Source organism: Equus caballus, chromosome 6 (assembly GCF_041296265.1).
Source record: "Equus caballus isolate H_3958 breed thoroughbred chromosome 6, TB-T2T, whole genome shotgun sequence".
NCBI lineage: Eukaryota > Metazoa > Chordata > Mammalia > Perissodactyla > Equidae > Equus > Equus caballus.
In genome coordinates this window covers 51104440-51362259 of record NC_091689.1, presented here as the reverse complement: position 1 = coordinate 51362259, position 257820 = coordinate 51104440, and the positions used below count along the sequence as shown (strand labels likewise).

The 257820-nt window shown below is 36.0% G+C and overlaps 6 protein-coding genes and 3 long non-coding RNA genes across 17 annotated transcripts in view; 7 read left to right on the top strand and 2 right to left on the bottom strand.

Annotated features, from left to right (window-relative positions):
• Positions 1-5351, bottom strand: part of LOC138924655 (uncharacterized) — a 10792-nt gene extending 5441 nt beyond the window's left edge. Inside the window, exon 1 of the long non-coding RNA XR_011439687.1 lies at positions 5282-5351. This is a non-coding gene — a long non-coding RNA (uncharacterized lncRNA). The remainder of the gene's footprint in view (positions 1-5281) is intronic.
• The window catches only part of LY49C (killer cell lectin-like receptor), a 20957-nt gene extending 10342 nt beyond the window's left edge, over positions 1-10615 (top strand). Inside the window, exons 4-9 of one of the 2 annotated variants that reach the window (XM_023642146.2) lie at positions 1138-1227; positions 2434-2673; positions 4385-4527; positions 6360-6466; positions 9145-9305; positions 9384-10615. In XM_023642146.2, coding sequence (XP_023497914.2) covers positions 1138-1227; positions 2434-2673; positions 4385-4527; positions 6360-6466; positions 9145-9292 — 728 coding nt within the window. In that variant the 3' untranslated portion in view covers positions 9293-9305; positions 9384-10615. The remainder of the gene's footprint in view (positions 1-1137; positions 1228-2433; positions 2674-4384; positions 4528-6359; positions 6467-9144; positions 9306-9383) is intronic. The other variant, NM_001081828.1, reaches the window with a different exon arrangement.
• A 9897-nt stretch (positions 10616-20512) lies between these two features.
• On the bottom strand, positions 20513-29136 carry LOC138924654 (uncharacterized). The gene is made up of 3 exons (XR_011439686.1): positions 28862-29136; positions 21973-22811; positions 20513-20869 (listed from the first exon to the last, which is right to left on the bottom strand). It is a non-coding gene; the product is annotated as an uncharacterized lncRNA (long non-coding RNA).
• Positions 29137-44523: 15387 nt separating this feature from the next.
• On the top strand, positions 44524-59700 carry LOC100063178 (protein mago nashi homolog 2). The gene is made up of 5 exons (XM_070269892.1): positions 44524-44692; positions 46975-47033; positions 47717-47836; positions 57783-57865; positions 59331-59700. The coding sequence occupies exons 1-5, from the start codon at positions 44599-44601 to the stop codon at positions 59428-59430; spliced, it is 456 nt and encodes a 151-aa protein (XP_070125993.1). The 5' UTR covers positions 44524-44598; the 3' UTR covers positions 59431-59700.
• LOC138924653 (uncharacterized) lies at positions 44705-46770 on the top strand. Its single transcript, XR_011439685.1, has 3 exons — positions 44705-44819; positions 45391-45457; positions 46640-46770. It is a non-coding gene; the product is annotated as an uncharacterized lncRNA (long non-coding RNA).
• A 5609-nt stretch (positions 59701-65309) lies between the features above and the next one.
• Positions 65310-80494, top strand: LY49B (killer cell lectin-like receptor). 2 transcript variants are annotated; one of them, XM_070269889.1, is made up of 10 exons: positions 65310-65448; positions 67523-67625; positions 69037-69153; positions 70751-70840; positions 71779-72021; positions 73708-73850; positions 75691-75797; positions 75884-75912; positions 78999-79161; positions 79241-80494. In XM_070269889.1, exons 1-9 carry the CDS (start codon positions 65440-65442, stop codon positions 79010-79012), a joined length of 855 nt encoding a protein of 284 aa, XP_070125990.1. In that variant the 5' UTR covers positions 65310-65439; the 3' UTR covers positions 79013-79161; positions 79241-80494. The 2 variants fall into 2 exon arrangements, with proteins under 2 accessions (XP_070125990.1, XP_070125989.1); XM_070269888.1 differs by lacking the exon at positions 75884-75912.
• On the top strand, positions 67561-191626 carry LY49F (killer cell lectin-like receptor). Of its 5 annotated transcripts, none has more exon segments than NM_001081830.1 (9): positions 67561-67625; positions 165957-166073; positions 167381-167470; positions 168682-168924; positions 170253-170395; positions 171987-172093; positions 174778-174942; positions 175024-175343; positions 191615-191626. In NM_001081830.1, coding segments are annotated over 7 exon segments (882 nt in total). In that variant the 5' UTR covers positions 67561-67625; positions 165957-165958; the 3' UTR covers positions 175043-175343; positions 191615-191626.
• LOC111773920 (killer cell lectin-like receptor 2) lies at positions 114523-127338 on the top strand. Its single transcript, XM_023643121.2, has 8 exons — positions 114523-114673; positions 116097-116213; positions 117595-117684; positions 118627-118869; positions 120556-120698; positions 122540-122646; positions 125850-126012; positions 126092-127338. Exons 2-7 carry the CDS (start codon positions 116099-116101, stop codon positions 125998-126000), a joined length of 849 nt encoding a protein of 282 aa, XP_023498889.1. The 5' UTR covers positions 114523-114673; positions 116097-116098; the 3' UTR covers positions 126001-126012; positions 126092-127338.
• A 42784-nt stretch (positions 191627-234410) lies between the features above and the next one.
• LOC102148941 (killer cell lectin-like receptor subfamily I member 1) lies at positions 234411-252773 on the top strand. Of its 3 annotated transcripts, none has more exons than XM_070269886.1 (6): positions 234411-234850; positions 237837-237936; positions 238218-238301; positions 242555-242662; positions 243268-243419; positions 251433-252773. In XM_070269886.1, the coding sequence occupies exons 2-6, from the start codon at positions 237846-237848 to the stop codon at positions 251454-251456; spliced, it is 459 nt and encodes a 152-aa protein (XP_070125987.1). In that variant the 5' UTR covers positions 234411-234850; positions 237837-237845; the 3' UTR covers positions 251457-252773. The 3 variants fall into 3 exon arrangements, with proteins under 3 accessions (XP_070125987.1, XP_070125986.1, XP_070125988.1); XM_070269885.1 differs by lacking the exon at positions 234411-234850 and adding an exon at positions 235917-236051; XM_070269887.1 differs by lacking the exons at positions 234411-234850; positions 242555-242662 and adding an exon at positions 235917-236051.
• Positions 252774-257820: the final 5047 nt, after the last annotated feature.

The following is a 257820-nucleotide window of genomic DNA, read 5'->3' as shown; positions in this document are numbered from 1 at the left end:
GTTTTCATTCAAATTTGTTTAAGAGGAATTCATGAGGCCTTTAAAAGTAAAGGACAGAACCAGCCAGGATGACCTTGCAGTTAAAATTTGACCTGCTCCACTTTGGCTGCCCAGGTTTGTTTTCTGGGCATGGAACCACACAACTAGTCTGTCAGTAGCCATGCTGTGGCAGTGGCTCACATGGAAGAACTTGAAGGACTTACAATAGAATATACAACTATGTATGAGGGTTTTGGAGAGAAAGAAGAAAGAGAGAGAGGAAGAATGGCAACCAAAGTTAGGTCAGAGAGAATTTTCAAAAAAAGAAAAATTAAGAGTACAGGACAGACTGGAGTCTCAAGAAAACATTGCATTTCCTAGAGAAAAAGTGCTAAAGAATGAGAAATGAAAAATGTGCGTTAGAAACAATATTTTTATTCAGACAAAAGATATTTTAGGTGTCTTAAATGTTTACCAAACCTTAATCGCAATGAAGAAGCAAAAATGTTCAAATCAAAAGGAGCATTCTAACTTTTCTGTTCTTTCTCTTTCCCCTCAAATATTGTCACAAACTCTAAATTGAGAATAACTTTTACCTGTTTAATCTAGTGGCAGAGATACAACCTTTAGGAACCAAAGACCTCAATATTAGGAGGATAAATATAGTAATGACCAGAGAAAAATAGAACTGATGGAAAAGAAAGTTGATTTCTAGAAACTCCTTTAAGGATGAACCCCAATCACATTCGCAGCTTCAGAATATCCACTATTGGCCACCAATTTCTCAAGAATATTGACTCCCTTTCCTTCCTCTTCATGATTAATCGTGATCACAGAAAGGAGTATACATGTCAGTGTAGATCCTCATAAATGTGTATTGTGTCTACTGCCATCTGTGCTTTTGTAAGGGATGTGCTTTTAAAATCCTGAAGGACTGCTCTTGTGTGTAACATTTCTACAGCGAGTGTATGTCAGTCATAAATTGAAAGCTTTAAAACTGTTATTATGAGATCACAAATTTAAATCAATTTTCATGATATATTTTTGTAAAATTTTTAGAGAAGATTATCTTTTTGTCCAAAATGTTGTCCTGGGTTAAAGTGAGTAGTGGACCAGCCTCTATTCCTAATGATTATTTTCTTCCTTCTTTATTTAAAGAGTTTTCAGTACCCTGGCATCTCTTTGTAGTGACTGTTGGGATCCTCTGTTTACTTCTTTTGGTGACAGTCAGAGTGTCGGGAACAATGAGTGAGTATTTGAACTCTATCTTTCCAATCTGAGTAATAGCAGTAACCACTAATTGTGCCGATATTAACCATACTCCAACAATTGTTCCTTGGCTGTAATCTGGCAATGTCCCAGGTGGCTCTTTTTTAGTGATTTTTTCCTCACACAGATCACAGTGTCATTTTCATTTTACTTACCTATTCCAATGACTTCATCTGTAATGAGCTTTGTCATTCTGTATAACACCTGGTAACATTCCTTCTGATACAGGACTTAGTAATATTCTGCCCTCTGACTTTAGATCATTGTGAATCTTGGCTAAATATTCTTTTAAAAACAACTGTTCAGAAAAAATTATGGAGGCCGGCCCAGTGGCGCAGCAGTTAAGTTCACGTGTTCTGCTTTGGTGGTCTGGGTTTCACCAGTTTGGATCCTGGGTGAGGACCTTCACACTGCTTTTCAGGTCATGCTGTGGCAGGCATCCCACATATAAAGTCGAGGAAGATGGGCATGGATGTTAACTCAGGGCCGGTCTTCCTCAACAAAAAGAGGAGGATTGGTGGCAGATGTTAGCTAAGAGCTAATCTTTCTCAAAAAAAATAAAAATAAAAACAAAAAATGAAGTTATGATTTTCCCTTGATGTTTTGTAAGTACACAATGAAGAAATGGTTTAGTAAAAAGAGTGATTCTATACGTGGACGTTAGATGATCTTGTATTCAATCTTTGTCTTTTATTTGAATTCCTTGACATCTTTAGAGAAAATCACTCATATGCTTCATTTAGAGAAAATCGCATATTTGGATCTTCCTCCTTTTTCTCCTATGGATATTCCATCTACTCCAATAATCGGGGCTGTTTCTTCATGTTTCTTAGTGCATATTTTGATACTCAGAAGACGTCTCGCTAAATGTTGATAAACTGATTTTTATTTTGATATTTATTTGTAAATGATGGGCTAACTGTTCAAAATGAATGGTGAGGTGTTACCATTATAATTTTATTCAGATATCTTATTTTACTCTATGCTTACATTGCTAATAGTGAGAAATTTGATGTTTCTATTTCTCTGGCCAGTTTATTGAGGTGTTACTTTCTAAATGTCAAATTACTAATTAAATTAATGAAATGGGTTGGTTTTTAAAGTGAGACTTTTTCTTTTGTATTAAATTTCAACATTTAAACATTATGAGTACTTTTTGTGTTATATCTATACTATTAATTTTAGTTTTTCAGTGTATTCAAGAAAAACAGCAGGAGGAAAGTAGACAAAACTTCAGTCAAAAGTACAACATTATGCAAAAGGAGAACTACTTAAAGGAGCAACTTTTGACAAATAAGACTTTAGAATATGGCATTCTCAAAAATCAGACTCTTCAACAGAAGAAGGAAATAGCTTCACTCTTTAAAGAAAAGATGAGATGTCATCGAAAACAGGGGATCTTGTCAAAGTCTTTGCAAAATACAGGTATGGAGGAATTCATGAGTGACAGGTAGCATGACCTTTCGTTATTTCTTCCCCCTCCAGAAGCTTTGAGGCCTAATAAGAGGCTGAGGATATGTGCTAGTGATGCAGGTCTACTAAACAACTTTAATTTGTGCCTCTTAGTGTGGTGTGGGTATTCGGGTTACTTGTTTCAAATATGGGATGAAGACCCCAGAAGACGTGTTTGGATTAGCAGAGCCCTGTCTTTCCCCAAATTCAATGGCGGTTCTTGTATTCCTACTGCTCCCAGAAGGTGAAATAGTACATCAGCTCCCCTGAAAATTTGGATGATTTTGGAATTGTGGGCAAATTAGACACTCCCACTTTGTAGTTGATGTGAAATATGGAGGCTATCAGTAAAAATGTACTTAGGATAAAATGGGCACAAGGCCTTTTATTTGGACGCTGTTGTAATGATAACTGTGTTTCCATTCTGCCTTGACTTCAGCTATTTGGTCTGTTTGTGGTCAATATGTATTCCCTGCAGTATGTCTGCAAGATTTGCCATAGTGTTGATGCTTGTGCCACTCTGTGTGATGGTACTGTTAAAAACGTGCAAGATATAAGAATATTAAATCTCATAAAATAAACTCTGTTATCACTCATAAGAATGAAATGAATTGACCTTGATGAATTGAAATGATTGGTTAATCAACAACTACTCAGTATTTGCTTAGGATTTAGAGTTTACAAAGAGATTTTGCATATTTAATATAATTTAGGTATGGTAGTTAGTAGAAATTCACTGTCTCTATGACTAGAGGATCAATAATATTTTAAAAGTTTGGTATATTGTAAAATACGTGAGGAAAAGCAAAAAAAAATCCAAAGACTAACATTTCTTTTCTCTAGAAGGCATTCCAAAATGCTTTTCTTGAATTTTATTTTATTATTTTTAAAACCAGCTTTATTGGGGTATTATTACTATGCAAAGAACCGCACAAATTTAATGCGTGCAATTTTATGCATTTGGGCTTGTGCACTTATTTGTAAAACCATCCACAGTTAGGGTAATAGACATATCCATCACTCCCAAAAGTTTCCTCTTGTTCCTTTTTTTTGTGGTAAGAACACTTATTATGAGATCTGTCCTTTAAGAAGCTTTTCAGTGCACAATTCACCATTGATAACTGTAGGCAATATGTTGTATAACGGATCCCTAGAACATTTTCATCTTGCATAACTGAAACTGTATACCCATTGGCCTACAACTCCTCATTCCCCCAACCCGACCCCGCCAAAGCCCAGGCAACTACCATTCTACTTTCCATTTCTCTGAGTCTGATTAATTTTTATCTCTCATCTAAGTGGAATCATGCAGTATTTTTCCTTCTGTGATTGGCTTATTTTGCTTAGCATAAGCTGCTCAAGGTTCATCTATGCTGTTGTATATGCCAGGATTTCCTTTTTTAAGGCTGAATAATATTCCATTATGTGAATATACCCCATTTTCTTTATCCATTCATCCATTGATGGACATTTGGGTTGTTTGCATATCTTGGCTATTGTGAATAATGCTGCACTGGATATGGGAGTGCAGATATCTCTTGGAGTTCCAGAATATTGATGAACCTCATATTATCATTATTGATGGCTATTAAGAGTTTCTTTATAGACGGCTGATAAATATATTGCTCTGCTTCACAGAATACCAGAGGACAAGAAGTTTAATGTTTCACCTTCTATGTTGTAGGCAAACTCTATGACAACCGCTGGTCCTGTTGTGGAGTAAACTGTTATTATTTTACAACTGAAAATAAAGACTGGAGGGGATGTAAACAGACTTGCGAAAGTTACAATTTATCTCTTTTGAAGATAGATGATGAAGATGAACTGGTATCATGGATTGTTACATTCGCTTTTGTTCTCTTGGACTCTGTCTCTCATCCTTGGACCCAAGATATTGAGGGCAGGGGGGAGTCCAGAAAGAGGGACCTTCAGTTATTCTTTGTGTTGTGTCTGTTGAGTGAGCCAAAATTGCATAGGTAAGAGTCTGCCAGGAGACCTGCCAGCAGGCATATGATCTTGTTACTTACTAAGCCTTCAATACATATTATGTATCCTGATGACCATTATTATTTCTAAAATGGAAACCCCCTTGAAGGTGCAGTTTGGGGCTTTGCAATCATCTCCCTCTCTAAGGAGTCTGCAGTAGACCTGCTCATGGAGAAGTATGCTTTTGCTTCAATGAAATAGTTAAGCATTTGGTAAACTGTGGCCTGGAACCAGCAGTTATTTCTCCCTATAAGTGGCAACTAAGAACCTGGAGGCAACATGGTCTAGTAGTTAGTTTTAGGAATACAGGAGCCAGACTGATTGGAATAAAATCCAGCTCTGCCACTTACTGACTGGGTGAGCCTGGATAAACGACTTAACCTCTCTGGGCCCCCGTTTTCCCATTGGCAGAATAGAGATAATGATGAGGAATAGGAAAGTGATAACAGTTTTACAAATTAGCTTTATGGTGATTTTGATTGCATCTATAGGTAACATTTACTTGATCAATATTCTTATATATTACATCAACATGTATATCTTTCAAAAAGAATTATAAAAAGAGAAAATACAGTGACAATAATATCAAAATTACCTTTTTAAGGGGCTGGCCCCGTGGCCGAGCGGTTAAGTTCGCGCGCTCCGCTGCAGGCGGCCCAGTGTTTCGTTGGTTCGAATCCTGGGCGCGGACATGACACTGCTCATCAAACCACGCTGAGGCAGCCTCCCACATGCCACAACTAGAAGGACCCACAACAAAGAATATACAACTATGTACTGGGGGGCTTTGGGGAGAAAAAGGAAAAAATAAAATCTTTAAAAAAAAAAATTACCTTTTTAATTTATTACTAATGGAAACTATCCACACACGCAGAATGTGATTTTATAGAGAAATGTTTGCAAAGATCAGCCTGAAGCCTCTATTTATTGTGTAGGAAAATAAGGCAAAATTTATATGTAAATCTAATAGATATTTTAAACCACAACATAAAAGAATTTATGATATCAATTTATAAAATAACTTTTTATGTTTGTTGCAGTAAAACACAGTTACATTTAAATCTTTTTCTAAAAATACATTCAGTCATCTAATCAGATATCATGTAATATGTCACTTTGATATATTACATTTTTGGAGAGTCAATATTTCGAAACACTGCCCTTTTCCCTGCGCCTCTTCCAACTACTGAACTCCAGCAAGGCTCTCTCTTATGAGGCTAAAGCCTCTAGGCACGTCTCCCCAGATACACTTGTTTTAATAAACTTGTTTTGAAGATTCCTCTTTTCACTTAAGAATATATAGTGATCATTTTTATAGATCTGTAAGTAGTTTTCTGGAGCCTGACTTTGAATGGTTTCATAAAGTGTCATAAATTATTTATCAAATCTCCTATTGTTAGATAACTAGATTTTAAATTTTTCCATGTTTTAAATAATCTGTGAGACTTGCAGCCATTTTTAACATAAATAAATAATCCCGGGAAAAATTACTTTCAAAAATGTAAACACAGGGATTGAGGGAAGAGAAGGTTTTTTAGGAAGGAGTGGTGAAGAATGATGTGGAGAGGAGCAGAGAACTTGGCAGAGAAACAACTGGACCCTTAACCTGTCCTTCTTTTCATTCTCTAACAGGTTGGAGTTCAGTCACTTGATATCCTTTGTTTCCTTTATAGGCATTTGTTCAACCCCAGACTTATAGAGATAGCTACTGGATTGGATTATCATACAATGCAACGGAAAGTAAGTGGAAATGGATTGACAATGGCACATTTTCTGGAACGTAAGTCTCTGGAATGCATCCAAACTCCAATATTGGTGTTGGGGTTAGAACAATTGTATCTAAAAGGAACCTTCTCTTATTTTGCAGAGCTTAACTCATTTTCTGTAGAGTTCGTTGGCAAGAATAAGTAGAATGATTAAGAAAGCCTTTTAGGAAGTGTAGTTAAAAAAGAACAGATGTGTCATACAGAGTTATCAATAATAATAAAATTATGATGTGATGATAAAAACACATGCTCAGAAGTATGTCTTCAGAATTATTTTATTTAAAATAAAACACAAAGTAGAGTGATATGAAGAGACTGGACTATCCTGACTTACCCATAGTGAGCTCTCTGATAAGTGCAAATGAGTATTTTGAGTATCCCCCAAATTCATTTGAAACTCCTTTACATTATTAGTTTATATTATTCATAAACATCTGTGAGTATACACACGTACATATGCCTTCACTATAGCTCTTCTATTTTGAAGGGCAGTATTTTGTAAACTCTTGAGTTTACATTTAATTATAATCTGCTGTTAAACTGTTCAATGATTTTTTAAAAATCTGAATAATGTATTATATTTTTTATTTCTAGAAATTCTGCTTTATGTTTCCAAGTCTTCTTGCTAGTTACTCAGATTTTCAAGCTTTCTTTTATTTCTTGAATGATATTAAATATTCTTATTTTATATTTGGTATCAGATAATTTTTATCTTTGAAGTTTTGCGGGTCCACTCTATTGTTTGTGATGGCTTTCCTTCATGATGCCATTTTCTTTGTAGTGTTTAGTGATTTTCTTTCCTTTTTGATCTGCTGTGGAAATTATTCAAAGACTGAGATGAAGGAGGCTTCCTCAAGAAAGAATTTCCTTTTCTTGGATTCCTTGGGGCACTATGAATCTGGGCCAGTGATTCTAAATTCTACATATGGGCCCTGTAAGTGTTGTTCTGGGCTGCAAACCTACAAAAGATGTCATGCAGGAAATTACTTCAATGTAATTGTAGCCTGTAAGTACACGTTCAGGCCAACAGTCTCAGAGGTCACAGAACAGAAAGGCTCACGGGCTAAATTAACAAGCTCAAATTTCATGGTTAATTAAATCAATTTAAAAATCATTGCACTCTGCAGAGCAAGGAAATGGGACAGCTCTCACATTTGGGTGGGATGGGATATGTTGTCATGCTAGGATAAGGTACATTGGGTGAAAGGATTGCCTGAGTCCTGGGTTATGCAATCTTTATGTGACCTGACTTTCTCTGCTGCATACCCCTTCCCTGCTGATGGTTTCTAGCACCAGACTTGAGGTTTGAGTAAAGGGGCCCAACAGACAGAAGGTTCTTGTGACGATCATGCACATTTTCTCTACTACGGAGATGCAGGGGCATGTAAGCTTGGGCACAGCTGCAGCTTTCCATTTAACCTTAGCAGTAGCCACGGATTTTATGTGAATTTCTTAGGCAGAGGGCCAGATGTGTGTCCCCAATGGATGGGAAACTTAAGACCTCCTGAATGTTGAGTATCTATGTGCGTCATATATATCTCGACTAGTGTATTTAGTGTCTACTTAGTTCTTTCTTCCCTTCCCATGATCAGCACACATATGCTCTACTTACTCTGTGTATACCTAACATGTCTCATAGGTTACTTACTTATACATACGTACATCTTATGTGTTCTGCCTCTGCCTCATGAGCTACTTAGTTTCATTTATCTTCCTTGTTTATTTCTCTTTATCCCTGTAGCAGATCTGAATATTCTTAAATAATGTAGCAAATGCAGATTACATGGGGGATGGCGTATGATTTTGAACTGTTAGGTGGGATTATTCTTTTTCCCTTGGTTTTTCAAGGTTCATGAAAGGTCTTGGGTGGTTTATACTGAGGATATATCCCTTTGGGTCTCCACTCTGTGTAGCTTGCCCTCTATTCAGAATCTTGGATGGAATTCATTATTCAGCCTACTACATCAGTTAAGGGAAAAACTGACTGCAGAGTTTCAACTACCCTCCTGTGTTCACACCATTACTTCACCCTCCGCTTGAGTATGAATTTGCTTCTTGCCAATTCATAAATTTATCAAGAAGGGTTAAATTTTTTTATTCAACATTTTTAATTGTTTCAATAGGAAGATAGTTCTGGTATCTAATCCACCACTTTGCTGAAATAGAAGTCTCCCTTTTAGATATTTTTCAGTGCGTTCTCATGTTTTGGCTAACAATTATTAGCTATAGGGTAGGGAAGGAAAAGAAACAAAACAAATAAAAACATCAATTAAACCTCACCTCTGTCTATATTCCAATTCCACCTTTTCTCCTTAAGGTATATACACATGAGACTTGGTTATCTCTGTCACAGAACTTCAGTTCTTCTTTTTAACCTCTCACTTTTATTGAAATTATTAACATGAGAAAGCTGGTTTCCTATATCTCATGATGCCCTAGAAATATTGCAAGGTAATATCACCTGCTGACTAGAAATTCCTAGTGTGGAATACCAGGGAAGATTATGGGTGTGATCAGAAGGGTGTTATTATAGTAAATGGGCTAAAACCAAAAGACAATCTTTTAGTGGTGAAGTTAAGATTAACATTTCCACATTCCAGATCTTTAGGCAACAGACTTAAAAAGATAATGGTTTATGTTATTGTCAGCTTCAGAATTCAACAGTTGACCATGTCTGTTTTCTGTTCTACAGTAATTTGAAAATAATCAGTTTGCCTTCCGGGATTAAAGGATGTGCATTTTTAACCGCAACAAAAATAACAGCTATTGATTGTGATAATGAATATAAATGTATCTGTGAGAAGAGAATTGATAGTGTTCTCACTGCCTGCTTCAACTGACACAGAAGAAAAGGTGAAATGGAATTTTGTCATTTTTTATTTGTTTCCTTTAATAATTTGTGATTACTTACAGATTAATGTTTTTTGACAGGAGGATTTATTCCATTGTGGAAAAACAAATGAGTTGGAAGAGGAAGAAAATGCTCTTTTGGTCTATGATATAAGAGCTTGGAGGCTGTCCGTCTTATTGGGGAGGAGGAGAAGATTTTGTCTTTGGAAATCAGTTGCTCTTCTCTTTAATGGCCCTGGGAAATTCTCTCCTCTTTCCCTGAACCACCCACAGAGCCAATGAGAGAACTCTGGTAAAGAGCCTGGGTCTTTGCCTAATGGATAGGATAAATCATTTCAATACCCTCTGGATTTGAGAGCTAGCACAATTAAGAACTAAAAAATAGTTTTCCTGCCCTGTCCCCTGTCATTAAATTTTTTTAAAAATTTTTTTATAATTTCAAACTTATTGACTGGTTGAAAGAATAGTACAAGGATCTCTCATATAATCTTTACCCATAATTACCATTTGTTTATATATAATTCTAGCTGTGCTCTCCAGTTCTCTGTCTTTGTCCTTGCTGATCCATTTGATAATAAATTGGGGAGATTATGTCCCTTGGTCTAAATATTTACAAGAACACGGAGTTTGTCTTGTAAACCATAGTACAGTTATCAAAATCAGGAAATTTAGCGTTTCTACAGTGCTATAATTTTATCTATAATCTTTTCAAATTTCATCAACTGTCCCAACAATGTCATTTATAGGTGTTTTTCCGCCATGTACAGGATCATGCAATACATTTACTCATGATGTCACTGTAGTCTCCTTTAATCTGGGATGGTTCTTCAGGATTTCTTTGTCTTTCTTGACTGCAACATTTTAAAAATCAACTTTACTGAGTTATACTTTCAGGCAATAAAACACATCTATTTTAAATCCTGAGATCAATGGGTTTTTAACAAATGTATACACCTCTTAAGTACCAGCAGATCAAGACATAGAACGTTTTCATCACCTCCAAAATTCTTTTCTGTACCTTCCCACCCACCTCACCCCAGGCAACCAGTGATAAGTTTTCTGTGTCTATACCTTAGTTTTGCCTAGTCTAGAATTTCATACAACATGTGCTCTTTTGTATCTGGCTTGTTTTTCTCAGCATGTTTTTGAAATTAATTCAAGCCCTTTCATGTATCATTAGTTCATTCTTTTTGTTACTGAGTAGTATTCCATTGTATGGATATACCACAATTTGTTCATCCACCTACGGATATTTGACGTGTTTCTAATTTGGGGCTATTATGAATAAAACTACCATGAGCATTTATGTGCAACCCTCTGTCTGGACATGTTCTTTTCATTTCTTGTTATTAAATACCTAGGAATTTGATTGTTGAATCTATGGTAAGTGCATGTTCAAGTTCTTCAGAAACTTCTAGTTTGTTTTCCAATGTTGTTGTGTCATTTTATTTTCTCACTACCAACATATGAGAGTTCTAGTTGCTTCATATCATTGCCAATACTTGATATTGTCAGTCTCTTTAATTTTAGCCATTATGGTGAGTGTGTATTAGTATCTCACTGCAGGTTTTTTATTTGCGTTTATCTGAAGATTAATGACATTGAGCATCTTTTCATGTGTTTATTGGCTATTTGTACATCTTCTTTTGTGAAGTGTCTGTTCAACCTTTGAAGTGTCTGTTCACTCTTTATCAAAATTGGATTTGTCCATCTTATTATGGAGCTGTAAGAGTTCTTTACATAATTTGGATACAAATCCCTTGTTAGATATATGTATGGCAAATACTTTCTCCCAGTCTGTCTTCCCTTTTCATTTTTTTAAGGGAGGCTTTCAAAAAGCAGAAGTTTTAAAATTTTGATGAAGCAAAATTTTTTTCTTTTTTATGCTTTTTATGTCCTACAAAAGACAGCTTTGCCTGCATCAAGGTCACAGAGGATTTTCTGCCTTGTTTGCTTCTAGAACTTTCATAGTTTTAACTTATATGTTTAGTCCTTTCCCATTTCAAGTTAATTTTTGTGTGGGAGAAAAAGACTGAGGCTTACTACTATTTTATGTAGATATCTGAAGTTTTTGCACATTTTGTTGCAAAGACTTCCCTATCCTCGGTTGAATTACTTTGGAGGCTTTGTAGAAAACTAATTGATCATATCTGTGTGGGTCTATTTCTGGATTCCCTATTTCATCTCAGTGATCTATATGCCTATTCTTGCAATAACACCATACGGTCTCAGTGACATAGCTTTATAGTACGGCTTGGAATTAGATATGTGGATCCTCCAAATTTGTTCTTTTTCAAAAGTATATTGGCTATTCTGGGATTTTGCATTTTCTCAAAATTTCTTCAAAACTGCTCGATGAGATTTTTCCTGGGACAGCATTGAATCTGTCGATAAATTTGGGAGAATTGATATCTTAACAATAATGAGTGTTAGAATTCATGACCACGATTTCTCTCTCCATTTAGTTAGTCTTTTTAAATTTCTCTCAGCAATGTGATACATTTCAGGATATTCATCTTTAAATATTTGGTTAAATTTATATTTTTGATGCTATCATAAATGACATTTGACATTCTTTTCAAATTATTTGTTGCTCGTTTGTAGAAATGAAATTGGTTTTTGTAAATTGTCCTCATGTCCTATCACCTTGCTAAATTTACTTATTTCCTGTAGGTTGTTTTCTCCTTTCTGTAGATTCAGTAGGATTTTTCTGTTCTATGTACATAATTACATCCCATGAGAACAGAGAAAGTTTTATTTATCCTTTTCCTTCATTTTTTCTCTTGCTTTATTGTACTGGTTAGGAGCTCTGGTACAATGTTGAGGAGAAGTCAGGATAGTAGGCATCCTTGCCTTGTTCCAGTCTTACAAAGAGAAGTATTTAGTCTTTCACTATGATGTGTGAGGTCAGCTGCAGGTGTTTTGTAAATCCTCTTTATCATGTTGAAGAAATAGCCTTCCATTCTTGTTGATTGAGACTTTCATCATGAAGGCGAGTTGATTTCTTTTACATATATTGTGATGATTATATAGATTTTCTCTTTTAGTCATGTAATATGGTGAATTGCATAGATTGGTTTTTGAGTGTTAAACAAAACTTACACTTCTTGGATAAATTCCACTTGGTCATGCTGTAGTTGTCATACTTTTTTATATATTGATAGATTTGCTTGGTAATATTTTATAGAATTTTGTGTTTATATTCATAATGGATATTGGTCTATTATTTTCTTTTTTAAAATGTCGTTTTATGTTTACCGTATTTGGAGAAATACTGGCCTTATGTATTCATTTGGCATTTTTTTGAATAGCCATCTGTTTTTAGTGGGTGGGATTTGTATTTTCAGTCCTTAGATATTTGATCAAATAGACTAGTGACATAATCTGGGTCTAAAGTTTTTTTGGGAGAAGGAATTTAATTAGGAATATCATTTCCTTAGTAGACAGGGTTATTTAAACATTCTGTTTCTTGTCAATTTTGATAATTTTTATCTTTCAAGAAATCTATTCATTTTGTTTAAATGGTCAAATTTATTATCATATTGCTTTTCATAGTTGTGTAAGTTTCCCAGGGCTGCTGTAACAAAGTACCACAAATTTGACGGCTTAAAACAACCAAAACGTATTCTCTCACTATTCTGGAAAACAGAAGTCCAACACCAAGGTATGAGTATGCTTCCTCTGAGACTTTGGGTGGAATCTTTTCTAGACTCTTTCTGGCTTCCAGTGGTGGTTGTCGATACTTGGTGTCAATTGGCTTGTAGCTGCATTCCTCCATGTCTGCGTCTGTCGTCACATGAGATTCTCCCTGTGGGTCTCTGTCATTCATTCATTTTCCTCTTCTTATGAGGACACCAGTCATATTGGATTAGGACCCATGCTAATGACCTCATCTCAACTTAATTGCCTCTACAAAGACCCTATTTCCAAACAAGGTCACATTCATAGGTGCAAGGGTCAGGGCATAAACTTATCTTTTTGGAGGACACATTTCAACCTGTAAGAATAATTCCTTATTATCTATTTGCCGTTATTTCCTTATTCTCTGAAATCATGTCCTTTCTTTTCTGATGTTGTTTGTATTTCTAATATTTCTGCATTTGTGTTTTTAATTCTTGATCAGTCTAGCTAGAGATTTATATCAATTTTATCGATGTCATTGATGAACTAGCTTTTTGTTTCGTTAATTTTTTTACGTTTGAACACTTCCCATCTCATTTATTTCAACTTTTATCTTTATTATTTCCTCTCTTCTACTTAGTGTTTAACTGCTTTTATTTTCCTGGCTTCTAGAGCGAAAGCTTGTATATCCTCTTGTCAATTTGGGTCTTTACCTATGAGATCAAAATTAAACCTAGAAAGTTCATAAAGCATTGTTATACAGGTTCAAGCATCCCCCATCACTGCACAGTATACGGACCTAGTTCATGTGCTTTCCCTGGTCTCTCAGCCCATCTGTCTCACTCACCTGGATGCTCACCCAATTCCTAGCCAGAGCAGCCCCAGTAATGACTGTTTTGTACCTCTGGTTGCAAAACTTGGCCATCATAGCTTGTACAAGGCTAGACGTTGGCATGGCTTCCATCATGTCTACCTTTGTAGGAGCCACAGTAGATTCAGTGTCCAGGTTGACCAGATCCCTCAGAGGCTGTGGCTTTCAGAGGTGGCCTGAAGTGTTCCGGTAACACAATCCAGAAATGTAGGGATATAAAGGCCCTACAAGGCAAATTTTCAGCAGAAAAAGAAGACAGGAGAGAGGCTGCCAATGAACTGCTAGCCCCCTCCTCCAACCTTGATGGACTCTTTGAAGATGCACTGTTTGTGTAAGGGCTCCCAGAGATGTTCCACATGAATGAGAAAGAAACTCTTTTCTTGTGAAGCTGTGGCCAGTTCAAAAATGTGTCATCTTGTACTTCCTTTTCCTCCTTCCCTGACTCATTTCCCTTTCCTTTTGCCTCTTATTCTTGCTTCCTGTGGGTTTCATTCCTTCCCCCCATTAAGTGTTATCACATAATGTTTTCTTCAGACTCTATTTTCCAAGAAACCCTGGCCTAAGATGGTGCCATCTAATGAAAGGCAGGATTGTAGCCATTCAGGGGAGTTTGCAATGAGGATTTGGTCCACATCAGATAACCTCTCTCTAAACAACCACATAAGTCATTCACCAGTGAGAAAGGCAATGATGTTTACAATGTAACCGAAGAGAGAATTCTATATTATCTTCAGTGGCTTCATTGGGATCCAGACCAAACCTAGAGAGGAGGTGTAGGGACAGCTGGCCTCATGCCTGTCTTCTGCCTGCTTTGGAAATTAGAACTCAAGTCTCTTCCCCACAAAATGTTTCATTATTTGTACTACTCCCATTGAATAGTGAAGTGATTTCAGGCATTTAAATTTAATCATGAATGATTGAAAATTATTTATGAAAAACCTGTTGAATTTAGAAATGCTGATAACACGTGACCATCAGCTGCATAGAAAGCAGGTCTTCCATACTGCGAATAGTTATTGGATGTCTAGAAGATATAAACCATGATGTTTCTCTATAAGAAAGAGAGATAAAGGAAAGGACAAGTCAAGAACGTGGGACATTGCCCACTGTGTAAAGCCAAGAAACTAAGACTCACAGGTGAGCTCCTAAACTTAAATAGTGCAGAAGACACAAGATGGAGGAGTTCAACGGAGACTGAACATCTGTAATAGAGGATGTCCCCCAGTAGACTTGAGTCCTATCTCCCTATTATGCCTGGTATGGCAGGATTAGTTAATGGGTAGTTATATCAGTACATTAGCCCAGAGATCCTAAGCTGAAGGAGGACATAATGGAGATAGTCCTATTAAATGAAACTTGTATATAAAGTAAAACAGGAAAGGAACACTTAGAACAAGTTATTACACTAGATAAGGAACCTCAACCAGGGTGACTTTAGCCTCATGAGGAAAATGAATGGATGGTGGGAATAGAAAATGATAAAGATCAACTATGACTTCATGACCTATTACAGAAGTGAGGCTATGATGATAAGCAAATGATATGTGTATATGAAAAGCAACGTATCTCTTTTCTTCTGTTTCCAGTGCCATTTAGTATGGGAAGTGTTAGTGCACTTTATCATTGCAGTGCAGATTTCCAAACTCTGAGGGGCCACATCTAGAACTGATAGGAGGGACTGCATATGATTTGGAGGCCCAATGTTTGAGGTAGATAGACACAATGACTAATTGGGCTATGTGTCTTTACGTGTTGAGGAGAGGGTGAAAGTCTCTTGTGGTATAGCAGACAGCTGCCTCATATTGAGTGGAAGCATGGCGTTGCAACATAAGATTTAAACATGAATATAGGCACGGGGATGAACACTGAGGTTTGAATATGTCACTCTGGGCCTGTTTGTGCTCAGACCTATAGCTGTTCTTCCTCTGCTCAGCATTGCGTAGCAGGGGAGTTAATCCTCCAGGCTGCGTTTCCCAGTGTCTTAACCCAAGAAATTCTGAGGAGAAACTTAAGTGCAAGCAGTGCTTTACAGGGTAGTGAAAATGAGGGAAAAAGGAAGTGAGGCAAGGAAGGATGGAAAACAAATATAAGGTGGTACCTATCTGGGCTGACCACTGATCCTTGAAGAAACAAAGCTGGTCATGTGACCATGGGGTTCGTGGCTGTACAGAAACACTCTAAGTATAGTCCATGGAAGGGAGGAGTGGAGAAGAATTGATATGCCAGTTCCTTTCTATTTCTGCCTCCAATTGGTTAGAGTTCATTCCAAGTGGAAACAAGTAAGCTGCCCTTCTGATGCTTACCAGAGTCTGGAATTGGTGTTCAGAGCTAGATAGTTCAGTTGTAGACTCAAGACGGTGGAATCATTCAGCCTCCCCTGCAGGTGATCATTGCAGGAACAACTGTGTAAAAGCAAGTGGTTAAGAACCCGAGAGACATATGAAGCTGAGGCTGAGAATCTGAGAAGGTGTAAAGGTGTGTTCTGTAAAACCAGGTTTCTGGATTCCAGGTGGGTTTTGTCAAGAGGAGATGCTAATAGGAATTTGGAGGATGGGGAAAGGGAGAAGCCAGAGTAGTTTTAACCCCTCTCTACTTTAGGCTGCATCTCTAGCAATGGCTACATTGCTTCTCTGATCCTCTCATTAGACAGAACTTCTGTGGTCCTAGCATCTGCCAGTGGCCTTGCTCCGGGAAAGCCACCTCCTTCTTTTATTCCTAGTTCAGAGAGTAGTAGAGGCGTCCTGGTATTGTTAAGTTATGAGTTTCCTTATCGACTCCGAAGTGGTTTGTTAGCATCTTTTTCACTTTGTCACATCGTAGTACTTTGAAACATTGCTTAATCAATTCTCTGAATTAAATTCCTTCTGTTGTAAATACTCAGGGAGATTTCTGTTTTGCTTGCTGGACTCTGACTGACACACAGATATTTTCACATTTTATCATTATAACAAACCTATGAGATGATGTCATTATCTCCATTTTGTAGATGAGGAAAGTGAGGCTTGTAAGATTATTCAGTTAATTAATAATTGGAGTTGGGGCTTAAACCCTGGCTGCTTGACTCCACTCTGAAAATGATATGTCTCTGATCTTTAGCCCGGAAATGTTTGCATCATTTTAATGACTAAGACTAAGTATTAATAAGTATACTTAACGAGAAAAATGGATTTTTTCCTGTTCAAAAGCAGATTATATATATATATATATAACAGGCACTTAAAAATGGCAGGTGCAATACTTTCATACAAGTTATTATGCTAATTATTTAAAATAGGCCATTCAGTCTGTCAAAGTAGCATATGACCAAGTGGAGATACCGATTCAATCTGATTTTTAAAAAAAGTTGAACCTGATACTGAGTTCATCCTCAATGGGTAGATGCTGACTCAAATGTAAAGACAAGGATATTGGAAATCCATAATGTGGAAGAGGTTTTCAGTTTTTCCTCTTTTGATTTTATCTGCCATGTTTTCAGAATCTCAAAGGAGAATCCATCAACAAAACCGCAATTACATCCTTTCCTGGAAATATTCTGAATATGATCCAGGTTCTATAACTAGAGAAGACATAAGAAGCTTTTGAGGAGCTCGGTAAATGGCGTAGTGATTACGTTAATGGTGAAGGTGGAAGGGTTTCCATGGCAGAACTGGAGCTCTCAGCTGTGGAAGTAGCAGGAAAGGAAGACTAGTAAAAATAGTAAGACCTAAAAGAGAAGATATTTGGTTCAGGCCACAGATCTTGTTTAAGTTACCCTTGTAGCCCAAGACTCCAGTTGTTAAAATAAGAAAGGAACAGAAGATTCCAAGAATCATTACAGTGAGACACCAGGCAAATGGAACCAAAGATCCCGTCCAGAGAGAAAAAGAGAATGAGAAGAAGAGTAGAGGAAACACTGAATTAAAGAGCAGGGTTTAGAGGGAGACTTTCCCATAAATTCAAGACCCTAACTCTTGAATATCTTCAAACTTAAAATTATGAATGGAAAGGGACACTGAGCAATTTGGAACAGTGAACTGGGAGTGAGAATCTTAGGTTCTGCTCTCTGTTCTGTTACCAAGTATCTCTTAGTGAAGTCACTCATTTTAATTTACCAAAATAATACCCTGATTCATCTCAATGATTTATGTATACAAAGTGGAATATTAGGCATATGAACTTGGTTTTAAAAATGTGAATATACTTCTAAAATGTTTTTGTATAAATCACTTTTATTGAGTTACAATCAGCCGATATTATTTTATAAATATCATACACTTGCTTACATCCATAAGCATCCACAACTTTCCTGTTGGAGCCTCACTGCTGTTCTTCAAGATTAGAAATAGCCACAGATATTCCACAGAAGAAATTATAGTCACAAATATGTATCAAATAATAATTTCTGAGGCTTCATAGAATGAGTAAACAGTGATATCAGGAGATTCACAATTATTTAAAAACAAACAGAAAATCAATAATTTTCCTGCTTGACTTGCTTGGTTATGAATGTATGTAGATAGCACCCAAACTACATTAATTTTCTGGACTAGACTAACCATGGGTATTTAATTTTCAGCACTGCGTTTTCGTTTCTATCTTACTTTGCTTGAATCACATGCACGTGGGCTACACACTAGGAGGACAGGTGAGAAAGGTCCTCCGCATAAGCTCAACCTTTTGCTTTAGATGGTTCAGTTCTTGTTATCTTTGTCTGATTGGAGTTCAAAGCATATGTTTTCACTCCTGAGTAAATTAGCTGCACTTTTATCTCTGGAGATTAAAACAAACGTGTGGTTAGCACTTCATATTCACAGTGCTTCTCAGAAAGTTTGCAGGTTATGAATATGCACAAAGAGAGCTGACAGAACAGGACTTTTTCCAAATAAAGGGGATCTATGTAATGGTCTTCTTATTACGTTAAGTCCATCAGGTAACTCTTGTAAATGACAAAATCTTGAAAATAAGCTATAATGTTTCACTTGCTAATATAATGAAATTCTTTTGAGAAATTGTTTGACAAGGAGCAGAAAATAATATCAGGATTCAGTAGGGATTGAAGAAAACATTACTCACTTTCTTTTTGCATCTGCTTGTTGGAAGGAAGATGTTTCACCTATGTATATGTTGTATGTTTTTCATTCATCTCTGAAAAATTTCGAGAGAGGATTCCAAAAGACACGAATTGACAATTTTTTAATAAAACTAACTTTTCAGGTTTTGTCCTTTTTGGGTTCTCTGTATATCATTGAAATCAGTTTTTCGTGCCAATTACTTACTGACGTATGATTTTACTTTGCAATTTTCTTCCAAGAAAGATTTTTGCTTCAGATTATTTTCTTTCCCATTCTTAAAATTATCAGTTATCAACATTCTCTTCAGTTGCTGGGTATCAGCATTTCACCCACTACCTGGAGTACTCCAAAGGTGCTATTTAATTCTAAAAGGGTAACAATGCTATGATCTATGAAATATTTATACTACGCTTAAAAATTTTCCTTATCCAGAAAACGACAAGAAAATTTTTATGAGTCACCTGTACTGGAGAGATAGATAGTGTCACATAATGGGTTATTCTAAAATTTCTCTTTCATGTTCTCTCCTGATTTTTCCTGGTTTATCTTTACTATTTTGGTTTTTTTTTTAACTATTTTTTTTTTGAAGAAGAAGAAGATTAGCCCCCAGCCAACCTCTGCTGCCAATCCTCCTCTTTTTGCTGAGGAAGACTTGCCCTGTGTTAACATCCATTCTCATCTTCCTCTATTTTAAGTGGTACACCTGCCACAGCATGGCTTGCCAAGTGGGGCCATGTCCGCATCCGGGATCTGACCCAATGAACCCCTGGCCGCTGAAGTGGAACATGCAAACTTAACCAGTGCGCCACCAGCCCGGCCCCGTTTTTTTTTTGACAAAAGACAATTTTGCTTCTCATGATCTTCTAAAGGATTGTTGATGCCTCTTTCAACATGGTGCTAAAAATGAATGCCTTGCAATTCAGACTGAAATTACTTTCACTGTACTCCTGTGGGTTGGGTTGTGTTGTGCCCATAGTATGTGAAGGCATAAGTTAAAAGCAAAGAATTTTACTTGAAAATTTTTGAAAAAAATTATTTTTTGAGGTATTTTAAATATTAGTTTTATAACCAAAGAAATTTATATGGAATAGAATTCTGATCACATAAAAGTTTAAAAAATTCTTAACCTCAACAGTTTGCCAGTGTATCATCAAATTAAGCAATGTTTAGATATTTTTATTTCCTGAGAGAACTATGCTCCATTGTTATCTTTTATAATACGGTGAAAAATATATAGGCCTTTATGTGCTCATAAAATTCACTTATAACATTTAAAAAAGATAACTTCGTATGAGAAAACACGGTTGTACATAAATATATTACATTACCTTTAAAAATCCTTTACCAAGTCTGGAATATATCAGGAATCTCATTTAAATAAAGTCTAGATGTGGATGTGCAATAGAAAAACATATTACTATACAGATAGGAAAAAATAACCATCGATTAAAAAATTGTTTACTCATATTCTGCCGTCACGGACGTGACCATTTGCTCTATTACCGCATTTGGTTAATCCAAGAGATACACTGAAATATTTGCTAGCTAAACTATCATCTAAATTCAATGGTAAACCATTAAAAATTATAGGAGGTAATTCACTTTGTGAGGTAATTTTTAAACCTGAATTGATCAACTCATTTGCCCGCAAGATTAAATTTACTGGGTTGTTTTCAAAAATCTTTATTCTTTATGCACTGTACATCCAATCAAATAATAGCTATGAGATATGCTGAGAGTGATTAAATCATTATTTAATTGTTTAATATAGATATGATTAAAATATAGATATAGTTGGTGACACCTGTGTCAGTGTGGTAGAATTTCTGCTGGCGGTAGAGTCTGGGCCAAATAGAAGAAGTAAGAAGAATAGATGTGTGTGAGCTGGGACACAAGAGGATTCTTCTGGGCTCTATATCTCATCTGTTCTGGTTACACAAGAGGCTCCAGTATTTGTCAGCTACTCGTGAAGATGTGAGGAGGCGGTTCATATTTGCTTTAGGCTTCACCATTTGCATCTCTTACTGTGGAGATAGGCAATTTTTTAACAGAGGAGATGACTGGGCAAAATAATTTAAAGGGCCATGCCCATTTTGCACAGAATCCAAACATTGCACATTAAAGAAAAAGACCATCATCACCACTGTGACCAACATGACCAAATACTAATATTCTAAATAAAATCCCTATAATAGACAGTAATGTTTTGGGTTCTAAATAAAAACTATGCTTAGTGAGATATTTAAGTCCACCTTCTAAACTATACTAGTATTAGCTAAGTGAAAATATGTGAATACTAATTGTCCATCATTCCCACATTTATCTGAACGAGATTTTGAATAGTAAAGTTTTAAAGTCTTAAGCTGTATTAGGTTGAGGCCTGCTCAATCCCTGGTTCCTTTAAAATACATGTAAATTCAACTGCTTTATTCTTCAAAACATTTTTTTTTTTGACATTATCTTTTTACAGTTGCTGGACCAGGTGTAGAACCGTGGGATGTTTAACAGCATCGCTGGCTTCTACTCACGAGATGCCAATAGCACTGGCCCCACAGTTACAACACCAAAAATGTGTTCAGTTATTTACACAGGTCACCTGGGGGAAAAATTGCCCCAGGTTGATAGTTGCGGAGTTATATTTTTCAAAATATTAAAGCATGATTTGGACATAGATCATGAACATAACCATTCTTTATGATGCAGGTATTTGTCTTGTTTGAAAAGTGGGATTCTTCTGTAATATGAGATAATTATTTTTCCATATACTGGGGTATATAAATTTACTTCTGAGAGAAATAAACATATAAGCAAAATGATTCTAAAAAAATAATGTCTGAAAGTTTAGCTTCTAGAATGTGGGGATATAACATATTTTTGTGAAATTTAATAAAATTATAGATGTATTAGGCCTAAAGCAAATATCACCTGGTTTAAATGTTCCATCAAATTTACAGTAATTCTTTATGAAGGGACTATTCCTCTAAGTAACAAGTTCAAACAAGAATTCCATCTTAATAATATCATAGATTTAAAATAATTAAGCCTTTTCATATTTGATTGTATTAATGGGAATAGTGTAATCTGAGGTGAAATTTTCTACCTTGTATTTACAGATATTTAATAATACCTTGTATGTAAAATTTTCATCTGTGCTGGAAGTCCCCAAGGCCACACTCAGGTTTGATGATTCACTAGGAAAACTCACAGGACTCTGTCTACAGTTGTACTTAGAGCTCAGATTTACAACAGTGAAAGGATAACAAGCATAAGGCACATGAAATGAGGTGTCGGGGAGGCCAGGCTCAAGCTTCCAAGGGTCGTCTCTAATAGAGTCACAGAAGTCACAGGAGATCCCCTAGCAACAAGTTGTGACAATATGTCAAATATTGCCCACCAGGCAAACTCATTAGAGAATTCATGTTCAAAGTCTGTGTTGGAGATTGATCACATTGGCAGCCTCCGTCCAGCATGTAACAAAATTCCAGATTTCCAGAAGGAAAGCAGATGTTCAACAGAAACTATATTGTTCACACAAACAGGTTAGCCATAGTGAGCCATTGTTACCGGTTAATGGTGGTAGGAATCCTCTGGAAATCTAAATTTCCAGACACCAGCGAAGGCCAGTCTTCTAAGAAGGCCATTCAAGGATAGCAATGAGGTCTGCTACGTTAGTTATTTTCCACACATCCTCTTAGTTTTTTCTCTCTCCAGTCTAGTAGCACAGAGTAATGCACACATTGGAAATTATCTTTCAGAAAATTTAGGACATTTTGAGAACGATAATAAATGGAAAATAATGATATTAATCTGTCAAGTAACAGGAGCTCACATTTTCTCTGATTATCACTCATTTTGTTTCTTTGCTTCTCCTTTTCCCTTTTCTCTGTATGGAATAACTCCTGTGCTGATGGGAATCTTCAGTCTTCTTCTCCTGGTGCTGTGTGGATTCTTTGGTTATCAGTCCATCTGATTAATTGAGGGAAAAAAGGAACAGACTATTTGTCAGATTATCATATTTCTTTAAACATATTTCAGATAACAGTTTTTAGTAAATGTTTTATTGCCACTCTGAACAGAGAAAAGGAAAAAATAACATGAAAGTATCACAACTTTTTACAATATGGATGAACTTGACCTTGTGAGCTCTCGATAACTGCAGATTTTTCAAGGGAGTTTGTATGATTGCTATTTCTGCAGAAGATCTCGACAGTCGCAATGGATTATTAGATCAATATAATGTGTTTTTTATTATTAAAATTATTTGCAACTGGTTATTTAAAATTAGTATATCTTATTGGTAACATTAGTTGGAATCTCAAAATTCTGAAATTTTGCTTAGGAAGTGAAATCTACATATTAAATCAATCATTCATGATGCAGGGTTTTGTTGTTGTCTATTTTAATTATGTTGAACTTTTGTCCTTTTAATATTTACACTCATTCAATCTTATAAGGAATTAAAATGATATTTTAGATTTAGGCATACACATTAGAAATAACAGAGGATAAATGAAAACTTCCTTAACTAAATATCTTTTTATACATTTGAAAACATTTATGGGGAACATTATGAAGGAAATATACTATGAAATTTAAACATCATAATCTAATGAGCTACTGTTTTATGACTGATTATGTATTTTATATATGTCTTGAATTGTCTCTCTTAGACTCTCAAAGTGTTCAGGCATCTGAAAGCACAATGAAGAGCCTTAATTAATGGATTGAGTCTTTCTAAAAGACAGAATAATGTCTTCAGGTCCAAAAAGTTCTTGACTAAAATAAAGGTGATATTAGAGCTAGAACAAACTATCATTACAGAAAGCTGCATTGCTTTCCTTGTTGTGGTCCTAAAGTGCTTGGTTGGTTCCACGATGCAGTAAGAGCTCTCTCTAACAAACCAGCATGGCAGTTGTGATGGTTTCTTGCTTCTTTTAGTTCTTCAAAGCATCTTCTGAAACTGAATGAATTTCACCTTTATCAAACATAGCCTCCTACACTAATTAATTAAAACATTCACTCATTTCTTTATTCACATTTACTCAATGCTCACTACATGTCAGACATCAGGCTAGTGATCAACAATAAATATAATAGGAGCCCCGCTCTTGGGAGGTTTAGAAAAAATATACACACCAAAAATAAAACAAAGTGTCAAGGTGTACGGTGGAGGTATGTCCAAGATGTTCATGGAGTAAAGAAACAGAACTTGACTATCTGAAAATCAATGGTGTTCTTTGTTTTTTGAGGCTTTTATTGAGGAAGATTAGCCCTGAGCTAACATCTGCTGCCAATCCTCCTCTTTTGGCTGAGGAAGACTGGCCCTGAGCGAACATCCATGCCCATCTTCCTCTACTTCAATGTGGGATGCCTACCACAGCATGGCTTGCCAAGTGGTGCCATGTCCGCACCCTGGATCCGAATCAGTGAAACCCTGGCCGCCAAAGCGGAACGAGCACACTTAACCACTGCACCACTGAGCTGGCCCCACCAAGGGTGTTTTTATAGTTTCTAAATGTCTCCTTAAGGAGAGGTGTTTGAAACACTAGAATAATCATAAAGCTTCGATTGTGTTCATTAAATTGTCGCATGAAAATGGCCCATATTCATGACAGATACATTTTGTACCTTTATACAAAATTTTGTAAATTTGTAAATTTTACAAAGGCCTTGCATTAAAATGTTAGGGTTTTTTGTTTGTTTGTTTATTTGTGAGGCACCCAGGCACTACTGAACAATTAAAGCAACCATGTGAGAATCAGTTAGTGGTTGGTCACGTTAAAAGGCCAGTTTCTAAGTAATCAAATGTTTCAGCCAGAGATAAAACTAAATTACTAAGGAAGAGGACTGGAGTAAAATCATTTGTACATTTTGGCACTTGATCCTTATTATTACTATAAGTTTTGACACAGTACAAAAATCAGGTGCAATGTGTACTCTCATCTAAAGTTAGGTCCTCTTCTCCCATGTAGAAATCCTAAATTGACCGTGAAACTGAATTTGTATTTCACTGATGCTTTATAAGAACTAAATGCCAACAAAGTAATCTGGAAGTTAGAAAATTCTGAGTTGATACTAGTTCTTAATAACAGCCTCATTCTTTTAAGAGGGATAAGATAGAAGGCCATAAGGTATTGTTTGTGTGGTTTTGTGGGTTCTGAATTATAAATATTTTCTTTCCTAGGAGACAGGCGTGGACCTCTTCTGAATCCCTGGGTCAAATAGAGACCAATGCTACCATCAAACCATGAAATAGTCTCTTGTTTAAACTTCTAATTCTGCGTTATTTTGAATGCTATGTTTTTAGAGATGGAAAAGATCAGATTGATGGTAAGATTGACTTTCTTCTGTACTTCTGGGATACAAACATCTAGTAGGTACCAGTCAAAGGAAGGGCTTACCTGCAGCTCTAAACCAGTGAAAGGGACACTGTCTTGCTTTAATTTTTACTCATCTTTCCCAGGTATGATCCGCTTCAGCACTCCTTTCTTTTCCCAACATACCCGTCATGCCCTCAGCATAGGACATTTGCATTCGCTGTTCCCTCTGCATGCAGTGTTTTTCTCTCAGATCTAGCCATGGCTAACTACTTTACATCCTTCCAGTATTTGTTCACTGATCACCTTCTTAATGACGCCTGACCTGACAACCCCATTTAAAGTTGCAACCTGTGTATCGGTGTCCCCTAGATGCCATCCTCTGTACTGAGTCCCTCTTACTCTGTTGTAATTTTTATAGCACTTCTCATCATCTTACATACCATATAATTTACATGTATAGCTTTTTTTATCTGCCCCAATTTCCATGAAGCTGGGATATTTGTCGTTTTTGTTCAATGATATATCTTATTCATGAAGAACAGGAACAGAGTTGAGTAAAGGATCAAACGAGTTAAGAAAAGTAATTCATATTGTGGTACAGTATCCTCTTGAATATAAAACTTTCTATTTGATATCTCTTTATTCTTCTTTGTATTTAATTCATGGTTCAAGAAATGCATAGAGACTGGAGTGCTTACTGAAGTGTTTTCCTCATGTTTCATTTTTCAGTGAGCATATATAGACTGCGTTATTTTTATGATCCTTTCCTTCTCTCTTGACACAAGTTCCATGTTTCTCATCTCTAATGGCTTTTAGTATTAGGGAACCACCATTGTGTATTTAGTTCCACGCAGAATATCACGAAGTTACTTGTGGTAAATCATGCTTGACTTGTCTTATCAAAAAGAGGACAAATATAAATGGGAGGATGACTCCTCTCCTTCTCCTGGACTGTCAGTTTCTAGTACTTGATCCAATTCTTTATGCTTTTCTCATGGTCTCAATGTCTTTTGCTTAAAGAGTTGGATGAAATAGAAAAGATTACTGGGGACAGAATTTAGATGGTTTTGTTTCTTGCTTTTGTTTTATTTTATATTGGACTGTGACCAATGGTATAAACAGTAAAATTATTTAAATAATTCATAGTTTGTTTAAATATGCTTCTATTAGATGATTTGTTTGATTTTGCTTTTTGGTAATAAAGGTAATATTGAGAAGAACACCATTACACACAAAATTGGGGACATTTCTGCTATTTTCATTGGGAAGATGCACAGAAGTGTTATTTCTATGCCTCAGAGTTTGAGATTTTTCAATGATTTTAAGCACATATTGTGAAATTGAGCTCCAGAAACATTTCATCAGACAACTCTAGCATCAAATGTAATAGCAAGCTATTTCATCACTCTGCACCAATGTAAGATAATATTTCAAAGTTTTGACAGTTTGATGGCTGGTTATTTTTATTTGATTCTTTTAAGTCATATTCTTCTGATGGTTACTGAGGCTGTGTCTTTTTCCTTTTTATCATATTTATCTTTTATTTCTTAGTATGCATTCCTTGTATATTAAGCTTGTGGTCTCTCTTTCAGGCATGTCTCATCAATATCAATTTTTCCCTTTAGTTTTTTATCTTTAAGTTTATGCTTTTAATATGTAAAGAAATGTTTAACATGAAAGCACACTAAAATTGTCTTCATTCATTTGAAATTTATTTTGGGATGTGAGGGAGAATGCTGAAGCATATATGTTTCTGCACACATATAAATAAAATTATGTGTCTCTAACTCTATGTATTTCAATTAGGTAGTCAATTGTCAGAGCACAGTTTAAATGATTCATTATTCTTTCATCCCTGATTTTAATGCTATGTTTATCATTTATTAAAATTCAATATTGAAATAATATTCAAATGAGTTACTTAAATATTTCATAATTTGTATAAATATCTTTTGTGTAAATATACTTGGGCATTTTCCTGGACTCCTCTATACTAGTCCATCAAATTGTGAGTCTATTCTTATTTTCACATTAGATCATTTTAATTGTTGGAATTTTGTAATCTGAAAGTTCTTCTGTACATCAAACTTGGTACAATGTTGGACACGTACAATACTTAATTCTATGTTGAATTAACGAATAAAGAATATATAAAAATATTTGAGCAATTTATTTTTCTAATACAGTTCAAATGTCCTTTTTGTTAATTCAACATTTTGTGAAGGATTGTATTATTGAGCAGATATGCTTTTCCTTTTAAGGGTATACTAGACAATCAGATTTACTCTAGAGTTGTTGAATGACAGTTTCTTTGTGGATTTGATCCCAAATACTGCCTACAATCTAGATCTCTAGTCAAGGACTAAATTGATCCAGAGCGTTTGACAGCATCTGCCCTATGGCATTTGTGTCAGTCGTGACTTTGTAAGTTGAAGTACACATCAGAGTGGAGGGAAGTGTCCTGACATATTTTATGTATATACACACATATAATTGTATATATTATATATAATTATGCTATACATATGCTATACATCTATCTATACATTATATAATATATATAATATTCTTAATTTTATTACTAATGTTGGTTGACCTTTGTATCTAATGCATTTACAAGTAAAATATTCCTCCTGTAACAGCAGCAGCAGCTGTACATGCATATGTGAACAGCGTCCATCATGTTGATCTGTACTTAAAATTTTATATCCTAGGTCACATGTCTTTTATGTTATTGCAATGACTTTTGGTCCAGACCATTCTATTCTTCTCTATACAGATCTATTATTTATACTTATATATATTTTATATATCACTTATCACATTCTGCATGGTTTAATAGTTTCATGCCTATCTCACGCATTGAACTTCTGCAATTCTAGGAGTTCTATGAAAGACAGAGTATTTTTATACCCTTGTGTTCCTCACAGCAACTGATACAATGAATTTCACATAGTAGCTTCCTAAGTACTGCTATTTAATTCAAATAGAGTGAATATGGCCAGTAGCTTGTGTTTTCTAAATTTCTTGGGGATTTATCAGAGCAGTGTCTGGATTCCCATAGGAATGTGTGTATGTAAATGCGCACACCATTGGTATGATAACTGTACCAGGTTCTCTTCACACATATGTGAGAACTCTGTTTGTGCTAAAACATCAGAAGAAGGTTAAAGGAAAAGCTATGAGATTCACATCTCAATAAGATTCCTGAGTTATGATCTGCCTGCCTTTATTGCTATTGTTATTTCACGTTATTTGTAACTTCACTTTTTCAAGATACATACTGATAAATGAGTTTATGACAGAGTCACAGCGTAGTTACAGAAGAAATAGTGTAACACAGAAAACTTAGAAATTCAGAACTTTTTGATTTTGTGAAAATTATGCAAATGAACTAATAAACATTATTTGTCAAGAATACTTAGTCCTTTTGGATATTTTTCACATTTCAAAATCTATTTATAATTGCCACTCTGTGGAAACAAATCTTCAGAACAAATATAATGAGAAATTTATGATAAATGATTTAACATGACATGCAAATGATGTAAAAAATACAAGGAAATATCAATAGGTAGCATAAAGCAAAATACGAAAAAATGAAATTCAATTAAAACAAATTTCTGAAATCATCTCCTTTCCAAGTTGCTTGCAGAAGTCTTCTTAGCAAATTTTAAATATATCAAGTTCACTTACATTCTTATATTCTTGCTTCTCCTCTTGCAAAAAAGTGATCTTTCCTGTGAAAGGCTGCTTTTGACCGATCCATCTTCTGTTCTTCCTGCACCGTTTTAAGTTCATTTCATTAATTAACCTCTATCACATACATCTCAGCACTTGCATTTAAAATGCACAACCTTCAAGACATAAGCACGCCCCTACATTTCTCTCCCTCCCCTTAAACTCACGGCCTTTTCTAATTACCCCTTAACAGTTTCTCTTCAAAATAACAGTGCTTGAGCAAAGCATCTACTATGATTATGTACTTTCTCACTTTCAAATATTACTCAGAACATTGGTACTTGGCTTCCCTTTTCTCCTCTTTATTGAGACTGTTCTTGTTAAAGGCACTAATGATTATTTGTTATTCACTCATTCTTTCATTTATTCATTCATTTTGAGTGCTTTTTATGACTCTGGCTCTATTCTAAGCAGTATGTTTGTTTTTAATCCAATTTATTTCCACACATACATTACTCAATCTATCGATAGCATCTTATTAGATTAATTATTCCATTGTTCTTGACACTCAGTATTATCTTACTTTAACAGCTTTGTTCTTTCTGGTTTTCTTCCTACCACTCTGGTCCTGTTGTTTTAGTCCCCTGTATGGATTTTTCTTTAACTACTCAATAATATTTTTCAGCTTGAAGTTTTCATTAAGGAACATTCTTATGATTAAGGAGGATATTTGATTTATCAAAACAATTGCTATGATATGAACAGTGAATGAACTAGGATAAATGTTGCAGGCAGGGAGAACAATGAAGACCTTATTACAGTGATCAAAAAGAGAGATGTTGGTTATAGAGTAGTGAATAGAGGTCAAGGTATAAAGGGAATTGGAAAGCATCAAGATCTATTCTAGAGTGTGTAGACACTGCCCATTATATAGAAATGTATACTAACTAACTATTCAAGTCCTGAATGAAAGGAGGTGGAATAAACAAGGGGTATTTTTTTTTATATGTTTGAATGAGAGGTTTAGAATAATGAATTAAATCCATGAATTGATGTGAAGTGATGTGACTGGACAGCTAGTTGGTTGACGGCACCATTCAGGGGAGTGGGAGTTAGAAGAGAAAGGACAGATTTCTGGAAGTCAAAAATGATAAGTTTTAGGCATAATAATTTTGATGTATCTGTACATACTCTGAAAACAAACCTTAGTGGGCTTAGTGAGAAGAACATGCTCAAACTCTACTATTTTATACATTTCTGCTGTTGAACTCACATATATATATAGTCAACATAAAACATATGGAGCTAGCATAAAAATTCTCACAAATAAAATTCCTTTAGCAATTATATTTTTGATAGCAAAGAGAGCTTTTATTTAATACTCTCAAATGAAACAGAGGAAAATCAATAAAAGGCACTTTTGAAAACTGCTCTGCTGTTACACATTCAGAATCATGTTGCCCTAATGTCTCCCAGCCTGTGAATGAGTCAGAAAGAAAGTAAATAAACACACAAGCGACCAATAACGTAGGAAGTGAGAGAACACACAATGGAGCAGTTATTCCTGTGTCGACCAACGTGTTTCGTTGTTCCAGAAATGTGTGTAGAAAAAATATATGAGGAAAGTCAGGAAAGTCTGAGGGGCTTATATTAATCGACAAGCTGGCAGCATTAAATCAATGTAAATCTTCTTTTCTACATTTCAGTTTCCTCAGCACCAACCAGACTTATGTTAAGCTTTTGTTGAGGCAAATCATAATTTAAACCGCTTATCACTTTAAAAAACACATTCAACGACTGTTTTGCTGAAAATAGGAAATAGTAGCAAGTAGAAAAGAATAGACCTAAATAGACATCACTTTGCTTATATTATTTACATAGTTTGCACATTTTCAAAAGAAAGGAATGAAAAACAGTCATGTGATAATCAGTTGGAAGACAACCCCTCTGCTCAAAAAAGGGCACAATGGCTATAATATATCCCTTTACTTTCCTATGACGAGATGTTAAGAGAGTACACTGACCAGGAAAGCGTGTGGTTTGAGATAAAGTAGCACCAGACCTGAGCTGCTTCAGTACCGAAGTTATGGGTAAGGAGAAAAGGAAACTGAGAAGAATCTATTGTTATGTTCCTGTAAAGAGAAAATAAAAGAAGGAAATCAGTCTCAGAAACCACTGGAATACATTATTTCAAGAATGATGGAGTGATAAATATGTTAATGCTAAAGAATGTCCATTACATTTCACTACAAGCCCATCCTTTGTGACCTTGGTTTTAGAACTCAGTCTTAATGGTGTGGTAACAAAAACACAAAAGTCAGAATGCAATGGCTTATGAGATAAGTAGGCAGTGAGAATATGGGCAAAGCAAGTGTGCACAACTTCTTTCCCCAAGATGTTTAGCTGTAAGGAGAGCTGGCACAATAACCTGAGAAGCTGATGTTGTGGTGGGAGGGTTGATATGTTGCTCACCCAACATCCCTTCTAGTCAGGGGACTTCGAAACCAATGTGGTCACAGTGGCATTTTTATTTTTCATATTGTCTAGGTAGTTGATGACTTATTTGTTTTAACAGTTTGGTAACGAGATAACATCATTGAGGTTACAAAGCATGTGAACAAAAATGACTATTTTAACTGGAAATAATAGTTTGTAGGCTAATATAGGTGAGCAACTATTTCAATTGGAAAACACTTACAACAGTAAGAGGTTTGTTTCCCCTTAGCAATTTAGAGAAAGAAATGCCTGCACCAGAATAGTTATACTAGGCAAGAACACTGGCCTTGTGCTGGCTTTTGTTTAATGGAAGAAATACTACATGCACATGTTTGGAGACTTCTCTGCAATCCTATGCCTATTTTTGTTTTGCGGCCAAATCAAACTATCTTATTGACCTCTATGCAATTAAGCTCCCATTAATGCTTCTCATTTTTCTCTTATAGCAAAGACAAAGCTGCAACTCACACAGTAAAATTATTTCTTGACTGGCATATGGAGGAAAGGAAGGGAAAATCTTGTTAAAATGCATAAATGCCATCAATTTATCACACAAATTGCTCAAGGAAATTTCATGCTAAACCAATCGATGGACATTTATTACACATAGACCAGAGCAAAAAAATTTATTTTTAGTACTATACATCTTTTACAGATGTATTGAAGGATACTTGATCTAGAAAAAACGGCACAGGTGGGGCTTCAGGAGCACGGCCTGCAGGCTGCAGCAAAGCCAGCGGCCACTTTGGAGGCAGTCGCTGTGCTGGGTACTGGGGTGGCTGCCTGAGGCCCAGGTGCCTGTGGACTCAGCACACTCAGGCCTCTGCTTGTGGTGGGATCTTCATGGAGACCAAGCAGATGCAGTTTTACTGGTGGTTTTCAGCACCTCTGGCTTTGCTGGCCAGTTATTTTTTTAAAAACCCTACAGAGCCTGGCCCAGTGGCACAGCGTTTAAGTTTGCACGTTCTGCTTCGGCAGCTGGGAGTTCTCAGGTTAGGATCATGGGTGCTGACCTATGCACTGCTTCTCAAGCCATACTGTGGTAGGCGTCCCACATATAAAGTAGAGGAAGATGGGCACAGATGTTAGCTCAGGGTCAGTCTTCCTCAGTAAAAAGAGGAGGATTAGCAGCAGATGTTAGCTCCGGGCTAATATTCCTCAAACAATAAAAAACACCTGCACATATTTAACATGTACAATTTGATGAGATTAGACATAGGCATACACCAGCGATACCATCATGAAAATCAAGGTAATAAACATGTCTATCACCTCCAAAAGTTTGCTTGTGTCCTTTGTGTGTCTATCTTTGTGGTAAGAACACTGAACATGAAATCTACCCTTTCACAAACTTTTAAGTGCACAACACTATACTGTTACTTATAAGGCACTATGTAGTACAGCATATCTCTAGATCTTGGTCATCTTATATAACTGTAACTTTAAACCCTTTGAATGACATTTTTCATTTCCCTCTTCTCCCATTTGAATGGCAATTGTCATTTTACCTCTATAAGTTTGGCTATTTCAGATATCTCCTTTAAGTGTAATCATGTACTTCTGTTCTTCAGCAACTGAGTTATTTCACTTAGTATATCTCCCAGGTTCATCCATGTTGTCATAAATGGTAGGATTTGCTTCTTTTCTAAGGCTGAATACTATTCCATTGCATGTGCATACCACCGTTTTGTTACCTGTTCCTCTGCCGATGGACACCTGGATTGTTTCTGTATCTCAGCTGTTGTTAATAAAGCTGCCATGAACATGGGAGTGCAGATATCTCTTGGAGATCCTGATTTCAATTCCTTTGGATGTATACTCAGAAGTGGGATTGTGGGGTCATATTTTAAATCTATTTTTAAGTTTTTGAGGAACCTCCATAATGTTTTCCATAGTGGCTGCACCAGTTTACATTTTCACCAACAATGTACAGGCTGAAATCTTACCATCCTCACCAATATTTTTCTTTGTTTTCTTTAGTAAGGATCCTAACAGGTGTAAGCTGGCATCTCATTGTGGTTTTGATTTGCATTTCCCTGATTATTAGTGATATTAAGCACCTATTCATATATCTCTTGGCCATTTGTATGTCTCCTTTGGAGAAATGTCTATTCAAGTCCTTTGCCCTCTGCTTTTTCTTTGCTGAGGAAGATTCACCCTGAGCTAACGTCCATTGCCAGTCTTCCTCTTTTTTATTTTTATGTGAGCCTCTGCCACAGCTTGGCTGCTAACAGATCAGTGGTGTACATCCATGCGCAGGAACCAAACCTGGGCCACTGAAGTGGAGCGCACAGAACCTAACCAGTAGGCCACAAGGACTGGCATCCTTTGCCCACTTTTTAATCAGGTTGTTTTTTTCTTTTTTTTTTTTTGGAAGAAGATTAGCCCTGAGCTAACTACTGCCAGTCCTCCTCTTTTTTGCTGAGGAAGCCTGGCCCTGAGCTAACATCATGCCCACCTTCCTTTACTTTATACGTGGGATGCCTACCACAGCATGGTGTGCCAAGCAGTGCCATGTCCACACCCAGGATCCGAACCGGTGAACCCCAGGCCGCTGAGAAGTGGAACGTGCAAACTTAACGGCTGTGCCACCAGGCTGGCCCCCAGGTTTTTTTTTCCTAGAGAGTTGTAAAAGTTCCTTATATATTTTGGAAATTAATCTCTTATCTGCAAATGTTTTCCCCCATTTTGTAGTTTGCCTTTTTATTCTGTCGATTGTTTTCTTTGCTGTTTGATGTATTCCCACTTCTCTATTTTTCTCCCTTTGTCTGTGCTTTGGGTGTCATATTCATGAAATCATTGCAAAGGCTAATGTCATGAAGCTATTTCCCTATGATTTCTTCTAGGTGTTTCAGGTCTTAAAATCTTCTCAAGTTTAAATCTTGTCAAATGCTAGTTGACTGTATATATGGAAGTGTATTTCTGGGTTCTCTATTCTGTTCCACTGGTTTACATGTTTGTCTTCATGTCAGTACCATACTCTTTTAATACTGTAACTTTGTAATATATTTTGAACTCAGGAAGTGTGGTGCTTCTAGTTTTGTTCTTTTTTCCCCAAGATTGTTTTTGCAATCTGGATCTTTTGAGGTTCCATATGAATTTAAGGGTTATTTTTTCTATTTCTGTAAAAAAAGTCATTGGAATTTGCATGCGAATGGTATTGAATCTATATAGCTTTGGATAGTATGGGCACTTTAACAATATTAATTCTTACATTACATGAGCATGGAATGTCTTTCTATTGATTTCTGTTTTCTTTAACTTCTTTCCTCAATGTATTGTAGTTTTCAGTGTATATGATTTTTAGCTACTTGATTAGTTTATTTCTAAGTTATTTATTTTTTCTTTGTTTTTATAATATTTTATTAATATTTTTTATTGCGGTAACATTGGCTTATAAATTTCCAGGCATACATCATTATATTTTGATTTCTGTGTAGACTCCATCATGTTTACCAGCCAAAAACTAATTACAATCCATCACAATACACGTGTCCAATCACCTCTTTCATCCTCTTCCCTACCCTCTTCCACTCTGGTAACTACCAATCCAATCTCTGTCTCTCTGTGTTTGTTTGTTGTTTTTGTTATCGTCTATTTATCAGTGAGATCATGTAGTATTTGAGTTTTTCCCTCTGACTTAATTTGCTTAGCATAATACCCTCAAATTCCACCCATGTTGTCACAAATGGCCATATTTCATTCTGTTTTTATGGCCGAGTAGTATTCCATTGTGTATAAATACCACATCTTCTTTATCTATTCATCCCTTGATGGGCACTTAGGTTGCTTCCAAGTCTCGGCTATTGTGAATAATGCTACAATGAACATAGAGGTGCAAATATCTGTACAATTCGTGTTTTCATGTTCTATGGATAAATACCCAGCAGTGGAATAGCAGGACCATCTGGTAGTTCTATTCTTAATTTGTTGAGGAATCTCCATACTGTTTTCCATAGTAGCTGAGTCAGTTTGCACTCCCACCAGCAGTCTATGAGTGTTGCCTTTTCTCCACACCCTCTGCTCCAACACTATTGTTTCCTGTCTTGTTAATTATAGCCATTCTGATGGGAGTGAGGTGATGTCTCCTTGCAGTTTTGATTTGCATTTCTCTGACAGTTTGTGATGTTGAACATCTTTTCACATGCCTGTTGGACGTCTATATATCTTCTTTGGAGATATGCCTGTTCAGATCTTTTGCCCATTTTTTAATTGGTTGGTTAGTTTTTTTGTTTTTAAGATGTATGATGTATTTGTATATTTTGGATATTAACCCCTTATCAGATATATGGTTTGCAAATATCTTCTCCCAATTGTTAGGTTGTCTTTTCGTTTCATTGATGGTTTCCTTTGCTGTGCAGAACTTTTTTAGTTTGATGTAGTCCCATTTGTTTATTTTTTCTATGGTTTCCCTTGCCTGGTCAGACATGGTACTTGAAAATATGCTGCTAAGACCAATGTTGAAGAGCATACTGCCTATGTGTTCTTTTAGAAGTTTCATGGTTTCAGTTCTTACATTCGTCCTTAATTCATTTTGAGTTAATTTTTGTGTATGGTGTAAAATACTGGTCTACTTTCATTCTTTTGCATGTGGCTGTTCAGTTTTCCAAACTCCCAAAAGTCATTTGTTGAAGAAACTTTCCTTTCTCCATTGTATGTTTTTGGCTCCCTTGTTGAAAATTAGCTGTCCATACACGTGTGAGTTTATTTCTGGGCTCTCAGTTCTGTTCCATTGATATGTGTGTCTGTTTGTATGCCAGTACCATGCTGTTTTGGGTACCATAGCTTTGTAGTATATTTTGAAATCAGGGAGTGTGATACCTCCAGCTTTGTTCTTTTTTCTAAGCACCTCTCTGTTATTTGGGATCTTTTGTTGTTCCACATAAATTTTAGGATGCTTTGCTCTATTTCTCTGAAAAATGTCATTGGAATTTTGATAGGGATTGCAGTGAATCCCTTTTTAATATACTGTTGTATTCGATTTGCTAGTATTTTGTTTAGGATTTTTACCTGGATGTTCATCAGTGGTACTGGCCTGTAATGTTCTTTTTTTGTGTACTCCTTGTTGAGTTTTGGTATCAGGGTAATGGTGGCTTCAGAGAATGTGTTAGGAAGCTTCCCCACCTCTTCAATTGTTTGGAAGAGTTTGAGAAGGACAGGTATTAACTCATCTTTGAGTGTTTGGCAGAATTCACCAGGGAAGCTATCTGGTCCTGGACATTTAATTTTGGGAGGTTTTTGATTACTGTTGTGAGCTCCTTACTTGTGATTATCTATTCAAACTCTCTGTTTCTTCTTCATTTTTTTAAATGTTCTTTTTTTTCCTTTTTCGTGAGGAACATTGGCTCTGAGCTAACATCTGTTGCCAATCTTCTTCCTTTTTGTTTGAGGAAGATTGTCTCTGAGCTAACATCTGTGCCGATCTTGCTCTAGCTTGTGTATGGGATGCCACCACAGCATGGCTTGATGAGCTGTCTAAGTCTGTGCTCAGGATCTGAACCTGCAAACTCAGGGCTGCAAATCTGACTACAATGCCACCAGGCCCTCTATTTCTTCTTGATTCACTTTTGGAAGTCTGCATGATTCTAAGAATTTATCAATTTCCTCTAGATTATCCAATTTGTTGAAGTATCGCTTTTTGTAGCATTCTCTCACATTGGTTTGTATTTCTGAGGTGTCTCTTTTAATTTGACTTCTTTCATTTCTGATTTTTTTTTTTTATTTTAGCCTTCTCTCTTTTTTTCTTGGTAAGCCTAGCTAAGAGTTTGTCAATTTTGTGTAGTTTTTCAAAGTACCAGGCCTTAGTTTCATTGATTTTTTTCTATTTTTTTTTAGTCTCTATTTCACTTATTTCTGCTATGATTTTTATTATTTCCGTCCTTCTACTTATTTTGGGCTTTGTCCTTTGTTCCTTTCCTTCAGGTGCACTGTTAGAATGTTTATTTTAGATTACTCTTGTTTGTTGAGATAGGCTTGTATTCCTATAAACTTCCCTCTTAGAATTCCTATAAACTTCCCTCTTAGAACTACTTTTGCTGTAACCCATAAAGTTTGGAATGACATATATTCATTTCTATTGTCTCCAGGTATTTTTTTGATTTCTCTTTTGATTTCTTCCTTGGCCACTTCTTTGTTCAGTAGCATTTTGTTTAATCTCCACATATTTATGGATTTTCCGATTTTCTTCCTGTAGTTCACTTCTAGTTTCATACCTTTGTGGTCAGAAAGGATGGCTGGTATTATTTGAATCTTCTTAAATTTATTGAGACTTGTTTTGAGGCCTAAAACTTGATCTATTCTGAGAAGGTTCCATGTGCATGTGAAAAGAATGCATACTCTGTGTTTTTTGGATGGAATGTTCTGTATACATCTACTAAGACCATCTGGTCTAATGTGTCATTGAATGCCAATATTTCCTTATTGATCTTCTGTTTGGATGATCTGTCCATTGCTGTAAGTTGAGTGTTAAAGATCCCTATTGTTATTGTGTTGCTGCCTACTTCTCATTTTATGTCTGTTAATAATTGTTTTATATATTTAGGTGTTCCTATGTTGAGTGCATAGATATTTAGAAGTGTTATATTCTCTTCTTGGATTCTTCCCTTTTTCCTTGTGTAGTGCCCTTCTTTGTCTCATGACAGCTTGTGTTTTAAAGTCCATTTTGCCTGAGATAAGTCTTGGAACCCTAGCTTTCTTTTCATTGCCATTTGCACAGAGTTTCTTTTTCGATCCCTTCACTTTCTGTTTGTGTCTTCAGGTCTGAAGTGTGTCTCTTGTATGCAGCTATAAATTGGTCTTCATTTTATCCAATCTGCCACCCTATGCCTTTTAATTGGAGCATTTAGTCCATTGACATTTAGAGTAGCTTTTGATAAGAATATATTTATTGCAATTTTGTTACTTTTTGTCTTGGTGTTTTAGTAGTTCTTCTCTGTTCCTTTCTTCTTCTCTTGGTCTGCTCCCTTGTTGTTTGATGGCTCTATTTAGCATTTTGTTTGGGCTCCTTTCTCTTAATTTTTTGTGTATTTATTATAGGTTTATGGTTTTTTATTACCATGAGATTCATATATAATAAGCTACGTTTATAGTAATCTATGTTGAGTTCATGCTCTCTTTAGTTTGACCACTTGCTAAATGCTCTACTCTTTTACTCTCCTCCTTCAATAATATATGCTTTTGATATAGCATCTAAACTCTTTTTTGGGAGTGTGTATCTGTTACCCTCTTATCATAGAAATAGATAAATTGAGTACATTTGTCTTTTGACCTTCGTATTATCTTCATAGGTGTTTGATCTGCTACTTTACTGTATGTTTGCCTTTACCAGTGATTTTATTGCTTATTTTTTCAACCATTTTCTTATTCCTATTAGTGGTCTTCTCTTTTCCACTTAAATAAGTCCCTTTAGCATTTCTTATAAGGCTGATTTCTTGGTGATAAACTCCTTTAGTTTTTGCTTTTCTCAGAAACTCTTAATCTCTCCTTACATTCTGAATGATAACCTTCCTAGGTAGAGTATTCTTGACTGTAGGTTTTTTCCTTTCAGCAATTTAAATATGTTGTGCCACTCCCTTCTAGCCTGTAAGGTTTCTGTTGAGAAGTCAGCTCATAGCCTTATAAGGTTTCCTTTGTTTGTAACTTGTTCTTTTTCTCTTACCCCTTCTAGGATTCTCTCTTTATCTTTAATTCATGACATTTTAATTATAGTATGTCTTGGTGTGGGCCTCTTTGGGTTTATCTTGTTTGGTGCTCTCTGTGCTTCCTGTACCTGGATGTCTGTTTCTTTCCTTAGGTCAGGAATGTTTTCAGATGTTATTTCTTCAAAGAGATTCTCTGTCATTTATTCTCTCTCTTGTCCTTCTGGGACACCTGTAATAGGGATGTTAGTGAGCTTGATGCTCTTCCAGAGGTTCCTTAGATTGATCTCCTTCTTTTTAAATCTTTTTTTTATCTGTTCAGCTTGGGTGACTTCCTCTAGTCTTTGTGAAACTTGCTGATCTATTCTTCTCTATCTTCTACTCTACTATTGAGTACCTACAGTGAATTTTTCATTTCCAGTATTGTATTCTTCATTTCTGACTGGATCTTTTTTGTATTTCCCAGTTCTTTGTTGATGTTCTCACTGAGTTCATCCTTTCTTTTCCCAAGATCAGTAAACATCCTTATAGCTTTTTGTTTGAACTCTTTGTCAGGTCGATTGTTTATCTCTGTTTCATTTAGTTCTTTTCTGGGGTTTTGCTTTCTTCCCTTACTTGGAACATATTCCTTTGTGTCCTCATTTTTCCTCTTTCCCTGTGCTTATATCTATGTCTTAGGTAGGCCAGCTATATCTCCCAATCTTGGAGAGGTGGCCTTATGTAAGAGATTTCTTATGAGGCTCAGCAGTATGCTTCCCTTCCTCACTAATTCCAAATGTTCCATGAGTCTTCCCAGTATGGGCTATGTGTGTCTTTCTGTTGTGACAGGGTTGCTCTTGTTGCAAGTGCCTGGGGAGGCTAGATGGTCTCCCTGGCCAGCTGGTTGTAATGCTCAGCTGTGTGCAATTTCTATGGACACTTCATCACTTTATCAGGCATGGGGAGCCCCAGAACAGTTGGCTGCAAGGTCAGATAGCACATTCCTGTTGCAGTTTCTCTGTTAAGTGAGTAGGCCCCAGAATGGCTGGTTGCTAGGCTCAGGGGCTTCTGATTGCAATAGGCCTCTGCCCTGCATGTCTCTTGTCAGCTGTCTAAGGATTGTTTCTGAGTGCCACAGGCCCCAGTCATGGGAGCAGCCAATTGTGCAGGCTTTGGAAGGTGGGGCAACCCTCTATGTGGCGGTTTGAGAAGCACAAGTCTGCTGCCAACAAGCCACACCACCCACAGGGCCACATACACTGTCACTATAGTCCTGCCCCAAGTGCTCACCCCAATCCACTGAGGCAGACCGAGTAGCCCTACTGTAGAGGCCCCACATACTCCACCAATGCAGGCCCCATCCGAGCACATGCCTTGTCCCACAGAGCTGGACCCACTCGCCCTGCTGCAGAGGTTACAGGCAACCTGCCAATATGGGCCCACAAATTGCCCAAAGACTTGTTGTACAGTAGGGCCAGACCCTAGGGTGGGCTGCCTACCCTTGCTGAGCTGGATTACATTGGTGCTCTAGTGGGTGGGCAAGACCCTGGGCTAACAACCAGGGGAAGAACTCCAATGGCCTCTGCTACTGTCTGTGTCAGCATCCCTGCATTAGGTCACAATAACAGTTGCCACCAATGTCTCACTCCCTGGAGAGTTCTCACCTCTCCCTAAGATGCACCCAGAGCCTATCAATTGAGTCTCTTTTCACCAAAGGACTGAGCACCTTTCTTTCTAGTGATTATAGCTTGCTTTCCAAAATGGGTGATTTTGTGTTAGAGCCCTTTAAGAGCAGGCTTTTGTTTCCCTTATGTCTGACAGCTTTCTTGGGGTATTCCCCATTGTAGATAACAGCCAGTAATACCAGATATTATGAGACTTGTCTCAGTTGTACTGAGTTCAAAAGCTGCTTATTGTGGTAACACTCCCTGCTTAGGTCTCCCCCTTCTCCAGAGAAGACTTCATACCTTAGGATTGCTCCTGGCTGGCCATGAAGCATCACAGCTCAAAGGTGGAGTTTTTCTCACCAGAAATGAATTTCTGCCTCTTCTTCCTCAGTCAGCAGTGACCCCTGTTGTGGGGTTCTTTTTCTCCAGTTTTAAGTCCTTTCTCAGGGATAATTTTTCCAAGACTGGTTGTAAATTTGTAGTGTCCAAGGGAGGAGGTGAGTTCAGAGTCTGCGTATGTTGCCATCTTGACACCATCTTTCCTGTTTACTTCTTAACTACTTCACAAGGGTGGTTTGAAGCTGACCACAGAGAGGTTGCATTAACAAAGGTGGAAATAGTTCCTAACTTGGCTTCATTTAAACAGCTCAAACATGTATTTTTATAAATTAACTGTGGTAACACCAGGTTTGATCCCGTAATTTGAAGCCTACAAGTGACTGAAATTGAGATTTCTTAACATTCAAAAAATATTTTTACAATTCCCAGCCCAAGTAAAAGTGTATGAAATGGTTCTTATATAACTGTTCTGTCCCATACAGTAGCCAGTAGACACATGGTTATCTAAATATTAATTTAAATTAATACAAATTTAATAAATTAAAAAATTCAGTTTGTCAGCCTCACTAGCCCTATTTCTAGTGCTCAGTAGCCACTCAGAACATTTCCACATCTTTGTTTGCAACATCAAAGAAGACCACAAAACACAAATGCTTTATCACTTTTCAATCCTTATAGTGATACTAGATACCACCCCTGGTGGTCTAGTGGTTTAGATTTGGCACTCTTGTCACTGTGTCCTGGATATTTTTTTCCATCAGGGAACCACACTATCTGTCTGTTGGTTGTCATACTGTGGTGGCTGCATGTTCCTGTGATGCTGAATGCTATGACACCAGTATTTCCAATGCTAGCAGGGTCACCCGCGATGGACAGGTTGCAGAGGAGATTCTAGACTAAGACAGACTCAGAAGGACCTGGCCACCCACTTCTCAAAACATTTGCCATGAAAATCCTATCAGCAGGAGGGGTGCCTTGTCTGATATAGCACCAGAAGATGACAGGATGGTGCATAAGACCAGGCAGAGTTCAGCCCTGTTAGGCTGAGTTCATCTGTACTGTACACAGGGTCCCCAGGAGCTGGAATTGACTAGATGGCACTAACATACTGATACTAGAGATAAACATTTTTGCATTTATTTAGGCTTAAATATATGATGGATTAAGTAAATATATTTTCATATTTCACCTTAAAACCACAGTTGGAGAGGAGCAGTCTTTTGAGCTCAGAAGTCTTTTTAGGGGATAAAGACTGTCATTGGCCCACAGATAAAGATCTTAACACTGTACCTTCTATAAGTTCAATAGTCACAGTTCTGGTTCCTGTAGCTCTATTTAGGTAAGGAACAAAGATGAACACTGGCACATGTGCCAAAAATTTGAAGGAAATGCATTAGGGAATCTAAAGATATTGAATGAGGCTCCCTACAAAAAAACACAAACCAATTGGATTATGTCTATATTTCAGAGATACAATGTAATATTTTGGTCAAATTTCTGTGAGATATTCTGGTAGTAAGTACAGTGCCCAACTCATCTCAGTCTGCCTGGGACTTTCCACATTTTAAAACTGAAAGTCCCTCATCCCAGGAAACTCCTCAATCCTGGGCAAGCTGAAATGGTTAATTTTCACCCTAGTGGTAAGGGATGGTTCTTCATGCTTCTTGTGTATTTTCCACAATGTCAGGCTATAGTAGGAACTGATTAATTTTTCAGTGTTAACACTTACACAATGATTTATATGAATTCCTATATTGACAGTTACACAATTGTGAATATAGGTTCAACATTACCTGGCCCAATATGCCTTTCTAGTTATTATATTTCTATGAACCTTATGTTTTAGCTATACTGAATTTTTTGGCTTCCCAAAATCATGCATTTTCACACAACTATCTCTTTTCTCAGGCAATTTTCTTCCTGGAATGCTTTTCCATCCCTCTGAACACATACTGAACTTATCCAAAAAGGTCCAATTCAAATAGCAGACCTTGTCACAAGCCTTCCCTGATACGTCCCTTTCTTTAATTTCCTCTATTCCCCAATAAAGTGACTTGCTTCCTCTGGTGTACTACCAGCATTTTAAAAAATTCTTTCTTATACCAATTGCTCCCTTGTGCTAATATGTGTCTACATCTTTGCTTTGGTTTCTAGACTACAAGTGCAAAGTGCTCTATTTTTGTTTTCTTTAATTTTTATTTATTTATTTCTGATAAGGAAGCTTGGCCCTGAGTTAATATCTGTTGCCAATCTTCCTCTTTTACGTTGAGGAAGACTGTTTCTGACCTAACATCTGTGCCAGTCCTCCTCTATTTTGTACGTGGGTCATTGCCACAGCATGGCCCGCTGAACACTGTGTAGGTCCACAACCGGGATCTTAATGGTGAACCCTGGGGCGCCAAAGGAGAGCGGGTGAACTTAACCAGCACGCCACAGGGCCAGCCCCAGCTCTATCCTTTTGTTACTAGTGTCCAACCCTTTCTGGCACATAGGAATGCGTGCAAAATTGACTACATAGTGTTTTATAAATTTTAAAGCTTATTTTACATGCAGAACCTCATTTGATCCTCTCAACAATTCTGTGAGCTTGGCAAAGTTGACCATAGTATATTTGTTTGGCAGATGAACAGACATGCTTAGAGATGGTGAGTTGACCAAGGTTAGGTACAGATAAGTGTTGGGAATGAATCCCAGGGCTTCTGATCCCCACTCTTTCTACTAAATCCCTCTGATGGTTAAAGGTCATCCAGCAGTCAGAATTACTGTGTGTGTAGATAAAATAAGTGATGCAACAATATTTGAAAAGTAGACTTTGTGTAAAAGCTAACCTTGTCTTTTCCCATCATTCAAAACGCAGGCCACTCCGGAACATTCGTTCACTTCCTCAATTTAGTTTTATCTGGTAAGAAACCTCCGCTAAAACATTTGACCCTAAGTCAAATTGAGAAAACTCCACAGGCCACTAAAGGTTACCCCTTACTGAATGAAAGAAGTTTTGTTATTAAAAGGATCTCTTTTATACCATGATATCAGGAATTCTCAGTTTGGATGTGCTTTTCAAAACTGCAGACCTTTTGTCTAACGGATTCTTTCTATTTTGTCTCTACTAACACAGGCTTCTAGCTGCCGGGTAACTAGCAATCCTTGTCCGAACGGGAAAGCTCCGTGTTAGGAATCTAGCAGGGGAAAAGGGTTGTATTCCACATCTGCCACTGAATCTGGGCTTTTTCTTTCGTCGTCCCACCACCTAAAGTGAAATAATGCCACACCAACCTCACAAGATCCAGCGAGAATGAGAGACCCAAAAAACACGACTCACAGACCTCAGTCCTAAACCCATAAAAAATGCTATCATAGCTTCACAGTTCTGTGCTCTGCTAATGTAACATGACCTACTTAGTACTGAAAGTAAGGCGCTTACAATCCTAGTAAAGCAAAACTCACATCCCTACTACCCTCCATCCCGTGCCTCCGAGTCTTTCCTGAGAGATGCCGCCTTCCGGCTCTCCTCTGGGCATCCGAGAGGCGCAAAGAGCGCGCGCGCAGTGAGGCTTAGAGCCTGTGCAACTGACGTCACTGCCAGGCGCCCGGCGGCACGTTGGCCAGGTCTTCTGCAGGCTTTCCAGGGACAAAAATGGCCATGGCCAGCGGTTTTTACCTGCGCTACTACGTAGGGCACAAGGGGAAATTTGGACACGAGTTTCTGGAGTTTGAGTTTCGACCGGACGGTGAGCAGAGGAGGGGCCGCTGGCGCCGCCCCCAGCGTGGTGCTGAGCTGGGGAAGGAAGCGAGGCGGACCTGCAGCGGAGGAGGCGGGGTGGGGCGAGCAGCTTCGGCGGGCTGCGAGTTTGCAATGTGAGCTGAGGCCACTGCTTGAGACGAAGCAATAGGAGTTTAAGAGTATAGGAGGCATAAATTGGTTTCGTGAATGGAAGATAGTGGGTGTAAATTAATTCAGAAAAGCTAATCCTGCCAGATGCTGAAAAGCTGAACCCACGTGAATCAGAATCCCAAAATCAGCGCAGCGCTGGGGACCTTGCAGGTCATCTAGTTTTTCGACCTAATACATAACGTGATTATTTCTGAGAACGTCCCCACCCCGCAGCGATCCATGGATACTGATATTCTTCCTGTGACCAGTAACTTTCCGATTACCCATTCATCCATTTTATTCATTCAGTCGCTGTATGTAAGGCAACGTGTCGAAAAACGAATGAGACCTGTTCCGGAGGGGGGGCGCCCGACGTGTAGAAAAATGAGTGTAATGATGTCTTTTGCGTGCTTTAAATACAGTTATTCTCCTTTGGATGCATTAAGAATACAAAAAATGGGGAGTGGTTAGATCTATGTGAAAGAATTGGGAAAAGCTTCCTAAAGAAGGTGACGGTTGAGAGGAGTCTTGAGAGTATTTTTCTTGGTCTCTAAGGGAGAAACGTTGAAGACCGCTGAGAGCAGCATGAGTAGAGGGCGAGGTGGAACTGCCTGCTGCCCAGGTAATGTGCAGCAGATTCTGTCATTTCACAGCTCTGATTCTCTTTAGAGAGTCTTATTGTATATTGAACTCTTCTTGAAACAAGGACAGTACAACTGCATAGGCTTTTGTTTTTTGAAGGTATATTATTTGCTGGGCAACATGTGAATCCAAAAATTTAAGGTGCAGTAACTGAGTAAGACTCTTGGATTTTCTTCAAGGAGTTGTGTCTTGGCGAGGGACACAGACATGAAACTAACCATAAAGTAGTATGGATATTAAGTGCTATGTTCATGCTTTGGACAAAGTTCTATGAGAGGATGAAAGAAAAATTAAGGGAGGATCACATATTAGGAAAGGGGAACAGTAGCAGACATTTCAGGCAGAACTTAAGGAACTAGAGCCCTGCAATTTAGAAACCATAATCACCTCTTGTTCTTCTCAGGTCTCTTCTAAATTTAGCTAAGTAACCAATTTACCTGAATTCTCCGTCTTTTCTTTTCTTATGTGATACTGTTTTCAGTGCCTTTCCCTGTGAACAGTTTTCAGCTTGTCCATATTACTTTTACCCAGTAACATAAATTAAGTAGTCTAATATCATCAAGGAAATTTCATGGCAGGACAGTGGTTCTCGTCCGTTTATCTGCCACCACACCATCCGCTTACTCATCAGTAACAGTGACTCACAAAGACAGTGGTTCTTAAGGGGTTCACCTCATTAGGATAATCTATCCTTGTAGAGGATCAGGACCACATTACATTTGCACTTGTGCATGAGGAGAAGCGTGCATCAGGGAGTACAAAAGTCATGGCAGATTAAAATTAGCTATAGATCACCTAAGCCACTGGCCAACCTTTATCCAGAAGCAGCACATAGTTTGTATGCTTCCTAGTAACGATTGTAAAATATTAGCATTGTCATATTATATACATACATTAATTTGAAGGAAAATAATTAATAGAGAACATTTTGGAGTAGTGGGGAAAGCATGAGTATTGGAAGATGGTAGATCTAGACCTGAATCTTGTGTCACCCTGGGCAAGTTTTACTTCACTCTGCTTTCTCAACTATGAATAGGTGAGAGAAGAAAACCTACTTTTTAGTGTTGTTTTATGGATTAGATTAAGTCTTCTGAGTAAATCACTGAGCACCAATACAGCCATACAACATAAACTTTAAAAGAAATATTTGTTCCTTTTTCAGATTCCCTGTGTAGTTCATGACATAGCTTAAGAAAATGGGACTTAGAAATGGCCCTCCCATTACACTGAATTACGTTGAAGGCATGGAATACTTAAAAATTATATCGAAGGCATGGAATATTTAAAAATTTGGCTTCAGCTGCAGCCAATTTACCAGTAAATTTTTGAGTATCTACGTGTCTAGCATTTATCTTATGCTAGGAGGGAGGAAATAATTAATAAAAATAGTAGTATAAAATATCCTTTATTTTCAAAATAGCTTACGATGCCGTTTCTTTATTTTTTGTTTGAGCAGTTTTTGCTGTTATAGATTGAATTTTTTTCCACTCCCCACAGGAAAGCTTAGATATGCCAACAACAGCAATTACAAAAATGATGTCATGATCAGAAAAGAAGTAAGTTTTTTTTGAATGTCTAATTTTTTGCATTTAGCTCGTTTTCCTCATGTCTGTGTTGAATTTACAAAAGTACATCTAAGGCTGTATTGTAAAGAAGCCAATTAATAGATTCAAAAGGGATTCTGCTTAAATTAGATATAGTTGTTAGCTTCTGTAACAACAAAAGAAGCAATCTGAGTATATTAATTTGTAATCCCACATTTGAACATATCGCTTAATTCATTTTATAATTTGTCATTTTACTCTATTCACTATTAATTGATAATCATGATTGAAACACAGTATAATTTTAAATGAAAGACTAAAAAGTTAGAGATAGAAAGTTCAGCACACTATGATGTGCACTTGCTTTTGTCTCTGTTCACCTCATAATTTTGTGTCGTCACCATTACCCACTTGGAGATATTTGAATCTCATGTTAAAAAGGCAGAATACTTGGTTTTATAATGGGGTTAATCATGTGAAGAGGGAAAATATATATCTTAAAGGAAAGGGCAAGAGAGTGGAAAAAAATCATAGGATAAATCATTCTCTCCCGTCTTGTACTTTTGGAATCAGAATTAAATTTTTCTGTGATATTCCGTTTGAATATTCAGGGTTCATAACTACGTTTTATCATTTACTTTTGAACTATGAGAAGAAATAGGCATTATGAAATTTTTATTATAACTTATTTTCAGGCTTATGTACACAAGAGTGTAATGGAAGAATTGAAGAGGATTATTGATGACAGTGAAATTACAAAAGAAGATGATGTTTTGTGGCCTCCCCCAACAGGCTTGGCTGACAGGTTCATATTGGTGATTCTGTAGATGCTTAAATATTAAAAATTGATAATATAATTACGGTGTTTCTCTTTATTTAAAATAGATCCTTATTGATTCTTTGGATTTCCGTTTAGTAGGCACCAGGTAAGTACTCTTTTTTTTTTCCATTTATTTATTTTCAGATGTACGTCATAATATATTTCGAATTCTGTGTAGATTACATCATGTTCACCACCCAAAAACTAATTATAGTCCATCCCCTCACATGTGAGCCTAATCACTCCTTTTGCCCTCCCCTCGCCCCCTGCTTCCCCTGTGGTAACCACCAATCCAATCTCCTTTGCTATGTGTTTGTTTGTCATCGTTTTTATCTCCTACTTATGAGTGAGATCATATGGTATTTGACCTTCTCCCTCTGACTAATTTCACTCAGCATAATACCCTCAAGGTCCATCCATGTTGTCACAAATGGCCGGATTTCATCATTTCTTATGGTTGAGTAGTACTCCATTGTGTATAAATACCACATCTTTATCTATTCATCCCTTCATGGGCACCTAGGTTGTTTCCAAGTCTTGGCTATTGTGTAGAATGCTGCAATGAACATAGGTGTGCATGTATCTTTATGCTTTTGTGTTTTCAAGTTCTTTGGATAAATACCCAGCAGTGGGATAGCTGGATCATATGGTAGATCTATCCTTAATTTTCTGAGGATGCTCCATACTGCTTTCCATAGTGGCTGTATCAATTTGCACTCCCACCAGCAGTGAGCAAGGGTTCCCTTCTCTCCACATCCTCTCCAACATTTGTTGTTTCCTGTCTTGTTAATTATAGCCATTCTGACTGGAGTGAGGTGATACCTCATTGTAGTTTTGATTTGCATTTCCCTGATAGCTAATGATGTTGAGCAGTTTTTCATATGCCTGTTGGCCATCCGTATATCTTCGTTGGAGAAATCTCTGTTCAGATCTTTTGCCTGTTTTCTAATTGGATTGTTGGTTTTTTTGTTGTTGAGCTGTATGAGTTCTTTGTATATTTTGGATATTAACCCCTTATCTGATATATGGTTTGCAAATATCTTCTCCCAATTGTTAGGTTGTCTTTTCATTTTGTTGATGGTTTGCTTTCCTGTGCAGAAGCTTTTTAGTTTGATGTAGTCCCATTTGTTCATTTTTTCTTTTGTTTCCCTTGCTTGGTCAGACATGGGACTTGAAAATATGCTGCTCAGACCGATGTCAAAGAGCGTACTGCCTATGTTTTCTTCCAGAAGTTTGATGGTTTCGGGTCTTACATTCAAGTCTTTAATCCATTTTGAGTTGATTTTTGTGCATGGTGTAAGGGAATGGTCTACTTTCATTCTTTTGCATGTGGCTGTCCAGTTTTCCCAGCACCATTTATTGAAGAGATTCTCCTTTCTCCATTGTATGCTCTTGGCTCCCTTGTTGAATATTAGCTGTCCATAAACGTATGGGTTTAATTCTGGGCTCTCAATTCTCTTCCATTGATCTGTGTGTCTGTTTTTGTGCCAGTACCATGCTGTTTTGGTTACTATGGCTTTGTAGTATAATCTGAAATCAGGGAGTGTGATACCTCCAGCTTTGTTCTTTTAGCTCAGGAATCCTTTGGCTATTCAGCGTTTTTTGTTGTTTCATATAAATTTTAGGATTCTTTGTTCTATTTCTGTGAAAAATGTTGTTGGAACTTTGATAGGGATTGCGTTGAATCTGTAGATTGCTTTAGGAAGTATGGATATTTTAACGATGGTAATTCTTCCAATCCAAGATCATGGAATATCTTTCCATTTCTTTGTGTGTTCTTTGATTTCTTTCAACAATGTTTTATAGTTTTCAGTGTACAGATCTTTCACCTCTTTGGCTAAGATTATTCCTAGGTATTTTATTCTTTTTGTTGCAATTGTAAATGGGATTGTATTCTTAATTTCTCTTTCTGCTACTTTGTTGTTAGTTTATAGAAATGCAACAAGTTTTTGTACGTTGATTTTGTATCCCGCAAGTTAACTGTATTCCTTTATTGTTTCTAAAAGTTTTTTAGTGGAATCTTTAGGGTTTTCTAGATATAAAATCATGTCGTCTGCAAGAGTGACGGTTTCACTTCTTTTCCAATGTGGATCCCATTTATTTCTATTTCTTGCCTGATTGCTCTGGCTAGGACTTCCAATACTATGTTAAATAAGAGTGGTGACAGTGGGCATCTTTGTCTTGTTCCTGTTCTTAGAGGAATAGCTTTCAGTTTTTCTCCATTGAGAATGATATTTGCTGTGGGTTTGTCATATATGGCCTTTATTATGTTGAAGTATTTTCCTTCTATACCCATTTTATTTAGAGTTTTTATCATAAATGGATGCTGTATCTTGTCAAATGCTTTCTCTGCATCTATTGAGATGATTATGTGACTTTTATTCTTCATTTTGTGAATGTGGTGTATCATGTTGATAGATTTGTGGATGTTGTCCCATCCCTGCATCCCCGGAATGAAACCCACTTGATCATGATGTATGATCTTTTTCATGTATTGTTGTATTCGATTTGCTAGTATTTTGTTGAGGATTTTTGCATCAATGTTCATCAGTGATATTGGCCTGTAATTTTTTTTTTTATTAATGTTATGATAGATTACAACCTTGTGAGATTTCAGTTGTACATTTTTATTAGTCATGTTGTGGGTACACCACTTCCTCCTTTGTGCCCTCCCCCCACCCCCCCTTTTCCCTGGTAACCACCGATCAGATCTCCTTATCAATATACTAACTTCCACTTATGAGTGGAGTCATATAGAGTTTGTCTTTCTCTGACTGGCTTATTTCGCTTAACATAATACCCTCGAGGTCCATCCACGTTGCTGTGAATGGGCCAATTTTGTCTTTTTTTATGGCTGAGTAGTATTCCATTGTGTATATATACCACATCTTCTTTATCCAATCATCAGTTTCTGGGCATGTAGGCTGGTTCCACGTCTTGGCTATTGTAAATAATGCTGCGATGAACATAGGGGTGCAAGGGACTCTTGGGATTTCTGATTTCAGGTTCTTAGGATAGATACCCAGTAATGGGATGGCTGGGTCATAGGGTATTTCTATTTTTAACTTTTTGAGAAATCTCCATGCTGTTTTCCATAGTGGCTGTACCAGTTTGCATTCCCACCAACAGTGTATGAGGGTTCCTTTTTCTCCACAACCTCTCCAACATTTGTCGCTCTTGGTTTTGGATGTTTTTGCCAATCTAACGGGTGTAAGGTGATATCTTAGTGTAGTTTTGATTTGCATTTCCCTGATGATTAGCGATGATGAACATCTTTTCATGTGTCTATTGGCCATATTCATATCTTCTTTTGAGAAATGTCTGTTCATGTCCTCTGCCCATTTTTTGATCGGGTTGTTTGTTTTTTTGTTGTTAAGCAGTGTGAGTTCTTTGTATATTATGGAGATTAACCCTTTGTCGGATAAGTGGCTTGTAAATATTTTTTCCCAATTAGTGAGCTGTTTTTTTGTTTCAATCCTGTTTTCCCTTGCCTTGAAGAAGCTCTTTAGTCTGATAAAGTCCCATTTGTTTATTCTTTCTATTGTTTTCCTCAACTGAGGAGTTATAGTGTCCGAAAAGATTCTTTTGAAACTGATGTCAAAGAGTGTACTGCCTATGGCCTGTAATTCTTTTTGTGTTGTCCTTGTCTGGTTTCGGTATCAGGATAATGTTGGCATCGTAGAAGGAGTTAGGAAGCCTCCCCTCCTCTTCAATTTTTTGGAAGAGTTTGAGAAGGATAGGTCTTAAGTCTTCTTTGAATGTTTGGTAGAATTCACCAGAGAAGCCATCTGGTCCTGGACTTTTATTTTTTGGGAGGTTTTTGATTCCTGTTTTGATCTCCTTGCTGGTGATCGGTCTATTCAAATTTTCTACTTCTTTTTGGTCCAGTTTTGGAAGGTTGTATGTTTCTAAGAATTTATCCATTTCTTCTAGATTATCCAATTTGTTGGTATATAGCTTTTCATAGTATTCTCTTATTATCTTTTGTATTTCGGAGGTGTCCGTTGTAATCTCTCCTCTTTCATTTCTGATTTTATTTGAGCCTTCTCTCCTTTTTTCTTGGTGAGTCTAGCTAATGGTTTCTCAATTTTCTTTATCTTTTCAAAGAATCAGCTCTTGGTTTCATTAATTTTTTCTATTGTTTTTTTAGTCTCTATTGTGTTTATTTCTGCTCTGATTTTTATTATTTCCTTCCTTCTGCTGATATTGGGCTTCGTTTGTTGTTCTTTTCCCAGTAGCTTTAGAAGCACTTTTAGATTGTCTATTTGCAGTTGTTCTTATTTGAGGTAGGCCTGAATTGCTATAACCTTCCCTCTTAGAACCACTTTTGCTGTATCTCACAGATTTTGGAATGTTGTGGTTTCATTTTCATTTGTCTTCAGGAATTTTTTGATTTCTTTGATTTCTTCATTAACCCAATTATTGTTCAGTAGCATTTTGTTTAATCTCCACATTTTTGTGGCTTTTCTGCTTTTCTTCCTGTAGTTGATTTCTAGTTTCATACCTTTGTGGTCAGAAAAGATGCATGGTATTATTTCAGTCTTCTTAAATTTATTGAGACTTGTTTTGTGGCCAAATAAGTGATCAATCCTGGAGAGTGTTCCATGGGCATTTGAAAAGAATGTGTATTCTGTGGTTTTTGGATGGAATCTTCTGTATATATCTACTAAGTCCGTCTAGTCTAATGTATCCTTTAAGGTCAGTGTTTCCTTATTGATCTTCTGTTTCGATGATCTTTGCATCAGTGTAAGTGGATTGTTAAAGTCCCCTACTATTATTGTGTTACTGTCTATTTGTCCTTTTATGTCTGTTAATAATTGCTTTATATATTTAGGTGCTCCTATGTTGGGTGCGTAGATATTTACAAGTGTTATATCTTCTTGTTGGATTGTTCCCTTTATCATTCTGCAGTATCTGTCTTTGTCTCTTGTCAAAGTTTTTGTTTTAAAGTCTGTTTTGTCTGATATAAGTGTTGCTACCCCTGCTTTCTTTTCTTTGCCATTTGCATGGGATATCTTTTTCCATTATTTCACTTTCAGTTTGTGAGTGTCTTTAGGTCTGAGATGTGTCTCTTTTATGCAGCATATACATGGCTCTTGTTTTTTTATCCAATTGGCCACCCCATGGCATTTGATTGGAGCATTTAGTCCATTTATATTTAAAGTAGCTGTTGATAAATATATATTTATTGCCATTTTGTTACTTTTTTTCCTGGGTGTTTTAGTAGTTCTTCTCTGGTCATGTCTTTTTCTCTTGCTCCCTTCCCTTGTGGTTTGATGGCTATCTTTAGGAATATGTTTGATTTCTTTTGTCTTACTTTATGTCTTGCTTGTTAGAGGTTTCTGATTTGTGATTACCATGAGGACCTTATTTAAGACACTATGCATATAATAGTCTATATTGAGTTGATCGACTGTTTAGCTTGACCTCTTTCTAAAAGCTCTACTTTTTCATTCCCCTCCTCCCACATTATATGTTTTTCAAATCATATATAGTCTCTTGTTTAGTGTGTGTCTATCCATTATCCTCTTATCAGTGAAATAGGTGATTTTAGTACATTTGTCTTTTAACCTTCATATTTTCTTCACAGGTAGTTGATCTGCTGCCTTTACTATATTTTTACCTTACAAGTGATTTTATTGCCAGTTTTTTGTTGTTGTTTTGTTTTTTGATAATTTTTTTTAATCTCTATTGGTGGTCATTTCTTTCCCACTTAAATAAGTCCCTTCAACATTTCTTGCAGAACTGGTTTCTTGGTGATAAACTCCTTTAATTTTTGCTTGTCTGAGAAGCTCTTTATCTGTCCTTCCATTCTGAATGACAACCTGATGGATAGAGTATTCTTGGCTGTAGGTTTTTTCCTTTTAGCACTTTAAATACATCATTGCATTCTCTTCTCACCTGTACGATCTTGGCTGAGAAGTCCGCTGATAGCCTGATGGGCTTCCCTTTATATGTCACTTGTGGCCTTTCTCTTGCTGCTTTTGGGAATCTCTCTTTGTGTTTAATTTGGGACATTTTAATTATAATATGTCTTGGGTGTGGGCCTCTTTGAGCTTATCTTGTTTGGAGCTCTCTGTGCTTCCTGAACTTGGATGTCTGTTTCCTTCCTCAGGTTAGGAAAATTTTCTTCTACTATTTCTACAAATAAATTTTCTGCCCCTTTGTTTCTCTCTTCTCCTTCTAGGACACCTATAATCCGAATGTTAGCATGCTTGATATTGCCCCCGAGTTCCCTTAGACTGTTCTCATTCTGTCTAATTCTTTTTCTCTTTTCTGTTCTACTTGGGTGATTTCCTCTAGTCTTTTGTCTAGCTTGCTGATCCATTCTTCTGCTTCCTGTACTCTGCTAGTGAGTCCCACTGGTGAATTTCTCATTTTGAGTATTGTATTCTTCATTTCTGATTGGTTTTTTAAAATATCTTCCAGTTCTTTGCTGATGTGCTCACTGTATTCATCTGTTCTTCTCCGCATATCTGTGAGCATCCTCATGATATTTTGTTTGAACTCTTTGTCGAGTAGGTTGCTAGTTTCTGTTTCATTTAGTCCTTTTTCTGGGGTTTTGTACTGTTCCCTTGCTTGGAAAGTATTCCTTTGCCTGCTCATTATGCCTCTTTCTCTGTGCTTATTTTTATGTATTAGGTGAGTCAGCTATGTCTCCTGATCTAGGAGAAGTGGCCTTATGTATGAGATGCCTTATGAGGCCCAGCAGTGTGCTTCCCTCTCATCACCAGTCCATCAGAAGCAGGCGTGACCCCTTTGTGAGCTACTTGTGTCCTTCTGCTGTGGCAGGGTTGCTCCCACTGCAGGTACCCAGGGAGTCTAATGTTTCCTTCCCTGGCAAGCTATTTGTAAATTTGGTTTGGGGAGCTTCAGCACTGTTTGCTACAACGTCTATCAGCACACTCCTATTGCAAGTTTCCTCTTAGTTGGGTTGGTACCCAGTGTAGCTGGTTGCTAGGCTCATGGGGTACAGTTGTGATAAGCCTCAGGCCTACAAGCTGTTGTCAGTTCTCTTAGGAGTGCAGCTGAGTGGGGCTGGCCCTAGGCACTGGGGCACTGAATTATTTCAGGCGTTGGAAGGGGGCGCTGATCCTTTTTATGGCTATTTGTGAATCACAGGTTTTCTGCTGCTGCTAAGCCTCACCCCCCACTGGACCACATACACTGTCAACACAGTCCTGGTCTGTGCACACTTCTCAATCCCCTGGAGCATACCCCGATGCCACACTGCAGGGGCCCCCACTTCACCAGTGTCCCCCACAGTTCACCTGGTCCTCACACAGGCCCTGCCCCACAGGGGCAGACACCCTTGCCTGCCTGTAGAGGATCAAGGCACCTAGTCAATGCAGGCTGAAAAGTAGCCTGAGGGCTTGCTGTTAGGTGGGGCTGGTCCCTAGAGCCGATTGCCTGGATTAAATCTGTGCTCTAGTGGGCATGTCAGACCACTGGGCTAACAGGCCAAGGGATGAACCTCAATGGCCCCCACCGGGTTCCATGTCAGCATGCCTGGACCAGCTTTGAACAATGGCCCCCACCAATGTCTCAGTCTCCAGAGAGGTCTCTCCTCTCACCAAGATACCCACAGAGCCCACCAGGTGAGTCTCATTTCACCAAAGGACTGTCAGCCTTCTCTCTGGTGATTTTAGATTGCTGCAAGGAGTGAGTTTGTGCGTGGGCCCTTTAAGACCCAAGTCTTTTCGGCTTTCAGCTAATAGCTTTGCTGGGGGTATCCTTGCTGCAGTTAATAGCGAGCAAAGCCAGACTGTAAGACCCCCGTCTCAGTTGGGCTGAGTCTGAAGTATGCTTATAGCAGTATCACCCCCGCTCCAGACCTCACTCCTCCAGGGAAGGCTGCGTACCTTAGGGTGGCTCCTGCCTGGCCAGCTGAGAAGCTCCACTGCTCCCAAAGGTGGCTTTTTTCCTGTCTGGCAGGAATGACTGCCTCTTCTGCCTTTGTCAGGGCTGTCCTTTGTTGTAGGGGGTTCTTTTTATCCAGTTTTCAGTTTTCAATCTGGGGCAGTTTTTCCAAAAATTGTTGTAACTTGGTTGTGTTCGTGGGAAGAGGCGAGTTCAATGTCTGCTCACACCACCATCTTGACAAGATTTCTACATACTCTTTAATTTTGTTTTACTTAGCCTCATTTTCTGTGTTACCTCCTAGTAGGAGTTGATGCATAGCTCTAAAGTGAAATCTACATCCTTCTGAACAGTCTTCTCTGTAGCCACCACAGTCAAAGTTAGGATGTTTTCACATTGTTATGAATAATTTGTATTGTATGTTAATCACTTTTATTAGGAATAAGTACAGGTGTATGTTAAATTCAAGACTTAGGATCTCATTGACTATATAAAATTTACTGTCTCCAAATTTACAACTTTGAAACCTCTTATTTGCTTCTTTATGCCCCAGAGAGGGATTTGATTGTTTTTCTTGTTCAAACTGACCATTGCCTTTGCCTCTCATATTCCCTTCAGAGTAACTGATGTGTCTCAAAGGGCTTCTGAAGTGCTCTGAAAGCCTGATTTCACTGGGTAGAAAGAATTGTGTCTTTTCAACTCCTGGAGAAATGAGATATGACCCCTGAAGGAAGAAATTTTTAATTTCTCTTTTATATGTTCCTGAGGATTATACTTTGTAACACCTTCTTTGCCTAGAAGAAAATGTGGAGAAATCTAACATGCTGACACTCTAGCAGTAACTTAACCCTTCTATTTAAAAAAAGAAAAACCATTATTTAGGACAGGAAAGGTCATAGCAATATTTATTTTATGCATTGTAAACACTTATAAAAAGTAAATTTAGCTAGTTTGTTTTATGCATATGTGCATATGTACTAAAAAACAAATAATAGCAGTAAACTCTTTATGTCTTTTAGATTCAGGGTGAGCCCAGTATTTTCATCTACCCATTTGATGATGTGTTCACGTGTTTTGGTTGGTGGGGAGGATTAGGCATGCTCTGGAAATTGTCTGTTGGATCTTCAGATTAAAGATTTTATGACTGTTTGAGAGTCTCACTTAACTTTCCATTGTGTGTGTGCCTTAGGCTGTGCATAATTAAGTCTTCTGATCAAATGTGTAGCTAAGACTTTCTGTGATGTCATCTCATACTTAACCTGAAAAGTCACAGACATAGCCTCTTAATTACTGGTTTTAGATTTGCAGATAAAATATAGAGAAAAACTTACACAGTGATCCTGGCACACTGGGAACATCTACTTTATGGTGTTTGTTTTACTAGTTCTTAATGTTTTGTAAAGTCAAAAGAGTCTGAGTCTTTTAGTCTTACAATCCAGGATTCAAATATCAGTGGTTGTAAATTAGTAGTTGTAAATATCAACAAGTATTTTCCTATGCTTTATGAATCTTGGATTTCACATTTGTAAAATGAGCCTAATAAAGCCTACCTGATAAAAGCATTTTAGGGATTACAGATAATGTTTGTAAAGTCCCTAGCAGCAAGACCTGGCACATAGTAGGTACTAAAGTGGTGCTATTATTAATATTATGCATTTTGTTTTTAGAGCCCAGTAGAGAGGATAAATGCATTTGTATTTATTATACTAAAAATAGGCTTATACCCATATTATTATTTTTACATCATTGGGCTTCAAAGTGATGCCTTCAGTTTGTACTGACATTATAAGAAATATTTGTGTGTCACTTTTAGGTGTATTGTTCATTTTATAGTATCTTCTTTAAGAGATCTCTGGAAAGCACTTTTGGTTGGTCCCAGCATTGGGGACTGTTGAGCAGTTGCTGAGGTTCTTATTTTATAGACACGGTTTACGTCTAACAGATCAAGTGTCCTTTTTGTTTTCCTTCTCTGTGACTGCTAGAAAACTTGCAGCTAAAATTGGGACCTTTTGGTAGCGAGAATACAGATATCTCTGGGAAGGATTTTTATAGTAACTACATTTCTCTTTTATTTTTTTCAGGAGCTTGAAATTGTAATTGGAGATGAACACATTTCTTTTACCACATCAAAAATAGGTTCTCTTATTAATGTAAATCAGTCAAAGTAAGTGTGTTAAAGCAGTTTGACTAAATTGATAAAATTTATTATCTCTAATAGAGTTAGAACTATAGCCAGGTTTTAAGATTATTTCAATGACACCCTATCAGTTTATTATGCAGCTGTAATTTTGATTCTTATGTCATTAAAGACTTGTTATCAAAGAAGTTAGCAGTGTATTTAATTGATTGCCAAAAAATTCTTAATCTGAAAACATAATAATGCCCAAGTTTTATTAGCTGCTTTTTTGGTAAAAATCTGTAAACAGTGTCACAAAATTTAAAAGAAATCCTTATTGGGTTATATCAGCCTCATTAGCCCCATATCACATCATTTTCCTCTAGTTCCAATAAATGGGAAAAATCCAGTAGAGCTTAAGTATGGTTTTAGCTACCTCATCCTCCCAAGTTCTAGGTCCCTGTAGCACATACCATTGTCTTTGTGTGAAAAATCTGTTTCCAGTTCTTTCTTTCTACTCTTTCCCCTTAAAATGTCCTCACAGTGCTTTTTCCTATCACTTTAAATTGTAATAACTTATTTGTTTGCTTTGCTGGTTTGCATGTGAGCTCCCTGAGAACCTTGCTGTGTCTCCAAAGTTAGCACAGTGCCTGGCTCACACTTAGGAGCTTTATGAATATTTATTAGAGGAAAGGAGAAAGGAATGAATGCCTCATAACTGTTGGGTACAAAAGGCTGCGTTCATAGAGACTGACCAGACATTTTTAAACTATCAAATTTATTTTCCGACAGTTGATAAGAATGTGGCATTCATACCCACTGGGATTGTAAGTTGGTACAGTGTTTTTTGGAAAGCAATTTGATAATATGCTTTAAAAGCTGTTGATATTTTACTCACCTTTGCCCTAGTAATTTCCTTTCTGAGCATTTCTTCTGGGGAAATATTCTCAAATAATGAAAAAGCTGTTATTCATAAAGATGGTCATTGAAGCCTTATTTATAATAGGAAAAAAATCCAAATGTCTAACAAGGAGAGAATTGTTAAATTAACTAAAAATTATTTGTGAAATTTTTTAATGTAAAGGAAAATAATGTTAAAAAGGGCACAGGGAATTATTTTAGTTATTAAAAAAAATAGAGCCACATCAAAATATTTATAGTTACTCCATGTGGAGTGACATATAGTATTATGAGTATTTTTTATATCTTTATAATTTTATCTGATTTATACATTTTTGTGATACATAGCTATTACTTTTATAAGAAAATAAACACTAAAATATGAAATGAATACTGGAGAAGAAAATTTATATTTCTTTCTTACAGAAAAGATAGAGATGGTAATTGTTCAGTATGTTCATTGTAGTTACCAGCATATTCTCCCTTTCTCCTTGCTTCCTTTAAGTTAATTTTTTAGGTTTTTGGTTTTTGTTTTGTTTTAGGAATTAACTTACAAAATTATGTTGTTTCATTCTAGAAACCAGAAAGTAACTCTTACCTTTTTAAATTTTAGGGATCCTGAAGGCCTTCGAGTATTTTACTATTTGGTACAGGACCTGAAATGTTTAGTTTTTAGTCTTATTGGATTACATTTCAAGATTAAGCCAATCTAAGTTGTATGTTTTTTTTAACTGCTTTTATGTTTAATTAAGGGATGGGTAAGGGAGGGCTTATTTGTCATTTACAATACTGAGATTTTTATGAATGTGAAGCAGACAAATTTTTTTGGTATGCAAACAAAGTAAGAAAATACATAAACAAGCTTGATTGTTATCCTCACCTGGGTCCAAGTGGGTTGGACAGTCCCCACACACATTAAATTCTGTAAATAAAAGCCACTTTGCTTTGAAATTGTGCTCCAATAAAATATATCAAAGCCTGGATGGAGAGTGTTTTTTTTTTTTTTTCATGAGTCTATGTCTCTGATTTACTTTAAAGATAATAAAAATTTGTTCTAGTAGATGAGTCCTAGGGCAGAAGTTGTTTCAGGTAGAAATGTGTAGCCAGATTCGCATCCATTAAAGGCAATTGTACATCTTCCCTTGTTTCTTCCATACTTGATGCGATTTAATTTTTTGGTCCTTATATAAGTTGTTTACAGAAAGTCCTGGAATTTTTACATTTATCACAACCTCTCAGAGATTATTCACATTTGACTATTTTTGGTATAAGCAGAGATTGCCTAAAGGGTTACAAGAGTAAAGTCAGTTCTCCAAGTTAGGCAAGTCTCTAATTATGCCCTTATTTCTTATTTCACCATATATGTATTTTGTGTATCTGTGGGAACTAAATGAGTTCTCAGCTTTACAACTTATTTAAAACGTAGCCTTAAACACATATATGTGTGAGTGTATTTATTCATTTATTTATTTATATTTTAACTCCTAATGAACACAGGTCCCACTCATGTTTCCCAGTTCCCTTCAACCTTTTTCTGATAGACTTGATCTTTCATTCCTTCTGTTAGTAACCATGCCTGTGGTATGCTGTTATTCCTCTGGCTGAACCCCTACTCTTTAAAAGTGTGCAGTCCTGGTATTCATAATCCACTTGCCCCAGGGACCAGTCAGGACTGACTTTAGGCTGCAAGAATTAGTCTCTGAAGCCTTGCCAGGATTCTTGAGCAGCTGGACTCCAGAGCTACTGTGTCCAGTAAACTTTGAGATAATAGAAATGTTTTCTATCTGTGCAGTCCAATAGGGTGGCCACTAGCTGTTACATGTGGCTACTGAGTACTTGAGATGTGGCCAGTGTAATTGAATTTATAGTTATTTTCAAACATTTTATTACAAAAAATTTCAAACATAGAAAACTGTTGAAAGAATTGTAGGATGAACACCCATATGCCAATCGAGATTCTGTAATTAACATTTTATTATACTGTAATAAGTCAATTACAATAAATCATCCTGTTGATTTTTCACTTAAGGGTGGAATAACTCATGTAATTGATGCCAATGGACTACTTTTTTTTTAAAGTGCTATTCAATTTTTATTAACTTTATATAGCCACATGTGGCTTGTGGCTACTGTTTGGACAGAGAAGCTCTAGAACCTGGCTTGGTAGCCTGTTTGCCATGGAGTGCTATTTGGTCCTTTACACTGCATAAAAATGTGTGGCCATCCCCTTCAGACTTTTCATGGAAAGTCACCTCATCTCCACTTCATTGTGCAACACTACACTGTCATCACTTCAGGTTTCTTATGAAAATAAATATTTCTGTTCAAGTTGTAGACGTTATGAATGTGCACTATAAAATAATGTTATAATTCTCTTACACTTAGATGTCAACTTCAAGGACAAGGGGAGAAACAACTGCTCTTTGACCCTCCTATGGGCCCACAAGTTTTGGTTGCTCCACAAAATAATCCTCATTCTATGGCTTCTGTTGAATAAGATGATCCACTCAAGATTGAACAAGGCTGGGGAGAAACAGTCTTTAGATTAAAAAATCTTTAACATGTTAACTATGTCCCTATTCTCTCACTTCCTTCTAGTTCTGATTTATTTATTATACTCTTTCCTCACTATCTACTAAGTTTATCATATTCAAACCAAGATTGGAGAGTAGGTCATTAGGATAAATATTTTATATTGTCTCTGATTTTCTTAAACTTTGAACTGATACTTACTTGACTATAAGCTGCTGGTGGACAATGATCATTAAAAGTTCAATTTTGTACAGTACTAGTTTTATGTGAAACTAGATTTTTCTAGCATTTAGGAGAGCAAATATCAGATGTCCCCACCCTTACTCCCCCATAATAGAGAGACCTCTTATAATAAACTTATTTCCAGGTGCTGGTTTTACACCCTCTCCCTCCTTTTCCCACTCATAGGATGGAATGTCACTACCCAGCACCTAGCACAGCCTTTTCTGTATAGTAGGTGCTTTATAAAAGTTTATTGGACTTGCTGCCTTTTGTACTTACTGCATTCAGATTGTTTTTGTAACTTAGTCTAAGGTAGAAGAGATTCATTTCTGTAGCTGTGGAAAACTTTCAATTACCATGAATTTTGCATATACACATACTCATACCACAGAGTTGTATATTTGAATACTTTGGATAAGGATGTGTCTCTTTTTTTTTGAGGAAGATTAGCCCTGAGCTAACATCTGCTGCCAGTCTTCCTCTTTTGGCTGAGGAAGACTGGCCCTGAGCTAACATCCGTGCCCATCTTCCTCTGCTTTATATGTGGGACGCCTACCACAGCATGGCTTGCCAAGCGGTGCCATGTTCACACCCAGGATCTGAACCAGCGAACCCCAGGCCACCGGAATGGAACACGAACTTAACTGCTGCGCCACTGAGCCAGCCCCAGGATGTGTCTTTCTGATGTGGCACATCTGTGAACCTAATTTCTCATGTATAGTCTGAGTAGAACGGTTTCACTTTTCTCAATCAAAGCAGCAAAGACAGCACAGCAAAGAGGACTAGTGAGAATTGGGACGATCTGCCAGGCTCTACCGTTCTATTTTACTTATATATTTTTATTTTGAGTTTCTGGGTTTTGTGCCTCTGCTTCTTATAGTTAAGAGAGCAGGCAGATATTCCATTGATATCAGGCTGAGTCTATTCATGTGGACATTTTTAATTTGAATATAAATGATAGATGAGATTATTTTATATATACTGTTGGATTACTTTGTTTTGATTTGAAATGTGTGAGACCTGTGAACATGGGTTGTGCTGTAAGTTCAACCACTGATCCATATGATTATTTTTAAAGACTGTTTTTTTAGAGTAGTTTTAGGTTTACCATAGAATTAATAGGAAGGTACAGAGATTTCCCATATACCCCCACCCCCACACATGCATAGCCTCTCCTGTTGTTAACAACTTCCACCAGAGAGGTACATTTGTTGCAGTTGCTGAAGCAACATTGACACATAATAATCACTCAAAGTTCACAGTTTACCTCAGGGTTCACTGTTGGTGGTGTACATTCTATGGGTTTGGTCAAATGTATAATGATGTGTATCCATCTTTATAGTATCATACAGAGTATTTTCACTACCCTGGAAATCCTCCATGCACCACCCATTCATTTCTCCCTGCTTCCAACCTCTGGCAACCACTAATCGTTTTGTTGTCTCCATAGTTTTATCCTTTCCATAATGTCATATAGTTGGAATCACATGGTATGTAGCTTTTTCAGATGGACTTCTTTCACTTAGTATTAACAATTTGTTTCCTTCATGTCTTTTCGTGGCTTGATAGCTTATTTCTTTTTAGTGCTGAATAATATCGCCTTGTCTGGATGTACCACAGTTTATTTGTCCATTCACCTGCTAAAGGACATCTTGGTTGCTTCCAAATTTTGGCAATTATGAGTAAAGCTGCTATAAACATCTATGTACAAGTTTTTGTGTGGACATTAAGTTTATTGATTATTTTGGTAATTGGTTTCCTAGCATTATATGGTAATGAGCTAGAATAGAAAATCCAAAAAATTTAATGAAAATAAACAACAAAGGTAAAAATGATTTGAGGGTAAGCGTAGAGTCTGAATACGCTTGTGGTATTCATGTGATACAGTGGAGAGAACACTGATTGAAGAATCAAAATTCTCGATTATGGCAGTACTTCAAAGATCTATACTCTCTTTCAACCTGTGAATAGACTTTATCCCTTAGTGGCACACAGCCCAAATAGCCATCTGATATACACTTTTGTCGTTATGTTTTCATTACTTACTTAGTTGCTGAGAAGTCCTTCTTATTGAGTTACTTAGAAACTGGAGGAAGGATGGTTACTGTTTGACTGACTGCTGGAGGTCAGTTGGGACAATATAGAGGATTTTAACGCTAGAGCACTAGAACAGCTTTTTTGTAAAGACAAGAAGGACAAACGAGGTAGCTAATTAGGGGTTCAGGAAACCTCAAACAAAAGTCATTTGAGTTTTTACTGCAAGAGTCAGGAAATTTAATATCAGTGGCATAAAGATTAGGCATAGGGATAAACAACCATGGAGGTGGGAACCTGGCCAGGTGAGACGACTACTCTTAATAGAGTGATGCAGACCATCTTTCTCTGGGAGCTGGTGGTTATTCCAGACATCCTTTACTCCAGCACAGGACAGGAAGAACAGCATGCTGCTGTGAAATGATAAGTCTCTGAGGTTTGAAGCTGTGACCAGAAAGCTTGAAGCTGTGACTAGAAGCTGTGTGCTAACCTTCTAGCTGACAAAGATAACATTGTCAGGAAGGAATGAGTAAAACGTGTGGTTTCCCAAATGAAAAAGGATTTGCAGCAAAGCAGCCAGGAAGTGAATACTTGAATGCTTTATATATTCATGTTGTGTATGTGTTTGTGTGTTTTTCAGAAAAGTGAATTTGGAAGACAAAGTACAAGAACATTCAAAGCATTCTTCAAATTTCTCATCTTTCTGTTTTATTAACCATGGTTGTGAAAGATGAAGTTTGATTTTTCGAATTTTGCGCTTTGATCCAAGGGCCACACCAGGATTTCAGTTAGTTCCGTCGGAAGTTACTGCTGTTATCTTCTGATGCTGGTTGTCTTATCATTTAAGAAGAAATTTGCCTTTTCCAAAAATTCAGAGCTTAGTGATAAAAAGAAACTAGTGTTTAGAGAACAGCTACATAATTCGGCTTTCCAATCATCAGTCTCATTCTGCCTCTAAAACTGAAAAATCTAGATTGTGTAGTCAATTTCTCTTAACTTGAACAAGTTCATGGAGTGCACATGTAGGCATCATCTCTCTTCTATGTGCTGTAGTTACAATAATGAACAAGACAGATGAGGTACTCACCCTATGGAGTTTATGTAGAAGAGACAGACAACTATGTAAGTATAAAAAGGTGTTGTGTACTTGTCTAGCTTTCATCATGAGAACTGTCTACCCTCCACCAGCTATCAGGGTGTAAATCAAAACAGAAAGAAAGCTCAGTGTTACCAGTATCTCCATGGGGCCACAAGATGTAAGTAACTAGACTTCAAGTTACCAAACGGTTTTTCTAGAGAGGTAGTGGTATGCTGCCACATGTTTCCCAGCTCCTAAATTGTATTAATGTGGCCTCCCCCCCCCCCACCCCCCCCCACACACTTTCCTCCAAGCATCTGCACTTCATGCCTAATGTGTTAGGATAGAGAACCTAGCTCAGTGTCAGGATTTCTGGGTTGTGGTCCTGGCTTTTACAGTATTTATAGTACCTTGGGAGAGAGAGAAAAAAATGGACATTTACCTATTATGAAGTCTAAGAAATCCTATTTGTAGTGATAATCTCATTGAATTCTTCCAAGTCCGTGAAGTGAATGATACACTTATTGAACATGTGAGGAAAATGAGGCTAAAGAATTGAAGTGACTTGTTCAAATTTTTATAGCTAGGAAGGATCTGAACCTTGGACCTCAAATAATAATATTTACCATTTAATGAGTGCTTATTATATATTTTCCAGGTCTGGTTAGGCAATTTATATACCCTATCTCATATTATATATTAATATTAATTAATTTAAATATTTTAAAAATATTATCCCTGTTTTACTATAGTGAATCCAAGGCTTAGAGAAGTGAATTGACTTGCCTCAAGTCACCCATAGAAGCTAAGGCTGGTATTTCAAGACAGATCCACCTGGTTCCAGAATTCATGCTTCATGGCAGAGGTTTGTTGAAAATCCAGGCCCTTTGAATCTATAGCCCATTTGTGCTCTGTGTATTCAATCTGGACTGATTTTAACCATAGGTCAAGAATTAGCAATAATGTGTCCTTTCGCAAGTCAGATAACCTCTTAACATTAATTTCTTCATTTGCAAAATGGGAACAATAATAAATATCTGTCAGCTTTAAGAGGTTTCAATATTGTTATACACACAGTAGGTCCTAATAAATGATAGTGTCTCTCTCTGCCACCTTCTCGACAATGATTATTCTTTCTCCGCCCCAACACCCTGTGTTCTCTCAGCAGAGCTTCTTTTATTTATTTTTGACATTGCAATAGAGGGCTGGGGATCTTTCTCTGTTTTGAGATTGACAAAGATTACCCAATCCGAGATTAGGGTAAAGAGAAGGAAATGCCCAGCAGCAAGTATTCTTGAAGTGTGCAGACTCCTCCTGTGATACTTTGCTTATGTTATTGAATTAAATTAGTCTCTGGGAGGTATTTCAGCGGCCTGCCTGCACATGGTGACAAGAGGCAGACCTCAGTAGTGATTCGGAGATTAAGGGCTGCATCAGAGGGCAGAAATAAGCCAGTTGAGGGCAAACAACAGGCAGCATAACTTAGATGGGTCCTAGTGGTCAGAACACTCAGTAGACCATGTCTGTATGGCAGTTGGGAGGAGAGCTGGGGGCACGGGCAAACTGAAGGATGGGGAAGGCTTCTAAAGTGGGACGGTTTAGCTGTGGCTAGAGGTGAGTAAGAGAAAAAAAGAATAAGCAAGGAATTTGGTGAGAGCTGGTGAAATCTGGATGGGTTTGTCTTTGCATAATCAATTTCCCCTTCTGTTCCACACCTCACTCCTCTTCCTCCACACTCCTCTGTATTAACCACTCTCATCTGATTTGAAGAGCAATTTAAATTGGCTTCATAGCGCTTTATGTCAGAAGATTGACAAGGCTTGTATCAAACGAAAGTGAACTTCAATGAGAGATTGTGTGTATTCTGGCAGGCTCTGGCTCATAGAAACAGAGTTCTAGAAATAAATTTCTTTTAACTGGAAGGTTGTAAATCTTCATGAAGTAAGATTCATACACAAAACTCAAGTAGAGCAATAATTTACCAATACCACTTAAAAAAATCAATAGTGAACATTTTCATACACAACTAGTGGTATATAAATGGGAAAAACTTCTGGAGGGCATTTGGTGATATATATCAAAGTTCTTTATTGTATATACCCTTTGACCCCATAATTTCATGTTTACATATTTTCCTAGGAAAATATTCAAAAGTACAGGCCAAATGTTTTTTATACTAGCAAAAAAATTGAAAAAAACTGAAATGTCCAATGGTAGGAGATTACCTAAATAAATTATGGTATAATCCATATGGATAATAAATATATATGGTTTTAAAATCACATTTTACATAAATATTTTATAAATGGAGAAACATTTGTTAGAAAATAATAGATCACAAACATTGTGTATGGAATGATGCCAACTGTGATAGTAAACATAACGTACAGATACAAAACTACAAGAAGATACACCAAAATTTTTATTGTGGAATTATGAATGTTTTAAAATAATTTCTAAAATACATTTATCTGCAATAAACATAAATAGAAAAAAGAAATAGCCCTTTTTTTGAATAGCAACATATAAGAGGAAGTTTCTAACAGGTTATTTAAGAGTCAAAGAATTTAGTAATAATATTTTTGTGTGTATGTATATATATATTTATTGAGATACATTTTAATCATTTGTTTTTAGTAGTAGTTTCTTTTAAGTATGCTAGTTTTTGTTAAAGATATTAGTTTTTGTTTTCTCCAAAGCTGTGTTTGTTTATCTTTTCAGTCCTCAAATATAGATTTTGAATGTTATTTTGCGAAGAGTAGCAAGTGGTTGGTTAGTTGAAATGGAGGAAGACATAGCTCGTGACCATTTTTCCTTTCCCATCAACTTCAGCTTTTATCATACAATCTCCTTTTATCACTTTGGTCAAGAGGAGGGGCAGACAATTTTGAGTTGGAGTACCACTCAGAGACAGTTCATTTCTGCCTTCCGTCTTACAGCCTCTCACACACTCGAGGGATCCAGCATTGGAAAGGCCGACTTCTCCCACCTTGTTGTTGGGTCAGCTTTCTCCACCTGCGTCGCTGCGTGGCACAGACACAGGTACCCTCTGCTCTTATTCCTTCAGATCTTTGCACTTGAGCATACTGTTAGTCCTACTTATGAAGAACAGATTCTAGGAATATGGCATTTTGTTACAAATGACATGCACGTGGGATGGATGGGAAAGCATTCTCTATTGATTGCTTTAGAACTACATTAACTCGAAAAGATGTGAAAACTGTAGTTCAGCATTCATGGAAAGTTATTTTCTTTTTTTCTATATGCTATGATTTTTGCTTTGTGTTATCTAAATGAAGAGAGATTTGGGGGTTAACTACTTTTTATGTGGGTCTGATGATTTACATATTATCTTATCTATCCTAAAAGATTCTGTAATAGAAAAGACTCTCTTAGGAAATTAGAGAAAATGTGAATAACTAAGTTTAGAAAATTTTCTAAATTAAAATAAATGTTTAAAGAATATAGTTACGTGTGCCATTTGTTTTACATATTTCTTGTTTTGTGGATATCATCTTTTCACACTGATTAATGTAAGCAGCAAGGTAAATTTTAAATATTTACTATTTAAAAATTTATTTTTATATTAATATCCATTAATAGATTGAATCCTTTATGGATATTAACTAATGACTGCCCACTGACAAATTTTATTTTCAAATAATTTTCTTTGGCAACATCATACACTGGAACATTATTTCTAAAATTTTAATATACATGGACTCATTTGGGATTAAAAATATAAGTGTCTACGCTCCACCCTAAGAGAGTTTTATCCAGCACATCTTGCATGAGGCCCTGGAATCTGGAATGTTAACCAGTCTGCAATGTTAACCCTTAGTAATTGTTTAGCAGATGGTGCATGGAATACACTTTGGGAAGCACTCTGGTGGAGTCATGTAATTGAAGAGAATGCAAGAACTTTTTAATATTTATATGTAGATCTGAACGTGTATATTGTTTTTTTAAGCCAAGATATTTATATTTTTTCAGAATATCAGAAACATAGAATTTTTCTCTTTTGAATTGATAGTTGTTAAAGTGTCTCAGTAATTTGGAATGGTACCAATTCTGCCTAACATTTGCATATGTATGTTGAACATTTTGAACTATATTGGCTGGTGAATAGGACCCAGCCTATTCAATCAATTGGTAGATTTTAAAAAAATTCTCACTGTATTTTCTAATAATTATGGCAGTAATCACTGGGAGTATAAATGACTTTATCAGAGGTACTGAAATGTTTTCCATTTCTTATATAAATCAAGCTCTGTCTACGTGCTTTAGGCACTTAAAGAAGTTAATAAACACATCCTCATGTACACACACAGATGTACACACATACCTCTGAATCCTGGGTGTTTTCTATAGACTGACGCTTTAATTTTTCTTTAGACAGAAATACTCCTGTTGCGAAGTTTTAATGCAAAACGTGTTTCTCTTCTTACTCTAGACATGAGCAGTCAGGAAGTGACTTATTGCTCCTTGAGATTTCTTCAGTCTCCTTTGGAGTCACAAAATACGTTAAGGCCTGGTGGTACTCAAAGGCCTGGGAAAACTGATGACAAAGGTATGTGTTTTAAGCATCTAGATACACCTGTCTTTTATGGATTGTCAAACTTTAGAGTTTTGAAGAAAGTATTCTTAGCTGTACTTCAGGTTCTCAGGTGGTAATATGAAATCATAATTGTGTGGACTAGCAGAACAAGTCTCTCTTTTGTAAAGTTTGTGAGAATGGAGAACTTAATGAATACCTTTAAATTTGAGAAGCTAATAGAATGTTTTCATTCAAATTTGTTTAAGAGGAATTCATGAGGCCTTTAAAAGTAAAGGACAGAGCCAGCCAGGATGGCCTAGCAGTTAAAGTTTGGCCTGCTCCACTTCAGCTGCCCGGGTTTGGTTCCTGGGCATGCAACCACACCACTAGTCTGTCAGTAGCCATGCTGTGGTGGCAGCTCACATAGAAGAACTAGACTTATAACTAGACGGTAACTAGAATATACACTATGTACTGGGTTTTTGGGGTGGAAAAAAGAGAGAGGAAGATTGGCAAGAGAAGTTAGCTCAGAGCAAATCTTTCAAAAAAAATTAAAAGTAAAGGTCAGACTAGAGTCTTAAGAAAAGATCGTGTTTCCTAGAGAAATAAAAGTCTTAAAGAATGAGAAATGAAAAATGTGCATTAGAAACAATGTTTTTATTCAACCAAGATATTTTAGGTGTCTTAAATATTTACCAAACTTTAATGACAATAAGAAACAAATCAAAAGGAGCATTCTTGGGGCCGGCCCCGTGGCTGAGTGGTTAAGTTCGCGTGCTCTGTTGTGGCGGCCCAGGGTTTGGATCCTGGGCGCGGACATGGCACTGTTCATCAGGCCACGTTGAGGTGGCATCCCATATGCCACAAGTAGAAGGACCTGCAACTGGGATATACAACTATGTACCGGGGGGATTTGGGGAGATAAAGCAGAAAAAAAAAAAAAAAGATTGGCACAGTTGTCAGCTCAGGTGCCAATCTTAAAAAAAAAAAAAAAAAAGGAGCATTCTGATCTTTTTATTCTTTCTCTCTGTCCTCAAATATTGTCACAAACTCTAAGTTGAGAATAACTTTTAATTGTTTAATTTAGTGACAGAGATACAACTTTTAGATACTGAGGACCTCAAAATTAGGAGGATAAATATTCACTAGAGAAAAATAGATCTGATGAAAAATAAAGCTGATTTCTAGAAACTTCCTTAAGAATGAACCCCAATCACATCTGCAGCTTCAGAATATCCAATATTGGCCACCAATTTCTCAAGAATATTGGCTGCTTTGTCTTTCCTCTTCATGATTAATTGTGATCACAGGAAGGAGTAAATATGTCAGTGTAGATTCTCATAAATGTGTATTGTGTCTATTGCCATCTGTGCCTTTTTGTAAGGGATGTACTTTTAAAATCCTATAAGACTGTTCTCGTGTGTAACATTGCTACAATGAGTGGATGTCAGTCAGAAAGCTGAGACTTTAGAACTGTAATTATGAGATCACAAATTTAAATCAATTTGTATGATATATTTTTGTAAAATTTTTAGAGAAGAGTGTCTTTTTGTTCAAAATGTCCTAGGTTAAGGTTAGTAGTGGGCCAGGCTCTTTCCTAATGATTATCTTCTTCCTTCTTTATTTAAAGAGTTTTCAGTGCCCTGGCATCCCTTCGTAGTGACTCTTGGGATTCTCTGTTTGCTTCTTTTGGTGACAGTCACAGTGTTGGGAACAATGAGTGAGTATTTGAAATGTATCCTTCAAGTCTGAGTAATAGCAGTAACTGCTAATTGTGCAGATATTAACCATGCTCCAACAATTGCTCCTTTACTATAATCAGGGAAAGTCCCAGGTGGCTCTTTTTTAGTGATTTTTCCTCAGACACATCACAGTGTTGTTTTCATTTTACTTACATATTCCAATGACTGCATCTGTAATGAGCTTTCTCATTCTGTATAATACATGGTCACATTCCTTTTGATACAAGACTTAGTGATGTTTTGCCTTCTGAGTTTAGATCATTGTGAATCTTGGCTGAACATTCTTTTAAAAAGAACTGTTCAAAAGAAATTATGACTTTCTAAGTATACAATGAAGAAATAGTTTAGTAGAAAGAGTGTCTATATGTGGATGTTAGGTGATCTTGAATTCAGCCTGTATCTTGTATTTGAATTCCTTGACATCTTTAGTGAAAATCACCCATATGATTCACTCAGATAAAATTACATATTTGGATCTTCCTCTCTTTTCTCCTCTGGATATTCCATCTACTCAAATAATATTGGTGCTATTTCTTCATGTTTCTTAGTTCAGATTTTCATACTCAGAAGATGTGTTGCTAAATGTTGATTGGGTGATTTTTACTTTGGTATTTATTTGTAAATGATGTGCTAACCATTTATAAAGAAACTAAACTGAATGGTATGGTGTTACTATTATAATTCTATTCAGATATCTTGTTTTATTTATTCTACACTTAAGTTGCTAATAGTGGGAAATGTGGTGTTTCTATTTCTGTGATCAGTTCATTGAGGTGTTACTTTCTTAATGTCAAATTACTATTTAAAGTGATGAAAAGGGTTGGTTGTCAAAGTGACACTTTTTCTCTTGTATTAAATTTCAACATTTAAACATTATGAGTGCTTTTTGGTGTTATATGTATACTATCAATTTTAGTTTTTCAGTGTTTTAAAGAAAAACATCAACAGGAGGAAATTCTACGAAAGCTCATTCCACAGTACGACAGTATACGAAATAACAACTACTCAAAGGAGCAACTTTTGATAAATAAGACTTTAGAGTGTGACATTCTTAAAAATCAAACCCTTCATCAGAAAAAGGAACTGGACTCACTCTTTATGGAAAAGATGAGATGTCATATAAAACAGGAGATCTTTTCAAAGTCTTTGCAAAGTACAGGTATGGAGGAAATCGTGAGCGAAAGATAGCGTGACTTTTCATTATTTCTTCCCCCTCCAGAAGCTTTGAGGCCGAATAAGAGGCTGAGGATATGTGCTAGTGATGCAGGTCTACTAAACAACTTTAATTTGTGCCTCTTAGTGTGGTGTGGGTATTCGGGTTACTTGTTTCAAATATGGGATGAAGACCCCAGAAGACATGTTTGGATTAGTAGAACCTTATGGTTCCCCAAATTCAATGGCAGTTGCATTCCTGCTGCTCCAACAAAGTGAAATGGTATGTCCCCTCCCTTGAAAATTTGGATGGTTTTGGAACTGTGGGCAAATTAGACACTCCCACTTTGTTGCTGACGTGACATATGGAGGCTATCAGTAAAAATATACTTCGGCTAAAATGGGCACATGGCCTTTTATTTGGATGCTGTTGCAAAGATCATTGTGTTTGTGCGCATGTTCCTATTCTGCCTTGACTTCAGCTCTTTGGTCTATTTGTGATCAGCACGTAGTCCCTGCAGTTCATCTGCAAGATTCGCCGTAGTGTTGACGCTTGTGCCGCTCTGTGTGATGATGCCGTTAAAGACCTCCAAGATATAAGAATATGAAATCTCACACAATAAACTGTTATCATGCATAAGGATGAAATGAATTCACCTGGTTAATCAACAACTACTAAATATCTGTTTAGCATTTGGAGTTTACAAAGAGATTTTACATGTTTAATATCACGTAGGTGTGGTAGAAATTCACTGTGTCTATTGCTAGAGAATTAATAATATTTTAAAAGTTTGGTATTGTAAAATACATGAGGAAAAGAAAAAAAGTTCGAAGGATAATGTTTCTTTTATTTAGAACACATTCCAGAATCCTTTTTTGAATTTTATTTTTTTTAAATCCAGGTTTGTTGAGGTATTATTATTCTGCAAAGAACTGCACATATTTAACGTATGCAATTTGATGCTTTTGGGCCTGTGTATCTATCTGTAAAACCATCCACAATTAGGATAATAGACATATCCAGCACTTCCAAAAGTTTCCTCGTGTTTCTTTTTTCTTTTGTGGTAAAAACACTTAACATGAGATGTACCCTTTGAACAAGCTTTTAAGTGCACTGTTCAGTATTACTAACTGTAGACACTATGTTGTACGACAGATTTCTAGAACTTATTCATCTTGCATAACTGAAACTGTATACCCATTGAACAATGACTCCTCATTCCCCCATTCCCACCTCGCCCCAGCCCTCCAACCACCACTCTACTTTCCCTTCCTCTGAGTTTGACTATTTTTTATCTCATGTAAGTGGAATCATGCTGTATTTGTTCTTCTGTGACTGATTTCACTGTGATTAGTATAATATCCTCAGGGTCCATCTATGCTGTTGCATATGCTAGGATTTCCTTCTTTTTAAGGCGAAATAATAATCCATCCATGTATATATCACATTTTCTTTATCCATTTATCCATCGATGGACATTTGGGTTGTTTCCATATCTTGGCTATTGTGAATAATGCTGCAGTGAATGTGGGAGTGCATAAATCTCTTGGTGTTCCAGAATATTGATGAACCTCATATTATCATTATTGATAGCTATTAAGAGTTTATTTATAGAGCAATGATAAATATATTGCTCTGCTTAACAGAATACCAGAGGACAAGAAGTTTAATGTTTCACCTTCTACATTGTAGGCAAATTCAATGAAGACCACTGGTTCTGTTGTGGAGTAAACTGTTATTATTTTACCAGTGAAAATGAAAACTGGATGGGATGTAAAGAGACGTGCCAACGTTACAATTTATCTCTTTTGAAGATAGATGATGAAGATAAACTGGTATCATGGATTGTTACATTCACTTTTATTCTCTTGGACTCTATCATTCTGGACCCAAGATATTGAGGATGGGGGGAGTTCAGAAAGAGGGACCTTGAGTTATTCTTTGCATTTTGTCTGTTGAGTGAGTAAAAATTGCATAGTTAAGAGTCTCCCAGGAGACCCATGCGTGCTAATAGGCATATGATTTTGTTACTTACTAAGCATTCCATACATATTATCTATCCTAATGACCATCCTTATTTCTAATATGGAAACCTCCTTGAAGGTACACTTTGGGTCTTTGCAATCATCTCCCTCTCTAATGAGTCTGCAGGAGACCTGTTCACGGAGAAGTATGTTTTTCCTTCAATGAAGTACTTAACCCTTTGGTAAATTGCAGCCTGGAACCAGTGATTATTTCTCACTATAAAGTGGCAACTAAGAACCCAGAGGCAATACCGTTTAGTAGTTACTGTTAGGAATACAGGAGCTAGACTGCCTGGGATAAAATCCACTTCTGCCACTTACTGGCTGGGTGTCCGTGGCTAAAGTACTTAACCTCTCTGAGTCCCAGTTTTCTGATTTGCAAAATGGAGATAACAGTGAGAAACATAAAAGTGATAACAGTTTTACAAATTAGCTTTATGGCGATTTTCACTGCATCTGTAGGTAACATTTACTTGATCAATATTCTTATATATTACGTCAAGAAGTATATCCTTCAAAAAGAAATATAAAAAGGGAAAATACAGTGATGACAATATCAAAATTATCTTTTTTTTTAAAGCTTAGCGCCTGAGCTAATCTTCTCTTTTTTCCCCTGATTTTTCTCCCCAATTACCCCCAGTAAAGAGTTGTATATTTTAGTTGGTTGTCCCTCGAGTTGTGGCATGTGGGATGCCGCCTCAGCATGGCCTGATGAGCTGTTCCACGTCCGTGCCCAGGATCCGAACCAGTGAAACCCTGGACCACTGAAGCGGAGGGTGGGAGCTTAACCACTCGCTCATGGGGCCGGCCCCCGAAATTATCTTTTTAATTTGTTATTAATAATAACTATCCACACACAGAAAATGTGTTTTTATAGAGAAATGTTTGCAAAGATCAACCTGAAACCTCTATTTATCTTTTAGGAAAACAGCACAAAAATTATATGCAAACCTAACAGGTGTTTTAAATCACGACATAAAAGAATTTGTGATATCAAGTCATAAAGTAACTTTTTATGTTTGTTGCATTAAAACGCCATTAATTTAAGCCTATACTTTAAAGTACATTCAGTCATTTAATCAGACATTATGTAATATGCCACTTTGATATATTACATTTTTGGACAGTAAATATTTCCAAATACTGCCTTTTTTTCCTTCAGCTCTTCCAACTACAGCAAGGCTTTCTCTTATGAGGCCAAAGGCTCTAAGGCACATCTCCTCACATACATTTGTTGTTTTAATAAAATTGTTTTGAAGATTCCTTTTTTCACTTAAGAATATGTAATGATCATTTTTCTACATCTGTAAATATTTTTCTGGAGCATGATTTTGAATGGTTTCATAAAGTGTCATAATTTAATTAATGTCTCCTATTGTTATTTATTTAGATTTTAAATTATTCCATGCTTTAAATAATCTATGAGACTGACAGCCATTTTTAACATAAATAATCCTGGAGAAAATTACTTTGAAAACTGAAAATACAGAGATTGAGGGAAGGGAAGGTTTTCTAGGAAGGAAGGGTGAAGGATGATGTGGAGAGGAGCAGAGTACTGGCCAGAGAAACAGCTGGGCCCTTTACCTGTCCTCCTTTTCATTATCTAACAGGTGGGCATTTACTCACATGATATGTTTTGTTTCCTTAATAGAACTTTGTTCAACGCCAGACTTATAGAGATAGCTACTGGATTGGATTATCATACAATGCAACGGAAAGTAAGTGGAAATGGATTGACAGCGGCATGTCTTCTGGAATGTAAGTCTCTGGAATGCATCCAAACTCTCATATTGGTGTTGGAGTTGGAATTGTATCTAAAAGGAATCTTCTCTTATTTTGCACAGCTTCACTCATTTTCAAGCAGACGTCACTGGTAAGAATAAGTAGAATGACTAAGAAAGTGTTTTAGGAAGTATGGGTAAAAAGGAAGACATGCATCATACGGAGTTATTAATAATAATAAAATTATGATTCTAAACGCATGCTTAGAAGGATGTGTTATGAGGTACACAAAATCATAAAGTGAAGTGATCTGAAGAGATTGGACCATCCTGACTTAGCCAAAGTGATCCCTCCCATAACCTCCAATGAGTATTTTGAATATTCCAAAAACTCATTGGAAACTCCTTTACATTATTAGCTTCTATTATCTATAAATATAAATACATGTGAGAATACACACACACATATAACTTCACTATAGTTCTTCTATTTTGAAGTGCAGTATTTTTTAAACTCTTGAGTTTATGTTTAATTATAGTCTGCTGTTAAACTGTTCAATGACTTTTTAAAAAATATGAACTATGTATTATATATATATATATTTTTTTTAAGATTGGCCCTGAGCTAGCATCTGTTGCCAATCTTTTACTTCTTCATTTTTTCTTCTCCCCAAAGTCCCCCAGTACATAGTTGTATATTCTAGTTGTAGGTCCTTCTAGTTCTGCTATGTGGGATGCCACATCAGCATGGCTTGATGTGCGGTGCCCAGGCCACGCCCAGGATGCGAACTGGTGAAACCCTGGGCCGCTGACGCGGACCATGCGAACTTAACCACTCAGCCAAGGGCCTGACCCCCATATTACATTTTTATTTCTAGAATTTCTATTTTATGTTTCCAAATTTTCTTGCTAGTTACTCATATTTTCAAGCTGTCTTTCATTTCTTGAAAGATATTAAATGTTCTTATTTTATATTTGGTATCTGATCATTCTTATCTTTGTAGTTTTGTGGTTCCACTGTATTGTTTCTGCTGGTTTTTGTCCATGATGCTATTTTCTATGTAGCATTTAGTGATTTTTTTTTCCTTTTTGATCTGCTGTGGAAATTATTTAAGGACTGAGATGAACGTGGCTTCCTCAAGAAAGAATTTGCATTTTTGGATGCCTTGGGGCACTATGAATCTGGGCCACTGATTCTAAATTCTGAAGTCTAGTTCTGGGCTGAAAACCTACAAAAGGTGTCATGCAGGAGGTTACCTTAATGTAATCGTAGCCTGTAAGTACACTTACTAGGCAAACAATCTCAGAGGTCACAGAACAGAAAGGCTCACAGGCCAAATTAACATGCTCCAATTGCACAGTTAATTCAATCAATTTAAACCACATCGTACTATGCAAGGGGAAAGAAATGGGATAGCTCTCACACTTGGGTGGGATGGGATACGTTGTCACACTAGGATAAGGTGCAAGTGGGTGAAAGGATCACCTGAATCCTGGGTTATGCAATCTTCACGTGGCCTGACTCTCTCTGCTGCATACCCCTTCCCTGCTGATGGTTTCTAGCACCAGACTTGAGGTTTGAGTAAAGGGGCCCAACAGGCAGAAGGTTCTTGTGGCGATCATGCACATTTTCTCTACCGAGGACATACAGGAGTATGTAAGCCTGTCTACAGCTACAGCTTTCCAGTTAACCTTATGAGCAGCTAGGGGTTTTATTTGAGTTTCTTAGGCAGAGGGTCAGATGAATGTCACAAGTGGGTGGGGAACTTAAGACCTCATGAATGTTGAGGATCTATGTGCATCATGTATATTTTGAGTCTTCTATTTAGTGTCTACTTGGTTCCTTCTTCCTTTCCCATGATCAGCACACACATGTTCTCCTTACTGTATCTATACCTAGCATGTCTCATAGGTTACTTACATATACATACTTACATCTTATGTGTTCTGACTCTGCCTCATGAGCTACTTAGTTTCATTTACCTACCTTGTTTATTTCTCTTTATTCCTGTAGCAATTTTGAATATTCTTAAATAATGTAGCAAATGCAGATTACATGAGGGATGGTGTATGATTTTGAACTCTTAGGTGGGATTATTCTTTTTCTCTTCTGCTTAAGACCAAGATTCAAGACAGTTCTTGGGTGGTTTATACTGAAGTTACATCCCTTTGGCATCTCAATTCTATGTAGCTTGCTTTCTATTTAGAATCATAGGTGGAATTCATTATTCAACCTATTATATCAATGAAGGGAAAAACTGACTTCAGAGCTTCGCTTACCCTTCTGGGTTCCCACATTTACTTTAACTCTCAGCTTGTGTATGAAGTTGCTTCTTGCCAATTCATAAATATATTCAAGAAGGATTAAATATTTTTATTCAGCATTTTTAGTTATTTCCATAGGAAGATAGTTCTGGTATGTAATCCACCACTTTGCTGAGATAGAAGTCTCACTGTTAGATATTTCTCAACGGATTGTCATGCTTTAGCTAATGATTACTAGCAATGGGGTAGGGAAGGAAAAGAAAAAAAGCGAATAAAAACATCAATTAAATAACCTCATCTCTGACCATATTCCAATTCTACTTTTTCTCCTTAAGGTATATGCACACCAGACTTAGTTATCTCTGTCACAGGAATTCAGTTTTTCTTTTTTTTATTTTTGAGGACAATTAGCCCTGAGCTAACATCCACTGCCAATCCTCCTATTTTTTTGCTGAGAAAGATTGGCTCTGAGCTAACATCTATGCCCATCTTCCCCTACTTTTTATACATGGGATACCTGCCACAGCATGTCTTGATGAGCAGTATATTGGTCCATGCCCAGGATCTGAACCTGTGAAACCTGGGCTGCCAAAGCAGGACCTGCGAACTTAATTGCTATGCCACTGGGCTGGCCCCCAGTTATTCTCCTTTTAATATCTCACCTTTATTGAAAAAGTTAACATAAGAAAGCATGCTTGCTATATATCATGAAACGATAGCTATATTGCAAGGTAATTTTGCCTTCTGACCAGAAATTGCTACAGTGGAATAAAATGGAAGATCATGGGTGTGATCAGGAGGCTGTTATTCTAGTTAATGGGCTAAAAAGCAAAAGAAAATCTTTTCCTGATGAAGTTATGATTAACGTTTCCATATTCCAGATCTTTAGGCCACAGACTTAAGACGATTATGATTTATGTTCTTGTAAGTTTCAGAATTCAATGATTGACCATGTATGTTTTCTGTTCTACAGTAATTTTAAAATAATGAGTTTGCCTTCCGGGAGAAGAGGAAAATGTGCATTTTTAAGCTCAATAAGAATAGCAGATATTGATTGTGCTAAGAAATATAAATGTATCTGTGAGAAGAGAACTGATTGTGATTTCACTGCCTGCTTCAATTGACACAGAAGAAAGGTGAAATGGAATTTTGTCATTTTTTTGTTTGTTTCCTGTGATAATTTGTGATTCCTTACAAATTAATATTTTTTGACAGGAGGATTTATTCCATTGTGGAAACAGAGATGAGTCGGAAGAAGAAGAAAATGCTGTTTTCAATTATGATTTACGAGATCAGATGCCATCTGTCTTCTTGGGGAAGATTTTGTCTTTGGAAAGCAGTTTCCCATCTCTTTAATGGCTCTGAGAAATTCTTTCTCTTTCCCTGAACCCCTCACAGAGCCAGGTAGAGAACTCTGGTAAAGAGCCTGGGTCTTTTCCTTATGGATAGGATAAATCATTTCAATAGCCTCTGGGTTTGGAAGATAGCACAATTAAGAACCAAGAAATAGTTTTCCTGCTCCCTCCCACCCCTCTTCTGGATACTTACCTCGCATTAAAAAAAGAATTTTTTTTAAATTTTACTCTAATTTCAAGCTTATTGAATAGTTGAAACAATAGTACAAGGAACTCTCATATAACCTTTACCCATAGGTAGCATTTGTTTATATTTTGTTCTAGTTGAGCTTTGCAGTTCTCTCCCTCTCCTTTTGATATCCATTTGATGATCAGTTGGGGACATTATGTCCCTTTGTCTAAATATTTTACAAGAACAAGGACTATGTCTTGCTAAACCATAGTACAATGATCAGAATCAGGAAATTTAGCATTTCTACAGTACTATGATTTCATCTACAATCCGCATTCATATTTTGTCAACTGTCCCGACAATGTCATTTATAGGTGTTTCTCCTCCATGTTCACGATCGTGCAGTACATTTACTTGTGATATTGCTTTACTCTCCTTTAATCTGGGATAGTTCTTCAGGATTTCTTTGTCTTTCTTGACCTTACATTTTAAAAATCAACTCTATTGAGTTATACTTTCTTGCAATAAAACACATCTATTTTAAATCCTGAGATCAATGGGTTTTTAACACACGTATACAGCTCTTAGATACCATCACATCAAGACATAGAACATTTTCATCACCTCCAAAAGTTCTTTTATGCTCCTCCCCACCCACCTGAACCCAGGCAAGCAGTGATATGTTTTCTGTCACTATCAATTAGTTTTGCCTATTATAGAATTTCATACATCGTGTGCTCTTTTGTATCTGGCTTCTTTCTGCTCAGCATATTTTTGAAATTAATTCATGTTCTTTCGTGTATCATTAGTTCATTCTTTTTGTTACTGAGTAGTATTCCATTGTATGGGTAAACCACCATTTGTTCATCTACCTATGGACATTTGATGAGTTTCTAAGTTTTGGCTGTTATGAATAAAACTGCCATGAACATTTATGTGCAAGCCTCTGTGTGGACATGTTTTTTCATTTCTTTTTATTGAATACCTAGGAATTTGATTGTTGAATCTATAGTAAGTGCATGTTTCATTTTATAAGACATTTCTAGTTTTTTTTTCCAATGTGGTTGCATCATTTTATTTTCCCAGTAGCAACACGTGAGAATTCTACTTGTTTCATGTCGTTGTCAATACTTGATATTAGCAGTCTGTCTAATTTTAGCCATTATGTTGGGTGTATAATGGTATCTCATTGTGGTTTTTTAATTTGTATTTCCCTAAAGACTAATGACATTGAGCATATTTTCATGTGTTTATTGGCCATTTGTTCATCTTCTTTTGTGAAGTGACTGTTCAGGATTTTGCCCATTGAAGTGTCTGGTCTATCTTTTTGAAAATTGGGTTTTCTGTCTTATTATGGAGCTATAATAGTTTTTTATATGATTTAGATACAAATCCCTTGTTAGATATATGTATTGCAAATACTTTCTCCCAGTCTATGTCTTCCCTTTTCATTTTCTTAATGGTGTCTTTCAAGAAGCAGAAGTTTTAAAATTTTGATGAAGAAAAATTGATTATCTTTTTCCTTTTTTGTGCTTTTTATGTCCTAAGAAATCTTTGCCTACATCAAGGTCACGGATTTTTCTGCTGTGTTTGCTTCTAGAAATTTTATAGTTTTAACTTATATATTGAGCCTATAGTCATTTCAGCTTAATTTTTTGTGTGAGAAAAGGTCTAAGTTCACTATTATTTCATATAGATATCCGGGTTTTTTGCACAATTTGTTGAAAAGACTTCCCTATCGTCCGTTGAATTACTTTGGTGGCTTTGTAGAAAAGTAATTGACCATATCTGTGTGGGTCTATTTCTGAATTCTCTGTTTGTCTCAGTGATCTATGTGCCTATTCTTGCAGTAACACCAGACTGTCTCAGTGAGATAGCTTTATAGTAAGGCTTGGAATCAAATGTATGAATCCTCCAAATCTGTCCTTTTTAAAAAGTATAGTGGCTATTCTGGAATTTTACTTTTTCTCAAAATTTTTTCAAAAATGTTTGATGAGATTTTGCCTGGGACAGCATTGAATCTGTAGATTAATTTGGGAGAATTGCCGTCTTAACAATATTGAATGTTAGAATTCCTGACCATTATTTATCTCTTTTTAAATTTCTGTCAGCAGTGTGATACATTTCAGGGTATGTCTTATACGTATTTTGATAAATTTATGTTTCTTGATGCTATTATAAATGGCATTTGACATTCTTTTCAAATTATTTGTTGCTAATTTGTAGAAATGAAATTGGTTTTTGTAAATTGTCCTCGTGTCCTAACACCTTGCTAAGTTTACTTATTTCCTGTAGGTTGTTTTCTCCTTTCTGTAGATTCAGTAGGATTTTTCTGTTTTATGTACATGATTATGTCCCATGAGAATGTAGAAAGATTTATTTATCCTTTTCCTTCATTTTTTCTCTTGCTTTATTGTACTGTTTTGAACCTCTGGTACAATGTTGAGAAGTGATGGTAGTAGGCATCCTTGTTCCGGTCTGACAAAGAGAAGTATTTAGTCTTTCACTATGATGTGTGAGGTCAGCTGTAGGTATTTTTGTAGATCCTCTTTATCATGTGGAGGAAATTCCCTTCTATTCTTAGTGATGGAGACTTTCATCATGAAGGGGCGTTGTTTTTTGTTATATGATTTTTCTGCATCTATTGAGATGATTATAGATTTTCTCTTTTAGTCATTTAATATGGTGAATTACATTGATTTGTTTTTGAGTTTTAAATAAAACTTACACTGCTTAGATAAATCCCTCTGGGTGATGCTGTATTTATCATACTTTTTAATATATTGCTTGATTTTCTTGCGTAATATTTTAAGGAATTTTGTGTTGATATTCATAACAGATATTGGTCTGTTATTTTCTTTTTTAGATGTCTTTTTGTGTTCATGGTATTGGAGAAATACTGGCCTTAGATACTCATTTGACATTTTTTGGAATATCCATCTATCTTTGAGGATAGGATTTGTATTTTCATTCCTTAAATGTTTGATCAAATTTACTAGTGAAATAATCTGGTCTAAAGTTTTCTTTAGAAGAAGGTATTTAATTAGGAATACCATTTTTTTTAATAGAGTTAGGATTATTTAGACATTGTTTTTTTCAATTTTGATAATTTTTATCTTTCAAGAAATCTGTCCATTTTGTTTAAATGGTCAAATTCATTGTCATATTGTCTTTTCATAGTTGTGTAAGTTTCCCAGGGCTGCTATAACAAAGTACCACAAATTTGATGGCTTCAAACAACCGAAATGTATTCTCTCATTGTTGTAGAAGACAGCAGTCCATCACCAAGATATCAGTACGCTTCTTCTGAGACTCTGGGTGGAATCTTTCCTTGCCTCTTTCTGGCTTTGGGTGGTGGCTGTCGATCCTTGGTGTTACTTTGCTAGTAGATGCATTCCTCAATTTCTGCCTCTGTCATTGCATGGCATTCTCCCCGTGGGCCTCTGTCATAGATGCGTTTTCCTCTTCTTATAAGGACTCCAGTCATATTGGATTATGGCCCTCTCTAACGACCTCATCTTAAGTTAATTACATCTGCAAAGACCCTCTTCCTAAATACAGTCACATTCACAGGTGCAAGAGTGAGTACTTCAACATATCTTTTTGGAGGACATGTTTCAACCTGTAAGAATAATATTTCCTTATTATCTATTTGCTGTTATTTCCTTCTTATCTCTAATCATGTCCTTTCTTTTCAGATATTGCTTGTATTTCTAATGTTTCTGTATTTGTATTTTTCTTCCTTGATCTGTCTAGCTAGAGATTTATTTCAGTTTTATCGATCTTGTTGAGTAGCAGCTTTTTGTTTCATTAATTCTTTTATGTTTGTCCATTTCCCATATTATTTATTACATCTTTTTGCCTTTATTATTTCCTCTCTTCTACTTAGAGTTTAACTGCTTTTATTTTCCTGGCTTCTTAAGTGAAAACTTACATATCCTCTTGTCAAACCTACAGCTTTACCAGTATGAGATCAAAGTTAAACTAGAAAGTTCATAAAGCTTTTGATAAACAGGTTCAAACATCCCCCATCACTGGACAGTACACTGGACCTAGATCATGTGTTTTCCCTGGTCTGTCAGCCCGTCGGTCTCTCTCACCTGGATGCTAGCCCAGCTTCCTACTCAGAGCTGCCTCTGCAATGCTTGTTTTGTACCGATGATTATACAACTAGGTTATCATTAATTTGTATAAGGCCAGACTTTGGCACAGCTTCCATCATGTCCACCTTGGTAAGAGCCATAGTAGATTCAGTGCCCAGGTTGACCAGGTCCATCAGAGGCTGCAGCTGTCAGAGGTGTCCTGAAGGGCTCAGGTAACACAATCCAGAAATGCAGGGATATAAATGCCCTACATGGAAAATTTTCATGCGAAAAGGACAGAAGACAAGAAAGACACTGTCAGGGAACTATTAGTCCCCTCCTACAATCTGATCGACCCTTTGAAGATCCGTGTTTGTGTAAGGGCTGGTCAGAGATATTCCATGTGAATGAGTGAAAAATGGTATTCTTGTGAAGCTGTGGCCAGCTTCTGAAAACGTATTATCTTGTACTTGCTTTTCTTCCTTCCCTGACTCATTTCCCTTTCCTTTTGTCTCTCATTCTTTCTTCCTTTGGATTTCACTTCTTCCCCCCATTAAGTGTTATCACACTCAGGCTCTTTTTTCCAAAAAAGTCCAGGTTAAGATGGTGCCATCTAATGAAAGGCAGGATAGTAGCCATTCAGGGGAGTTTGCAATGAGGATTTCGTCCACATCAGATAACTCCTTTCTAAATAAGCGCATATACCATTAGCCAGTGAGAAAAGATATAATGTTTACAATATCGTGCAATGGAGAATTCTATATTATCTTCGGCCTCTTCATTGGGATCCATACCATACCCAGAGAAGAGGTATAGTGATAGTTGGTCTCATGCCTGTCTTACGCCATCTTTCAAAATTTGAATTCAAATTTCTTCCCCACAAAATGTTTAATTGTTTTTACTGCTACCATTGCGTTGTCAGGTGACTTAGGTGGTTTAAAATTAATCATGAATGATGGAAAATTATTTATGAAAGAACTGCTGAATGTAGAAATGCTGATAATATGTGACCACCAGCTGCATATAGAAAGCAGATCTTCTGTACTGCGAATAGTTATTGGATGTCTAGAAGATATAAACTATGATGTTTCTATACGAGGAAGAGAGATAAAGGAAAGGACAAGTCAAGAAGACTGGACATTTCCCACTGTGTAAAGCTAAGTCACTAAGACTCATACTCATGACCTCCTAAACTTAAATAGTACAGAAAACATTAGATGGAGGAGTTAGACAGAAACTGAACATTTGTAACAGGGATGTCCCTTAATACACTTGAGTCCTAGCTCCCTATTATGCCTCCTATGACAGGTTGTTAGTGGGTAGTTATATTAGGGCAATAGCCCAGAGATCCTAAGGTGAAGGAAGACATAATGGAGATAGTCCAATTAAATAAATCTTGTATATAAAGTAAAATAGGAAAGGAATTCTTGGGATGAATTATCACACTAGACAAGCAGCCCCAACCTGTGGAGACATTAGCCTCATAAGGAAAACGAATGGATGGTGGGAGTAGAAAGTGATAAAGATCAACTCTGGCTTCATGTCCTATTACAGAAGTGAGGATATAGTGATAAGCATATGATATGTGTATATGAAAAATAATTATATCTTTTTTCTTCTGTTTCCAGTGCCATTTACTATAAGTGTTAGTGGACTTTATCATTCCAATGCAGATTTCAAACTATGAGGGGCCACATCTAGAGCTGATGGGGAAGCCTGCATATCATTTGGATGCCCAATATTTAAGGGAAGTAGACTAAAGACTAATCAGGCTTTGTGTCTCTCCCTGTTAGGGAGAGGGTGAGAGCCTCTTTCTTGGTATGGCAGACAGTTGCCTCATATTAAGTGGAAGCATAAACTTGTAGTATAAGATTTAAATATGAAATTAAGGATGGGAATGGACATTGAGGTTAGAATATGCCACTCTGGACCCATTTATGCTCAGATCTATAGCCTTCTCTTCCTCTGCTCAGCTTTGCATTGCAGGGGAGTTAGTTCTCCAGGGTGTATTTCCCAGTGCCTTAACCAGTCTAAGCCTGAGGAGAACCTTAAGTGCTATCAATGCTTTACAGGGCAGTGAAAATGAGAGAAAAGGAAAGTGAGGCAAGGAAGGATGGGAAACAAATACAAGGTGGCACATATTTGAGCTGAGTGCTGCTCCATGAAGAACAAAATTGCTCAATTGACCAAGGATAGTGTGGCTGTACAGAAACACTGTAAGTATGAATAGTCCAAGGAAGGGAGGAGTGGAGACGAATCGATGTGCCAAATCTTTTCCATCTCTGTCTCCCCTTGGTTGTAGTTCATTCCATGTGGAAAGAAGTAACCTGCACTTCCGATGCTTACCAGAGTCTGGAATTTCTGTTGGGAGCTAGATAGTTCAGTTGTAGACTTAGGACAGTGGAGTCATTCAGCCTCACCTGCAGGGACAACTATGTAAAGCAAGTGGTGAAGAACCCGAGAGACATATGAAGCTGAGGCGGAGAATCTGAGAAGGTGTATAAGATGTGTTCTGTAAATCCAAGTTTCCAGATTCAATGTGGGTTTTGTCAAGAGGAGATGCTAATAGGAATTTGGAGGATGGGAGAAAGGGAGAAACCAGAGTAGTTTTCACTCCTCTCTACTTTAGGCTGCATCTCTAGCCATAGCTGCATTACTTCTATGATCCTCTCATTGGACAGATCTTCTGTGGTTCTAGGTTCTGGCAGTGGCCTTGTTCTGGGAAAGCCACCTCCTTCTTTTATTCCTAGTTTAAAGGGTATTAGAGGCTTCCTGGTACTGTTAAGCTCTGAGTTTCCTTATCGACTCCCAAGTAGTTTCTGAGCATCTATGTCACATCTTAGCAGTTTGTCACATTGTTTAATCAAGTCCCTGAACTAAATTCGCTCTGTTTTAAATACTCAAGGAGATTTCTGTTTTCCTTACTGGACACACATATATTTTCACACTTTATCATTATAACAACCCTATGAGATGATATCATTATCTCCATTTTATAGATGAGGAAATTGAGACTTGTAAGATTATTCAATTAACAGTTGGAGGTGGAGTTCAAGCCCTGGCTGCCTGACTCCACTTTGAAAATGATATATCTCTGCTCTTTATCTTTAGCTCAGATATCTTTGCATTATCTTAATAAACTGAGAATAATGATCCATAAGTATAGTTAATGAAAATAATGCACATTTTCCTGTAGAAAGGCAGATATATATACAATAGGCACTTAAAAATGGCAGGTACAATACTTTCTTGCAAGTAGTTATGCTAATTACTTAAAATAGGCCATTCAGTCTGTCACTGTAGCAGTAAGACCACGTAGAAATACAAATTGAATCTGATTTAAAGAAAAAGTTGAACCTGATACTGAGTTGATCCTCAATGGGTAGATGCTGACTCATGATGTAATGAGGATATCAGAAATCAATAACGTGGAATACGGTTGTTTTCAGGTTTTCCTCTTTTCATTTTATCTGCCATGTCTTTGTCAGAATCTCAAAGGAGAGCCCATCAAAAACCCTCAAATATAGCCTTTCCTGGAAATATCCTGAATATGATCAGGCTTTATAAGGAAAGGAGACATAAGTAGCTTTTGAGGAACTTTGTAAATGGCAAAACCCAAGGTTTCCTGGGTAGAACTGAAGATCATGGCTTTGGAAGTAGTAGGAAAGGAAGACTAGTGAAAATAATAATTCCAAAAGAAGAAAATATTTGGTTCAGGCCACAGATCTTGTTTAACTTACCCCTATATCCCAAGACTCCAGTTGTTAAAAGAAGAAAGAAAATGGAAGATTCCAAGAATCACTACAGTGAGTCCCCAGGAAAATGGAACCGAAGAGCCTGCCTAGAGAGAAAGACAGAATGAGATCAGCAGAGCAAAGACTGAATTAAAGAGCAGGGTTTAGAGGGAGACTTTCCCATAAATTCAAAACCCTAACTCTTGAATGTCTTCACACTTGAAATTAAGAATTGAAAGAGATACTGACCAATTCGAAACAGTGAACTGAGAGTTAGATGCCTAGGTTCTGTTCTCTGTTCTCTTGCCACATATCTTTAGGGAAGTCACTTATTTTAAATTTACCAAAATAAACCCCTCATTCATATCAATGATTTATGAATACAAAGTAGAATATTCAGCATATGAATGTGGCTTTAAAAATGTGAATATACGTCTAAAATACTTTTGTATAAATCACTTTTATTGACCTACATTCAGAAGATATTTTATAAATATCATATGCGTGCAGACATCTGAAAGCATCCACAATTTTCTCAGTGTAGCGCCACTACTGTTCTTCAACATTAGGAATAGCCACAGCTATTGCACAGAAGGAATTATAATCACAAATATTCATCAGATAATGTTAATCAAATAGTGTTTCTTGAAACTTCATAGAATGTGTAAATAGTGACATCAGGAGATTCACAATTGTTTAACAACAAACTGAAAAGAAATAATTTTCCTGCTTGACTTGTTCAGTTATGAATATATGTATATGGCACCCAAACTACATTAATTCTGTGGAATATACTAAACAACGATACTACATTTTCAACACTGCTTTTCCATTTCTATCTGACTTTACTTGAATCACATACACATAGGCTAAGTAATCGGAGGACAGATAAGATAGGTCCTCTGCATAAACTCTACCTTTTTCTTTGCATGATTCAGTTCTTCTTATCTTTGTCTGATTGGAGGTCAAAGCCCATGTTTTCACTTCTGAGTAAATTAGCTCCTCTTTTATCTCTGGAGATTAAAACAGAGATGTGGTTACCATTTCACATTCATAGTGTTTCTCAGAAAGCACGCAGACTGTGAATACACATGAAGAGATATGACAGAATAGGACTTTTTCCAAATAAAGGAGATCTATGTAATGGTTTTCTTCTTATTATGTAAAGCCCATCAGGTAAATCTTTTAAATGACAAAAGCTTACAATGTTACATATGCTAATTGTAATGAAATTCTTTAGAGAAATTATTTGACAGGGAGCAGAAAATAATATCAGGATTCAGTAGGGATAGGGAAAAAAAATCTGTTTGTCTTATAACAGGACACAATTGGAAACACTAAACACCAGGGCTTTGACTGGAACATCATGTTTGAGAAAAACACACTAGATCGGATATGACAAGACAGCTTTTGAGGAATGAAGAATGACATTCTGGAAGAAAGTCACTTGGAAATATTGGCCTGGTACCTTGCTTATGGGTTCAGTAACCTGGTAAGGTTGAGCAAAGAATGTCACTCCCTCTGGCAGGTACAAGTAATCTCAATATTTTGGGGACCTTGTGAAGAGAGAAATTCACCCAAATCTGTAGGTACTGCAGGCAGAATCTGATGACAAGTCCTTGGCTTGGCTTTCCTGGCCTTGCAAGGCCTTTGAAGTTCAATCTGAGATTCCTTATAAGGTTCCAGCAAAGCAGATTTAAAAGAGCCTATATAATCAATTTCTATTCTTGCTATACTTATGGAAATAATTAGGCCAAATTTATGAAAACTAGACTTATTTTGCAAACCAGTTAGTCTTAATTTGGCTATGTCTAGTGAAATTGAGGATGATTTTAGAAAAAAAGATTATGTTTCAATAGAAACTATAGTACACATTTGTAGATATTGGATTTTGGTTTTGTCAATCGTCATTAAGATTTTTGTTACATCTGTTAACTCAACTAGATCCTGAATTCTTTTAGTCTCCTGAAATATCTGGCTAAAAACCTTCAGACTAAGATTTTCAGTTCTTTTCCATTATTTTCATTCAGAATCAGTGAAAAGTAAATCTGCTCTTTTTCCTGAAGCCTTGCAAACTGAGGCTGGAGGACGTAATATAAACTTAAGAGAGATTCATGTCTACTGCTGTGTAAACGACTCCAAAAAGTTACCTGAGTGCCTGATGACAACATCAGAGATATTTCAAACTGCAAAAGATGCTTTGACCCTAACTTCTAGAAATCTTGATTGGCTGCCCCTGGGCTCAAGGACTACTTTACAATTTGCTCCAACAATTAACCATGTTTTTTCTCTCTTTGTTTCTCTAGAGAAACTTCTTATTAAATACCCGCTTACTGACTTGATACTGGCCTAACTTTGGGAGTGTATTTGCATCACCACCTTATTAAAAGACTGGTTCAGTGAGATAGAAAAACATACACCCTGTTTCAGCAGGAAGTAGCTAGATCACCCCAAATCCCTCAAGATTGAGAGATGGAGGTAAAATAGGGGAGAATTCATACCAACCCTGATATGTGTTCCCCCACATTAAACCCAGCTTATGTGGAGTCAAAACCAAACCACTCATTCCCTGCTTCCTCTCTGGCTTCCTGGCTCCAGAATCCACTATTCTCCATGGAGACAGACACAGGCAAGGACAAGCACCTGGATTCATTATCTCCTCCCTGCACAGAGGTAGAGGATGGTGGGAAAGCTGCTGACCAGCAAGGTAATGGGCTCCCTCCTCTCTGCAAGTAGTCTCAAGGCCAAACACAGGCTCCAACCAGCAGGGTCATATGCTGCCCCTCCCCTACTTAAACTCCAAATAATAACTCTTCCTTTTAGCTTTTCAGGGAGTTTGGGATTTCAGTGTTAGCTGACCTTCCTCCTTGATCAGCACTGTGCAATAATAAAATTCCTACTTTCTTCCACTACACCTGGTGTCAGAGATTGGTCTGCTGAATAACAGGTGAGCAAACTTACTTCAGGTTTGATATAAAAATGGACATATTAAGTCAATCATTCATGATGCAGGATTTTGTTGTCCATTTTAATTAAGTTTAATCTTTGTCCTATTAATATTTACACACATTCGATCTCATAAGGAATTGAGATGATGTTTCAGATTTAGGCATACACATTAGAAATAATAGAGGATAAATGAAAACATTCTTAACCAAATATCTTTTTATAGTTTTTAAAACATTTATGGAGAACATTGTGAAGGGAAAATACTATACAACTTAAACTTCATAATCTAATGAGCTACTGTTTTATGATTATGTGTTTTATATATTTTTTTGACTTGTCTCTCTTAGACTTTGAAAGTGTTCAGGCATCTGAGATCAGAGTGAAGAGCCTTAATCAATGGATTGTGTCATTCTAAAACACAGAAAAATGTCTTCAGGTCTAAAAAGTTTTTGACTCATATAAAGGTGATATTAGAGCTAGAACAAACTATCTGTACAGAAAGCTAGATTGTTTTTCTTGTTGTGGCCCTAAAATGCTTGGCTCCATAATGCAGTAAGAGCTCTCTAATACACCACTATGGCAGTTTTGATGGTTTCTTGCTTCTTTTAGTCTTTCATATCATCTTCTGAAACAGTGAATTTCCCATTTATCAAACATAACCTCCTACACTAATTAATTAAAACATTCACTCATTTGTTCATTCATGTTTATTGAATGCTCTCTACATGACAGGCGCTAGGCTAGTGATCAACAATAAACAAAATATGAACCCTGCCCTTGGAATGCTTAGGGAAAACATACAACCAAAAATAAACCAAAGTGTCAAGGTATACAGTGGAGGTATGTACAAGATGTTCAAGGAGTAAAGAAATAGAATTTGGACATCTGAAAAGCAATGATGTTTTTATAGTTTCTAAATATCTCCTTAAAGAGAGGAGTTTGAAATACTAATCATAAAGCTTCTATTGTGTTCATTGCATGGTAGTATATAAATAGTCTACATTCACGATAAATAAAATTTGGAAATTTATACAAAATTTTGTAAATTTGTAAATTTTACAGAGGCCTTGCATTAAAATGTCAGGGTTTTGTTTGTTTGTCTTTTTGTGAAGCACCCAGCCACTATTGAACAATTAAATCAACCATTTCAGAATCCTTTGGTGGCTGGTCATGTTTAAAGGGTGGTTTCTAAGTAGTCAATTGTTTGAGCCAGAGATAAAACTAATTCAGTAGGGAACGGGATTGGACTAAAATTATTTGTACATTTTGGCACTTGATCATTATCATTACTATAACTTTTGACATAGTTCAAAAATGAGATGCAATGTGTACTCTCATGTAACGTTGGGTCCTGTTGTCCCATATGAGAAATCCTAAAGTGACTGTCAAACTGGATTTGTGTTTCATTGATGTTTTATAAGAACTAAATGCCAAACAAAGTAATCTGGGAGTTAGAAAATTCTGAGTTGATAATAGTTCTTAGTAACAGCCTCATTCTTTTAAGAGAGATAAGTTACAAAGCCATATGGTCTTGTTTGTGACGTCCTGTGGGTTCTGAGTTATAAATATTTTCTTTCCTCGAAGACAGGTGTGGACATCCTCTGAATATTTGGGTAAATTACAGAGACCACTGCTACCACCAAACTGTGGAAATAGTCTCTTTTTTAAATTTCTAATTTTGTGTTTTTTTCAATGTTGCCTTTTTAGAGACAGGAAGGATCAGATGATGGTAAGATTGACTTTCTTCTGTGCTTCTGGGATACAAATATCTAGAAGGTACCGGTCAGAGGAAGGGCTTACCAGCGGCTCTAGACCAGTGAAAGGGACACTGTCTTGCGTTATTTTGTACTCGTCTTTCCCAGGTATGCCCCACCTCAGCACATTTTTCTTGTCCCAACATATCATCATGTCCTTACCATAGGATTTTTGCATTCACTGTTCCCTCTGCACGCAATGTTCTTCTCTCAGAGATAGCCATGGTTAACTACTTCACATCCTTCCAGTATTTATTCAGTTACCTCCTTCTTAATGACACCTGCCCTGACGACCCTATTCAAAATTGCACCCTGTGTGTCAGCGTCCCTTAGACATCATCCTCTGTACTCTTAGTCCCTCTTACTATGCTTTCATTTTTATAGCACACTCATCACCATCTTACATACCATATAATTTACATGTATATTATTTTTATCTGCCCCAAATCACTCTTAATCTGAGATTTTTGTCATTTTTCTTCAAGGTTTATCTTAAGCATGAAGACCAGGCACAGAGTTGAGTAAATGATCAAATGAGTTAAGAAAAGTAATTCCCAATATAGTATAGTGTCCTCTTGAATATCAAACTTTCTTTTTCCTATCTCTTTAGCCTTCTTTGTATTTAATTCATGGTTCAAGTAATACATAGAGACTGGAGTGCCTACTGAAATGTTTTCCACATGTTTCATTTTTCAGTGAGCATGTACACTTTGCATTTTTTAAATAATTCTTTGCTTCTCTCTTGACACAAGTTCTATATGTCTAACCCCTAATGGTTTTAGTGTTAGGGAATCACCGTTGTGTATTTACTTCCATGCAGAATATCATGAAGTTACTTTAGTGAATCATACTTGGCTTGTCTTATCAAAAAGAGGACACATTTAAGTGAGAGGAGAGCTCCTCTCCTTTTCCTGGACTGTAAGTCTCTAGTACTTAATGCAATTCTTTATTCTTTTCTCAGGGTCTCGATGTCTTTTGCTTAAAGAGTTGGAGGAAATAGAAAAGATTCCTGGGGACAGAATTTAGAATGTTTGTTTCTTGCTTTTGTTTATTTTATATTGGATTATGACCAATTGTATAAATAATAAAGTTATTTAAATAGTTCCTAGCATGTTTAAATATTCTGTTAGTATTAAATTATTGGAGTGATTTTGAGTTTTGGTAATAAAGGTAATATTGAGAAGAGCATCATTATACACAAATTTTGGGACATTTCTGCTACTTTTATTGGGAAGAAGTACAGAATTGTTATTCCTATGCCTAAGGGTTTCAGCCTTTTCTATGATTTTAAGTACATATTGTGAAATTGAGCTCCAGAAACGTTTCACCAGACGACTATAGCAAAAAACATAATCGCAAGCTATTTCATCACTCTGAACCAATGTAAGATAATGTTTCAAAGTTTTGACAGTTTGGTGGCTGATTACTTTTATTTTATTCCTTTAAGTTATATTCTTCTGATATTTACTGAGTTTATGTCTTTTTCCCATTTTATCACATTTATCTTTTATTTCTTGGTATGCACTCCTTATATATTAGGCATGTAATCTCTCTTTCAGGCATGTCTCATCAATTTTCCCTTTAGTTCTTTTGTCTTTGTTTATGATTTTAATATGGAAGGAAATTTCTAACATTAAAGCACATTAAAATTGTCTTTATTCACTTGAAACTTATTTTGGGTTGTGAGGGAGAAGGCTGAAGCATATATGTTTATGTAAACATATAAATATAATCATAGGTCTCTCGCTCTGTTTCACTTAGGTGATCAATTGTCAGAGCACAGTTTAAATGATTCATTATTCTTTCATCACTGATTTTAATGCTATGTTTATCATATAGTAAAATTTAATATTGAAATAATTTTAAATAAGTTACTTAAATATTTCATAATTTGTGTAAATATTTTTTGTGGACATATACTTGGATATTTTCCTGGACTCATCTATACCAGTCCATCAAATGTGAATCTATTCTTATTTTCACAATAGATCATTTTAATTATTGGAATTTTGTAATCTGAAAGTTCTTCTGTACCTCAAACTTTGTACAATGTTGGGTACATAGAGCACTTAATCCTATGTTGAATTAATGAATAAAAGAATACATAAAAATATTCCAGCAATTTATTTTTGAATACAGTTCAAATGTCTTTTATAAAAATTCATTTGTCAACTTGTGAAGGATTGCATTATATATTTAATATTTGAGTGGATACACTTTGCCTTTGAAGAGTATACTAGACAATCAGATTTTCTCTAGAGTTGTTGAAAGACAGTTTCCTTGTTGATTTGATCCCAAATGTTCTCTATAATCTAGATGTCTAGTAATGGACTAAATTCAACCAGAGCATTTGACAGCATCTGCCCTATGACATTTATGTCAGTGGTGACTTTGAAGTACACATCAGAGCAGAGGGAAGAATATTTTATATATATATAAAGAATATTATATACAGTTATGATATGCATATATAAATTATATATTCTATATATATATCTATACCTTATATAAGATATGTAATATTCTTAATTTTATTCCTAATTTCATTGACTTTTATATCTAATGCAATGTATTTACAAAGAAAATATCCCTCCTCTAACTGCAGCTGTACATGCATATGTGAACAGCTTCCATCATGCTGATCTCTACTTAAAAGTTTATATCCTAGGTCATATGTCTTGCCTTTTATGTTATTGTCATGATTTTTGAGCCAGACCATTCTCTTCTTCTCTATACAGATCTATTTTTCTACTTATCTGTAATTTGTATGTCATTTATCACGTTCTACATAGTTTATTATGTGAATGCCTATCTCAGTCTCTTCTACAATGTATGAGTTTTTTGAAAAAGAGAGAGCATTTGTACACCGTTGTGTTCCTCACAGCACCAGGTATAATGAATTTCACACAATAAGTTCTTAAGTATCGCTATTTAATTCAAATACAGTGAGTATAATCAGCAGCTTGTGTTTTCTAAATTTCTTGGGGATTTATCAGAGCAAAGTCTGGATTTCCAGGGGAATGTGTGTATGAAAATGTGCACAACATTGGTATAATAACTGCATCAGGTCGTCTTCACACACGTGTGAGAAGGCTGTTTTTGCTAAAAAATCAGAAGAAGGTTAAAGGAAAAGCTATGAGGTTCACATCTCAATAAGATTCTTCATTTATGATCTGCCTGCCTTTATTGCTATTGTTATTTCATGTTATTTGTGACTCTACTTTTTCATGGCAGATACTGATAAATGAGTTTGTGACAGAAGTTAGAGTGTAGAGTTAAAGAAGAAATACCAGCATAGCACAGAAAACAGAAATTCAGAACCTGTTTGATTTTGTGAAAATTATGTAAATGGGCTAATAAACATTTCATTTGCCACGAATACTTAGTCTTTTTCATTTTTTTTTTATATTTCAAAGTCTATTTAGAATTGTGATCCTATGGAAACAAAACTTTAGAACAAATATAATGAGAAATAAGTGATAAATGATTTAACAGATGACATGTAAAAGATGTCAAAAATACTAGGAAATATCATTAAGTAGCATAAAGCAAAATATTAAAAAAATAAAATTTAATTAAAGTAAACTTCTCAAGTCATCTGTTTTCCAAGTTGCTTGCAGAAGTCTTCCTAGCAAATTTTAAATATATCAAGTTCACTTACATTCTTTTATTCTTATTGCTCCTCTTGTGAAAAGGGATCTTTCCTGTTAAAGGCTGCTTTTGACTGAGCTCTAGATCCATCTTCTGTTCTTCCTCCATTGTTTTAAATTCATTCCATTAATCAACCTCTATCACATACATCCAAGCACTTCAATTTAAAATGCACAACCTTCAAGGCATAAGCACACCCACACATTTGTCTCCCCCCCTTAAACTCATGGCCTTTTCTAATTTCCCCTCACCAGTCTCTTCAAAATGACTGTACTTGAGCAAAGCATCTACACTGATTATGTACTTTCTCACTTTCAAGTATTACTCAGAACATTGTTACTTGGCTTCCCTTTTCTCCTCTTTATTGAGACTGTTCTAGATAAATATACTAATGATTATTTTTATTCATTCATTCTTTATTTATTCATTCATTTCGAGTGCTTTTTATGTCTCTAGCTTTGTTGTAGGCAGTTTGCTTATTTTGTAATCCACTTTACTTCAATTCTTGTGTTATTCAATCTATCAATAACATTTTATTGGAATAATTATTTCACTGTTCTCGACATTCAGTTATATTTTACTTTCATCACTTTTGTTCTTTCTGGTTTTCTTCCTACCAGTCTGGTCCTGTACTTTTAGTCTCGTGTATGGATTTTTCTTTACCCTCTAATATTTTTCAGCTTGAAGATTTCGGTCAGGAACATTCCTATGATTTAGGATGATTATTGATTTGTCAACACAATTTTCTCTGATATGAGCAATGAATGAACTGGAATAAATTTTGGAGTCAGGGAGACCAGTGGAGACCTTATTACAATGATCAAAAAGAGAGGGGCCGGCCCCATGGCCCAGCAGTTAAGTTCGCCCACTCCACTTCGGCATCCCAGGGTTTCGTCAGTTTGGATCCTGGATGCAGGCATGGCACCCCTCATCAGGCCATGCTGAGATGGCATCCCACATGCCACAACTAAAAAAAATTACAACTATGTACTGGGGGGATTTGGGGAGGAAAAAAATCAAAAAATAAAAAAGAAGATTGGCAATAGTTGTTAGCTCAGGTGACAATCTTTTAAAAAAGAAAAAAAAAAAGAGAGAGACGTTGGTTACATGGTAGAGAATCAAAGCCTAGGTATAAAGTGAATTGGAAAGAGTCAAGATCTATTCTAGTCTAGACACTGCCCATTACATAGAAAAGCACACTAAAAATCGATTCAAGTCCTGAATGAAGGGAGGGGGAATAAATAAGGGCTCTTCTTTTTTTTAGTCTATTTGAATGAGAGCTTTTGAACGATTAATTAAATCCATGAATTGATGTGAAGTGATCTGACTGGTCAGGTTGTTGGCTGATGGCGCCATTCAGGGGAGGGGGAGTTACAGGAGAAAGAACAGATTTCTGGAAGTCAAAAATGGTAAGTTTTAGGTATAATAAGTTTGACGTATCTGCATATACTCTGAAAACAAAGGTCAGTGGGCTTAGTGAGAATGAAATGCTCAAACCCTTCTATTTTATAAACTTCTGCTTTTCAACTCACATATATATAATCAATATCGAACGTATGGGGTTAGCATAAAAATTCTCACAAATAAAATTACTTTAGCAATTTTACTATATCTTTCCTAGTAAAGAGAATTTTTCTTTAATACTCTCAAATGAAATAGAGGAAAATGAATAAATGGCACTTTTGAAAAGTCCTCTCGTCTTACAGGTTCAGAATCATTTTGTCCTAATGTCTCCCAGTCTCTGAATGTATCAGAGAGAAAGTAAATAAACACACAAACAACCAATAACATAGAAAGTGAGAGAACACACAATGGAGCAAGTATTCCTGTGTCATGTTTACGTGTTTCGTTGTTCCAGAAATGTCTGTAGAAAACGTATAAAATGGAACTTCAGGAAAGTCCGAAGGGCTTACGTTAACCGGCAAGCTGGCAGCATTAAATCAAAGTAAATCTTCTCTTCCATATTTCAGTTTCCTCAGCACCAGCCAGAGTTGTGTTAAACTTTTTGTTGAGGCAAATCATAATTTAAACCCCTTATCACCTTAAAAAACACATTCAACAACTGTTTTGAGGAAGACAGGAAATAGTAGCAAGTAGAAGAGAACAGACCCAAACTTGTCAAAAAGACATCATTTTGCCTATATTATTTCCATATTTTGCACATTTTTGGAAGAAAGGAATGAAAAGCAATCATGTGGTAATCAGTTGGAAGACAACCCCTCCCCTCAAAAAAGAGCACTATGGCTACAATCTATCCCTTTTACTTTTTTATGACAAGATGTAAAGCACACATCTCTATATCTGTTGCTGGAACTAAGTTGACCTGGTGTGGAAGTCTAATAAAACTCATATACAATTCCGTACAAAGTCAGCAAAAGATAAGTGGCAATTTCCCTTTATTAACAGAGAAGGCTGACCAGGACAGTGTGTGGTTTGAGGAAAAGTAGCACCAAATCTGAGCTGCTTCAATACTGAAGTTATGGGTAAGGAGAAAAGGAAACTGAGGAGAATCTATTGTTATATTCCTGTAAAGAGAAAATAAAAGAAGGAAATCGACGTATACCTATTATGGAATACCTTATTTCAAGAATGATGGCGTGATAAATATGTTAATGCTAAAGAATGTCCATAACATTTCACTACATGGACATCCTTTGTGTCCTTGGTTTTAGAAGTCAGTCTTAATGGTGTGGTAACAAAAACACAAAAGTCAGAATACAATGGCTTATGAAGTAAGTAGGCAGTGAGAAAATGGGATAAGCAAGTGTAGACAACTTTTTCCCTAAGATGTTTAGCTGTAAGGAGAGCTGGGGCAATAACCTGAGAAGCTGATCTTGTGGAGGGAGGGTTGATATGTTGCTCACCCAACATCCCTTCTAGTCAGGATACTTTGAAACCAATGTGGCCACAGTGGTGTCTTTATTTTTCATATTGTGTAGGTAGATCAAGGCTTAAATAGTTTAACAGTTTGGTAATGAGTGAACATCGCTGAGGTTACAAAGTATGTGAACAAAATGACTATTTACCTGGAAAGAGTGGTTTGTAGGCTAATACAGGTGAGTAAATATTTCAAGTGGAAAACATTTACAACAACAGGAAGAGGTTTGTTTCCCCTTAGGAGTTTAGAAAAGAAATGGCTGTAATGGAATAGTTATCTTAGGCACGAACACTGGCCTTGTGTTTCCTTTTGTTTAATGGAAGAAATGCTAAATGAACATGTTGGGAGACTTCTGTGTAATCCTATGCCTTTATTTGTTTTGTGGCCAAATCAAACTATCTTAGTGTCTTCTATGTCATTAAGGCATATATACAGCTCCCATTTCTGCTTCTTATTTTTTTTCTTATAGCAAAAACAAAGCTTAAATTCACACAGGAAACTTATTTCTTGACTGGTATATGGAGGAAGGGAAGGCAAAGCCTTGTTAAAATGCATAAATGCCATGAACATACCATACAAATTGCTCAAGGAAGTTTCACGCTAAACCAATCGGTGGACATTTATTACAGATAGACCAGAGTGTGAATTTTATTTATTTTTGGTACTATACATCTTTTACAGCTTTATTGAGGGATAATTGATCTAGAAAAGACTGCACAGATGGGGCTTCAGGAGCACGGCCTGCAGGTTGCAGCAACACTAGCGGCCACTTTGGAGGCAGTGGCTGTGCTGGGTACCAGGGTGGCTGTTTTGAGGCCCAGGTGCCCGTGGACTCAGCACAGTCAGGGCTCTGCTCGCTGCAGGATCTTCATGGAGACCAAGCAGAGGCACTTTCCCTGGTGATGTCCAGCACCTCTGGCTTCACTGGTCAGTTACTTTTTTTAAATCTCACACATATTTAATATGTACAATTTGACGAGATTAAAGTTAGGCATACACCAGTGATACCACCACCAAAATCAAGGTAATAAACATGTTTATCACCTCCAAAAGTTTCCTTGTGTGCTTTGTGTGTTTATCTTTGTGGTAAGAACACTGAGCATGAAGTCTACCCTCTAACAATTTTTTAAGTGCACAACACTAGACTGTTACTTATAAGGCGCTCTGTAGGACAGCAGGTCTCTAGAACTTAGTCATTTTATATAACTGTAACTTTACACCCTTTGAATGACATTTTTCATTTCCCTCTTTCCCCATTTGAATGGCAATCATCATTCTACCTCTGTAAGTTTGGCTATTTCAGGTATCTCCTTTAAGTAGAATCATGCACTGTTGTTTTTCAGTGACTGAGTTATTTCACTTAGCGTAACATCTCCTAGGTCTGTCCATGTTGTTGCAAATGGTAGGATTTGCTTCTTTTCTAAGGCTGAATGATATTCCATTGCATGAACGTACCACAGTTTTGTTACCTATTCATCTGTTGATGGACATCTGGATTGTTTCCATATCTCAGCTGTTGTTAATAAGGCTGCTGTGAACATGGGAGTGCAGATGTCTCTTGAAGATCCTGATTTCAATTCCTTTGGATGTATACTCAGAAGTGGGGTTCTATTTTTAAGTTTTTGAAGAACCTACATAATATTTTCCATAGTGGCTGTACCAGTTTACCTTTTCACCAACAATGTACAGCGTTGAAATGTAACCATTCCTCATAAACACTTTTCCTTGTTTTCTATAGTAAGGATCCTTACTCATTGTGGGATGTGTGAGATGGTATCTCATTGTGGTTTTGATTTGCATTTCCCTTAATATTAGTGACATTAAGAACCTATTCATATTTCTCTTGGTCATTTGTATGTCTCCTTTGGAGAAATGTCTATTTAAGTCCTTTGCCCTCTCCCTTTTTTTTTTTTTTGTTTTGGCTGAGGAAGATTCAGCCTGAGCTATCATCCATTGCCAGTCTTCCTCTTTTTTCTTTATTTTATGTGAGCCACTGCCAGAGCATGGCTACCCAGGAACCAAACCTGGGTCGCTGAAGTGGACTGCACAGAACTTAACCATTAGGCCACCAGGACTGGCCCCCTTCGGCTGCTTTTTAAGCAGGTTGTTATTTTCTAGAAGGTTGTAAAAGTTACTTATATATTTTGGAAATTAATCCTTTATCTGCAAATGTTTTCTCCCATTTCATAGTTTGCCTTTTTATTCTGTTGATTGTTGTCTTTGCTGTTTGATGTAGTCCCACTTCTGTATTTTGCTTTCTTTGCCTGCGCTTTTGGTGTCAAATTCTTGAAATCATTGCAAAGGCCAATGTCATGAAATTATTTCTCTATGATTCTTCTAGGACTTTTACAGTTTTAGGTCTTAAATCTTGTCAAGTTTAAATCTTGTCAAAGATTAGTTGACTGTATATGCAGTGGTTTAATTCTGGGTTCTCTATTCTGTTCATTGGTTTACATGTTTGTCTTTGTGCTAGTACCATACTGTTTTGTTATTGTAACTTTGTAATATATTTTGAACTCAGGAAGTGTGATGCTTTTAGTTTTGTAATTTTTTTCCCCCAAGATTCCTTTGAAAATCTGGGTTTTTTGAGGTTCCATGTGATTTATTGCAGTAACATTGGCTTATAACATTATATAAATTTCGGGTGTAGATCACTCTATTTTTATTTCAATTTAGACTACATCATGTTCATCACGCAAAGACTAACTACAGTCCATCGCAATACACATGTGCCTAATCACCCTTTTAGCCCTCCTCCCTCCCCCCTTCCCCTCTGGTGTCCACCAATCCAATCTCTGTCTTGATCTGTTTGTTTGTTGTTGTTATCTTCTATTTATGAGTGAGATCATACGGTATTTGACTTTCTCCCTCTGACTTAATTTGCTTAGCATAATACCCTCAAAGTCCACCTATGTTGCCACAAATGGCCAGATTTCATCCTTTTTTATGGCTAAGTAGTATTCCACGTGTATATGTACCACGTCTCGTTAATCTATTTGTCCCTTGATGGACACCTAAGTTACTTCCAAGTCTTGGCTATTGTGAATAATGCTGCAATGAACATAGGGGTGCACATATCAGGACACATTTGTGTTTTCATGTTCTATGGATAAATACCCAGCACTGGAACAGCAGGATCATATGCTAGTCGTATTTTTAATTTTTTGAGAAATCTTCATACTGTTTTCCATAGTAGCTGAACCAGCATACATTCCCACCAGCAGTGTATGAGTGTTCCCCTCTCTGCACATCCTCTCCAACACTTGTTGCTTCCTGTCTTGTTAATTATAGTTATTCTGCCGGGAGTGAGGTGATATCTCATTACAATTTTGATTTCATTTCCCTGACAGTTAGTGATATTGAACATCTTTTCATGGGCCTGTTGGCCATCTGTATATCTTCTTTGGAGAAATGTCTGTTTAAATCTTTTGCCCATTTTCTAATTGGGTTATTAGATTTCTTGTTGCTGAGATATATGAGTTCTTTGTATATTTTGGATATTAACTCCTTATCAGGTATATGGTTTGCAAATATGTTCTCCCAATTGTTAGGTTGACTTTTTGTTTTGTTGATGGTTTCCTTTGCTGTGCAGAAGCTTTTTAGTTTGATGTAGTCCCATTTGTTCATTTTTTCTATTGTTTCCCTTTCCTGGTCAGACACGGGACTTGAAAATATGCTGCTAAGATCAATGTCAAAGGGCGGCATGCCTATGTTTTCTTCTAGAAGTTTCATGGTTTGAGGTCTTGTATTCAAGTCTTTAATCCATTTTGAGTTAATTTCTGTGTAGGATATAAGATAATGGTCTACTTTCTTTCTTTTGCAAGAGGCTGTCAAGTTTTCCCAACACCTTTTATTGAAGAGACTTTCCGTTCTCCATTGTATGTTCTTGGCTCCCTTGTCGAAAATTAGCTGTGCATAGATATGTGGGTTTATTGGTTGGCTCTCATTTCTATTCCCTTGATCTGTGTGTCTGGTTTTTGTGCCAGTACCATACTGTTTTGATTACTCTAACTTTGTAGTATATTTGAAATCAGGGAGTGTGATACCTCCAGTTTTGTCCCTTTTTTTTCAGGATGTCTGCTATTTAAGGTCTTTTTTGGTTCCATATAAATTTTAGGATGCTTGGTTCTATTTTGGTGAAAAATTTCTTTGAAACTTTGATAGGGATTGCATTGGATCTGTAGATTGCTTTAGGAAGTATGAACATTTTAACAACGTTAATTATTCTAGTCCAAGAGCATAGAATATCTTTCCATTTCTTTGTGTCATCTTCTATTTCTTTCACCAATGTTTTATAGTTTTCAGTGTACAGGTCTTTCACCGCCTTTGTTAAGTTTATTCCTAGGTATTTTATTCTTTTTTTTGCAGTTTTAAATGGGATTGTATTCTTAATTTCTCTTTCTACCACTTCGTTGTAGGGTATAGAATCACAAGTGACTTTTGTACGTTGATTTTGTATCCAGCAACTGTACCATATTCATTTACCATTTCTAAAAGATTTTTTAGCGGATTCCTTAGGATTTTCTATGTATAAAATCATGTCATCTGCAAATATTGACTGTTTCACTTCTTCCTTTCCAATTTGGATCTGTTTGATTTCTTTTTCTTGCCTGATTGCTCTGAGTAGGACTTCCCATACTATGTTAAATAAGAGTGGTGAAAGTGGGCATCCTTGTCTTGTTCCTGTTCTTAGAGGGTTAGCTTTCAGTCTTTCTCCATTGAGAATGGTATTAGTTGTGGGATTGTCATATACGGCCTTTATTAAGTTGAGGTACTTTACTTCTATATCAATTTTATTCAGAGTTTTTATCATAAAAGGATGCTGTATCTTGTCAAATGCTTTCACTGCATCTATTGAAATGATCATGGGGTTTTTATTCTTCATTTTGTTCATGTGGTGTATCATGTTGATTAATTTTGGATGTTGAGCCATCCCTGCATTCTTGGAATAAATCCCATGTGATCATGGTGTATTTTTTTTTAATGTATTGTTATATTCGAGTTGCCGGTATTTTGTTGAGGATTTTTGCATTGATGTTCCTCAGTGATATTGGCTTGTAATTTTCTTTTTTTGTGTAGTCACTGTCTGGTTTTGGCATCAGGGTAGTGTTGGCCTTATAGAATGAGTTAGGAAGCTACCCCTCATCTTCAATTGTTTGGAAGAATTTAAGAAGGAGAGGTATTAGGTCTTCTTTGAATGTTTGGCAGAATTCACCAGGGAAGCCATCTGGTCCTGGACGTTTGTTTTTTGGGAGGGTTTTGATTACTGTTGTGATCTCACTGGCGATGGTCTATTCAAATGCTCTATTTCTTCTTTTTTTTACTGTTCTTTTTTCTTTATTTTTGGTAAGGAAGATTGGTCCTGAGCTAACATCTGTGCCAATCTTCCTCTAATTTGTATATGGGATGCCACCACAGTATGGCTTGATGACCTATCTAGGTCTGTGCCCGGGACCAGAACCTGGAAACCAATGGCTGCCAAAGGAAGCTTGCAAACCTAACCACTATACCACTGGGCTATCTCCTCTTTTTCTTCTTGATTCAGTTTTGGAAGGTTGTATGATTCTAAGAATTTATCAATTTTCCTCTAGATTATCCACTTTTTGGAGTATAGCTTTTTGTAGTATTGTCTTATAATCTTTTGTAATTCTGAGCTGTCTGCTGTAATTTCTCCTGTGTAATTTCTGATTGTATTTATTTGAGACTTCTTTCTTTTTTTCTTGGTGAGTCTAGCTAAAGGGTTGCCAATTTTTGTTTATCTTTTCAAATCACCAGCTCTTAGTTTCATTGATTTTTTTCTATTGATTTTTTAGTCTCTATTTCATTTATTTCTGGAATGATTTTTATTATTTCCCTCCTTCTACTGACTTGGGGCTTTGTTTGTTCTTTTTCCAGATCCTTTAGGTGCACAGTTAGGTTGTTTACTTTAGATTATTCTTGTTTGTTGAGGTAAGCCTGCATTCCTATTAACTTCCCTCTTAGAACCACTTTTGCTGTACCCCTTAAATTTTGGCATGTCATATTTTCATTTTCACTTGTCTCCAGGTATGTTTTTGATTTCTTCATTGACCCAATCATTGTTCAGTAGTATTTTGTTTAATCTCCACATATTTATGGCTTTTCCAGTTTTCTTTCCATAGTTCATTTCTTCTTTCATTCCTTTGTCTTCAGAAAAGATGGTTTGTATTATTTCAATCTTCCTAAATTTATTGAGACTTGTTTTGTGGCCTTATATGTGATTTATCCTGAAGAGTATTCCATGTACATTTGGCAAGAATGTGTATTCTGCAGTTTGGGGATGGAATGTTCTGTATATATCTACTGAGTCCATCTGGTCTAATGTGTCATTTGAGGCCAATGTTTCCCTGTTGATCTTCTGTTCAGATGATCTATCCATTGGTGTGATTAGAGTCCCTTATGACTATTGTGTTGCTGTCTATTTCTCCTTTTATGCCTGTTAATAATAGTTTTACATATTTAGGTGCTTCTATGTTGGGTGCATAGAGATTTACAAGCACTATATACTCTTGTTGAATTGTTCTTTTTTTGGTGATTGCCCTTCTTTGTCTCTTGTGACAGATTTTGTTTTAAAGTCTATTTTGTCTGAGGTAAGTCTGGCTACTCCAACTTTCTTTTCATTGCCATTTGCATGGAGTATCTTTTTCCCTACCTTCACTTTCCGTTTGTGAGTGTCTTCAGGTCTGAAGTATGTCTCTTGTATGCAGCATATAAATGGATCTTGTTTTGTTATCCAATCAGCCACCCTATGCCTTTTGATTGGAGCATTTAGTCCATTGACATTTAAAATAGCTTTTGAGGGGCCAGCCTGGTGGTGCAGTGGTTAAGTGCACATGTTCTGCTTCGGTGGCCCAGGGTTCACCTGTTTGGATCCTGGGTGTGGATTTGGCACCGTTTGGTAAGCCATGCTGTGGTAGGTGTCCCACATATAAAGTAGAGGAAGATGGGCACTGATGGTAGCTCATGGCCAGTCTTCCTCAGCAAAAAGAGAAGGATTGGCAGCAGGTGTTAGCTCAGGGCTAATCTTCCTCAAAAATAAATAAATAAATAAAATAAAATAGCTTCCGATAAGAAGGTACTTATTGCCATTTTATTACTTTTTCTGGATGTTTTAGATGTTCTTCTCTCTTCCTTTCTTGTTCTCTTGTTCTCTTCCCTTGCAGTTTGATGGCTGTCTCTAGTATTACATTTGGGTTGATTTCTCTTAATTTTTCCTGTAAATGTTATAGGTTTCTGGCTTGTGATTACCATGACGTTCATTTATAATAACCAGTGTATACATCAATGTATATTATGTTGATGGTCTCTGTAGTTTGAGCTCCTGCTAAAAGCTCTACTCTTTCACTCACCTCCTCCCACATTTTATGTTTTTATATCATATGTAAACTCTTTCTTTGTGTGCCTGTATCTCTTCCCCTCTTACCTTGGAAATAGCACTTTTAGTACTTTTGTATTTTAACCTTCATGTTTTTTTCATGGGTGTTATTTCTGCTATCTTTATTGTATATTTGGCTTTCCCAGTGTCTTCTTGATTTTTTTTGATAATTTTTTTATTCCTATTTGTGGTCTTTCTCTTTTCCACTTAAATAAGTCCCCTTAGCATTTCTTGTAAGGCTGGTTCCTTGCTGATTAAACTCCTTTAGATTTTCTGGTCTGGAAAATTTTTAATCTCCCCTTTCATTCTGAATGATAGCCTTGCTGGGTGGAATATTCTTGACTGTAGGGTTCTTCCTTTCAGAACTTTAAATATATTGTGTGACTCCCTTCTAGCCTATAAAGATTCTGCTGAGAAGTCAGCTGAGTACCTCATGTAGTTTCCTTTGTATGTAATTTGTTCCCTTTCTCTTGCTCTTGTTAGGATTCTCTCTTTAACTTTACTTCTTGATATTTTAAGTATAATCTGTCTGGGTGTGGGCCTGTTTGGGTTATCTTGTTTGGTGCTTTCTGTGCCTCCTGTATATGGATGTCTGTTTCCTTCCTTAGGTTAGGAAAGTTTTCAGCTATTATTTCTTTAAACAAAGTCTCTGACCCTTTTTCTCTCTTTTCTCCTTCTGGGACACCTATAATAGGGATGTTTGTGATCTTGATGTTCTCCCAGAGATTCCTGGGACTGACCTCATTCTTTTTAATTCTATTTTCTTTTATCTGTTCAGCTAGGGTCATCTCCTCTAGTCTTTCATCCAGCTTACAGATCTATTCTTCTCTATCATCTACTCTACTGTCGAGTACCTCTAGTGAATTTTTCATTTCCAGTACTGTATTCTTCATTTCTGATTGGTTCTTTTTTATATTTCCCAATTCTTTCTTGATGTTCTCACTGAGTTCATCCTTTCTTCTCCCAAGATCAGTGAACATGCTTATGACTTTTTATTTGAACTCTTTGTTGGGTATATTGTTTATCTCTATTTCATTTCATTTTTTTCTGTGGTTTCATCTTATTCCCTTACTTGGAACATATTCCTTTGTGTCCTCATTTTTCCTCTTTCTCTGCTTATATCTATATTCAGTAGGTCAGCTATACTATATCTCCCAATCTTGGAGAGGTGGCCTTATGTAAGAGATGCTTTCTGAGGCCCAGCAGTGGTTTCCCCTTCATCACCAGATCCAAATGTTTCAGGAATGTCCCTGATGTGGGTTATGTGAGTCCTTCTGTTGTGGCAGGGTTACTCCTGCTGCAGGTTCCCAGGGAGGCTAGGCTGTCCCCTTGGCCAGCTGGTGCTAATGCTCAGCTGCATGTGGCTTCTATGGACACTTCAGTCAGTTTATTGGGCATGCAGAGCCCCATCACAGTTGGCTACAAGGTCTAATAGCACATTCCTGTTGCAGTTTGTCTTTTAAGTAGGTCCCCAGTCTGACTGGTTGCTAGGCTCAGGGGCTTACAATTGCTGTAGGCCTCTCACCTACAAGGCTCTTGTCAGCTCTCTCAGGATTGCAGATGAGTGAGGCTGGCCCTAGGTATGGGAGCACCCAATTATTTGAGGCTTTGGAAGGTCTGGCCAATCCCCTATGTGACTGTTTGAGAAGCACAAATCTGCTGTAGCCAATGAGCCTCACTGCCCATAAGACCACACACCCATCAATACAGTCCTGCCCCATGCGTGTGACCCACTCCACTGAGGCAGACCAAGTAGCCCTACTGCAGATGCCCCAAACACTCCACCAATGTAGGCCCCATTCTAGCACATCCCCTGCCCCACAGAGGTGGACCTACTGCCCTGCTGCAGAGATTCCAGGCAACACACCAATGCAGGCCCTCATGTTCCCCAAGGGCTTTCTGTCGCTTGGGGCCAGTCCCTAGGGTATGCTGCCTGCCCTGGCTAAGCTGGATTAAATCTCTGTTCTAGTGGGTGGGGCAGATGTCTGTGCTAAGAGGCCAGGGGAAGGACTCGAATTGCGTCTGCCAACTTCTGTGTCAGCACACCTATACCTGGTCACAATAATGGCTGCCTCCAGTGTCTCAGTCCCTAGGGAGTACTCACCTCACAACAATATGACCTGGAGCCTATCAAGTGAGTCTCTTTTCACCAAAGGACTGTGCACCTTTCTTTTTCATGATTTTAGGTTTCTTTGTGAAATGGGTGACTTTGTGTGTGGGCTGTTTAAGATCAGGGTGTTTTTTCACTTATGTCTGATAGTTTTCTTGAGGTACTCCCAGTTCTAGTTAACAGCCTCAAAACCAGATATTATGACACTTGTCTTGGTTGTGCTGACTCCAAATGCTGCTTGTTGTTGTAACGCTCACCTGCTCAGGTTCCCCTCTCCTCCAGGGAAGGCTTCATACCTTAGGATTGCTCCTGGCTAGCCATGAAGCACTGCAGCTCCAAGGTGGCTTTTTTCTCTCCAGAAGGAATTTCTGCCTCTTCCACCTCGGTCAGCAGTGTCCTTTGTTGTGGGGGTTCTTTTTATCCAGTTTTCAGTTCTCTCTCAGGGATAATTATTCCAAGAGAAGTTGTAAATTTGTTGAGTCCATGGGAGGAGGTAAGTTCAGAGTCCATCTTGACACATTGTTTCTTATTTACTTCTTAACTACTTCACAGGTGTGGTTTGAAGCTGACCACAGATAGATTGCATTAGCAAAGGGCGAAATAGTTCTTAACTTGGCTTCATTTAAGCAACTCAAAAACTTACTTTCATAAATAAACTGTGGGTACAACAGTTTTCAAGCCTAAAGTAACTGAGATTGAGATTTCTCAATGTTCAAAAAATATTTTGACTATTTCTAGACCAAGTAAAATTGTATAAAATGGTTCTTATGTAAGTGCACTGTCCAATACAGTAGCCACTGGACATGTGGCTATCTAAATATTATTTTGAATTCATACAAATTAATTAATATTGTGGTGCTGTATGGTGTAAAAAAAAGAAAAATACAAATTCACTTCTTCAGTCTCACTAGCTACATTTCAAGTACTCAGTAGCCATTCAGAACATTTCCACATCTCTGTTTGTAACATCCAAGAAAACCACAAAACACAAATGCTTTATCACTTTTCAATCCTCATAGTGATACTAGATGCCATCCCTGGTGGTCTAGTGGTTAAGATTTGACACTCTTATCATAGTGGATCTGGTTCATTTTCCCATCAGGGAACCACATTACCTGTCTGTTGGTTGTAATACTGTGGGGGCTGCATGTTGCTGTGATGCTGAAAACTATGCCGCCACTATTTCCAGTACCAGCGGGGTCACTCATGGTGGACAGTTTTCAGCAGAGCTTCCAGACTAAGACAGACACAGAAAGACCTGGCTACGCACTTCCCAAAACATTCGCCATGAAAACCCTATGAGTAGCAGCATAGCATTGTCTGACATAGCAACAGAAGATGAGAGGATGGAGGCAGGGTTCAGCCCTGTTGGGCAGGGTTCATATCTGCTGTACACAGGGTCCCTAGGAGCTGGAATCAACTAGATAGCACTAACATAGTGATACTAGAGATATACATGTTTGCATTTTTTTAGGGCTTATATATATGATGGATTAAATAAGTATATTTTCATATTTCATCTTAAAAACAGGGTTAGAGGGAATTAGTCTTGACCTCAGAAGTCTTTCTAGGGTATAAAGACAGTAATTAGCCCTCAGATAAAGGTTTTAACATTGTACATTCAGTAAGTTCCATAGTCATAGTTCTGGTTCCTGTAGCTCTAGTTCAGTAGGCCCGAAGATGAATGTCGGCACTTGAGCCAAAAATCTGAAGGGAGTGCATAGAAAATCTTAAGATATTGAATGAGGTTCTCTACCAAAAAACACAAACCAAATGGATTATGTGTACATTTTCAGAGATACAATGTAAAATTGTGGTCAAATATCTGTGGGTTATTCTGGTAGTAAGTACACTGACCAAAGCATTTCAGTTTGCCTGAGACTTTCCAAGTTTTAAAACAGAAAGTCCGTCATCCAAGGAAACTCCTCAGTCCTGGGCAACTGAAATGTTTAATTTTCACCCTAGTGGTAAGGGATGCTTCTTTATGTTTCTTGTGTATTTTCCATAATGGCAGCCTAAAGTAGGAATTGAATAACTTTTCTATATTAACACTTATACAGTGGTTAACATGGATTTCTATATTCACAGTTATACAATTGTTAATATAGATCAACATAGCCTGGCCCAGTCTGCCTTTCCAGTTATTCTATTCCCATGAACCTTATGTCTAGCTCTGAATAGACTTGATGCCTTAATGGTACAGAGCCCAAAAACCTGTCTGATATACTTTTTTTAGCATTATGTCTTCTTGCTTACTGAGTTCCTGTGAGGGCCTTCTTCTTTAGTTACATAGAAATTGGAGGAAGCATGTTTACTGTTTGACTGACTGCTGGAGGCTAGTTGAGATGATATAGACAATTTTAACTCTAGAACATTAGAACAGCTTTTTTGGTAGAGGCAAGAAGGACAAATGAAGTCTCTAATTAGGGGAACAGAAAATCTGAAACAAGAGGTCTTTAGAGTTTTTACTCTAAGAACCAGGAAATTTAATGCTACTCAGTGGCATAAACGTTATGCGTTAGGACAAACAAGCAAGGAGGTGGGAACCTGGCCAGGTGAGATTACTCCTCCTGATAGAGCGATGCAGACCATCTTTCTTTGGGAGCTTGTGGTTATTCTAGACATCATTTACTTCAGCTTAGGACAGGAAGAACAGCATGCTGTTGTGAAACGATAAGCCTCTGAGGTTTGAAGTTGTGACCAGAAAGCTTGAAGGTGTGACTAGAATCTGTGTACTAAGCTTCTAGCTGACAAAGTTAATATTGTCAGGAAGGAATGGGTAAAATGTGTGGTTTCCCAAATGAAAAAATTTGCAGGAAAGCAACCAGGAAGTAAATATTAGAACGCTTTATATATTCACGTTGTGTATGTGTTTGTTTGTTTTGCAGAAAAGTGAATTCAGAAGACAAACTTCCAGAACATTGAAAGCACTCATCAACTTTCTCATCTATTTGTTTTTTTAACAGTGGTTGTGATAGGTGCAGTTTGGTGCTTCCAATTTTGTGCTTTGATCAAAGCATCATGCTAGGAGTTTCATTTAGTCCCGTTGAAAGTTACTGCTGCTATCTTCTGATGCTGGTTGTCTTCTCATTTAAGAAGAAATTTGCCTTTTCCAGAAATTCAGAGCTTAGTAATAAAAAGAAACTAGAACTTGGAGGGAACAGCTACCAATTTGGCCTTACAATCATTAATGTCATTCTCCCTCTCTCTAAAATTGAAAAATCTAGATTTTGCAGTCAATTTCTCTTATCTTGAACATGTTCATCGAGTGCACACGTAGGCATCATCTCTCTTCTGTGTACTGCAGTTACAATAATGAACAAGACAGACGATGAACTCATCCTGTGGAGTTTATGTAGAGGAGACAGACAACTATGTAAGTGCAAAAAGGTGTTCTGTACTTGTCTAGCTTCCAACATGAGAACTGTCTATCCTCCACCAGCTATCAGATTATAAATCAAAACAGAAAGAAAGCTCAACACTACCAGTATCTCCGTGGGACAGCAAGATGTAAATAACCAGAGCTGAGGTTACAGAATGGTTTTTCTAGAGAGGTAGTGGTATGCTGCCATATATTTTCCAGGTCCTAAACTTTCCTCTAAGCATCTACACTCCAAACCTGATGTGTTAGGATAGAGAACCTAGCTCAGTGTGTCAGGATTTCTGGATTGCGGTCCTGGGTCTTCCACTATTTACAGTTCCTTGGAAGAGAGAGAGAAAAAATGGAGATTTACCTATTATGAAGTCTAAGAAATCCTGTCTGTAGTGATAATCTCATTGAATTCTTCCAAGTCTATGAAGTGAGTGATACTATTATTGAACATGTGAGGCAAATGAGGCTAAAGATTTGAAGTGACTTGTTCAAATTTTTACAGCTAGGAGGGATCTGAACCTCAGACCTCAAATAATAATATTTAACATTTAAGGTGTACCTACTATATGTTCCAAGACTGGTTATGCACTTTGTATACACTATCTCATATTAAATATTAATGCTAATTAATTTAATATTAAATTAAATATTTTAAGAATATTACTCCTATTTTACTGTTGTGAATCCAACCTTTAGAAAAGTGAGGTGACTTGCTTCAAGTCACACATAGAACTAGGGCTGGTATTTAAAGCCAGATCTGCCTTGTTCCAGAATTCATGCTTTGTGGCAGAGGTTTGTGGAAAATCCAGGCCCTTTGAATCCATAGTCCATTTGTGCTCTGTGTATTCTCTCAGGACTGATTTTAAACATGGGTCAAGAATTAGCAATAATGTGTCCTTTGGCAAGACAGTTAACCTCTTAATGTTAATTTCTTCATTTGCGAAATAGGGACAATAATAAATAGCTGCCAGCTTTAAGAGGTTTCAATACGGTTATACGCACAGTAGGTCCTCCAGTAAATGATAGTGTCTCTCTCTGCCGCCTTCTCGACAATGATTACTCTTTCTCGACCCCTACACTCTATGTTCTCTCAGCAGAGCTTCTTTTATTTCTTTATTTTTGGCATTGCCACCGAGGACTGGGGATCTTTCGCTGTTTTGAAATTGACAAAACCAATCCAAGATTAGTGTAAAGAGAAGGAAATGCCCAGCAGCAAGTATTCCTGAAGTGTGCAGACTCCTCCCGTGAAACCTTGCTGTATTATTGAATTAAATTAGTCTCTGGGAGGTATTTCACCGGCCTTCCTGCACATGGTGACAAGTGTCAGAGCTCAGTGGTGATTCAGAGATTAAGAATGGCATTGGGGGACAGAAGAAGGCCAGTTGAGTGCAAACAACAGGCAGCATAACCTAGACTGGGTCCTAGCAGTCAAAACACTCAGTAGATGGTGTCTGTAAAGTAGTTGGGAGGAGAGGTGGGGGCGTGAACAAACAGAAGGATGAAGAAGCCTTCCAAAGCAGGACGGATTAGCTGCGGCTAGAAGTGGGGAAGAGAAGAGAGGAATAAGCAAGCCATTTAGCCAGAGCTGGTGAAATCGGTGTGGGCTTGGCTCTGCATAATCAAATTCCCCTATGTTCCACACCTCACTCCTCTTCCTCCACACTCCATAGTAACCACTCTCACCTGATTTGAAGAGCAATTTAAACTGGCTTCATAGAGCTGTATGTCAGAAGATTGACAAGGCCTGTGTCAAACCAAAGTGAAATTCAGTGAGAGACTTGAGTGTATTCTGGCACGGTTGGGCTCATAGAAACAGTCCTAGAAAGAAATTTCTCTTAGCTGGAAGGTTGTAGATCTTCATGAAGTAAGATTTGTACACAGCACTCAACTAGAGGAATAAGGCAGCAGTATCTGTTAAAAAATCACTCGTGAGGGGCCCGCCCCGTGGCCGAGTGGTTAAGTTCCTGCGTTCTGCTGCAGGCAGCCCAGTGCTTCGGCGGTTCGAATCCTGGGCGGGGACATGGCACTGCTCATCAGGCCACGCTGAGGCGGCATCCCACATGCCACAACTAGAAGGACCCACGGCTAAGAATATACAACTATGTACCGGGGGGCTTGGGGAGAAAAAGGAAAAAATTAAAAAATCTTAAAAAAAAAAAAATCACTCATGAACATTGCATACATGACTAGTGGTGTATAATGGGAACAACTTTTCTGGAGGGTGTTTGGTAATATGTATCAAAGTTCTTTATTGTATGTACTCCTTGACCCCATAATTTTGTGTTTATCAAAGTTTCCTAAGAAAATATTCAAAAGTACAGGACAATATTTTTTATGTTAGCAAAAATTTGGGAACCACATAAATGTCTGACAGTAGAAGATTACCTAAATAAATTATGGTATAATCCATATGGATAATAACTATATCTGGTTTTAAAATGACATTTTACGTAAGCAGTTTTTAAATGTAGAAATTTTTATTTATTAAAAAATTATAGATCAAAAACATTGTGTATGGAATGACACCAATTTGGTAGTAAACATAATGCACGGATAAAAAATTAGAATATGCAGCAAAATTTTTATAGTGGAATTATGGATGTTTTAAAATAATTTCTGAAATACATTTATCTGCAATAAACATAAATGGGAAAGAGAAATAATCATTTTTTCAAGTAGCAGCATATAAGAGAAAGTTTCTAACAGATTATTTATGAGTTAAAGAATCAAGTAGTACACATTTTTTGTGTATTTGTATGTATATTTATACATATACATTTTAATCGTTTGTTTTTACTAGTAGTTTCCTTGAAGTATGCTAGTCTTTGTTAAAGATTAGTTTTTGTTTCTCCAAAGCTGTGTTCATTTATCTTTTCAGTCCTCAAATGCAGATTTTGAATGTTATTTTGCGAAGAGTACCAAGTGGTTGGTTACTTGAAATGAAGGAACATATAGCTCGTGACCATTTTTCCTTTCCCGTCAACCTCAGCTTTTATCATACAATTTCCTTTTATCACTTTGGTCAAGAGGAGGGGCAGGCAATTTTGAGTTGGAGTACCACTCAGAGACAATTCATTTCTGCCTTCCATCTTACAGCCTCTCACACCCAAGGGATCCAGGATTGGAAAGGCCAACTTCTCCCACCTTGTTGTTGGCTCAGCTTTCTGCACCTGCGTCGCTGCGTGGCACAGACACAGGTACCCTCTGCTCTTATTCCTTCAGGTCTTTGTACCTGAGCATACTGTTAGTCCTACTTATGAAGAAAAGATTCTAGGAATATGGGATTTTATTACAAATGACTTGACACGAACATGTTATCAATGGGTAAGTATTCTGTATTGGTTGCTTTAGAACTTCAGTAACTCAGAAGGATGTGAAAACTGTAGTTCAGCATTCATGGAAACTTATTTTGTTTCTTTCAATATGCTACAATTTTTTTTGTGTGTTATCTAAATGAAGAGGGCTTTGGGGGGTTAATTACTTTTTATTTGGGTCTAATGATTTACATATTATCTTATCAATCTTAAAGGGTTTTGTAATAGAAAAAACTCCTTTTCCTTAAGAAATTAGAGAAAATGTGAATAATTATTAAAGAGAATTTTCTAAATTAAAAATTTTTGTAAAGAATATAGTTACATGTGCAATTTGTTTTCCATATTTCTTGTTTTGTGGATATCATCTTTTCACACTGATTAATACATGCAGTAAGGTAAATTTTAAATATTTACTATTTAAAAATTTATTTTTATATTAATATCCATTAATAGATTGAATCCTTTATGGATATTAACTGACTGCCCACTGACAAATCTTATTTTCACATAATCTTCTCTGGCAGCATCATACACTAGAAGATTATTTCTAAAATTTTAGTGTACATGAAATCATTTGGGATTAAAAATGCAAGTGTCTAGGCTCCAAACAAAGAGACTTTTATTCAGCACATCTTGCATGGGGCACTGGAATCTGGAATGTTAACCAGTCTGCAGTGTTAACCCTTAATTGTTTAGCAGATGGTGCATGGGATACACTTTGGGAAATAGCCTGGTAGAGTCATGTTGTAATCGAAGGGAATACAAGAGCTTTTTAATATTTATATGTAGATCTGAACATGTATATTAAGTTTTTTTTTAAGCCAAGATATTTACATTTTTTCAGAGTTTCAAAAACATGAAATTTTTGTATTTTGAATTGATAGTTTTAAAAGTGTCTCAGTAATCTGGGGTGGTACTAATTCTGCCTAACATTTGTATATGTAGATTGCACATTTTGAAGTATATTGGCTGGGTGAATAGGACCCAGCCTATTCAATCTATTGGTAGATTTTTTACAAATTCTTTCTTTATTTTCAAACAATTATGGCAGTAATCTCTGGGAGTATAAATCACTTTATTAGAGGTATTGAAAGGTTTTCCTTTTCTTGCATAAATCAAGCTCAGTCTATGTGCTTTGGTCAGTTAAAGGAGTTAGTAAACACACCCCCGCATTCACATACAGATATACGCACATACCTCTTAATCCTGGGTGTGTTATTATAGACTGACATTTTAATTTTAAATTAGACAGCAATCATCTTGTTGTGAAGTTTTAATGAGAAACATGTTTCTCTTCTTTCTCTAGACATGAGCAACCAGGAAACACTTGATTCCTCCTTGAGATTTCTTCAGTCTCCTTCAGAATCAAAAAACAGATTAAGGCCTGGTGGTATTCAAATACCTGGGAAAACTGATGGCAAAGGTATATGTTTTAAGTATCTACATTCACCTGTCTTTTATGGATTGTCAAACTTTAGACTTTCGAAAAAAGTGTTCCTATCTGTATTTAAGGTTCTCAGATGGTAATATGAAATAATAAATGTGTAGACTAGTAGAGCAAGTCTTTTTTTCTTTAAGTTTGTGTGAAAGGAGAAATTAGTGAATTCTTTTAAATTTAGGAAACTAATAGAATGTTTTCATTCAAATTTGTTTAAGAGGAATTCATGAGGCCTTTAAAAGTAAAGGACAGAGCCAGCCAGGATGGCCTAGTAGTTAAAGTTAGCCTGCTCCACTTCCACTGCCTGGTTTTTGTTCCTGGGCATGCAAGCATACCACTCGTCTGTCAGTAGCCAGGCTGTGGCGGTGGCTCTCAGAGAAGAACCAAAATGGCTTACTTCTAGAATATACAATACATACTTGGGCTTTGGGGAGAAAAAAAGAAGACAGAGAGGAAGATTTGCAACAGATGTTAGCTCAGAGTGAGTCTTTCAAAAAAAAAAAAAACAAAAAAAACCAAAGTAATGGACAGACTAGACTCTTAAGAAAAGATTGCATTTCCTAGAGAAGTAAAAGTCTTAAAGAATATTTTATATATTTTTAATTTGTATTTTGTATATTTTATATATATAAAATTTACATATTATATATTTTCTATTCGTATTTTTATTTCGTATTTTAAGTATCTTAAGTATTTACCAAACCTTAATGGCAATAAGAAGCAAACATGTTCAAATCAACAGGACCATTCTTTTGTTTCTATTCTTTCTCTCTCCCTTTGAATATTGTCACGAACTCTAAACTGAGAATAACTTTTACTTGTTTAACTTAGTGACAGAGATTCAACCTTTAGGTAACAAGGACCTCAAAAGCAGGAGGATAAATACAGTATTGACTGGAGAAAAGTAGAAAGCTGATTTCTAGAAACACTTTATGGATGAACTCCAACCACATTTGCAGCTTCAGAATATCCACTACTGGCCACCAATTTCTCAAGAGTACTGACTCTGTCTCCTTCCTCTTCATGATGAATTGTGATCACAGGAAGGATTATATATGTCAGTATAGATTCTCATAAATGTGTGTTGTGTCTATAGCCATCTGTGTTTTTTTGTAAGGGATGTACTTTTAAAATCCTATAGAACTGTTCTCGTGTGTAACATTTCTACAATGAGCGTATGTCAGTCAGAAATCAGAAACTTTAAAACTGCAATTACAAGGGCACAAATTTAAATCAATTTGTATGATATATTTTTGTAAAGTTTTTGGAGAAGATTTTCTTTTTGTTCCAAATATTGTCCTAGGTGAAGGTCAGTAGAAGGCCAAGCTCTTTCCTAATGATTATTTTCTTTCTTCTTTATTTAAAGAATTTTCAGTGTCCTGGCATCTCTTTGTAGTGACTGTTGGGATCCTCTGTTTACTTCTTTTGGTGACAGTCAGAGTTTTGGGGACAGTGAGTGAGTATTTGAACTATATCTTTCAAGTCTGAGTAATAGCCGTAACAGCTAATTGTGCAGATATTAATCATGGTCCAACAATTGTTTCTCGGCTATAATTGGGGAATGTCCCAGGTGGCTCTTTTTTGGGATTTTTCCTCAGACACATCACATTTTACTTACCTATTCCAATGACTGCATCTGTCAATGAGCTCTCTCCTTCTGTATAATATCTGGTCACATTGCTTCTGATGCAAGACTTCGTAATATTCTGCATTCTGAGGTTAAATCATTGTGAATTTTGCCTGAACATTCTTTGAGAAACAACTGTTCAAAAGAAATTACGACTTTCTCTTACTTGTTATAAGTACATAATGAAGAAATCATTTAGTGAAAAGAGTGATTCTATACATGGATGTTGGGTGATCTTGAATTCAGCCTATATCTTTTATTTGAATTCCTTTAATTTTATCTTTAGTGAAAATCACTCGTATGATTCACTCAGATAAAATTACATATTTGGATCTTCCTCTCTTTTCTCCTCTGGATAGTGCATGTACTCCAATAATAAGGGTGCTATTTCTTCATGTTTCTTGGTATAGATTTTCATACTCAGAAGATGTGTTGCTAAATGTTGATTGACTGATTTTTCTTTGGTATTTATTTGTAAATGATGTTCTAACTGTTAAAAAGAAACTAAACTGAATGGTATGGTGTTACTATTATAATTGTATTCAGATATCTTGTTTTATTTATTCTACACTTAAGTTACTAATAGTGGGAAATTTGGTGTTTCTATTTCTGTGATCAGTTTATTGAGGTGTTACTTTCTTAATGTCAAATTACTAATTAAAGTGATGAAAAGGGTTGGTTGTCAAAGGGACACTTTTTCTCTTGTATTAAATTTCAACATTTAAACATTATGAGTGCTTTTTGGTGTTATATGTATACTATCAATTTTAGTTTTTCAGTGTATTAAAGAAAAGCATCAACAGGAGGAAATTCTACGAAAGCTCATTCCACAGTACGACAGTATACGAAATAACAACTACTCAAAGGAGCAACTTTTGATAAATAAGACTTTAGAGTGTGGCATTCTCAAAAATCAAACCCTTCATCAGAAAAAGGAACTGGACTCACTCTTTATGGAAAAGATGAGATGTCATATAAAACAGGAGATCTTTTCAAAGTCTTTGCAAAGTACAGGTATGGAGGAAATCGTGAGCGAAAGATAGCGTGACTTTTCATTATTTCTTCCCCCTCCAGAAGCTTTGAGGCCGAATAAGAGGCTGAGGATATGTGCTAGTGATGCAGGTCTACTAAACAACTTTAATTTGTGCCTCTTAGTGTGGTGTGGGTATTCGGGTTACTTGTTTCAAATATGGGATGAAGACCCCAGAAGACATGTTTGGATTAGTAGAACCTTATGGTTCCCCAAATTCAATGGCAGTTGCATTCCTGCTGCTCCAACAAAGTGAAATGGTATGTCCCCTCCCTTGAAAATTTGGATGGTTTTGGAACTGTGGGCAAATTAGACACTCCCACTTTGTTGCTGACGTGACATATGGAGGCTATCAGTAAAAATATACTTCGGCTAAAATGGGCACATGGCCTTTTATTTGGATGCTGTTGCAAAGATCATTGTGTTTGTGCGCATGTTCCTATTCTGCCTTGACTTCAGCTCTTTGGTCTATTTGTGATCAGCACGTAGTCCCTGCAGTTCATCTGCAAGATTCGCCGTAGTGTTGACGCTTGTGCCGCTCTGTGTGATGATGCCGTTAAAGACCTCCAAGATATAAGAATATGAAATCTCACACAATAAACTGTTATCATGCATAAGGATGAAATGAATTCACCTGGTTAATCAACAACTACTAAATATCTGTTTAGCATTTGGAGTTTACAAAGAGATTTTACATGTTTAATATCACGTAGGTGTGGTAGAAATTCACTGTGTCTATTGCTAGAGAATTAATAATATTTTAAAAGTTTGGTATTGTAAAATACATGAGGAAAAGAAAAAAAGTTCGAAGGATAATGTTTCTTTTATTTAGAACACATTCCAGAATCCTTTTTTGAATTTTATTTTTTTTAAATCCAGGTTTGTTGAGGTATTATTATTCTGCAAAGAACTGCACATATTTAACGTATGCAATTTGATGCTTTTGGGCCTGTGTATCTATCTGTAAAACCATCCACAATTAGGATAATAGACATATCCAGCACTTCCAAAAGTTTCCTCGTGTTTCTTTTTTCTTTTGTGGTAAAAACACTTAACATGAGATGTACCCTTTGAACAAGCTTTTAAGTGCACTGTTCAGTATTACTAACTGTAGACACTATGTTGTACGACAGATTTCTAGAACTTATTCATCTTGCATAACTGAAACTGTATACCCATTGAACAACGACTCCTCATTCCCCCATTCCCACCTCGCCCCAGCCCTCCAACCACCACTCTACTTTCCCTTCCTCTGAGTTTGACTATTTTTTATCTCATGTAAGTGGAATCATGCTGTATTTGTTCTTCTGTGACTGATTTCACTGTGATTAGTATAATATCCTCAGGGTCCATCTATGCTGTTGCATATGCTAGGATTTCCTTCTTTTTAAGGCGAAATAATAATCCATCCATGTATATATCACATTTTCTTTATCCATTTATCCATCGATGGACATTTGGGTTGTTTCCATATCTTGGCTATTGTGAATAATGCTGCAGTGAATGTGGGAGTGCATAAATCTCTTGGTGTTCCAGAATATTGATGAACCTCATATTATCATTATTGATAGCTATTAAGAGTTTATTTATAGAGCAATGATAAATATATTGCTCTGCTTAACAGAATACCAGAGGACAAGAAGTTTAATGTTTCACCTTCTACATTGTAGGCAAATTCAATGAAGACCACTGGTCCTGTTGTGGAGTAAACTGTTATTATTTTACCAGTGAAAATGAAAACTGGATGGGATGTAAAGAGACTTGCGAAAGTTACAATTTATCTCTTTTGAAGATAGATGATGAAGATGAACTGGTATCATGTATTGTTACATTTACTTTTATTCTCTTGGACTCTATCATTCTGGACCCAAGATATTGAGGATGGGGGGAGTTCAGAAAGAGGGACCTTGAGTTATTCTTTGCGTTTTGTCTGTTGAGTGAGTAAAAATTGCATAGTTAAGAGTCTCCCAGGAGACCCATGCGTGCTAATAGGCATATGATTTTGTTACTTACTAAGCATTCCATACATATTATCTATCCTAATGACCATCCTTATTTCTAATATGGAAACCTCCTTGAAGGTACACTTTGGGTCTTTGCAATCATCTCCCTCTCTAATGAGTCTGCAGGAGACCTGTTCACAGAGAAGTATGTTTTTCCTTCAGTGAAGTACTTAACCCTTTGGTAAATTGCAGCCTGGAACCAGTGATTATTTCTCACTATAAAGTGGCAACTAAGAACCCAGAGGCAATACCGTTTAGTAGTTACTGTTAGGAATACAGGAGCTAGACTGCCTGGGATAAAATCCACTTCTGCCACTTACTGGCTGGGTGTCCGTGGCTAAGGTACTTAACCTCTCTGAGACCCAGTTTTCTGATTTGCAAAATGGAGATAACAGTGAGAAACATAAAAGTGATAACAGTTTTACAAATTAGCTTTATGGCGATTTTCACTGCATCTGTAGGTAACATTTACTTGATCAATATTCTTATATATTACGTCAAGAAGTATATCCTTCAAAAAGAAATATAAAAAGGGAAAATACAGTGATGACAATATCAAAATTATCTCTTTTTTTTAAAGCTTAGCGCCTGAGCTAATCTTCTCTTTTTTCCCCTGATTTTTCTCCCCAAATACCCCCAGTAAAGAGTTGTATATTTTAGTTGGTTGTCCCTCGAGTTGTGGCATGTGGGATGCCGCCTCAGCATGGCCTGATGAGCTGTTCCACGTCCGTGCCCAGGATCCGAACCAGTGAAACCCTGGACCACTGAAGCGGAGGGTGGGAGCTTAACCACTCGCTCATGGGGCCGGCCCCCGAAATTATCTTTTTAATTTGTTATTAATAATAACTATCCACACACAGAAAATGTGTTTTTATAGAGAAATGTTTGCAAAGATCAACCTGAAACCTCTATTTATCTTTTAGGAAAACAGCACAAAAATTATATGCAAACCTAACAGGTGTTTTAAATCACGACATAAAAGAATTTGTGATATCAAGTCATAAAGTAACTTTTTATGTTTGTTGCATTAAAACGCCATTAATTTAAGCCTATACTTTAAAGTACATTCAGTCATTTAATCAGACATTATGTAATATGCCACTTTGATATATTACATTTTTGGACAGTAAATATTTCCAAATACTGCCTTTTTTTCCTTCAGCTCTTCCAACTACAGCAAGGCTTTCTCTTATGAGGCCAAAGGCTCTAAGGCACATCTCCTCACATACATTTGTTGTTTTAATAAAATTGTTTTGAAGATTCCTTTTTTCACTTAAGAATATGTAATGATCATTTTTCTACATCTGTAAATATTTTTCTGGAGCATGATTTTGAATGGTTTCATAAAGTGTCATAATTTAATTAATGTCTCCTATTGTTATTTATTTAGATTTTAAATTATTCCATGCTTTAAATAATCTATGAGACTGACAGCCATTTTTAACATAAATAATCCTGGAGAAAATTACTTTGAAAACTGAAAATACAGAGATTGAGGGAAGGGAAGGTTTTCTAGGAAGGAAGGGTGAAGGATGATGTGGAGAGGAGCAGAGTACTGGCCAGAGAAACAGCTGGGCCCTTTACCTGTCCTCCTTTTCATTATCTAACAGGTGGGCATTTACTCACATGATATGTTTTGTTTCCTTAATAGAACTTTGTTCAACGCCAGACTTATAGAGATAGCTACTGGATTGGATTATCATACAATGCAACGGAAAGTAAGTGGAAATGGATTGACAGCGGCATGTCTTCTGGAATGTAAGTCTCTGGAATGCATCCAAACTCTCATATTGGTGTTGGAGTTGGAATTGTATCTAAAAGGAATCTTCTCTTATTTTGCACAGCTTCACTCATTTTCAAGCAGACGTCACTGGTAAGAATAAGTAGAATGACTAAGAAAGTGTTTTAGGAAGTATGGGTAAAAAGGAAGACATGCATCATACGGAGTTATTAATAATAATAAAATTATGATTCTAAACGCATGCTTAGAAGGATGTGTTATGAGGTACACAAAATCATAAAGTGAAGTGATCTGAAGAGATTGGACCATCCTGACTTAGCCAAAGTGATCCCTCCCATAACCTCCAATGAGTATTTTGAATATTCCAAAAACTCATTGGAAACTCCTTTACATTATTAGCTTCTATTATCTATAAATATAAATACATGTGAGAATACACACACACATATAACTTCACTATAGTTCTTCTATTTTGAAGTGCAGTATTTTTTAAACTCTTGAGTTTATGTTTAATTATAGTCTGCTGTTAAACTGTTCAATGACTTTTTAAAAAATATGAACTATGTATTATATATATATATATTTTTTTTAAGATGGGCCCTGAGCTAGCATCTGTTGCCAATCTTTTACTTCTTCATTTTCCTTCTTCTCCCCAAAGTCCCCCAGTACATAGTTGTATATTCTAGTTGTAGGTCCTTCTAGTTCTGCTATGTGGGATGCCACATCAGCATGGCTTGATGTGCGGTGCCCAGGCCACGCCCAGGATGCGAACTGGTGAAACCCTGGGCCGCTGAAGCGGACCATGCGAACTTAACCACTCAGCCAAGGGCCTGACCCCCATATTACATTTTTATTTCTAGAATTTCTATTTTATGTTTCCAAATTTTCTTGCTAGTTACTCATATTTTCAAGCTGTCTTTCATTTCTTGAAAGATATTAAATGTTCTTATTTTATATTTGGTATCTGATCATTCTTATCTTTGTAGTTTTGTGGTTCCACTGTATTGTTTCTGCTGGTTTTTGTCCATGATGCTATTTTCTATGTAGCATTTAGTGATTTTTTTTTCCTTTTTGATCTGCTGTGGAAATTATTTAAGGACTGAGATGAACGTGGCTTCCTCAAGAAAGAATTTGCATTTTTGGATGCCTTGGGGCACTATGAATCTGGGCCACTGATTCTAAATTCTGAAGTCTAGTTCTGGGCTGAAAACCTACAAAAGGTGTCATGCAGGAGGTTACCTTAATGTAATCGTAGCCTGTAAGTACACTTACTAGGCAAACAATCTCAGAGGTCACAGAACAGAAAGGCTCACAGGCCAAATTAACATGCTCCAATTGCACAGTTAATTCAATCAATTTAAACCACATCGTACTATGCAAGGGGAAAGAAATGGGATAGCTCTCACACTTGGGTGGGATGGGATACGTTGTCACACTAGGATAAGGTGCAAGTGGGTGAAAGGATCACCTGAATCCTGGGTTATGCAATCTTCACGTGGCCTGACTCTCTCTGCTGCATACCCCTTCCCTGCTGATGGTTTCTAGCACCAGACTTGAGGTTTGAGTAAAGGGGCCCAACAGGCAGAAGGTTCTTGTGGCGATCATGCACATTTTCTCTACCGAGGACATACAGGAGTATGTAAGCCTGTCTACAGCTACAGCTTTCCAGTTAACCTTATGAGCAGCTATGGGTTTTATTTGAGTTTCTTAGGCAGAGGGTCAGATGAATGTCACAAGTGGGTGGGGAACTTAAGACCTCATGAATGTTGAGGATCTATGTGCATCATGTATATTTTGAGTCTTCTATTTAGTGTCTACTTGGTTCCTTCTTCCTTTCCCATGATCAGCACACACATGTTCTCCTTACTGTATCTATACCTAGCATGTCTCATAGGTTACTTACATATACATACTTACATCTTATGTGTTCTGACTCTGCCTCATGAGCTACTTAGTTTCATTTATCTTCCTTGTTGATTTCTCTTTATTCCTGTAGCAATTTTGAATATTCTTAAATAATGTAGCAAATGCAGATTACATGAGGGATGGTGTATGATTTTGAACTCTTAGGTGGGATTATTCTTTTTCTCTTCTGCTTAAGACCAAGATTCAAGACAGTTCTTGGGTGGTTTATACTGAAGTTACATCCCTTTGGCATCTCAATTCTATGTAGCTTGCTTTCTATTTAGAATCATAGGTGGAATTCATTATTCAACCTATTATATCAATGAAGGGAAAAACTGACTTCAGAGCTTCGCTTACCCTTCTGGGTTCCCACATTTACTTTAACTCTCAGCTTGTGTATGAAGTTGCTTCTTGCCAATTCATAAATATATTCAAGAAGGATTAAATATTTTTATTCAGCATTTTTAGTTATTTCCATAGGAAGATAGTTCTGGTATGTAATCCACCACTTTGCTGAGATAGAAGTCTCACTGTTAGATATTTCTCAACGGATTGTCATGTTTTAGCTAATGATTACTAGCAATGGGGTAGGGAAGGAAAAGAAAAAAAGCGAATAAAAACATCAATTAAATAACCTCATCTCTGACCATATTCCAATTCTACTTTTTCTCCTTAAGGTATATGCACACCAGACTTAGTTATCTCTGTCACAGGAATTCAGTTTTTCTTTTTTTTATTTTTGAGGACAATTAGCCCTGAGCTAACATCCACTGCCAATCCTCCTATTTTTTTGCTGAGAAAGATTGGCTCTGAGCTAACATCTATGCCCATCTTCCCCTACTTTTTATACATGGGATACCTGCCACAGCATGTCTTGATGAGCAGTATATTGGTCCATGCCCAGGATCTGAACCTGTGAAACCTGGGCTGCCAAAGCAGGACCTGCGAACTTAATTGCTATGCCACTGGGCTGGCTCCCAGTTATTCTCCTTTTAATATCTTACCTTTATTGAAAAAGTTAACATAAGAAAGCATGCTTGCTATATATCATGAAACGATAGCTATATTGCAAGGTAATTTTGCCTTCTGACCAGAAATTGCTACAGTGGAATAAAATGGAAGATCATGGGTGTGATCAGGAGGCTGTTATTCTAGTTAATGGGCTAAAAAGCAAAAGAAAATCTTTTCCTGATGAAGTTATGATTAACGTTTCCATATTCCAGATCTTTAGGCCACAGACTTAAGACGATTATGATTTATGTTCTTGTAAGTTTCAGAATTCAACGATTGACCATGTATGTTTTCTGTTCTACAGTAATTTTAAAATAATGAGTTTGCCTTCCGGGAGAAGAGGAAAATGTGCATTTTTAAGCTCAATAAGAATAGCAGATATTGATTGTGCTAAGAAATATAAATGTATCTGTGAGAAGAGAACTGATTGTGATTTCACTCCCTGCTTCAATTGACACAGAAGAAAGGTGAAATGGAATTTTGTCATTTTTTTGTTTGTTTCCTGTGATAATTTGTGATTCCTTACAAATTAATATTTTTTGACAGGAGGATTTATTCCATTGTGGAAACAGAGATGAGTCGGAAGAAGAAGAAAATGCTGTTTTCAATTATGATTTACGAGATCAGATGCCATCTGTCTTCTTGGGGAAGATTTTGTCTTTGGAAAGCAGTTTCCCATCTCTTTAATGGCCCTGAGAAATTCTTTCTCTTTCCCTGAACCCCTCACAGAGCCAGGTAGAGAACTCTGGTAAAGAGCCTGGGTCTTTTCCTTATGGATAGGATAAATCATTTCAATAGCCTCTGGGTTTGGAAGATAGCACAATTAAGAACCAAGAAATAGTTTTCCTGCTCCCTCCCACCCCTCTTCTGGATACTTACCTCGCATTAAAAAAAGAATTTTTTTAAAATTTTACTCTAATTTCAAGCTTATTGAATAGTTGAAACAATAGTACAAGGAACTCTCATATAACCTTTACCCATAGGTAGCATTTGTTTATATTTTGTTCTAGTTGAGCTTTGCAGTTCTCTCCCTCTCCTTTTGATATCCATTTGATGATCAGTTGGGGACATTATGTCCCTTTGTCTAAATATTTTACAAGAACAAGGACTATGTCTTGCTAAACCATAGTACAATGATCAAAATCAGGAAATTTAGCATTTCTACAGTACTATGATTTCATCTACAATCCACATTCATATTTTGTCAACTGTCCCGACAATGTCATTTATAGGTGTTTCTCCTCCATGTTCACGATCGTGCAGTACATTTACTTGTGATATTGCTTTACTCTCCTTTAATCTGGGATAGTTCTTCAGGATTTCTTTGTCTTTGTGGACCTTACATTTTAAAAATCAACTCTATTGAGTTATACTTTCTTGCAATAAAACACATCTATTTTAAATCCTGAGATCAATGGGTTTTTAACACACGTATACAGCTCTTAGATACCATCACATCAAGACATAGAACATTTTCATCACCTCCAAAAGTTCTTTTATGCTCCTCCCCACCCACCTGAACCCAGGCAAGCAGTGATATGTTTTCTGTCACTATCAATTAGTTTTGCCTATTATAGAATTTCATACATCGTGTGCTCTTTTGTATCTGGCTTCTTTCTGCTCAGCATATTTTTGAAATTAATTCATGTTCTTTCGTGTATCATTAGTTCATTCTTTTTGTTACTGAGTAGTATTCCATTGTATGGGTAAACCACCATTTGTTCATCTACCTATGGACATTTGATGAGTTTCTAAGTTTTGGCTGTTATGAATAAAACTGCCATGAACATTTATGTGCAAGCCTCTGTGTGGACATGTTTTTTCATTTCTTTTTATTGAATACCTAGGAATTTGATTGTTGAATCTATAGTAAGTGCATGTTTCATTTTATAAGACATTTCTAGTTTTTTTTTCCAATGTGGTTGCATCATTTTATTTTCCCAGTAGCAACACATGAGAATTCTACTTGTTTCATGTCGTTGTCAATACTTGATATTAGCAGTCTGTCTAATTTTAGCCATTATGTTGGGTGTATAATGGTATCTCATTGTGGTTTTTTAATTTGTATTTCCCTAAAGACTAATGACATTGAGCATATTTTCATGTGTTTATTGGCCATTTGTTCACCTTCTTTTGTGAAGTGACTGTTCAGGCTTTTGCCCATTGAAGTGTCTGGTCTATCTTTTTGAAAATTGGGTTTTCTGTCTTATTATGGAGCTATAATAGTTTTTTATATGATTTAGATACAAATCCCTTGTTAGATATATGTATTGCAAATACTTTCTCCCAGTCTATGTCTTCCCTTTTCATTTTCTTAATGGTGTCTTTCAAGAAGCAGAAGTTTTAAAATTTTGATGAAGAAAAATTGATTATCTTTTTCCTTTTTTGTGCTTTTTATGTCCTAAGAAATCTTTGCCTACATCAAGGTCACGGATTTTTCTGCTGTGTTTGCTTCTAGAAATTTTATAGTTTTAACTTATATATTGAGCCTATAGTCATTTCAGCTTAATTTTTTGTGTGAGAAAAGGTCTAAGTTCACTATTATTTCATATAGATATCCGGGTTTTTTGCACAACTTGTTGAAAAGACTTCCCTATCCTCCGCTGAATTACTTTGGTGGCTTTGTAGAAAAGTAATTGACCACATCTGTGTGGGTCTATTTCTGAATTCTCTGTTTGTCTCAGTGATCTATGTGCCTATTCTTACAGTAACACCAGACTGTCTCAGTGAGATAGCTTTATAGTAAGGCTTGGAATCAAATGTATGAATCCTCCAAATCTGTCCTTTTTAAAAAGTATAGTGGCTATTCTGGAATTTTACTTTTTCTCAAAATTTTTTCAAAAATGTTTGATGAGATTTTGCCTGGGACAGCATTGAATCTGTAGATTAATTTGGGAGAATTGCCGTCTTAACAATATTGAATGTTAGAATTCCTGACCATTATTTATCTCTTTTTAAATTTCTGTCAGCAGTGTGATACATTTCAGGGTATGTCTTATACGTATTTTGATAAATTTATGTTTCTTGATGCTATTATAAATGGCATTTGACATTCTTTTCAAATTATTTGTTGCTAATTTGTAGAAATGAAATTGGTTTTTGTAAATTTGTCCTCGTGTCCTAACACCTTGCTAAGTTTACTTATTTCCTGTAGGTTGTTTTCTCCTTTCTGTAGATTCAGTAGGATTTTTCTGTTTTATGTACATGATTATGTCCCATGAGAATGTAGAAAGATTTATTTATCCTTTTCCTTCATTTTTTCTCTTGCTTTATTGTACTGGTTTGAACCTCTGGTACAATGTTGAGAAGTGATGGTAGTAGGCATCCTTGTTCCGGTCTGACAAAGAGAAGTATTTAGTCTTTCACTATGATGTGTGAGGTCAGCTGTAGGTATTTTTGTAGATCCTCTTTATCATGTGGAGGAAATTCCCTTCTATTCTTAGTGATGCAGACTTTCATCATGAAGGGGCGTTGTTTTTTGTTATATGATTTTTCTGCATTTATTGAGATGATTATAGATTTTCTCTTTTAGTCATTTAATATGGTGAATTACATTGATTTGTTTTTGAGTTTTAAATAAAACTTACACTGCTTAGATAAATCCCACTGGGTGATGCTGTATTTATCATACTTTTTAATATATTGCTTGATTTTCTTGCGTAATATTTTAAGGAATTTTGTGTTGATATTCATAACAGATATTGGTCTGTTATTTTCTTTTTTAGATGTCTTTTTGTGTTCATGGTATTGGAGAAATACTGGCCTTAGATACTCATTTGACATTTTTTGGAATATCCATCTATCTTTGAGGATAGGATTTGTATTTTCATTCCTTAAATGTTTGATCAAATTTACTAGTGAAATAATCTGGTCTAAAGTTTTCTTTAGGAGAAGGTATTTAATTAGGAATACCATTTTTTTTAATAGAGTTAGGATTATTTAGACATTGTTTTTTTCAATTTTGATAATTTTTATCTTTCAAGAAATCTGTCCATTTTGTTTAAATGGTCAAATTTATTGTCATATTGTTTTTTCATAGTTGTGTAAGTTTCCCAGGGCTGCTATAACAAAGTACCACAAATCTGCTGGCTTCAAACAACCGAAATGTATTCTCTCATTGTTGTAGAAGACAGCAGTCCATCACCAAGGTGTCAGTATGCTTCTTCTGAGACTCTGGGTGGAATCTCTCCTTGCCTCTTTCTGGCTTTGGGTGGTGGCTGTTGATCCTTGGTGTTACTTTGCTAGTAGATGCATTCCTCAATTTCTGCCTCTGTCATCGCATGGCATTCTCCCTGTGGGCCTCTGTCATAGATGCATTTTCCTCTTCTTATAAGGACTCCAGTCATATTGGATTATGGCCCTCTCTAACGACCTCATCTTAAGTTAATTACATCTGCAAAGACCCTCTTCCTAAATACAGTCACATTCACAGGTGCAAGAGTGAGTACTTCAACATATCTTTTTGGAGGACATGTTTCAACCTGTAAGAATAATATTTCCTTATTATCTATTTGCTGTTATTTCCTTCTTATCTCTAATCATGTCCTTTCTTTTCAGATATTGCTTGTATTTCTAATGTTTCTGTATTTGTATTTTTCTTCCTTGATCTGTCTAGCTAGAGATTTATTTCAGTTTTATCGATCTTGTTGAGTAGCAGCTTTTTGTTTCATTAATTCTTTTATGTTTGTCCATTTCCCATATTATTTATTACATCTTTTTGCCTTTATTATTTCCTCTCTTCTACTTAGAGTTTAACTGCTTTTATTTTCCTGGCTTCTTAAGTGAAAACTTACATATCCTCTTGTCAAACCTACAGCTTTACCAGTATGAGATCAAAGTTAAACTAGAAAGTTCATAAAGCTTTTGATAAACAGGTTCAAACATCCCCCATCACTGGACAGTACACTGGACCTAGATCATGTGTTTTCCCTGGTCTGTCAGCCCGTCGGTCTCTCTCACCTGGATGCTAGCCCAGCTTCCTACTCAGAGCTGCCTCTGCAATGCTTGTTTTGTACCCATGGTTATACAACTAGGTTATCATAATTTGTATAAGGCCAGACTTTGGCACAGCTTCCATCATGTCCACCTTGGTAAGAGCCATAATAGATTCAGTGCCCAGGTTGACCAGGTCCCTTAGAGGCTGCGGCTGTCAGAGGTGTCCTGAAGGGCTCCGGTAACACAATCCAGAAATGCAGGGATATAAATGCCCTATATGGAAAATTTTCATGCGAAAAAGACAGAAGACAAGCAAGAGACTGCCAGTGAACTGTTAGTCCCCTCCTACAATCTGATGGACACTTTGAAGATCCGTGTTTGTGTAAGGGCTGCTCAGAGATATTCCATGTGAATGAGTAAAAGATGGTATTCTTGTGAAGCTGTGGCCAGCTTCTGAAAATGTATTATCTTGTACTTGCTTTTCTTCCTTCCCTGACTCATTTCCCTTTCCTTTTGTCTCTCATTCTTTCTTCCTTTGGATTTCACTTCTTCCCCCCATTAAGTGTTATCACGCTCAGGCTCTTTTTTCCAAAAAGTCCGGGTTAAGATGGTGCCATCTATTGAAAGGCAGGATAGTAGCCATTCAGGGGAGTTTGCAATGAGGATTTGGTCCACATCAGATAACCCCTTTCTAAATAAGCGCATATACCATTAGCCAGTGAGAAAAGATATAATGTTTACAATATCGTGCAATGGAAAATTCTATATTATTTTCGGCGTCTTCATTGGGATCCATACCATACCCAGAGAGGAGGTATAGTGATAGTTGGTCTCATGCCTGTCTTACGCCTTCTTTCAAAATTCGAACTCAAATTTCTTCCCCTAAATGTTTAATTGTTTTTACTGCTACCATTGAGTTGTCAGGTGACTTAGGTGGTTTAAAATTAATCATGAATGATGGAAAATTATTTATGAAAGAACTACTGAATGTAGAAATGCTGATAATATGTGACCACCAGCTGCATATAGAAAGCAGATCTTCTGTACTGCGAATAGTTATTGGATGTCTAGAAGATATAAACTATGATGTTTCTATATGAGGAAGAGAGATAAAGGAAAGGACAAGTCAAGAAGGCTGGACATTTCCCACTGTGTAAAGCTAAGTCACTAAGACTCATACATGACCTCCTAAACTTAAATAGTACAGAAGACATTAGATGGAGGAGTTAGGCAGAAACTGAACATTTGTGACAGGGATGTCCCTTAATACACTTGAGTCCTAGCTCCCTATTATGCCTCCTATGACAGGTTGTTAGTGGGTAGTTATATTAGTGCAATAGCCCAAAGATCCTAAGGTGAAGGAAGACCAAATGGAGATAGTCCAATTAAATAAATCTTGTATATAAAGTAAAATAGGAAAGAAATTCTTGGGATGAATTATCACACTAGACAAGCAACCCCAACCTGTGGAGACATTAGCCTCATAAGGAAAACGAATGGATGGTGGGAGTAGAAAGTGATAAAGATCAACTCTGGCTTCATGACCTATTACAGAAGTGAGGATATAGTGATAAGCATATGATATGTGTATACGAAAAATAATTATATATTTTTTCCTCTATTTCCAGAGCCATTTAGTATAAGAAGTGTTAGTGGACTTTACCATTGCAATGCAGATTTCCAAACTATGAGGGCCCACATCTAGAGCTGATAGGGAAGGCTGCATATCATTTGGAGGCCCAATATTTAAGGGAAGTAGACTAAGGACTAATCGGGCATTGTGTCTCTCCTTGTTAGGGAGAGGGTGAGAGCCTCTTTCTTGGCATAGCAGACAGTTGCCTCATATTAAGTGGAAGCATAGAGTTGTAATATAAGATTTAAGTAGGAATGTAAGGATGGGAATGGACATTGAGGTTAGAATATACCACTCTGGGCCCATTTATGCTCAGACCTATAGCTTGCTCTTCCTCTGCTCAGCTTTGCATTGCAGGGGAGTTAGCCCTCCTGGCTGTATTTCCCAGTGTCTTAACCAAACAAAGCCTGAGGAGAACCTTAAGTGCTATCAGTGCTTTACAGGGCAGTGAAAATGAGAGAAAAGGAAAGTGAGGCAAGGAAGGATGGGAAACAAATACAAGGTGGTACATATTTGAGCTGAGTGCTGCTCCACGAAGAACGAAGTTGCTCAATTGACAAAGGATAGTGTGGCTGTACAGAAACACTGTAAGTATGAATAGTCCAAGGAAGGGAGGAGTGGAGAAGGATTGATGTGCCAGATCTTTTCCATCTCTGTCTCCCCTTGGTTGTAGTTCATTCCAAGTGGAAAGAAGTAGCCTGCACTTCTGATGCTTACCAGAGTCTGGAATTGCTGTTGGGAGCTAGATAGTTCAGTTGTAGACTTAAGACAGTGGAATCATTCAGCCTCACCTGCAGGGACAACTATGTAAAGCAAGTGGTTAAGAACCCGAGAGACTTATGAAGCTGACGCGGAGAATCTGAGAAGGTGTATAAGATGTGTTCTGTAAAACCAAGTTTCCAGATTCAATGTGGGTTTTGTCAAGAGGAGATGCTAATAGGAATTTGGAGGATGGGAGAAAGGGAGAAACCGGAGTAGTTTTCACTCCTCTCTACTTTAGGCTGCATCTCTAGCAATGGCTGCATTACTTCTATGATCCTCTCATTGGACAGATCTTCTGTGGTTCTAGGTTCTGGCAGTGGCCTTGTTCTGGGAAAGCCATCTCCTTCTTTTATTCCTAATTGAAAGGGTATTAGAGGCTTCTTGGTACTGTTAATCTCTGTGTTTCCTTATCGACCCCCAAGTAGTTTCTGAGCATCTGTGTCACATCTTAGCAGTTTGTCACATTGCTTAATCAAGTCCCAGAACTAAATTCCCTCTGTTTTAAATACTCAAGGAGATTTCTGTTTTCCATACTGGATACGCATATATTTTCATATTTTATCATTATAACAACCCTATGAGATGATATCATTATCTCCATTTTATGGATGAGGAAACCGAGGCTTGTAAGATTATTCAATTAATTAATAATTGGAGTTGGGGTTCAAACCCTGGCTGCCTCACTCCACTTTGAAAATGATATATCTCTGCTCTTTAGCTTTACTTCAGATATCTTTGCATTATCTTAATAAACTGAGAATAAGGATTAATAAGCATAATTAATGAGAATAATGTACATTTTCCTGTAGAAAGGCAGATATATATACAATAGGCACTTAAAAATGGCAGGTACAATACTTTCTTGCAAGTAATTACACTAATTAATTAAAATAAGCCATTCAGTCTGTCACTGTAGCAGTAATTCCACATAAAGATACAAATTGAATCTGATTTAAAGAAAAAGTTGAACCTGATACTGAGTTCATCTTCAATGGGTAGATGCTGACTCATGATGTAATGAGGATATTAGAAATCAATAACGTGGAATAGGGTTGTTTTCAGTTTTTCCACTTTTATTTTATCTGCCATGTCTTTGTCAGAATCTCAAAGGAGAGCCCAGCAAAAACACCTCAAATATAGCCTTTCCTGGAAATATCCTGAATATGATCAGGCTTTATAAGGAAAGGAGACATAAGAAGCTGTGGCAGAATTTTGTAAATGGCGAAACGCAGGGTTTCCTGGGTAGAACTGGAGATCATAGCCTTGGAAGTATTAGGAAAGGAAGAATAGTAAAAATAGTAATTCCAAAAGAAGAAGATATTTGGTTCAGGCCACAGATCTTGTTTAACTTACCCTTATATCCCAAGACTCCAGTTGTTAAAAGAAGAAAAAACCGGAAGATTCCAAGAATCACTACAGTGAGTCCCCAGGAAAATGGAACCGAAGAGCCTGCCTAGAGAGAAAGACAGAATGAGATCAGCAGAGCAAAGACTGAATTAAAGAGCAGGGTTTAGAGGGAGACTTTCCCATAAATTCAAGACCCTAACTCTTGAATGTCTTCAAACTTGAAATTAAGAATTGAAACAGATACTGACCAATTTGAAACAGTGAACTCAGAGTTAGATGCCTAGGTTCTGTTCTCTGTTCTCTTGCCACATATCTTTAGGGAAGTCACTTATTTTAAATTTACCAAAATAAACCCCTCACTCATCTCAATGCTTTATGAAGCCAAAGTAGAATTTTAAGCATATGAATGTGGCTTTAAAAATGTGAATATACTTCTAAAATATTTTTGTATAAATCGCTTTTATTGACCTACATTCAGAAGATATTTTATAAATATCATATGCGTGCAGACATCTGAAAGCATCCACAATTTTCTCAGTGTAGCGCCACTACTGTTCTTCAACATTAGGAATAGCCACAGCTATTGCACAGAAGGAATTATAATCACAAATATTCATCAGATAATGTTAATCAAATAGTGTTTCTTGAAACTTCATAGAATGTGTAAATAGTGACATCAGGAGATTCACAATTGATTAAAAACAAACTGAAAGAAATAATTTTCCTGCTTGACTTGCTCAGTTATGAATATATGCATATGGCACCCAAACTACATTTATTCTCAGGAATATACTAAACAAGGATATTACATTTTCAACACTGCTTTTCCATTTCTGTCTGACTTTACTTGAATCACATACATGTAGGCTAAGTAATCGGAGGACAGATAAGATAGGTCCTCTGCATAAACTCTACCTTTTTCTTTGCATGATTCAGTTCTTCTTATCTTTGTCTGATTGGAGTTCAAAGCCCATGTTTCCACTTCTGAGTAAATTAGCTCCTCTTTTATCTCTGGAGATTAAAACAGAGATGTGGTTACCATTTCACATTCATACTGTTTCTCAGAAAGCATGCAGGCTGTGAATACATATGAAAAGATATGACAGAATAGGATTTTTTCCAAATAAAGGAGATCTATGTAATGGTTTTCTTCTTATTATGTAAAGTCCATCAGGTAAATCTTTTAAATGACAAAATCTTACCGTGTTTCATATCCTAATTATAATGAAATACTTTAGAGAAATTATTTGACAGGGAGCAGAAAATAATATGAGGATTCAGTAGGGATTGGGAAAAAGATAATCTGTTTTTCTTATAACAGGACACAATTGGAAACACTAAACACCAGGGCTTTGACTGGAACATCATATTTGAGAAAAACACGCTAGATCAGATATGACAAGACAGCTTTTGAGGAATGAAGGATGACATTCTGGAAGAAAGTCACTTGGAAATATTGGCCTGGTACCTTGCTTATGGGTTCAGTGAACTGCTAAGGTTGAGCAAAGAATGTTGCTCCCTCTGGCAGGTACAAGGAACCTCAATATGTTGGGGACCTCGTGAAGAGGGAAATTCACCCAAATCTGTAGGTACTGCAGGCAGAATCTGATGACAAGTCCTTGGCTTGGCTTTCCTGGCCTTGCAAGGCCTTTGAAGTTCAATCTGAGATTCCTTATAAGGTTCCAGCAAAGCAGATTTAAAAGAGCCTATATAATCAATTTCTATTCTTGCTGTACTTATGTAAATAATTAGGCCAAATTTATGAAAACTAGACTTATTTTGCAAACCAGCTAGTCTTAATTTGGCTATGTCTAGTGAAATTGAGGATGATTTTAGAAAAAAAGATTATGTTTCAATAGAAGCTATAATACACATTTGTAGATATTGGATTTTGGTTTTGTCAATCGTCTTTAAGAGTTTTGTTACATCTGTTAACTCAACTAGATCCTGAATTCTTTTAGTCTCCTGAAATATCTGGCTAGAAACGTACAGACTAACATTTTCAGTTCTTTTCCATTATTTTCATTCAGAATCAGTGAAAAGTAAATCTGCTCTTTTTCCTGAAGCCCTGCAAACTGAAGCTGGAGGACGTAATATAAACTTAAGAGAGATTCATGTCTACTGCTGTGTAAACGACTCCAAAAAGTTACCTGAGTGCCTGATGACAACATCAGAGATATTTCAAACTGCAAAAGATGCTTTGACCCTAACTTCTAGAAATCTTGATTGGCTGCCCCTGGGCTCAAGGACTAGTTTACAATTTGCTCCAACCATTAACCTTGTTTGTTCTCTCTTTGTTTCTCTAGAGAAACTTCTTATTAAATACCTGGTTACTGACTTGATACTGGCCTAACTTTGGGAGTGTATTTGCCTCATCACCTTATTAAAAGCCTGGTTCAGTGAGATGGAACAACATACGCCCTGTTTCAGCACGAAGTAGCTAGATCACCCCAAATCCCTCAAGATTGAGAGATGGAGGTAAAATAGGGGAGAATTCATACCAACCCTGATATGTGTTCCCCCACATTAAACCCAGCATATGTGGAGTCAAAACCAAAACACTCATTCCCTGCATACTCCCTGGCTTCCTGGCTCCAGAATCAACTATTCTCCACGGAGACAGACACAGGTAAGGACAAGCACCTGGATTCATTATCTCCTCCCTGCAAAGAGGTACAGGTTGGTGGGAAAGCTGCTGACCAGCAAGGTCATGGGCTCCCTCCTCTCTGCAAGTAGTCTCAAGGCCAAACACAGGCTCCAACCAGCACGGTCATATGCTGCCCCTCCCCTACTTAAACTCCAAATAATAACTCTTCCTTTTAGCTTTTCAGGGAGTTTGGGATTTCAGTGTTAGCTGACCTTCCTCCTTGATCAGCACTGTGCAATAATAAAATTCCTACTTTCTTCCACTACACCTGGTGTCAGAGATTGGTCTGCTGAATAACAGGTGAGCAAACTTACTTCAGGTTTGATATAAAAATGGACATATTAAATCAATCATTCATGATGCAGGATTTTGTTGTCCATTTTAATTAAGTTTAATCTTTGTCCTATTAATATTTACACACATTCGATCTCATAAGGAATTGAGATGATGTTTCAGATTTAGGCATACACATTAGAAATAATAGAGGATAAAAGAAAACATTCTTAACCAAATATCTTTTTATAGTTTTTAAAACATTTATGGAGAACATTGTGAAGGGAAAATACTATACAACTTAAACTTCATAATCTAATGAGCTACTGTTTTATGATTATGTGTTTTATATTTTTTTGACTTGTCTCTCTTAGACTTTGAAAGTGTTCAGGCATCTGACATCAGAGTGAAGAGCCTTAATCAATGGATTGTGTCATTCTAAAACACAGAAAAATGTCTTCAGGTCTAAAAAGTTTTTGACTCATATAAAGGTGATATTAGAGCTAGAACAAACTATCTGTACAGAAAGCTAGATTGTTTTTCTTGTTGTGGCCCTAAAATGCTTGGCTGCATAATGCAGTAAGAGCTCTCTAATACACCACTATGGCAGTTTTGACGGTTTCTTGCTTCTTTTAGTTTTTCATGTCATCCTCTGAAACATTGAATTTCACATTTATCAAACATAGCCTCCTACACTAATTAATTAAAACATTCACTCATTTGTTCATTCATGTTTATTCAATGCTCTCTACATGACAGGCGCTAGGCTAGTGATCAACAATAAATACAATATGAACCCTGCCCTTGGAAGGCTTACAGCGAACATATCAACCAAAAATAAACCAAAGTGTCAAGGTGTACAGTGGAGGTATGTACAAGATGTTCAAGGAGTAAAGAAATAGAATTTGGACATCTGAGAAGCAATGATGTTTTCATAGTTTCTAAATATCTCCTTAAAGAGAGGAGTTTGAAATACTAATCATAAAGCTTCTATTGTGTTCATTACATGGTAGTATATAAATAGTCTACATTCACGATAAATAAAGTTTGGAAATTTATACAAAAGTTTGCAAATTTGTAAATTTTACAGAGGCCTTGCATTAGAATGTTAGGGTTTTGTTTGTTTGTCTTTTTGTGAAACACCCAGCCACTATTGAACAATTAAATCAACCATTTCAGAATCCTTTGGTGGCCGGTCATGTTTAAAGGGTGGTTTCTAAGTAGTCAATTGTTTAATCCAGAGATAAAGCTAATTCAGTAGGGAACGGATTGGACTAAAATTATTTGTACATTTTGGCACTTGATCACTATCATTACTATAACTTTTGACATACTACAAAAATCAGGTGCAATGTGTACTCTCATGTAACATTAGGTCCTGTTGTCCCATATGAGAAATCCCAAAGTGACTGTCAAACTGGATTTGTGTTTCGTTGATATTTTATAAAAACTAAATGCCAAACAAAGTAATCTGGGAGTTAGAAAATTCTGAGTTGATAATAGTTCTTAGTAACAGCCTCATTCTTTTAAGAGAGATAAGTTACAAAGCCATATGGTCTTGTTTGTGACGTCCTGTGGGTTCTGAGTTATAAATATTTTCTTTCCTCGAAGACAGGTGTGGACCTCCTCTGAATATTTGGGTAAATTACAGAGACCACTGCTACCACCAAACTGTGGAAGTGGTCTTTTTTTAAATTTCTAATTTTGTGTTTTTTTGAATGTTGCCTTTTTAGAGACAGGAAGGATCATATGATGGTAATATTGACTTTCTTCTGTACTTCTGGGATACAAACATCTAGAAGGTACCGTCAAAGGAAGGGGTTACCAGCGGCTCTAGACCAGTGAAAGGGACACTGTCTTGCTTTATTTTGTACTCATCTTTCCCGGGTGTGCCCCACCTCAGCACATCTTTCTTGTCCCAACATATCATCATGTCCCTACCATAGGATGTTTGCATTCACTGTTCCCTCTGCACGCAATGTTCTTCTCTCAGATATAGCCATGGTTAACTACTTCACATCCTTCCATTATTTATTCACTTACCACCTTCTTAATGACACCTGCCATGACAACCCTATTTAAAATTGCACCCTGTGTATCAGCGTCCCCTAGACATCATCCTCTGTACTCTGTACTCTTACTGCTTTAATTTTTATAGCAGTCATCACCATCTTACAACCATATAATTTACATGTATATTATTTTTATCTGCCCCAAATCACTCCTAGTCTGAGATTTTTGTCATTTTTCTTCAATGTTATATCTTAAGCATGAAGACCAGGCACAGAGTTGAGTAAATGATCAAACGAGTTAAGAAAAGCAATTCACAATGTAGTATAGTGTCCTCTTGAATATCAAACTTTCTTTTTCCTATCTCTTTAGCCTTCTTTGTATTTAATTCATGGTTCAAGAAATACATAGAGACTGGAGTGCCTACTGAAATGTTTTCCTCATGTTTCATTTTTCAGTGAGCATGTACACTCAGCATTTTTAAAATAATTCTTTGCTTCTCTCTTGACACAAGTTCCATATGTCTAACCTCTAATGGTTTTAGTGTTAGGGAGTCACCATTGTGTATTTACTTCCATGCATAATATTATGAAGTTACTGTAGTAAGTCATACTTGGCTTGTCTTATCAAAAAGAGGACACATTTAAGTGAGAGGAGAGCTCCTCTCCTTTTCCTGGACTGTAAGTCTCTAGTACTTAATGCAATTCTTTATTCTTTTCTCAGGGTCTCGATGTCTTTTGCTTAAAGAGTTGGAGGAAATAGAAAAGATTCCTGGGGACAGAATTTAGAAGGTTTGTTCTTGCTTTTGTTTATTTATTTGTTATTTTGTTTTTTTTTGTTTATATATAATAAAGTTATTTAAATAGTTACTAGCATGTTTAAATATGCTTCTATTATTAAATTATTGGAGTGATTTTGAGTTTTGGTAATAAAGGTAATATTGAGAAGAGCATCATTATACACAAATTTTGGGACATTTCTGCTACTTTTATTGGGAAGAAGTACAGAATTGTTATTCCTATGCCTAAGGGTTTCAGCCTTTTCTATGATTTTAAGTACGTATTGTGAAATTGAGCTTCAGAAACATTTCACCAGACGACTATAGCAAAAAACATAATCGCAAGCTATTTCATCACTCTGCACCAATGTAAGATAATATTTCAAAGTTTTGACAATTTGGTAGCTGATTATTTTTATTTTATTCCTTTGTTATATTCTTCTGATATTTACTGAGTTTGTGTCTTTTTCGCATTTTATCACATTTATCTTTTATTTCTTGGTATGCATTCCTTCTACATTAAGCTTGTAATCTCTCTTTCAGGCATATCTCATCAATTTTCCCTTTAGTTTTATATCTTTGTTTATGATTTTCATATGTAAATAAATTTCTAACATTAAAGCACACTAAAATTGTCTTTATTCATTTGTAATTTATTTTGGGATATGAGGGAGAATGCTGAAGCATATATGTTTACGTACACATATAAATATAATCATAGGTCTCTCACTCTATTTCACTTAGGTGATCAATTGTCAGAGCACAGTTTAAATGTTTCATTATTCTTTCATCAGTGATTTTAATGCTATGTTTATCATATAGTAAAATTTAATATTGAAATAATTTTAAATAAGTTACTTAAATATTTCATAATTTGTGTAAATATTTTTTGTGGACATATACTTTGGTATTTTCCTGGACTCATCTATACCAGTCCATCAAATGTGAATCTATTCTTATTTTCACAATAGATCATTTTAATTATTGGAATTTTGTAATCTGAAAGTTCTTCTGTACCTCAAACTTTGTGCAATGTTGGGTACATAGAGCACTTAATTCTGTGTTGAATTAATGAATAAAAGAATACATAAAAATATTCCAGCAATTTATTTTTCAAATACAGTTCAAATGCCCTTTTTTAAAATGCATTTGTTAATTTGTGAAGGATTGCATTATGTATTTAATATTTGAGTGGATACACTTTGCCTTTGAAGAGTATACTAGGCAATCAGATTTTCTCTAGAGTTGTTGAAAGACAGTTTCCTTGTTGATTTGATCCCAAATTTTCTCTGTAATCTAGATGTCTAGTCAAGGACTAAATTCAACCAGAGCATTTGACAGCATCTGCCTTTTGGCATTTATGTCAGTAGTGACTTTGTAAATTGAAGTAAACATCAGAGCAGAGGGAAGAATATTTTATATATATATAAAGAATATCATATACAATTATGATATGCATATACAAATTATATATTCTGTGTATATCTATACCTTATATAAGATACGTAATACTCTTAATTTCATTCCTAATTTCGTTGACTTTTATATCTAATGCAATGAATTTACAAGTAAAATATCCCTCCTCTAACTGCAGCTGTACGTGCATATGTGAACAGCTTCCATCATGTGGATCTGTACTTAAAACAATATCCTATGTCATATGTCATGCCTTTTATGTTATTGTCATAATTTTTGACCCAGACCATTCTCTTCTTCTCTATACAAATGTATTTTTTCTATTTATATGTAATTTGTATATCATTTATCAATTTCTACATAGTTTATTACTTGCATGCCTATCTCAGTCTCTTCTACAAATGTATGAGTTTTTCGAAAAAGAGAGAGCATTTGTACACCCTTGTGTTCCTCACAGCACCTGGTATAATGAATTTCACACAGTAAGTTCTTAAGTATTGCATTTAATTTGAATACAGTGAGTATGGCCAGCAGCTTGTGTTTTCTAAATTTCTTGGGGATTTATCAGAGCAAAGTCTGGATTTCCAGGGGAATATGTGTATGAAAATATGCACACCATTGGTATAATAACTGCACCAGGTCCTCTTCATGCGTGTGTGAGAAGGCAGTTTATGCTAAAAAATCAGAAGAAGGTTAAAGGCAAAACTATGAGGTTCACGTCTCAATAAGATTCTTCATTTATGATCTGCCTGCCTTTTTTGCTATTGTTATTTCATGTTATTTGTGACTCTACTTTTTTCATGGCAGATACTGATAAATGAGTTTATGATGGAAGTCAGAGTGTAGAGTTACAGAAGAAATATCAGCATAGCACAGAAAAATTAGAAATTCAGAACCTGTTTGATTTTCTGAAAATTATGTAAATGGGCTAATAAACATTTCATTTGCCATGAATACTTAGTCTTTTTCGTTTTTTTTAATATATCAAAGTCTATTTAGAATTGTGATCCTATAGAAACAAAACTTCAGAACAAATATAACGAGAAATATAAGTGATAAATGATTTAACAGATGACATGTAAAAGATGTCAAAAATGCAAGGAAATATCATTAAGTAGCATAAAGCAAAATACAAAAAAAATAAAATTTAATTAAAATAAACTTCTCAAGTCATCTATTTTCCAAGTTGCTTGCAGAAGTCTTTCTGGCAAATTTTAAATATACCAAGTTCACTTGCATTCTTTTATTCTTGTTGCTCCTCTTGTGAAAAGGGATCTTTCCTGTGAAAGGCTGCTTTGATTGAGCTCCAGATCCATCTTCTGTTCTTCCTCCACTGTTTTAAATTCATTCCATTAATCAACCCCTATCACATACATCCAAGCACTTCCATTTAAAATGCACAACCTTCAGGATATAAACATACCCACACATTTCTCTCCCTCCCCTTAAACTCAGGGGCTTTTCTAATTTCCCCTTACCAGTCTCTTCCAAATGATTGTACTTGAGCAAAGCATCTACATGATTATGTACTTTCACACTTTCCAAATATTACTCAGAACATTGTTACTTGGCTTTCCTTTTCTCCTCTTTATTGAGACTGTCCTAGATAAAGATACTAATGATCATGTTTATTCATTCATTATTTACTCATTCATTTTGAGTACTTTTTATGTCTCTGGTTCTGTCATAGGCAGTATGCTTATTTTGTAATCCACTTTACTTCAAATCTTGTGTTATTCAATCTATCAATAACATTTTATTGGAATAATTATTTCATTGTTCTTGACATTCAGTATTATTTTACTTTCATCACTTTTGTTCTTTCTGTCTTTCTTCCTACAACTCTGGTCCTGTACTTTTAGTCTCCTGTATGGATTTTTCTTTACCTTGTAATATTTTTCAGGTTGAAGAATTCATTCAGGAACATTCCTATGATTTAGGATGATTATTGATTTGTCAACACAATGATTTGCTCTGACATTAGCAATGAATGAACTGGAATAAATTTTGGAGTCAGGGAGACCAGTGGAGACCTTCTTACAATGATCAAAAAGAGAGGGACCGGTCCCATGGCCCAGCAGTTAAGTTCGCCCACTCCACTTTGGCAGCCCAGGGTTTCGTCGGTTTGGATCCTGGGCGTGGACATGGCACCGTTCATCGGGCCATGCTGAAACTGCATCTCACAAGCCACAACTAGAAGGACTCACACCTAAAAAAAAAATTACAACTATGTACTGGGGGATTTGGGGAGAATAAAAAGCAAAAAAAAAAAAAAAAAAGAAGATTGGCAACAGTTGTTAGCTCAGGTGCCAATCTTTAAAAAAAAAAAAAAGAGAGAGAGAGATGTTGGTTACATGGTAGAGAATCAAAGCCTAGCTATAAAGTGAATTGGAAAGAGTAAAGAACTATTCTAGTCTAGACACTGCCCATTACATAGAAAAGCACACTAAAATCTATTCAAGTCCTGAATGAAGGGAGGTGGAATAAACAAGGGCTCTTCATTTTTTAATCTATTTGAATGAGAGCTTTCGAACAATTAATTAAATCCATGAACTGATGTGATCTGACTGGACAGCTTGTTGGCTGATGGCACCATTCGGGGGAGGGGGAGTTACAGGAGAAAGAACAGATTTCAGGACGTCAAAAATGGTAAGTTTTAGGTGTAATAAGTTTGATGTATCTGTATATACTCTGAAACAAAGCTTAGTGAGAATAAAATGCTCAAACCCTTCTATGTTATAAACTTATGCTTTTCAACTCACATATATATAATCAACATCGAACACATGGAGCTACTATAAAACTTCTCACAAATAAAATTACTTTAGCAATTTTACTATAGCTTTCCTACTAAAGAGAGTTTTTATTTAATACTCTCAAATGAAATAGAGGAAAATGAATAAATGGCACTTTTGAAAAGTCCTCTCATCTTACAGGTTCAGAATCATTTTGTCCTAATGTCTCCCAGTCTGTGAATGTATCAGAGAGAAAGTAAATAAACCCACAACCATCAATAACATAGAAAGTGAGAGAACACACAATGGAGCAATTATTCCTGTGTCATGTCTACGTGTTTTGTTGTTCCAGAAATGTCTGTAGAAAAGGTATAAAATGGAAAGTCAGGAAAGTCCGAGGGGCTTACGTTAACCGGCAAGCTGGCAGCATTAAATCAAAGTAAACCTTCTCTTCCATATTTCAGTTTCCTCAGCACCACCCAGAGTTATGTTAAACTTTTTGTTGAGGCAAATCATAATTTAAACCCCTTATCACCTTAAAAAACACATTCAACAACTGTTTTGAGGAAAACAGGAAATAGTAGCAAGTAGAAGAGAACAGACCCAAACTTTTTGTGAGCACATAGACATCATTTTGCCTATATTATTTCCATAGTTTGCACGTTTTTGGAAGAAAGGAATGAAAAGCAATCATGTGGTAATCAGCTGGAAGACAACTCCTCCCCTCAAACAAGGGCACGATGGCTACAATCTATCCCTTTTACTTTTCTATGACAAGATGTAAAGCACACATCTCTATATCTGTCGCTGCAACTAAGTTGACGTGGTGTGGAAGTATAACAAAATTCATATACAATTCTGTGCCAAGTCAGCAAAAGATAGCCAGAAAATTTCGCTTTATTAACAGAGAAGACTGACCAGGACAGTGTGTGGTTTGAGGAAAAGTAGCACCAAATCTGAGCTGCTTCAGTACTGAAGTTATGGGTAAGGAGAAAAGGAAATTGAGAAGAAAAGAAATTTGTCTGTAAGAAGAGCTGGGGCAATAACTTGAGAAGCAGATGTTGCAGAGGGAGGGTTGATATATTGCTCACCCAACACCCCTTCTAGTCAGGGGACTTCGAAACCAATGTGGTCACAGTGGGGTTTGTATTGTTCTTATTGTGTAGGTAGTTCAAGACTTAAATAGTTTTAACAGTTTGGTAAGGAGATAACATCATTGAGGTTACAAAGTATGTGAACAAAAATGACTATTTTAACTGGAAATAGTTGTTTATAGGTTAATATAGGTGAGTAAGTATTTCAGTTGGAAGACATTTACAACAACAGTAAGAAGTTTGCTTCCGCTTAGGAGTTTAGAGAAAGAAATGGCTGTAACAGAATAGTTATATTAGGGAGGAACACTGGCCTCGTGTTGGCTTTTGTTTAATGGAAGAAATGTTAAATGAACATGTTTGCAGACTTCTGTGTAGACATGCCTTTATTTGTTTTGTGGCCAAATCAAACTATCATATTGACTTCTATGTAATCAAGTTATATACACAGCTCTCATTTCTGCTTCTCATTTTTCTCTTAGAGCAAAGACAAAGCTGCAATTCACACAGTAAAACTATTTCTTGACTGGTATGTGGAGGAAGGTAAGGCAAAACCTTATTAAAATGCTTAAATGCCATCAAGTAATCGCACACTTTGCTCAAGGAAATTTCATGCTAAACTAATCGATGGCCATTTATTACAGACAGACCAGAGCAAGAATGTTATTTTTAGTACTATACATCTTTTGCAGTTTGATTGAGGGATAATTGATGTAGAAAAAACTGCACAGGTGGGGCTTCAGGAGCACGGCACACAGGCTGCAGCAATGCCAGTGGCCACTTTGGAGGCAGTTGCTGTGCTGTGTACTGGGGTGGCTGCCTGAGGCTCAGGTGCCCATGGACTCAGCACACTCAGGCCTCTGCTCACTGTGGGATCTTCATGGAGACCAAGCAGAGGCACTTTCACTTGGTGATGTTCAGTGTCCCTGGCTTCTGGTCAGTTATTTAAGAAAAACCCTGCACATATTTAACATGTACAATTTGATGAGATTAGACGTAGGCATACACCAGTGATACCATCACCAAAATCAAGCTAATAAACATGTCTATCACCTCCAAAAGTTTCCTTGTGTCCTTTGTGTATCTATCTTTGTGGTAAGAACAGTGAGCATGAAATCTACCCTCTCACAAATTTTTAAGTGCACAATACTATATTGTTAATTGTAAGGCGCTATGTAGTACAGCAGATCTCGAGAACTTAGTCATCTTATGTAACTAACTTTAAACCCGTTGAATGACATTTTTCATTTCCCTCTTCCCCCATTTGAATGGCCATTGTCTTTCTGCTTCTGTAAGTTTGGGTGTTTCAGCTGTCTCATTGAAGTGGAATCATACACTTTTGTTCTTCATCAACTGAGCTATTTCACCTAGTGAAACGTCTCCTAGGTCCATCCATGTTGTTGCAAATGGTAGGCTTTGCTTCTTTTCTAAGGCTGAATACTATTCCATTGCACATACACCACAGTTTTGTTACCTATTCATCTGTCAATGGACATCTGGATTGTTTCCATATCTCAGCTATTGTTAACAAAGCTGCCGTGAACATGGGAGTGCAGATGGCTCTTTGAGATCCTGATTTCAATTCCTTTGGATGTATACTCAGAAGTGGGATACAGGATCATATTGTAAATCCGTTTTTAAATTTTTGCGGCACCTCCATAATGTTTTCCATAGTGGCGGCACCAGTTTATGTTTTCACCAACAATGTACAGGGTTGACATTTTACCACTCCTCACCAACATTTTTCTTTTTTTTCTATAGTAAGGATCCTAAGAAGTGTGAGATGGTATCTCATTTTGGTTTTGATTTGCATTTCAGTGATGATTAATTATAATTAAGCACCTATTCATATATCTCTTGGTCATTTGTGTGTCTTATTTGGAGAAAAGTCTATTCAAGTCCTTTTCCCTTTTCTTGTTTTTTGTTTGTTTGTTTGTTTGCTGAGGAAGATTCCCCCTGAGCTAATATCCGTTTCCAGTCTTCCTCTTTTTTCCTTCTTTACATGAGCCTCTGCCACAGCATGGCTGCTAACAGATGAGTGGTGTATATACACACCCAGGAACCAAAACTGGGCCACTGAAGCAGAGTGCACAGAACTTAACCACTAGGCCACCTGGACTGGCCCCTTTTGCTCACTTTTTAATCAGGTTGCTTTTTCTAGAGGGTTGTAAAAGTTACTTATATATTTTGGAAATTAATCCCTTAGCCGCAAACAGTTTCTCCCATTTCATAGTTTGCCCTTTTATTCTGTCGATTGTTTTCTTTGCTGTTTGATGTAGTCCCACTTCTCTATTTAACTTTCTTTGCCTGTGCTTGTGGTACTACATTCATGAAATCATTGCAAAGGCCAATGTCATGAAACTGTTTCTTTATGATTTCTTCTAGGAGTTTTGCAGTTTCAGGTCTTAAATCTTGTCAAGTTTAAGTCTTGTCAAAGATTAGTTGACTGTATATGCATGAGTTTATTTTTGGGTTGTCTATTCTGTTCCATTGGTTTACATGTTTGTCTTTATGCCAGTACCATCTGTTTTATTACTGTAACTTTGTAATATATTTTGAGCTCAGGAAGTGTGATGTTTCTAGTTTTGTAATGTTTTCCCCAAGATTGCCTTGGCAGTCTGGGTTTTTTGAGGTTCCATATGGATTTAAGGATTATTTTTTCTATTTCTGTAAAAAAGTCATTGGGATTTGTATGGGAATGGTATTGAATCTGTAGATTGCTTTGGACAGTATGGGCATTGTAACAATATTAATTCTTTCAATACATGGGCATGGGATGTCTTCCATTCACTTGTGTTTTCTTTATTCTTTCATCAATGTATTGCAGTATTCAGTGTATAAAACTTTTAACTCTTGGTTAGTTTATTCCTAAGTGTTTTGTTTATTTATTTATCTATTCATTTATTTATTTTTTTTGTTTTTATACTGTTTTATTACCATTTTTTACTGCACTAACATTGGCTTATAATATTATATAAATTTTGGGTGCACATGATTATATTTTGATTTCTGTGTAGACTACATCATGTTCACCACCCAAAGAATAATTATAATCCGTTGCAGTACACATGTGCCTAATCAACCCTTTCTCCCACTTTCCTCCCCCTTTCCCCTCTGGTATCCACCAATCCAATCTCTGTCTCTATGTGTTTGTTTATTGGTGTTCTTATCTTCTATTTATGAGTGAGATCATACAGTATTTGACTTTCTTCCTCTGACTGAATTTGCTTAGCATAATGCTCTCAAGGTCCATCCATGTTGTCACAAATGGCCAGATTTCATCCTTTTATTATGACTAAGTAATATTCCACTGTGTATATGTACACATCTTCTTTATTTGTTCATCCCTTGTTGGACACCTAGGTTGCTTCCAAGTCTTTGTTATTGTGAATAATCCTACAATGAACATAGGGGTCCATATATCTGTACACATTCGTGTTTTCATGTTCTATGGATAAATAATCAGCAGTGGGATAGCTGGGTCAAATGGTAGAACTATTCTTAATTTTCTGAGGAATCCCCATACTGTTTTCCATCATAGCCGAACTGATTTGCACTCCCACCAGCAGTATATGAGAGTTCTCTTTTCTCCACATCCTCTCCAATACTTGTTTCCTGTCTTGTTAATTATACTCATTCTGATGTGAGTGATGTGACATCTCATTGTAGTTTTGATTTGCATTTCCCTCATTTACATTAGTGATATTGAATATCTTTTGATGTGCCTTTTGGCCATCTCTATATCTTCTTTGGAGAAATGTCTATTCAAGTCTGTTGCTCATTTTTTAATTGCATTGTTAGATTTATTGTTGTTGAGATGTCTGAGCTCTTTGTATATTTTGGATATTAAGCCCTTATGTGGTATATGGTTTGCAAATATCTTCTTCCAATTGTTAGGTTGTCTTTCTGTTTCATTGATGGTTTCCTTTCCTGTGCAAAAGATTTTTAGTTTGATGCAGTCCTATTTGTTTATTTTTTCTATTGTTTCCCTTTCCCGGTCAGACATGGTACTTGAAAATATGCTGCTAAGACCAATGTTGAAGAGTGTACTGGCTACATTCTCTTCTAGAAGTTTCATGTTTTCAGGTCTTACATTCAAGTCTTTAATCCATTTTGAGTTAATTTTTGTGTATGGTATAAGATAATGGTCTACTTTCATTCATTTGCATGAGGCTGTCCGGTTTTCTCAACACCCTTTATTAAAGAGACTTTCCTTTCTCCATTGTATGTTCTTGGCTACTTGTCAAAAACTAGACGTCCCTAGATGTGTGGGTTTATTTCTGGGCTCTCAATTCTATTCCATTGATCTCTGTGTCTGTTTTTGTGTCAGTACCATGCTGTTTTGGTTATTACAGCTTTGTAGTGTATTTTGAAATCAGGGAGTATGATATCTTCAGCTTTGTTCTTTTTTTCAGCATCTCTGTGCTATTTGGGATCTTTTGTGGTTCCATATAAATTTTAGGATGCTTTGTTCTATTTCTGTAAAAAATGTCATTGAAACTATGATAGGAATTTCATTGAGTCTGTAGATTGCTTTATGAAGCATGGACATTTTAACGATGTTAATTCTTCCAATCCAAGAGCATGGAATATCTTTCCATTTCTTCATGTCATCTTCTATTTCTTTCAACAAAGTTTTATAGTTTTCAGCGTGCAGGTCTTTCATCTCCTTGGTTAACATTATTCCTAGGAATTTTATTCTTTTTGTCACAATTGTAAATGGGATTGTATTCTTAATTTCTCTTTCTGCTACTTCATTGTAGGGTATAGAAACACAAGTGATTTTTGTATCTTGATTTTGTATCTGGCAACTTTACCATATTCATTTACTATTTCTAAAAGATTTTTTAGTGAATTCTTTAGGATTTTCTGTATATAAAATTATGTCATCTGCAAATAGTGACAGTTTCACTTCTTCCTTTCCTATTTGGATCTGATTTGTTTCTTTTTCTTGCCTAATTGCTCTGGCTAAGACTTCCCATACTATGTTAAGTAAGAGTGGTGAAAGTAGGTATCCTTGTCTTTTTCCTGTTGTAGAGGGATAGCTTTATGTTTTTCTCCATTGAGAATGAGATTAGCTATGAGTTTCTCACATATGGCCTTTATTATGTTGAAATACTTTATTTGTATATCTGTTTTATTCAGTGTTTTTATCATAAATGAATGCTATATCTTGTCAAATGCTTTCTCTGTATCTATTGACATGGTCATGTGGTATTTCTTCTTCATTTTGTTAATGTGGTGTATCATGTTGATTAGTTTTGTATGTTGAACCATCCCTGCCTTCATGGAATAAATCCCACTCGATCATGGTGTAGGATCTTTTCAATGTATTGTTGTATTCAATTTGCTATTATTTTGTTGAGGAGTTTTACATAGATGTTCATCAGTGATATTAGACTGTAATTTCCTTTCTTTGTGTAGTCATTGTCTGATTTTGGTTTCAAGGTAATGTTGGCCTCATAGAATGAGTTGGGAAGCTACCCCTCATCTTCAAATTTTGGAAGAGTTTGAGAAGGACAGATATTAAGTCTTTGAGTGATGGCAGAACTCACCAGGGAAGGCATCTGGTCCTTTGACTTTTGTTTTTTGGTAGGTTTTTGATTACTGTTGTGATCTCCTCACTGGTGATGGTCTATTCAAATTCTCTGTTTCTTCTTCTTCTTTTTTAAATGTTCTTTTCTCTTTCTTTTTGGTGAGGAAGATTGGTCCTGAGCTAACATCTGTGCCAAACTTCCTTTAGTTTGTGTATGGGATGCCACAACAGTATGACTTGATGTGCTCTCTAAGTCTGCACATGGAACCAGAAACAACAAACCTGGGACTGCCACGGGGAGCATGCAATCCTAACCACTATGCCACTGGTCTGGCCCCTCTTTTTCTTCTTGATTCAGTTTTGGAAGGTTGTATGATTCTAAGAATTTCTCACTTGTCATCTACATTATCCAATGTTGGCATATAGCTTTTTGTAGTATTGTCTTACAATCTTTTGTATTTCTGAGGGGTCTGTTATAATTTCTCCTGTTTCATTGCTGATTTTATTTATTCAAGACTTCCCTCTCTTTTTCTCTTGGGGAGTCTAGCTAAAAATTTTTCTATTTTGTTTATCTTTTCAAAGCATCAGCTCTTAGTTTCATTGATCTTTTCTATTCATTTTTTAGTCTCTATTTCATTTATTTCTGCTATGATTTTTATTATTGTCTTCCTTCTACTGATTTGGGGCTTTGTTCTTCTTTTTCCAGTTCCTTTAAGTGCACTGTTAGAGGGTTTATTTGATAGTTTTCTTGTTTGTTGAAGTAGGCCTATATTTCTATAAATTTCCCTCTTAGAACCACTTTTGCTGTGTCCCATAAATTTTGGCATGTCATATTTTCACTTTCATTTGTCTCCAGGTATGTATTTTTTAATTTCTCCTTTGATTTCCTCATTGATACAATCATTGTTCAGTAGTACTATGTTTTATCTCCACATGTTTATGGTGTTTCTGATTTTCTTCCCATAATTAATTTCAAGTTTCATAACTTTGTCTTCAGAAAAGATGGTTGGTATTATTTCAATCTTCCTAAATTTATTGAGACTTGTTTTGTGGCCTTATATGTATCTATCCTGAAGGATATTCCACGTGCATTTGAAAAGAATGCATATTCTGCAGTTTTTGGATGGAATGTTCTGTCTATGTCAACTAAGTCCATCAGGTCTAATGTGTCATTTAAGGCCAATGTTTCCTTATTGATGTTCTTTTTGAATGATCTATCCAAGTGGAGTGTTAACGTCCCCTATGATTATTGTGTTGCTGTCTCTTTCTCCTTTTATGTCTGTTAATAATTGTTTTATATATTTAGGTGCTTCTATGTTAGATGCATAGATATTTACAAGTGTTATATCCTCTTGTAGGATTATTCCCTTCTTCTCTGTGTAGTGCCCTTCTTTGTCTCTTGTGACAGTTTTTGTTTGAAAGTCTATTTTGTCTGAGATAAGTATTGCTACTCCAGCATTCTTTTCATTGCCATTTGCATGTAGTATCTTTTTCCATCCCTTCACTTTCTGTTAGCGAGTGTCTTCAGGTCTGAAGTGTGTCTGTTTTATGCAACATATAAATGAATCTTGTTTTTTCATCCAGTCAGTCACCTTATGACTTTTGATTGGCGCATTTAGTCAAATGGTATTTAAAGTATCTTTTGATAAGAATGTACTTATTGCCATTTTGTTACTTTTTTTCTGGGTGTTTTAGTAGTTCTTCTCTGTTCCTTTCTTTTTCTCTTGCTCTCTTCCTTTGTGGTTTGATGACTGTCTCTAGTATTAGGTTTGGATTCCTTTCTCTTAACTTTTTATGTATTTATTATAGGTTTCTGGTTTGTGATTACCATGAGGTTCATTTATAATAACCTATGTATATAGCAATCTATATTAAGTTGATGGTCTATGTAGTTTGACCTCTTACTAAAAGCTTTACTCTTTTACTCACTTCCTCCCACATTTTATGTTTTCTATATCATTTCTAAACTCTTTCTTTGTGCATGTGTATGTGTTACCCTCTTATCATGGAAATCGACAATTGTAATACTTTTGTCTTTTGACCTTCATATTATCTCCATAGATCTTTGATCTGCTAACTTTACTGTATATTTGCTTTTATCGGTGATTTTATTGTTTTTCTGGTTTTTTTTTTTTTTGATAATTTTCTAGTTCCTACTTGTGGTCCTTTCTTTTCCATTTGAATAAGTCCCTTTAGCATTTCTTCAATGTCTGGTTTCTTGGTGAAAAACTCCTTTAGGTTTTGCTTGTCTGGGAAACGTTTAATCTTCCCTTCCATTCTGAATGATAGCCTTGCTGGGTAGAGTATTCTTGAGCATAGGGTTTTTCCTTTCAGCACTTTAAATATATCATGCCATGCTTTTCTATCCTGTAAGGTTTAGGCTGAGAAGTCAGCTGATTGCCTTAGGGAGTTTCCTTTGTACATAACTTGTTGCCTTTCTCTTGACCCTTTTAGGATTCTTTCTTTATCTTTAATTCTTGATATGTTACTTATAATATGTCTGATGTGGGCCCCTTTGGGTTTATCTTATTTGGTGATCTGTGTGCTTCCTGTACCTGAATGTCTATTTCCTTCCTTAGGGTTGGAATGTTTTCAGCTGTTAATTCTTCAAATAAATTCTCTGACCCTTTGTCTCTCTCTTCTCCTTCTTGGACACCTATATTAGGGATGTTAGTGAGCTTGATATTGTCCCAGAGATCCTGTAGACTGACCTCATTCTTTTTCATTCTTTATTCTTTTATCTGCTCAGCTTGGGTGATTTCCTCTAGACTTTCATCCAGCTTGTGGATCTATTCTTCTATATCATCTACTCCTCAATTGAGTACCTGTAGTGAATTTTTCATTTCCAGTATTGTATTCTTCTTTTCTGATTGGTTATTTCTTATATTTCCCAACTTTTGTCAATGTTCTCACTGAGTTGATCTTTTCTTCTCTCAAGATCAATGAAAATCCTTATGACATTTTGTTTGAACACTTTGCCAGGTGGATTGTTTATCTCTGTTTCATCTAGTTCTTTCCTGGGGTTTTGTCTTGTTCCCTTACTTGGATTGTATTCCTTTGTGTTCTCACTTTGCCTCTTTCTCTGTGCTTTTGTCTATGTATTAAGTAGGTCAGCCATATCTCCCAATCTTAGAGAGGTGGCCTTATGTAAGAGGTGTCTTATGAGGCCCAGTAGTGTGTTTCCCCTTCATCACCATTTCCAAATGTTCCAGGAGTGTCCTTGGTGTGGGATATGTGAGTCTTTATGTTGTGACAGGGTTGCTTTTGCTGCAGGTGCCCAGGGAGTCTAGGCTGTCTCCCTGGCCAGCTGGTTGTAATGCTCAGCTGCATGTGGCTTCTATGGACCTTTCAGTCACTTTATTGGTCATGGAAAGCCCCAGGACAGTTGGCTGCAAGGTCTAATAGCATATTCCTCTTGCAGTTTTTCTGTTATGTGAGTAGGCCCACAGCATGTCTGGATAATCAGCACAGGGGCTTACAATTACTGTAGGCCTCCAGCCTGAAAGGGTCTTGTCAACTGTCTCAGGATTGTATCTGAGTGAGGCTGACCCCAGCCATGGGAGCACCCAACTGTTTTAGGCTTTGGAACATGGAGCCAATCCTCTATATGACTGTTTGAGAAAGACAACTCTGCTGTAGCCAACAAGCCTCACTGCCCATACAGGCACAAACACCATCAATACATTCCCACCCCAAACGCATGACCCAACCCACTGAGCATACCTAGTAGCCCTCCTGCAGATACCCCACACACTCTACCAATGTAGGCCCAATTCTAGTGCATGTCCTGTCCCACAGAGATGGACCTACTGGCCCTGCTGCAGAGGTTCCAAGCATCACAAACATTTGGCCCTCAAGTTTCCCAAGGACTTGCTGTTGGTTGGGACCAGTCCCTAGGGTGCTTTGTCCACCATGGCGGAGCTGGATTAAATTTCTGTTCTAGTGGGTGAGGCAAACCCCTGTGCTAACAGGCCAGGGGAAGAACTTCAATGGCATCTGCCAGCATCTGTGTCAGCATGCCTGTACTAGGTGACAATAATGACTGCCACCAATGTCTCAGTCCATGGGGAGATCTCACCTCTCTCCAAGATGCACCCGGAGCCTACCATTTGAGTCCCTTTTCACCAAAGGAATTGTGTGCCTTTCTTTTCTGTGATTTTAGTTTGCTTTCTGAAAAGAGTAAATTTGTGTGTGGGCCCTTTAAGAGTAGGTTTTTTTCCTGCTTACATTTGATAGTTTTCTTTGGGTATTCACTGTTTTAGTTAATAGTCTCAAAAGTAGATATCACGACACTTGTCTTGGTTGTGCTGAGTCTAAAAGCTGCTTATTGCGGTTATGCTCCTCTGCTCAGGTTCCCCACTCCTGCAGAGAAAGCTTCATACCTTACGGTTGCTCCAGGCTGACCATGAAGCACTGCAGCTTGAAGGTGGCTTTTTTCTCTCCAGAAGAAATTTTCACCTCTTCCACCTTGGTCACCAGTGTCTCTTGTTGTGGGGGTTCTTTTTATCCAGTTCTCAGTTCTTCTCAGGGATTATTGTTCCAAGAGTAGTTGTAAGTTTGTTATGTCCATGGGAGGAGGTGAGTTCAAAGTCCACCTATGCCACCATCTCGACACCATCTTTCCTGTTTACTTCTTAACTACTTCACAAGGGTTGTTTGAAGCTGACCACAGAGAGGTTGCATTAGCAAAGGTGGAAGAAGTTCTGAATTTGGCTTCGTTTAAGCAGCTCAACCATTTATCTTCATAAATAAACTGTAGTGACACCAGTTTTGAAGCCCTAATTTGAAGCCCATAGTAATTGAGATTGAGATGTCTCAACGTTCAAAAAATATTTTCACTATTTCCAGCCCAAGAAAAAGTGTATGTAATTGTTCTTATATAATTGCACTGTCCAAACGGTAGCCAATGGACACATGTGGCTATCTAAATATTATTTTGAATTCATATAAATTAAGTAATATTTAACAACAAAATTTCAGTTCCTCAGTCTCACTAGCCACATTTCCAGTGCTCAGTAGCCATTCAGAACCTTTCCACATCTCTGTTTGTAACATCCAAGAAAACCACAAAACAGAAATACTTTATCACTTTTCAATCCTTATAGTGATACTAGATACCACCCTTGGGGGTCTACTGGTTAAGGTTTGGCACTCTCACCATAGTGGATCTGGTTCATTTTCCCAGCAGGGAACCACACTATCTGTCTATCAGTTATCATACTGCGGTGGCTGCATGCTGCTGTAATGCTGAAAACTATGCCACCGGTATTTCAAATACCAGCAAGATCATCCAGGGTGGACAGGTTTCAGTGGAGCTTCCAGACTAAGAGTCAGAAGAAGGACCTGGCCACCGACTTTTCAAAAAATTGTCCATGAAAACCCAATGAATAGCAGTAGAGCATTGTTTAATATAGTACCAGAAGGTGAAAGGATGATGCAAAAAGACTTGGCCAGGTTCATTCCTGTCAGGTAGGGTTCATCTCTGCCTTACACAGGGTCTCTACGAGCTGGAATTGACTAGATGGCACTAACATAGAGATACTAGGGATATACATTTTGGCACTTTTAGAGGTTATCTATATGATGGATTAAGTAAATATATTTTCATATTTCGTCTTAAAAGTAGGGTTAGAGAGGATTAGTCTTGAACTCAGAAGCCTTTTTAGGGGATAAAGACAGTAATTGACGCCCAGATAAAGATCTTAAGACTGGACATTCCGTAAGTTCCGTAGTCACAGTGCTGGTTCCTGTAGCTCTCTTTCTGTAGGCACAAAGATGAACACTGGCACATGTGCCAAAAATCTGAAGGCAATGCATAGGAAATCTAAAGATATTGAATGAGGTTCTCTACAAAAAAACAAAAACCAAATGGATTATGCTGCATTTTTAGAGATACAATATAATATTGTGGTCAAATTTCTGTGGGTTATTCTTGTGGTAAGTACCCTGATCAAACCATTTCGGTTTGCCTGGAAGTTTCTAAGTTTTAAAATGGAAAATTTCTCATCTCAGGATACTACTCAGTCCTGGGCAAACCGAAGTGGTTAATTTTCACCCTTGTGTTAAGGGATGGTTCTTTATGTTTCTTGTGTATTTTCCATAATGGTAGCCTATAGTAGGAACTGAATAAGTTTTCTGTATTAACACTTATACAATGGTTAATGTGGATTTCTATATTTACAGTTATACAATTGTTAATATAGACTCAATATAACCTGGTCCAGTCTGCCTTTCTAGTTATTCTATTCCCAGGAATCTTATCTTCCAGCTATATTGAATTTTTTGGCTTTCCCAAATCATGCATTTTCAAACAATTGTGCCTTTGCTCAGGCTATTTTCTTCGTGGAATGCTTCATCCCTCTGAACATATATTGAACTTTTCCAACAAGGTCCAATTCAAATAACACACCTTGTCACAACACTTCCCTGATCCTTCCTTTTCTTTAGCTTCCTCTTTTCCCCAATAAAGTGAGTTGCTTCCTCTCCTGTGCTACTAGCATTTAAAAAAATTCTTTCTTATACCAATTGCTCCCTTGTGCTAACATTTGTTTACATGTTTGTTTTCTTCTCTAGACTACAAGTGCAAAGGGCTCTTTTTATTTTTATTTATTTATTTATTTATTTATTTACCTTTGGTGAGGAAGATTGGCTCTGAGCTAACATGTATTGCCAATCTTCCTCTTTTTGCTTGAGGAAAATTTTTGCTGAGCTAACATCTGTGCCAATCTCCCTCTATTTTGTATGTGGGTCATGGTCATGCCACAGCATGGCGCACTGAACACTGTAAACCCACACTGGGGATCTGATCCCATGACCCCACGGCCACTGAATTAGTGCATGTGAACTTAACCAATATGCCACTGGGCCAGCCCTGGCTCGGTCTTTTATTGCTAGTGTCCAATCCTTTCTGGCACATAAGAATGCTTGTCAAAACTCATTATATAGTGTTTTATAATTTTTAAAGCTCATTTTACATGCAACACCTCATTTGATCCTCTCAATATTTCTATGAGCTTGGCAAAGTTGACTATAATATATTTGTTTCGTTGATGAACAAACAAGCTTAGAGATGGTGACTCAACGACGGTGAGGTAAAGGTGAGCATTGGGAGTGAATCTCAGGTCTGCTGGTGCTATCTGGTCCTTTACGCTGCATAAAAAGGCTTGGTCATCCCCTTCAGGTTTTCTGTGGAAAGTCATCTGACCTCCACTTCACTGTGCAAGACTACACTGTCATCACCCCCAGGTCTCTTATATCAAAATAAATATTTCTGTTCAAGTTGTAGACCTCAATGAAAGTGCAGTATAAAATCATGTTATAATTCTCTTAGACTTAGATGTTAACCTCAAGGACAAGGGGAGAAACAATCACTCTTTGAACCTCTTACGGGCCCACAACTTTTGGTTGCTCCACAAAATAGTCTTCATTCTGTGGCTCCTATTGAATAAGATGATCCACTCAAGACTGAGCAAGGCTGGGGAGAAATAGTCCATAGATTAAAAAATCTTTAACATATTAACTCTTTGTCCCCATTCTCTAACTCCCTTTGAGTTCTGATTTACTTATTATACTCTTCCCCACTATCTACTAAGTGTATCATATTCAAACCAAGGTGGAGAATAGGTCAATAGGATAAATATTTTATATTGTCTCTGATTTTCTTAAACTTTGTTGGAACTGGCTCTTACTTGATTGTAAGCTACTGGTGGACAATTATAACTAAAAGTTAAATTTTGTACAGCAGTAGTTTTTGTGAAACTAGATTTTTATAGCCTTCAGGTCAGCAAATACAAGATATCCCCACTCCTTCCCCCCCATAATAGAGAGATCTCTTGGAATAATCAAACTTATTTTCCAAGCGCTGGTACTGTTCCCTATCCCTCCTTTTCCCCCTTCATGGGATGGAGTGTCGCTACCCAGCACCTACCACAGTCTTTTCCATATAGTAGATGCTTTGTAAAAGTTCAGTGAACTGGTTGTCTTTTGTACTTACTGCCTTCAGATTTTTTTCTGTAACTTAGTCTAAGGTAGAAGAGATTCATTTCTGTTGCTATGGAAACCTTTCAATTACCATGAGTTTTGCATATGCACATACTCATACCACAGAGTTGTATATTTGAACACATTGGATAAGGATGTGTCTTTTGGATGTGGCTCACCTGTGAAACTAATTTCTCATGTATAATCTGAGTAGAGAACTTTAACTTTACTCAACCAAAGCAACAAATACAGCACAGCCAAGAGGACTAGTGGGAATTGGGATGATCTACCAGCTTTACCATTCTATTTTATTTATATATTATTACTTTGAGTTTCCAGGTTTGTGCCTCTGCTTCTTATAGTTAAGAGTGTAAGCACATATTTCATCAATATCAGGCTGAGCCTATTCATGTGGACATTTTTCATATGAATATAAATGATAGCTGAGATTATTTTGTATATCCTATTTTTAGACTATTTTGTTTGGATTTGAAATGTGTGAGACCTGTGAACATGGGTTGTGCTGTAAGTTCCACTACTGATCCATATGACGATTTTTGTTTTCTTGGTGAGGAAGATTGGCCCTGAGCTAACACCCATTGCCAACTTCCTCTTTTTGTTTGAGGAAGACTGTTGCTGAGCTAACATCTGTGGCAATCCTGCCCTATTTTGTATGTGCGATGCTGCCACTGCATGTGTTGATGAGCGGTGTAGGTCCATGCCCAGGATCTGAACCTGTGAACCTCGGTTTGTTGAAGTGGAGCATGTGATCTTAACTGTTATGCCACCAGGCTGGACCCCCAAGGGATAATTTTTTAAAGACTTTGTTTTAGAGCAGTTTTAGGTTTACAACAAAATGAAGAGGAAGGTACAGAGATTTCCCATATACCCCAGCTACACACATGCATAGCTTTCCCCATTATCAACATGTGCCACCAAAGAGGTACATTTGTTACAATTGCTGAACCAACATTGACACCTAATAATCTCTCAAAGTACATAGTTTAGCTTAGGGTTCACTCTTGTTAGTGGACATTCTATGGGTTTGCACAAATGTATAATGACATGTATCCATCATTATAGTATCATACAGAGTATTTTCACTACCCTAAAAATCCTCTGTGCTCTGCCTATTCATTTCTCCCTACTCCCAACCCGTGGCGACCGCTGATCTTTTTCTTGTCTCCATAGTTTTATCTTTTCTATAATGACATATATTTGAGATCACATGTTATGTAACCTTTTCAGATGGACTTCTTTCACTTAGTAATACACAAAAGTTTTCTCCATGTCTTTTCATGACTTCATAGCTCATTTCTTTTTAGTGCTGAATGATGTTGCATTGCCTGGATATACCACAGTTTACCCATTCACCTGCTAAAGGACATCTTGGTTGCTTTCAAATTTTGGCAATTATGAGTATAGCTGCAATAAACATCCATGTACAGGTTTTTGTATGGACATTAAGTTTATTGGTTATTCTGCTAACTCGTTTCCTAGCATTATATGATAATGAGCTAGAATAGAAAATCTAAAAAAATTAATGAAAATAAACCACAAAGGTAAATGAATGATTTGAGGGTGGGCATAAAGTCTGAACCATGTAATACAGTGGAGAGAACACTGATTGAAGAATCAAAATTCTTAATTATGGCACTACTTCACAGATCTATTTTCCCTTTCAATCTGTGAATAGACTTTATCCCTTAATGTCACAGAGCTCAAATAGCAATCTGATATCATTTTTTGCCATTATTTTTTCATGTTTACTTAGTTCCTGAGAGGGCCTTCTCATTTAGGTACTTAGAAACTGGAGGAAGGTTGGTTACTGTTTGACTGACTTCTGGAGGCCAGATGGTACAATATAGAGGATTTTGACTCTAAAGCATTAGAGCATCTTTTTTTGTAAAGACAAAAGGACAAATGAGGTGGTAAATTAGGGGTTCAGGAAACCTCAAACACGTCTTTTGGGTTTTTACTGTAAGAGCCAGGAAATTAAATATCTCTCAGTGGCGTAAAGGTTAGGCATTAGGACAAACAACCATGGGGGTGGGAACCTGGCCAGGTGAGATTACTCCTCCCAATAGAGCGATGCAGACCATGTTTCTCTGGGAGCTCATGGTTATTCCAGACATTTACTTCAGCTTAGGACAGGAAGAACAGCATGCTGCTTTAAAATGAGAAGCTGCTGAGGTTTGAAGTTGTGACCGGAAAGCTTGAAGGTGTGACTAGAGCTGTGTGCTAAGCTTCTAGGTGACAAGTTAATATTGTCAGGAAGGAATGGGTAAAATGTGTGGTTTCCCAAATGAAAAGAGGCTTGGCAGCAAAGCATCCAGGAAGTGAATATTTGAATGCTTTATATATTCGTGTTGTATATGTGTTTGTGTGTTTTGCAGAAAAGTGAATTCGGAAGACAAAGTTCAAGAACATGAAAACATTTGTCAATTTCCTCCTCTTTCTGTTTTATTAACTGTGGTTGTGATAGATGAACTTTGGTGCTTCAGTTTTGTCCTTTGATTGAAGGGCCATGCTAGGAGTTCCAGTTAGTCCCATTGGAAGTTACTGCTGTTATCTTCTGATGCTGGTTGTCTTCTCATGTAAGAAGAAATATACCTTTTCCAGAAATTTAGAACCTAGTGTAAAAGAAACTAGAGCTTAGAGGGAACAGCTGTACAATTTGTCTTTCCAATCATTGTCACATTCTCCCTCTCTCTAAAACTGAAAAATCTAGGTTTTTATAGTCAATTTTCTTAATTGTAACATGTTCATGGGGTGCACATGTAGGCATCATCTCTCTTCTATGTGCTGCAGTTACGATAATGAACCAGACAGACGTGGTACTCACCCTGTGGAATTTATATAGAGGAGACAAACAATTATCTAAGTGTAAAAAGGTGTTGTGTACCTGTCTAGCTCCCATCATGAGAACTGTCTACCCTCCATCAACTATAAGGGTGTAAATGAAAACAGAAAGAAAGCTCAACATTACCAGTATCTCCACGGGGCTGCAAGATGTAAATAACCAGAGCTGAGGTTACAGAATGGTTTTTCTAGAGAGGTAGTGGTATGCTGCCACACGTTTCCAGCTCCTAAATTGTACTAATGTGGGCCTCCCACCTCATAGACACACACACTTTCCTCCAAGCATCTGCACTCCAAACCTGACGTGTTAGGATAGAGAACCTAGCTCAGTGTGTCAGGATTGTTGGGTTGCAGTCCTGGCTCTTCCACTATTTATATTACCTTGGAAGAGAGTGGAAAAATGAACATTTACCTATTTTGAAGTCTAAGAAATCCTATCCGTAAAGATAATCTCATTGAATTCTTCCAAATCTATGAAGTTAGTTATACTCATGTTGAACATGTGAGGAAAATGAGGCTAAAGATTTAGAGTGACTTGTTCAAATTTTTACAGCTAGGAAGGATTTGAATCTTGCACCTCAAATAATAATATTTAACATTTAATGAGTGCCTACTATATATTTTCCAGGTCTGGTTAGGCACTTTATATAAACTATCTCATATTAAATATTACATTAATTAATTTAATATTAATTTAAATAATTAAAAGATATTATCCCTATTTAGCTATGGTGAATCCAAGGTTTAGAGAAGTGAGGTGACTTGCTTCAAGTCAAACAGAGGAGCTGGGGCTGCTATTTCAATCCAGATCTGCCTGGTTCCAGAATTCATGCTTTGCGGCAGAGGTTTGCTGGAAATCCAGGCCCTTTGAATCCATAGTCCATTTGTGCTCTGTGTATTCAGTCAGGCTTGATTTTAAACATGGGTCAAGAATTAGCAATAAGGTGTCCTTTGGCAAGTTAATTAACCTCTTAATACTAATTTCTCCATTTGCAAAATTAGGGCAATAATAATAGCTGTCAGCTTTAAGAAGTTTCAATATGGTTATACACACAGTAGGTCCTCCAATAAATGATGGTGTCTCTCTCTGCTGCCTTCTCGACAACCATTACTCTTTCTCCCACCCCTACACTCTATGTTCTCTCAGCAGAGCTTCTTTTATTTATTTTTGGCATTGGGATAGAGGGCTGGGGATCTTTCTTTATTTTGAGATTGACAAAGCCAATCCAAGATTACAGTTAAGAGAAAGAAATGCCCAGCAGCAGGTGTCCCTGAAGTGTGCAGACTCCTCCCATGAAACTTTGCTTATGTTATTGAATTAAATTCGACTCTGGGAGGTATTTCAGTGGCCTGCCTGCACGTGGTGACAAGCGGCAGAGCTCAGTGGTGATTCAGAGATTAAGGGCTGCATTGGGAGACAAGTAGGCCAGTTGAGGGCAAACAACAGGCAGCATAACCTAGACTGGGTACTAGTGGTCAGAACACTCAGTAGACCGTGTCTGTAAAGTAGTTGGGAAGAGAGGTGGGGGCAGGAGCAAACTGAGGAGTGGGGAAGACTTCTAAAGTGGGATGGTTTAGCTGTGGCTAGAGGTCATAAGAGAAGGAAAGAATAAGCAAGGAATTTGGTCCAAGCTGGTGAAATCTGGATGGGTTTGTCTCGAATAATCAATTTCCCCTTCTGTTCCACACCTCACTCCTCTTCCTCCACACTCCATAGTAACCACTCTCACCTGATTTGAAGAGCAATTTAAATTGGCTTCATAGAGCTGTATGTCAGAAGAATGACAAGGCCTGTATCAAACGAAAGTGAACTTCAACGACAGATTTGGGTGTATTCTGGCAGGCTTTGGCTCATAGAAAGAGTTGTAGAAATACATTTCTTTTAGCTGGAAGGTTGTAGATCTTTATGAAGTAATATTCGTACACAAAACTCAAATAGAGGAATAATTCACCAGTGTCTCTTAAAAATCAATAGTAAACATTTTCATACACAGCTAGTGGAATATAAATGGGAAGCATTTTTCTGGAGGGCATTTAGTAATATGTTTCAAAGGTTTTTATCGTTTATATCCCTTGACCCCGTAATTTCATGTTTAAAAAATTTACCTAGGAAAATATTCAAAAGTATAGGCCAAATATTTTTTATACCAGCAAAAAATTGGGAACAACATAAATATCCAGTGGTAGGAGATTATCTAAATAAATTATGGTATAATCCATATGGTTAATAACTATATATGGCTTTAGATAAATTTTAGATAAATATTTTTAAATGAAGAAGCATTTATTAGAACATAGTTGGAATGAAACCAACTTTGATAGTAAACGTAATGTACGGATAAAAAACTAGAAGAAGATACACCAAAATTTTTATAGTGGAATTATGGGTGTTTTAAAATAATTTCTAAAATACGTTTATCTGCAATAAACATAACTGGAAAAAAATAATCTTTTTTTCAAATACCAACATGTAAGAGAGTTTCTAATAGGCTATGTAAGAGTCAAAGAATTTAGTAATAATATTTTTATGTGTATGTATATAAATATTTATACATATACATTTTAATCATTTGTTTTTCCTAGTTGTTTCTTTTAAGTATGCTAGTCTTTGTTAAAGATATTAGTTTTTGTTTTCCCCAAAGCTGTGTTTGTTTATCTTCTCAGTCCTCAAATACAGATTTTGAATGTTATTTTTCAAAGAGTACCAAGTGGTTGGTTAGTCGAAATGAAGGAACATATAGCTCGTGACCATTTTTCCTTTCCCGTCAACCTCAGCTTTTATCATACAATTTCTTTTTATCACTTTGGTCAAGAGGTGGGGCAGAAGATTTTGAGCTAGGGTACCGCTCAGAGATAATTCATTTCTGCCTTCCGTCTTACAGCCTCTCACACACCCGAGGGATCAGGATTGGAAAGGCTGACTTCTCCCACCTTGTTGTTGGGTCAGCTTTCTCTTCCTGCGTCGCTGCATGGCACAGATACAGGTACCCTCTGCTCTTATTCCTTCAGGTCTTTGTACCTGAGTATACTGTTAGTCCTTCTTATGAAGAAAAGATTCTAGGAATATGGCCTTTTATTACAAATGACATGAACGTGGGATGGATGGGAAAGCATTCTCTATTGATTGCTTTAGAACTGCATTAACTCAGAAGGATGTGAAAACTGTAGTTCAGCATTCATGGAAAGTTATTTATTTTTTTTCATTATGCTACGATTCTTGCTTTGTGTTATCGAAATGAAGAGAGATTTGGGAGTTAACTGCTTTTCATTTGGGCCTAATGGTTTACATACTATCAATCTCAAAGGATTCCGTAATAGAAAAGACTCCTTTTCCTTAGGAAATTAGAGAAAATTTTGAATAATTAAGTTTAGAAAATTTTGTAAATTAAAAAAAATTAAAGAATATAGTTACATGTGCAATTTATTTTCAAAATTTCTTGTTTTGTGGATATCATCTTTTCCCAATAATTAATATAAACAGCAAGGTAAATTTTAAATATATATTATTTAAAAATTTCTTTTTATATTAGTATCCATTAATAGATTGAATACTTTATGGATATTAACTAATGACTGCCCACTGACAAATTTTATTTTCACATAGCCTTCTCTGGCAACATCATACACTAGAAGACTATTTCTAAAATTTTAATATACATAGAATTTTGGGGGATTAAAAATACAAGTGTCTAGGCTCCAACTTAAGAGACTTTTATTCAACACATCTTGCATGGGTCATTGGAATGTACGATGTTAACCAATCTGCAGTATTAACCTCAGTAATTGTTTAGCAGATGGTGCATGGGATACACTTTGGGAAACACTCTGGTAGAGTCTTGTTGTAATTAAAGAGAATGCAAGAACTTTTTAATACTTGTATGCATATCAGAACATATATTTTCAGTTTCTTTAAATGAAGATATTTATATTTTTTCAGAATTTCAAAGACACAGAATTCTTGTGTTTTGAATTGATAGTTTTAAAAGTATGTCAGTAATTTGGGATGGTACCAATTCTGCCTAACATTTGTATATGTATGTTGAACATTTTGAGCTATATTGACTGGGGCAATAGGACCCAGCATATTCAATCTATTGGTAGGTTTTTAAAAAACTCTCTCTGTATTTTTTAATAATTATGGCAGTAATCACTATGGGCATAAATAGCTTTATCAGAGATATGGAAATGTTATCCATTTCTTATATAAATCACACTCAGTCTACGAGCTTTAGGTGCTTAAAGGAGTTGATAAACACACCACCCCCCCCCCCATACACACACAGATATACACACATACCTCTTAATCCTGGGTAGGTTCCTATAGGCTGACATTTTCATTTTTCTTTAGACAGAAATACTCCTGTTGCAAACTTTTAATGCAAAATATATTTCTCTTCTTATTCTAGACATGAGCAATCAAGAAGTGACTTATTCCTCCTTGAGATTTCTTCAGGCTCCTTCACAGTCACAAAATCGATTGAGGCCTGGCAGTACTCAAAGGCCTGGGAAAGATGATGACAAAGGTATATGTTTTAAGCATCTAGATACACCTATCTTTTATGGATTCTCAAACTTTAGAGTTTTGAAGAAAGTGTTCCTATCTGTACTTTAGGTTCTCAGATGTTAATATGAAATCATAACTGTGTAGACTAGTAGAACGAGATTGATTTTTTAAAGTTTGTGAGAACAGAGAAATTAATGAATTCTTTTAAATTTAAGAAGCTAATAGAATGTTTTCATTCAAATTTGTTTAAGAGGAATTCACGAGGCCTTTAAAAGTAAAGGACAGAGCCAGCCAAGACGACCTTGCACTGCTTTGGCTGTCTAGGTTTGGTTTCCGGGCATGGAGCCACATCATTCATTTGTCAGTAGCCATGCTGTGGTGACAGCTCACACAGAAGAACTAGAAGGACTTGCAATAGAATATACAACTAAGTACAGGGGCTTTGGAGAGTAAAAAGAAAGAGAGAGAGGAAGATTGGCAACCGAAGTTAGGTCAGAGCAAATGTTTCCAAAAAAAATAAAAGGTAAAGGACAGACTAGAGTCTCAAGAAAAGATTTCATTCACTAGACAAATAAAGTCTTTAACGAATGAGACATGAAAAATGTGCTTTAGAAACAATGTTTTTATTCACAGAAATGATATTTTAAGTGTCTTAAATGCTTACGAAACCTAATGGCAATGAAGTAACAAAAATGTTCAAACCAAAAGGAGCAGTCTAACTTTTCTTTCTCTCTCTCCTCAAATATTGTCACAAACTCTAAATTGAGAATAACTTTTACTTGTTTAATCTAGTGACAGAGATTCAACCTTCAGAAACTGAAGACCTCAAAATTAGGAGGATAAATAGAGTAACAAACAGAACTGATGGAAAAGAAAGTTGATTGCTAGAAACTCCTTTAAGGATGAACCCAAATCACATTTGCAGCTTCAGAATAGCCTCTATTGGCCACCAATTTCTCAGGAATATTGACTGCTTTGTCCTTGCTCTTCATGATTGTGATCACAGGAAGGAGTATACATGTCAGTGTAGATCCTTATAAACGTGTATTGTGTCTGTTGTTATCTGTGCTGTTATAAGGGATGTACTTTTAAAATCCTATAGGACTGTTCTTGTGTGTAACATTTCTACAATGAGTGTATGTCAGTCGTAAATTGAAAACTTTAAAACTGTAATTACAAGATCACAAATTTAAATCAATTTGCATGATATATTTTTGAAAAAATTTTAGAGAAGATTATCTTTTTGTTCCAAATGTTGTCCTAGGTTAAGGTGAGTAGTGGGCCAGACTACTCCTAACGATTATCTTCTTCCTTCTTTATTTCAAGAGTTTTCAGTGCCCTGGCATCTCTTGGTAGTGACTCTTGGGATCCTCTGTTTACTTCTTTTGGTGACGGTCATAGTGTTGGGGACAAACAGTGAGTAATTGAACTGTATCCTTCAAGTCTGAGTAATAGCAGTAACCACTAATTATGCCGATATTAACCATGCTCCAACAATTGTTCCTTGGCTATAATCAGGCAATGTCCCAGGTGGCTCTTTTTTTGTGATTTTTCCTTAGACACATCACAATGTCATTTTCATTTTACTTACCTATTCCAATGACTTCATCTGTAATGAGCTTTCTCATTCTGTGTAATACACGGTAACATTCTTTCTGATACAGGACTTAGTAATATTCTGCCCTCTGACTTTAGATGATTGTGAATCTTGGCTAAACATTCTTTTAAAAACAGCTCTTCAAAAGAAATTATGGAGGCTTGCCCGGTGGCACAGCAGTTAAGTTCGAGTGTTCTGCTTTGGCAGCCCGGGGTTCGCCGGTTTGGATCTGGGGTGCGGACCTTTGCACTGCTTGTCAGGTCATGCTGTGGCAGGCGTCCCACATATAAAGTCGAGGAAGGTGGTCATGGATGTTAACTCAGGGCCAGTCTTCCTCAGCAAAAAGAGGAGGAATGGTGGCAGATGTTAGCTCAGAGCTAATCTTCATCAAAAAAAAAAAAAGAAAGAAATTATGACTTTCCCTTGATGTTTTCGAAGTATACAATAAAGAAATAATTTAGTAAAAAGAGTGATTCTGCACATGGATGTTAGATGATCTTGAATTCAACCTTTGTCTTTTATTTGAATTCCTTGACATCTTTAGAGAAAATCACTCTTATGATTCACTCAGGTAAAATTACATATTTAGATCTTCCTCCTTTTTCTTCTCTGGATGTTCCATCTAGTCCAATAATACTGGGGCTGTTTCTTCATGTTTCTTAGTGCAGATTTTCATACTCAGAAGATGTGTTGCTAAAGGTTGATTGACTGATTTTTACTTTTGTATTTATTTGTAAATGATGTGCTAACTGTTAACAAGAAACTAAACTGAACTATCAGGGGTTACCATTATAATTTTATTCAGATATCTTATTTTATTTATGCTATGCTTAAGTTGCTAATAGTGAGAAATTTGATGTGTCAATTCCTGTGGGCAGTTCATTGAGGTGTTACTTTCTAAATGTCAAATTCCTAATTAAAGTAATGAAATGAGTTGGTTGTCAAAGTGAGACTTTTTCTCTTGTATTAAATTTCAACATTTAAACATTATGAGTACTGTTTTGTGTTATATCTATACTGTTAATTTTAGTTTTTAAGCGTATTCAAGAAAAACCTCAACAGGAGGAAATTCCACAAAACTTCAGTCAAAAGTACAACATTATACAAAAGGACAATTACCTAAAGGAGCAACTTTTGACAAATAAGACTCTAGAATATGACATTCTCAAAAATGAAAATCTTCAGCTGAAGAAGGACCTGGAGTCACTCTCTAAAGCAAAGATGAGCTGCCATCGAAAACAGGGGATCTTTTCAAAGTCTCTGCAAAATACAGGTATAGCAGAAATCATGAGTGAAAGACAGCATGATTTTTCATTATTTCTTCCCCCTCCAGAAGCTTTGAGGCCTAATAAGAGGCTGAGGATATGTGCTAGTGATGCAGGTCTACTAAACAACTCTAATTTGTGCCTCTTAGTGTGGTGTGGGTATTCGGGTTACTTGTTTCAAATATGGGATGAAGACCCCAGAAGACATGTTGGGATTAGCAGAACCTTATGGTTCCCAAAATTCAACGGCAGTTGTTGCATTTCTCCTCTTCCCAGAATGTGAAATAGTATGTCAGCTCCCCTGAAAATTTGGATCCTTTTGGAACTGTGGGCAAATTAGACACTCCCACTTTGTTGCTGATGTGAAATGTGGAGGCTATCAGTAAAAATATACTTAGGCTAAAATGGGCACAAAGCCTTTAATGTGGATGCTGTTGTAAAGATAATTGTGTTTGTATGTGTATTTCCATCCTGCCTTGACTTCAGAAGGTATTCAAGAATCTATTTTTTGAATTTTAATTTATTATTTTTATAGCATCTTTATTGAGGTATTATTATTATGCAAAGAACTGCACATATTTAATGCATGCAATTTGATGTGTTTGGGCCTGTGCATATATCATTTAAATCATCCACAATTAGGGTAATAGACATATCCATCATCTCCAAAAGTTTCCTCATATTCCTTTATTTTTTGTGGTAAGAACAGTTAATATGAGATCTACCCTTTTAACAAGTTTTTAAGTGCACAATTCAGTATTAATAACTGTAGGCCTTATGTTGTCTGACAGATTTCTAGAGCTTATTCATCTTGCCTAATTGAAACTGTACACCCACTGAACAACAACTCCTCAATCCCCTGCTCCTACCCCTCTCCAGCCCCGGCAACCACCATTTTACCCTTCCCGTTCCTCTGAGTTTGACTATTTTTTATATCTCATATAAGTGGAATCATGCTGTATTTGTTCTTCTGTGATTGACTTATTTCACTGTTATTAGCATAATATCCTCAAGGTTTATCTATGCTCTTGTATATGCCAGGATTTCCTTCTTTTTAAAGCTAAATAATATCCCGTCTATGTCTAAAACACATTTTCTTTATCGAATCATCCATCGATGGACATGCAGGTTGTTTCGATGTCTTTGTTAGGGTGAATAATGCTGCAGTGAATGTGGAAGTGCAGATTTCTCTTGGTTTCCAGAATATTTATTAACCTCATATTATCATTATTGATAGCAATTAAGAATTTATTTATAGAGGGATGATAAATATAATACTCTGCTTCACAAAATACCAGAGGACAAGAAGTTTAATGTTTCACCTTATACATTGCAGGCAAACTAAATGAAGACCGCTGGTCCTGTTGTGGAGTAAACTGCTATTATTTTACCACTAAAAAGGAAAGCTGGACAGGATGTCAAAAGACTTGCCAATGTTACAATTTATCTCTTTTGAAGATAGATGATAAAGATGAACTGGTATCATGGATTGTTACATTCACTTTTATTCTCTTAGACTGTCTCTCATTCTTGGACCCAAGATATCCAGGACAGGGGGGAGTCCAGAAAAGGCACCTTCAGTTATTCTCTGTGTTGTGTCTGTTGAGTGAGCAAAAATTGCGCACAGTCTCCCGGGAGACTCCTGCCTGCTAATAGCATATGATCTTGTTACTTATCGAGCATTCAATTCATATTATCTATCCTGATGACCATTATTATTTCTAAATTGGAAACGCCTTTGAAGGTGCAGTTTGGGTCTTTGTAATCATCTCCCTCTCTGAGAATCTGCAGGAGACCTGCTCACAGAGAAATATGCTTTTCCTTTAATGAAGTACTTAATCCTTTGGTAAATTGCAGCCTGGAACCATCAGTTATTGTTCCCTACAAACTGGCAACTAAGAACCCGGGGTCAACATAGTGTCATAGTTACTATTAGGAATATAGGAGCCAGACTGCCTAGGGTAAAATCCAGTTCTGCCACTTACTGGCTGTCTAACCTGGGTAAATTTACCTGGGTAAATAACTCTGGGCCCCAGTTTTCCCATTGGCAAAAAGGAGATAATAATGAGGAAGATAAAAGTGATAACAGTTTTACAAATTATCTTTAGAGTGATTTTCATTGCATCTGTAGGTAACATTTACTTGTTCAATGTTCTTATATATTACATCAAGATATATATCTTTCAAAAAGAATTATATAAAGAGAAAATACAGTGACAACAATATTAAAATTTTGTTTTTAATCTCTTACTAATAAAGACTATCCACATACAAAATGTGTTTTTATACAGAAATGTTTGCAAAAATCAGCCTGAAACTTCTGTTTATCATTTAGGAAAACAACACAAAGTTTATATGCAAATCTAATAGATACTTTAAATTACAAAAGAATTTATGATATCAAGTCATAAAATAACTTTTTATGTTTGTTGCAGTAAAACACAGTTAAATTTAAGCTTATATTTTAAAATACATTCTGTCATTTAATCAGATATTATGTAATATATCACTTTGATGTACATTTTTGGAGTATAAATATTTCCAAATACTTCCCTTTTTCCGTTCACCACTTCCAATTACTGAACTCCAGCAAGGCTTTCTCTGATGAGGCTAAAGCCTCTAAGGCACATCTCTCCACATACACTTGTTGTTTTAATAAATTTGTTTTGAAGATTCCTTTTTTCGCTTAAGAATATGTAATGATCATTTTTCTACATCTGTAAGTATTTTTCTGGAGCCTGATGTTGAATAGTTTCATAAACTGTCATAAATTGTTTAATAATTCTTCTATTGTTAGATATTTAGATTTTAAATTTTTCCATGTTTTAAATAATCTATGAGACTAGCAGCCATCTTTAACATAACTAAATAATCCTGGAGAAAAGTACTTTGAAAAATGAAAACACAGAGAGTGAGAGGAGAGAAGGTTTTCTAGGAAGGAGAGATGAAGGATGATGTAGAGAGGAGCAGAGTACTTGCCAGAGAAACAGCTGGGCCCTTTACCTGTCCTTCTTTTCATTCTTGAACAAGTTGGAATTTAGTCACATAATATGTTTTGTTTCCTTAATAGGACTTTGTTCAACCCCAGACTTATGGAGATAGCTACTGGATTGGATTCTCATACAATGAAAAGGAAAGTAAGTGGAAATGGATCGACAATGGCACGTCTCCTGGAACGTAAGTCTTTGGAATGCATCCAAACTCTGATATTGGTTTTGGCCTTGTAAGGACTGTATCTGAAAGGAATCTTCTCTTATTTTGCACAGGTTAACTCGTTTTGAAGCAGAGGTCATTGGTAAGAATAAGTAGAATGATTAAGAAAGTGTTTTAGAAAGTATTGCTAAAAAGGATGAGATGTGTACTACAGAGTTATTAACAATAATAAGACTATGGTGCAAAACACATACTCAGAAGGATGTGTTCTGAGGTACACAAAATAAAACAAAATCATAAAGTGCTATGAAGAGATTGGATCATCCTGACTTAGTCATAGTGATCCCATCGACAACCTCCAATGGATATTTTGAATATCCCCAAAATTCATTTGAAACTCCTTTAAATTATTAGTTTATATAATTTATAAATATAAATATTTGTGAATATACACACGCACATATACCTTCACCATAGTTCTTCTGTTTTGAAGTGCAATATTTTGTAAACTCTTGAGTTTACATTTAATTATTATCTGCTGTTAAACTGTTCAATGATTTATTAAAAATCTAGGTGACATATTATATTCTTTATTTGTAGAAATTCTATTTTATGTTTCCAAATCTTCGTGCTAGTTACTCATGTTTTCACACTGTCTTTTATTTCTTGAAAGACAGTAATTGTTCTTATTTTGTATTTGGTATCTGATCATTCTTGTCTTTGAAGTTTTGTGAGTCCACTCTGTTGTTTCTGCTGGCTTTTGTTCATCATGCCATTTTCTTCACAGTGTTTAGTGATTTTTGTTTCCCTTTTTGATCTGCTGTGGAAATTATTCAAGGATTGAGATGAAGGTGACTTCTTCAAGATTGGATTCCTTGGGGCACTATGAATCAGGGCCACTGATTCTAAATTCTAGATATGGGCCCTGTAAGTCTAGTTCTGGGCTGCAAACCTACAAAACATGTCATGCAGGAAATTACCTTAATGTAATTGTAGCCTCTAAGTACACTTTCAGGCCAACAATCTCAGAGGTCACAGAACAAAAAGGCTCATGAGCCAAATTAACAAGCTCAAATTGCATGATTAATTAAATCAATTTAAAACTCATTGCACTCTGCAAGGGGAAAGAAATGTATCCCATTTCTTTAGCTCTCACACTTGGGTGGGATGGGCGAGGTTGCCATCTAGGACAAGGTGCAAGTGGGTGAAAGGATCAACTGAGTCCTGGGTCATGCAATCTTCATGTGGCCTGGCTCTCTATGCTGCATACCCCTTCCCTGCTGAAGGTTTCTAGCACCAGACTTGAGGTTTGAGTAAAGGGGCCCAACAGACAGAAGGTTCTTGAGGGCAGCATGAACATTTTCTCTATTGGGAAGATGTAGGAGCATGCAAGCCGGGCCACAGCAGCAGTTTTCTAATCAACCTTAGGAGCATGGGTTTTATTTGAGTTTCTTAGGCAGAGGGCCAGAATGAGTGTCACCATTGGTTGGGGACCTTAAGATCTCATGGATGTTGAGTATCTATGTGCACTGAGTATATTTTGAGTATTATATTTAGTGTCTAAGTCGCTCTTTCTTCCTTTCACATGATCAGCACACACATGTTCTACTTACTGTATCTATACTTAACCTGTCTCATAGGTTACTTACTTATACGTACTTAACACAGCTTATGTGTTCCACCTCTGCCTCATGAGCTATTTAGTTTCATTTATCTTCCTTGTTTATTTCTCTTTATTCCTGTAGCAGATTTGAATATTCTTAAATAATAAAGCAAATGCAGACTACATGAGGGATGGTGATTTTGATGATAAGATTTTGAACTCTTAGTTGAGATTAATCTTTTTCTCTTCTGTTTAAGTCCAAGATTCAAGAAAGTTCTTCGGTGGTTTATACTGAAGATATATCCCTTTTAGGTCTTCACTCTAGGTAGCTTGTCTTCTATTTAGAATCTTGGGTGGAATTCATTATTCAGCCTACTACATCAATTAAGGGAAAAATCGACTTCAGAGCTTCACTTACCCTTCTGGGTTCCCACTTTTACTTAACCGTCAGCCTGAGTATGAATTTGTTTCTTGCCAGTTCATAAATTTATTCAAGGTTTAAATTTTTTTTATTCATCATTATTAATTGTTTCAATAGGAAGATAGTTCCGATATCTAATCCACCACTTTGCTGAGATAGAAGTCCTGCTTTTAGATATTTTTCAATTGGTTATGTTTTAGCTAATAATTATTAGCTATAGGGTAGGGAAGGAAAAGAAAGAAAATGAATAAAGACATCCATTAAACAACCTCATCTCTACCTATATTCCAATTCTATTTTTTTCTCCTTAACGTATATGCACACAAGAACTGGTTATCTTTGTCATAGAAATTCAGTTCTTTTTAATCTCTCAATTTTATTGAAAAAATTAGCATAAGAAAGCCGGTTTGCTATTTATCAAGATCCCATAGCAATATTGCAGGGTAATTTTGCCTTCTGAACAGAAATTCTTAGTGGGCAATAAAATGGAAGATTATGGGTGTGATCAATAGGCTGTTATTCTAGTTAATGAGGCAAAAGTGAAAGAAAATCTTTTAGTGATGAAGTTATGATTAACATTTCCATATTCCAGATCTTTAGGCAACAGACTTAAAAAGATTATGATTTATGTTATTGTCAGCTTCAGAATTCAACAGTCCACCATGTATGTTTTCTGTTCTACAGTAACTCTGCAATAATGAGTTTGCTTCCTGAGAGAGAAGGAAAATGTGCATTTTTAACCTCAACAAGAATAGCAAATACTGATTGCTCTGCCCCCTATAATTGCATCTGTGAGAAGAGAATTGATTGTGTTTTAAATGCCCCACTTCAACTGACACAGAAGAAAAGGTGAAATGGATTTTTGTCATTCTTTTGTTTGTTTCCTATGATAATTTGTGATTACTTACAAATTAATGTTTTTAACAGCAGGACTTGTTCCATTGTGTAAAGAGAGATGAGTTGGAACAGGAAGAAAATGCTCTTTTGGACCATGATTTAGGAGATCAGATGCCATCTGTCTTCTTGGGGAAAAGGGGAAGATTTTGTCTTTGGAAAGCAGTTACCCCTCTCTTTAATGACCCTGCAAAATTCTCTTTCTCTTTCCCTGAACCAGCCACAGAGCCAATTAGAGAACTCTGATAAAGAGACTAGCTAGGTCTTTTCCTCATAGATAGGCTAAATCATTTCAATAGCCTCAGGCTTTGAGAGAGAGCACAATTACGAACTAAAAAGTAGTTTTCCTCCCCCGTGTCCCCCTAATCTAGATGCTTACCTCTCATTAAAAAAAAATATTGATTGATTTTACTATAATTTCAAACTTATCGAATAGTTAAAACAATCATACAAGGAGCTCTCATATAACCTTTATCCATAGTTACCATTTGTTTCTATTTTGTTTTAGCTGCACTTGGCAGTTCTCTTTCTCTCTCCTCGCTGATCCATTTGATAATAAATTGAGGACATTATGTCTCTTTGTCTAAATATTTTACAAGAACAAGGACTATGTCTTGTATAAACATAGTACAATTATCAAAATCAGGGAATTTAGCATTTCTACAGTACTATGATTTCATCTATAATCCCTATTCAAATTTTGTCAACTGCCCCCACAATGTCATTTATAGGTGTTTCTCCTCCATGTTCAGGATCATGCAATACATTTAGTTGTGATGTCACTTTAGTCTCCTTTAATCTGGGATAGTTCTTCGTGATTTCCTTGTTTTTCTTGACCTTAACATTTTAAATATTAACTTTATTGAATTATACTTTAATGCAATAAAACACATCTATTTTAAATCATGAGATCAATGGGTTTTTAACAAATGTATACACCACTTAAATATCAACAAATCAAGACATAGAACATTTTCCTCACCTCCAAAACTCTTCTCTGCTCCTCCCCACCCACCCAGTCCCAGGCAAGCAGTGCTATGTTTTCTGTCACTATCAATTAGTTTTGCCTATTATAGAATTTCCTACATCATGTGCTCTTTTGTATCTGGCTTCTTTTTGCTCAGCATGTTTTTCAAATTAGTTCATGTTCTTGCATGTATCATTAGTTCATTCTTTTTGTTACTGAGTAGCATTCCGTTGTAAAGATATAGCACAATTTGTTCATCCACCTATGGACATTTGCTGTGTTTCCAGTGTTTGGCTATTACGAATAAAACTGCCATGAACATTCATGTGCAAGTCTCTGTGTGGACATGTGTTTTAATTTCTTTTTATTAAATACCTAGGAATTTGATTGTTGAATCTTATGGTAAGTGCATGTTTAATTTTGTAAGAAACTTCTAGTTTGTTTTCCAGTGTGGTTGCATTACTTTATTTTCCCAGTAGCAACATATGAGAGTTCAAGTTGCTTCATATCATTGCCAACACTTGATATTGTCAGGCTTTTTACATTTACTCATTATGGTTGGTGTAATGGTATCTCATTGTGGTTTTTATTTTGCATTTTCCTTAAGACTAATGACATTGAGCATCTTTTCATGTGTTTATTGGCCATTTGTGTATCCTCTTTTGTGAAGTGTCTGTTTAACCTTTTGCCCATTGAAGTGTCTGTTCAATCTTTTTTGAAAATTGGGTTTGTCTGTTGTCTTACAGAGTTGTAAGAGTTCTTTATATAATTTGGATACAAATCCCTTGTTAGATACATGTATATATTGTAGGGGTCTGGAATTGGCCACCACAAGATATGTCTCTTTGGGATCAGGATTATTTGAGGCTGATTGCTTTTGATAAACTGGGACAGGGAAGGAGGCTCTGAGGAATGGAACTTGCCCTTTGTTAGGACACATTTACTTTTGTAAGGTAAATCTCTATCTGTAAAGGTGCCTCCCTCTCTGTACCAGGAAGAAGAAAGGAGATGACCTTCTCTCTAGAAACTCTTAATGCCAAAGGCAAGGACTTAAATCTGCATAATGATCTTATTCCTGTTTCTGGTAACCTCCTGTAACTGACATCCCTCCCCCTCCCAACGTTGGCATTTCCTTTAGGATTAAGCATCTTTCCTTAGGCTAGGAACTGATTGCTGCGCTCACCTGTGACCACCCAGCTCTAGACAATAGAATTGCCTCCTGCTACGCCCACCGAGATAGCAGACCCACTATCTGCTGTGCCCATCAAGTGCTGTGCCTACAGGGCAATCTTGTGACTATTGTGGGAGGGACATTTCAATCATATGTGAAACACCCTGTTTGGGGGTATATAACCACTCTGTGCACCCCACTTCTTCTGTGCCCTTTCTTCCTTCGGGAAGAAAGGCCCGGGCCATGGTTCCTCATAAAGCTTTTGTTTAATTTTCTCTTGCTATTCTGTCTCATGTGAATTTAATTCGTTCTCCGGCTAGACGAACCCACATTTGGATAGAGGAAATGTCTTCCTCCCCTACAATATCTATATGTATATATGTATTGCAAATACTTTCTTCCAGTCTATGTCTTCCTTTTTCATTTTCTTAATGGTGTCATTCAAGAAGTAGAAGTTTTAAAATTTTGATGAAGTCTGATTTATCATTTTCTTCTTTTTTTGTGCTTTTATGTCCTATCTTGCCAACCTTAAGGTCACAGAGATTTTTATCTTATGTTTGCTTCTAGAAGTTTTAAAGTTTTAACTTACATGTTTAACCTATACCCATTTCATGTTAATTTTTGTGTGTGAGAAAAAGGCTGAGGCTTACTATTATTTCATATAGACGTCCACTTTTTTGCACAGTTTGTTGAAAGGACTTCCCTATCTTCCATTGAATTACTTTGGTGCCTTTGTAGAAAATTAGTTGACCATATCTGTGCAGGTCTATTCCTGGATTCTCTGTTTTGTCTCAGTGATCTATGTGCTTATTGTTGCGGTAATACCTACTGTCTCAGTGACATAGCTTTATAGTAAGCCTTGGAATCAGAAGTGCTAATCCTCCAAACTTGTTCTTTTTCAAAACTATATTGGCCATTCTAGGATGTTGAGTTTTCTCCAAATTTCTTCAAAAATGCTTCATGAGATTTTGCCTGGGACAGCATTGAATCTGTACATTAATTTGGGAGGATTGCCATCTTGACAATGTTGAGTGTTACCATTCATGAACATGATTTCTCTCTTCATTTCGTTAGGTCTTTTTAGATTTCTCTCAACAATGTGATACATTTCGGGTTATAGATCTTATACATATTTTGTTAAATTTATATTTTTGATGCTATTATAAGTGGCATTTAACATTTTTTTCAAATTATTTGTTGTTAGTTTATAAAGATAAAATTGGTTTTAGTAAATTGACCTCATATCCTCTCACCTTGCTAAATTTACTTATTTCCATTTTTGTTTTGTAGATTCTTTAGGATATTTCTTTTTGATGTACATAATCATGTCCTATGATGTGTAGAAAGTTTTGCTTTTTCCTTTCCTTCATTTTTTCTCTTGCTTTTATTGTACTGGCTAGGACCTGGTTGAGGACAATGTTGAGGAGAAGTGATGATAGATAGGCATCCTTGACTTTGTAGGAGAGGAATACATTTCCTCTACCCTCTCTGGGTTCATCTGGCTGGAGAAAAAATTAAATTCACATGAGATAGAATAGCAGGAGAAAATTAAACAAAGCTTTATAACATGCATACACGGGAGAGGCTCAGGCAAGCTGAGCAACTCCCCAAATTGCTGAAGCCCTCACCTTAAATATCACATCCAGCTAACGACAAAGGAGGATGCTGGGGGTGGGGGCAGTCAGTTACAGGAGGTTACCAGAAACAGGAATAAAGTTATTATGCAGATTTAAGTCCTTGCCTTTGGCATTGATTAAGAGTTTCTAGAGATAAGGTCATCCCCTTTCTTCTTCCTGGTATAGAGAGGGAGGCAGCTTTACAGATGGAGATTTCCCCTACAAATGTAAGTGTTTCTTAACAAAGGGTAAGCAAGTTCCATTCCTCAGAGCCTCCTTCCCTGTCCCAGCCCCAAATTATCCTCATGCCAAAGAGACATATCTTGGGGTGGCCAATGCCAGTCCCCCACAACTTGTTCCCAGTCTTATGAAGAAAAGCATTTGGTCTTTCAGTATTAGGTGAGGTCAGCTGTAGGGTTTTTGTGGATCCTCTTTATCATGTTGAGGAAATTAGCTTCTATTCTTATTGACTGAGGCTTTCATCATGACTGGGAGTTGAATTTTCTCATATAATTTTTCAACATCTGTTGAGATAATTATATAGATTTTCTTTCTGAATTACTTATTATAGTGAATCATGTTAATTGATTTTTTTTTTGTTTTTTTTTTTGGTGAGGAAGATTGGCCCTGAGCTAACAGCCTTTGCTAATCTTCCTCTTTTTGCTTGGAGAAGATTGTCACTGAGCTAAAATCTGTGTTGATCTTCTTCCATTTTCTATGTCAGAAGTAGCTACAACATTGCTTGATGAGCAGTGTGTAGGTCCACGCCCAGGATCTGAGCCTACAAAGCTCAGGCCACTGAAGTGGAGAGCATGAACTTAACCATTACAATACCAGGCCAGACCCTGATTTATCAGTGTTAAGGAAAACTTACACTTCTTGGATAAATCCACTTGGTCATGCTGAATTTATCATCTTTTTTGTAATATATTGCTAGATTTGCATGGGTAATATTTTGTTAAGGAATTTTGTTTTTATATTCATCATAGATATTGGTCATTTTCTTTTTTAAAAGGTCTTTTATGTTTACAGTATTGGAGAAACAATGCCCTTATGTATTCATTTGGGCTATTTTTGAATATCCATCTATTTTATGGGGATAGAATTTGTATTTTCATTGCTTAAATGTTAGATTGAATTTAGTAGTGAAATAGTCTGGGTCTAACGTTTTCTTTGGGAGGAGGTATTTGATTAAGAATACCATTTCTTGGGGGCTGGCCCCGTGGCCGAGTGGTTAAGTCTGTGCGCTCCACTGCAGGCGGCCCAGTGTTTCGTTGGTTCAAATCCTGGGCACGGACATGGCACTGCTCATCAAACCACGCTGAGGCAGCGTCCCACATGCCACAACTAGAAGGACCCACAACGAAGAATCTACAACTATGTACTGGGGGGCTTTGGGGAGAAAAAGGAAAAAATAAAATCTTAAAAAAAAAAAAAGAATAACTATTTTAAAAAAAATTATAAAAAAGAATACCATTTCTTTAATAGACTTAGGGTTATTTAGGCATTCTGTTTCTTGTCAATTCTGAAAATTTTTGTCTTTCAAGAAATCTGTCTATTTTATTTAACCTGTCAAATTTATTGTCATATTGTTTTTCATTGTATTGGTTTCCTAGGACTGCTGTAACAAAGCACCACGAATTTGATGGCTTAAAAAACCCAAAATTGATTCTCTCACTATTCTGGAGGACAGAAGTCCATCACCAAGGTGTCAGCATGCTTCCTCTGAGACTCTGGGTAGAATCTTTCCTTGCCTCTTTCTGGCTTCTGATGGAGGCTGTCAATCCTTGGTGTCACTTGGCTTGCAGCTGCAGTCCTCAATTTCTGGCTCTGTCATCACGTGGCATTCTCCCCATGGGTCTCTCTCTCTTTACATGCAGCTTCCTCTTCTTATGAGGACTCCAGTCATATTGGGTTAGGGCCCACTCTAATGACCTCATCTTAAGGTAATTACATCTACAAAGACCTTATTTCCAAATATGGTCACATTCATAGGTACAAGGGTTAGGACTTAAACATATCGTTTTGGAGGAGACATTTCAACCTGTAACAATAATATTTCCTTATTATCTATTTGCTGTTATTTCCTTATTATCTGTAATCATGTCCTTTCTTTTCTGATATTGTTTGTATTTCTAATATTGTTGTATTTGTGTTTTTCTTTCTTGATTAAGCTAGCTACAGATTTGTATCAATTTTATTGATCTTGTTGATGAACCAGCTTTTTGTTTCATTGATTTTTTCTATTTGTCCATTTTCCATCTTATTTACTTCATCTTTTATCTTCATTATTTCCTCTCTTCTGCTTATTTTGAGTTTCACTGCTTTTACTCCTGGCTTCTTAAGTGAAAGCTTGTATATCCTCTTGTCAAACTTAGATCTTTACCTATGAGATCAAAGTTAAACTAGAAAGTTCATAAAGCTTTTGCTATATGGGTTCAAGCATCTCCCATCACTGGGCAGTATACTGGACCTAATTCCTGTGTTTTCCCTGGTCTCTCAGCTCATCTCTCTCACTCACCTGGATGTTTACCCTGCTTCCCAGACAGAGCAGCCCCAGCAATGCTTGTTTTGTATCTACAGTTGTAAAACTAGATTATCATAACCTGTACAAGGCCAGATGTTGGCATGGTCTCCATCATGTCCACCTTGGTAGGAGCCACAGTAGATTCAGTGCCAAGTTGGCCAGATCCCTCAGAGGCTGTGGATTTCAGAGGTGGCCTGAAAGGTTCAAGTAATACAATCCATAAATGCAGGGATATAAAGGCCCTATATGGCAAATTTTCATCGGAAAAAGACAGAAGACAGGAAAGAGGCTGCCAACTAACTGCTAGCTTTCTCCTCCAACTTCATGGATGCTTTGAAGATGCAGTTTTTGTGTAAGGACTCCCCAGAGATGTTCCACGTGAATGAGTGAAAAACTTTTCTTGTGAAGCTGTGGCCAGCTTCTGAAAATGTGTCATCTTGTGCTTCCTTTTCCTCCTTTCCTGACTCATTTCTCTTTCCTTTGTCCTTTCATTCTTGCTTCCTTTGGATTTCACTCCTTCCCCCAATTAAGTGTTGTCACATAAGGATTTCCTCAGGCTGTTTGCGAAGAAACCCTTGGTTAAGATGGTGTCATGTAATGAAAGGCAGGATTGTAGCCATTCTGGGGAGTTTGCAGTGAGGATTTGGTCCACATCTTATAACCCATCTGTATGTTATCATAGGCACTTAAAAATGGCAGGTGCAACAGTTTCATGCAAGTAATTATTTAAAATAGGCCCTTCAGTTTGTTACAGTAGCAGTAAGACCAAGTGGAGATACAAATTGAATCTGATTTAAAAGAGAGCTGAATCTGATACTGAGTTCATCCTCAATGGGTAGATGCTGACTCATGATGTCAAGGGAAGTATATTGGAAATTGATAATGTGGAATAGGGTTGTTTTCAGTTTTTCCTCTTTTGATTTTATCTTTCCTGTCTTTGTCAGAATCTCAAAGCAGAATCCAGATATTTTACACAAAAATCCATAAGATCATTCACTTTCAGAAGTGGTTATCGTGGGCTTTGAATTCTCTGTGCTAAATGCTGGTTGTTTCAACCATTACTTGCTCTAGTCATGAGTTTCATTCGGGCTGATGTGTTTTTTCTCTTCCCATTTCTACAGCTAAAATTAGTTTTCTTTTAAGAATCAGTTTGAATGGCACATCCTTGTATAGTTGCTCACATTCCAGCCCAGTCAGAGTTAACTGCACATTTTCCTGCTCTATTAAACTCTTTCGTCTTCTATTATGTCACTTTGGGCTACATTAAGTAAATGTTCCTTCATCTGAGTTGAACTGAAAAATATTTTTACACCCTCTTTCATAATTTGTATAAATTTTAAACAAGTTTATTTCCTCACTTAGTAGCAGTTCGCTTTTGTCGTTAAAGCAATACAAAACAAAACACATCAGTGGCTTTCATCAGGGTTATCTTAGAAGAGAAGTGAGCATTTTTGAAAAAAGGAGAAGAAATTTCTTCAGTTGAATATGAAGAAAACTCTCTTGTTGTGGTGAGAAGTATACGCAGAGGAGTGGGAGCTCTAAGACTTCATTTGAAAAATCTCTGAGTGTTTTGTGATAAAACCATCAGAGGAAATAGGGCTCTGGATGGTGCATACTTTAAGTGTCAAATAAACAATATGTACTTCAAAGGTAAATAAGGAAATTTTAAGAGTTCATTTTTATTCAAGAAATATTTATTAAGCAACTACTCTGTATAGGAAACTGCAAATTGAAAAGGAATATGACATCATAGTAATTGCCTAAAATCTAGGCTACTTGGCAAAGTGATCATTAATTAAAAGATACATATCCACAATAGCAAATAACTTACTAATGAGGAATGGATATGATAATTAGGGAGAAGTTCACAATATACATAATATATGTTAAATACAGGGTGGCTAAAGTTTGGAAATGTAGATAATATTTTCTTTTCCTTTTTGAAGATTAACTGCCTTGATTACTTCTGGGGTGTGCTAAAGTTACAGGTTTATAAATAAAAATCAGAGACAAAAATCACTGCAGGTAAATCATCACGGAAGCATGTTCAGGGATTGAGGGAAATGTTACATTATTATAATACATTTATTCCTAATTTGCATAATAAATTGCTAATGAGGAAGAAAGTGAACATGTCATCTAATGTTGTTATATTGTAAGTGATACCAACAAACCATTATTATATAACTTTGCTTATGTTTCCAGACATGGGAGCCATGTTGCATATATAATATAATGTATATTTCATAATATAACTTAAATATTTGACCATCATTCTTTTATTCTCTCATTGAAAGAAAAGAAAGTTGTGTGATTTTCTTCCCAATAATTTACCAAAGTAAAACATAAGAGCAATGACACTTATAAAACTACAATAATTCAGTATATGTAATCTTTTCTCTGACTAATTAAGAGATAATTATCCTTCTCTCTCATTTTCTGATAGTTTGAATTTATACGGTTTTCTAAGCAAAGAGTTCTCTTGTGTATTTTCTTCATTTTCTCTGTCTGCCCCAATGTGGGAGGTGCTGTCCAACAGAACATTCTTCCATTGTCTTAGTTCTCACTTGGATTTCCTCTCATGCAACATTGAGAAAGATGAGATCTCTCCCTGGAAACTACATGCAAAATGATCACAGAGATTCCCAGCTAACGCTCTCACATCTTTGATTAGATTATTTCCAGTTGTTCTCACTTCCTCCTCCTTTTCTTTTTTTTTTTTCTCTCATCCTTTCTTCTTTCCTTCCTTACATTATCTAGTCATCTATGGTATTATTTTTTCCTTCATTTATCAGTCAAAACTATTAACCTCAAGGTACTGGTTGTTCACCTATTCCCTAGGGTGAAGAAAGGAGAAGAGGTCCTTTTAAAAAAGTGTAAACATATATAAGAATTCTGACCAGAACAGAAACTTTGAGAATGTCTCTGAAATGTCAAGATCTCCTGTTCTACACTGAGAATATTTTCAGTTGTGCTGCATAGCACATCTTTTCCTCCTGTTCAGCCTTTATTAGGGAAAGTGAAACACTCTCAAGTCTTATTTCTGACAAAACTATGGAACTTTCAGGTAAGGTCAAAGGTGTCATCAGCCACCATTTTTAGAGATTTTGTTGACATCCTCAATTCTATCTGATGGAGATTGATATTTGAAATTCAAGAACAGTAGAGGAAAGTCAGGGCAATTGAACTTTAGGGAAGGGAATTGAATCTCCTCAATTAGAATATTTTCAAATTGAATTTAGTTAAATTAAAAGCAGGTCATTGAGTAGAAGAATTTCTATTCTGGAAATGGAACAATGCTTGGCCCCTCTAAGGGATCTTTCCTTTGGAACAGAATAAAGTGAATTACAAAGACTGAGGAAAGTGGAGAAGATATAAGTTTACCTTTTTCTTTCTTTAGAAATAATATTATTTTTGTGCATGTTTTGTATCATCCTTTCTAGTTAGACTTTATGCCTAGTTATAAACCATAATAATTTAGATAGGGAATTTTTTTGTTCTCTGTAGTTATACAGACAAACTACAATATCAGAGTTTTTTTCTTCCTAATTAGATGAAAATTTTTTAGAGATGAATACTTTGTATTTTAGTGTAGGGACAAAGCCATTCAAATCAAATTATTCTTTCTTAGACACTGTGAGACAGAATTAATTGCCCCTTCTTTTCAATTTTCCTTGTTTATAATTGTCTTCTTTAAAAGAGCATTAATTTGTTCCTTTATTCATTGGTTTAACAATTGTTTATTTAACCTTTACCCTATGCAAGGCATTATACTTGTTATTCAAATTATGAAGGTAATTAAGCCACAGACTCTCCCTTTAGGGAGCTTAAATTTCAAAGGGCAGAGATACCTACAGACAATTGAAATGCAATGTGAAAAGATAAGTATTTGGGTCATAATTAAAGTGCTCTGAGAACTCATAGGGGGATGGAGTTCACTGAGGCTGAGGCACAAGGAAGACTTTCCAAGGAAATCTATTCAACTGGATTTGGAGGAAGAGTATGTATTTGCAGTTGGACAAATTGGAGAACAAATCTCCTTCAGGATGAGTGAAGAAAAATGCATCACTTTCCACAGACTATTACCACTGCTGGAAGGTAAGATACTGGGCATTCCTAGAGGAGCTGTATATAGGGACAATGGGCATGGTGTTTAGCCAGAACAGGCAAATAAAAGCAATTATTTAAAGAATTGATGTGAGAATAAATATTGTAGAGAGATCAAAAAGTATCTAAAAATTCCTGCTGAGGCCTGTTTTTCTTTTCTTCTTTGATGCAACTCATCCCTCTTTCTTTTTTCCATTTAAAGTTGTTACTACCTATGGTATCTCTTAGGATCACCCCTAAGCAGGACATGTACCTCATATGGGCTCTTTTTAACTCTACCATTTTTGTTACCTCAAAGGCCATTATGTGGGTTCCTTTGCTTTTAAGGTTTTTTACTGATAATTGCTACAGATAAACTAGCAGAGGGTAAAAATGACAAACAAGTAATACAGTATAAGATATTTCTTTATCACTATATCCTGTGGTATATAGTTCCTCATTCATTTTCTGAAAAGTAAAAGAGCCCTCTTGGATTCATGACTTTTACATTTATTTTGGGGTATAAATAAGAAGTCTTCAAAAATTTTTTGATGTCTGATTAAGTCTTGTGGTAGCCTTAGTGCTGGGTGGAAGACTGTTGGCCTATTCATGAGCCATTTCAAATGACCTATCCACCTGCCTTTCCCACAAGTTACTCTCTATTCTAGCTCCCTTTGCAGCTAGATTGGCCATGTGACCCACTTTTGGCCGTTGAAACTTAAGACAAAGTTGGCTAGAGGAATTTTGGAAAGGCTTGCATTGCCTCTATTATATTTTTGTTGTCTTGAATGTGGACAAGTTATCTGGAGCTGTGGTAGCTCTGTTGTGACAACAAGGTCATCAACATGCCCAGGGACAGATTAGAAAGGTTTAGACAGCCAATGGTGTGGATGATGTCAAACTCTTGGACCAGCCCTTAGTCTATTGATCTCTGGAGTTTTTTAAATATATGTCTAGATGTATGTCTAGGAACAATTTACCCATGGTTATTCTCAATTTCAATGTGCTCCTCATCATGCAGAAGAGGGAACTCATACTGAATTAAAAATAAAAGCAGGTTATTTGACAAGTGGGAATGAATGGCCTTAGGAAAAATAAGATGGAGAAATCAGAGTATTTCTGGATTTATTACTGTTGTAGCTACAAATGAGGTTCTTATAATCTGGTACTACAATATAAGCAGATGTGCTATGCTACAAAACAAGATGGTTTACGATTAAAAACAAAATAAAACAGGAAACCTTTGTAATTTTTTTTTTAAATATAAGAGTCTGATATCTCTCAGGAAGCCAAACCTGCAGCTTCTTAGCCTGCCTTTTTCTTGACAGCTCTGCTTTTGTGTATTCAGACCTGTTATTTCAATTTTTCTCTGATTATAGTGGGAGGAGAACCTCTTTAAAATGATAATCTTTTGTCTTAACACCTTATAGTTTTATCTTCCTCAAATTAAAGTATTTCTCCATCCATCATTGGCACAGCAGCATCCCTCAACCTACAGAAGACCAAAATTGGTGGGAAATTCCAATATAAATTTTGCTTATGAAGCCCTTCCTAAGTAAAGAAATTCCTATAAAAGAGGAACAAAATCTACTCACATGTGATTTTTATTGACCACTAATTCCCATATGTTGTCTGGATGTGTGAATTGTAATGATTTTTTGTTTTTGAACTGTTGTGGAGGAGGTTCTCCTTTCCCCATATCTTATCTCAACATGTTTCTCTCCTCTCCAGAAATGACCGAGAAGGATATTTACTCAGAGATGAAATCACATACCAAAAGGAAGAAAATACAATCCAGAACTTCTGACAGGAAATATGAGTATGATAAGCATCTATTTTCAAAGAGTCATAAAGTCACAGGTTTGAACACTATCTTAAATGTCCAACAACCCAATGAATTTGTAAATTACTCCTTATAACTTCCCTGCCAAGTGGTTACCTCCCATGTTTTATATGAAAATGTAACTCATTCCAGGGAACTGTAACTCATTTTTTCCCAAGGTAGTAAATTATAGACTTTAACTGCTCCTAGAATGTTTTTCTCTATTCTGAATCAAAATATTTCTTTTGCATCTGATATGCACAAACACTACTTATAAGCCTTTTAATAGTGGAGAAGAACTAATTCTCATAAGATGCCTGATGACTTCTGAGGCTGAGTCCAACAGCTCAGAGCAACAGATCATCATTTCTTCTTGGATCTGTGCATTAATTGTAGTACAGGAAGTATATGAAAGATCATCTCATTTTATTTGACAGAATCAATGTATATTCATTATTTAAGAGTCTCTTGTTATTTAGGGAGATAAATTCTAATGTCAGAGAATTGTCTATATGCATTACAGAGTAATGTTTGGGCCCTTTTCGCCATTCTTTTTTCTTCTAACTATCCACAATAATCCAAGTGAATACCCTGTGCCGGACTGTGTTTCCTCTACTAACAGATGGCTGGAGCAGTGGAAAAATTGAAAGAAAACCTCTTGGTTTTCATGTCTTTGGAGAGCTGGTGGAAAGTCCTTGGATATAAAAAGTCTGGCTTGTAGTTGTTTTTGCTCTTGTAGTTGTAACAGTTGTAAAAAAAATCAAAGAAAATAAAAACATGCTATAATTTGTTGGGTGGTATTAGGAAGGGGGGCTTTGGACAAGCATGAATCACATTGTGGGGACCTGAAATTGGCCACCCCAAGATATGTCTCTTTGGCATCAGGATTATTTGAGGCTGATTGCTTTTGATAAACTGGTACAGGGAAGGAGGCTCTGAGGAATGGAACTTGCCCTTTGTTAGGACACCTTTACATTTGTAAGGTAAATCTCTATCTGTAAAAGGTGGCTCCCTCTCTGTACCAGGAAGAAGAAAGGTGATGACCTTCTCTCTGAAAACTCTTAATCAATACCAAAGGCAAGGACTTAAATCTGCATTTTATTGTGCTAGTCTGGTAACCTCCTGTAACTGACTTCCCTCCCCCTCCCAACTTTGGCATTTCTTTAAAGATTAAGCATCTTTCTTTAGGCTGGGAACCGATTGTGGCGCTCATCTGTGACCACCCCCCCCCCCCCCCCAGCCCGAGGCAACACACCTGCCACCCCGCGGCATTCACTGGGACAGCAGACCTATCTGTCATTTCCATCGAGTTCTGTGCTGACAGAGCGGCCTCATGACTATTGTAAAAGGGACATTTCCATCACATGTGAAACACCCTGTTTGGGGGTATATAACCACTCTGTGCACCCCACTTCTTTGGTGCCCTTTCTTCCTTCAGGAAGAAAGGCCCCAGGCCATGCTTCCTCATAAAGCTTTGTTTAATTTTCTCTTGCTATTCTGTCTCATGTGAATTTAATTTGTTCTCTGGCCAGACGAACCCACATTTGGATAGAGGAAATGTCTTCCTCCCCTACAACATCATTCCACTTTAATGATTTATTAGATGTTAAAATTCTGCACATTAGCCATTTATTCATGCATACTCTAGGAAGTTATTATTTGTTGATACATATTTATGTATACATATAAAGTAAGGGCAGATGTCCTCTTGAAGCAACCTGAGGCAAAGACTGCAGCACATGCACAGCAGGTTTCCATGAGAAGATTTCCTTAAACTCCTCTTTTTCAGGGTCTTTCATTGGGCAGTGTTTCTCATCACACTGCAGCCATCTTGAACAATTTTACCCTTCTGTAATTTTGTTTTAATCTAGATAATTAATATTTATTTTGTTTGAAACACTGTTGTAATAATACTTTTAATTTATATATTAATTTCTTTCCTCTGGCTTATCAAAGCAAGAGACTCTTACTTTAATTTAATCACAAGTTGTTTACTGCGGGTCAACTATATTCCAGGTGCTGTGCTAGGTGCCAGTATACCAAGAAAATACTACGTTTGTGTTGTTGTTGTTGTTTATTACAATGCTTTCTTCCATTAGACATGAATTATGCCCAAACACCTATCTTGGTGCATCTGAGATCTAAAAGGAGGCCAGCGTGGGGAGGAGATTACCAGGAGTGGGGAGAGTTACAGAAAATGAAAAAATGTAGATGCTCTTCTAATGTTCAAAAGGATGTCATTAAAAGCTTTTAATGCAGGAGAGAAAGAAGCAGCACTGTTTAGAATTTAGCTGATTTCATTCTTAAAGAGGGAAAAATTAAGATTGGACCAAGAATATCTTATTGTTATCAGCAAACAAGGAAACATTTAAGACACAGTAGATAGAAGTCAGCTTGAAGGGGGCTTTTTTGGGGCAACTTGTAATGTTTTGAGAATTAATCATAGTAAATTAATTAATTAAAATAAATGAACTTAATTTTATTGTGTTAATATAGCTAAATGAATTTGTTTCCTCTTTTTAAATATATGTCTGTTCATAAAGTATAGAGAGGCATTTGTTTTATCTGTATAAGTAAAGGGAAGAAAATACTGGGAATTGTGAGTCAAATAATCCAGAAAAAGCAAAACCCAAAACAGGACGATCATATACAATAATTAAGCAGAAAGGGGAAAAGAGAATTCAATAGCATGTTTTAAAATGATGCTTTAGGCAAATGTTGTAAAAAGGGAGCTCACTACAAAACATTGATTCCTCTTTTCCTAGGACATAAAATTTCTAAATGGCCCTAAAATTTAAATAATATGATAAAGCATACCTAACTAGTAACAGTGCTAATAAACAATATCAATATATAATAATGATAGGATAATACATAATGAAATGTTGGCTAAGTGACATTTAAAACATATGTAATTCATAATGGGGATTTAAGGTTATAAAAATCCAACCTGTATTAAAGGTCAGAATTTAAAATCTCCTATTTCTTTCCAGTTTTATTAAAAAGTGATTGACACACACCATTGCATAAGTTTAAGGTGTACAGCGTGATGGTTTGATTTTATGTATATTGTGAAATGATTACCATAATACATTCAGCTAGTATCCATCATCTCATATAGATACAATAAGAAGAAAAGCAAAAACAAAAAAAAAATTCTTGTGATGAGAACTCTCAGCATTTACTCTCTTAACAACTTTGCTGTATATCATACAGCAGTATTAACTATAGTCATCATGTTGTACATTACATCCCTAGTATTTATATATCTTAAAACTGGAAGTTTGTACATTTTTACCACTTTCCTCCAATTCTCCCTCTGCCTACCCTCTACCTCTGTTAACCATAAGTCTGATCTCTTTTTCTACGAGCTTGTTTTTTTTTCAGAATCCACATATAAGTGAGATCATTCAGCATCTGTCTTTCTCTGTCTGACTTATTTCACTTAGCATAATGCCTTCAAGATCCATCCATGTTGTCGCAAATGGTAGGATTTCCTCATTTTTTATGGCTGAATAATATTCCATTATTGTATGGAATGGTATACAGTTGCATATGGTAGTATACATTGAACACAGTTGTCCTCCCTTTACCAGGGGAATATGTTCCAAGACTCCCAGCAGATGCCTGAAAATGCAGATAGTACTGAACCCTATATACTATGTTTTTCCTATACATACATATATGTGATAAAGTTTAATTTATAAATTAGTCAGGAAGAGCTTAACAACAATAACTAACAATAAACTAGAACAATTATAACAATAAACGGTAAGAAAAAGTTATCATAGATCTTAGCAACCTCAGCATATGAATGTTTTCCTTATTAAGTTGAGAACTTTCACCTTTTCACTTAAAAGAAGGACTTCACTGATCCTCTTTGGTGCATCAGAATTGCCAGCAGCACTACTCTTGTGCTTTGGGGCCATTAGTAAGTAAAACAAGGGTTATTTGAACATAAGCACTGCAATAGTCATCTGATAACTGGGATGTATGCTAGGTGACTAATGGGTGGGTAGCGTATGCACCATGGATATGCTGGACAAGGGATGATTCATGTCCAAGGTGGGATGGAGCAGGATCGCACAAGATTTTTACCACACTACTCAGAAGGGCACACAATTTAAAACGTAAGAATTTTTTATTTCTGGAATTTGTCATTTAATATTTTTGTATCACGGTTTACTACCAGTAACTGAAACCGTGGAAAGCAAAACCTTGGATACAGAGGGACTACTGTATATACACCACAACTTCTTTATCCATTCGTCTATGATGGCCCTTTAGTTTGTTTTCATATATTCACTGTTGTAAATAATGCTGCTATGAACATGGGGGTGCAGATATCTTTCCGAGTTAGTGTTTTCATTTCATTTGGATATATTACTAGAAGTAAAATGGCTGGATCATGTGCTAGCTCTATTTTAAATTTTTTGAGAACCTCCATACTGTTTTCAGTATGGGCTGTCCCAGGTTACAATCCTACTAACAGTGCACAAGTGTTCTCTTTTCTCCACATCCACTCCAGGATTTATCATCTCTTGTCTTTTTGAGGCTAGCCATCCTAACATCCTAAGGAGGTGATATCTCATTGTGGTTTTAAGTTGCATTTCTCCAGTAACTAGTGATATTGAGCATCTTTTCATGTAGCTGTTGGTCTTTTGTATATCTTCTTTGGAAAAATGTCTATTCAGATCCTTTGTCGATCTTTTAATTGGATTATTTGGGTTTTTTGCTATTGAGTTGTATGTGTTCTTTATATATTTTGGACATTAACCACTTACCAGATATATTTGCAAATATTTTGCAAATATTTTTTTTCCCATTCTGTGGGCTGTCTTTTCACTTTGTTGATGATTTCTTTTGTTGGGCAGAAGCATATTGGTTTGATGTAGTCCAACTTGTTTATTTTTTATTTTGTTGCTTGGGTTCTAATTATCATATCCAAAAAATCCTTAACAAGACCCATGTCAGGGAGCTTTATTCCTATAGTTTCTTCTAGGAGTTTCCTGATGTCAGGTCTTACGTGTACATCTTTAATGCATTTCAAGTTAATTTTTGTGAGTGGTGTAAAATAGGGGTCCAGTTTCACTCTATTACTTTGAGTACCCAGTTATCCCAGTGCCATTTATTGATGAGACTGTCTTTTCTCCATTGAATATTCTTGGCTTCTTTGTCAAATATTAGTTGACTGCATATGCTGGGGTTTGTTTTGGGGCTCTTGATCTGTTCCGTTACTCTATTTGTCTGTTTTTAGGCCTGTACCATACTGTTTTGATGACTATAGCTTCACAGTATAGCTTGAAATCAGAAAGTGTGATGCCTCCTGCTTTGTTCTTTCTCAGCATTTCTTTGGCTATTCGGGGTCCTTTGAGGTTCCATCTACATTTTAGGAGTGTTTTTTCTACTTCTGTAAAAAACTACCATTGGTATCTTGGTAAGGATTACATCTATAAATGGCTCTTGGTTGTATTGGTAAAATATCCTATTTTTGTAACAAATAAACAGATTAACTCTAAAACAAGAGCTAATGTAATGACCTGCAGCTTGAGGTAAGTCACTGTGGGCAAAGCAAACATGTCCCAAACTATGACTACATATCAGTAGTTTGGTAAACCATTTCCTGAAATCTCTTGCTTTTTTGTCTAGGTTGATCACTGCGAGCTCAGGAAGGTATAAAAGGACATAGTAAAGCAACTATTGGAAAGCACAATTATAGCCTTAGGGAAGTATAAAGAATTATAGGAATAACAAATGAAATAAAGTTTAAAAACTGTTATATTTTGGGATAAGTTTAAGCATAGCAATAGGTTTTGTAGTAATTTTATTTGTTACTTAAAGTATTGGAGGAGTTTATGAGTTAGCTTGACCAACTCTTTAATTGCAGTTTAACTTTTGTATTGAACTTAATTTCTGTAATTAAGTGAAAATTAATATTCAAATATCAAAATAGGTTTCCAATTCTCTTTATTAGTGAATTAGCTATTTCTGTGCAATAAGTTACCCCACAACTTATTTTACATTTCTCTGGGTCAGTAGCCAGGCGTGGCTTAGCTTGGTGACTGAGGATTTCTCACTGCAGCTGCCTGTAGGGTGTGGCCCAGGGCTGGGGTCTCATCTCAAGGCTTCATTAGGGAGGATGTTCCTCCAAGCTCACTGTTGGCTCGCCTCAGGTCTTCACTGATCGCTGACTAGAGAATTCAATTCCTTGCCCCATGGGCCTCTCCATATGGTTTGTCATATCGGCAGTTTGTTACCCATTGGGTAGAGAAGAGATGGAGATAGAGAGATGGAAACCAGCTCACACTCCTGGAAAGAGGATTACACAATGGCATGAACAGCAGAAGGTGCGGTTGATTGGGGTCATTTTAGAAGCCCCTCACACATTTAGATAGTATGCATTTTACACAATAAGGATGACTTAAATGACAAATATTTGCAAATGTTATTTTTCCCTTGCCAAAAGCTTTAAATGTTTGTAATGATAAGTTTGCTTTTTTGTATTCCCATTAACTATAAACTCCTTGAGGTCCTACACTGTAACTGTTTTCTGTCTTCAGCATTTAATAGAATAGCCACCAGGTGGGAGGTGCTCAAGAAATTCAGGTTGAATAGATGAATTAATAAGTATCATTTGAAACCGTTTGTAAGCTTTATTTTATATGGTTAGTGAGAATATTTAGAAATCCAATAGCAAGAGTTGTTTTTGAAAACATAAGCCCTATGATAGTTGCTGCCACTTTATAGATTTAATTTCACTTCATACAGTTTCCAAAGGATCCTTTGCTCTTCTGATGTTGTAATTTTGTTGTATGGCCAGCAGAAGGCATCACTACACAAACCAAGCTCTAAAATCAAGACACAAATTAAAAACTGACTTGCTCTTAAGAATAAAGTAATAAATGTATTCTCATAAACTGCTACTGAGAATGTTAGCAGACATTACTGCAGATAAATTTAGCAAAATATATTTGTAGTCTTAAAAATGGTAGCTCTTTGAGGTAATGATTCTACTTCTAGAGATCTAGCTTCAGAAAATATTATATGTGAACAAATGCTACACACTTAGATTGTTACCTCAGCATTATTGAATTGCCAGCTACTGTGGAAAATTTGTGTCCAAAAATAGTGGAAGTGTTAAATAGATATGATAGAACCATACAACTGAAAAATATGAAAACTTTAAAATTAATGAAATGTCCAGTGATATGAGAAATGCTTCTGACATAATGTTAATTGAAAAAAACTGCATTGAAAAATAATGTATGATTCATCCTATGTACAAAATATACATAGAAAATATGATAAGGAAACTATTGATGTAATTTTATGAGGAGATTATAAGGTGTTTTTCTTGATGTTTGTCCTCGTTACACCAATTTTCAAAAGTGATTAGCTGGATATAAAGTCTTATGTTATCAATAAAAAGAAATAAAGGGGCCAGCCTGGTGGCGTAGAGGTAAAGTTCTCACGCTCTGCTTCGGTGGTCCGGGGTTTGCTGGTTTGCATCCTGGTCACGGACTTATGCACTGCTCATCAAGCCATGCTGTGGCAGGCATCCCACATATAAAGTAGAGGAAGATGGGCATAGATGTTGGCTCGGGGTCCACTATTCCTCAGCAAAAAAGAGGAGGATTGGCAGCAGATGTTAGCTTAGGGCTAATCTTCCTCAAAAAAAGAGGAAAGAAAGAAAAAATGAAAAAAAATCAAATGTGACAACAACACAGCAATATAATAAAAGTTTTTGTGCTTACCATAAGTGAAAATTCTTTGTCTTCTACTATGTTAAGCTATTAAAATATTCTTCTATTGAATAATTATCTAGTGATTTTTATACGCCAGACATTGCATGGTGTGCTGGTGACACAAAAGTGAATAAGACACAATTTCTGCCTTTATTGAACATATGGTCAACTTGGAGAGAGAGATATATAAACAGATATTTTGCAAAATAATATGACAGATGCAATGGTCAAGACTAATAATACATTTTCTCTATCCCATTTAAGATTCTCACTTCTCCCAATTTGAACTCTTCTAGAATATTTGATTTATGACCATAATATACTGAACTTTGTACATACTTTTAACTGTTTAAGGATTTCCAAGAACAAACAAGATACATGAGTAAATAATATTTGCATTATTTACCCAGAAGCTACAGGTATTTATCTGCTGGAAAAGATAATATCTACCTGTGAGAAAAGGATTAGTGATACTACTATATAGGTAGATTATGGCCTAGAATACTGTTACTAAAACATCTTGGTTGCTCGAGTCTACAAAATTTGATTTGTGAGGCTGAGATGATTTTTATTAGTATGAATTTCCACAGGACTTTCCCTTTTCTCTGAAACTCAGTGTTTTATCAAAATAGAGTGTATATGTGAAGCTGGAGAACATATGTGGACAGCTTTTTTTGGAGAGGAGGAGTTGCCCTTTGAAAAGCTGCCTTTTGAGATGGTTTTCTTCTTTCTAGAAGCAGGTGACTGAATTAGTCTGGACCACACTGAGGCTTGAAGAGTTCTGGGCCCCACAGCCAGAGGAAGTATTGCTAGGACTCCACACCGTGGACCTAAGGGTATATCAGGAAGAGTAGGAGATCTTTCTCCCTAAGAATCACAGAGCCAGGGCCCTTTGCTTGCTAAACGCTTAGGATGCAATCCTGACAAGGGAGAGATATTGAATCATCATTCTGAAAGTTGAAAGGTGAGTGGAAATGCTGTCATCAAGGAAATGAGAGTGAATGCCTCATCTTATTTAGGCTGCAAATTGTGTTGGAGTTCAGTGGCTCTGTTCTCATTCTCCAATTCTCCAGAAAACTCCCACTCTGACCACTTTAACTCTTGAACTAGTCACTTACTCTCTCCTCACTCATTTCCAGGTATCACTGTGAACTCATTCTAGCCACCTGGAGGCAGAAATCTAGCCTGTCCCAGTCTTGTCCCTGTCTCTCATTATTAAATTTTGTGCATGATATCCTTTGAATGTAAAAAACAAACTGATTTTGTGGGAAGGCTATTTTTTTAATTTGATATAAGAGTTTCTGTTATTAATTTCAGAAAAGTGGGATGAGAATGCACACATAATTCACTCTTATCCCTTACCTATAAAAGTATAAACAAGTATGAAAATATACTACATAAAATCATATATGTGCATTTGTCAGTTGAGTGCCCTTTTGTCAGTCACCCAACGTCCCTAAATTTTTAAAATGAGGATGACAATCCTCCTACCCAGTTTTCTGAAGATTAGATGAGGTGATATATTTGGAACAGCAACAATAACAAAAAATCCCCACAAATCTAAAAAGAGCTGTGCTTAGCACTTGAATTCCCTAAATGTCAGTTTTCTTCAGCTGGTAAACAATGAAGTATAGATGACAACACAAAGAATTCACCAATACTTACCCATCTTTGAACAGAGTCAAAAAATACCAAAAAAACAAACAAACGAAAAATAATTTCTGGGGCAGGCCTGGTTGCACAGTGGTTACATTTGCACACTCCTCTTTGGTGGCCCAGGGTTTGTGGGTTTGGATCCTGGGCACGGACCTAGCACTGCTTGTCACACCATGCTGTGGCGGTATCCAACACAAAATAGAGAAAGATTGGCACAGATGTTAGCTCAGCAACAATCTTCCTCCAACAAAAAGAGGAAGACTGACAGCAGACGTTAGCTCAGAGCCAAATCTTCCTCCTCTCCTAAAAGAAAGTTCTGTGTCCAAATGCTACATTTTTCTTCATAGGACACTTTAATACAATATTTGATTTTCACATGAATATTTTCTAGGGGAAGCAGACAATTCCTCTACCATTTAGGTCCTTCTGGCTCTTCTAAGAATTAAAGTGACATGAGACAGAATAACAGGAGAAAATCAAACAAAGCTTTATAATATGTATACATGGAAGAAATCCAGGAAAACAGAGTAACTCAGCCAAAGCTGCCACCTTAAACACCATCTTCAGCTAAAGACAAAGGAGGATTTTGGGGGTAGTGGATTGGGACTTCAAAAGGGAGGAAGGCAATTCACATGGAAATGGAAAGGCAAAAGTTTGGTAAACGCTTTAGTAAGAATGGGTTTAACAAGGACCCTCACAGTCTACCACTACTCAGAGTTATCTATGGTGATGGCCCGTCCTGGGTACAGGCCTTTTGTCTGAAATTCTTTTTAGGCAGTTAGGGGTAAGGTCAAAATTTCTTTCAGAGCCTTTTGTTCTTAAAAATACTCAAGACAAAGAGACACATTTTGGGGTGCCCAATTCTGATCCCCCTTAGTTTGTTATGTTATTTATGTACTGAGAGAATCCATACCCAAGTGGCCAACTTTAAAGTAAGCCAGGAATTTAAAGGTAAATCTTGAATCAATATTATTTTAAAAATTAGCATTTTGCCTTGTTCCTAGACCTTGCATGAAAATTAGGTAAGAGAGGAAGCTGTTGTAGGGGTCACTGTGTCTCATAAATTGAAAGGTTCCTCGCTCCAGGCCTTGTGGTCTGTTGTAAGTCAGCTCCTGAGCTTGAGACTTCCTGTGTGGTTTTGGCTCAAATATGTACTGGGACCCACCTCAAAGTTCCTGAGTCAGTGATTCTGGGGTGGGGCCCAAGAATTTGGAGTTTTAATAATTCCCAGGTGATGCTTATGATTCTGGGCTGGGGGCCACATTTGAACAATTTCTGCTCTTGTTTTCAATTATTTCACAATGATGCATTAATTATGCTTACTAATACCCTTTGGTTAATCTGAGAATTCTTTCCTCAGAATTCTTTTCTCTGACAAGAGAAACTGCTGTTTATTTCTTCAAAGTCCCAATTAGCCTTTCCATTTCAGAGCCAGATTTTCCAATTAAATGCTGTTTCCCAAGTACAATCTGCTCTCAGAATGAAGGTTTATATTTTTTTCCCTCATTAATGTTCATTCCTTCCTTCTTTAGCACAGGAGTCCCTGTTTTCACACGGGAATACCACTGTGAACAAGGAATTCAGTTTAGCTCCATCCTGGTGAGGGGTCAGAAGTATCCCTTTGTGGTTTCTAATACCACAGAGTACATGCAAGTTTTCTACCTTCTCTTGAGGAAGCTTAAAAGTGACAAGAACTGTTGAGATAGTACGATGTCCAAAGATGATAGGTGGTAGAAAATGCGTGACCCGGGACAATTGGGTTACTTCCTACTTTCAAATGTTTCTGGTTGGTATCCATTCCCACTCATCTTGTACTCCGCTTTTCTGCCTTTCCCTGCCCTAATCCCTGGAAAAAAATGTTTGGTTCAACAAATGAGCTTCTACTTCAATCTCTTAGAGCACTTACTTTGCAAATTAGTTTCAGCTTTGTCCTAGGCTGGGCAAGAAAGAATGCCTGTCAGGCTATGAGTCTGAGGGAGGGGAAAACCCAAAGAACAAAAAAACAACTGGAGTAATAACCCTATAGCTGTGTCTCTTTATATTTGTATATTCACTCATATCTACATTCATACATTCTTTCATTCAGTGAATATTTATTGAGCCCTGGGTAACTTCAGGTAACATTAACCACTACTTTTTAAAAGAGATTAGTTCTCCTGCCCATGTACTCTTTTCTAATAAAGTTAAAATGGTATACATTTAAATGTATTTGAAATGTGTATATGTAAATTAAACATATTTAAATCTATACTATTTTAATATATATGTGTGTCAAGTGTATTTCACATATATGTGTTTTAGGCTTTATTTTTACCTTTTTTTATTGAAATATAATTAACCTATAACATTAGTTTCAGGTGCACTACATAATGAATCAATATTTGTTCATATTGCAAAATGACCACCACAATAAGTCCAGTTAACCCCCGTTACTATGCATAGTTATAATTTTTTTTCTTATCATGAGAACTTTTAAGTTATACTCTCTCAGTAACTTTCAAATATGCAATATAGTATGATTAACTATAGTCACCATGATGTACGTTACATTCCTAGGACTAATATTATAATGGGAAGTTTGCACCATTTGACCCCCTTCACCCATTTTGCCCACCCCCCCAACCCCTAGCATATGCTCTGATCAAACATGATATAGAATTGATGATCTATCGTACAAATGTACATTTCTCTTTATCTCAGAATCACCAAGAATTAAAACACTATGTTTTTTGCTTTACAGTGCTCTACATTATCGAGTACATTTCTAGAGTTTCTTAATTTTTCCAATTGTTGCATACATGTACTCCTTTACTGCGTCTATTCAATGACAAATATGACATGCGAAACAAAAATGTTTGTTCAACATTCTGGAATGCATGACAACAGATAAAACATCTGTATAACATAATTAAAATTATTAAAAATTGTTATAAAGCGTAAAACTGCAAAGAAGAAAATTTTCACGATCTATAATCACTTAAAAATTTCTTTCAACCTCCCTTTCTATTCATTGTTTATGTTTTTAAAAAGTATATTAGAGATTCTTTACAAAAATTAAAATTGCAGATACATACAAAGAAAAAAGTTTAAAAAAGTTCAAAATATTATATACCACTTAGAAATAATCATTTTGAATATACAGTCTATGAACATATAATAGTAGGTGGTGGAAAATGCATGACCCAGGACAACGGGGTTATCTCCTGCTTTTATAGATAGATAGATAAATAAATTCATAAAAGGTAGAAATGTGTTTAGTGAAATAATATACTATACCTGCAATGCTTTAATTTTAAAATAGTATTAAATTTTATTTTATTAATATCTAGTAGAAAACAACAGGTTGGGAATTATACTAAAGGAATTACTACTTCAAATTAATGCTTCTTTAATATAAAACATTTCCTTGATTTTTTCTCTTAAGGTTATGAGAAATTATTATTTAAAAATATGTTGAAATCACTTGCCTTTTTTCTTTTAAATATGTTTTTGTTTTATGTATTTTTAAATTTTATTTAAAGGCATTTCCCTCAGCTTTAGTGAATATAATTGACCAAATTGTATTTATTTGAAGTGTACATTGTGATGGTTTGTTAAACATATACATTGTGAAATAATTTCCACAATCAAGTTAATTAACACATCCATCATCTCACATAGCTACCTGTTTTGTGTGTGTAAGAATGCTTAAGATCAATTCGTTCAGCAAATTTCAAATATACAACACAGTGGTAGTAGTCACTATGCTGCGTATTATTTCCTCGGAACTTATTTATCTTAAAACTGAAACTTTGTATGCTTTGACCAACATATGCTCATTTCCCTCACCTCCCAACCTATGGCGGCCATCATTCTACTCTTTGTTTCTATGAGTTTGACTTTTTATTTTTTTTATTACTTTTTTTCTTAGCAAGATTAGCCCTGAGCTAACTACTGCCAGTCTTCCTCTTTTTGCTGAGGAAGACTGGCCCTGAGCTAACATCCATGCCCATATTCCTCTACTTTATATGTGGGACGCCTGCTACAGCACGGCATACCAAGCTATATGATGTCTGCACCCAGGGATCCGAACCAGCGAACCCCAGGCCACGTAAAAGCGGAACGTAGGCACTTAACCACTGCGCCACTGGGCCAGCCCCTGAGTTTGACTTTTTAAAACTTGGATTCCACATATAAATGATACCAAAAAAATTTGTCTCTCTCTGACTTATTTCTCTTAGCATAATGCCTTCAAGTTTCATCCATGTTGTTGAAAATGGCAGAATTTCCTTCTTTCTTATGACTGAATAATATTCCATTGTGTACACCACATTTTCTTTATCCATTCATCCATCAACAGACACTTAGCTTTTTTCCATAATTTGGTTATTGTGAATAATGCTGTAATGAACATGGAGGTGCTGGTATCTCTTTGAGACACTGATTTCCTTTTCTTCAGCTATATACTTGGGAGTGGGGTTGCTAGCTGACATGGAGTTCTATTTTAAATTTTTTGAGAAACCTCCCAACTGTTTTCCATAGTGGCTATACCACTTTAGATTCCCATCAATATTATACAGGAGTTCACTGTTCTCCACATTCACCAACACTTATGTCTTGTTTTTTTTTTTTTTTTTGAAGATAGCCATTTTAATAGGTGTCAGGGTGATATCTTATGGTTTTGATTTGCATTTCCATGGCTATAAGTGATGTTGAACACCCTTTCATGTACCTGTTGACCATTTGCATATCTTCTTTGGAAAAGTGTCTGTTCAGGTTCTTTGTCCATTTTTAAATTAGATTATTATTTGTTCTTTGCTACTGAGTTGTTTGAATTAATCATATATTTTTGATATTAACTCCTTATTAGATGCATGGTTTTCAATTATTTCCACCCACTTTTTAGGTTCTCTTTTGGTTTTATTGATTGTTTCCATTGTTTTGCCGAAGCTTTTTAGTTTGATGTGGTCAATGTTGTCTATTTTTCTTTTTGTTGCCTACGCTTTTGTTGTCATATCCAAAAAATCATTGCTAAGACAATGTTGATCAAGGAGAGTTTTCCCTATGTTGTTTTTTAGGAATCGTACAGTTTCCAATCTTACATTTAAGTCTTTAATCCATTTCAAGTTCATTTCTGTGAGTGGTGTGAGATAAGGGTCAATTTCATCCCTTTGCATGTGGATGTTTAGTTTTCCCAGCACCATTTATTGAAGAGACTATCATTTACCCCTTGTGCATTCTTGGTGCCCTTTTCAAAGCCTAGTTGACTGTATAAGTTTATTTCTGGGTTCTCTATTGTTTTCCATTGATATATGTGTCTTTTTTTTATGTCAATACTATATTCTTCTGATTATTATAGTTTTGTAATATAGTTTGAAATCAGCAAGCGTGATGCCTCCAACATTGTTCTTTCTCAGAATTGTGTTAGTTATTCAGGGTCTTTTTGGTTCCATACAAATTTTAGAATTGTTTTTCTCTATTTCCATGAAAAAACATTGGAATTTTGATAAGAATTGCATTGAATCCATAGATCACTTTGGGTAGTATGGACATTTTAACACTATTAATTTTTCCAATCCAATAACACAGAATATCCTTCCATTTATTTTTGTCTTCTTCCATTACTTTCATCAGTGTCTTATAGTTTCCAGTGTGGAGATCTTTTACCTCATTGGTTAAATTTGTTCCAAAGTTTTTAAATTCTTTTTGATGCTATTGTAAGAAGGACTATTTTTTAATTTCTCTTTCCAATAGTTTTTTGTTAGTGTATAGAGTGCAACTGATTTTTGTATGTTCACTTTGTATACTGCAATTTTACTGAATTAATTTATTAGTCCTAATAGTTTTTGTGGAGTCTTTAGGAGTTTCTATATATAAAATTATGTCGTCTGTAAACAAACAAAATTTTATTTATTCTTTTCTTGATTGTTGCCTTTATTTCATTTTCTTGCCCAATTGCTCTGGCTAGGCCTCCTAGTATTATTTTTGAATAGAAGTGGTGAGAGTGAATACCATTGTCTACTTTCTGATCTTAGAGAAAAGGCTTTTAGCTTTCCACTGTTGAGTGTGATATCACCTTTGGCATCTCATATGTTTTTTGTTTCAGTGAAGTACATTCCTTTTATACCTAATTTGTTGAGAAATTTATGATGAAATGATATTGAATTTTGTCAGATGCTTTTTCTGCATCTATTGAGACAATCATATGGTTTTATCTTTATGATGTTAATGTGATGTATCACATTTATTGGTTTGTGTTTGTTGAACCATTCTTGCATTCTGGGAATATATCCTACTTGACCCTGGTGTATGGTTCCTTTAATGTATCATGGCATTCAGTTTGCTAGTATTTTGTTGAGGATTTTTGCATCTACATTTATCAGGGATCTAGGCCTGCAACTTCTTTTTGTAGTGTCTTTATCTGGCTTTGGGATTAGGGTAATGCTGGCCTAATAAAATGACTTTGGAAGTGGTCCCTTTCCTTCAATGTTTTGGAAGAGTTTGAGAAGGACTGATATTAATTTTTCTTTAAATGTTTGGTAGAATTCACCAGTAAATCCATCTGCTCCTGGGTTTTTCTTTGTTGGGAGGTTTTTGATTACAGATTCAATCTCCTTACTAGTTATGTTTGTTCATATTTTCTATTTCTTCATGATTCGGTCTTGGTAGGGTGTATGTTTCTAGGAATTTATCTATTTTTCCAGGTAATCCAACTTGGTGCATAGTTGTTCATGGTAGTCTCCTATGATCCTTTGTACTTATGTAGTATCAGTTGTCTCCCCTCTATTTTATAATTTTATTTATTTGGGTCCTTTCTCTTTTTTTCTTAGTTAGTCTAGCTAAACGTTTATCAGTTTTGTTTATCTTTTCTAAAAGTAGCTCTTAGTTTTGTTGATCTTTTCTATGGTCTTTCTCTTGTCTATTTTATTTATTTCTGCACTGATTTTTGTTATTTCCTGTCTTATGATAACTTTGGGCATAATTTGTTCTTCTTTTTATAGCTCCTTGAGGTATAAAGTAAGTTTGCTTGTTTCAGATCTTTCTTTTTTCTTAGTGTAGGCATTTATCACTATAGACTTTACTCTTAGAACAACTTTTGCTCCATTCCATACATATTGCTATGTTGTATTTCCATTTTTGTTTGTCTCAAGATATTGTTTGTGTTCCCTGTTGATTTTTTAAAATCAATTATTCGTGAATGGCTTGTTCAGTTTCCATATACTGGTGAATTTTTCACCTTTCCTTTTGTATGGTATGATTTTTAACTTTCATACCATTGTGGTTAGAAAAGCATACTTGATGCATCAATCTTCTTAAATTTGCTCATACTTGTTTTATGACTTATCGTTTGATCTATGTTGGAGAATGTTCTTTTTGTGCTTGAGAAGAATGTGTATTCCTCTTCCATTAAATGGAATATTTTGTATTTATCTGTTAGGTCTATTTGGTCTAAAGTATAGTTTAAAATGCAATATTTCCTTGTGATTTTCTGTCTGGATGATCTATCCATTGTTGAAATTGGGGTACTGAAATCCCTAATATTACATAGCTATCTATTTCTGCTTTCAGATGTTAATATTTGCTTAATGTATTTAGGTTTTCTGAGGTTGGGCACATATATATTTACACTTGTTATATTCTGTTGATTAATTGATACCTTTATCATTATATGACTTTCTTTGTCCTTTTTTATAGTTTTGACTTAAATTTATTTTGTATGATATGAAAACTGCTGTTCCTGCTTTCTTTTGGCTTCTATTTGCATGAAATATCTTTTCCCACCTCTTAACTTTGGTCTTGTATGTGTCCTTAAAGCTGAAGTGAGTCTCTTGTAGGCAGTAGATAGTTGAGTCTTCTTTTCTTAATCCGTTTATCCCCTTAAGTCTTTTGATTAGAGAATTTAATTCATTTATATTTAGAGTAATTATTTATAGGTAAAGACCTACTATTGCTATTTTGTTGATTGTTGTTTAACTGTTTTGGGATTCCCTTGTACCATTCTTCCTGTCTTTCTTTGTGATTTGACAATTTTCAGTAGTAAAATGCTTTAGTCTCTTTATTGTTATCTTTTGTGTATCTAGTATAGGTTTTTGCTTTGTGATTACCATGAGGTTTACATAAACAATCTTATATTTATATTCATAATTGTCTATCTTAAATTGATAGCAACTTCAGTTCAATTGCATATAAAAACTGTACCTTTTTATTCCCTTCCCTACGTTTTATCTTCTAGATGTCACAATTTACATCTTTTTGTATTGTGTATCTATTAACAATTATTGTAACTATGGTTATTTTTAACTTTTTTCTTTTAGCCTTCATACTTGAGTTAAGTGATTTACACCCCCCCCTTACAGTATTAGAATATTATGAATTTGACAGTTCAAAGAACCTGACCAAGACTGAGAATAGACCAAAAGTCTACCACTGGGGAATGGCAAGAATTTTGAGAGAGACCTCCTTCTGAGTGCAAGTGTACATGGCTCACTGAAATCAGAGTGGAGCAAAAACACTCAGAGACATCTTCCAGCTCCTCAGAGCCCATACAAAGTGCTACACAGTAACAGCACATCACTAGAAGAAGTTGAAGTCTGTGGTGTACTGAATAGACCACAGAAACAATGAAACATAAACCAACTCAAGGTCCCACGCTAATGGTCTTACAGAAGAAGAGATGTCTCTATTTCTGTCCATACATACAATGTTTGCCATTCAATAAAAAATTATTATACACAAACATGCAAACAGCAAGAAAATGGCCCATTGTCAAAAGATAAAATAGCTGAAATAAGCTCAGGTATGTTCAAAATGTTGGATTTATCAGTGAGAAACTCTTAAAATAATTTTTTAATATGTCAAAAACTAATGGAAAATTAGTGGGAAGCATGTATAAACATATGGGGAAGTTTTATCAGAAAGTTGGAGACGATTGAAAAAAGGCAAATGGAAATACCAGGGATAAAACTATGATATCAGAAATAAAGAACTTCTTCCTTGGGCGTATTAGAATACTGGACACAAGATAGGGAAAAGAATTCCAGTAAAGTTGAAGATAATTCAACATAAATTATCTCAACTGAACCACAAAGACTAAAACTAGAGTCAAAATTAATATAAGAGATTGTCTAAAATCTTTGGGACAATAGGAATGATAGATTTATCATATGAAAATATGCAAAACAGAAGATGATAAAGTGTTATCTTTGTCATACTGACTGAAAGAAAATTCTGTTAACTACTATGAGATAAAGAAGATTATTACATAATTTTGGAGGAATCAATGAAATAAGATGACATAACAATTGTAATGTGTATACCTATTAATAGAACATGAAAATACATAAAATCAGAACCGATATAATTGAAAGGGGAAATAAGCAAATCCTCAATTATAGTTGGACATTTCAACACACTTTTCTCAGTAATTATCAGACTATTTAGACAAAAATCAGTAAAGATATAGAAAATCTAGAAGAGCACTAGCAACTTAATTGACCTAACTGACATATATAGGTCGCTCCACTCAACAATGGAAGAAAACACTGTTTTCAAGTGCACATAGACAGTATTTTGGATCCCCCAAAGTACACAAATTTAAAATAATTTAAGTCATACAAGGCACATTCTCTGACCATATTTAAGTTAATTTAAAAAGTTAACAACAGAAATATAACTGGAAAATCTCCACATACATAAAAATTAAACAGTGCATTTATGAATAACACACAGGTCAGGGAAGAAATCACAATGGAAATTAGACAATATTTTGAATTGAATGAAAAGGAAAGCACAATATAGCAAAATTTGTGACACTAGTTTGAGCAGTGCTTAGAGGGAAATTATAAGATAAAATGCTTCTCTTAAAAGTAAAAAGATGTCTGAAATCAATTATCCTAGCTTCCACCTTTAGAATTATAAATATAAGGACAAATTAGTCTCAAAGCTAACAGAGGGAAGTAAATAATAAAGATAAGAGCAAAATGCAGAAAATAGAAAACTGAAAAACAATAAATAAAACTAAATTAAACCAAAAACTAATTCATTTTTTTTTCTATTGTGGTATACTTAACATGAAATATGATATTAGTTTCAGGTGTAGAACATGATGACACGATATTTGTATGTATTGCAAAATGATCACCACAATAAGTCTGGCTAACATCTGTTACTATACATAGTTACAATTTTTTTTATGATAAGAATTTTTAGGATCTACTCTCTTCAAATATGCTATATGGCATTATTAATTATAGTCACCATGCTGTACATTACATCCCCATAACTTATTTTATAACTGGACATTTGTAACAAAAGGTAATTTTCTTAACATATCAGGAAAATTGATTGTTATCCCCAAAATTGAAAAGACACAAATTACCAATATCAGGAATGAAGTAGGGAAAGTTATACAGATGCTACAGACACTTAAATCATAATAAGAAAATATTATAAACAACTTTCTGCTAATAAATTTAGCACATATAAACTGTACAAATTTCTTGAAAGACATACTCCCAATTTCCACTTAAGAAGCAATAGTTAATCTAACTTCTATATCTATTAAAGTAATGCAATTTCTAGTTACTAAATCTTCCTATCGAGGAAAACCCCACATGTCACTGATAAATTCTGCCAAACACTTAAGGAAAACATAATACCAATTCTACATAACCCTTCCAGATATTATATGAGGAAGGAATACTTTGCAACTGATTTCATGACACCAGCATTACTTTGATATAAAAACCCGACAAAGACATTTTAAGGAAAAAGATACAGTCCAATATTCCTCCTGAACATTGACAAAAGTTCCTTAGCAAAATATTACCAAACCAAATTCAGCAACATAACAAGTGATTAATACATCACGACCAGGTGGTGTTTATCCTAGGAATTCAAGGTTGTTTCAACTTTTGAAAGCTAATTAATATAATTCACTATTTCAACACAGCAAAAACAGTAACTACATGCAAAAAAATACATTACAAAATTCAACAGCCATTTTTTTTGAAGAAGAAGATTAGCCCTGAGCTAACATCTGTGGCCAATCCTGCTCTTTTTTACTGAGGAAGACTAGCCCTGAGCTAACATCGGTACCCATCTTTCTCTACTTTATATGTGGGACGCCTGGCACTGCGTGGCTTGACAAGCAGTGCATAGGTCTGCACCTGGGATTTGAGTCAGTGAACCCTGGGTTGCCAAAGCTGAACATGTGAATTTAACCGCTGTGCCACCGGGCTGGCCCATCAACATCCATTCGAGATAAAACTTCTTAGAAAACCATGACTAAAAGGTAATTTTCCTCAACTTACTAAAGAGCATGTACAAAATACCTATATCCCACTTCATTCTTAAAAGTGTAAGACTGAATGCTTCATCCTTAAGATTGGGAACTAGTAAGGATATCTACTCTCATTACTTTTTTTTTAATGTTGTACTGGAGGCTCTAGCCAGTGTAGTTAATCAAGAATAAGAAATAAAATGCATACAGAAAATAAAATTTTCTTTATTTGCAGATGATCTGATTGTATACAAACTATTAACTCAATCTACAAAAAGCTATGATTACTAATCAGTAATGTATCAAGTATATAAGATATGTAGTCAAGGTATAATTGTATTTCTATATATGTGTGGTAGGCAGTCTCTAAAATGGCCTCTTGTGATTCCTGCCTTCTCTTATGTTTGTCCTTGTGTAATCTCTTCACCTTGAGTGTAGCTTGGACTTTGTGACTGTTTTCTAATCATAGTGTGTGGTAAAAGTAATCATATGTCTGGGCTTGCCCAGTGGCACAGTGGTTAAATTCACACATTCTGCTTCTCGGTGCCCTGGGGTTCACTGGTTCGGATCCCGGGTGTAGACATGGCACCACTTGGCAAAACCCCTGCTGTGGTAGGTGTCCCACATATAAAATAGAGGAAGATAGGCATGGATGTTACCTCTGGGCCAGTCTTCCTCAGCAAAAAGAGGAGGATTGTCAGTAGTTAGCTCAAGGCTAATCTTCCTCAAAAGAATAAAAAAGTAATCATATATCACTTCTGTGATTCGGTTACAAAAAGACTGTGGCTTCCATCTTGGGTGCTCTCTTGCTCACTCACTTGCTCTGAGGGAAAGCAGCTGCCATATTGTGAGCTACCCTATAGAGAGTCCCACGTGGCAAAAAACTGATGACATGTTTATATAAATCTCAGTTAGAAAATGGTTAAATGATTTAAATAGACACATTACCAAACAAGACATACAGATGGAAAAAAGGTGGTAAAAAATAATTCGTTATTAGTGGAATGCAGATTAAATCCACAATGAGATACTATGCAAAAATTAAAAGGATGGATGACACCAAGTGCTGGTGAAAATGTGCACCATCTGAAAACCCTCATATGAATGTGAAATGGTACAGCCACTTTGGAAAACAATTTACAATTTCTTATGAAGTTAAATATAAACTTAACCATATGACCCAGAGATCACACTAGGCATTTACACAAGAGAAATGAAAATATATATTTACACAAAACCCTATAGCATGAATGGTATACCTTCTTTACTCATAGTGACCAAAAACTGGAAGCAGCCTAAATGTCCACTAACTAGTGAATGGATAAGAATTGAACAGTTGGGGAATGAATAATAATTCATACAATGGAATAACCTCAACTATAAAAAGGAATGAATTACTGATACATACAACAACATGTATAAATCTGAATAGCATTATGACAAGAGAAAAAAGTCATAATCAAAAGCCTTCCTATCATTATGAATCCATTCCTATGGCATTGCAGAAACGGCAACCTTAAAGAGAAAGAAATTAAATTAGTAGCTGTCAGTAGTTGTCAGGGACAAGGTTGGTGTGGGAGGATTGTTTACAAAGGGGCATGAGGTGACTTATTGGGAGATGAAAATGTTCTGTATCTCCATTACGCATGTGGATTCAGACTACATATATTTGTTAAAACTTATCAACTGTACTCTTAAAAATGGTGGAAATTACTGTATGTAAATTATACATCAATAAAATATTTTATTTAGGGTCATGCTTGAACCTTTAAATTAAAAATTTTATAAGCTTTCTAGGTTTAACTCTGATTTCGTATAGGGAAAGATCTAAGTTTGATAAGAGGACCTGTTTCAGTAGAAAGAGATAAATAACTTGACTCCCCATCCACATTTTGCTGTGACATTTCATAAGCTTTTTAATTTCTCTGAGCTCAAATATAAAATTCTCTACCTACTTCACAGAGTATTTATAAAAGTAAATTCATTTATTCATTTATTATTTGTTTATTAGATAATGTAACATTGATGTATTCAGTTTGTATAATGTGCCGGATGCTATGATTGGCAAGGGCAGATTAATGAACATGTCGGATAGGTCTCAAACCTCATGGGTTATGTAATCTAATGGGAACAGTGAGAAATAACACTATGTATATTTTTATGACAGGGACTATTGGGAATAAGAGAACAAATAATAAGATTATAACCTAGTATAAGAATCAGTAAAAGTTCTCCTAAAAAAATGATTTATTTTTTTTATCTGAGACCTGAAAGACACATGGTATTTAACCAGCTATGGTTTGGGGAGAGAGAAGACAGATGAGTGCGAGGAGTGGAATTGTGCAGACAGGAGAAGGGATCGGCTCAAGTCAAGATAGTGGATCAATGAAATGAACACAGAATATAAAATTAGAGAAAAAGAAAGCATAGAGTAGCTAGAGTTGTAGGAATGGGCCGAAAAAATAACTTATAATATAGAGTCACTATACAACTCATGGATTTTAAATATCTTATTTGTTATTAAACAAGCTATCCATATGTGTTTTGATCTCTTTCTCTGGAATAAATTTTATTTTATTTTATAGAGATCATAATAGTTTATAACATTGTGAAATTTTAGTTGTATGCTATTATTTGTCAGTCACTATATATATGTACCCCTTCGAACCCCCTATGCCCACCCTCCAACCTGCTTTCTTCTGGTAATCACTAAACAGTTCTCTTTGGCCATGTGTTAGTTTATCTTCCACATATGAGTGAAATCATCAGGTCTTTGCCTTTCCCTGTCTGTCTTATTTTGCTTAACATGGTATCCTCAAGGTCCATCCATGTTGTTCTAAATGGGATGATTTTTTCTTTTTTATGACTGAATAGTATTCCATTGTATAAATATACCATGTGTTCTTTATCCTGTCATCAGCCGTTGGCTATTGTGAATAATGTCACTATGAACATAGGAGTGCATAAATCTCTTTGAATTCTTGATTTCAAGTTCTTTGTATAAATACCCAGTAGTAGGATAGCTGGGTCATATGGTATTTCTATTTTCAATTTTCTGAGAAATCTCCATACTGTTTTCCCTAGTGGCTGCACCAGTTTGCATTCCTACCGTCAGTGAGGATTCCATTTTCTCCACATCCTCTCCAATATTTGTTGGTTTTTTGTCTTGGTAATTATAGCCATCCTAACGGCTGTAAGGTGATAACTGAGTGTAGTTTTGATTTTACATTTCCTGATGATTAATGATATTGAACATCTTTTCATGTGCCTATTTGCCGTCTGTTATCTCTTCTTTGGAAAAATGTCTGTTCATATCCTCTGCCCCTTTTTTGATTGGGTTGTTTGTGTTTTTTTCTGTTGTTGAGTTGTGTGAGTTCTTTATGTATTTTGGAGATTAACCCCTTGTCAGATATGTGGTTGAAAATATTTTCTCCCAGTTGGTAGATTGTCGTTTTATTTTGTTCCTGATTTCCTTTGCCTTGCAGAAGCTCTTTAGTCTGATGATGCCCCATTTGTTATTTTTTTCTTTTGTTTCCCTTGCCTGAATATCTTTCTCTGTAATTTTGATTTGTCTTTTCTTGTATGAGTATCAAATAATTTTATTTATTGACAAAATGGTAAGCACACAGAAGTTGCTCTAACTGTATTTATTCAATTATTATTTCTATAGTGAATGAGAAGACGTGGTTTCTGCTCTGATGGAGTTAATCTATATTTAGACTCATAATCTCTTCTCATATATTTTAGGATTTTAATTGAAAAGTTTTCTTCTTAAGTAAAGTCTTCTATTATTATCCTCAAACTCTCTATCACCTCTCCCAATATATTTTTCTCCTTAGACTTAAAATCACAATTTAACATCCACTTAATTGTTTATTGTCTTCCACCTTACTACAATATAAACTTCATGAGCATAGAGATATTTATTTACTTGGTATATTTGTTGACTGCTATATTCCTAGCTTCTAGAAAATAGCCTGGCGTAAAATTATGTGATCAGTAAATATATATTGAATGAATGAATTAATGCCTGTGTTGCATTCGTGAAGAAAGAAGAATAATTTTAGCTCTATCAGCGAGAATTATACTTTTTAAGTTAAAAATCCGTTAAAAATGTGCATCCCAGTTCCTAAAATAAAATTGTTCGGAATTCTGACAAAACGTATAATTTTCTGCCTTTTGGGGTTATGCCCATTGTCATAGCTCAGCAATAGTGGGTCATAGATTCAAATCTACTAGTCAAACACAGGATCATATTATCTGATATTGTGCACACTTTAAATGTCTTCATCACTTTGCTTATATTGTGAAGGGAGAGCTACCTGAATGTGACTCTGAGAGGAGACTTCCTGTGCAGGGGTTACCTGGAACGTCACAGAGCAATTAGATTCTCCTTGCTCTGCTTATATTGTCTCTTTGCTAACTTGTTGGTTAGTGAGACAGACTTCTTTGCCTGGAAGCTGGAGCACCAAACCATGAGGCATAAACCACACAGATGTGAGATGATCTCAGAATAAGTGGCAATAAGTACAATTCAATAATTTATTCCACCCTCTTGGAAATTGAGTTTCATCATATCTAGTTTTTAGTAAGTGCAGTTTTCTATAAAATGTCCATCGTGATCACTGATTAAGTTGATGATAATGGATAGATGTTTGGGATTTTTTTCTTTGCAGTGTAATGGAATTTGGTCTATCAGGTATACACACATATACCCACACATACAAGAAATAAATGGTGCTAAGGAGACTTTTGGAACAAGCCTCCATATTCTTATCTTTAACTAAAGTTTCTACCGGAAACATGAATATAGTCGTATATCTTGTGCACATATTCTTTTTAGATTCTTTTGTAATTCCATTTAATATACATAGCTCGATAGATTTTTCTGTGCTTTATTCTGCCTCAGTTTCCTATTCTGTAAAATGGGAAACCTATCTTTATAGTTTCTGTCATATAAAGTTGTGTGGAGTAAATGAACCAATGCATATTAGTGAGTACTAATTATTATTATTATTTTTACCCAAATGAAAAGAGCGGTACTGACTGTGCCTCAAAATCATGTAGTGAGGGAAACTATGTCAATTACCAGTGTATGGATAAATTCAAAGACCTGAGCATATTCACAGAACCAGATATTGTATTCCTTTACAGAACACATTTTAATAATTATTTACTGAGGGATTATGTTTTTGGTTATTGTTTAGCTCTCAATGTATAGATGTCAGCTTGTTTTGAGCAAAATGCTTTGATCTGATTTTATGAAAATATCAGTTCAATGTGATCAGTTCTTTGAGCATAAACAATGATAGAAACAGTATGAATGTCTAACTTCGAAAATGACAACTCAGAAGACACCATTATTGCCTTAATCTCTTTGTGGTATACCTAGATTCCTTCTTTTAACACTTTATTCAATAGGTAAATTGAAGGTACAGAATATTATATTGACAAAGAAGAATTGAAAAAGTCATTCTCAACACACATATCATGTAACAGCAGGTACTTAATAAAATTTTTGTCCGTGAAACATGACATTGTGTGGTTATTAATTGCTATAGTCTTTTTTTGAGGGCTGTTTTAAATTATTGATATTTATTTAAAATTGACTATTAACCTTTGTTCATATTATGATGCAAATTGTTATTTTATGAAGTTATTATGATGAGAATGAACTTTTGTTCCACTTTATTTCCTAGAAAATAATGATAAGAAGATGGTTCATATGGAGTTTGAACTTACCCCTAATTCACAGACAGATGAGAGACCTGAACTATATAAGGAGAAGGTAATTATTTGCATATATTTCAGATGTTACAAGATCTTACTTTGAAGTTTCTGTTCACATAACTCCTGTCAAAAGAATATATTCCTCGTGTGCTCATCTGAATGAAAAAGTCTTATTATTCTCCAAAATTTAATCTTGGAGGATAATGAGAAGAAGAAAGCAAGCATGAAAGCAATAGTGTTATGTGGATTGATGTTCATTTTGAAGCCTCTCTTCCTCTGACTGGATGTTTTTCATTCAATTTCATAAAAATTCACATGTCCATGAGAAAATAAGCCTCACAAGCCAAATAACGTTTTTCTACTTTGTTCACTAATATATCACCAGCATTTAGATGTATGGCACATAACAGATTCTCAAGAAATATTTTTAAATGAACTGATTATTTATTTATTTATTCATTCATTAAATGAATGCATATCAAATGGAACCAGCTGTTAAGCATTATGATAGCTATTACCTATCATTGCTTATGTTGTGTAGACAAAAGAGAGAAATTCTGCCCTTAAGGATCTTAGAGTCCAGTGAGAGATTGCAAGTATACAGGAGTGGACAAACGCCACGTAGGAGTAAAAATGGGGCAGGGATCAAAGAAAATCACCTTTTTGTGACGTGAGTCAGGAGTAAAAGTGGCTTAAGCAGAATAATCTTAATTGTGATAACTCTGCTGGGGCTGGAGATGGAGGTGTGTTCCAGGTGAGGGGGCAGCATAGACACGGAGGTGTGATGGAGCAGTGGCCAGCAGAGGTGTGGATGGACTAAGGAAACTAAAGGCAGGGAGGTCAGGCTGTTTCAGATAATCCAGGAGAGAAATCAGTGTTCAGAATACAGCTGTGATAACGGGAATGGAAAGGATAGGATTTAGCAGAGAGACATAAGGAGGTAAAATCATCAAGATTTGGTGAATTGTAGAATTGGAGAAGTAAGGAGAGACAAAAATCAGGGATGATTCCTAGGCTTTTGACTCGGGAAACTTGGTAGGTTATGGTGCCACTCAACAGGACAGGAAATGCAGGTAGGGGATTATGATGGCAGATAGGCAGCAAGGCAAGGAGTTTAGATTTGGGCGGTGGGTTTTCAACACCTGTGGAGAATTCTTATAAGATGTCTGGTGAGACATCAGATACATGAGTCAACAGACTAGGAAAGTGACCCTGTGAGATCTATAAACTTGGGAGTCATTAGAACTGAAGGAGCAGATGAAGCCATGGCAGTTGATGAGATCATTCATTGAGATGATGCAGATTAGTAAGAGAGAAAGGGCCAAAGGCAGATACTAGATAAAAATCATTTGAAGATTGCACACACACGCACAAGCAACCAGGAAGTGACATGAAGAAAGCTATGAGTGTTATCATGTAATGTAAGGGAGAAATATACTTCTCTCTCTCCTCTCAGATACAAGATTTCCTGGCTTCATGAAATGAGTTGTGGGCTGTCTCCCACCTTGACTCCATGCTGCTGTTGTATTTTGTTTTTTTTAGAATTTGTGTAATATTAGGATAATCTATCCTTTCAGCTTTTGGTACAACTTGCTTTTCAAACACTACGAAGCTATTGGGTTTTTTGTGTGTGTGAGGATATTTAGAGTCATCTTCATTAATGGTTATAAAGAAGGATGAGATTCAAAATATTAACAACCTATATGGCATAGGCCCAACCATCCTGAAAATACCCAAGCCTGGAAACATCTGTTGTGTCCTGGTATCTATAAAACATTTAAAAACATTTATTCTGGAGTACATCTCGGTAAATTAAATACTTTTTGGTATTTGTTCATTTCATCTAAGATTTCGAAAGAATTATAACCTACTTAAAACTGTAACTCTTGAGGACTCAGTACCCCTCTTTTCTGAGATATTTCTTATATTATTTACCATCTTCTAGCGAACTATGAGCTTTTAACTTATTTATTTAATCATTACCTACCCTTCCCTAATTATTAGATCCATGAGAACATGGATTTTTGCTTTTTGCACTACTTCATACATGATGCTAAGAACAGTCTCTGGGGTACATTGTGTGCTAAGCAAATACTTGCTTAAATGAATAATGTTTAATTACCAGTTCTGACTTTATGGATCTTGTTTTATATTTACCTTCTGTTTAATTTCTCCTCATATCACTTATTTTCTCCCTTTTTCTTTCTTTTTCCCTTCTCCTAACTTCTTAAATTGGGTGCTTAACGTAAAACTTTTATTTTTTAATGTAAATATTTTTATCTTAAAATACTATGTGTTTTTTTCCACTAAAACAAGAATATGCCCATTTTAGAAGAAAATTTCTCTGAATTTCAATATCCAAAATAAAGCATCCTTGTTACTTTGGTATGTTTCACTTTTGCACATGTATTTTTTTCCTTCTCATAATTGAAAATACTCCTGTATGCAATCTGGTGACGGGCTGATTTTAACTTCAAATGTAATTGCAATACAAATGTGTGCATTATTGCTTTGGACCATTGTAGAGCCTCTACACTGCACGTGTATAGACTAGAGATCTACATACATGATATAGGCATTTAGAAGTATTCCTAAATGATGTAACTAAATACATAAATATTCAAATTATTTTTTAGGTTACCATGACTTTGGAGCCGTCTTTCACCTACACACATTTGAAGAAATTGACTAACTACAAATTATAATCCTAGAGTATTTTGTATCTTGAAACGGTTCATAGGAGAAATGCTCTGGACTTTGGGAAATAAAGTAAGGGGACAGTAGAAAAAATATATACTTTATTTGAAATTTAGGGTTGAGTACCTACCTAGATCTGGAGCTGCTGATTTTATTGTTTATAGCAGTATGATGGTATCCCTCTCTGCTTAGGTCTCAGAAATTTTCTGGGCAAAGCATGGGTCCAGTCATCTTGGAGTCATCATTATTGTCCTCTGCAGGACATGCGTGACTACACTCCTCTGAACATTCTCTATTTAACAGAAACATAGTGTATAGGCAAGGTCCTACACACCTTGTAAATATTAACTCGTTTACTTCTCATAAGTAATCAAGGAGTTAGGTCCTGTTATTATCTGCATTTTACAAATGAAGAATTGAAGCCACCAAGAGTTTAAGTAACTTTCCTAACCTATGTGACACAACTAGGTTGCAGAGCCAGGGTTCAAACCCAGACATCCTTGTTCTGGAACCCATGCTCTGAAATCCAGGCTGTCTCTCCTTGTAGAATTTACCTGGACCCAAAGTGTCTCCAGATTCTACAGTCTGGGTAAGGAAGCCTGAGGATGGGGCTGTGGGGTGCTACTTGTGCTCTTGATTGTCTGGAGAATGACACATCTCCTTTATGAAACAACAGAGAAGAAGAGGTTGCAAAGGCCTCACAAACATGCAGGCTTCCACTCTCATTCTCAGCCTAAGATCCAGGCAAGCCCACAAACAGAAAGAATTCCCGAACGTGATATGAGTAAAGGTAAGTACGTGTTTCTGAATTTCCATGATGCTCCAAATGTCAGAGTTTTGAGAATTTTACGTCGATCTTTTAAGAAACCTTGTAGAGAATTTCAGAACTATTATTGCAGCTGCATTTTAATATGTCTTATGCAAGAAAAAATACTCTTCAATAATATTTATTCAAATTACCCAGCAAAGAAGTAGTTAGCTGGATCATCTCAATGGAGAATTTGAAGGTAGCATGGAAGAAGGAAAGGCTTATTACTTGCAGAAAGTTCAGGATCTTGCAGAATTCAGTAGATCCAACAGATGAGTATCCTAACCTAAACTTGAGGTAGACTTCTCTTTGAAACACCTGTTTTCCTTTGAAATGGTGACTTTGCTTCAAATTCTCATAACTGGAAGCTGGAGGTAACATAGCACAATGCATTTTGGAGTCAGATGGAACTGGATTTTAACGTTTTCCACGAATAATTAGCCATGCAAGAGTACCAACTACTTAATTACTAATATCTACACCTCAGATTCCTCATCTGTAAAATTAAAATGACAAAAATCTTAGAATTATTGTTGGGACTAGATGAGATTATATAAGTAAAGCCATCACCACGATAGGCATTCAATTTTTGGTAGTTGCCATTCATTGATATATATATGATTTTTATGTATTATATAATTATACATAATTTATATATATAAATTGTGTGTATATAAACTATATATTTGTGTATATAAAATTAGTGTATATGTATGAAGTATGTTCCAAATAATCCTTTTTCCCAATCTATACATTTGTCTTCTTGAGGTTTAGCCCAGAAAAACATTTCACCAGGAGAATTTTCACGCAGTCAGTCTTTCAGTGTGTTCCTGAGTGATTCATTCAACTAGTTAAAAATATTTATCGAGTGTCTTTGAGTCATAGTACCAAAGCAAGACCAGTCATCAGGCTTTTGTGATAGTTTAGACTACATGTGGCTGTGACTTGGACTAGTGTGATGAAAGGAAGGCAGAAGATCAGAGATGCCTTTAAATTTCTACCTGATTGTTGTTTCTTTAGAGGACATTTCTAGGAGTTGCAGTGTGCTTTCCATTTCCTCCATTCTCCATTTCATAAAGATCTCATTTTGCCATAGTCTGAAATTTCTCCCTTAGCATTTGGATTGAACTTTGGCTAGTTCCTAATTGACTATACTATACAGTATTTCCTGGCTGTTTGTTTATTTTCCAGAGACATTCTCTGTTACTACATCCCTGAATAGCAGACTGGGAAGGGATCCTAGTAGTCATCTAAGTTTTAAAATCAATAGGTTTTATTTTTGGTATTTCTCTTTTATACCCTAAAAATAGTAAGATTGGGGAGGAAAATAGTTCCAATAAGGGAATTGCCATACATATTGTAAGCATTTCAAGAAAAGACTAGATATGATTTTAAGAAGTAAATGGTTATTTTAAAAAGCTAAGGGAAAATTGTACCCCTTCCTCTGAGCTCCCTTACACCACTAAATAATCTTTAAGGCAGTAGCACCAACAATTTTAAAATAAGAGGCAAATACTGCTGATAAGTTTTCTATAAATGAAAAATCCATGTGAGCTGAGTGGTTTATAATACCTACTTAATGACAATGCTAATTAATTCTGTGGTTCCATTCTTAACCCAACAATTCTTCTACAATTTACTTGTTTTCTTGGACAGAGTTCCGAGTGGCATCTTCTCGGATGTATCGCTACAGTAATATTAGGAACTATGGGTTTCATTCTTTTGGGAATATCAACATTTTTTACAACTAAGTTTAAGTATTCTACAGAAACATCATTCCTCATGTTGAATTTTATCTAAATATTTTTCCTTCTAAAAGGAGGATGAAGGGTACGTCTAATAAGATAATCACATTCTGACAGTAGAGATATTCTTATTTCTACAGCTTTCCAGACTTGAAAATAAATATTCATGAATTCAAATCAGAAAGTCTTTAACAGTTCTTAACAAGGAGAACTATCTGTTTATTCCATTTCATATCCTTTCCATTTCACTAGGAATCATACAAATTTACTCTTTGAATATAATCACATTAATGTTTCTCTGTTTATTTTATGTATTCCTGATAACATTAGTTTGAAGACAATTCTGAAGGAGTTCTTTATACCATTTTATTTTAATTTTGCACACTTCTCCCCTCCTATAATTTGAATATTTTCCCTTTAATATTTATAAAGAATCTCAGTTTATTATTAATAGCAGATATAATGACTCTGGCAGTTTTTCGGGCTCACTGGATCAATCTTTTATTTTCTCTTTTAAACAACAATCAATAATATCAATTATATTAATTATAGCCAATAATATTTGGGTGACTATTTTTATCAATATGTTTGTAACTTCTTTACCTTCACCCTCCTCCCATCCCTGTCACACATGTGCTGCTCTTGGTAACAAATATTTGCAACCTGGATGTGTATTCTTTCCTATCTTTCCCTACATCCACCTGCAGAGGGGGCCAACTAATTCATTGTTTGTATTATAATGAGTGGCTATGTTCTATGCACTCTCTTGCCTCTTGTCTTTCTCATTTGACAATAAGTTTTAGGAGTCAAGCTGTAATTTGTTCTTTTTAATGACAACCTCATAGTCCATGATGAGAATTTACTGTAGTTTATTCAACCACTCCCTCTGAGTGAGCACTCACTTTATTCCAAATTTTTGCTGTTATAAACAATACCACAATACACATTTTTGCAAACTGATGCTTTAATTTTTGTGGGATAGATTCCCAGAGTTAGCATTTGTGGGTTTTAGAGTAGGTATATTTTGAATAAAACATATTTTGTGAGATTATTTTCTAAACATGAGGTATTAATTTGCATATCCACGGTGAATGCATAAGAACCCTTTTCCTCACACCGGGCTAGTAATAAATATTTTTATTCTTCCAATGGTTTGCTAGATTGAACAGCAAGATTCACACACTCATCTCAAACTAATTTAAACAAAACGAATTTATCTATAGGCTCATGTAACTGGCGACTGCAAGGGCAGCTTTCGGTTCTAGTACAGTTGCATTTGTGAACTCAAACAATGTGGTCAGGGCTCTCTCCTCTGAGGGCTCTTAGACTTGCTCAGCTACCTTTGACTTTACTTTCAGACAGGATTTCTCCACTGGCAGCCCTAGGCTCGTATAATGTCAGCTGAACCACCATAATTATAATAGTTTTCCATCATATCAGTCAAAAAGTCCTGTGCATGACTCTTCTGATTAGCTTCTTTTTGGTCATGTGCTCAATCCCTTCCAAAAACCATGAAGATCATTTTCCTCAGGAGAAAGGAATTATATTACCAAAGAGGAGGAAACGGGATGAGCACCTACTCAGAGAACGTTGTTTCAAATATTTGCACATAGCATCTTATACTTGTCTTTAAGGGCCCCTGCTTCTTTCCAGTGACATTGCATGCAAAGAAACACACACACACACACACACACACACTCACAAACCTACACAAGAATAATATATTTAATGCGTATCATCTCCTCTCTTTGTCTCCCTATCATTTTCCTGGTTTCAAGGTAATTAAGAGTCACTTCATATAATATTCATTTACAATTCAGATTGTAGCATCAAATATTTGAATTAATCTTTACTTCATACAAGAAAGCTCTGTTCTTCTCCGTTTGAGTTAAAATATCTAAATCCAAGGATTGTTGTTTAGCTAAGGAAATATATCTTAATTATAATGATTTATAAGTATTATTTTCCCAGAATCTCTTAAATTCTTGTCCCATGGAATCATCTGGATCTGAAAAATTAAAGCAATTATCACAGTATGAGAAGATACATAGAGTAGTTTAACCTAAGTTTATGTGTTTAGGAGAACTGAAATAATCAACATATCTAAATTTTATTATAACTTCCCCCAGGATCCCAGGTTCCTCAGAACTCATCTACATATGCAAGTGCATTAATAATAACAGAAAATAGTATTTATGCACACAAAGATTAGTCAGAATCACAAGCATATAATTCATTTTTAAAACTATTTTTATTATTAATAAATATTTAAAAATTCATCACATTATTTAGTCCAGTGCTATAATTGGACACTAGACCATGTATTAGATGATTAATAAGGATATCATACTACATATTTTTTCCAGCATTATTAAAATATAATCGACATATATCATTGTGTAAGTTTAAGGTACACAATATAATAATTTGATATATGTATACATTGCAAAATGATTATCACAATAAAGTTAGTTAATACATCCATCACCTCACATAGTTTGATATGATTTCATCACATGTATGAGATGTGAGGTCATATCTCATTACGGTTTTGATTTGCATTTCCCTAATAATCACTGATGTTGAGCATCTTTTCATGTGCCTGTTGGCCACCTATGTACCTTCCTTGGAAAAATGTCTGTTCATATCCTCTGCCCATTTTTTGTTCGGGTTGTTCATGTTTCTGTTGTTGAGTTGTATGAGTTCTTTATATATTTTGGATATTAACCCCTTATCACATATATGACTTACTAATATCTTCTCTCAGTTGGTGGGTTGTCTTTTCATTTTGTTGATGATTTCCTTTGTTGTGCAGAAGGTTGTTAGTTTGATGTAGTTTCATTTGTTTATTTTTTCTTTTGTTTCCCTTGCCTGAGGAGCAATGATATTCAAAAAGATACTGCTAAGACTGATGTCAAAGAGCATATCGCCTATGTTTCATTGTATGAGTTTTATGGTTTCAGGTGTTAGATTTAAGTCCTTAATCCATTTTGAGTTAATTTTTGTGTATGATATAAGATAATGGTTTACTTTCATTCTTTCGCATGTGGCTGTTCTAATTTCCCAACACCATTTTGAAGAGACTTTCCTTTTAGTTGTATGTTGTTGGCTCCTTTGTTGCAGATTAGCTGTCTATAGACATGTGGTTTTATTTCTGGGCTCTCAATTCTTTTCCATTGATCTGTCTGTCTGTTTCTCTGCCAGTACCATGCTGCTTTGATTACTATAGCTTTGTAGTATATTTTGAATTCAGGGAATGCGATACCTCCAGCTTTGCTCTTTTTTCATAAGATTGCTTGGCTATTTGGAGTCTTCTGTTGTTCCATATAAATTTTAAGATTCTTTGTTCTATTTCTCTGAAAAAATCTCATTGGGATTCTGCTTGGGATTGCATTGAATTTGTAGATAGCTTTAGGTAATATGGGCATTTTAACTATATTAATTCTTCCAATCCATGAGCACAGAAGATCTTTCCATTTCTTTACGTCTTCTTCAATTTCTTTCAATGATATCCTATAGTTTTCAGTGTATAGGTCTTTTACCTCCCTGGTTAAATTTATTCCTAGGTATTTTATTCTTTTCATTGCGGTTGTAAATTAGATTGTATTCTTCATTTCTCTTTCTGCTAGTTTGGTGTTAGTGTATAAAAATGCAACTTATTTTTTATTCAGGAGCTATTAATGATATTCTTTTTCCTCTATTTTAGCTGGATTTCCTTGCAACCTATTGTGTCCCTTATATACTTTGTGAATAAATGGTCAATGCATTTGACTTATTTTTAAATTGATGTTCAGGAAATACACCTTCCGAAATCAGATGGACCATGACATGATTATTTCCATACATTGCCCTTTTTCTGGGAAGAATGTTAGTACATTCACATAGAATGAGTCTCATTTCTATAACTTCCATTATGTCACTTTTAGGTTTCAAAAAGTTTCACTATTGATATAAGAATTAATGGTTGAAAAATAAAAATAAAAGTAATATAGAAACACATTGAACAAAAACTGACTCCACAACCCATTGTAATTTCTTCGCTTCTCCAGTATACACTGTTAATTTGGTTTGTATCTTTACAAAAATATCTGTATTTTTTCTAGCATTTGCTGGGAATAACACATAAACCTTTATTGTGTATATATCTCTGTGAATGTATTTGACTATTTCTGTAAAGTAGAAATCTAGAAGAGAAACTGCTCTGTCAAATAGTATGCATCTTCCAAATCGTGAAATATAGATAAATATTTACCTTCTACAAATGCTGCCCATTAGCACTCATACCTACAATGAATGAATGCCTGTTTTTTTCAAACTCTTACTAACATTTTATATTATCAATTTTTTAATAGGCATAAATGTTTTTATTGTTCTAACTAATACTTTCAGTATTAGCTGTGGGATAGAGCATCTTTTGTTTGTTAGTCACCCATTCTTTTGTGACTGGTTGTTTTATTTTACTTATTCATTGATTTTTCTCTTTGGTTTCCTCCTTTTTTTTTTTAGTGATTACAGAAAGTGCTTTACATATATTTATATTTTTAATCAGTATGTTTTTATTATTTTTCTGCTTAAGATTTCATATTTTTGTCATATATATGAGACAATATTTTCCTTTATGACTCTTGGACTTTATGCCTTACTTAAGGAGGAATTTTCTCCCTAATATTTAAAATAATCATTTATCTTTTTATTGTTTTAGGGAACTTTTAATTTCTAGAATAGGTGAAGATTTCTATGAACTTAAATAAGTACTCTTGGTTACTTGGATTTTAATTAGTATTAAACTTACTGAAGCACTTGTCTCCTGTAAAGCTAATATATCAAGCAGAAAATGTAGTACATAGAATTCAAATATTTTAAAGCAGAATAAACCTCACAAGGAGACCAGCTAGCAGCTACCCATAGACAAGACACCATTGTGAAAATCCCAGAACATGGAGGAGGCTGAAGCACCACCCTCTGTATCACAGAGACCAAGAAGGACTATATTAGAAGAGTAAGAGGAATAGCTACAGTCTGACCACATTGGCCCTCCCCCAGGACAGCACAGCACCTCATGGATAGGGCACTCCTGGGCCTACATTTTCTCCAGTGGGTGAAAGAAAGCCCAATGTGGATATCCAGCTTCCACAGCATTGGGTCACTTCCCAGGAGGCCCACCCTGGTCTTGCCATATGGGGATTGTGGGAGGAATCTGTGTGGCTTGACCACTGGAAATCAAATAGGGACAGATAAAGGGGACTGGGGCTTAGAGCAACCTGTACTTTGATTTTGGCAGGCTATGTTCATTTTCACAGTGGCATCTGAGTAGAGATCCAGCCATCAGCTTTGCCCAGCTGCAGAACCACGCTGGTGACCTCATATGCCAGAGAACTCAGTGTGCAGTGCTGCTGGATTTGGGCACCCCAAACAATGAGATGTGCAGGCTTGGAGCCTGTTCTGCTGCCTCTCCCAGTCAGGAAAGTTAATTCATAGCCCAACCTCCTATTGAATATAACCACAGCCCCACACAATCAGGAAACCTAACCAGAGCACCTTGGAAGCTATGCAGCCCATCCTACAGTCTGCTTGCAGTGGCATTTGAGCAGAGACCAATGATAGTCAGCAACTATGCCCATCTGCAGAGCTTGGCTGGTGGCCTTCTCTGGCCAGGGCAATCAGTGAAAAGTTCTTCCTCACTTGGGTCTCCAGCCAACCAGATGTGTCTTTCTTGGAGCCTGATCTGCTCCCCTGCCTGGTCAGTGTCGTAGATTCACAGCTTCATCTGCTGCTGAGTACACCCTATAGTCCAAACCAACAAGGAAGCTTAACCAAAGCACCCAGGAGTCTGCATTGTCCACTCTCCAACCCAGTTGCAACAATGCCTGAGCAGAGAGCACAGTCAGTGGCTCTGCTCATCTGAGAACTTAGCTGGTGCCCTCGGCTGGCCAAGGAGCTGGGGAACAGTTCTGCTTGCTTTGGGTTCCCAGAAAACAAGCCATACTGGCATGCAGCCTCTTCTATAGCCAACTTTTGATTTGGAAGCAAATTCAAAGCCCCACCTAGGCCAGAATATAGCCTCCAGCCCTAGCCTACCAGGAAGCCTAATCAGAACATCTGGGAAATTGCATAGCCTATTCTAGAGCTCCACTTACAATGGCATCCAAGAAGAATGTCCACGCAGTGGCTCTGCCCATCTACAAAGCTGAGCTGGTGGTCCTATCTGGCCAAGGAGCTTGGTGGGCAACTCTGCCAGATTTGGGTACCCAGCCATTGAGTTGTAATGGCCATGGAGCTCAATTAGGGCTTCACTTAAGCAGGGAAGCAAATGTGCAGACCCAACCAACCTCTGAATAGAGCACTCAATCCTGCTTGACTAAGAAGTCTGACCAGAGAATCTGAACAACCATAGGGACCATCCTACAGCCAAGAGTGTAAACCAGCAGTCCTATCCAAATGTTCCTAGCCAGTGGCACACAAGTGAGCTCAGAGCTCAGGCAGTGGCCTCAACCAAAAAGAAACCCCAAGCCAAATCCCCACCTGCCCAAGGATGCTACCAGCTGAATTGTCCAGAAGCTCAAGCTGAGCTGACTGATGAAGGACTGTTTCTGCCAAAGTGAACATATAAAGTCTGGAAAAGAAGGTGGCTTACTTAAATGTGCCAAGAATAATGGATCATGAAGAATCAGGTAAACATGACAACACCAAACAAAACTAATAAATCTCTAATAACTGACCCTAAATAAATGGAGACATATCAACTATCCGACTAGAAACTCAGAATAAACCTCTTAAAGAAATTTGGTGATCTACAATAACACATAGACAGACAACTCAATGAAATTAGGAAAACAATGTATGAAAAAAACAAGTTCAACAATAAAAAAAAACCCCAAACATAAACCCTAGAGTTAACAAATACAATGACCGACCTGAACAATTCAATAGAAATCATCAACATCACTCAACCAAGCAAAGAAAAAAAAAATAGAATTAGTGAACTAGAATATAGGACATTTGAAATTATCCAGACATAGGGAAAAAAAGAAAAAAGAATGAAAAGGTGTGAAGAAAGCCTACGGTACTTATGAGACACCATTAAAAGAAATAATATATGCATTATGGGAATCCCAGAAGGTGAGAGAAAGAGAAAGAGACAGAAAGTATATGTAAGGTAATAGTGTCTGAAAACTTATGAAACTTGGTGAGAGCAATGGACATCCATATTCATGAGGCACACAGGACCCCAAATACATTGAACCTGAAAGGGCTACACCTAGAAACTTTATAATTACATTGTTAAAAGACAAAGAGAGAATTTTGAAAGAGGTGAGAAAAAGCAACACATCACATACAAGGAAACCCCCATAAGACTATAGACACATTTCTGAAAATAAACTTTCAGGCCAGGAGAGAGTGGGATGATATGTTCAAAATAATGGAAGAAAAACAGTGCACCAAGAATACTATACACAGTTAAGCTGCCATATGGAAGTGAAGGAGAGATAAAGACTTTCCTGAACAAAGAAAAGCTGAGGTACTTCTTCACCACTAGACCGGCCCTACAAGAAATGCTGAAGGCAGTTCTTCAAGAGGAAATAAAGGGATGCTAATTAACCTTACAAAAGCATGTGAATGTATGTGTAAAACTCACTGGTAATGGAAATATGTAGTTAAAGTCAGCTTCTCTAATGGTGGTGCATAATTCACTTAGAACTCCAGTTTAAAAGTTAAAAAACAAACATATTAAAAATAACCATAACTATAATAAATTGATGGATACAAAATGTAAAAAAGATGTAAGAGCTGTAACATCAATAACCTAAAATGTGAGGGGGGACAAGTAAAAGTGTAAAGTTTCTGAATGCTATCAAAATTAAGTTGTTATTAGTTTGAAATAGGATATTGTAAATACAAGATATTTATGTAAGCCTAATGGTAATTACAAAGGCAAGCTCTTTAGTGGATGGACAAAAGATAAGGATAAAGGAGTTAAGGAATATCACTATGCAAAGTCATCACATCACAAAATCTTGTAACAGCAAATAAGAAGCTAGTAACAAAAGATCTACAAAACTATCAGAAAACTGAACGAAATGGCACTGGTAAGTCCTTCCCTATCAGTAATTGCTATTGTTGTAAATTGATCAAATTCTCCAATCAAAAGACATAAAATGGTTGAATGGATTAAAAAACAAGATCCAATGGTATGCTGCCCATAGCACTTACTTTAGCTTTAAGGACATACATATACTGAGAGTGAAGGGATAGAAAAACTTATTTCAAGTAAATGGGAGCCAGAAGAAAGCAGAAGTATGTATATTTTTATCAGAATAAATAGATTTTAAGCTAAAAATGGTCAAAACTGACAAAGAAGTTCATTACACAGAGATAAATGGGTCAGTCTATCAGGAAGATATAACAATTGTATTTATGCATCCAACATTAGAGCACCTAAATATATAAAGCAAATACTAACAGAACTAAAAGTAGAAATAAACAGCAGTACAATAAAAATTGGGTTCTTTATTACTTTATTACTCCACCCTCAACAGTGGATAGATCTTCTCGACAGAGCATCAAGAAGTAAACAGCGGGTTTCACCACACTATCAACTGAATGGACCTAACAGATATATGCAAAACATTCTATCCAACATCAGCATACATATTCCTCTGAAGTGTGCATATGGCATTTTCTTAAATAGATTATGTGATAGGGCACAAGTAAGTCTTAGCAAATTTAGAAAGATTGAAATCATACCAAGTACCTTTTCTGACCACAATGGTAAGAAACCAGAAGTCAATAATGGGAGGAAAATTGGAAAATTCATAAATACTTGGAAATTAAACAACACATTCTTAAACAATCAATGGAACAAAAAAATCAAAAGTGAAATAAAAGGGAAAGGAAAAATTATTTAGAAACAAACAAAAATGAAAACACAACATACCAAAACTCATGACATGCAGCAAAGGCAGTTCTAAGAGGGATGTTTATAGGAATAAATACATACATCAAAAGAAAAAAAGAAAGTTCTTAAATAAATATTCTAACTTTACACTTCAAGGAACCAGGAAAAGAAGAAAAACTAAGCCGAAGGTTAGCAGAGGGAAGGAAATCATAAAGATTAGAGCAGAAATAAATGAAGTGGAGAACAGGAAAACAATAGAAAAATGACCAAATAAGGATTTGGTTCTTTGAAAAGATAAAACTAGCAAATTTTAGTTATACTAACCAAGAAAAAAAGAGATAAGACAGAAAAACAAGATTAAAAATGAAAGTGGAGACATTGCAACAGATCCTACAGAAATACAAAGCCTGTAAGACACTACTATGAACAAGTATATGTTGACAAATTGGATAAAATAGAAAAAATGGATGCACTCTCAGAATTTACACACAACTAGCAAGACTGATTCACGAAGAAATAGAAAATCTGAACAGACAAGTAAGAATAATATTGAATCAAGGTTGATCAAAAACCTCCCAACAAAGAAAAGCCCAGAACCAGAAGATTTCACTCGTGAATTTTACCAAACATTTGAAGAAGAGTTAATGCATCTTCCTCAAACTCTTCCAAAAAATTGAAGGGGAAAGAACACTCTGAAATTCATTTTACAAGGCCAGAATTATCCCATTACCAAAGGTTGATAAGGACACTGCAAGAAAAGAAAACTAGAGGACAATATCCCTGATAAATATAGATGAAGAAATTCTAAACAAAATATCAGCAAACCAAGTTCAACAGCACCCAAAAGAATTATACCCCATGATCAAGTGTGAGTCAGCCTTACGATGCAAGGATGGTTCAACATGCCCAAATCAATAAATATATTCATCACATTAATAGAACGGAAGATAAAAATCACATGGTCATCATAATAGATCTAGAAAAAGAATTTTTCAAAAGCCAACATCCTTTCATGGTAAAAACTCTCAGCACACTGGGTATAGAATGAACATACCACAATGTAACAAAGGCCATATATGGCAAGCCCCCAGCTAACTTCATATTCAATGGTGAAAGATTGAAAGCTTTTCCCCTAAGATTAGGTGGAAGACAGGCTGCCCACTTTTACCACTCCTATTCCACATAGCACTGGTAGTCCTAGCCAGCTCCATCAGGCAAGAAAAAGAAAGAAAGAGCACCAGTATCATAAAGGAAGAAGTATTATTTTCTTTATATGATGATGGCATGATCTTATCTGTGGAAAATCCTAACAATTGCACCAAAAATCTGTTAGTTGTAATCAACTGTTAGGAGAGGATAGCATTTAGAAAAGTGGATCATTGCTCAAGCAAAGAAATCACACCTGCTACAGTGGCTACAATTGGAGATACTACCTGGCTAACTTTCCAATAATTCTTGTCATTCTCCAAGATTAATCCATCTTCTGCACAATCCAAATAAGCAAATTGAATGAGGATGTGGTAGGAATCACCACCTCCATATCATCCAAGTCCTTAATGGTGGCACTAATCTTTGCAATTCTCTCAGGAATGAAGTACTGCTTTTGTTTTACTATTTCCCATGTAGAGATAGTTTTACCGGCCTTCACTTTGCCTTTTCCACCATAATAGCCCTCACTCCATGGGTCAGGGAACCAACAAGGTGATTCCGCTGATGAGTATATCTCTCTCAATTATGCATTCTGAAGCTGTAGAAATAACCACAGGATGGGTTCAAGGACTCACTGGGCTCACAGTGAGACAGACCTAAGGCTTTATTGATCTCCTGACCTCCATAAGCCCCTTTTATGACTTATGGACTGTGGTGATGTTTTCATTCTCCTAGAATTAGTGTCAGTTCAGAGCCAGTGTCTAATAATCTCCAAAGGTCGGATTATTTTCTTTTCTCCAATGCACAGTTATCCTGGTAAAAGACTGTATGTCTCTTTGGAGAAGGCTGGGAGTAAGATGAACAGTATATGTTTTGGGAGTGTCCCAAAGTCCTTCCTCAAGGGGATATGATCTTACCTTCATTCAGAGAGTATGGGTCTATAAACTGGCTCAAGTCTGGGATTTGATTGATGGGATGACTCTCTGTTTTATTATCCAGGTTACACATTTGTTCACTTGACCTGGAACTTTTCTATGAATACAGATCAAAGTAACAATTTATTAGGTTTCTCATTTATTTCACTTCTAGGAACACCATAATCAAATAACCAATGTATAGGTTTGCATAAGTCAGATTATTCTGAATGCTACTTTGACTCTGCTGCTAATTGTGGGAACTGTACCAACCTTCTTTTGGCAGTTGAGAGTCACCATTTGGCCCCTGTACCCTGGGATCCAATTACTTCCATTGCATTTAGGTTTCCAATTCAGTGATTACAGTTCCCACTGTAAGGTCTGGCCTATATGGAAAAGTTATCACCGAGCTCTTCAAGGATGCTTGGATTCCCTTAACACACTTATTTCTCATAGTCGAAGTGAAAGGTGTGTCTTCTGTACCCTTCCCATGTGCTTGAGTATCTATTAAACGATAAATCTGCTCTGACATTCCAATCTCCCTAAGCCTTTGAATCCCTTCCTCTTCATTAAACCAACGCAGGTGTGACATTTCCAGTTTGCTCACTGTGGGCCACCTTTTGGTTCATGTTTCAGCCAACCAACCAACCAAATTGTTGCACCCTTGCTAACACCCTGAGTTGCAGCATTAAATTCAGAATCTCTGGTCTGTGAGCCCACATTAATATAGTCAGCCTCATCCAACTTTCTGTTCCATCCACCATTATCCCACACCCTTAGTATCCATTCTCACACAAGTTTTCTGGATTTCTGTGTACATAAATTAGAAAACTCAACTATTCTTTTGGAGTGTAGCTCATCTTTTCATAGGTCACACCTTTAGGGGCCTTCTGGGAATCTATTTATAGATGTAGAAGGAAAGAGAGGTATTGAGGGTGTGTCCTGAGGAGAATCAACATTGTCTGGCATGGCTACTGCTTCAGGGGAGGCCATGACAGTTCACTCAGACAGTGCAGGGTTGATCTCCTCATACAGGGATGGAGAAACTGCTATCACTGGGTGTAGGGAAGCTGCTACCACTAGAGTTGGAGAGGCCACTTCTGCTGGGGATGATGAGGCCTCCTCCCCTGGCAAAGAAGAGTCAGAATTTATGGACTCAATTTTTCCAGCTTCACCAGGGTCTTCCTCTCTGTCCCCATTCCAACTTACAAGATCTCATTCTCTCCCAATCAATGCCCTCACTTTAACAGTAGATACTCTGTGAGGTTGACAGTTCAATTTGTGTTCTGATTCTCCTAGAAGCAGGATGAGATTCTGCATTAGATTTTCAGCACCTTTTGGCTCTAAGGGGTAAGGGTCTCCTTCAGGGAAAACACAGAGGCTTTCAGGTTATTTATGCAGTGCTTGAGTGGCTACACCATTATACATTCCCACAAACAGAGCAAAAGGATTCCACTTTCTCCACAACCTTCTCAACATTTGCTATTTTCTGGTTTTTTTTTTTTTAATAGTAGCCACTTTAAGGGTTATGAAGAGTGTAGCTGAAGTCATAGAATAAGTTGGGAAGCATTTGTTTGTTTCAAAATTTTCCAGAAGAATTTGCATACAATAGGTAGTACTCCTTCCTTTAATGCTTAGTGAATTCTCCAGTAAAGATATTTGGCCTTGAAGTTTTGTTTTGGTTTTTTTTTTTGTCTGTATGGAGAAATTTTTAACCAAAATATCAATTTCTTTAAGGCACATAGTGCTTATTCAGGTTTTCTATTTTTCTTTCTGTCTTTTTTTTTTTGCTGGTGAAGATTCACCCTGAGCTAATATCCATTGCCAACCCTACTCTTTTTGCTTCAGGAAGATTGCCCCTTAGCTAACACCTGTGCCAATCCTCCTCGATTTTAAATGTGGGCTGCCACCACAGCATAGCTTGATGAGCAGTGTGTAGTTCTGCACCTAGGATCCGCACCTGGGAACCATGAACCCCCACAGCAGAGCACACAAACTTAACCACTAAGCCACTGGGCTGACAACTGTTTACTTCTTGAGTGAGCTTTTGGCATTTATGTCTTTTAAATGTTTTGCCCATTTCAACTGTCAGATTAATTGATATGAAATTGTTCATAATGTTCTCTTATTTTCCTTTTAATATCTGTAGAATATTTAGGGATGCAATCTCATTCTTGATTCTGGTAATTTGTCTTTTCTCTATTTTTCATGATCAGTCTGGTTAGAGGTTTATCAATTTTATCGATCTTTTCAAAGAACCATCTTACCAAGAACTGTTTTAATCTATTTTGATAGCTAGATCCAGTTAATATTAATCCTCACATAATTCTCTAATATACAACCATTTTAATTTAATCTTACAAAATAAGTTGAAGGTTAGCTTTCCACTCCACATAATAAAAATTTGAATATCATGAGTGGAAACTACCATTGATGTAGGTGTTCCCTCTACAAGATTTTAAAATTATGGCCATCTCACGTCTGATTAAACATCTCAAGTGATAATGAACTCAGTATCTTTTACATTTTTGTATAACTCAAAATTTTGGAACGGTCTTTTTTTGCATTGCGGCTTCTATCAAAATGCCACTAAAAACACATTACTAGAAAACAGGAGAGTTTATTTCGGGATTTCCTGTACAAAACATAATTCTACTGAGTATTATTTCCTAACTGTCTGTTTGAAATAGGATACATGATGGGGAAACAGAGTAAAAATAGAAATTAGGAGGAGAAACAACCCTTATTTTTCATTATAGCTCTGTTTCTGGTGATAGTCTTACTCAACTAAAGACTCTTCTTTTGCTTTAGAAGCTAACATAAGAAAAATGCCATTGGAGGCAGTGATTGCAGAAGGCAAATGAAGGCCTAGATCTTTAGTTACTAAAGGCAAAACTATATCAGAAATGCTCTCAAATAATCTTAGATTTAATATACTGATCTGTTAGTTATTGAACAAAAATTACACATGGAAATAGTCTAAGGATCAGAAATAAAGTAAACTATCTCCCCTCATCTATTTCATTCCTTGTTTACCCAAATTCCTATTTCCTGATTAAACCATTTGTCCCTATTCCTTCATTCTAATACAAACAAGAATTTTGGATGCATAATTTCTCCACACTTAATTTTTATCATTTTAAAATAAAAAGACAAATAGGTGAAAATAGTGTATAAGAAATACATAATATAGAAAATAAAAATCAAAAACCTATTTTTTCTTGGACTTTGTTTTTGGAAAATTATTTCAAAATTTTATGCACTCTGCCTGCTTTATTATAATGTTCAAGCTAATTTAACCATATTGTGTTATCATTCTACTTTGTTCTCCTTACCTGTGTTATCATAAGCATCTCCCCCTCTCTCTTTCTCTGATTTTATTTACTTATTCATTTATTTCATATTGGGGTTAAATCTCGGATTCTACTGCCTTATCTTATTTACACTCAATGTTGTTTCAGTTTTTTCTTTTCTTTGATCCTGCCTAGGCTTGGCAGACATAAAAATAGTGAAATACTAGTGATATTTTAGTGAGGCCTTAAAGAATAAATAAAAGTTGAAAAAGAAAAGATGTGCAGGAAACGTTACAAGAAGCATTAAAAATACATTGATATTTTGGGTCAAAGATGTGTAGGTGTTTTAAGGACAGGAAAGAGTTTTGGGGAAAATGTCTTTATAATCAACCAATTACTAATAGCCTTATTCTTTACTCAAAATAGCTATAAAACTCGAAGAAAATCCTAAAAAAAATACGTGGTATACTCATACTCTGACAATAATTCTTTATATTTTCACTTGCTGTAGATACTGTTGATAAAATATTCAAAGCTATATAGTTTGCTAGATTTTTGAGATTTCATTATATGTGTTTAATTATGATAAACCTAGAAGCTTATTTAAAAAGTCCTAAGAACTAAAATTGCTAATAATTGTCTTTCATTGATGATTTGCTCCAAATTCATAGGGATGTATACGTATTATATATTAAACAATGATAAACATAAGCCTGTACAACTTTTAAAAAGAGCAGAGGTTACACACTACTGTAAATATATACTAATTTTAGAGTCAGTTTCCTCACATATAAAAATGTTATTAAATACCACAGAATAGATTCTGATCCTAAAGACCAGTCTCCCCAACAGACTCTACTTGCATGAAAGGTATTCTTGATGCTGCTGAAGAGGATGGGACTTCCAAAGTCAGTCACTTCACCCACTGCTGCTTCAGACGAAGACAGAGTGTAAGTTGCAGCCAGCTCTTAACTCTCTGCACCCCTGGATGGCATCACTGCACTGAGAGTTTAGAAATCACACCTATTCATTCTCTACAATGCACACTCAAAGTCAATTTACCGTGTTAACTGTACTTTACCAGTAGAGTATATATTAATTTGTAGAAAAAAATAATTATCACATTTGTACATTTCTGTTAAATAACACATTTTGGAATTGGGTAATTTGACACAGAAGCCATAGATTAATGTGTACAGCAGCCATGCAAAGTAATTATTGCTGGAAGATCATAGTTCATGGGCATGCCTAAAAGTGAATGTTTGACTTTAAGAGAAAGGCCTATTGCATGGAGAATTCCTAGAATGTTTTCCTCATTATCTTTGTTTATGTCAGAAACCTATCCTCTGACAGCAATCAGTTAGATCCTAGCAAAGAAACAGAATAAGCAGAAGGCAAAAAACCGCTACGACAAAAAGCTAGAAAGTCTCAAATGTGCTACCCTTAGTTAGAAGGGAATAAGACAGGTTTCTTCGGGAATAGTGAGGGAGAGGAAGCTCAAAACATGGAAAAGTGCATTTGAAAAGACTTCAAACAGTGTAGCTGACATAGAAGTGGATTTCAATAGTTATTACTGATATTGACCCTGATATCAGTTTCCCCACATTAAACCCAGCATATATAGGGTTAAAACCAAAACACTCATTCTCTGCTTACTCTCTGGCTTCCTGGCTCCAGAATCCACTGTCCTCCATGGAGACGGACACCCTCAAGGAGAAGCACCTGGACTATCTCCTCCGGCAAAGAGATACCGGCTGGCGGGAAAGCAGCTGACCAGCAAGGTCATGAGCTCCCCTCCCCCCCACCTAAAACCCCAAATAAAAACCCTTCCTTTTAGCTTTTCGGGGAGATTTGGATTTCAGCGTTAGCTGCCCTCTCTCTTTGCTCAGCGCTGTGGGAAGATAAAATTCCTACTTTCTTCCACCACACCCGGTGTCAGAGATTGGCTTGCTGCACAGTGGGTGAGCGAACTCACTTCAGGTTCAGTAACATTACTAAACATTTCTAAGAAGAATTTAAAGCAGCAGAGCACTGGGGGCCCTTTAGGTGCACAGGTCAATGTGGTCGATATGAAAAAAACCAACCCATTTTTGTTCCTAACACCTACTTCTAGGGTTAAATAAGGCATCAGCTGATCCTTGAATTAAACATAATAATTTTGAAAGAATGCTCTGACGGTTTTAGCTGCAACTAAATGATTTTAACTTTAATGCTTTAAAAGGACTACATTCAAATCCATTCAATATTTTAAGCCTATCTCTTTGTTTTTGTCAGGATTTGTATTATTTAAAGAGAAAGTCTGATTCTTCAGACAATTTAAAGAGAACATTGGAAATAGTAGAAATCTGCCATTATTCGAATTGGTCAACCCGGTAGTGTATGTATTTATATTTACTGTAATCTATCAAGCAATCTGGATATCCTGAGTATATTTGTTAAAAATGCAGGCCAATGTTTATGCACCTTTTGTCATTTATCTATTTTTATCATATATATAACAATTGAGGATTTACCTTCATTCTATAAAAGGAAAAAATGTATGGATCATTCCAGGTAGAGTATGAATATTTCCTGTTTTATTTTTGTAACATTTTGAATTTTGTTCTTAAGTTAAGTTCATGAGATTCCGGGATGGCAACTTTTTCAAGCTTCATGGTAACTGCTAAAGTGCAGGTTTGAACTGATCCACAAAATGACCATAAAATTTGGGGTTTTAGTTCTCTGTGACTCTTGTGTGACACAGAGTGTGGGAGTAAATGAGATACTGAGACCAGCGGAAACCTTCTGTGTGGAGCTATCTAATGTCATGCGATCATTGGTTATCTTTCTTCTGACATGATCTCTCTGAGAATCGATCCTTCATATCAACAAGTGCCTCCTAGTCTCAAAGCAGAGGTGAAAGGCCCGCAGAACCAGCACATCTAGCCGTGTTTCTGACCAAGCTTTTCCTCCAGCTGGTGAAATCCCAGGGCATAGATGCAGGTATCATCGGCCAGTGTGGGTGTGTGGCCTAAGTCTCTGCTGTGACACTGCTGAGCTCAGAGGGATAAAGTAGGATTTGCTGTGGGGAAGTTACGGAGAAAGCTGGGAGGGCTTTGGACCGTTGCAGAAAATAACTGATCTTGGGATCATGTTAGTTAATATCTAACGTTAACTTTATTTTACAGATGAAGAGAGGAATGGATCAGAATGAGAGTGGGTCAAAATATTTGCTATGCAGAATATGATATTTTAAAAATCCTCAGACATTTTGGGGAATATTTAATTCTTTTTTAGGTGATATAAATCTTTGTTTTTGTCTCTCTCTTCTATGGGTGCTACGTAACTGGTTAGCAATGAGTAATCCAAAGTTTACATTCCCTCATCCTGAATTAAATGTAATAGGAAAAGTTTCAATGTTTTGATAATAGGATTATTTTTCTATCAAAATAAATCCAGTTTCATTTTACAAATGTGTTTTCTTGTTTCTGTATACAGACATTCAATTAAAAAATAATTAAGCAAAATCTAATTAGGAAAACATGACCTTAAAACAAGATTTATCTTGTAATCTGGCATTGTGGTAGAGAGGGTACTTATTGAAAAACAAATGATAGTATATACATTTTATCATCATTTATGATTATTCAAGTTTTCTCAAATTATGAAGTAATTAAGTGGTGAAATATTTAGCTATTTTAATAACCCAAGAATCAAATATACTTAGGAAGAAGAGTCATTTGGTTCTTTCTACAGAGATACCAAAAATATTATTTTGGGAAAAATGTTTCTCCTTTTTAATCACTATTTATTTATATTTCTAGGAGAAAGGTTATTACGTATTTTTTATAAAAATGTTGTTTATATAAGCTAAGTATAAGTGAAGGATAATATTTTTGGATAAAAAGAAATAAACTATAATAAATATCTCATCTAAACGTATATTTCTGTACACTATATATTTGTATATAAAATATATTTCAATAAATATTTTATGTGTATTTATTTGAACCGAAGACTATCATTTACTAGTTGTCTGATATTGGGGATATTATTTATATGCTTTGAGACTTAGTTTTCCTAATGTATTAATTGAAAAATAATCATCACTGTGCAGCGTTGTCATTAGAATTACAAGTTATGCTTTGCTCACTTAATGTCATTTTCTAAACCCCCTTTCCTTGAATCTCATGATACCTGAATTCTTCTCACACTCTTAGAGAGAAGTCATGACTCCAGTGACTGTAAGTTTCAAGGGGTAGTATAAACAACTGAATGGGGTCTGGCATAAGGCAATATGGCTGGTTGGCAGGTTTGTCAAATTGGAATCTGTTTGTCCTTCCTAAAGGGGGCTTACTCTATTTATTTAGTGTTAGAATATAGTTGCCGTTTGGGCATAATACAGGCACTAAGTGACCAAATATAATTTTTCAAGAGGAGATGTATATCTAGATTTTTCATGAGTATGAAATATATCAATTTTTAAATTGTGGCAATGAATTCATTTTAAAAACAGTGAAAGCTTAACATGACATGCCTATAAACTGTAATGGACCATTATTTAATTGTGTAAGACCTCTGTTGTAAGGTATCGCCAAGCGAAATTTAAATCATTTTTTCTGATATTCCTGGATAAATGGTTACTTTAAATCACTTATTTCAGACTCTCCTACTTATCGTTCATTTAGCTCTCCCTATTCCTTCATGATGAAAGTTGCCATTTTCAATGTTATTATTTATGCCTTATTAAGCATTGCAAAAGACTCTTGCTGTATTCTTTGCCTGCAGCCCTCAGAAATGAGCAAGGAGAGAGTGACATACACGGAACTGAAACTCCCATATTCAAAGAAACAGAAGAACAAAAGACATCCAACACCCAAAAAAAGAGGTAAAGTTCTTTGCTGTTTGTTTTCCTGTTTTCTGAAAACATTATAATGTCAAGTAAGAAAAAAATGAAATCATGATAATTGTGTCCATATATATTTATATTATATGCCTGGTTCTTTCTATACTTAGGGGTATATTTATAAGTAATATTCAATGAGATATGTGATCACAATAAATACTGATACTAATTTTAACCCCAGAATAAATTTCCATTTTGGTCTAATTCAGAGTTTTGCTATGCTCAATGCTTTCTATATATTTTGGTTTTTTGATCTTGTACAGAATTTCCATGGCGTGGTGTTGCAATAATCCTGGGAATCATATGTTTTTTTCTCCTGCTGGCCATCACAGGCTTAGGATATATGTGTGAGTATCAGGTACATACTTTCTTATGAGAACAGTGAGCCAAGATTAAAAAAAAATAAGGTACTATAAATATGGAACTTCTGCTGAACCTTTGTAAACTGTAAATTCTATAAAAATATTAGTAGTCATTATGGTGTTGATGAAGATTTTATTATTTTGTTATCACTTAGTTTTTATGCCACACAAAATAATGTGACAACAATAACATCACAAAAATTTTGCTGATATGTACAATAAGGTTTACATATATATATATTCTAACTTATTTTTCATATGGGATGAGGTTTTCCATATGACCAGAGAATTGGAGGAATCTTTATTTGAATATTACATTCCTTATCATACTGAGATACTGCTGAAATCACAAAGGAAAATAAACTCAATCTATTTTTTATATCATTAAATGTTATCCATCGGTTTTGATATATTTCATGTCAATTTTTAAAAAATTTGCACACAACACTGGCTTTCAATATCTTTTTCCTGATGATTATTAATTCTTTGGTTCACTCATTCTGCAAACAATTTTGAGTATCTTCTATGGATTGGGAACTATGTATGGCAGCAATGATACCAGAAATTTAAAAAGTGTCAGCTCTCAATGAATTCAGTTTAAGGGGGAAAGTTTCTTTTTAAATGAACCAGTTTTTAAAAGAAACATTATTAGTGCTAGCACAATGGCATGAAGCTACCAGATGAATGCATATAACATGCTGAGGTCAAGAAAGCAATCCTGTAGGAGATAATAATTGATATGATACAAAGGACAGGTAGGAATGAGTCAGGAGGTTCAGGGTAGAGAAGACTCATGCAGGTGGAGAGCAACATGAAAAAAGAACAGATTTATATTTTAGAAGAATTTCATTTTCTAGGCAAATTAAAAAAGTGGCTAGAAATAGGTTTGGCTAAATATGCAACTTCATGAATCTTTTGTACCATATTAAAAGATTTTAGATTTGCCCTAAAAACAAAGGAAACTGTTAGAAAATTTTATGTGAGGGGAAAACATGACTCATGTCACATGAGCAGATATGGATTTTGGAAAGATCAGTCTGAGTAGATGATAAAGTGAGTGAGGAGGATATAAGAGATTGTTTCAGGAATCAGGGTTCCTGACAATGGCTGTCTGATTTCGCGTCATGAAAGAAGTAATGAAGGGTAGGGAACATATTTGTGAAATTGCTAGAATGTGCATTTAATTGAATGGGTAAGGGAGAGAACGGAATCAGTGATACCATTTGGTATCAGGCTTACTCCCCTTGGTGAATATATTTCATTAAATGTTATAGAAAGTGTGAGAAGAACATTAGGCTATGACTGTGTGTGTGTGTGTGTGTGTGTGTTTGTTAATAATGGTGAAGACTGAGGTGTTTGTGGCACATCAGTGTTGATGACAAGAGATTGGTCTGTGTATCCAGAGTGAACTTTTTGGAAGTAGATATAGACCATCAGCATGTATATGGTAGGAGTAGGTGTCTGGGGATCAAGAGCCATGCCTAGATTAGAGACGGGAATTGTTGATTTATTGATTAATATAACAAGTATTTGAAGACAGGGTAGAGGAATGTAGAAGCCAGACCATGTAAAGCCTTGTTAAGCCAGGGTGAGTAGATTATGATTGTTAGGATAAATCAACATTTAGAAGTAGGTGAAAAATGAGTAAATGGTGAAAATAAAATGATGCTTTGGTTAGATAAGGATGTGGGAATCCAAAACAGTATGGCATCATGGAGAGCAGGCTAAAGATAGTCAATGATTCCAAATGGTACAGGAAGATCGAGTAATACAATTGCCAAAAATATAATGGCTTGTTAAATTTGGCAAGGGAAAGGCCACTAATTATATTTGTTAGAATAGATTCAGTGGAATGGTGGCTATGTTCGAAGATTGCAAAGGCTAAAATTTATTTGAAGATTAGGAAGCAGAGACGGTAACCAGTGCAAATTATTTTTAAAATTAAGGCTAAGCAAAAAATTTACCAAGTTTTGAAAGTATGTGGAACCACATGATCTCATATATTGTTAAAGGGAGTATAAATTGATAAACTACTTTCTAAAACATTTTAGTATTATCTTCTAAAGCTGAACATGATTCAGCAATTCTAATGCCAGGTACATATCCAAACAAAATCCTTGCACACGTACAGCTACACACATCTACAGGGATGTTCATAGCAGTGATTTTCACAGTATCAAACATCTCTGAACTGCCCAAAAGACCATTAATGGGAGAGTAAATAAAATCTCTGTAATTTACTCACAAAATGGAATTTATGTAGCAATCAAAACAAATGAACTACAGTGATACGTAACACTGTGGATGAATCTTAGCAAGATAATATGAAATGAAAAAGAGTAAATTTCAAAAATGATTCTATACCAGAATATCTTTGTATCAGGTTAACAAGTTAAAAGCAAATAAAATAGTACAATTTCAGGAAATACATAAAGAGACACTAAAACTATATACAAAATGTATCAAGGGAGAAATTTCAATGGGTTTCAGTTACACAGTTTGAGAGAGGCAGGAGGACGGAATGGAATGAAATATAAAAACAGATAAATGTAATGGTTAAGGTTCTGGCTACAGGTTTGGGTGACTAATTAAAAAACTATCTAATTAAATAAATGAGAAAGGTTCTTTGAGCAATGTTGAGAGTGTCTCATAAAGGAAAGATTATGAATAATCTTATCCTGGCACACAAGATCTAAAAGCTAAAAAGAAACAACTCTGTTATAAAGGATACGGAAAAGAAAGGACAGGAAGTTTTGTGGAAAAGTTGACTTGAGATGATCATATGCAAGAGAAGAGAATCATTAGAGGGAAATTATTGAAGATTCAGGAGAGAAATAGAATAATAGGAGATCACGATTACTAAAGATGCAATAGTGGACACAATCCAGACTAGGAGTGAGGGTTTCAGTCTTGTTCAATGGGATGCAATATTTTTCCTGAGATGGATGGATGGATCTGTGCTTTTATAGGAGGAGAAGCAAGAAGGAGAGGGGAACTTATGCTTGATGATGAATGTTCCTATGTGAAGGAGTAGATGAGGCCATCATCTGAGAGGGACAATCAAAGAGGTACACTAGATAATTTAGGGAAAGATTAAATACTTGAAATAGTTGTTGAACTGAGAGAAGGATGTGTCTCAAGTATACGTGTAGTACTGAGGGGCGAAATTGTGATGAAAACTTTAAATGTTGATGAGCATTAATCTGTATCTGTGCAGTTTTGTGACTTTTTGTCATCTGACTTCCAGAAGCTTGTGTGGAGATAAGATGGCCAGTGATAGGGTGTTTCAGAGTTGGCTATTTTTAGATGTGCAAAAAGACTGTATTGCACGATTGTTGGATGTATTGCCAAAATTACTTGTCTATTAGATGACGTTGGATAGACAAAAAGAAAAGGAGAAGGGAATTGCTTAATCACAAGTAATGCTAGTATTTAGGAACAAGACGTCTGAATGTGTCTTTTTAAATCAGGTCTAGAAGATGACCTTTGGAAAGAATTGCTGAATTGCAGCAATAATTATATACACTATAATTGAGAACATTAGGAGACTGTTCAATCAATGCTACTTGACTTTTACAAGTAGACGTTGAATTTGGGTAAATGATGGTGGGTGGTAGCAGAATTTGAAAAGAAGATTCTCAGTTGTGTTAGAAATCCTCGATGGATATTTTTAAAATGTTCATACATTTAAAGAGCCATACATTTCATGTTTTTACATTTTTTATTCAAGAGTTTTTGGAAGAGATTTCTATATCTCTCAGAGGTTTTTGACTTTCTGTTTGCACTTTAGAAGTAGCCCTCTGAGATCTTACCCCTATATATTCATTGAACCCACTATAAACTTGTACTAAACAGAGCAGATACCTTTGTTTAGCTCTAAATGCAAATACCAAATACTAAGTAAAATGCTGAATACTAAATTTCACAAACATTGAAATCTTTATTTGAAGAGTAGATAGCATAACAACTAGTTAGTATTTTTCTTATTTTCAGTTTATATTTTCTCCTTTGTAAATGTGTATTACTGTTTTACATGCTTTAAAACATAATATATAGTTATATATAAAAATCCATTTTAAGTTCTTCCACTTGAAAATATTTTAACCTTGCATTTTCTCTGACTGTACTTCCGTTTAGTCAACATCATTTACTTTGTAATTTAGAATTAGACAAAATGATCATAATAAAGTGATCTATTAAAGCCATTCATGATCTTAATTTTTTAATATGGATTGAAGATTTTTGGAACTCTTCTGAGGGCAAAGGACAAGATATAAAAGACACAAAGGAAAAAAATACTTCCTCACCAGACGTTGAAGATCACTCAGTTTTGCCGAGTTGTACCGGTATGTACAAAACACTTAAGCTGACAGTTTACAGATATTTTTCATGGAATTATCCCCTTCTGTCCTATTTCAATATGTAATTTTAAAACCTTTCATTGAACTTTGTCAGGGCCTTTAATTTTTCTCACCTTTTCTCACCAAATTCATTTTATTTGTTATAGCTAATTGAACACTTGACATTCACAAAGTAACAAGCCCCTGTTATATTGTCATATTGATTTGATCATTTGGCTATTTTATGCTTGTGGATGATTTTTCCCCAGTGTAGATCTCTCGAAATTAATACCATTCCCAATATTCACTTTGACGGGCTTCTTCCTGCGGAGAACTGCTCCATATTGCTGCAGTTTGTTTGTACTCGAGAAGTCAAGATTTCTCAGGGCCATCTTCACAGTGGCCTTGGGTCTGTCAGAGGCAGCAACTAGCTCAACAGTATTCTTACCTGCAGAATTTGGCAGAAGAGCTATTCCTAACGTAGACTTTTGGGATACAGGGACATCACCTACTCTCTGGTATTCAGTCTGAAGTAAGCAATGAAATACAGAGAAATTACAGGTCTCTAAATGGTCTTGGGGTTGCAGATGATGGTGGTTTTTGTTTTCAAGGTAAAGACTATGACCCATGTCAAGAAAAATGGTTCTGCTGTGGAAACAACTGTTACTATTTTTCAAAAGAAGAGAAAACTTGGGCTGAGAGTAAGATGTCATACCAAGACCTATGTTCTAGTCGTACTAAGGTTTATGACAAACAGGATCAGGTATGTTCACTTTATTAAACCTGAGCAGGTGCTTTGTAAGAGATTCATGTGTCTTGAGTTAGGATAATCGGTTAGACCTCGCTGCAATATTATTTACCTGATTTTTTTTCAAGCACTTGTACATTCTGGAGCTGATTTACCTGCAGAGGAGGGGACACAGATGTAACAAGTACTTGGAAGAATCGTTGTTTTAAAACAAGAGAAATAGCTTTACTGAGGACTCCGTGGAATAATTTTCAGTCTTTTTATTATATGTGCTGCATCTTTACATTTTGGTATACATCAGACTGTTGAGATTTTAGCCTCTTGGTGCTACTACAGGGCAAAAGAAAATCTTCCTTCAATGATATGAGCAGTCTAAAAGAGACAGCGTCTCATTGTACTGAGTTCTAGTCTTCTCCCATCAATATTTGGGAGGCATCACAGTTCTAAGGGAGGATGAATCTCTCACTTTCCTGCCGTGGGAATATAGAATGAAAAATAGAGAGAATAAATATAGCTGGAATGATTCTTCCAAGACGAATTTTTGTTTCAGTCACAATTCAGAACGAGAGAGGGTCTCTATCTTCTAGGAGAGGAAATCTAGACCAAATTTGCCAGTACTTATAAAATTGGGGAATAGAAAGCCAATCTAACAGATTCTGTATTTTTCCTTCTGGTGATTCAATGTAGGCACTGAATTGCATTTATAATATTTAGTCTCAGCAATGACATTTCTATTAGTGTCTTATGAAGGATGAGTTAAAAACCCTATGTTTTCTTATGTATAGAATTCTTATGTTATTAAAATAATAGTATGAATAAATCACTCTTCATTATAAAAAATGAATGAATAGTAGAATATGAAGTCAAAGAAATACAAAAATCCAGTTGTAGCTTATAAGTACCTTGATCAATTTAAACCTCAGTTGTTATCAATCAATTCCTAAATGATACGAGTTTTGTCTACTCTCAGGAAATTAACGTTATTTATAATCCATATTTTCTTTGTAATTTCCAATTCTGTTCACTTCAGTTTTACTCCTGCCACTGAAGTTTGTGAAGATCAGAGTTTCAGTGGAAGTGCTTATATCTGTCATCCCTGTGTTTCTATGAACTATTCTATCTCCTTTGAAATTTCTGGTAAATTTTGCTATTGATTAGAGCAATAGATAGGCCTCATGCTGTCTTATCTGATTTCATGATAACTTTGCTATCAGTATGTAAATCTGGAATACTGACACACTCCACAACACCTGCAACAGACTTTGTTGAGCAGCATAACTCTCACACCACTGCTTTAGGGTTTTCAGTCTTTTGCTGCTTTACAAAGCCGAAGAATGTAATTAAAGCAGTGACTTAAATACACTATTTGAAAACAGGTTTTGACTTTTATACATTTATGTATACCTCTGACATCTAGCAAAAAATGTGAATCAAAGAATTAATGGACATTTAATTTTAGTACTTCTTCAGAGACCTAGAAAAGCTGAAGTTTTTTTAATTTTTTTATTGAGGTGCCATTGGTTTATAACATTATATAAGGTTCAGGTATACTCCGTGATATTTCACTTCTCTATAGAATACATCGTGTTCATCTGTTCACCACCAAAAGTTTAATTGCCCTCCGTCATGGTACAAATGTTCCCTTTTACCCCTGTCACCCTCTACCGTCACCCCTTCCCCTCTGGTAACCTCCAATCTGTCCTCTGTATCTACATGTTTGCTGGTTTGTTTATCTTCCATGTATGAGTGAAATCATATAGTATTTGCCTTTCTCTGTATGACTTATTCTGCTTAGCATAATACCCTCAAGTTCCATTCATGTTGTTGCAAAAGGCAAGATTTCATCTTTTTTATGATTGAGTAGTATTCCATTGTATATACACCACATCTTCTTTAGTCATTCAGCTGTTGATTGTGACTTAGGTTGTTTCCAAGTCTTAGCTATTGCAATGAACACAAGGGTGCTTATGTCTTTTTGAATTAATGTTTTTGTGTTCTTTGGATAAATACTTAGAAGTAGCATAGCTGGATCATATGGTAGTTCTATTTTTAATATTTTGAGAAATCTCCATACTGTTTTCCATAGTAGCTGCACCAGTTTGCATTCCCACCAGCAGTATATGAGAGTTCCCTTTTCTCCACATCCTCTCCGACACTTGTTATTTCTTGTTTTTTTAATAATAGCCATTCTGATGCATGAGGTGATATTTCATTGGGTTTTTGACTTGCATTTTCCTAATAATTAATGATGGTAAACATCATTTCATATGCTTGCTGGCCATCTGTATATCTTCTTTGGAAAAATATAAGTTCACATCCTCTGCCCATTTTGTAATCAAATTTCTTGCTTTTTAGTTGTTGAGTTGTATGAGTTCTTTATGAATTTTGGATATTGACTCATTGCATATATGCATACAAATGTCTTCTCCCACTTGTAGGTTGTCTTTTTGTTTTGTTGATGGTTTCCTTTGCTATGAAAAAGCTTTTTACTTTGGTGTAGTCCCATTTGTTTATTTTTTCTTTTGTTTCTCTTATCTGAGGAGACAAGATATTCGAGAAGATACTGCTAAGACCAGTGTCAAAGAGTGTTTTCTTCTAGGAGTTTTATGGTTTCAGGTCTTATATTCAAGTCTAATCCATTTGTGTTAATTTTGTATATGGTGTAATATAATGGGCTACTTTCATTCTTTTGCATATGGCTGTCCAGTTTTCCCAAAAGCTTTTATTCAAGAGAATTTTCTTTCTCCATTGTACGTTCTTGGCTCCTTTGTTGAAAATTATCTGTGCATGGATGTGTGGGTTTATTTCTGGGCTCTCAGTTCTGTTCCAATTATCTCTGTGTCTTTTTTCTTCCAGTTCTGTGCTGTTTTGATTACCATAGCTTTGTAGTATGTTTTGAAATCAGAGGGTGTGACACCTCAAACTTTGTTTTTATTCTAGGGATTGCTTTGGCTATTCAAGATCTTTTGTTGTTCTACATAAATGTTAGGCATCTTTGTTCTATTTCCATGAAAAATGTTGTCAAGATTTGATAGGATTGCATCAAATCTGTAGATTGCTTTAGAAAGTATGGAATTTTTAACTATGTGAACTCTTCCAATCCATGAGCATGGAATATCTTTCCATTACTTTGTGTCTTTTTCTATTTCTATCAACAATGTTTTATAGTTTTTAGTGTACAGGTCTTTCACTTCCTTGGTTAAATTTCTTCCAAAGTATTTTATTGTTTTTGTTGTGATTCTAAATGAGACTGTACTCTTGATTTCTCTTTCTGCTATTTCATTATTAGTGTGTAGAAACATGATTGATTTTTGTATGTTGATTTTGTACCCTGCAACTTTACTGTATCATTTGACATGCTTCTATAATACCTTTATATTTTTCCTAGGCAATAAAAGATAAACTATGATGATTTTCCTCTTATGTATTGTAATTATACTGATAAATAGTGGAATGTGTGTGAGAGAAAGAGAAAATAAATACATTGATTTTAGGAAATAAAATTAGTTTATTGCTTCATATTTGCATTCATAAGAATATTTGATGTAAATAAAATATACCAGTTGGAATATTAACTAAGAATAATTAACAATATTTTTATGTTAAAGGTGTTTCAGATACTTTGAATGCATTTTTGCAGTTCAGAAAAACTTGGAAACAGATATTTGGTTCCTGTTTCATAGATAAGGACAATGGTCAAGGAAGTTTATTTGCTTCAGTTTACATGGCAAATAAACGACACAGTGCATTTTAAAACTTGTAGCTTTCATTTCTTCATTTTCAATGCTGTATAATATTCCACCAAGCAGATAAACTTTACTCGTTCTCTACAGGAATGTGGATTGTTTCCAGTTTTTGTTGTTATGAATAATGCTTCATTAAACATTGTTAGATAAATTGCTGTCCCACATTTTTCCGTGTGTCCTCTCTTCTGTTTATCACAAATCATGTCAGGAGTAGAAGGATTGGGTTGTAGGGTATATAAAAGTTCAATTTTCTATGATAATTCCAAATTATTATTTTTATTAATATTTTGTGGAGTAAGTTTCACCCTGAGCTAACATCTGTTGTTAGTCTTTCTCTTTTTGCTTGAAGAAGATTTCCCTGAGCTAAAATCTTTGCCAGTGTTCCTCTATTTTGTATGTGGGTCACTCCCACAGCCTTCCCACCAACGAGCAGTGTAGATCCATGCCAGGAAACCAAACCTGGGCTGCTGAATTGGAATGCACCTAACTTAACCACTAGGCCACAGGGCTGGCTTGCCAAATTATTTTTTAATCTAATTCTTGGAACAATTTTAAAGATATTTCTTTGACCTCTACCATCCGTCCAATTTGGTGTTGTCATTTTTAATTTATGCCAATTGAATAGTTGTAAAATGTCTTTGTAGCCTTTATTTGCATTTCTCTGATCTCTAGTCAGCTTGGTACCCTTCCAAATTTATTGCCTATATATTTTATTTCATGTGAAATTTCTGTTTTTGATTTTTGCCCATTTTTTCCAATTGGATAACTTTGTTTTCTTATTGATTTTAAAAAATATTTTGTTCTTTAAAGTACTTCAAATATTTCCATATTTGAAACTTGTTTTTTTGTGTTCTTTAAGATGTTTTCTGATAAAGAGAAATTCTAAGTTTAGTGCAGTCACATTTACCTATCTATTCTATTATAGGGTGAGATCTTCTTCTTCTTCTTCTTTCTTTTTGGTGTGGAAGATTGGTCCTGAGCTAACATCTATGTCAATCTTCTGCTTTTTTGTATGTATGATATTGCCACAGCATAGCTTGATGAGTGGTGTGTAGGTCTGTGCCCAGGATCTGAACTCATGAACCCTGGGCTGCCAAAATGGAGTACAGAAACTTAAGCACTATGCCACCAGGCTGGGCCCCAGGTGGAGATATTTTTAAAAGTCTGTTACATCCCTTTCTTAATACCTTTCATTCAGTCACAAAGCAAAGTCTTGGGTGATTTATTATGGAGGCCTTGCCACTTCCCTTTCTTCTCTGCACAATAGAGAAATTAGTGCCTGCTCCATTTATCATAAAGGAGTTTGAATAATACTAGTTCTAATTTTCCCATAGATCTTCATTCAATCAAAGATAAAATACAAATATTGGATTAGATTACATTAAAAATGAGGTAATCATCCCTGGATGTGGCAGGATGGTTCCATCTCGGAACCTGTAAGTTTTCATTTCATAGACCTCCCCTCTGTTTTTGTTTTTCTCAGTAACTGATTCATAGAGTATAGATCAAGAACAGGAAAAGATGCTTTGGGATTAGGGCCCATCATTAATTCCATTTGATCTCACTTCTCAGATAGGTGGCTGCAAATCTCAGACCCCAAATAATCAGAACCAAAGACCATTATTTCTTTCCATTTTCTTTAATGGAGAGTCCTTCCAAACACAGTAAAATATCATTTTGCTTTTGTATCTTTCTCTTGTATATTCCATGATAGTAGTTCTTTTGACAGATATAGTTGGACGAAAGGATAAAACTATAATGATGAAATAAAAGTGTTATCTAAACCCGGCCCTCCATCTAAGTGAAATTTGTAGCTGTTTACTGGGTGTCATTTAAGAACTAAAGAAAGATCCATTTCCAAATCAATCATTTAGTAATCTTGAATATCTAATTTGGTAATCAATACCATTCTTGCCATTGTTTTTCACAAGTCTACATATTCCTGGTAGTTCTCTCTCATTAGCAAGTTAGCATAGATTTGTCGATTAATGTCAGGAAACTAGTTTAGAAAATGAAGAAAAAATCCCTGTTATAATTAAACTTCAGTACCACAGGGGAAAATATGAGCAATTAGCAATGGGCTGATTAACATGCTGTTGATTGAGTGCCCATAACCTGCCACGTACTATTTTGGGAAATGAAGCCATAGCATTGAAGAAACATGCAAAAATATTCTGCTCTTATGGGTGTTAAATCTAGTAAAGGACTGAGAATGGTGGTTTTGGAACCAATGATGAAGAACCAAATATTCCAAGTTAATTATATAGCATATCAGAAGATGAGAAATGCCGTGGAGTGATATGCACTCCCTTACTTGTTATATCACAAAGTACTTTGTGTGTGTAGGTAAGAGGAAGAGATTTCACTGTCTTAAATAACTTGTCAGAGACAGCCTCCTTGAGACAGTGATGTTTGTACAAGAACTTGAATGAGCAATCTTTGTGGGTTACCTGATGGGATAGCATCCTAGCAGGAAAAATAGCTGGTGTAAAGAGCATGAGGTGGGAGTGTATTTAGCATGCTTGAGGAAAAAGCAAGAGGGCCTGTGATGCTGGAGCAAAATGAACAAGGGGGAGAGAAGTAGGTCAGAAAGGTAACCAGAGTGAAAGCATGTGGGATGTCAGAGGTCATTGTAAGACGTTTGATTTTTTTTTGCCAGCGTAATGAGAAGCTATTGGAGAGTTTTGAGAGGAGTGACGTGCAGTCTTCCTGTTCTGAACATTCACTCTGGGTACTCTGATGAGATTAGATTGTGTGTGTATGGAGGGAACAATATAAATTAGTATGCAGGGAGCCTAGCTGAAGTCATCCAAGTGAGACATGGTGGGGGCTCGATGAAGATTTGCAGGATTGTTGTTGGTGAAAAATGGCCGATTCTAAACATATTTCAAAGATGTATGAGAGACAGAGGAGTCAAGGATGGTTCCAAGGTTTTTGGTCCAGAAATTGTAAAAATGATGTTGTCACTAACTCTAATGGGGAATTTCTAAAGTTCAGTTTAGATATATTTCATAAATCTCTTAAACATTTAGCTCTCTAGTGGGATATCACATGAGAATTTTGCTATGTGAGTATGAAGTTTAGATGAGAGGTCTGTGCTAGGGATGCAAATTTAGCCCATATCAGTGTATAGACAGTATCAATACCATGAGGCTGGAGGTGATCATCAAGAAATCTAAGGCCTGAGCCCTTGGACACTCAAATGTTTAAGATAATGGGGAATGAGGATAACCAGAAAACATTACTGAGAAAAGTCATTAGAGAGATAAGAAGAAAACCATGAATTAGCGTGTAGGATTATGGGATACCTTAAAAAAGAGTGCTACTGAAATAATAAGCAGAATTTTAAAAATTGGTCCCTACTTACTGATAATTTTGTTGCTCGAAATTATAACTATCAGTTAGATTCATGACATTTGGAGGAAAATTTAAATTAAATAACATTTTCTTTTGTATGTTGCATCCTAACCCTATGATTCAAAACCCATGTTTCCCATTCTCACTGCTCGATTTCACAAAATTTTATTGCTTTGTTTATGTGGAAGACATTAAGCTCAGTGGAAAAAAGGTACACTCTTGTTTTAAATGCAAATAAGCGCTTTCTATACGTAAAGTCAGTCTAACATGGGAGACACATGTTCTATGCCCATTAATCCAAGTCATAGGAAACTGGAAATATTTTTATATCGAGTTACAATGTGTCACATAATAAATTTATTATATTTAGTCAATTCCCAGAAGTTTCAGAAGTCTCAAAGGAATCTTTCAAATATATGTATCTAATTTATGTATACATCCTATTTGATACTAACCTGCCTACTCCTTCCCTAGCTCCATTGTCCATTGGCAATATTTCCATTTCTTTTAGAAACAATTACACTTTATATATAGATTTTTTTTTTTTTTTGAGGAAGATTAGCCCTGAGCTAACTACTACCAGTCCTCCTCTTTTTGCTGAGGAGGCCTGGCCATGAGCTAACATCCATGCCCATCTTCCTCTACTTTATATGTGGGACACCTACCACAGCATGGCGTGCCAAGTGGTGCCATGTCCGCACCTGGGATCCTAACCGGCTAACCCCGGGCCGCCGTCAAGCAGAACATGCGAACTTAACCCCTGCGCCACCGGGCCGGCCCCTACACTTTATCATTTTATAGCTATATATCTGTCACAAGATTTTTGTGTTCATTGAAATAATTACACACATATTTTTTAAATTTGTGATAATCAAATTTTACCTTAAGGAATGTCTTTCTAAAATAAATATATTCTCTGATGCAGGAATTTTCAGCAGACTACACCTAATGCAAAATGTGGACACGTCGTCAGCAAGTATTACTACCACTGATTGTACTCGAGAGTTTCATTTCATTTGTGAAAAGAAGTTTACCTGTCTTGATAATTAAAAAATGACTATAATCAATGTCTTAATATTTTCATTCTTTTATAACTGTTAGGGAAAAAACTTAGGATATTCACTCAAATTAGTCAAGTATGTGTGATTTAGGAAGAATTACGATCTCTCAAAACATACCTGAGCAAGGATAAAACAAGAAGCTTTATACGTAGTAAATTTTTTAAAATTTATTTTAGTTTTCATAAGGAAGATTGAGCTAACTTCTGTTGCCAATCTTCCTCTTTTCCTTTTCTTGAGGAAGATTGTCCCTGGGCTAACATTTGTGCCAATCTTCCTCTATTTTGGATGTGGGATCCTGCCACAGCATGGCTTGACAAGCGGTGTGTAGTTCCATGCCTAGAATCCCAACCCGTAAACTCCAGGCTGCCAAAGTGGAGCACGTGAACTTAACCGCTATGCCACCGGACTAGACCCTATATAATAAAATTAAATAAATCCAAAAAATAAGTTTATTTTTTTGAAATTTCAAGAACAAATAAATCACAGAACATAAAAAAATCATTTTGATTGCGTGAAAGATAGTACTTTTCTTCTTAATCATTTAATTTATTTATTTGACTAGGTAATGAATACATTCACCCTGTTCAAAATATGAGGCACAAAATGATGAACAAATTCTCTTTTCCCATCTTGTTCCCTAGTCACCTAGTTCCTTTCTCAGAGGCAAAATTTAACTAGTTTCTTAGATATTATTCTAGAGGTGTTCTAGGAAAGTACAACCATATGCATACTACCTGCTAAACCAAATGTTACATAAGTATAAACAATGGTCTTGCTTCTTTATTATTTTAAATATATTTTGCAGACTGTTCCATATCAGTAAATAAAGATCTTCCTCATTTTCTGTAAATAACAGCAAGTATTACACTAAATGAATGTACCAACATTTATTTAGAGTTTTATTTCAATGGACATTTAGATTTGTCTTAGACTTTTGCAATTATAGAAAAATGTTGCAATGAATAGCACTTAATTCAGTATCATTTACCATCTTGTGTATCAATACATTAAATCTTTAGCAATGTAATTTCTGGGTCAAAAGACATGTGCCTTAAATTTTAATAGATATTTAATATATAAATAGAGGTTGTACACACATTATCTCCACACAGCAATGTTCCAGAGTGCCTGCTTCCTCATATCTTTATCACCACAGTGTGTTACAATCTGTTTGACTTTGACAATAAAATCTTTAACAATGAAAAGGGTTGTCTTGTATCATTTAATTTAAATTCTTTATTTGTGAGGCTGAGCATCTCTTTATGGTATTTCTTTTATTTAAACTATCCGTTCATGTCATTATGGTTTAATATCACAAATAATTTTGAGCAAAAGAAACCACACACAAAATAGTTCATCCTATAAAATTCCATTTATTTATATAGCTCAAAGTCAGGTAAATCTAATCTCTACTGTTAGAGATTAGGACAAAAGTTACTGCAGTGTGTATTTATTCCTAGAAGGAATAATAATGGGGAATGAATAGTAGTTACCATGGTGCAGGTTATTTCTGGAAAGAAACAATGTTCAAGGAGTATTTCTCAGGTGCTGGTAATGTGTGTTTACCAGTCTGGGTTCTGGTTATGTGGGTGTTGTGTTTCTTTCCTAGGGCTGCCATAGCAAAGTACCACAAGTTGGATATCTTAAAACAACAGAAATTAATTTTTTCACAGTTCTGAAATCTAGAAGTTCAAAATCAAGGGTCGACAGGGGAAAGCTCCATCTGAGACTCAGGGTAAATCCTCCTTGGCTCTTCCGAGCTTCTGATGGTTGTTGGCAATTCTTGGCATTTCTTGATTTGTTTCTAAATCACTCTAATCTTTGCCTCTGTCATCACGTGGCATTTTTCCTCTTTGTCACTGTCCACATGTCCCTCTTTTTATAAAGAAACCCATCATATTTGATTAGGCTTCTCCCTAATGACCTCGTTTTAACTTGATCACATCTTCTAGACCCTATTTCCAAATAAGATCATATTCACAGGTACTGGGAGTTGGAATTTCAACATATATTTTTGGGAGACACAATTTAACCCATAACGGGTGTTAAAATTAAATGAGCTCTACATTAATGGTCTGTGCAGTTTTCTTTATGAGTGGGATACTTACATAAAGAGTTTGCTTAAAAAAAGATGTCATTTACATTAGGAAAAAGTAAAATACATAGAAGTAAATATAACAAAAGATGAACACAATTACCATGTAGAAAATTATAAAACTTTCCTGAAAGATATTAAAGACCTAAATTACTGAAGAGATATCTCTTACCAATGGATAGAAAAGTTTAATAATATTATAAATATATTGACTCTCCCAAATGTGTTGTAAAAACTTAGTGAAACTAAATCAAATCCTAACACTTTTTTTCTGGAAAATAGAGTTAATTCTAATATTTCTATGGTAAGGCAGAGAGCCAAGAACAGCCACTATACTTCTAAAGATGAAGAATGATAAGAGAAAATTTGGCATGATAAATACAAAGCTACATATTATAAGAGAAATAATAATTTAGACAATTTGTTATTGGATCATGGACAGACAAATTGACCCCTAGAACAAAAGCAAAACAAGGCAATGCACAAGGAGATTTACCAAATGTTTCAAAGTAGAGGAGCACTGCCATCAATCAAGAAACGATGAAACTAGAAATCGCTGGGGCTAGGTCTTTGGGTCCCTTCTGGGCAGGCATACAAAAAAAATTTACTGTGGAATTCTTGACATACAGTAAAGGTAGATATTTAAAGTGTATGATATGACAACTTTTGACATGCCTATGAACGCACTGACACAGGTATAGTGAGCACATATATCACTCTGAGAAATTTGCTTGTGCCTCTTTATAATCTCTTACTTCCACACCGTATGCCCACCTCCATCCCCATGACACCACTGATCTGCTTTCTGTCACTTTGGTTTGCATTTTATGGAAATTTATATAAATAGAATTATATATCTATGTACTCTTTCTTTCTTTCTGAATTCTTTCACTCAGCATCATTATTTTGATAGTCATCCATGTTGTTGTATACCAGTAGTTCATTCGTTTTTATTGTTAAGTAACGTTCCATTGTTTATATATACTACCATTTATTCTTCCATATATCTGCTGATGGGCTATTGGAAGAGGTCATCAAGAGAACGTGATTTCCAGTTGACTTGTGAGCTGAACTGGGCAATCAGAGGCTCCTCATCCCCTTCCCTGTCCTTGGAATGTACGTTCTGCCCTGAGTTCCTACAGTGGGAGCCATTTTCAGGTATGCAGCATGGAGAGAGCAATGTGTTTCTGAGACCATCTGGACAGTATATGTGGCTGAACCCAGCTAGTGTCTCTATATAAACTTTTAAGATTTCTGGTGGGAAGATGCAAAGATATACTTGTCTTGCAGCTGCCCAAGATAATCCTTGCCTGTAAGTTCCAACAATTATTAAAACTGCTACCTACCAATCTGAAGTAGTCTGCCTCTTTCTTTGGTCTCTCCTTGCCCTCCATGTATAAGGGGGCACTTTGCAAACCACCATGGACATTTGAGTTATTTTCAGTTTGGGCTATTGTGAATAAAGCTCTCGTGATGTTAGTGTACAATTCTTTGTATGGACACATATTTCCTTTTCTCTGGGTTAAATGCTAAGAGTGGAATAGTTGAATCATCTAGTAGTGGTATGTTTGACTTTTTATAAACTACCAAACTTTTATAAAGTAGTTGTGCCATCTTACATCCTCACTAGTAGTGTATGAGAGTTCAGTTCCAATACATGCTTGCCAACAGTTGCTATGATCAGATTTTCAATTTTAGCTATTCTTCTGTGTATTGTATGGCATTGTGATTTCAACTTGCCGTTCTCTAATGGCTAATAAGATTGAGCACTTTCTCATGTCCTACGTTGTCATTCATATATATATTTTTGGTCAAGTGTCTATCCAAATCTTTCGTGATTATTTTTTAGTGGGTAGTTTGCTTTCTTATTGTTGAGTTTGCAAGTTATTCTTCTGGATACAACTCTTTTTATTAGATACATATTTTGAGAATATTTTTTCCCCTGTCTTTGGCTTGTCTTTTCATTCTCTTAACAGTGTTTTGAAGAATTGTTTTAAATTTTGATGAAATCCAATTTTTCCATTTGCTACTTTATGAATTGTGCTTTTGTTGTCATAGCTAAGAAATCGTTGCCAATTCCAATGTCACAAAGACATTCCCATATGTTTTATTCAAGAAGTTTTGTAGTTTTACATTCTACAATTAGGTGTATGTTCAATATTGAGTTAACTTTTGCATGTGATGCAAAGTATAGATCAAGTCGTCTTTCTGTTTTTCGTTTTTTATTTGCGTTAACTATACAATTATTCCAGCACCATTGTTGAAAGTCTATCTTCTTTCCACTGCAGTATTTTTGTCAACAGTTTTCTATAAATTTTCTAGAGTATATATCATGGGGTGTTCTTGTTGAGTGTGGTCCTGGCAGTTTAAAATTGTCAATACCCATGTATTTATGGAACTTTGAAGTAAGACACATGAGACAGAGTTGTCATGTTCTATTCAGTAAACTGATCTGCAATAATTGTTATCCATATGGAAAAACTTGTTGTTAAATATGTGCCTCATACCATACAAGAAAAATATAATCTACGTCAACTGAATTAAAAAGTTAAATGTCAAAATCAAAATGTGAAAACACTTAGAACAAAAAAATTACCGAAGTAACCCTATCCTTATGATAGGTAAAAATTTATTAAACAAGATGAAAAAGCATTAATCATAAATCAAAAAAAAACTACTTTAAAGTTAACTCTGTATGTTTACCAAAAAATGTCACTAAAATTGAGAAAACAGGTGACAAAGTGGACAAAATGTAGATTCAAATGTAACTAACAAAATATTAATCAAGAACTTGTACGGAATTCCCTCAAACTTGTTGAGAAAACCTAAGAGACACCTAATAGGAAAATGAATAAAAGACACAAATAGACAAGCATAGAAGAAACACTCATGACCTTATAAACAGGTGTGTGCACGCCAGTTTGATCAAGGAAAGGAAAATTAGTATCATAGTAAGGTATATTTAATCATTCAATTGGCAAAATATGGAGTGTGATATTAGGAAATTTCAGAGAGGCTGAATAGCAGTAGGATTGCTTATGCATTGCTGGTAGGATGAAAGTTATTATTATGACTTTAAAATTTTTTATCTTATTTTTCAAACTTGAATATTATATAATACTGCCCAATAGAAATTCCTAGTGATGAGGGAAATATTTTCATCTGTGCTGTACCGTATGATAATCAATAGCCACTTCTGGATATTGAGCACCTGAAATGTGCCTAGTATTACAGTATAACTGAATTTTAAAGTATATTTGATTTTAATTACAGTAAATTTAAATTTCATGTATACTGCTAAGTCACTTTCACTATGTTGTTTTTTGTTAATTTTTGGAGAGGTGATATAACCTTATGCTTGTATACCAGTTTAAAATTGGAAGATCTGATAATATTTTTAAAACTATTATTCACCATTAAAGCATGGAAATATCCTTCAAACTAAATAATTATTGTTCGTAATTTTATCTTCAGTAGAAATTCTCTTCTGTGAGATCTCTTCTTTTTGTGTAAGTTGATTTTCAAGGGGAATTCTTTTTTAGAGGCCCACCACCTAGGTGAGGGAGGGAGGGAAACCATACTTGATGGTTTCATGGTTGTCTCTTTAGGATCCCTAGGATGCTCACCTACTGGAATCAGTTTTTGACATAAGTTTCTAGGCTAAGGATTTTTGCTCTTACTGGGCCCATATCAAGTTCTTGATGAAGAATAAAACTTCAGAGCTCTAAAGATTGATTGAGTTTTCACCAGTGCCCAGACTGAGCAACACATTTGTATACTACATGCTCCAGCTTCTACAAGAACCGCCATAGATATAAGGATGAGTTTGTCAGTCTGATCCAAAGAAGAGAGGAAGGAATACTGATAAATTTCCACCTCCAAGACTAGGCAAATAGAAGATACATAGGACGGTGTCTGGACAGTGGTATAAGGAACTATGCTGCCCCCTACCTTAGCTTAGCAAGCACCAAATAACAAGCAACAACATTCTGCTGCTGGACTAGGGTGGAGAAATTAGAGAAAGATTGTCTCTGTGATGCCGCCATACAGGGATCAGGAAACTAAGGGTGGAGCACAAATATGCTATACCCCCAGCAGGCCAGCCCCAAGATAAACTGAGACAATATTTAGAGGAATTTGAATTCTGTTGTGAACTG

Bases quoted from the DNA above. Each gene is read 5' to 3' on its own strand.
- LOC100063178 (XM_070269892.1), top strand. From the start codon at position 44,599: ATGGCCATGGCCAGCGGTTTTTACCTGCGCTACTACGTAGGGCACAAG. The intron at 47,034-47,716 runs GTAAGTTTTTTT...ACTTATTTTCAG, and splicing joins ATGTCATGATCAGAAAAGAA to GCTTATGTACACAAGAGTGT. The intron at 57,866-59,330 runs GTAAGTGTGTTA...TTTAAATTTTAG, and splicing joins ATTAATGTAAATCAGTCAAA to GGATCCTGAAGGCCTTCGAG.
- LY49B (XM_070269888.1), top strand. The intron at 72,022-73,707 runs GTATGGAGGAAA...TCTACATTGTAG, and splicing joins AAAGTCTTTGCAAAGTACAG to GCAAATTCAATGAAGACCAC. The intron at 75,798-78,998 runs GTAAGTCTCTGG...TCTGTTCTACAG, and splicing joins AGCGGCATGTCTTCTGGAAT to TAATTTTAAAATAATGAGTT.
- LOC111773920 (XM_023643121.2), top strand. From the start codon at position 116,099: ATGAGCAACCAGGAAACACTTGATTCCTCCTTGAGATTTCTTCAGTCT. The intron at 116,214-117,594 runs GTATATGTTTTA...CTTTATTTAAAG, and splicing joins TGGGAAAACTGATGGCAAAG to AATTTTCAGTGTCCTGGCAT. The intron at 120,699-122,539 runs GTATCATGTATT...TTTCCTTAATAG, and splicing joins TAGATGATGAAGATGAACTG to AACTTTGTTCAACGCCAGAC.
- LY49F (XM_070269031.1), top strand. From the start codon at position 165,959: ATGAGCAATCAAGAAGTGACTTATTCCTCCTTGAGATTTCTTCAGGCT. The intron at 167,471-168,681 runs GTGAGTAATTGA...TGTTAATTTTAG, and splicing joins CATAGTGTTGGGGACAAACA to TTTTTAAGCGTATTCAAGAA. The intron at 170,396-171,986 runs GTATCATGGATT...TTTCCTTAATAG, and splicing joins TAGATGATAAAGATGAACTG to GACTTTGTTCAACCCCAGAC.
- LOC102148941 (XM_070269885.1), top strand. The intron at 237,937-238,217 runs GTAAAGTTCTTT...GATCTTGTACAG, and splicing joins TCCAACACCCAAAAAAAGAG to AATTTCCATGGCGTGGTGTT. The intron at 243,420-251,432 runs GTATGTTCACTT...TCTCTGATGCAG, and splicing joins TTTATGACAAACAGGATCAG to GAATTTTCAGCAGACTACAC.